The sequence below is a fragment of the Molossus molossus genome, unplaced genomic scaffold (assembly GCF_014108415.1).
Source record: "Molossus molossus isolate mMolMol1 unplaced genomic scaffold, mMolMol1.p scaffold_m16_p_24, whole genome shotgun sequence".
NCBI lineage: Eukaryota > Metazoa > Chordata > Mammalia > Chiroptera > Molossidae > Molossus > Molossus molossus.
The window spans coordinates 12335006-12622756 of NW_023425360.1; the positions used below are offsets into that span (position 1 = coordinate 12335006).

A 287751-nucleotide genomic window follows, 5' to 3' on the forward strand; every position below is an offset into this window, starting at 1 on the left:
AGGTCTTCCGACGGGGAGGGGACTCGGGACGCACAGACGCCAGCCCTGTCCCCGCAGGAGGTCCTTCCTACAGGCGAGGGGACTCGGGACGCACAGACGCCGCCCTGTCCCCGCAGAGGTCTTCCTACAGGGGAGGGGACTCGGGACGCACAGACGCCAGCCCTGTCCCCGCAGAGGTCTTCCTACAGGGGAGGGTCTCAGGACGCACAGACGCCAGCCCTGTCCCCGCAGAGGTCTTCCTACAGGCGAGGGGACTCGGGACGCACAGACGCCAGCCCTGTCCCCGCAGAGGTCTTCCTACAGGGGAGGGGACTCGGGACGCACAGACGCCAGCCCTGTCCCCGCAGAGGTCTTCTACAGGGGAGGGGACTCGGGACGCACAGACGCCAGCCCTGTCCCCGCAGAGGTCTTCTTACAGGGGAGGGTCTCAGGACGCACAGACGCCAGCCCTGTCCCTGCAGAGGTCTTCCTACAGGCGAGGGGACTCGGGACGCACAGACGCCAGCCCTACCCGCAGAGGTCTTCCTACCGGCGAGGGGACTCGGGACGCACAGACGCCAGCCCTGTCCCCGCAGAGGTCTTCCTACAGGGGAGGGGATCGGGGACAACACAGACGCAGCCCGTCCCGCGAGGTCTCCTGCAGGGGAGGGGATCGGGACGCACAACGCCAGCCCTGTCCCAGCAGAGGTCTTCTACAGGGGAGGGGCTCGGGACGCACAGGACGCCGCCCTGTACCCGCAGAGGTCTTCCTACAGGGGAGGGACTCGGGAACGCACAGACGCCAGCCCTGTCCCCGCAGAGGTCTTCCTACAGGGGAGGGGACTCGGGACGCACAGACGCCAGCCCTGTCCCCGCAGAGGTCTTCCTACAGGGGAGGGGACTTCGGGACGCACAGAACGCCAGCCCTGTCCCCGCAGAGGTCTTCTAAAGCTGAGGGGACTCGGGACGCACAGACGGCCAGCCCTGTCCCCGCAGAGGTTTCCTACAGGCGAGGGACTCGGGACGCACAGACGCCAGCCCTGTCCCGCAGAGGTCTTCCTACAGGCGAGGGGACTCGGGACGCACAGAGCCAGCCCTGTCCCCGCAGAGGTCTTCTACAGGGGAGGGGACTCGGGACGCACAGACGCCAGCCCTGTCCCTGCAGAGGTCTTCCTACAGGGGAGGGTCTCAGGACGCACAGACGCCAGCCCTGTCCCTGCAGAGGTCTTCCTACAGGCGAGGGGACTCGGGACGCGCAGACGCCAGCCCTGTCCCCGCAGAGGTCTTCTTACAGGGAGAGGTCTCAGGACGCACAGACGCCAGCCCTGTCCCCGCAGAGGTCTTCCTACAGGCGAGGGGACTCGGGACGCACAGACGCCAGCCCTGTCCCCGCAGAGGTCTTCCTACAGGGAGGGGACTCGGGACGCACAGACGCCAGCCCTGTACCCGCAGAGGTCTTCCTACAGGGGAGGGGACTCGGGACGCACAGACGCCAGCCCTGTCCCCGCAGGGGTCTTCCTACAGGGGAGGGGACTCGGGACGCACAGACGCCAGCCCTGTCCCCGCAGAGGTCTTCCTACAGGAGAGGGGACTCGGGACGCACAGACGCCAGCCCTGTCCCCGCAGAGGTCTTCCTACAGGGGAGGGGACTCGGGACGCCAGACGCCATCCCTGTCCCCCGCAGAGGTCTTCCTACAGGGGAGGGTCTCAGGGACGCAACAGAGCGCCAGCCCTGTCCCCACAGAGGTCTTCTACAGGGGAGGGGACTCGGACGCCGACGCGCAGCCCTGTCCCCCCCCCGGGGGGTGCAGAGGTTCTTCCTACCGGGGAGGGGACTCGGGCGCACAGACGCCAGCCCTTCCCCGCAGAGGTCTTCTACAGGCGAGGGGACTCGGGGCACCAGACGGCCCAGACCTGTCCCCGCAGAGGTCTCCTACAGGGGAGGGGATCGGGACGCACAGACGCCAGCCCTGTCCCCGCAGAGGTCTGCCACAGGGAGGGGGACTCGGGACGCACAGACGCCAGCCCTGTCCCCGCAGAGGTCTTCTACAGGGGAGGGGACTCGGGACGCACAGACGCCAGCCCTGTCCCCGCAGAGGTCTTCTACAGGGGAGGGTACTCGAGGACGCACAGACGCCAGCCCTGTCCCCGCAGAGGTCTTCCTACAGGGGAGGGTCTCAGGACGCACAGCCGCCAGCCCTGTCCCCGCAGAGGTCTTCCTACAGGGGAGGGGACTCGGGACGCACAGACGCCAGCCCTGTCCACGCAGAGGTCTTCCTACAGGGAGGGGACTCGGGACGCACAGACGCCAGCCCTGTCCCCGCAGAGGTCTTCCTACAGGGGAGGGGACTCGGGACGCACAGACGCCAGCCCTGTCCCCGCAGAGGTCTTCCTACAGGGGAGGGGACTCGGGACGCACAGACGCCAGCCCGTCCCCGCAGAGGTCTTCTACAGGGGAGGGGACTCGGGACGCACAGACGCCAGCCCTGTCCCAGCAGAGGTCTTACTACAGGGGAGGGGACTCGGGCCGCACAGACGCCAGCCCTGTCCACGCAGAGGTCTTCCTACAGGGGAGGGGACTCGGGACGCACAGACGCCAGCCCTGTCCCCGCAGAGGTCTTCCTACAGGGGAGGGGACTCGGGACGCACAGACGCCAGCCCTGTCCCCGCAGAGGTCTTCCTACAGGGGAGGGGACTCGGGACACACAGACGCCAGCCCTGTCCCCGCAGAGGTCTTCCTACAGGGGAGGGGACTCGGGACGCACAGACGCCAGCCCTGTCCCGCAGAGGTCTTCCTACAGGGGAGGGGAATCGGGACGCACAGACGCCAGCCCTGTCCCCGCAGAGGTCTTCCTACAGGGGAGGGGACTCGGGACGCACAGACGCCAGCCCTGTCCCCGCAGAGGTCTTCCTACAGGGGAGGGGACTCGGGACGCACAGACGCCAGCCCTGTCCCCGCAGAGGTCTTCCTACAGGCGAGGGGACTCGGGACGCACAGACGCCAGCCCTGTCCCCGCAGAGGTCTTCCTACAGGGGAGGGGACTCGGGACGCACAGACGCCAACCCTGTCCCCGCAGAGGTCTTCCTACAGGGGAGGGGACTCGGGACACACAGACGCCAGCCCTGTCCCCGCAGAGGTCTTCCTACAGGGGAGGGGACTCGGGACGCACAGACGCCAGCCCTGTCCCCGCAGAGGTCTTCCTACAGGGGAGGGGACTCGGGACGCACAGACGCCAACCCTGTCCCCGCAGAGGTCTTCCTACAGGGGAGGGTCTCAGGACGCACAGACGCCAGCCCTGTCCCCGCAGAGGTCTTCCTACAGGGGAGGGTCTCAGGACGCACAGACGCCAGCCCTGTCCCCGCAGAGGTCTTCCTACAGGGGAGGGGACTCGGGACGCACAGACGCCAGCCCTGTCCCCGCAGAGGTCTTCCTACAGGCGAGGGGACTCGGGACGCACAGACGCCAGCCCTGTCCCCGCAGAGGTCTTCCTACAGGGGAGGGGACTCGGGACGCACAGACGCCAGCCCTGTCCCCGCAGAGGTCTTCCTACAGGCGAGGGGACTCGGGACGCACAGACGCCAGCCCTGTCCCCGCAGAGGTCTTCCTACAGGGGAGGGTCTCAGGACGCACAGACGCCAGCCCTGTCCCCGCAGAGGTCTTCCTACAGGGGAGGGGACTCGGGACGCACAGACGCCAGCCCTGTCCCCGCAGAGGTCTTCCTACAGGGGAGGGGACTCGGGACGCACAGACGCCAGCCCTGTCCCCGCAGAGGTCTTCCTACAGGGGAGGGGACTCGGGACGCACAGACCCAGAGCAGGGCCCTCGGCTCCACAGGTGACGGCAGCTGGCTCTGGAGACATGGCTTCAGCCACTTCGTTCTACCAAACACCATGGTTCTCGGTGCCCGCCTCAGCCGAACGCCTGCTTGCTCCCTGTTCCCACCGTACACGTCTAACTCACGTAAGTGACGCTATTTCACCAAGGACAACTTGAAGTCACGATGGGCACTTTGGGTTCTGACACGAACAGGGTTGTTATTCTGATGGCATCTGAACACGATCTGAGAAAGAAATTCCGAATACCCAGTGGCTTCCACTCTTCACCTGACATGAGACCTCCAAACTCACAAAGTCTAAAACTGTCTACCAGGAAGATTTCCCAAATCCCAGATCAGAAAGGAAGAAGTTCAGGGACCAACTCGGACTCATGCTCAGCACATACCCTCGGGGCGTTTCCAGCCTCCTTCAACCCACGCACCTGTGGTGGGGTCAGGGGTACACAGCCTTGGACAGGAGAAGCTAACTGGCACGACCCTAAAAAGGACACAGGGCTAACAAATACTTAAAAACACAAACAGCCCTGGCCGGTTTGGTTCAGCGGTTAGAGCGTCGGCCTGCAGTCCTGAGAGACCCGGGTTCGGTTCCCGCTAAGGGCATGTACCTCGGTTGTAGTTTGTCCCCGGCCATGGTTGGTTGTGTGGGTGGCAGCCACTCGATGTGTCCCTTTCGCGTCGATGTTTCTCTCTCTCTCTTCCTCTTTCCCTCCCACTCTATCTGAACAAAAAATGGAAAAAATGTCCTCAGGTGAGGATAAAGAAACAAAACAACACAAACACAATAGAAACAAAAAATGGAAAAAATGTCCTCAGGTGAGGATAAAGAAACAAAACAACACAAACACAATAGAAACTCTTCTAACAGGAACACTTATCAATATTGCAAAACCAAAGAATAGTTGAAAACTGTCCCCTGCTAGAGACACAGGCACTAGAATGTTCTGAGGCATCCAGACGGGGCTCCAGGGGACACTCGTTGGCTTCCTCTCATCTTCTTTTCGCCCTGTTCCCTCTTTTCTCCATCTCTTGAAATACTCTGGAGAGTAATTGCAGTAGATGGTATTTCCTAAAAATGGCCACTACAGTGTTTCTAGTTTCATAGGCGCTGCCTGAATCCTTCTCCTCCCCCCGTGAACGGAGTTCGTGTCCTTCCCCTTGAACGTGAGTAGGGCTTTGGAACTGACTCGCTGAGTGGATTGTGGGGGAAGCGATGCTGCATGACTTCGGAGCCAGGTGAGAAAAGGCAATCCAGCCCAGGCAGCCGACCGCCATGCTGTGAGGAAGCCCAACCACACCCATGCGGAGAGGCCCCTGTGGGGGAGCAACTGCAGGTATGTAAAGACTGCACCTTCTGCCCTGGCCGGTTTGGCTCAGTGGTTAGAGCTTCGGCCTGCGGTACAGAGAGACCCGGGTTCGGTTCCTGCTAAGGGCACGTGCCTTGGTTGCAGGTCATCCCCGGCCCTGGTTGGTCGTGCGGGTGGCAGCCACTCGATGTGTCCCTTTCACATCGATGTTTCTCTCTCTCTCTTCCTCCTCTATCTGAACAAAAAATGGAAAAATAACCTCGGGTGAGGATTACAAAAAAAAAACAAGACTGCCCCTTCTGGAGACTCTGGTCCTGTTCTCTGAGTCTTGCAGCTCTGGCCACAAGCATTGTGGAGCAGAGATGAACCATTCTGCTGTGCCCTGTCCAAGTGTCTGATCCGCAGTATCCGCGAAAATAAGGGATCGTTTGATGTCACTGAGCTTGGGGTGTTCTGTTACACCGCCATCAACGCTGGAACATTAAGTGATCACAGACATGTTCTGTCGTCATGTCCACATCGCAGACCTAACACAGAAAAAGAAGAAATCAGACTCTACGGTCTCTTAGAACCCACGGGAGGTGCAGTCCTAATTGGCTAGCGACAGCTCATCCATATTTAAAAGGTAATTCAAGAACTTCCAGAGGAAAGGGGAAAATGTTAACCTTCTAATTATGTCTTGACTCTTCCATTTTTTTCAAAGGCCAAACCTTTAACTGTGATCTTCATTAATGACCTCGGTTACTAGGTTACAAAATAAGAAGGAAAGCCGATCATTCACAGCTTTTCGACTTTTAAATATGGCTGAAAAGCCCTTCTGAAGTCATCTGGGGAAAAAGGTCATGTAATGTTCTTGATGGATGGATGCAGGCAAATGAAAGTGAGTCAGTAATCGTGATTTAAAACGTCTCATTTCTGCTTCTATGTGGAATGCAAAACGCTGCACAGGATAATGAGAAAAACCTGAGTCGTCTACAGAAGTCATCATTTTTCTTGAGTCTATCAGACATGCGAGGTTGCAAGGCAACCAAATGAGCTGAATTCCAAAGGCGCAGGCCCGCGGAGGAGAAACACAGCCACCTATCTGCCCTTTGGCGGAGACGGGAGAAACACGTGGCCACCACGAGGGACGAAGGCATCAGCTGAGACTCCAGCAAATCGCGAGAGGTCGAGTGTGGGCCAGGATGCAAGTCTGGCACGGCTGAGGACTCCAGATTCAGAGAGAATGCCCTCACGCGATCTCCGAGTGCTCTGGAGAGAAATACCAGGGCCAGCCCACAGGGTGCTCTGGGGCTTCGGATCCCTCTTCTGGTTCAGTGCGGACCAACCCCACCGCCATCCATTAGGGAATCGCTCTGTTGTCCACTGGCCTCCCCCATGGTCTCTGCCCCTAGGCCTTTTCACCTCCCCTGCAGTAAAGGGAAAAGGCGAGGCTGCCCCCATCTCCCCGTGAGCAGTCTGTTTCTCTGGAGTGTGGCAGTTCCTGGACGTTGCTGACTCACCAGGACCATTTTGCAGGAGTAGCCAGGCGCCCTGAGCAATCTCTTTCTTCTTTTTTGGAAGTGTCTGACATTCGATGGTCTTTTTCCCTGATTGCTGCTGGGTTGTTTTTGTTTTTTTGTGGGAAGCAGGTACCAGTTTTTACTACCTTGGGTTCATGTCTACCCTTCTACCCAAAACTTCTTAGCAATACTTTCAGGTGTTTAGCTTATGCCTGGAGAGTCTCTCTCGTTCATTCATTCCACGGACGGTCACTGTGTGCCAGGGAGGGCTCTCGAAGCTGGGCTACAGCAGAGACCAGAGTCTTGCTCTCAAGGAGCCTTATTAAATAATGTCCCTGTCTCTCAATCAAAGCTTCCTTAGTTTGCATAAAAGTATGTTAACAGAAGTCAATTTCAATACTTCAAATCTGAGCATTGATGGCAAATCTGCCCAGGTTAGAACGAACATCCACACCCGCTAACATTCTGGTGACACCTCACACTCGACCAAAGGCGCTTTGATCAGCTGTGGAGTGGACGTGGGGGGCGGGGGAGGGGTCTCAAGAGCAGCATGAAGAATCCTTCGTCTTCAACTACCCTGCTCTTGAAGAAGTTGCCTCAGACACAGCTGTTTTCCACGCATTACGATGGGATGAATTGAAATCATGTGTAAGATCCTAGGCTGATGACGTGCCAAAAATAAACGCAATTCTGGCAGGAAGTGTTTAAAAACGTACAGGGAACCAAGCTGTGGGGCAGAGCAGGCATTTTCAAATCTTCAAGCGTAAGAGCTTGGAAAAGTCTGTTTCTGGAAGCACCACTCCAGCGATCTGCAGGAATCCAAGGGACGTGGCGCTAGGGCTGGTATTTACACGAAGTCAATTTCTCTGTGTCATCTCCCTGTAGCTACCTTCACTGCCAGTTTCCACGGCGCCACACAAGTGCTTCAGTCCTTCCAAGTCACCACTGACCCACTCGGTGAATAGATGAGACGCTGTGCTGGGGACACCGGGCAGCTAGAAACAGGTAACAGCCCCTGCCGGGGGAGTCACTTGGACAAGTGGGGCAGCAGACAAAGCAAAGCAGAGATTTTCTTTTTTATGTCACTGTGCCTTTAATTCTCTTTTTTTTCCTTTATTGATTTGAGAGAGCAAGGGAGAGGGGGAGAGAGATGGAAACATCGATGAGAGAGAACATGGATTGGCTGCCTCCTGCATGCCCCCCACTGGGGATCGGGCCCACAACCTGAACACGTGCCCTGACCGGGAATCAAACCGGCCACCTCTTGGTGCAGGGGTCGATGCTCAACCAGTAAGCCACACCAGCCAGGTTAGTTTTAAGTTTCTTCCAGGGGCCCACGTATGAGTTCAGCATTCATTTCTTTGTCTTTTTTTTTTTTTTTTAATCCTCACCCGAGGACATTTTTCCATTCTTCGTTCAGGTAGAGTGGAGGGGAGAGAGAGGAACAGAGAGAGAGAGAGAAACATCGACGTGAGAAGGACACATCGAGTGGCTGCCACCCGCACAACCGACCAGGGCCGGGGACAAACTGCAACCGAGGTACATGCCCTTAGCGGGAACCGAACCCGGGTCTCTCAGGACCGCAGGCCGACGCTCTAACCGCTGAGCCAAACCGGCCAGGGCAGCATTCATTTCTTTGAATTGTACTCGGACATCTCCATTTCCCTGCTAGCTCCATTTCAGAACCCACGATCTCCACCAGCTCCTCACCTCCTTCAGGTTCCACAGACTGTACCCCTCCAACGGGTTTTTAGGATTTGGAAGCAAATGGGTGCATTTGTCTCCTTTCACGGATTCAGAATCTTTCAGCTCCTGCCTTCCAAACACTGGGGCCTCATTATCTCACCCAGACCCCCAAAACCATGAAGAGGGTCAACGGCGGAGGCAGCTGCTACCGACGTCCTCGTGAGCAAGGTGTGCAGCCCACAGTGCCCAGGGCTCCCCAGTCCTCTGGTGTGGAAGCTCATCAGGGAAACACTAGGCAGGCTCTTCTGCACTGAGCTAACTATGGAGGAGATTCTAGAAAAGTTCTGTGGGAGTTGCAAAGGGGCTGCTTCTTTGCAGGCATAGGTCCCAGACATACCTGCTCCACCAAGTGTCCCATGCCCCTGATGGGTAACAAAGTGCGTCTGCCCTAGAGAAGAACACTCCACGCGAACCAGGCTGCGGCTCATGTTCCCAGGGGAAAAACACGTTAAGATGGGCTGTTTCGCCCTGGCCGGTTTGGCTCAGCAGTTAGAGCATCGGCCTGCGGTCCCGAGAGACCCAGGTTCGGTTCCCGCTAAGGGCATGTACCTCGGTTGCAGTTTGTCCCCAGCCCTGGTTGGGTTGTGTGGGTGGCAACCACTCGATGTGTCCCTTTCACGTCGATGTTTCTCTCTCTCTCTCTCTCTCCCTCCCATTCTATCGGAACAAAATATCAAAAATAAATGTCCTCGCGTGAGGATAAAAAAAAAAAAAAAGATGGGCTGTTTCTGGAAACACAATGTGAAGCAAATGTGAACGGGACGCTCCATCTAGCGGTCAAAGCTGGAACTGCTACTTGGCAACCAAGAGGGATTCAAGTCCCCTTTCAGGTAAACTTCGATTAATAATCTGGGGAAGAAGCCCTGGTCAGTTTGGCTCGGTGGTGAGAGCATCGGCCCTCAGACCTAAGAGTCATGGGTTTGAGTCCGGTCAAGGGCACATACTTCGGTTGTGATTTGATCCTTGGCCTTGGTTGGGGTCACACAGGAGGCAACCAATCAATGTGTCTCTCTCACATCAATATTTCTCCCTCCCTCCCACTTTATCTGAAAATCAATGGAAAAATATCATCGAATGAGGATTAAAAAATAATAATCTGGTGAATAAAATATGGTTTTGTTCCATTAGATTTATGGAGATACTCTCCAAAACTAAGTTATAGCTTCTAGATCTGACAGGCTAGCTCCATCTTCTGGCTATTAACAGATGCCTGATTTGAAAGGAAAATGCTAAGAGTTGTAATGTTTCAAAAGAAATCATTGCAAAACCCATTTTGGATTAGTAATTGCTTTTCCTTCCAATAAAGGAGCTATAAGCTCAAAAACAGTCCTCATGCTAAAACACACAGACACTGCGGTATGTCAAAAGCCCAGCCGACTGTGGTGACAGATGCCCGAACAGGGGCCTGAGGGGTGCAGGTCTGCTATGCAGATCTGAGGTGGGCTCACGCCGTTCAAACTCACGTTGTTCAAGGCTCAGCTGTATTTTTAGTCCACAGTTTGGAATCCCGGTATCTGCAGGGCTGACTTAACTTACATTCGGATTTGTGACAGGTGGGGATCGGAGCCCCTCACCCCTATGAGGTTTAAGGGTCAACTGTGTACCTGCTGGAATGTAGTGGTGTCCAGAAAAGTGAACATATACCTCTTCATGACAACAGCTGTTAGGATTACTCAAGAACACAGGTCTGTCATGTTTCTTAAAGCAACTTATAACTTTATTGATTTTTCAATACTCTTAGAACCTTTTATATTACCAGTAAAATTCAAACCACAGCAACTAGACATGAAACTTGTCGTTTGGACGCTCACTACAAAGACCAGACTGCAGACACGCGACGTGGAGAACTCAGCACGCAAGCGCAGGCAGGCCATTCACTGAGCTAACCCTCTGCAATCACACTGCAGAGCCTTTTGGGCAGATCACACTCAGCCCCGGATCCAAGTGATACACTTTGACTTAAGCAACATAAAACGAATGTCAGAGGAATTCAATTGATTTCCAGTCACTGCAGAATGTATTCCTCTATTTTAATTAAGTCCAAGTTGTTTTTTTTCACAGAAAATAGCCTATTTTGGGCAAATAAAACCAAACTCCAGAGAAGCATGATTCAAAGTGTATTTCACCTTCTTCAAGGCAGGCGAAGTACAGGTGCCGTACATGAACACGCGGACGCGTCCCTCCCGGCAGGCACATCAGTGCCCACGGCCCAGGGCTCTCCCAGGCTCCTCTCCGAAGCCCCGGCCGCAGTTAAATGTACAGCGAGCCATCTGCTGGTCCCACGTAGCCGACTCCAATCAGCAAGACGTCTATGAGCGTCCATATTCCCAGGCCACCGAAGCTGAAGAGCTTGCCGAGACCTTCTCTCCACTGGCCCAGGTAGAAACGGTCCGCTCCAAACCCTCCGAGAGTGATGCTGCAACACCAAACGGGACTGGATCCGCCAGATGTCCCCCCACCGTCCCCAGCCAGGGGAGGGTCCATAACACCGCTAAGTCACCTGGGAAAGGCTCTCAGATGACCCTAACCCTCTGTTAGATCACAAGGACTATTTCATGTTTACAATACCAAACATGTGTTTTCGATCTTCAATCCTTGATGGGAACCGGAGTATACAAAGGGCTGAGTTTAAGTTATATTCAGATTTTTGACTGTGTGGGTGGTCGGCACCCCTACCCCTGCACTGCTCAAGGGTCAGGTGTAATCACAGGCAAGAACACTGTTAAAATGTCCAAAGTAAACACACCACCTTTAGCTGGACTGAAATCTAAGGGTTCTCTCTTAAAGAGAAGTAACAAGCCTCTCTGCATTTTAACCCCAAGAAGGACACCCCCCAAGAACGGAGCTAGGATGGGGAGTCAGGAGCTGGCACCGCGAGGCTGCCCACCCGTCGCTGCCTGACAGTTTCAGTCGCTCACCTCTGAAAACTGAGCGCCAGGAGTAAGAGACCAGGTTCCTTCCCGTGCTAAGATCTAACACCGTTTGGACAGCTTCTCACTGGATTTCTTTCGGAGTGTTTATGGTGGAAATCTCAGAGCATGTCAGAGTGAAAAGGGGAGAGAACGGCACCCATGGCCCAGCTCCGACAGAACCAGCACTTGGCAGCCCAGGTGGGTCTGCACTCAGGCCGAGGGCCCCGCCCGGGCCACGCTGCCGGCCGCAGGGCTGGGCTCTAACTCGGAGCCTCACCTGGGGGCACCGCTTCGACATCAGTGAATCGGTTAAGCAGCGCCACGGCCACCTGGCCTTCCCTCTGGTGGAATGAATGAGTACCTTTCTTTTCCTTCAAATTGTTGAAAAGTTTAATACAAGCATGTAAAAACTGTAAGTTTATAATTACTTCTGGATGGTGCAATTACAGGTGTTTTAACATTTTTCTTTGTCATTTTTACTCTCCCGCTGTTCAGTACTGAACATGTATTGTTTTTTATAATAAAGAAGAAAGTTACTAAAAATTAAATACACTCATCGTAAATCTAAGTCTTAAATAGTACAGTGTTGACTGGCTCGTGTTTCGTTCAGGACGGGAACCGAGTGGTCCTAAGGACCTGGGATGGCTCAGCTCAGTCATGTGCAGCCTGCCTGGAAGAAAAGCTAAGCTCCTGCCATGCAATTCCGTAAGGGGGTCTGATTCCCCAAGGATCGCCCCCAGCCAGGCTTCCTCGGGCCTGCGTGACACGTGGCGGGAGCTGCGTGGGGGAGGACTTGCCTGACTCGGTGTCGGGAGGAGCCCCCGATCCCACCCACCCTCAGGCGGCACCCTCGCTGTGGCCAACAGCGCCTACCTCAGAGCCAGAGCAGTAGACCACTTGTATCCTCCGGTCCAATTGCAATAGAGCATTTTCGGAAAAGTCCGATTACCTTAGAAAAAGAAAGTTCTCTATTTAGAAACATGGGTATAAAAATACACAGAGACTAAACTGTAACTAGTGGACCTGTGATTAAAAATCTCAAAAGTCGACCGTCCTTACGATAATGTTCACTCGAGTGAGCGGTAAAGAAAGGCAGGACCACCCTCAGCACAGATGTAACCCGTCAGGCGAGGCTGCAGCGCGAAGGTGTGGGACGCCCTGCGGGCTACGGACACCCGGCGGGGGAGTCACAACCGATCCCCAGTGGGGGGCATGCAGGAGGCAGCCAATCGATGTTCTCTCTCATCGATGTTTCTCTCTCTCTCTCCCTCTCTCTCCCTTCCTCTCTCTAAAAAAAAAATCAGTCAAGAATAAAAAAAAATTTTTTTAAGAAAATATAGCCCTGGTCAGTTTGGCTCAGCAGTTAGAACATCGGCCTGTGCATGAGAGAGTCCTGGGTTCAATTCCCGCCAAGGGCACGTACCTCGGCTGCAGTTTGTCCCTGGCCCCAGTTGGGACTGTGTAGGGGGGGACCACTCAATGTATCTCTCTCACATCAATGTTTCTCTCCCTCTCTTCACCCCTCTCTCCCCCCTGCTCTATCCAAAGATAAATGCAAAAAGTGTCCTCGGGTGAGGATAAAAAAAAAAAGGTTAGGATCCAAAACATAAGATAATTTCTAGAAATCTTTAAGAAAAGACAGCCCTGGCTGGTTTGGCTCAGTGGTTAGAGTGTTGGCCTGTGGACCAAAGAGTTGCGGGTTCAATTCTGGTCAAGGGCACGAACCTTGGTTGCGGTTCAGTCCCCAGCCCTGGTCAGGATCGTTCAGGAGGCAACCAATGGATGTGTCTCTCTCATATCAATGTTTCTCTCTCTCAACGATGTTTTACTCGCTCTGTCCCTCTCTCCCTCTCTGAAGATAAATGGAAAAATATCCTCAGGTGAGGATTTAAAAAAAAAGAAAAAGCCAGAACTCAGGGACAACAGGTACTGGAGAGGATGTGGATCACTAAGCACAGCAATGCACCCTGGTGGGACGTAAGCCGATAAAAGCATTTTGGGAAATGATACACACTGGAGAGTATGTGCCAGGCCAACCCCCACACCATGCAACCAGGAGGTATACACACACATTTTAATGGCCACACAATCTGTAACAACAAGAAACATAAACAACCAAAGTACAAGGGAGAATGAATAAACAATGACACAATCTTACAAAGGATTGTTATTCAGGAGTAAAAAAACAAATAAGTAAGAGCAGGCACATGGATGAATCCTAGAGCCACAACGTTGAGGGAAAAAGAAAGTCCCCGGGGACCACAAACTGGCTACTATCTAATGCGACTCTAAAACGTGCACCTTAGTGATGTACCATGCTGCATCTTTCTTCTTTTTAAATAGGTTTTTATTGATATTTAGAGAGAGGGGACAGGGAGAGAGAAACATCGATGTGAGAGAGAAACACTGATCGGCTGCCTCCCGCACGCCCCCTACTGGGGATCCAGCCCACAACCTGGGCATGTGCCCTGACCGGGAATCGAACCAGTACCTCTCGGTCGACACCTGACCAGTTGAGCCACACCGGTCAGGGCTCACACTGCATGTTATTACCCACGTGTGACAGAGCTGAACAATGACAGGAAAGGAAGTGGGATGACAACCAAAACAGGGTGGCCACCTCTGGAGGAGGAAGGAAAGCACTCGGGCCGTTGTGATGGGATCACCACTGCTTCACATAGTCATTTGGTGGAAGTCAGTTACAGTGCATTAGACTTCATACCTTATGAATTTTGTTCCTGTGTTATCCAATACTACATTTTAAAAGATAAGAGCACTGGTTTTTTTTTTTTAGTTCACTGAGTATATTAATGAGGCCTGGCATAACTCCCAAGTGCTAGTAAATACTTCTGATGAAATCATTTAAACCGAATTCTCAAATTTCTGATTTAAGTCCCACAAGCAGGCTTGGAGAACACTGTCGTGCTCCCCAACTTGGCGGCCCTCCGACTCACCCAGGCAGTGAACGTGGTCCCGCACGGTGCAGTTGGCGGCGTAGCGCTGCCGGGGGCAGGACACCGTCATGCAGCTGGTGGAACTGGAGCACTCGTAATCGGTTTCCGGAAGCTGCCAGCAAAATCGGCAAGTCATGTTGAGGATGAAGTTCTTTTGGGATCTGAAGTCCTGATCCTATGTAGCAAAGGACACAGAACTCATCAATCGTAATACAGTAGCTCGTTAATATGTTAATAATTCCCAGTCACACGGCACAAAGTCAGCAAAATACTTTATGATCTTGCAGGAAGTGGCAAGAAAACAGGCACCAAACCATTACGTATGCAAAGCAAATGTATATAGTGTGATCCTATAATCATAAAAATATACACCCCAAAATACAGACCTAAGAAACAAGTATCTAGAGAAATTCACAACAAAACGACTAAGGTTATTTCAGGGTGGATTATGTCATCACTTTTACCTAAATTTGTAACAATGAGCATGTGTACTCTTGTACAAAAAAAAGGAAATCTGTTTTATAAAAGCCAGAGAGCCATGGAGAGCTGGAAGGACAGATGAGGACATCTGTTCAAGGTCACAAGGTCACGAACTGCAAATCCAGAGTAGAATCAGGTCCGTATAAGGTAATGTCCTTGCCTAGTGCAGTCTGGCTGACAGCCCCTTAGTCTGTGATTCCCGAGCAGTATGCAAGGAGAGAAGCTGGAAGAGCTTGCTTATTTCCATTCGCCTGAAGTTCAGAATAAGAGGGGAGGGAGGAAAGAGTCTGCGTGCAGGCCCGAGGGGGAGAAGGAGCACCTGCATGTGTGCGCAAGCCAGTCATGGATTACCTCTTCCTGAAATGCTGCCTCATTTACCGAGAAGGGACCCGACAGACTGTCATTAAACAAGCAATGAAAGAAAATGTGGCTTGCCTGGGTCACCTGGCAACAGCAGTCCAGGATCTACAGCTCCTGACAGCCAATTCTCGGATTTCACTGTCCTTCTTTTTGAAAAAAGAACAGACCATGTGAATCCCTTGGGGCAGAATTCAAATTCCAGCCCTGGCTGGTTTGGCTCAGCGGTTAGAGCGTCCGCCTGTGGTCCGGAGAGGCCCGGGTTCGGTTCCCGCTAAGGGCACGTACCTCGGTTGCAGTTTGTCCCTGGCCCTGGTTGGTCGTGCAGGTGGCAGCCACTCGATGTGTCCCTTTCACATCGATGTTTCCCTCTCTCTCTCTTCCTCTCTCTCCCTCCCACTCTGTCTGTACAAAAAATGGAAAAATGTCCTCGGATGAGGATTAAAAAAAAAATTTAAAAAAATTCAAATTCCACATCTGAGGACAGGCACCTGCTACCTGCCAGGACTCCCTGTTACTGGCTAGTCCAGGAAGCAGAGAGAGGAAAACACCTGGAGGAGGAGGAAAGAACCCAATTTGGGGCACACTGCAGACAGGGGGTGAAGGCTCTACCAGGAACCATGACCAAGGGCTTCAGAAATTTCCCTACGCTTTGTCTTTTCTCTACCTTTTTATTATTCTTTTCTGCTGTCTTCCACTAAACAAAACAGGTAGATTCTGGAACACCTAAAGAAGAAAGAACTTGAGAACCATGTCTCACTAAGTAGCCCGTTTGGGAGATAAATGTCAAAGAAGCTGACAAACAAGGGAAGCAAACTCTGGAAAGTCCCCCTTAGACAGCAACGTTTTCCCATTTCACCAAGGACCGGGATATGCCAGACCCATGATACACATAACTGTAAAAGCCTTCAAAGAGGATTGGCCATTAGGTAAGTGGGCAGAAAATTCTATTTAACACAACAACAAAGACTAATCATTTAAGGGCAGTCGTGACGACTACCTGACATTACCTGGATTTAAAGGGCTACATCAATATATGAAAACTGGAGCCGGACACTGAGACAGCACATAAAATCCTGTCTCCCTCTGGAGTGAAGCCTCCCTCACTCCCTGATACTAGACTCCAGGCGGTTACAGCAAGAGCCTGGGGCGGGGGGGTTCCACTCTAGCCCTTCGGAGACCAACTTGCAAAGAATTGGGGGCACAAGGGCTTGTTCAAATAGGTGAAGGAAATGCTAGAACTGCCGGCCAAGGCAGACCTGTAGAAGAGAACAGTACGGGACTGTTCTGGGCCCATTTCCTCCTTTAACGAGAGAGAGTAATAAATCACAGCCAGCCATGGCAGGGCCAAGTGTGAAACACCACTGCATCCTTAAATATGACTTATAAAACGCAGAGCACTCCCTTTCAGAACTGCCCCCAGTCATGTCTAAACCCTGTTAGCTCCAGGTTTACAGTGAGTGTATTTAGAGCAAGTCAGTCTCAGTACTTACAACACAGGTAACAGAAGGCTTGACCGTGCAGTCAAAAGTGACGGGCTTCCCGTAGACACAGGAGAAGTTCGTCCTGCACTCCACACAGTCTGCAGGGAGCCTGCTGCACAGACCGTTGCTTGGGCACTTCATCACATAGGGCGGCATGTCGGTGCTTTCTGTGAGAGGTGAGGGAGAAGCTCATTCTCTTATAACACTGACAAAAATAACACTTTTCTAAGGTTGCGGGGCATGATCATTAGCCATGAGACACTATGCTGGGATGGAGAAGCAGAGCTGGGGTCAGACACACCTGCAATTAAAGCAGGGCTCCGCCCCAGCCAGCCGGGTGCTTGGTGACCAGCTCAACAGCTAAGAAAAAAGTATTTAATGGCTGTCCCCCCAATGACCACAAAAATCGAAGGTGTTTATGTACATATAATGTATACATAATGCCAGGTACAAGTTAGGGCCTCAGAAAATCTACCATGTTACAAGATGAAAAACCAAGACTGAGAGGTGGGAGGGTTTGTTCAAGATCACAGAGGGAGTGGAAAACCGGAACCGGACCCCAGTTTCCAATCCAGTGTTTTCACGTGAGCTCACTAATTTGGAAATGAAACCAGTGACCCTCTAACTCAGCGGTTCTCAACCTGGGGGTCGAAAGACCCTTTCACAGGGGTCGCCTAAGACCGTGGGAAAACACGTTTCCGATGGTCTTAGGAACCGAGACACCGCCTCCAGGCAGTCCGCCCACGTGCAGATCCGCCCACAGACAGCACAGGACCTGTATTAAAGGGTCGCGACATTAGGAAGGCTGAGGACCACTGCTCCAACTGAATCCATCAGTACAAAAGGGTTCCAACTCCATTAAAGTTCACTGTCATTACCCCCACTGCTAATCAACAGGCCATAATTTGCTAAAAACATTTACAGTTTTATGCCACCCAAGTTCAAAATAGTCTTCCAGGTGAACGACTTGTTGGTGGATTGCAGGTTTTTTCCCCAGCCAACCTAGCCGGGAATACAATGTATTTTTATCAGTTAAGAGGTTCACAATTCGCGCCCGTCTGGGGACATGTCTGTCCGCCCCCGTCGGGTCCTCCACCCCGCCGCCCCCAGAGGAGAGTGATTTACGTACTAGAGGAAGTTTTGCCCGAAACGAGGGAGGGACCCGGGAGAGGGACGGACACACGTTTGCTGGGACAGAAAACGTCCAGTACCTGCCGCCCTGGAAGCTGCCGGGAACGTGCGCGTCGGGCCCGGATCCCTGCGTGCCCGAGACAGCGGCCGCGAAGGCTGCACGTTCAGGGACCCTGCAATCAGACAACACGTCGTCCGGGGCGTGGAAACCCGGGCTGACGGGCAGGGGGCACCCACGCGATGGCTGCTAGCGGGACCTCACAGCGCGACCGCCTGGGGGACGCGGGGCCGGGGCCAGTCCCGCGGCCCGGGCGCAGCTGAACGTGCGGCGCCGGGGTCCCCGCGGCCAGGGCGCGCCCACGTCGGCTGCCGCGCCCCTCCAGCCCTCCGCCCTCCCGGACGCTTCTCGTCGGCCCCGGGTCCCTCTGCCACGCAGCAGACCCGCGGTGGCCCCGGCCTTGAACTCACCACCGCCCGACACGACGGAGAACTGTGACAGGAAGAGCAGCACGCGGCAGAGGTGGCCCGGGACGCGCAGCGGGCCCACCGCAGCCGCCATCTTGCCGGCGCGAGCCACTTCCGGCTAGAGTTCTGTGGAGGGGCGGGGCGCCGGCGTGTGCACGCCGGAAGGGGCGGGGCCTCGCGCATCCCCGCACCCTCGCCCCAGCCGGGCTCAAGCGTGTGGTCCTCTCGCGAGGGTTCTGCCGGCGTGGTCGGGAGGCTCCCTGGGAACCGGGCTAGGGGTGGCTAGAGCGGTGCGAGCGCTCTGCGTGGTTTCCAAGCGCCTCCAAGTCCTGGGACGAGGCGCTCAGTCCTCCTTCCACCGCAGAGACCGGGAAAGGTCAACGGGACCGAAGTGCACACCGGAAGTGACTGAAAGCAGAGGCGGGCAAACTGGGGAGATGGCCCCCATTTGTATGTGGCTGGATATCTACGTTTAGGGAGGAAGCGCCGGGTGCCAGGCACTGCGCGCAGGTTCTGATGACACTGCAATGCATTTCATGCTAAAGGGGGCTTGGGGCCTTGGGTCCCCTCCCCGCAGCAGGGAGTCTATCTTTCAAACTCTCCTTTCACTTAAAAAGAGAGAGAGAGAGGGCTTGTTTTCAGATGTAGGAACTGTGGCCCCAACGGTACGGGCAGGTGTAGGTGGGCCGGGCGGCCTTGCGATCCCCGATCCCCGGCCCCGGCAGTGCCCAGCTGGCATCTCCGCGGCCTGCCGTGGGGTCCGCCAGCCAACAGTTTCTCTAGAGCTGGGGGAGGCCGGACATGAGCCAGCGGGTCTCCAGGCCCCCAGGCACTGGGACAAGAGCCCTGGATATAAGATGCGGGTCCAGCCGTGGGGAGGCTTCTTGCAATCTGCACGTTTCCAGCAGCACACTGTCCTGTTGACAAGCTCTTCCATCCACCTGTCACAAGATCATTGTGTGTGTTTGGGGCGGGGTGTCTTCTGACTACCCAGGGTTGGTGAATGAGAAAAATAGACCAAGTAGTGTTTGGCTTCAATAAATATCAGCTTGAACATTGTATCATCACACAAGTTGCACCTTCCAGCACTGTGAAGTCTGATATACATCAAATTCTGTTTTGTTTTCCAGCTGTTGAGGAAACTAATGATGTGTGTTGGGAGAGCATGTCTTAACATTTATTTTGACTTCCACAGTATGGAGCCAAATAAATACTCAAAAAATACTTATGGATTGGTCGTTAAATTCTCTGTTAGCATCAAGCAAGGTCTGTTCTAACCAGGAAGGTATTCCTCTTAGTTAAGATCCGAAATCCATTAGGGCCTAGAAATCAGTGGACTTGTCCCATCAAAAAACATAATTTAACTCTAGGGAAGCAGATACTGAGGTATAAACCCCACAGATGAAACACTGGGATGAATTTCATCTGGAACTTTATATTTTGTAAAGATAAACAAGGCTCAGTTGTCAATTAGATTAAAATGGTAACCCTTCAACTGCAGTGCCAACTACAGTAGGTTCCACAATACTGAATTTGAGTCCTTTGTCAATAACCCAGCATTCAGTATTAGCTTCTTCTCTTGTGGTTGTTGGTTAGTTAAAACAAATGAGAACATAAACGTCATTAGAAAAGATTTTCTGCCATATTCCAAAAAGCTTTGCTGACTTTTATTTAAAACTGTCTTTTGAAAAGCACAAATCTTAGCAGTAACATCTCATAATCCTCATTTCCCAGTATTTCCCCTTTTAAACGAGTAACATTTCCCAATTTAAGTCAAGACTTTGGGGAAATGAGATTGCCCAGCTTGCCCCCCGTTGTCCTCAGACACATCAGTGATTAAACTTTGTACATGTCAGCTACTCATCCACCTCTTTCACTGTGCCCAGCAGAGGAACCTCAGTGGGTCCAACGTTCTCAGAAGAAGTACTAACATTAATTAGGAAAAATGCATTTTCAGGGGTTTGAAACCAGGTTATGTAGAAGGGAGAACAAGGAAGGACTTCAAAATTCATCCTCAGCAGTTAGTGTACGTGATTTCTTGAGAGTCTTCAACTTATCAATGGCAGAAGTTAGTGAAATCTCTCCATGAATTTTGTTGTCCCTTGTTCGAACATTTACAGCGTTATTTGTTTTTTCCTTTTCTCCAACCACTGTGGAAAAGAAAGGGAAATGACAATTAAATCAACAGTTTATTTATTTATTTATTTTTGGTACGTGGCCCTAGCAGGAACTGAACCTGGGTCTCTCTGGTCCGCAGGCCGACGCTCCAACCACTGAGCCAAACTGGCCAGGGCTAAATCAACACTTTAAATACTAAATGAGCAGTCACATGACAGGTGTCTTATTGAGCTTTTCTTCAGTATTAATCATGAACTGTCCACCTGATGACAATTAGGTCATCCTCTGACAGAAAGTTTCTTGAGGGAAGAAATGACTTCTAATCTCATCTCTCTTGTCCACTTGAGAGAACACCTATTGTGGTCTTGGGGTACAAATGGGAGCAGGAGCGCTTGCAGACACCCTGACTCTACCCCCCTGGTGCATCAAGGGATGGCAGAAGTAGCCCATCAGAATTTTCTGGGATGTAGGTAAAAAATATGTTCTCTCTGGTGACCCACACTGGGAAATGATACAGGAGTCTGCTGCCATGCTTCTTGCTATGTGGAAGGGGCAAATAGGTCGTCAAGGAAGGGGAATAAAATACATTTCCAAGAGAAGCATAAAGAATCAGAGCAGCCTGACCGGTGTGGCTCAGTGGTTGAGCGTCAACCCTGCACCAAGAGGTCGCCGGTTCGATTCCCAGTCAGGGTACATGCCCAGGTTGTGGGCCCGATCCCCAGTGAGGGGCATGCAGGCCAATTGATGTTCTCTCTCATTGATGCTTCTATTTTTCTCTCCCTCTCCTTTCCTCCCTCTCTAAAGTCAATAAAGAAAAAATATTTAAAAAAAAAAGAATCCAAGCTAAACAGGGACCAGAAATGGGGAGAAACAGTCCTGGTAAGCATTCCTCTTCCAGTTAGTCTTCTAATGGTTGGCCACTTGATTCTACCTTCCGTGTGGATGGCCGCTCCAGTGCTCTTCCCATAAATGCCATCTCTGAGCTGTAGGAAATTTCTGCCACCACAGGAAGCCTGACTGAAGCATCACCGTGCCTACTACAGAGTCCATCTTTTTTTTATCCTCACCCGAGGACATTTTTTCATTTTTTGTTCAGATAGAGTGGGAGGAAGAGAGAGAGAAACATCGACGTGAAAGGGACACATCGAGTGGTTGCCACCCACACGACCCAACCAGGGCCGGGGACAAACTGCAACCAAGGTACATGCCCTTAGTGGGAACCGAACCCGGGTCTCTCTGGACCGCAGGCTGATGCTCTAACAGCTGAGCCAAACCAGCCAGGACCATCTTTTTTTTTTTAATCCTCACCCGAGGATGATTTTTAGAAAGAGTGGGAGGGAGGCAGGGGGAGAGAAAGACAGAGAGAAAAACACTGATGTGAGAGAAACACATCAATTGGTTGCCTCCTGAATGACCCCGACAGGGGCTGGGGATGGAACCTGCACCCCAGGTACGTGCCCTTGACCGGAATCAAACCTGAGACTCCAGTCTAAGGGCTGATGCTCTAACCACTGAGCAGAACCAGCCAGGGCAAAAGCCAAACACTTCTGATGACAAATTACTGACAGAGCGACTCTGCATATTTATTGTGCCTTCTACACAGTCTCCAACTCATAGGAGATAATATCATGCCTGCAGGCATAGCAGTATCAATTTTTCTTGTTTTTGAACCATTTTTAAAGTCAAAATTTTAGTTTCTTCACTCAATTATTCATGTGCCTAAAGGATTTTTCCTTTCATTTAATTATTTTCTTTTGATCATCTTAAATGTGTAACCTTTTCCACTCATTAATTTAATCCTAAAGATTTCTAATAAGCCAGAAAAGCAAAGGAGAATATTTTAGGCCTATTACATGGCTGAAATGTAAGGGGTATAATTCTACTGATGAGATCATTTTAACATTTTTTTTCCATCGTTGGTCTGAGATATTAATTCTGGCTGTGTCATCAGACTACAGGATTCATGTGAAACTTTATAACTCTTCTGCAAATAAGAGTAGGGAGGAAAAGCCTTCCCAGGAACACCACACTCTCCTTTGTGTATAAGTCATTCAACAATTAAACTGACACAGTGTACTCAAGTAGTTATACCAACAATTCAACTGACATGGCGTACTCAAGTAGGTACACCAGCAATTAAACTGACATGGTGTACTCAAGTAGGTACACCAGCAATTAAACTGACACGGTGTACTCAAGTAGGTACACCAACAATTAAACTGACACGGCGTACTCAAGTAGGTACACCAGCAATTAAACTGACACGGTGTACTCAAGTAGTTACACCAACAATTAAACTGACACGGTGTACTCAAGTAGGTACACCAACAATTAAACTGACACGGTGTACTCAAGTAGGTACACCAGCAATTAAACTGACACGGTGTACTCAAGTAGTTACACCAACAATTAAACTGACACGGTGTACTCAAGTAGGTGCACCAACAATTAAACTGACACGGTGTACTCAAGTAGGTACACCAACAATTAAACTGACACGGTGCACTCAAGTAGTTACACCAACAATTAAACTGACAAACTGACATGGTGCATTCAAGTAGTTACACCAACAATTAAACTGACACGGTGTACTCAAGTAGGTACACCAACAATTAAACTGACATGGTGTACTCAAGTAGTTACACCAACAATTAAACTGACATAAACTGATATGGTGTACTCTAGTTACACCAACAATTAAGCTGACATGGTGTACTCAAGTGGGTACACCAACAATTAAACTGACATGGTGTACTCAAGTAGTTACACCAACCATTAAACTGACACGGTGTACTCAAGTAGGTACACCGACAATTAAACTGACATGGTGCACTCAAGTAGGTACACCGACAATTAAACTGAGACGGTGCACTCAAGTAGGTACACCAACAATTAAACTGACACGGTGTACTCAAGTAGGTACACCAACAATTAAACTGACACGGTGTACTCAAGTAGGTACACCAACAATTAAACTGACACGGTGTACTCAAGTAGGTACACCAACAATTAAACTGACACGGTGTACTCAAGTAGGTACACCAACAATTAAACTGACACGGTGCACTCAAGTAGGTACACCAACAATTAAACTGACACGGTGCACTCAAGTAGGTACACCAACAATTAAACTGACACGGTGCACTCAAGTAGGTACACCAACAATTAAACGGACACGGTGCACTCAAGTAGGTACACCAACAATTAAACGGACACGGTGCACTCAAGTAGGTACACCAACAATTAAACTGACACGGTGTACTCAAGTAGGTGCACCAACAATTAAACTGACATAAACTGACATGGTGCACTCAAGTAGGTACACCGACAATTAAACTGAGATGGTGGACTCAAGTAGTTACACCAACCATTAAACTGACACGGTGTACTCAAGTAGGTACACCAACAATTAAACTGACATGGTTTACTCAAGTAGTTATACCAACAATTAAACTGACATGGTGTACTCAAGTAGTTATACCAACAATTAAACTGACATGGTGTACTCAAGTAGTTATACCACATTCTTTACTTTGGCTTTTGGAATTAAAGTGCAAAAAACAAGCATTTAGGAGAATAGACACAAACTTAAATTACCCAAAATAAAATTATACTGAGCCTCCTGGGCAGTGCAGATTTTCTTATTTAGAGTGCAGCTACGATCCAAATCGACATCGGCCATGAATCCTTCTTCAAAAAGTGCACTGCACACCTGCGAAGTATAAAACGCTCTGTTATTACAGTGTGGACGTCAGCCAACCTCCGAGAGGGCCCACAGCCTCCGCCAGTCCCTGACACGGTGCTGCTGGGTCTGCGTGACCCAGGTGAGGAGTGACGGCATGTCGCTTCTCAGAGGAGTGAGCCCTGCAGGTCCACCCCTGCAGCTCACCCTCCGGGGAAGCCAGCTGCCGTGTTGGGAGGACATGCCGGCCACCTGTGGGACGAGGCCTCCAACGACGGGAGTGAGTCTAGCACTGCAGCCCCCAGGGCGCCCTGAGCCAGAACCACCCAGCCCGGCGGCTCCCAGATCCTGATCTCAGGAACTGAGATAATAAATGTTTGCTGTTTTAAGCTGCTCAGTTGTGGGGTAATTTATTCCAAAGCAATAGATAATATAAGTGTTTTACCCAAATAGAGCCACATGGAAAAGAATAACTTAAATGTGAGATGTTTTAAAATAGTAATTCTTCAAAGACATTAAGAAATAAGGATTCAGGTGTTACTCCCAATGGCTGAAAGCATGGGTTGGTAAATGAATGCTAGTTATGCAGTATTTTAAGGCATGAATACATTTCAAGTTAATAACCTTCACACACTAGATGCCAAGATTGTTATGTGCGTTAAATTTTAAATGTCTCCAATTTTACCTGAAGTGCGTATTTGTCACAAGTTGGCTCCACAGGGATGACCATTACCTGACGAGGAGACAGCCAGAAAGGCCTGAGAAATATAAAAAGATGTATTTTCAGAATGACCATTTATTACATGATTTTAAAATAACCAAGTACTTTTTTTTTTTTATCCTCACCTGAGGACATTTTTACATTTTTTGTTCAGATAAAATGGGAGGGAGAGAGGAAGAGAGAGAGAGAGAGAGAAACATCCACATGAAAGGGACACATCGAGTGGCTGCCACCCGCATGACCCAACCAGGGCCAGGGACAAACTGCAACCGAGGTACATGCCCTTAGTGGGAACTGAACCCAGTTCTCTCCAGACCGTAGGCCGACGCTCTAACCGCTGAGCCAAACTGGCCAGGGCACCAAGTACTTTTTTAAAGTGGGATTTTATAAGAGCAGATTCGGTAGAGCGGTAAGTAAACCAAATTCTACGAAGCTAAAGGCAGTAGAGTAGACAAGGGGAAACGAGTTTTGATAGGCAAGGGAGGGAAGAATGGGTCGGAAGATAGGCGGAAGGGCTGAACACCCCTTAACCACACTAGTGAAACCCACAATGTCCGCTCAGCGCCTTACTTCTTTTGCTAAAAAATTACTCCACAGGACTGCTGGCTCCCGACAGGGCCTAGGCTCAGCACCAGCAGAGGCACGGCAGAAAAGAAGAGCAAAGCAAACTCAGAGTGGGTGTCTTTTCCAGCAAGGACACCTCCTTGACCCTTGCAGGATGAAAGGGACCCAATGTCATCAACCTGCCACAGGAGAGGTGGCTGTTCCCTTGGGGCTGTGATGTCATGTGAGGGCTCAGGACTGATCACTGCTGATGGCAGATGGAGTCTTCAGAAGAAACCTAGCAGAACTCGTGGGCCCGTGCTGCCGAGGTCACGCACGTCCCACGGGAGGCCTAGCAGACGGGACTCGTGGGCCCGTGCTGCCGAGCTCACGCATGTCCCACGAGAGGCCTAGCAGACGGGACTCGTGGGGCCCGTGCTGCCGAGCTCACGCATGTCCCACGAGAGGCCTAGCAGACGGGACTCGTGGGGCCTGTGCTGCCGAGCTCACGCATGTCCCACGGGAGGCCTAGCTGCCGAGCTCACGCACGTCCCACGAGAGGCCTAGCAGACGGAACTCGTGGGGCCCGTGCTGCCGAGCTCACGTGTGTCCCACGAGAGGCCTAGCAGACGGGACTCGTGGGGCCCGTGCTGCCGAGCTCACGCATGTCCTCGAGTGGTCACTTTGTTCATCACTGCACTATCACTAGGGGGGAAAAGGTGCTGATGATAACAGAACGGTCCTCTTGTACTTCAATACTGCAATCTCCTCCCAGTGGGGGCCTCTGAGTGGGCAGTACACCCTCATGGCCCACTCTGAGCCATCATCCCATTCCTCTCCCCCAAATCTCCTTGCCCTCTATTTTCCCGTCAAATTACGTCTTAGTCTGACCTTGGAGCCAAAGCGATAACCAGAGCCCAGGTGTCACTGTCACCCCCATGCCTCGGGCCATCTTTCCTTCCAGTCAAAGAAGACAACAAGGTGGACCACTCAGAATCCTGCACTGGAGGGCACTGACCTTGCCCACTTCACCCTGGAACGGTCTGTGCTACGGTAGCAGTTCTCTTTGGATCTGTGCTAACGCATTGTTCAGGGCCCTTCGTGCACCAGGGTCTCCTCCAAGGTGAATGGCCACAGGGCGCCCACGAGGTGAACAACCTGGGCGGACGGAGGGGTGGCAGCATGGCCGGAGGTGGCACCCTGGGCGCATGGGCCGTATGTGTTCCCGGCAGGAACCCGAAGGGCTCGAAATGGTGAGAAGATAACCCTATCATTCTACTGAGTTTCCCCAAAGGTAAGTGAGACGGTTTCAGGTCGCTCTGCCCTCGTTTCCTGGTTTGGCAGATGTAATAAGAATTTTTTATTTGCTGTTTGGATACTTGCTAATTATGAGGCAGGAGCCACCAATTTTTCCACATGAATTTTAGGTTTGAGGCATGAGTTTAAAGAATAACAGATATAGTTTCTTTGCCATGTCACTTACCACTTCCCCCCATAGTGCTCTGACAGAACGGCGGTCATTCTTTCCACGGAGCCCAGAACGGCTCGATGAATGATCACGGGCCTCCTCCTGTCATCCCCTTCCTTACTGAAAGTGAAAGCAGCACAGTGGTGACTGTATCTTCTCACCTTACATTCAGAAGTTGTTTTCCCAAACTATGTAAAACAGTGGGTTCCTCATAAATCTTTAAGCATAAACTGTGCCCTTTGCTAGAAATGATGTTTCCTTCTCATTATATCTTTTATAAACCAAAGGGGGGAAAATAAAGAAGCCAAAGGGAAATGAGACACATTATCCAGGAAAAGCAAGGTAAGTCTCCCTAGGACCCAGATCTTGGTTTCTATGCACGATTCTCCAATGCTGTATTTATTGCAGTTTTCACTTCTAAAATTCCATTGCTCGTTGGAAAAATGGCTGGTTCGCAAGCTGGGTCAAGGGAAATACAAATGAGCCTGCAGTCTCTTGCAGAGCCAGTGAGCCAAGATGTGCCAATATTTTTTTTCTTAATAAAGAAAGAGAAAGGATGGAGCATGTCAAAGGAACACAGGAGCCAACACTAAAGAACCACCAATGGCAAAGTCTGGCACGGTTTGGGCAAGACTTAAAATGTTGTATTTTAGCCCTGGCCGGTTTGGCTCAGTGGTTAGAGTGTTGGCCCACAGACCAAAGGTCAAGGGTTCGATCCCCGGTCAAAGGCACGTACCTCAGGTGCAGGTTCGATCCCTGGCCCGTCAGGGTCATGTGGAAGGCAGCCAATCAGTGTGTCTCTCTCACATTGATATCTCTCTCTCTTCCACCCTTGTTCCCTCCCATTCTATCTAAAAAAAATACAATGGAAAAATATCCTTGGGTGAGGGTTTAAAAAAACAACAACGTAGGGGAAATCTTCATTACCTGTGCTTAGGCAGTTTGTAGACATGATGCCAAAAAACTTGATCCATAAAAGAAAAAGTATGTAAATTAGACATTATAGTTAAAACACTATAAAAAATGAAACAAAGGCCTGGCTGGTGTGGCTCAGTGGTTAAGCATCATCCCATGCACCAAGAGACTGCTTGTTTGATTCCTGGTCAGGACACATGCCCAGGTTTGTTTTGGGTTCAGGCTCAATCCGCAGTACTGGATGTGCAGGAGGCGGCCAATCAATGTTTCTCTCTCTCTCTCTCATCTCCCTTCCTCTCTATCTAAAAAAATAAAATTAAATAAATAAAAATATATTAAAAAAATAAAAAAGAAGCTATAGATTAGAAGAAAATATTCCAGATCATATACACATCAAAGCGCTTCTATCTATAAAGAACTCGCAACACTCACCAGTGACTAAGGATTGGGACGTCAGTACCGCATTATTCATCATGTTCAATCACTCACCTCACGTATGTGAGATTACATCTGATGGGGAGCTGGAAGTCCAGCTGGATGGTGGCACACTGATGGTACCTGCCAAGAGCATCCTTGATTTTTATATCAATCTGCAAATTAAATGATGTTTGCTTAGACACAGTTTCTATTTTCCTCTCCGACTGCACTTTTTGAAGCATATGGTCTGCTTACTTTAGGGCCATAAAATGCTCCATCCCCAGGGTTCATCTTCCACGGTTTTCCAAATTCCATCAAGCTATTCTGCAGTTGCTAGTAAAAAAGAAAGAGAGAGAGAACTTTTAAAACTTCTACTGTAGTGTACATTTTATGTTCTGTCCCTGGCTCGAAAAGGTAAGTTCTTACAAATCTTGATTACATTCTATTTTAGTTCTCTCTATATATGTATTTTTCAATACGGTTTTTATCGATTTGAGAGAGAGAGGAAGGGAGAGGGAGAGAGAGAGAGAAAGAAGGATGAGAGAGAAACATCAACATCAATTGGCCGCCTCCTGCATGTCCCCTGAGGGCTCCACCCACAACCTGGGCATGTGCCCTAACTGGGAATCGAACCAGCAACCTCTTGGTGCCTGGGTCAATGCTCAACCACTGAGCCACACCAGTCAGCCTCAACGTCTATTTATTGAGCATCTTTTGCAATCAATAAACCACCGACCAAGGACGACATGAAGATGATTAAGATGCTTCTTGCTTTCAGGCAACACCCCCATTTTATTTGGTGGGAAAACAGATAACTTATTACACTGTTCCAGTGCATCCCAGGTAAGCATCGAGGGAGCGACGCTTCGGCCTTGTGCCAACACAGGTCCCCTCTGCCCACGCACTCGTCAGCTTCTGCTTCCCCGCGGCAGCTCCCAGACCAGCTCCTGCAGGAGGGCCTCTGCGCGGGGAAAGGCAGGAGAGCTCTGGGGTTGCTCCCTCGACCACTCTGTGTGCAGGTGGACAAGACCAAGGGGCACACGAAGCTGGGGGGGGATTCACACGGACATGGCGGCAGGAGGCCCTTTGGTCTTCGGTCTTCTTTTCGTTAGCTGGCAGAGATGCTCACCCGGAAGGTGACTGGGTGCACACAGAAGTATTCATCGAAGGGTTCTCTGAGGGTCCTGGCCACTCCCCGCAAATACAGCTCCTTTGGGATGCACACGGCATTCCTTAGTCCCTGGCCAGAATACCGCCAAAACGCCATCCAAAATCCTGCCATCACCAGAAGACACTGATGCCCAGAAGGGGGTTGACATTTGAAGGTCAAGTGCCTGACAGGAAGTCAAACAGTGACGGTGCCTTGGGTCAAAGCAGAGTTCACGAGAAAGCGGACTGTGGGGTCCTGGGAGGCTTTCCAGGTCCTTAGGCAGAGGGGGTCAGGAGCTGGTGCTGGCTGAGGTCCTGGGAGGCTCCCTCCTGAGCCTAACCCTCCTGAAGCAGCTTCCCTTCCACTGTGACCAGAGGCCCTCACCATGACGTACTTCACAGACAGGGAGCCCCCCCCTTACTGTTCTGAGAGAAGAGACCCTGGTTTGGGTTCGCAGGGAAATCAGGCCCTGCTACAGCAGATAACCAAGTGTGGAAAGAACTCCGGGGCTCTCCGGGAATTAAAAGTCACACAGAGGCCAGGTTTGGGGGGAAAGCATAAAGCAGAGGTCGCTGCTCATCACCGGGACTCTGAGGACACAGGGACAGGAAGGGCCGATAGGCTAAGACAGTTCTCAGTTTATGCAAGGGAGTGAAGAAAGTGCAGATCGGCGTTGAGCCTGAACCACTGCACTTCACAAGACGACCCTGGATGCTGCCTGGCACCCAGGTGAAGGAGAAATCAAGATCTCGTTTCTCCCCTGATGTCTGCTTGTCCTTCCCCAGGTAAACCAAGTCTCTAGCTCCCAGTAGCAATGGAGGTCTAGACTGTGCTGAGCTAAGACACATCGAATTGCTTGGAACTGTGTGGGCACAGGGCTGTAATGTTCTTCGGGACCTTTAATGGCTCGCTGCAGCTCTGTCAACGTGGGGCATGGGAGGATTGGGAGTGCAGTCAATGCAGCTCCACGAGGCTGATGCATTTACATCGCCTCCAATGGTCAAGGACAGACCAGGAGAGGACCATTAGGACAGACCAGAGCTGCTGAAGGAGGAGCCAGAGGATTGCTCTAAAAGCTATGACACTGGTTATTAGTGACTGGCACTGAAGAGAGTGTGAACAAATCTTGACATAAACATTGGCATGTGAAACAAATGTTCGGTATTGTCATGATCACTGGTAAGAAGAAAACTGGATGACTACCTTCTACAATTGGCATATCTATCCCAGAACCAATTTAAAATTCCACTGCAAAGCATCTTCGTACAAGGTAACTGCAGTCCCTGGGGTGTGCTCCATAGTCACAAGAACGCAGGGTAAGCACTTTGTTCCCACGTACCGTTTCAGCTTCATCCCACAACTCAATCTCTCCTAAGAAGTTTTCAGGCCTTGTCGACAAATTTAATTGAAAGGAGAGGCCAAATGTAGAGTAAACAGATTGCAAAAACTGCAAACACCCCTTTATTTCTTCTGCGATCTGAAATTGGAGCAGATGAAATAGTTTAACTAGAATATCAAGTTAAATCCACTATGGCATTTTTGAAAAATAAAAAATATTCTTTATATCAAATAGAGACAAAGCCTGTTTTTACTGTAGAGTACCGTTAATGACATGGCTCTTGTTCATTGTTCCTTACCTGGATATTCATGGAGTGCCCACCACATGCCAGGCCCGCACAGGCTGCCAGAGGCCCCCGCCCAGTGCAGAGGGTGGACAAAGAAGCAGGCAAGGGCACCTCACCGTGACCAGTGCCGCACAGAGGGGACGGGCAGCTGCCGGAGGAAGTGGCGGCTGAGCAGCAGCCGGAGCACAGGAACTGTCCTCCATGGAGCTCGGAAGCAACGTAAAGGCTCAGAGGACAGAGGAGCCCCAGGGAGCTGCCATGAGACCAAGCTCCATCGGATGGAAAAGGGGGCCATCAGGGGAGGTGGTAGGTGACCAGGCTGGAGGTCAGGCATGGGCCAGAGAAACGTAAGTGCCTTCAAGGCCAGGGTCAAGTCTGTACTTTTCAGCCTGAGAGCAACGGAAAATCAATGAAGGGGTCTGTTTCTGTTTTCAAACAGATGAACACAATCCAATTGGTTCTTCTGGAGCATGGGAAACGCACTGGCGAGGTCAGAAGAGGCCCATTAGGAAGTGGGTGGGGTTGCAGAAATGAGCTGATGGTGGCCTAGACCGGAGAGAAGCATCAGGAAGGCAGAGGACTTGATGCGTTTGCAGAATATCTATTCTTTCCTCCACTAACTGATAGTGATCACTCACGTGCTGAGGACTGGCGCTGGGTGCTGGGAATTTGGGAATGAATGAAATTATTCAGGAATGAATCATCTTTTTAGGGAGAGCTATCGATAGGGCTTGTGATGAACTCAACATGAGTGAAAAGTAAAGGACACTGGGGCCAGCCTGCTGTCCAGAAGGAGAGAGAAGTGTGGGAGCAAAAGCGGGGCCGATATTGGCAACAGTTAATATGAGGTTGTTGATACGAGGTTAATCCGTGCACTGTCCACTTCATTTGCTACATTGTATTCTCCAATTTCCCTTTTGATTTCTTCTTTGACACACGGGCTGCTTAGAAGTGTGTTATCTACTTGCCAAATATCTGGGAGTTTTCCAGATGGCTTTCTGTTATTGATTTCTACTTTAATTCCATTGAAAACATATTTTGTATAAATTGAATCCTTTTAGATGTATTCAGACCTGTTTTATGGTCCAGAATACTGTCTCTCTTGGTCAGTGTTCTCTGTGCACTTTCAAAGAATGTGTACGCTGGTGTTATTGATTGGAGAGTCCTATAAATGTCAATTAGGTCAAATGGTTTGACAGTAGCCCGAATTACAGGAAAACTTGCAAAAAGTAAACTCTAACTTCTACCCAATGTTGAAACACAGAAACGTCCAAAATTCTACCAAATCCCTTAAGCTATTCGACTTCATGTGTTGAAGTTAATAGAACTGGAGGAAGCTTATAAGAAAAAAGTAATCAATTCCATGTCAAGAGATTACCGATCTATGACCCAAATCTGAGAATCCCAAAGTGTGAGCACTGAATAAGACCGCAGACGGCAATGCTGAAGGACTGACAGGTACTGTTAGACTGAGAGACCCAGGCGCCCACTGGCCTTGCGCCACGCCCGCCCGGTGCGACTGCTCACCTGCTCCACAGTGCAGAAGATGTGAGCATCATCCTGCTGGAAGCGTCTCACTCGGGTCAAGCCACTTAGAGTTCCCGACAGCTCATTTCTATGAAGAACTCCAAAGTCAGCAAATCGAATGGGCATTTCCCTCCAAGATCGCGGCCGATGGGCAAACATGAGACTGGAAAAGATGCAGCAACACACAGCTTTTCCTTAGCGTAGAAAAGATGAGTCATCGAGATATCAACAAATTACATTTAAGCCTCAAGATACGCCCACGGTTCGTTCTGGTTCTCAGATCACGAGTTTAGAGCACTTCTCCGAGGGGTCACTGAACCTTGGCTTCACGCCACTGTGGCGCCCAGCACCCTGTCTGTCATCTGCCTGGCAACACTGCTGCCTGTGCCCGTTCACCCTCCCAGTTCATTCCAAAGCTGCTGCCTCAGTGATGCCCTCGGACACTCCCCAGGAGGGCCTGGGACATGCACTGCTTCGACACTGCTCTTCCTCTCCTGCGACTGCCTTTCTATGCACCTGTTCCCGAGGAGCAGTGGCGCAGGGACCTCTGCATTGGTCACCTCTGCACTTCGCGCACCAAGCGCTGTGAGCACACAGCCTGCCCTCTGTTTCCAGAAAACTGAAGGTGAATGCACTGTACATGCTGTCAGCATAAGGCTGGGCTCTGGGTCTTCACTGGCAGGGCAAAGAACTTTCTTCAGGGCTCAGAGTTTGTCTGAATAGTTACCTTCTAAGGTCAACTGACTTGAAACTATGTATGTTGGTGATGCAAAACTACAATAACAGATAATATTTTGAGCAGAATCGTGCCAACTTTATGGTAATTATAATCTTTCATAGAGTCTAAGACAACACTGACTGAAACATGCACCATTATTTTATGTACCACTGAGGGGAAAAGCCCATTAATTAAATTATCACATAATGCTAGGATACCCCCAATGGTAGATGCACCCCAATTTCAAAGATGTTGAAATGTGGGAGGAAAGTTATCTTGGAATCAGTGAAACCCAGTAGCGCATTATGACCTCACCGGTCTTGTTATAATCAACCTAAACAACACATCAGAACTAAATGTTTGGCAAATATGTATATTTGAAGTGTATTATTATTATGAAGAGAAATACTATAATTTATAAAACTGACACATCATATTATCTCCAAGAAGCATAAAAAATTAAATGGTTTCCAGCTAACATTGCATACCTGCCAAAGATCAAACCTATTTTAAATAGTAAATTCATTCTCCAGAAGGAAATGATTTGAAAAAGATGACTAGCAATGGACATTCTTCAGGTTAAAGGAATCACTTAACTCCAAAAAGCAAAACATGTAATACTGAGAGCCAACTGTGATGAAGTGAGCTACGCACTCGTATGCAAAGATCTGCTTGACTTTAAAAATATACATATATATTTTTATTGATTTTGAGAGAGAGAGAGAAACATCAATGTGAGAGAGAAACATCAATCAGTTGCCTCCTGCACGCCCCCTCCCGGGGATCAAGCCTGCAACCCAGGCATGTGCTCTGACCGGGAATCAAACCGGCCCCTCTTGGTGCACGGGACGAAGACCAATAAACAGCCACACCAGCCAGGGCTGCTTGACTTTTAATACTCACCAGTGCCCTGGACAATTCATGGGTTTAAGGGCAAAAGTGTCTTTCTCAATGTCAAAGGTAAACATGCTCTCGCTGTGATGCTGCCAGTGGCCCGAGGCTTCCCAGAGTTTGCTGTTGTACACGTTGGGAGAGAGCACTTCCGTGAAGTTACGGTGGTGATATTCCTCCTTTAAGAAAATGCATTTCAAGTTCAAATCTGCTCTGACAGATCACAAGGCTGTGCAAAGTACTCCGGTGAGCGAATCGTTTCAACTCGGGACTATCTTACATTAACTCGTCATTAACGTGCCCTCGGTTTTAGGTGTTGCACCTTCAGGATCATGGAAGATTAACGTGTGCTCAGAATAATTTTTCGCATTATGTATATTTATTTTACAGGACACAGTAGTGTATAGTACATGTTTTAATTATTTGACCATTAGCAATTAAAATACTATATGTATAGTAATTATAAAAGCATAAATCTGCAAGGCCAAAGACGAAGGAGAAGAGCTGAGAGTTACACACTTAGGACTCTGGGAAGCAGGTGCAGACCACCTGACAGGCCTGGGGAAGCCGAGACTAAGCGGGAGAGGCCCACCCAGCCCACTTCAGCTGATGGAAATGTCTAGGATCCACACTGTGAAGGCACGAGTTCCGTCTTCTATTTTGTAGTATTTTCACGGGAAATTTCATTGCCTTTCTGATACCTAGTGCTATGTCTATGGCCTTTTCTCTCTGGAAACTTTTAGAATATTTTCTTTATCTCTAAAGCTTTGGGGTCTCTCGATAATGTGCCCTGGTGCCCAAGGAAAGAATGCTTTCACCAAAAAAAAATCCAGACATACCTCTGTAGGGGGCTGAGACAGTCCCTTGCACATTTGGGGCTCCCTATGCTACTGAAGCAACAGGCAGAGAATGACTTGCTCTGGCCAGTATGACGGACCCCAATTACTGGGGGAGACTGTGCTGCTGTTACAGAGTAGACAAGAAGGACTATGTCTGGAATGTGGGGGAGCCTCAAGCATTTCCAACAATGGTCAGTGGAGAACCCTAGCAACCCCCTAAGGACAGGGTCAGTAAGAACACAGATCCTTTGGGAGGAAGACTAAGGTCGTCCACTATTATGGATTGAAGTGTATCCCCCAGAAAGATATGTTGGAGCCCTAGCCCCCAGAACCTCAGAATGTGACCTTAATTGAAAAGAGAGTCTTTTATTTTTTAATCCTCACCCAAGGACATTTTTCCATTTTTTGTTCAGCCTAGAGTGGGAGGGGGAGAGAGAGAGAAACATCGACGTGAAAGGGACACATAGAGTGGCTGCCACCCGCACGACCCAACCAGGGCCGGGGACAAACTGCAACCGAGGTACGTGCCCTTAGCGGGAACCGAACCCGGGTCTCTCTGGACCGCAGGCCAACGCTCTAACCGCTGAGCCAAACCGGCCAGGGCAAAAGGAGAGTCTTTATAGAGGTGATCGAGAGAAGAGGAGGTCACTGGAGTGGGCCCTAATCCAGTGTGACTGGTGTCCTCACACGAGAGAAGTTCAGAGAGACAGACATGTGGCGGGAAGAGGTGACGACGCTCGGAGGATGCCACGTGAAGACAGAAGACTCGGGGGGCACTGGCAGGCCGAGGAACACCACATGCCTGCGACCCGCCCCGGCCAGGAAAAGGCAAGGGAGGGTGGTGTCCCTCCCGGGCCAGAGGGCACATGGCTCTGCCCAGGCCCCGGCTGCACACTTCCGGCCTCCGTTTATCAGACCACCTGCGAAACGAGACATCCCTGCTGCTTCGGGCCACTCAGCGTACGGTCCTTTGTCAGACATCCTAGGAAATGAACACCCATGTAAAACACTGCCCATCTGAGGGGCTGGCAGGAAAAGGGAACATGGACTGGGTGGTGGAAGAAGGCAGCTCTGATGTACCAGCTCAGGCCTCGTGCCCACTGACAGAGGCGGGGGCTGGAACCACTGCATTTAATTATTTCTTTTCCCGGTAACACTGCTGAGCGCTGGTAGTGTAACGTCACAATTCAGATTTCAGTGAACTGAACTGACACCGTCCCATGATGATACACTGGCCGGTGGACTCTGGGCGAAGAAACACGTGTCTTCATCCAAGCAAAGGGCACAGATGGGCTCTGAGTAACGGACGGGACGGGCTGAGCTGGTTCTTCTCCATTCGCACCCGTCCTGCCCCATGCTGACCCATTATTCTGTCCTCAGTGCCCTGCTGTGTCCCCAAAGGCTATCTTCTGTGGACTACATCACTGGCTTACTTGCCTCCTAACTTCTGCCTGAGTTTGACCAAGGAGAGGCTCTAAAAGGGTTCAGAGGACAGGGGAAGGGAGAGGTCAGAACATTCCTCCCCCTCCCCTGCCCTTGCCCTGGGTTTATTCTGCTCTGGGCTGGGACCTCCAGGCCTAGCCTCTGTTGGTGGCCTCGCTTCCACGGCTTCAAGCTCTCTCCTGGTTCCGGTAACACTATTCTCTCTCCTCACTTGCTCAGGCCCAGGGTGGGGCTAAGGGACACCTGCTGTTGGCAATCCCCAGGTACTCCACCGTCCCTTGTGAGTCACCCTAACCACGCCCACGCCCACGCCTGTAAATATTCCCTTCTCTAGATGCTCTTCAGTTAAACTCTGTGTCCTGTCAGGATTCTCTGCACAGGACGTCAATGTCTCAGACACTGTATGTCTGCGAAGACAAGTTTGGTTTGGAAACGCACTGAATCCAACGTTGTGGGAACAGGAAGCAAACATTCTCCGAGGGGAACCACCGCCCCCCACACTCCGTGGTTCCAGACACACAAACTCAGAGGGTGTGTCGAAGAGTTTTAGAAGGAACCCTCACACACTCCAGGTGGAAATATACAATAATGGCCACTTTAGAAAACAGTGGGCGTTTTCCTACAGAGAGCAACAGAAATGTGCCCTGTGACCCTGAAGTCACACTCCTGGTATTTACCCAAGTGGAATGAAAGTGTCTATTCATGCAGAAACCCTGCACTGAGAACAGAGGAAGCTTCCCAGTGGCACCCACGGGCCACCTCCTGGGAAAGGAACGGTGACCGACCGGGCAGACCCAGCCCAGGGCCAGCAGGACCGGGCCCTCGTCGTCCAGCTGTCTGACCTCAGAGCCCCTGGAGCTGTGTGTACACACACCTCGCATGTTAACAGCAAATCACCAGACACGGGAAGAGGCCAGACCACAGAAAACCAAGGAAAAAACAGTTAAAGCCCCTGTAAGGTTTTTATAGCTGTGTGTGTGTGTGTGTTGCATGGAAAAGCGAATTTCTTCAGACAAGGGTGTCTGGAAGTTCACCGTTATCCACTTCACCGGTGTCTGCCAAATATTCCCATTCCAAGACTCAGGGCCCAGTCCTTCCCGCCAGCGCCCTTACCTTAGCACAAGAGACCAGGGCTGTGTCTAAATGGCTGTGTACCTCTGCGACTCACACAGCCAGGCCTGGGCCAGACCAGCCATGCCTGTGTTGCATCTATAAGAGATAAGAGATTCCTTTGAGGCCGCCACAGGGGCTTTCTGTTTCCTCTCCGCACACTTGACCCCAGGTTAGCCCAAGGTGCCAGGGGCTGTGCCGACTTCCCAGCCAAGACAGTGCATTCGGAACTGTAGTTAGGGTGGCATCTCCACCTGCCGGAGTCTCCGGTACACAGCGAGTCTTCAAGTCTCGCCTCCCTGCCTCTGAGCTCCTCCTAGGCCTCAGCTGGCCCATCCCTATGAAAGGTAAGCAGCCCCAGGGACAGTCTACAAGGTCAGCTCCCAGGGGCCCAGCTCGAGAAAAGAAAGGGACAAGCAAGACCAGTGACTCAGAGAGGACCGCACATGCCATGAACTGTCCTCGGGAAGTTCTTGAAGAAAGTGCTTCCCCGGGTGAGAGGGACAAGCAAGGCACAGGAAGACACGGCGTCAGGAAAGCAGAGAATCAGCATCGGAAGAGATGAGGGGAGTAGCCAGGAAGATGAGGAAAAGAAGTCGTAAGACATCGTTCTGGAGCGAGAAGACCAAACTTGAAAGGGAAAGTTTACAAAGAGATTACCCAAGTCGCCAGAAGAGGCGACAAGGGATTCGGCGGAGAGAGGAAGACGTTAGTGACAGGCACTCAGGAAACTGAGTAGGTGAAACCTGTAGGATTTGATTAATTAGAGGAAAGACAAGAGGAGCGCGAGGAAGGAAACGCAATCCCGGCGTCCTCACGGCCCGCCTCTCGGCATCACCCGCACCAGGCTCGGCAGGCTTCTCGCCGACGAGTCGCACTAGGTGAGCACTGCACAGGCTCAGCTCCTCTCTGTCCCTGCAGCCACGCCACGGCAGAGGGGCAGCAGGGACCCGGGACGTGGGCTGAGAAGCAGGGCTTCGTAGTTAGCATCTGTGCCAGACACGGCCCCTCCGCCTTCCTCTCCTCACGAGGAGCCCACACGGCTCTCCGGGTTCTCTTCGTGGTGCACGTGCTCTAGAAGCTCTGTGCACATAGAGACGTGACAGAAAATCCAAGCATGCACTTAACTTGGGGGGAAATAAATACAAACTATCTCAATGTCTTTAGGAGAAGGCACAATCCGGTATTTCTCTATTAGGTTCAAAATTCTTTTATTTTTTAAAATATGATTTTCACTGATTTTCAGAGAGAGAGGAAGGGAGACAGAGAAGGAAAAACATCAGTGAGAGACAAACATCAACATGGATCAGCTGCCTCCTGCACACCCCCTGCTGGGGATCGAGCCTGAAACCCAGGCATGTGCCCTGGTCAGGAACAGAACCGGAGACCTTTTGGTGCATGGGGCAATGCTCAACCACCGAGCCACACAGGCTGGGCCAAAATTCTTAATATTGCTAAAATAAAATGAAGGGAAATGCTTGACCATTTTACTATGAAAGAAAATAGTCAAATGCAAAATGGAGCTGAATAAGAATAAAATAGTTTAGCCCTGGCCGGTTTAGATCAGTGGTTAGAGTGTCGGCCCGCAGACGAATGAGTCTCGGGTTCAATTCCAATCAAGGGCACGGACCTCAGTTGCGGTTCGTCCCTGCCCTGGTTGGGGTTGTGCAGGAGGCCACCAATGGATGTGTCTCTCTCACATCAATGTATCTCTCTCCCTCTCTCTTTTCCTCCTTCCACTCTATCTGAAGATAAAGAGAAAAATGTCCTCAGGTCAGGATTAAAAAAAAGAATAAAATAGTTTGGAAATTCACTTACTCGTATGAAATCCACAAGTGTATTATAGATGAAGGCTCCTCTGGGAAGGAAGAAACAGCTTCCAGGACTCAGGTCGTGGAAAAAGAAAAGTTCTTGATCCTAGAATAAAACAACAGGATTTCAAATTTCACTGTGTGGCTTAATGGTTACTGTCCACAAGGTATGCTAGAAATAAAATATATACTCAGTTATCATTTCCATTTCCCAATAATTGACAATCCAAAGTCCCTCAATACTTAAATCTAACTATATGTAATAGCGCATGGGAAATTACAGGTGGTATTTGTGGTCACTAAGCTTTGACCTTAGCGTTTATTTCACCTTTGATTTACTGCTACTTTCTTACTTGGCATGTTTGTTTTCTTTATTAATTTTTAGGGAGGAAGGAAAGAGGGAGAGAAAGATAGAAACATCGAGGAGAGAGAACATCGACTGGCCTCCTCCTGCATGCCCCCCACTGGGGATCAGGCCCACAACCTGGGCATGAGCCCTGACCGGGAATCGAACTGGCGACCTCTTGGTGCAGGGTTGACACTCAACCACTGAGCACACCGGTCAGGCGACCTGGTGCCTTGGAGGACGCATGTCATGGGGAGAAGACATGGCAAAAAGATCAAGAATGCTCAGTGCTGGAGGGCGGCTGAGTGACAGCGGCCATCGTCTTGGTTCACACGTGCTGAGAGCCTAGCCCATGTGGCCACCACCAGCCAGCACCTGCCTCGCATCAGTCCTGCAGGCTGCCCAGCAAGAGATGGGGACATGGAGTCCATGAGGGAGTGCCAGGCCCAGCACAGACACAGCTCGTAAGTGGCAGACTGGGACAAACCCAGGTCTGCCTTCTGTCAAATCACATTCTTCCTTTGTGCTCTGCTTCCCAAATACACAGTATGTTCTCCAAGTATGCACAAGTTTAAACACAACATTTAGCCCTCGCTAGATTGGCTCAGCGGTTGGAGCGTAGGCCTGCGGGCCAGAGAGACCCGGGTTCGGTTCCCACTAAGGGCACGTATCTTGGTTGCAGTTTGTCCCCGACCCTGGTTGGGTCGTGCAGGTGGCAGCCACTCGATGTGTCCCTTTCACGTCGATGTTTATCTCTTTCTCTCTCCCTCCCACTCAATCTGAACAAAAAATGGAAAAATGTCCTTGGGTAAAGATAAAAAAAAACACAAAAAAACAACGCTGACCCTGGCTAGTGTGGCTCTGTTGGTTGAGCACCATCCTGTGCACAGACAGGTCGCCGGTCTGATTACAGGTCAGGGCACGCGTCTGGGTTCCAGGCTCGAACCCCAGTAGGGGGCGTGCAGGAGACAGCCGATCCATGTTTCCATCTCACAACCATGTTTTTCTCTCTCTCTCCCTATCCTACCGTCTCTCTAAAAATCAATAAAAATACATTTTAAAAAATCTTTATTTTTATACCATGATAAAAATGAGAAAAGGGTGCCATTTTTATTTTTTTATTTTCTTAAAGACTCTCCCAAGGATATTTTTCCATTTATCTTCAGATAGAGTGGGAAGGAGGGAGGAAGGAAAAGAGAGAAAGAGAGAGAGAAACATTGATGCAAGAGAGATACATTGATTGGTTGCCTCCTGCACGACCCCGACCAGGGCTGGGGCTAAACCGAAACTGAGGTACGCATCCTTGACTGGAATCGAACCCAATACTCTTTGGTCCGAGGGTGACATTCTAACCACTGAGCCAAACTGGCCAGAGTGAGGGCGTCATATTTATTTATTTATTTATTTAATCCTCACTCGAGGATATTTTTCCATTTATCTTCATATAGAGTGGGAGGAAGAGAGAGAGAGAGAGAAACATCAACGTGAAAGGGACACATCGAGTGGCTGCCACCCGCACGACCAACCAGGACCGGGGACAAACTGCAACCGAGGTACATGCCCTTAGCGGGAACCGAACCCGGGTCTCTCTGGCCCGCAGGCCGACGCTCTAACTGCTGAGCAAAACTGGCCAGAGTGAGGGCGCCATTTTTAAAACTCAAATATAATGATACAGGAAGGAAAGCGGTTAGAAGACACTGGGGTATTCACATGAAAGAACTTATCAGCAAACCCTGAGTGCCAGCAAAATGAACAGAGAAGAAATATTATTTTTCAACAATTTAGTTTTGAGACCTAATCGTAAGCCAACAAATGAACGTCCCATATCAGCAGTGATTAGGATGCACGGCCTACCTTCCCGATCTTCCTGTGATCGCGGTTCTTGGCTTCCTCCTGGGACTTTTCCCAGGTTTTCATCATCCTGTTATCGGGAAAGGATATCCCATAGACCCTCTGCAGCGTTTCCATCTCAGGATTGTCCTCCCAGTATGTCGACGAATTCTAAACATCAAACAACATTTTGGTCAGCATATCTAACATTTGGTTACAAATAAAATCAGTCTTAATATGTACACAATTTTTTGCCTGGCCAGTGTGGCTCAGTGGATTGAGCACAGTCCCGTGGACTGAGAGGTCCCAGTTTGATTCCCGGTCAGGGCACACGCCTGGGTTGCAGGCTCAATCCTCAGTAGGGGGCGTGCAGGAGGCAGCTGATTGATGTTCCTCTCTCTCATCGATGCTTCTTTCTCTCTCTTCCTTCCTCTCTCTCTAAAAAATCAATAAAAACATATTAAAATAAATGTGTACACAATTTTCCAATAGAACAGCAACATAGCTTACTTAATGGGGACTTTTTAAAAAATATTTTTTCTTTATTGATTTTAAAGAGAAAGGAAGGGAGAGGGAGAGAGAGACAGAAACATCGATGAGAGAGAATATCAAGGCCGCCTCCTGCATGCCCCGCACTGTGTCCACAACCTGGACATGTGCTCTGACCAGGAATCGAACTGTCGACCTCTTGGTGCAGGGTCGATGCTCCACCACTGAGCCACACCAGCCAGGAAACAGAGACTTTTTATAGCACTGAGAAGACTCTTAAGTTGGTTCTAACTAAACCTTCTCAGTTCACCTTCTCAGTTCACATCCATCGGTAAATTATATGTCAAGAGTCGACTATGGGTTTTGGGAATGAAAAGTGAAAGAGTAGAAAGAAAGGAAAGCTATGCCCTGGCCATTTTGGCTCACCAGTTAGAGCATCAGCCCTCAGATCAATGAGTTGTGGGTTCAATTCCAGTCAAGGGCACATACCTCGGTTGTAGTTTGTCCCCAGCCCTGGTCAGGTCATGCGGGAGGCCACCTGTTGATGAGTTTCTCTCACATCGATGTTTCTCTCTCTCCCCCCTCTCCCTCCCACTATCTGACGATAAATGGAAAAATGTCCTCAGCTGAGGACTAACAAAGAAGAAGAAGAAGGGAAAGCTACACAGCAGCTGTGATCACCAAGAGGGGAGCAGCAGAGCCGAAGACTCAGGAAGTCAGGCTCCGCCCACCCTGCCGACCCACCGAGGATGGTTAATGCCCGCTGTCCTCAACCTCATCTACTGCGGGAAAGCCAAGGCCCTGAACAACCAGGGCTACAAACTCAGTCTCATGCCTCTTGTTTCCCAGGGCAACGTCCTCTCCTATCGCCACCATGCCCCCTCTGCTTCTCTCTCCCACAGTACACAGCCTCCATGCAGACAGGTGTTCATGCTCACATTCGGGATTCGAGGAAACCGGCGCACACGGCAAAATCATAAAATAGCGTGTGAAAAAGAAATGCACCCTAAGACAGTCATGCTAAAGGAAAATGAAAAGCTACATATAATGGCCTAATGATCAAAATTCTAAAAAAAGAAAAAAAATTATGGTATTTTTAGAAGCCCATGTAAAAGTCAAATAATGAAGTGTTGTTTTTAAATAGCACGATGTTCAGATTATAAAAGATATGATTGATGTTCCTAATTATCTAGTTCACCTTAAGTCTGCTATATTAAAAGTAATAAATCCTTACCTTGATAATTTTTATGGCTTTAATTTTCCCAGTGTGTCTTACGTGGGGGCCTTTACAAAGGTTGATTAGTGGGCCGCATCTGTAACGAAATATTTAAGACATGCCCGGACACAGTATGGCTTTTCGAACTAGTCATTATAAACCACGTTCTCATGTTTTTGTTTTGTTTTGTTTTGTTTATCCTCACCTGAGGACATTTTTGCATTTTTATTTTCAGATAGAATGAGAGGGAGAGAGGGAGGAAGAGAGAGAGAGAAACATCGATGTGAGAGAGACACATCAACTGGTTGCCACCTCCATGACCAAAACTGGGGCCGGGGACAAACTGCAACCAAGGTACATGCCCTTAGCGGAACCGAGCCCAGGACTCTCTGGTCCAGGGCCGATGCTCTAACCACTGAACAAAACTGGCCAGGGCATGTTCTCATGTTTTAAGTGAAGGACTTCACTTAACTGCATGTCTTGGGGCAATTTTTAATTATGGGCAGTTTAAATTAATTTAAATATGTTTTCTTTAAATTGATTTTTTTAGACAGAGATATAGAAACATCGATGTGAGAGAGAAACATTGATTAGCTGCCTCCTGCACGCCCCCTACTGGGGATGGAGCCCGCGACCCAGACATATGCCCTGACCGGGAATCGAACCGCAACCTCTCAGTCCATGGGACGACGCTCAATCCATTGAGCCACAGCAGCCGGGCTTAAATTAATTTAAATTAAGTTTTAATTTGGGGTAAAGGAAAGAGGCAATTCATCTAGCCCCAGATTCCAGTCTTCCCTCCTCTGCCCAAATTCAAAAGTTATAGAATCTTCTGGAAAAAAAGAAAACTGCATACAGAAGCATCACCTTTAATTGTGACATCCCAAGGCTCTTAAAAATCTCTCGTTGTTGGTTAGTAGAAAATCTATTTCCCTGCTCTACACTAACTTTCAAAACCAAACTCATCTGAAATTTATACAGAAAGCATTAACTTGGTACCTTACCTTAAAAAACAAACTTCTCCAAACCTACACACACACACAAAGAACCCCAATAGGTCAAGTATTAGAAGCCAGCAATTTAAACTTACCATATCTTTTCTACTTCTTCGTTTGGTTTTAAACTCTAGACTGGTTATACTGACACTTATTTGAATTACAGGTAGTAAACAGTAAAACCTCATCATGCCATCAGAAGGCGACAAAAATAAGAGAAGCATGATGTCCCCTTCCTTGTCAGAGTGTGTTCACACTATGACGGAAATGCACTGTGCACAGCTGTGCACGAGGGGCTGCGACTCACTCGGGACAGTTAAGCCAGAGAACCGGAAGTAGACTGTGGAAAGCGAGTGCCCTGGGGGACAATACCTGTGACCGTTAACTATACAGGTACCGACAGGATCCTCAACTATGGGACCGTGAAGATCACAGCAGCAGCCAGAGAGCTAGGACACACAGCAATGGGGAACAGCAAACCCGTAAGGTAGCTTAAAAAATGGATGAATAGCCCGGCCGGTGTGGCTCAGTGGTTGAGCGTTGACCCTGCACCAAGAGGTCACTGGCTCGATTCCCGGTCAGGGCACGTGCCCAGGATGTGGGCCCGATCCCCAGTGGGGGGCATGCAGGAGGTGGCCAATCGATGTTCTCTCTCATCGATGTTTCTATCTTTCTCCCTCTTCCTTCCTCTCTCTCTAAAATCCATGAAGGAAAACAAAAGGGATGAATAAAAAGGAGCTCAGGAGCCTGATGTTGAACAGAACTAAGGCACTGTGGCACTGGTTTCTCTAGCTTCTCCTCACCATCACTGCGCCTTTGCTTCCCGCTATTTCTTTCTTTTCTTTTTTTTTCATCATGAATATCTTGCTAATGCACCCAGGTTGATGCTTTTGGGCTCCGGGCAAAGGGGAGGACAGCAAGAGGCAGAGAAACACCACATGAGGAGATGCCCCATAACGGCTCCCCTGCCACCTTAGTAAGAAGATGGGAGAATGAAAGTCCGTTCCCAGACAGCCCCAAAAACGTAAGGCACGGGGCGAACGCTGTCTCACCCCCATAGAAAAAGACGCCGTGTTACAGCGAACATTCAGAAAACACAGCTTGGGTTTCGGTGCCATTCTGATAAACACAAAGGAGAAACTAACAACTTCCCGTCGGTGACAACATCTCAGAGTCCCTATCTAAAGTAGTATGTCAATATGCAAATTTCCAAATAGACACCCACCCAAACACGAACTGTTTCTCCTGCTGATGCCTCCGATGAACCACCAAGTAGTTTTAAAATCGACACACACTTTACCTGTAAACTGTGGTCGTTGGAGTGTCGACCTTCTCGTTCAAAATGCGGCATTTAAATTTATTGTACTACAAGGAAAAACAAATTTACATGTTGTTACATACAATGTTTCAGTGGAAAAAAATAGACTTTTTCCAACAAACACTGAATGGTGCTTTGTATGTTCTAGGTGCTGAGATTCTGGGGATACGAAGAGCTCACAGCCGAGCACTGTCCTGTCCAGTCCAGGAGCCACGAGCCCGCGTGGCCACTGACCACCCGACTTCAACTAAAGTGAAATGAGATGCTGCGTTGTGAGTTCAAAACACACTAGGTTTCAGAGGCATAATGTGAGAAAAAGAATGTAAAATAACTCATCCGTTATTTTTAATGTGGGCTACACGTTGAAGTGATATTTTGATAATGTTGGGTTAAATAAAATGTGATATATAGCCCTGGCCATTTTGGCTCAGTGGTTAGAGCATTGGCCCATGGACCAAAGGGCTGTGGGTCTAATTCCGGTCAAGGGCACGTACCTCAGTTACAGTTTGCCCCGGCCCTGGTTGGGGTGTTGTGAGAAGCAACCAGTTGATGTGTCTCTCTCACATCAATGTTTCTCTCTCTCTCTCTCTCTCCTCCTCCTCTTGCTCTGTCTGAAAATAAGTGGAAAAATATCCTCAGGGGAGGATTTAAAAAAATTAAAATAAAAAAATAAATTAAAAATAAATAAATAAATAAATAAAATGTTATAAAAATCTATGTCACGCTTCTTTGAGCTACCAGAAAATTAAAGATTACACAAGTTGCTCAGATTTGCGAATCGCACTGGATTTCCACATGGACAGCAGCTTTCTAGAAGATTCCAATTTTAACCACATGAGATATACATAAAATTCTGTGGAAACAGTCACATTATTAATTTATGTAAAAACAAAGTTTATACTAAATGATCATACCATCCCATTTACACACTTCACAGACACTTTCTTTTCTGTTTTTGCTTTCCTTACTATTCCATGGTGTTATATTAATTAAATAACCACTTAAAGGATGCAGTGTTGGAAAGAGGAAAAAAAACTTGCATGAGTCAACATTTTTTAATGTCAAGAAATAGTAGGGAAATATCACGCTAAGCGACTGGTGATAACCAACGGTTTGGAACAATTTGGTGAGCAACCGCTAACTATTTCCACACACAAAAAGTTGTCCATGTTAATTATTTTTAATGTTCCTAGCACCGTTTTTTTAAAACTCTAAACACTTCCTGAAAGTACCTGAAACATTTGCAGGAGGACGTCCTTGCTGACTTCCAGCCTCTCGAAAGGCTGCCTCTCCTTGATGATGGCCGTGCAGATGTCCTCCAGGGCTGACAGCTCCGCGCTGGACACGGCCCTGCAGGAGGGGGTGGGGATCAGCAGACTTTCCAGGCATCAGAACGCCCCCCTGGCCCGGGCCTGCAGCCTGTGCCGCCAACCGGCATGCTTTCTCAATGGAGGAACCAGTGTTTGTTGCACTGGGACTTCAGAAAGCCAAACCCTCATCCGAAGGCGGATAGCCCTCTGGGAGAGGAGACAGGCGTTCACAGACGGGACGATCTGTGCAGCGAGCCTGCAGTCAGAAAGCCCTGTCGGAACCTCCTGTTACACTGTGAGCCACTGAGGGTCTTTGTGCTGGCTTCCCCATCCCTCGAGCGACTACAGGAGTACAAAGTGAGTGGTTCCCCATCCCTCGCACGACTACAGGAGTACAACGTGAGTGGTTCCCCATCCCTCACACGACTACAGGAGTACAACGTGAGTGGTTCCCCATCCCTCGCACGACTACAGGAGTACAACGTGAGTGGTTCCCCATCCCTCGCACGACTACAGGAGTACAAAGTGAGTGGTTCCCCATCCCTCGCACGACTACAGGAGTACAACGTGAGTGGTTCCCCATCCCTCGCACGACTACAGGAGTACAAAGTGAGTGGTTCCCCATCCCTCGCACGACTACAGGAGTACAAAGGGAGTGGTTCCCCATCCCTCGCACGACTACAGGAGTACAAAGGGAGTGGTTCCCCATCCCTCGCACGACTACAGGAGTACAACGTGAGTGGTTCCCCATCCCTCGCACGACTACAGGAGTACAAAGGGAGTGGCTCCCCATCCCTCGCACGACCACAGGAGTACAAAGGGAGTGGCTCCCCATCCCTCGCATGACTACAGGAGTACAAAGGGAGTGGCTCCCCATCCCTCACACGACTACAGGAGTACAAAGGGAGTGGCTCCCCATCCCTCGCATGACTACAGGAGTACAAAGGGAGTGGCTCCCCATCCCTCGCATGACTACAGGAGTACAAAGGGAGTGGCTCCCCATCCCTCACACGACTACAGGAGTACAAAGGGAGTGGCTCCCCATCCCTCATACGACTACAGGAGTACAAAGTGAGTGGCTCCCCATCCCTCGCACGACTACAGGAGTACAAAGTGAGTGGCTCCCCATCCCTCGCACGACTACAGGAGTACAACGTGAGTGGCGTTCAGTGCTCCCCGGGTCCCCGCCCTCACTGACTGTGGAGTGGAGGTTGGGAGGCAGCTCGGGGAGGGTAAAGAGCAGGGTCAGGGCCTCCCAAGGGCAATGGTCCTCTGTAGACATCGACTGGCTTCCCTGTTGTCGCTGCCTGGCTTAGCTCCGCCCCCGGCCACACTGGCCTCCTTGCCATTCTTCAAACAAGCCGCACACATCCACACACGGGCTGCCCCGCAGGGCCGGGATGTTCTCCTGCACATGTCCACAGACACCCGCCACAGCCTCCGGGCTTGCTCCCTCCCTTTGTCCTGGCCCCGCCCCAGGGTCGCTTTCCTGTTTCCTGACCACCTGCCTGCTGCCGCCCCTCCTCCGCACAGCTGGCTGTGTGTTCCTCACAGCACTCGTCACCACCTGATGGCAGACGACCCTGTATTTACTGTCTGTCTCCTGCAAAGGGACTGTGAGCTCCCTAAGGACCCGGATCTGGCCCTGGCCGGTTTGGCCCAGCGGTTAGAGCGTCGGCCTGCGGTCCAGAGGACCCGGATCTGGTCGCTACTAGTCAGCAGCACCAAGCACAGAGCGCACAGCAGGCAGTCAATCCGGGGGCAGTGGCAACAGGGGCTGGAGGAGTCACTCAATGCTTGGTGAGGGAGACACTGCAACCTTGTGGAGGTGACAGGGAAAGGCAAATGGACCACAGCTGTCCAGGCAAGAGCTGTGACAGGTCTAAATAAGGCAGCAGGAGAGAGGAGAGGCGGGGGGGGGGAGGGGGGGCTAGTTAGAAGATAAACAGGCAGAACTGGACTGAGGCCTGGGTGAGGCAGCGAGGAGCAGGGGACTGCAGGACCCTCAAGCTTCAGTTGTGGCAGCTGGCGGCACCCTGCAGAACATGCAGAGGAGGAGAGGGGAGGAGAGGGGAGGGCGTGCTGGCCTGCTGCAGTGATCTCGAGCACAGAACACACAGAGGAGGAGAGGGGAGGGCGGGCTGGTCTGCTGCCGTGATCTCGAGCACAGAACATGCAGGGGAGGAGAGGGGAGGGCGGGCTGGCCTGCTGCGGTGATCTCGAGCACAGAACATACAGGGGAGGAGAGGGGAGGGCGGGCTGGCCTGCTGCAGTGATCTCGAGCACAGAACACGCAGGGGAGGAGAGGGGAGGGCGGGCTGGCCTGCTGCCGTGATCTCGAGCACAGAACACGCAGGGGAGGAGAGGGGAGGGCGGGCTGGCCTGCTGCAGTGATCTCGAGCACAGAACACGCAGAGGAGGAGAGGGGAGGGCGGGCTGGCCTGCTGCCGTGATCTCGAGCACAGAACACGCAGAGGAGGAGAGGGGAGGGCGGGCTGGCCTGCTGCCGTGATCTCCAGCACAGAACACACAGAGGAGGAGAGGGGAGGGCGGGCTGGCCTGCTGCCGTGATCTCCAGCACAGAACACGCAGGGGAGGAGAGGGGAGGGCGGGCTGGCCTGCTGCGGTGATCTCGAGCACAGAACACGCAGGGGAGGAGAGGGGAGGGCGGGCTGGCCTTCCGTGATCTCGAGCACAGAACACGCAGAGGAGGAGAGGGGAGGGCGGGCTGGCCTGCTGCCGTGATCTCGAGCACAGAACACACAGAGGAGGAGAGGGGAGGGCGGGCTGGCCTTCCGTGATCTCGAGCACAGAACACGCAGAGGAGGAGAGGGGAGGGCGGGCTGGCCTGCTGCCGTGATCTCGAGCACAGAACACGCAGAGGAGGAGAGGGGAGGGCGGGCTGGCCTGCTGCCGTGATCTCGAGCACAGACATGCAGAGGAGGAGAGGGGAGGGCGGGCTGGCCTGCTGCCGTGATCTCAAGCACAGAATCATACAGAGGAGGAGAGGGGAGGGCGGGCTGGCCTGCTGCCGTGATCTCGAGCACAGAACACGCAGGGGAGGAGAGGGGAGGGCGGGCTGGCCTGCTGCAGTGATCTCGAGCACAGAACATGCAGGGGAGGAGAGGGGAGGGCGGGCTGGCCTGCTGCCGTGATCTCGAGCACAGAATCATACAGAGGAGGAGAGGGGAGGGCGGGCTGGCCTCCTGCAGTGATCTCGAGCACAGAGCTGTGGGACGTGAGGCTGTGCGACCCGCCTGTCCGGCATTCACCCGTGTGCGATGTCTGCGAGGTGGGCAGCACCCTCTGTTACCACGGAGAAAAACGGAACTGACTGTTCTGTAGGGACGAACCTGGAGGTTCTGGACTTAATCAGTGCCGTGCTCTATCAAGTCCCAGATTAGATACATAGTATATCACTTCCTCCCAGGAAAAGAAAGAAAACAATTTGAGAAGTTACCCTTGAACCTAGCTGTAATCATATTATGTAACATATAATCACTAAGCTAAAATGTAACCCCTGTGAAACAATGAGCCGAAACACAAGCATTCAGAAGTGAGTATTCAGCAGCGTTACCTGTCTTCAATGAACATGTCACAGTAAAATCCGTTTTCGATGGGTGCACCATAACACAGGTGGCCTCCGTAGTACAGCTCCAAGGCCTCGCCGAGCACGTGAGCGCTGGAGCGCCAGTAAGCCTGCGGGCACAGGACACAGGCAGCTGGCGATCAAAACCCCATCATGGAAAAGTGTCAGTAAAAGGAGTGAACAAGCCCTGGTTGGTCTGGCTCAGTGGTTAGAGTGTCGGCCCACAGACCAATGAGTCGCGGGTTTGATTCCAGTCAAGGGCACATACCTCGGTTGCGACTCATCTCCAGCCCTGGTTGGGTCGTGCGGGAGGCAGCCACTCCATGTGTCCCTTTCACATCGATGTTTCTCTCTCTCTCTCTTCCTCTCTCTCCCTCCCACTCCATCTGCACAAAAGTGGAAAAATGTCCTCGGGTGAGGGTAAAAAAAAGGAGTTAACAAGTGGGTATGTTTTAAGGCACGAGACACCAGGAAACAGGGCGACCTCGATTTGAAAAGAAGAATCTCTGCTGCCCACGGAGAAGAGAACCTTTCTGAGCCCTCCCTCAACTCCGCCGAGGCCACTTGCTGGGTTCTGGTGTAAACCGCCATTCTGAGTCCAGGCGAAAGCATGGCCCCTGAACCTTTCCCTGCTATGCATTTTAACGGTGGTAAAGCCCTAACCACCCACTCGAAATGCGGAGCAGAGCAGCCACCCGAAAACCTGGTTCAGCCCGGAGTGGAGACAGCCGGGGACGGACAGGCATTGGCTTCTTCCCTTTCGTCCAGGGGTGGGCTCCGAGCCAGACGCAGGGAGCTGTTGTGCTCACAGCATCGCCAGCATGAACAACGTTTTTGTTTTTGTTTTTTTAATCCTCGCCCGAGGATATTTTTTTTCCATTTATCATCAGATAGAGTGGGAGGGAGAGAGAAAGAGAAATATCGATGTGAGAGACACATCGACTGGTTGCCTCCCGAATGACCCTGACCAGGGCCAGGGACTGAACCACAACCAAGGTACATGCCCTTGACCAGAATTGAACCCACGACTCCTTGTTCCGAGGGCCGATGCTGTAATCGCTGAGCCAAACCAGCCAGGGCATGGACAACGTTTTGAATCTGCACAGCAGCCTTCATGTGCTGGAGAGCATGTGACTGCAGGCCTCGGGAAGAAGGCTCGGGGAGAAGGTGCTGCCAGGTAGGGCCTCCCAGCTGCCCGAGAGCCTGGGCAGTGCACACGAGTTCACTACCGCCGTCCAAGGGCGGATCATCAGCCCCACCAGTTCCGACAGCTGATTCGGTTTTGAATGCCCAAGCAATCAATGGCTTATGGATAAAAGAACACTAACTGGTTACCAAAGAAATATGGGCGCCAGAGGGAGAAGATAATCGAGTCCTTTGGCTGCACTTTCTATCCCTTGATAGGACAAATTACAATGAGAAAGATGTCTGCTAAAATAAGTCAGAGCAGATGGAGCTAGCTGATGGAGCAGACCACGGACATCCCGACCCCAAGCATCAGGCCGGCTGTAAGCTGCCCATTGACCCTGAGCGTCCGTCCTCGGGGCACAGCCCTCTGCTCGGGTGCCGAGATGACAGGCTCCCTGCCAGCACCAGCCAGGTCACCCCTTCTGAACACTGTCCGCACCCAGGCACTCACTGAAGGAACAACGTGGTAGGTGTTGGGGATACATCAATGAAAAAAAAAGTCAGGGGCCTCATGCAGTGCAGAGACAGACAATAAAGAAATCAGTACGTGCACAAGCACTAATCGAGAGAGCTCAGAGGACAGGGCACTGCAATAAAAACCAACAGTGAAGGCTCCACACTGAGGACTCAGGAAAGCCCGTGCGGTTAACGCGGAGGGGAAGGGCCGGAGTAACCTGGGAACGGCCGGAGAGGTAAGAAAGGCCAGCAACTGGCGTGGGCCTTGGGGAAGGACTTGGGTTCTATTCTAAATGCAATGGGGCATGTTAAAGGGTTTTAAGCAGAAAAGAAATGACTCCTTTTACACGGTAAAATGGCACTCGGCAGCAGAACAGGAATGGCTTTCCAGGGAGACAGCAGGTGGGCGTGTCCTGGGTGCGTTGTAGCAGCTCCACCGGAGGCTCCTGGCAAGCCGGGGGAGGCGGAAGAGTGGACAGGGCGATGCACGCTGTGAAGGTAGTGCTGACCAACAAATCAGGCTGGAGTTGAGGCAGGGGGAAAAGCGTACACCTCCAAGCTGCTGGGTCGAGGAACTGGGCATGCCGGAGTTCCTCATTGAGGGGGCACCCAGGGAAGAAGGAAGTCTGGATCCAAATCCAGAATGTCACCGTGGACAGCCTGAACCGAGTCGCGAACACGTGGGTGGAGACATCACATGGGCAGTGGTGCACGCAAGACGGAGGCACGTCTAATACCGACGTGAGAGTTGAGTCTACGAACGGACAGGACAGCTTAGAACAGGGGTATTGAGACAGGAGGGGGCTGCGGCTGAGCACTGAGGAGTTCTTCACATTTGGAGGTGGATGAAGAAGAAAAAGACAGCAAGGAAGACAGAAAGAACAACCAGAGGCGGGAATAAAACCAAGAAAAATTCGGTGCCAGAGAGAACCCTAAAAGAAGGGACTGATTAACTGTCAACTCAGCTAAGAAAGTACGCAGGATGTGGGGGGCCGGGGAATGGAGTCACTGAAAACGAGGTGATGCCCAGCTCAGGCCACTGAACGTAGCTGCAAGCGTATCACAGAGCCAGCAGCTTCGGCTCTAACCTAAGTCTGCTTCTGTGGTTGACACTTCCGGGAAGGACCTTGTTTCCCTGGCCATGAGATCATTGCTGCGGCCCTGAATGCTCCTGGATTTCAGCAAAGACCTGAAGTAAAGCATGCAGCTCTTCCACTGAACATCACAAAGGGAACCCAGCCCGGCCGGTGGGGCTCAGTGGGCTAAGCCTTGTCCCAGGGACTAAGACTCAGGTCCTGGTTCAATCCCAGTCAGGGCACATGCCCAGGTTGCGGGCTTGATCCCCAGTAGGGGGTGTACAGGAGGCAGCTGATCCATGTTTCTCTCTCTCTCTAAAAAGTCAATTAAAACGTATTTTTTAAAAAAGGGAACCCAGCCCTAGCAGGTTTGGCTCAGCGGTTAGCGTGTCGGCCTGCAGTCCAGAGAGACCCGGGTTCGGTTCCCGCTAAGGGCACGTACCTCGGTCGCAGTTTGTCCCCGGCCCTGGTTGGGTCGTGCAGGTGGCAACCACTCGATGTGTCCCTTTCATGTCGATGTTTCTCTCTCTCTCTCCCTCCCACTCTATCTGAACAAAATATGGAAAAATGTCCTCGGGTGAGGATTAAAAAAAGAAAAGGGAACCCAATTCCATTTTACACTTGGAAGCTGTGTCATTTCATAGGCTCCCCTTGTCTCTGGTGTGCATATTGATCAACCTCACAGGAACAGTCACTGTCATTTTCTACATGGTTTTATCCAGAAGGCAGGAAGTATTTCTTGCGTATGATACATTATGTGCTAACTATTCTTATAAATAGGATCATCTTTTAAAAGTGTAAGAGTTTGCTATATGAAGGACACTTGAATTTTTCAGGAAAGCAGAAAATGCTTTTACAAAACCATTCATTGATCAGTTTGTAGATCTGAGTTTTCTGGATTTGTTTTTCTGTAGAATATCTTTCTCATGGATATGTGCCCAATGTTCATAAATTGGTTAATGTTCCAAATCTTGTGTTTTTTTTTTTGTTTTTGTTTTTAATCCTCACCCGAGGATATTTTTCCATTTTTTGTACAGATAGAGTGGGAGGGAGAGAGAGGAAGAGAGAGAGAGAAACATCGATGTGAAGGGACACATCGAGTGGCTGCCACCCGCACGACCAACCAGGGCCGGGGACAAACTGCAACCGAAGCACATGCCCTTAGCGGGAACCGAACCCGGGTCTCTCTGGACCGCAGACCGACGCTCTAACCGCTGAGCCAAACCGGCCAGGGCCCAAATCTTGTTAATATGTTCATAATAACAGGAAAAACCCAGGAACAACAAAAAAACCTCTGTTGCTAAATTACACTCAAAGAAGCATCAAGGTCTTAAAAAGTGACTTAATCATTCTGAGCCCTGGTTGCTTCATCTGTTGAGTGGGGATTAAAACGGTGCCCACCTGGCAGGTAACTGGGACAGGGGTGGGGGGGACAATGCCCATCAGGGGCTGGGGCGGTGCCTGGCATACAAGGAGCATTCACCAAATGTTATGATCTCTTTCATCAACGACCACACAGATTCATGGAGTCCTGTGATGCGACGCCAGGTGTCCCACCAGCATCACGGCAAGCAGAGGGGCAGGCTGGTGAGGTGCTCTAGAGATTCCTACGATAATAAATGTTTTCTTTTCCGTGACATCACAGGATACAAAGAGGAAAGAACTCCAAAGATGCCAACACCTCCATGGAACATTAAACCTGGCAGATCCCCCCTTTTCTATCCCCCAAACACCTGACAGGCTGGAAGAGTTCAAGAGAGTTGCAGGAATCCCATCTGCAGGGAAGCCAAGAGCAGGCCAGCTCTGCTCCACCCCTACCGATTTTCTCCAAAAACCCACACCACTATCCGAAAGCACCTCCTGGCTTTCTTGTTCACTAGCTCCTCCCACCAGGTGCACACGCCCTGCGGTGGGAGCCCCCACACCCTCTCCCTGCAGCAGCACCTGGGATACTGGTCAGCTGACTGAGGGAATAAACAGAATCTCCCAACATCTGGGATGAAGTCAGGTGGCAGTTGTGAAATACTGAGAAAAACTCAGCTATACGTAGAAGCTATTTCTTTCTCTCAAAAATTGCTTTCTGAATCACCTTTGAAATGGTTTTCTTAATATTATATTAGTTAACAATTATACTTTGCATATTTTATCGTTCTTATAATCTGGATTGATAAATTAAAAAATTTAGCATAAGCATCATAATGGAACTTAAGCTAATCGTACATTAGGTTTTATGCAAATAAGGGACCCCTCGAAGGGAGACTCCAAAGTTAAGATGATAATGTTTCTCAGTTTGCATGAAAACGTGATACTGTTTTATAGACTTTTACATTAACAAGTAATAGCCCTGGCCGGTTTGGCTCAGCGGTTAGAGCATCAGCCTGCGGTCCACAGAGACCCGGGTTCGGTTCCCGCTAAGGGCATGTACCTTGGCTGCAGTTTGTCCCACGCCCTGGTTGGGTCGTGTGGGTGGCGGCCACTCGATGTGTCCCTTTCACATCGATGTTTCTCTCTCTTCCTCTCTCTCCTTCCCGCTCTGAGTAAAAAATGGAAAAATGACCTCTGGTGAGGATTTAAAAAAAAAAAAACATTAACAAGTAATAAAAGAACATTTGAGTCTTGATAACATTTTCCAATTCTCCTACACTTATTAGATTACAAAATAGATCCACGTATAAGAGTGTATTTCCATTCATTTCAAATACACGGTCGTTGAATAATTATAGCACTCTGCCTTGAGGAGAAATGATGTTGAGAAATGACAGATGCCACTTAAACAAACCTGATACATATGTACACGGTCATTCCATAAAAACATACTGAAAACTGCCCTGGCTGGTTTGGCTCAGCGGTTGGAGTGTTGGCCTGCGGACCAGAGAGTCCCGGGTTCGGTTCCCGCTTGGGGCACGTACCAAAAAAAAACAAAAAAAAAACTGAAAACTCACCAACCAGCCACACATACACTGAACCTTCCAGGGCCACGAGACTCACCGTTCTGGACTTCAACGTGTGACTGTGCACATGCCGTTTACAAGTCAGACACCCAAAGCAGGCTGTCGGCTGTCCGATACTTACAGCCTGAGCGTCCTCATCGTCGAACGTAAGCAGCTCGAGAGTGGAGTCCCCTTCCAGCGGCCGGTCCAGGTCCCACAGCTCACCATTGACTCTGGCTATGACTGTGCTTTCGGCCAGGTCCCGACTAGTGAGAGAAAAGTCGCCTGGCAGTTAACCCTGTCACCCTGTCACAGGCTATCACGATTCGTTAAACCAAAAGATTAAAAGAACTTCCAGGAGTTCTTTTTTTTTTTTTTTTAAAGCGGACAGAAAGTACAAATGCAAACTAATGGCACAAATCATTTTTATTTCGTAACATTTATTTTAAGTACAAGAGTAATATGTTCGCGAGAAAGGACAAAGAATAAAGTTACGCTCACAGATGTATCTTCCCACCCAGAGATAAGTGCTCATAACATGCTGGTACAGTCTTCTCTACACCCACCTCTCCGTCACACACACACACTCACACATCTCTCTTTTTTTTTTTTAAATACATGGTTGCCTTGGTAATCTTATTGCCTGCTCTTTCACAGCTACGCCATCGGACAGACTTCCAAGAGTCCAGAAGTATCACATCTGTCGAGCAAGCTGCCATTGCTGCACCGACATCTCCACGCAGTGTCTTCTGGGACCGTTGTCTGGGGCTGAGCCCTCAGGCGCGAAGCTGCTCGGGCACAGGACACGTGCCTTTGAAGGATTTCTGATACATACGGCCTGAGTGTGCCACGTCTAGGCAGCCTCAAAGATTTTTTAAATCTCTGCCAATTTGATGTTGATAGTTGTTTTTTAATTTGATTTATCTGATTATTAACTTTAGGAGATGTTTATCAGCCATTCTTACTTTTAGGAACTATCCGTGCCCTTTGTGTGTTTTCTATTGAGGTGTTACTCTTTCTCGTGTGTGTGTGTGAGCGCATGCATTTTAAATAGCATTTACTGTTGTTTGAAACATGACAATAATAATATATTAAGAGAAGAAACCTAGAGAGCACAGAAAAGCACAAAGAAAAGGAAAACACCCTCAATCCTATCACCCAGAAATTACTGTATGTCTTTCTAGGTTTTTGAAAAATATATATGCCAATACAAAATCTTTAATAGTATCACTCTGTGTATTATACCTGGTAACCTACTTTTTAAATTTACAGTAAGTCACACTTTCCCTAACAGGAGAGACTTCTAAAACATGCTACTTAATAGTTGCAGAACCAAGACTTGTTTATAAACCCACTATTGCTAGTCATTTTGGTTATTTCTTTGTGGGGTTTTCTTTTTGGCAACATCAGGTAATACTGTAGGGAACATTCTTGAACATACATCTTAGTATTCGATTATTCTTTTCAGCAAAAATCCTAAAAGTAAAACTGCCGGGACAAGGGAAATGACTTCAAGTGACTTCTGTCAGAATACATTGCCCAGTTCTCCTATCAGGAAAAGTGCAAGAGTATCTTTTCTCTGCGCTCTGGTCTTAAGTGCGACTACACTGTGTCATCTTTAAATGTGCTGTTTTAATTGCGTCTGAGTCCCGCGAGCAGCGGTCTGGCACCGTGGCTAATAGCACACCCTGTGCTGTCAGGCCGAGCTGGGTTAAACATTGGACAATTTGCTCAGCTTCTCGAAGCTCGGTTTCCTCATCTGTAAAATGGGGATTCCGAGTCTTCCCGAGATTAGAGTGATGGGGCCGCCCTCCCACAGCCTCTTATTTCCTAGGCTCTCAGCCCACTGAATTGAGGGCAAGAGGAAGGAGCCAAGCACAAAAGCAGGGAATAAAGGAGTGAGAAGTCTGTGCCTGGAAGAACCCTTTCAGGGAGATCACCTTCCCTGCAGACCTGAAGCAAACAGACCAGAAGCCTCCTACACTCAACTGCTTGTGAGAATTGTGTTGCCACACAAGCTACAAGCCCAGCTTATCACACCTCTGACTGCCTGACCTTTTGTTTTTACGCCCCCGCCCAAGGATATTTTTCTATTTATCTTCAGATAGAGTGGGAGAGAAAGAGAGAGAGAGAGAAAGAAAGAGAGAGAGAGAGACATGTGAGAGGGACACATCAACTGGTTGCCTCCCACACGACCCCAACCAGGGGACGAACCGCAACCAAAGTATATGCCCGTGACCGGAATCGAATCCGCGACTCTGGTCCACGGGCTGATGCTCTACCACTGAGCCAAACTGGCCAGGGTTGCCTGCTTGATTCTTAATGGAGCCTCAGCCCCATGCCTGCACCAGCAGGAGCTGGGCTATGCCAGCTGTACAGCCTCCAGGACAAACAGCTCCACACACGTGACAGACGAGGGTTAGGGACAACTCTGAATCTCCCGAGGAGCAAAATCAGGGCCCACAAAGGACTGGACTACAGAGCTGCTCCCACGGAACAGAGGGTGGCCAGACGGGCAGACCCAAGTGCTTCCCACACCAGGCTGCGGGCTCCCGTGGCTGCCAGCAGGATCTGAGGGCTTCTGCACTCGTCTGCTGCATCGCTCCTTCTTTCCAACCAGACACTTTCACTGTGACCGCCTCGTGCTCACTCCACCACTCTATGGACGTGCGGCGGGGCAGTCGTGGTCATCAGCTGACTGGTGGCTGAAGTGCATGGGGCCGGCCTCACGGGGGTGGCTGTGCACATCACTCGGAAATCGCCGGTTTTCGGCGGGTGGGACCCGGAGTTGTCCCACTTGGGGAGGGAGTGTGTGGGACGAAGACAGAGGTGCTCACAGATGTCGGAGGGGCATGCCGTGGCAGTCGTGGTCCCTCAACCATTCTTCCTCTTCCCCAGTGACAATGCTAGTCTAGCTAAACGTGTGGCTGGCAGAGCAGCGAGATTTCCACGCTCTACAGCTCGGGTGTCGAAAGGTGAGCTAACGGGATGTGAGCGGAAACCGGTGTGCCACTGTGGGCTCTGGGCCTCAAAGCCTCAGTTCTGCGGCTGCTCTTCCCCCCCCTGCAGGGGAGTCCCAGCTTCCAGCCCTGGACACGGCCAAACCCTAACTAGGGTAGAACGTTGCTCCTACCTCACACGTTCTGTTTAGAAAGGCCTATGATCCCCAAGCAGGAATAATTACCTATACGATCAACTGCCCGTGAACCAAGAACACGCAGCATCACTTAATAGAGCTATGATTTTTGAGCGTTATTTTATATCCAGCCACTTCACTGGATCCTTACTTATCCCAATAGTTTCTCAGTGAATACTGTTCCCTACTGTACTCCCTTAGTTTCCTCCTGTTTAATTGTTCTTTTTCTAACTGCCCGAGTTAAAGCCTTGGCCGTTGCTCTGCATTCTCTCATCTGAAATAACGCCTTCACGCTGCGGACCTGTTTCTGATCGCCACTTTGGATGCAGTCCACAGATTTTGAAACATCTCCTCATTAGAAGTATTTTCTGCCCTGGCTGGTTTGGCTCAGTGGTAGAGCGTCGGCCTACGGACCAATGAGTCGTGGGTTCGATTCCGGCCAAGGGCACGTGCCTCAGTTGTGGTTCGTCCCCAGCCCTGGTCGGGTCATGCGGGAGGCAGCCAGTCGATGTGTGTGTGTGTGTGTCTCTCTCCCCCCCTCCCAATCTATCTGAAAATAAAAAGGAAAACATATCCTCGGGTGAGGATTACAAAGAAGTATTTTCTGAGAATTCTGTGCTTGTTTTTATTTCCTTTCACTCGAGTTATTTGAAGAGGTTTTTTGCCGATGTCCCAGTTCTACGGTTTATTCGGTTTTGCTGTCATTTCATCTGGTCACTGAGTTCATGACTGATTACATTTTCCTCCCAGAATGTGAACCATATGTTTTTGCATTTTATTAAGATTCTGAGGAGCCAAAAGCATGACCCCAGGAGCGGAGAGAGAAGTCCTCTCTGCCTACAGAGCACAGAGCCCAGTGAGTGGCCCCTCAGTCTACCTGACAGTGTTATTACTGAACACGTATAATCTTATGTTTTGCCTATTTGTTCTGTCAACTCAGAGAAACACATTCAAGTCTGTGCTCTTGGGTTTCTGTCATTTCATGTTTCTTATCTGATGCTATATTATTTAACTCATCAAGGTTTGTGACAAATAATCAGTGTGGATTATACTGCTCATCTCTTTTTAAAATAAGTCTCAATTATCCATGATTTGGGTCTGAATTGTGCTTCTGGTGGTAAAATGATGGCCGCTGCTTTCTTCTCTCTGGTTTGCTTGCTACGGCTCTGCCCAGCCTCTGTCTGGGACAATTTCACTTTCCAGACGCTCCTGCAACCTCTCTGTAGGACCTACAACCTGACTCTTCACCAGTGAACGTGAAATTATTTTTTGCCTCAAAACCCACTTTTCTCCAGCACAAGTATCTGTCTCTTCTGGGAAATATGGCAATGGGCTGGGAGGTGCCTTTCAGGTACACAATATGATAGTATCAAAAAGACATACAATCTTAACCATGGCTTTCAAAGGAAATCTGAGAAGTTCAACCGTTACAAAGTTTGCTGGTAAAATAGCAGAGGCTTATTTACACGGCAGTTTTGAGATATCGCGTCTATAGACCTATACTCAATGCCAGGCATTTCATGCGAGAAATTAACATGAGTCAAAACAACATAACTTCACTAATGTATTTCATTTCTAGGAAGGTCAAAATACTTATATCAGGCTGTTAATAGCCCTAACACAGACATCGTCAAGTCTAAAATTAATAAGCTTTCTGTACATTTCTAGAGTCACTTTAATTCTTCAGAGTATTTTCCATATATACAGTATTTCACTCAATCTTCACAATCTCATAAAGTAAATGGGGAAAGTATTATTATTTCCACAGAAGAGGTAAGAAAACAGGCTTGGAAAGGCTTAGGGATCTGCCCAAGTTGGTTCACAGAACTACCCATGTTTAGTTACTGCTGGAACAATGGCTTGGAGTTAAGTTTCCTGACCCCCGAGTCTAGCAAAAGGCCTGTGAAAACTCATGGAAATATCTCAATAAACAAAGGCAATGTAATGTGGCCTGGCAAGGATTATACATTTTTCTCTATGTATTTTTACCCGAACTTTAAAAATTGAGTGTTTAGAGAGTAGGAGATTGTGTTCTGATATTTGACTACTTATTTAAATGGCCTCTTTAGAAGCCAGAGGGGTAAAAAATTAACTGATTTCATTTAATGTATTCAATGAGTAAGGAAAAAAAACAAGACTTTAGTGGTCCCTAGGAACAACAAGTCTGGCACAATACTTAATAGCAAGCATCCTCTCCAAACTATGGTTTACCTAATATCGGCAGCCACTTGGTAGGGTGTTGTCTTCCAGATTTCCCCTTCCACTGTCTCCCCGTCAGCCACTCTCACTGTGATCACTTTGCCTGCTTTCCCCTTTTGCTCATAAATGGCAAATAACAGCTGGTTATCTTTCTTCAACTTTTCAAAAAGCTTCAATCTCTCCTTTATGAAGTCCGGTTGATTTTTTACCTGAAATTCATCAGAATACACAAAGGTTGACATACATAGACCACTTCTTTTCTCTCTGCTCAGCTGTAAGCCCCGCCCCCTTCCAGCCCGCATGCGCTAGGCCATTACCCGCGAGGTAATGATGCTATCACTCTACTTCCCTCTCTCTCCTCCAGAAGACCCCTCTCTCTCCTCCAGAAGACCCCTCTCGTCTCCTTCTCAGCTCCCAGGGGCCAGCTCAAAGCCCAGGGCCCCGAACTATGACACCCATTGGCATCTCCCTTCTCCACACATTGTAGAGTCACATAATTCAACATGTTCATATACCATCTTCCTTTGTTCTCTAGTTGTTCTTTCTGCTTCTGTGTGAACTCCTCAACCAGGCTGAGCCCTCTGAGCCATGTATTCCTCCTCTGTGCCCACCACATGTTGACACTCCATAAATACTCACTGGCTGTTTGAATGATTTATATAAAAAGCAAAGTAGGCCCTGGCCTGTTAGACTCAGGGTTAGAGTGTCAGCCAGTGGACCAAACAGTTGGCGGGTTCAATTCCCAGTCAAGGGCACGTACCTGGGTTGTGGGTTCAATCCCCAGCCCTGGTCGGGGTCGTGCAGGAGGCAGCCAATCGATATGTCTCTCTCACATTGATGTTTCTCTCTCTTTTTCTCCCCCTTCCTCCCTTCCACTCTATCTAAATATCAATGGAAAAGTATCCTCGGGTGAGGATTCACAACAAAAAAAAGCAAAGTAGCCAGTTTACTCAACACGAAGGAAGAGCTCACAGCTCCGTGACAGGCTCATCTTTAAGTGAAGTCGTCGTGAATCTAAGGACTGCAGTGTCAAATGTACAACTGTGCCTCAATCGGTCACTGAATTGGTGTTTATGTTTTCATGGAAAAAAAAAACAACCCTGGGTTATTAACTATATGAGACTGTTTCAATTACAGGTAGGGTTTTTTGTTGTTGTTTTTTTATCCTCACCGGAGGACACTTTTCCATTCTTTGTTCAGGTAGAGTGGGAGGGAGAGAGAGGAAGAGAGAGAGAGAGAAACATCGACGTGAAAGGGACACATCGAGTGGCTGCCACCCGCACGACCAACCAGGGCCGGGGACAAACTGCAACCAAGGTACATGCCTTTAGTGGGAACCGAACCCGGGTCTCTCTAGATCGCAGGCCAATGCTCTAACCACTGAGCCAAACCGGCCAGGGCACAGGTAGGGTTTTATATTAGTTTCACAGCAACGACTTACCTCATGGTCAGGCTCCCTTTCCTTCTTCTTTTTAGTGTCCTTTTCTCGGTTTTGACTAGAAGGAGGCTGAGAAGCAAAGGTAAACTGTAAACAACTCACACCAATGACAACAAAGAGCAACATACCCAAGACCCTAGGAAGAAGGGGGGCATGCCAATAGGCAGCAAAAGTCCCCCGTTTAAGAGGCTCTCAGCTGGGCTCTTCTGAGCACCGCCTACCACCCTCAATGGGCAAGTAGTTTCCTGAGGTTTGGCCCTTCCTGTCTGTGCATTCTCTTGCTAAGAACAGGTAACACATTTGAATATATTTAATGCATTTTAAATATAAGTACTTTGAATATATTTTAAAGTCCCCTCCCCCTAAACTTTAAACAAATAATGCTACTGTAAAATGGTTGTGCAGCAGCCACCCAAGACTTGAAACGCATTTATTTCAAGAAGATGTTGGCGGGGTACCATGGGTTTCCTTGGTAACCCCACTGAAAAAGAGCCTGGGTCTGAGAAAGCCTTGAGGACCTAGGCAATTTGTTACGTTACAGGAAGACACTTTGTTTCAATGGACTAAAACCGCAAAACCCGTTAAATCAGGAGGTTAAACAGACAAGCCTCAGGACCCCACAACCCCCATCGTCCTACACAGCTCAGAACCAGGAACGATCCGCCTATGTAGCTGTTGGTCCTCCTGCCCAAGGACAGACGGGAGCTTTCAACACGCCAGCATTTTATTTTTTCAAGCAAAGGAAAAAGGCTGTTTCTGCTGCTAAAAAAAAACAAAACAAAAAAAAACGTGGGGCAGCAACGTAATGGACGAGCTGAGCAAGTGCATCCTGAGGTCAGCCTGGCGATGCTGGGCGACAGCGGTGCCTGGTGTCCAGGCCACACGCCGGCTCCCCAGTAAGGGGAGGGGGGTCTGGGCCCGCACACCCCCGGGCGCCCACCGTGTCCCCCGGGAGCCCCGCCGTCCCGCTACCTGCGCGCCGGGACCCGCGCGCCCGGCCTCCCCGTGCGGCGCCGCCGCCTGCGCCGTGCTCTCCAGCTTCGCCTGGTGGGTCAGCTCCTCGGCGAGGCACAGCCGCAGGCGGTACAGGCGGTGGCGCAGGTCGCGGTTCTCGGCCCGCAGCTGCGCCACCTCCCGCGTCAGGCACGGCCCGTCGGCCTGGCACCGGTCGGGCGCGTTCAGCTGCTCATCCCTCAGGCGCTGCACCTCCGCCCACAGCCAGCGGATGTCCTCCTCCTGCCGCGCCAGGCGCGCGGCCACCGCCTCGGCCACCAGTGTCTCGGCCGCCATGGCACCTGCCTCCCTCAGCCAGCGACGCAACACCGAGGAGCAAGTAGGGGCGGCGGGGCGGTGAGGCAGCAGCGACAGGACGCACTGCGGGGACCCGGCGACGGAGAGAGGCGGGGCTGCGGCTACGCTCGCTGCAGGGGCGGGGCTGTGAAAACAGGGGAGGCGGAGCCACGGAGAGAGGCGGGGCTGCGGCTACGCACGCTGCAGGGGCGGGGCTGTGAAAACAGGGGAGGAGGAGCGACGGAGAGAGGCGGGGCTGCGGGAACTGAGAAGGCGGAGCGACGGGGAGAGGCGGGGCTGCGGCTACGCACGCTGCAGGGGCGGGGCTATGGGAACTGGGGAGGCGGAGCGACGGGAGAGGCGGGGCTTCGGGAACTGGGGAGGCGGAGCGACGGAGAGAGGCGGGGCTGCGGGAATGGGAGGCGGAGCCACGGAGAGGCGGGGCTATGGGAACTGGGGAGGCGGGGCGACGGAGAGAGGCGGGGCTGCGGTTACGCGCGCTGCAGTGGTCTGAGGTTGGACACACCCTGGGATTAGGGGCCATTGGGGGCGGAATCTTGCAGTGACCTCGGCCTGGAGCGTGGTGAGGGGCCTGAATAAGCCTAAGGGCTATCAGCTTGTCGCTCTTCATCGGTTGAAACGCAAATCGTCCAAAATCTCAGGAAGCCTAACGTCTCCGTTCCCAGAATGTCTTAACCCTGGTGAACTCGGCTTTCACTCTTGCAACTTGCATCAAGGTTCGCCCAAGTGGCCTTTGAGAATCGGCCTTCTTTGGCCTTCGTGCCTAGGCTGACCAAGTGCAGAGGCTGCTGGGCCAGCCTACACAGAAGAGCTGTACAGAAATTTAAATCTGACCGGCAGTTGCTGGTCCTGGAGGCTAGGACAGATGCTACATACATCTCTCTGCTTTCCCTCATGACCATGAGCACAAACCTTTCTGTAATAGGAACAAAAATCCATTTGTATGAACATTCTTAGGGATCAGAATGTGGCCAACACTATTCTAAGCCCTTTACAGGTACGAAGGCTAATACTTACAACAGGAGATGCTCACACCCATTTATAAATGGAGAAACTGGAGCACAGAGAGGCTAAGTAACTTGACTCGAGTCACACAGCCAGCCCGGAGCAAAGATTCATTCTCAGACATTCTGATGCCAGCATCCTTGTGCTTAACATTATGGTGCCTTTCAACCTTGGTCAAGTGGAACTGAACATGTCACATGATGAGATACAGGAAATACATGCCATTGGAGTTTTGAAGTTATTTGCATTAAGCTAACTGGACTCACCAACAGCTCCCAAGAGGAGGCTCCGTGGAGAAGGGCACTAAAACTGTATTTTTCTTGTACTCTTCCCTGGTAGCTTCTGGACAGTTAGGGCTGCACCTTCTTCCCAGTCACTTCTCAACCTTCGCCATTGGCTTTCTGCCCCTGCCATTCTGCCATGACCTCTGTATTGTCAAATGCTATGACCCTGCTTAGGCGCCCCACAGATCTCCTCTGGCTACTTTGCAGTTTGTCTTTCTTGGGCCCTCACCCCCAATCCCCAAACAACCACTCATCTGTTTTCAGTCACTATGGGTTTGTTGACATTTTCTAGAAATTTCTGTAAATGAAATCATACAGTGTTACTCCTTTTGTTTGACTTCTTTCCCTTAATATAATAACTTTCAGATCCAGCCATGTGTGTAACAAAACCAATTTTATCACAGGCTACAGGGAACAGTTACATTCCTGTGGCATCTCATCAACGTCATAACAAAAGGACAGTGAATGAAATGATGTTATTCGAGGACCTGCTGTGCGTTCTGTTCAACGTTGCTGCAAACCTAAAACTGCTCTAAAAAAAGAAGTCTTAGAAATTTTTAAAAAATAGGGCCTGTAAAACAAAAAAACACCACAAGATGGCGCCATTCCCCCCAGAATTTTCCACGTGGGGCCCATACCTTAGTGGCTGGGGCTGAGGGAAGGAGCTGGATTCTGGGACTGCCTGTCCAGTTCTTTATGAGCCTCAAAGTGCTTCATGATATAGTCACAGCCCAGCCCCAGGCGTGTAGTTTCCGTGGATGTTTTAAAACGTAGGTTTATTGTTCTTTTCGTGGGGTGAGGCCCACAGATCAGGAGACCACTGCCATTGAAAAGCTAGTTATTCAGTTCCCAAGAGGAGGGGCCGGGCCACACGGGGCGCATCGTGGGGGGTCCGGAGGCACGGAGAGTGGGAGGAGAATATGTTTCAGAGCTTTTATTTCGGTTTCCGTGGGAAAGAACAGGCCAGGCAGGGTGAGCAGGCTGAGAACTGGCTGGTTTGAATTTGGGCCAGCTCGGGTACCCAGGGGGTGTCCCTAGTTATCCGGTACTTGACTGTGGGCTGATTAGGGCAGGGGGATGGTGGCCGGTCTCTCCAGGGTCAGCAAGGCCTCAAGATGTCAAAACATCAGAAACACATGCTTTACACAATGGCACGGGGTGGTCTCAAGGTCTCTCCTCTAGGTCACACACAACGGCGGAAGCAAAGGCAGGTTACCACCCCGACCACCCCAAGGGAGTTTTGATTTCTGAGAAATAAACCTCCCACCCAAAGGCGGTAGGAAAGAGCTCATTGTTCCTATGAACCGAACTGGCCGAGAGTGTTACAATAATCACAGAACCTGTGGTTCACTTCCCCAGGAAATAGAAGTTAGAAGCATGTGGGCTTTGTGAAATCACTCCTGTCGACGTGCACGTGATCTTAGGGTAACTCTCAGCATGATGTGAGTGGCAAGGACCCCAAGGCCATCATGCACTCACTTGGAGAGGCAAGGACAGAGAACCCCTGGGGGGAGAACTGGTCGCTTGCAGACCCGGCCAGAGAGCATCCTGGGAGGTCCCGAGCAGGTGCCCCACGAAGGCTGGTTCGGAGCTGTGGCATTATAGTCACGTGGTTCCCAGGGAGGTGTCGCTGGGGCAGAAGCCTCCCGAGCCAGCTATAACCCTCTTCCAATCTGGCTTCGTTAAGTGGACACCAGGGTCAGGTCAGAGGAGAGGGGTCATTTATGCGCTGAATCATGCAACCAAGCAATCACACAGCGTTCAAAGTTTTAACAGGAAAGGGACGCATCCACTAAGAAATAGCACTCGGGAGGCAGTTAATGAAACTTCCGCATGTTATTCCACCGCGGCCTTGGGCTCCTTTCATCCGTCTCCAGCTTTCCTGCAAGGCTGTGTCGGATCCCAAACTAAGGTGGCAGAACCTCAGCTTCCAACGCTTGAAGACACCGTTCGGTATAGACTCTGAGCCTGTTACTTTTTTAAAAAACGTTTTTATTGATTTTTTTTTTTTTTTTTTTAGAGAAGGAGAGAGAGATAGAAATACTGATGAGCGAGAACATTGATTGGCTGCCTCCTGCACGCCCCCTACTGGGGATCGAGCCCACAACCCAGGCATGTGCCCTGACCAGGAATCAAACTGCTGACCTCTTGGTGCGTAGGATGTTTAATCCACTGAGACACACCAGCTGGGCTAGATTTTTATTTTCATAAAAATATCCAATGCTTCTCTCTGAAATCTCATGATGCAAATGTAAATGTCAGTGAGGCCAAATAAAACCTCACATAATGCCCGAGACAAGCTGGGGGATAGTTTCAGTTATCTAATGGAAAGATTTGCACCTTTCTTGTTTAAAGAGGACTTTTAAGGGCAAGGCCTAACATATTTAGGTGAAGGAAGTTGGACTAAGCCTTCATTCTACGGGCACACAAATGATCATGGTTCCTCAGCATGTTGCTAGTTACCAACCATGGGACCCAGCAACTCCACTCCTAGGGATACCCCCAAAGGAATGAAAACGTGTGCTCCGCAAAGACATGTAAGAATGTTCATGATAGCATTATTCCTACATAAGAGCCAAAAAGTAGAAACAATCCCAATGTCCATCAACTGATGAATGGATAAGCAAATGTGGAATATCCATACAATGGAATATTATTCTGCCATGAAAAGAAATGAAGACCAGATACAGGCTATAACATGATGAACCTTGCAAACCTTATGCTAAAAGAGAGAAGCCAGTCACAAAATGCCATGTATGATCCCATCTGCATGAAATGTCCAGAACAGATAAATCCGTAGAGACAGAAAGTAGATTCGTGGTTTCCAAGGGCTAGCATGAGGGGGTATGGGAGTGTCTGCTAATGGGCTCCAGTGTTCCCTTTGTGGGGTGAAGAAAATGTCTTGAAATCAGATAGTATGATTGCTGAGCATGCTTATGAATATACTAAAAACTTCGAACTGTATTACTTTATTTATTTATCCTCACCCAAGGACATTTTTGCATTCATCCTCAGAGAGAGAGAGAGGGAGGAAGAGAGAGAGAGAAACATTGACGTGAGAGAGACACATCGAGTGGTTGCCACTCATACAACCCTAACCGGAGCCGGGGACAAACTGCAACCGAGGTACGTGCCCTTGGCAGGAATCAAACCTGTGACTCATGGGTCCGTGGGCCGACGCTCTAACCGCTGAGCAAAACAGCCAGGGCTATATTTTAGATGTGTCTGAATGGCAAAACCATCCTTGGTTTTTAGGGAAGTCGTGAACTGGCCTATTGTAAACTTTCCCATGCCACAACCCCCCAATAACGTGCAGCAAAATGGTCCACCCAACGAAAACATCGAATTAATGGAAATGAGTATTTGCGGGTGACTTCGGATGCATGCATTCATTTTGGCTGCCATGTCACATAAATTTAACAGAGAAGTATCTGTTTATTCATGTGTTAACTCAGCCCGGCTTTATGGTCTACCGTGGTAAGCGAGGCCAAGCAGCCTGCATCTTTGTTGTTTTTTTAAATTTTTTCCTTTTTTTTTTTTTTTATCCTCACCCGAGGACATTTTTCCATTTTTTGTTCAGATAGAGCGGGAGGGAGAGACAGGAAGAGAGAGAGAGAGACCTGGCCGGTTTGGCTCAGCGGTTAGAGCGTCGGCCTGCGGTCCCGAGAGACCCGGGTTCGGTTACTGTTAAGGGCACGTGCCTCGGCTGCAGTTTGTCCCCGGCCCTGGTCGGTTGTGCGGTGGCAGCCACTCGATGTGTCCCTTTCACATCGATGTTCCTCTCTCTCCCTCCCACTCTACCTGAACAAAAAGTGGAAAAGTGTCCTCGGGTAAGGATAAAAAATTAAAAAATAAAGAGAGAGAGAGAAACATCGACGTGAAAGGGACACATCAAGTGGCTGCCACCCGCACAACCAACCAGGGCCGTGAACAAACTGCAACCAAGGTACGTGCCCTTAGCGGGAACCGAACCCGGGTCTCTCTGTACCGCAGGCCGACGTTCCAACCGCTGAGCCAAACCAGCCAAGGCTAATTTTTTCCTTTTTTGATATTAGAGAGAGGAATGGAGAGGGAGAGATAGAAACATCGATGAGAGAGAACATCGAGTGGTCGCCTCCTGCATGCCCCCCACTGGGGATCCGGCCCACAACCTGGGCATGTGCCCTGACCGGAATTGAACTGGCGACCTCTGGGTGCATGGGTCGATGCTCAGCCACTGAGCCACATCGGCCGGGCTGTAGCATTCCAAGTTTTACATCCCCATTAGAATGTTTCGGACACACCAGCTGTAACAACAGATCAGTTATACCTCTTGGGAAGGAAAGAATGTCTGGCACCCCTAATTATAGGGGGAAAGCCACCACACCAGCAAGAGGCTCATCCCTGGGTCGTCCTTACCCCTGCAGCTGGCCTCTTGATTTCTCTTGTCCCCACCCGTCCCATTGGGAAGACAGGCGAGATGCAGAGCCGGTAGGACAATTGAGGTGTGAGCACACAGAGCTCAGGGAGGACCCCCAAAGCCACCCCCTCCCATAGCCTGTCTGCTGGGGTGAGACTTTCCACAGTGATGGGACTCAGTGTGGAGTCATGGATCATGACCTGTGTGCACATTGCAGGGTCAGCGCCCAGCACTGGAGGGTGGGGGCTGCCTTCCAGAAAGCCGAGGTGGAGGAGTGAGGGGCAGTGTGTGGTGAGGTTGGGGGGGCACTTTGACCTCTGAAGGGTCCCCCAGAAGGTCTTAATCAGACAGCCATCGGCTCTGTGCCAGGGATCACCCTGTGGGACTGGTGAGGTAGGTGGAGAGGCTCAGGGGGAATGAACCTCAGACCCAGACCAGTGTGTGGAGCAGGTGCGCTCAGGTCCCGGGAGGAAGCAGACGAGTTTGACTGGTGAGTGTCCAAGTCCGCAGAACCGCCTTCGATGGTGACTCCCAAACCCAGGAGAAACCCAAGCCCAAGCCACGGTGGGGAAGGGCGTGACTGGAAAGAATTCTGCTCCCGCTCTTTGAGTTTCCAAGAAACCTGTTTTTATCCGTTGCAAAGGAGGTGGGTACTTATTCCAACCCCACAACCCAAAAAATACCCACATGCACTTTTTAAAAACTGCCCCTCTCGCCCTGGCTGGTGTGGCTCAGTTGGTTGAGCATCATCCGTGCACCGAAAGGTCGCCAGTTTGATTCCCCATCGGGGCACATGCCCAGGTTGCGGGTTCAACTGCAAGACAGGATGCAGGCAGGAGGCGGCCAACTGATGTTTCTCTCTCAGACGGATGTTTTTCACTCTTTCTCTCCCTTCCTCTTTCTAAAATCAGTACAAACATTGTTTTTAAAAGCCTATCCCTGCATTCCTAGCCAAAACAATGATTTACTGTGCATGACTTGCTGTGATCCATTTTTCAATGAACCAGTGGCTGTTCGTTTGGAGAACTATGAACCGAATAACCTTCGTCCTTCTACATACAACTTTGGAATCGCCTTGTCTCCAGCAACGTGTCACTTCTGAGAAGAGAAACAAGAGGCCAGGGGCTGGGGCAGCTTCTTCCCAGCACTGAGTCACCTGCTTAAGAAACACCTGAAGAAGAAACACCTTCCGAGACGCGTCCACGGCCGAAGAACAGCGAGGACCGGAGCTCACCCAAGCGGAGCCCGGAGACTGGAGGGCGAGAACGAAGCCTCTGATGATCGGACAAATGTGGGAGCAACCTGGGTGTTGGTGCCTTTGAAAAGCCCTATAGCCTTTCCTTCCTGCTTCCTTCTTCCCTTGTGGTGCTCTGTGCACTGTGTCCCCTGCCATTTACAAACCCCATCCTGATGCCGCGCCTTCTAGGACGTGGCCGGGCCACGGGGGGACTTCCTGGCCCGTTCCACGGTCTACAGGAGTGGATCTCAGGAGCAGAGCTGGTCACGGGTTGGTGCCATGGAATTGTCCTTACGTCCTGCTCTGTCGGAGCCCCAAGCAGGTGCATGGACAATGTCTCAGAGAAGACAGTCGGTAGTGAGACCCTCAACTCGGAAGAGGGAGGAGACCCAGCTGTGGTTCCCTGCGGAGGGACGTCTGCAGTCGCTCAAACCCAAGGGGCCCTCGTCTGCTCTCTGGACCCGCACATCACGTGCGTTAGGAGCCAGAATAAAACCTGGACCGTGGGAAGCCTTAGTGGCCCTTTTTTGCAGGAACAGACTCTCTGACAGACAGGATCTGAATACCCCAAAGGCTCCAGACAGCCACCCAGATGGCTCCTAGCCCATCGGACGTCCGCCGCCCATGTCTAAGGCACGAGGAAAGGGACACCATCGTTTCATTTCCCTATGGCTTGCTTGTAAATATCTAAGTTACGATAACGGGTGAGTGTTGCAGAAAAGTGGACAGGCCAACATTTAGTGGGCTTAATTACACATAATTGATTTTACCGTTTATCCAACTTGTAAATACAAATAGGTACTTGAGACTCCAATATCAGTCTATTCGCTTAGAAAGCACGCATCCTGACTTGCGTCCTTTTTCTGATGGCGTGGAGAACCACGCAGCCTCAGGGACAGCTCTCTGAGGTCCCCGAGCCTGACCTGGGTGGGCTTGGTTCCCTCAGAAGGCTGTCCCTCTGGCTGGGCGGGTTGGTGGCTCCGGAGTCCTAGAAGCCCTGTTCAGCTGGCTGAGGTCTGGTCCCCCTTGGTCACAGACCTTCCCAGGACAGGATCCTGTACGACCAAGGTGTCATTTGTTTCTTTCCCCTTCTACTTGTAGTTTTCAGTAAAGAGAGAAGGAAAACATCTCTTACGCTCAATAATTCACATTACTATGTGGAATGAGTCCTATCAACACAGTACAGATGATGGTTTTCTTTAAAGATTTGTTCATTCAGCCCTGGCCAGTTTGGCTCAATGGCTGGAGTGTCGGCCTGTGGACCAGAGAGTCCTGGGTTTGGTTCCCGCGAGGGGCACGTACCAAAAAAAGAAATAAATAAAGATTTGTGAATTCAGTATGCGAAACAGAATAGGAACATTGTGACATTTTGTGCATTTCTGGTCCAGACACGAACATGTATCCTGCAGACCTGTATTGTTGAGGTGTGCCATCTAATAGATCAAATTGTTTGGTTTACCCAGGAGAAACAAACAAATCAATGTCAATCAAAAATTGTTTTTAATTTATTGATTTGAGAGAGAGGGAGGAAGGGAGGGAGAGAGAGAAACATGGATTTGTTGTTCCCCGTATTGATGATTCACTGGTTGATTCTTGTATGTGCCCTGACCGGGGATCAAACCCATAACCTTGGCGTATGGGGACGATGCTCTAACCGCTGAGCCACCGGGCCAGGGCCAATTCACTTTTATAAAAGAAAACTTGAAGCAAGAAAAAGATTCACACTGAATCTTGTCTTTGTTTAAAGTCAGACCGGTCAGACTGGAAATGTGCTTGGCGGGCAGGGGGGCACCCAGGGCCCAGGCCCGTGCAGATGGGGTCCCTCGGTGCTCGGCCCAGAGAGCTCGGGGGAGAGTATGTCTCACCGAGCAGGGAGCCAGCCTTCTCCTTGGTCACGCACCGTGGTCTAGGGCTCCGGTTCCCAATGCCGCTGAGCAGAGCGGGGTTGAGGGTTCCACAGTGGGAGTGGGACCCCGGCCCAGTCCGTGTCCCTGTGGCACCTCTGTGTCCCCAGGACCTTTCCCGGGAGCTGTGGTCCACGTGGGACCCTGAGCAGCCAGGCCGGTTCTGAGAGCAGACAGCTACCTGCCCCCAAGGGGCTGTGGGAAGGGCGGAGGGGGCGGCACAAAGGAGGGAGAAGCAAATGGCACAGCACCAGGCTGGTCACCCAGGCGGCCCTCACCCCGGCTGCTTGATAAAACACCCCCGAGACCTCTGCCCAGAGGTGGGGGGAGGGCACGAGGAGCTCAGCCCGGAGGTGGGCGTGGGGGGGGGGCACGAGGAGCTCAGCCCGGAGGTGGGCGTGGGGGGGCACGGGGAGCTCTGCCCGGAGGCGGATGGGGGGGCCCCCACGGGGAGCTGGACCCGGGGGTGGGCGGGGGGGGGGACACGGGGAGCTAAGCGCGAGGGGGGGCGGGGGGCACGGGGAGCTCAGCCCCCGGAGGTAAGCGCGGTGGGGGGGCGGGGCACGGGGAGCCTTCTGGGAAAGTCAGGGGAGGCCCCTTGGAAAAGTCGCCACCTAACTGCCTGTCCGGGACTTGCTCCGGGGACCTGAAAAGCCCTCTGTTGAGAAAAACTGGAGAGCGGATTTCCTGCTGGAGTCGGAGTAAAGTGCTCACATGCGCACCTCCCGTGTGTCTGGGGAAAGTGCATCCTCTCGGAGGGAGGGCGGGGCTGGCACCGCAGGTCTCACCTGGGGGGGCGTGGCCACCCATCAAGGCGGCTCCCTTCCCCCACCTGTTTCTGGGGCTGCAGCAGGGCTCCCCCGTCTGGGCTGGGCACCCCAGCTCCCCTTCTCGGCTCCCAACAACACAGACACAGGGGCCACCGCGGGGCACGGAGCAGAAGGCAGGGCACCCCGGGCTGCGGGGCGTGGGCAGTCGAAGGTGCCCGTCCAGGCCTCACGCCAGGCCCGCGGGCGCTGCTGCCTGCCCAATGCGGGGGCCACCCGCCGCAGTGACAGTCCGGGTGCTGATGGGTGGCACGGGACCGGCGCTGCCCGAGCTGCAGAGTCTCGAGGATCCGGCTGCTCCAGGGCCGTCGCTGGGAAGTGGCTGCCGCTGGGGCGGCCGAGGTGCCCGAGGTAAAGGCGCTGGAGCTGAGCTGCCGCCCAGAGGAGGCGGGCCTGCCGCTCTGCAGACCCGACTCGGGAGGGGCGGTGTGCAAATCAGTGGTTGCCAACCTGCGTCCTCCAAGGCCGCCTGGCTGGGCCCTCCGAGACCTGCCGTCGCAGGAGACACAGGACCTGGGAGATAACAGGCCTCGTCCCCAGACCTCCCCTCCCAGGCCAGTCTGAGGGCTGATACAGAAAACCCAACAGGGGCTCGTCACGGGTGCTTCTCGTTCTGGATTCAGTAACACGTGTCTGCTTCTTAGAGACAGTGGGGAGAGGAGGAGGGAGGCACCCCACAGAGGGAGGGCCCAGAGAGATGGAGCCCCCGCCCCCACCAAGCCCCTGGCCACACTGTCTGCTCCGGCCACAGGGGGTCCCCATCCTCTATCCGTTAGCACGACAGACGCAGCCCAGGACAGAAAGTGGGCCAAGTCCGCCGTCTGTGCTCAGACGACCAGCTTTCTTCAACGTCAGCATGTGATAAAAGGACACTGGCCGAGTGACAAAACCACGGGGGGAAATGGCCGCATCCCTCGATGTCCTCTCTGTCCACTTCACCCCAAACCCAGTCGGGGGCGGGGGAGTCCTGGTCTTGGAAATACCCAGTGTCTTCACGACAGTCACCTGAGCCCAGATCCTCCGCACGCTGGTCAGTGGGAGGTGCTGCATGCCCCGCGTGACCAGATCGAACACGAGAGGGACGGTCCTTCCGGTACTAGACTGGGGAGGACGTGTCCTCCCCCAAGGAGACCACCGACTGGGCGCCCCAGGAGAGAGAGCAGCGGTCCCCCTGAGCCACCGGAGGCCCTCGGCGCCGAGGACGTGCTGACAGCAGGCCCGGTGCCCACGAGCCCGAGGCGGCCTCACACCTGGTCCACCTGGCTCTCCTCCGAGGGGACCGCGGAGCGGATGGCGCCCGCCGCGTGCCGCACCTCGGGAGGCAGCGGCCGGCTGGAGTGCTCCAGGAGCTTGGCCACCAGAGCCCTGGCGTCCGTGTAGGTCTTGCGGTCCGCGAACAGGTGCTCACCGAAGACCAGCCGCAAGGCCTCTGGCTCTGCCTGCCGCTGGAGCTTCCGGGAGTCCGGCGCCCCGGGCGGGGAAGGCGGGAGCCGGTGGGCACAGGCAGCTGTGATGGAGCGAGACCGCGAAACTAAAAATCAGGGAAAAGATGATGTCGGAAAAGAACCCAAACTGGAGCGAGACAGAGGCAGCTTCCCGTCGACACACGCGTGCTTGGGACGCGTTCTGCCGGGAGTTCTGGCTCCCCGGCCGGCGCGTGGGCATGTCCCTGCTGCTGTGGCCCCTCTGTCCCGGTGTGGCCTGGCCCCTCGCAGCTCTGAGCAAGATGGCATTGAACCAGGGGCTGCGTGGAGCCGAAGGGCTGCAGATGGGCACAACCAGAGCCGGCCAGGGAGAAGGCCATGCAGGGCAGGGCGGGGTCCCCTTCCGTCCCCTCTCTGAGCTCACAGTGGGGCTGGGCCCTTCTCAGCCTTCCCAGCTCAATGACCACTGCCCTCGTGGGCTGACAGTACCTGGGTCAAATCTGCCTCAGGCCAGGTCCCCACGAGAGCTCCTCCACGAGGTCCTGAGTGGACGGCAGCAGAGCTCAGCGCCCTGTGCCCCGTGCCCCGTGCCCAGCAGGCCAAAGGTGGGGAAAAGGCACCAGCCCCCAGCAGGGCCCACGGCCACCCCGATGGCCCCTGGACTAACACTGGTCTGGTGGCATATTCCCAGAGCCAGCCAGCAACAGGCATCAGCTGTGACCCACTCACCGAGAACCAGATTCAAGCCCGACGTGCCCTGTCCCTGTTTCAGGTCACACACAAGGAACACATGCTGGACAGTCTGCGGTATTTTTCCAACCAGCAGGCCAGACACTGAAGCTCTCATGGGGCCAATCTCCCCTCCGGACAGAACAAACAGCCCGGCCAGTGTGGCTCAGCGCTTGAGTGTGGTCTCATGCACCGAGAGGTCCCGGTTCCATTCCCGGACAGGCCACATGCCCGGGTTGTGGGCCAGGTCGCCAGTGGGGGGCATGTAGGAGGCGGCCAATCGATCTCTCTCGTCGATGTTTCTACCTCTCTCCCCCTCTCCCTTCCTCTCTCTCTAAAATCAATAAAGAAAAAACAAACAAAAAAACCCCAAGTCTTGGAATTTAGGGCACAGGGACTCTGGTCCCAGGTCCCACAGCCCAAGGTGGGCACTGCCCACTCAGAGTGGTGTGGGCGATTCCGACCACTAGCCTTCTCACCCGCCCAGTGCAGCAGGGACCCAGGTGCAGAGCCAGGCCTGTCCTGGGTGGAGCCTGACCCTCGACCCTTCCTGGGGCCCAGAGCAGGTGTGCAGCCGGAGACTCGTGCTGGGGTCCTAATGGGCTCTCATTACCCCAAACTTCCCATCTCCCCTTTCTGGCCAGAGTAGCAGACTAGGGGCGGCATGGCGGGGCCCAAGACTGCCCACCTCCCTTAGGGACCAAGAACATCAGACCACACACTCGATGTGGCCCCTGGGCACGGGTCCCGGGGCCAGGCCTTAGATGCAGGGGTCACTGAGGCCTGCAGGGTTCAGGGCACAGCGAGGCACATGCTGGGGACACAGGTGGGCTGGCTCAACCGTACCTGCTGTCCTGGACGAGCATGAGGTGGGGTCACTGGTGGAGCGGGCCACGCGGCCAGGACCCTGACGTGCCCCTGTGCCCTGGCTGGGGCCCTTTGGGGCTGTGAGGCTGGGGCGAGGGTCCGGTGGCTGGGCACCCATAGAGCCATCGGGGGACAGGTGGCTTGGGCCCGGCGCGGTGACACCCTCGGAGGCTGGGAGGCTCGTGCTGTCGGCAGGTGCTGCAAGACCAGGGACACGTCAGCGCTGGCCCGGTGACCCCGCACGCCCCAGCAGGGACCGTGTCTGCCCACAGCCCTCGGAGCAGAGGGTGAAGAGGGGAGCCCTCCGGGGTGATGGCACCTGCCTTCAGGCCCCAAACCTGGACACACCCTGTACTGGGGTGCAGAAACACTGAGCAGGGTGACAGTGCTCTGTGACATAGGAAGGTGGGGGACCAGGTCATCTCCCAAGAATCCTTCCAGGAGGGGTGGGTGGGGCGCACTCCACGTGCCTAGAGGTCAGAGACCAGACACGCCCCGTCCAGGGCAGCCCTCGGCACGTCGGACATTCCGGACGTGGGGTGTCAGGACGAATGAGCAGGGCCCACGCAGAGAACAGTAGGGACACGGGGCGTCCCGGCCGGCCCTGGAGGGCCCGGGAACCTGTGCCCCAGGCAGCGGTGCCAGCCCAGGTGCCCAGAGCGGGCCAGGTGCGCAGCTGCAGCAGCACTGGGAATATGTGGGAATTCGGACTCAGCCCCACCCAGCCCCGCTGAACTGAACCCCGTGGGTGGGCCTGGCCAGCAGGGCTTCAACAAGCCCCAGGGGCTTCTGATACCCCAATGCGTGTGCGAACCCTGCTCTCAGCCTGCTCAGAGCAGGCACCTGGGGCGGGGAGGGCAGCACCCCAGGGACCTGCTGGCACACTGCGGCCTGAGCAGCTGTCCCCACGGCCTGTCTCCGCTGCCCCCCCCAGTAAATGTCCTGCAGCAGTGAGCAGACCAGGGGGAAGAACAGGAAGATGACCCGGACCTCACACGGCACACGCACCCACACACATTCTTGAGGATCGCGAATCCTTTCCTAAGATTAGAAGAAGAAAACCTACAAAAATACAAGTACAACCCTGGGGTGAAGGAAGACTTAGCAAACTGGATAGAAACTATAAAGGAAAAACCTAGTCAATTTGATAACAATAAAAATAGGAGCCATGGCCGGGTTGTCCAGTGGTTGGAACGTCGTCATGTACACCAGACAGTTATGGGTTCGATACCCGGTCAGGGCACACACCCAGGTTGCGGGTTTGATCCCCAGTCAGGGCGTGTATGGGAGGCAGCCGATTGATGTTTTGCTCTCACATTGATATTTCTCTATTTTCCTTTCCCTTCCTCTCTCTCTAGAATCAACAAAAAATCTTAAAAAAAGAAAAAAAAAATACTGCAAGAGAAAAAAATGGACCAGAAGTAGTCCAGCTGGTGTGGCTCAGTGGATTGACCATCGTCCCAGGGACTGAGAGGCCCAGGTTCGATTCCCGGTCAGGGCACATGCCTGGTTTCAGGCTCCATCCCCAGTAGGGGGCGTGCAGGAGGCAGCTGATCCATGTTCCTCTCTCACATCAATGTTTCTATTTCTCTTTCCCGTCCTCTCTCTCTAAAAAATCAATAAAAACGTATTTTGGAAAAAACAAAAATAAACTAAAAACAGACCTGATCAAAGGTGGACGTGACCAAAGGTGCTGAAACTTAGTAGCATGTTTGTATCGTGTTCACCTGCTACAAAATGAAATTCAACTGAGAACGCCTTAGAGAGCTCATTCGGCTACTTTTCATCACTGGGACTAGGGGTTTCACAGAGATGGACAGAGGGGAGCAGCATGAGGAGGAAAAGAGACATCCTTGGAAAACTATAAACTTATCTAGTCCTGACGGGGTAAGATCACCTTGTGTGCCTTGGCCAGCAATGCCGTCTGGGTCCTGGGTGCTGGTGTCGGCCGCCTGCTGGTTGGTACTCGGGAGCTACAGCAAGAAACAGAAAGCATGAGTGGAGTGGGCCATGGGTGGGACTCGGTCGTCCGCAGCCTGGAGCTCACCTGCTTGTAGGACACGGTGAGACAGGTACTGACATTCATCCCACTGCTCCCCGAAAGTCACGAGGTGTGAGGCTGAGGAGCCCCTCGCCAAGGTCACGGCAGTTTCTCTGACCCTTTTGCATTCAGAACATGGCATGCTCCAGGGCCAGGTGCCACCTTGGAAGGGCTCTATTTGGGGACTCACAAAGGCCACACAGGACCCTCCAGAGGGAGCACAGGAGGTAGGACAGCCTTGTCCTCACTTCCAACTCTTCCCTCTCAACCACCTGCTTCCACTGCAGGAAGAACGAGGTCGCAGGGGACACAGGGTGACAACACCGTAATACTTTGGGCCAGCACAGTCGGGACCCAGAGCGGGCATTTAGTGAACAGTCTGGGCCTCAGTGAGCTCCCAAGTCCCCAGTGCTCACACTGGCTCTCTCTTCCCTGAGTCTGTGCCCCAAGATCACCTCCCTGGCTGATCCTGGGCGCAGGGTCCAGCTTCCCGCACCCCGGGTGGAACGTGGCCGACAGTGAGGACATTTTTGTAGCTTTCCTCTCGAGTGGGTCCAGGCGTCTGCTGCTCCCCAGCCCCATCCGTGCCTCTGTTCCATGGCCCCACCCAGGCCGTGTGCCTGAACGTGATGAAGACTGCACCCTGAGCCCGGCGCTCGCTCAGCAGAAAAAATAAGCCCTGGTCGGTTTGGCTCAGCGGTTAGAGTGTCGGCCCATGGACCAAAGAGTCATGGGTTCGATTCCGGTCAAGGGCATGTACCTCGGTTGCGGTTTCTCTCGGTTCTGCTTGGGTCGTGCAGGAGGCAACCAGTCGATGTTTCTCTCTCTCTCCCTCCCGCTCTACCTGAAGATAAATAGATAAATGTGCTCGGGTGAGGATTAAAAAAAATAATAATAAAATAAAAAATAATTCTGGCCCTGGCCAGTTTGGCTCAGCGGTTAGAGCATCGGCCTGCGGTGTGGAAAGACCCGGGTTTGGTTCCCGCTAAGGGCATGTACCTTGGTTGCAGTTTGTCCCCGGCCCTGGTTGGGTCGTATGGGTGGCAACCACTCGATGTGTCCCTTTCACATCGATGTTTCTCTCTCTCTCTCCCCCCCTCCCACTCTATCTGAACAAAAAATGTCCTCGGGTAAGGATAAAAAATAATAATAATAATAATAATAATAATTCTGAATCCTCAGACTATCTCAGAGTCGCTCTGGGGCCGTGTCTGCGATGAACGCGAGGCCCGAGGGAGGGGGGAAGGTGAGGCAGCCCCGCTGTGACCCTCCCGCAGAGGTGGGTGACCAGTCTGAGACCTGCTGCCCGAAAGCAGGCTTCTGGTAATAAAGAAATATAAATAAAACAAGAGAAATGAAATGCCCGGCAGGCCAAGGTCAGCAGGAAATTGGACTCGTTTCGCATTTGGCAGGAGCGAGCATCCCTGGCTCCCGGTCAAACTGGATTTCACAAGGAGACAGCTCCTGAGAGCGTGTCTATCGGCTCTCACAACCCGGTGTCAGGGCTGCACTCGGCCTCGGCCTGGCCCGATGTCCGAAGCCACCTCGCCGCACGCCAGCCGTGGGGCGCGGCGGCTCGGTTCTCGCCCCTTTCCGATGCCAGGAGGGGCAGTGGGCATGACGGAGGAAGGTGCATCTGCGGCATCGACGTGCAGCTGCAACCGAGTCTGGCATCGCGGCCAGAACAGAGCGCCTACGGGACGGGGGATGGGCTGCTGGAGAGAGACCCCGGGGTAACCATCGGGCGCTCAAAGGCTGCTTTCTGTCGCCCAGACGACGCTCTTCTGACCTGTTACTGTAATTAAAAAGCCAGTTGACCTTGCCCGGCCGGTGTGGCTCAGTGGTGGAGCGTCGACCCTGCACCAAGAGGTCGCCGGTTTGATTCCCGGTCAGGGCACATGCCCAGGTTGTGGGCCTGATCCCCAGTGGGGGGCATGCAGGAGGCGGCCGATCCATGTTCTCTCTCATCGATGTTTCTCTCTCTCCCTTTCCCTTCCTCTCTCTCTAAAATCAATAAAGAAAATTAAAACAGCCCTGGCCGGTTTGGCTCAGCGGTTAGAGCGTCAGCCTGCAGTCCTGAGAGACCCGGGTTTGGTTCCCGCTAAGGGCATGTACCTCAGTTGCAGTTTGTCCCCGGCCCTGGTTGGTCGTGCGGGAGGCAGCCACTCGATGTGTCCCTTTCACGTCGATGTTTCTCTCTCTCTCTCCCTCTCGCTCTATCTGAACAAAAAAATCAAAAAATGTCCTTGGGTGAGGATAAAAAAAAAAAGAAAGAAAGAAAGAAAGAAAATTAAAACAAAAAGCCAGGCAGCATTGAGATGAGTAAGTCGAGCCCCTCTCTCCCTTCGAGGAAGCTGTGACAAGTGACCTCCGGCAAATCAGAGCCGAGTGCCAAGTTCCGTGCTCTGTGTCAGTTTCTATGTTGTGTCCCAGACACACGGGCCAGCGTTAGGCTTGGACATGCCTGAGGGGCACCACGGGGAAAAGGCACAAATATTGGGGTTGGACCCCAGGTTCTGCCCTCTGAGCCTCCTCCCACCTCAGGGACAGTGCGACTCCCATCCCACAGGCTCGCTGAAAGGCTGATAGACCGATGCCGGCAGCCGGCCCCAGGACAGAGGGCTGACGACAGAGCCGGGGCTCACCTGGCTGGCCGGGGTCGGGCCCACCACGGCCTCGTACGGCGGGGGGAGCTCAGCGGGGTAGAGCAGGCCCGGGCTGTTGATGGCAACATCATACAAAGTGCTGAACGGAGAGGGAGCGAAGTCCAGGTGGAGGCCCCTGAGAAGGCAGAGCCATCAACTGTCACTCACTGGGGAGGAGCCCGAACGATGACACTTCTCCCAAAGCCATCGGAACATCACTTGTCGCCCCCCCCCCCCCATGCTCATCGTGTTTGCGAAATAAGAGCCTAATTCACTCGGCAGTTTTAGCTGTTGTTTTCTGAAAAGATAACACCGTTTCCCAACCCGATGGCCCTGTCTGAAGACTGAAATGCTCCCACAGCTGACGCGATCTTTAATTAACATTTCTGTGTTCTATTAACGGCTGTAACTCAATAGTGGTTCTGGGCTTCCCGAGAGCGGAACAGAGCTGCTGTTGTCTGCCTGGGTGTTGGTTCGGTCTCTCTGCAAAGATGGAAACTCTTCCCTTCGCTGGGCGCTGCTCTCTCATCAAACATGCTTTCGTGGCTCCAGCTCCCCACGAAAGTGAGCGTGGAGACATCGAGGGACAGACCCACCTGTGGGCCTCGGCCGTGGGTGTGCAGGTGTACTCGGGAGGGTAGTACGGGGGAGGGGGCAGAGGGGGGATGAACTCATCGAAGTCCAGGGTCTGGTGGAGAACGGTGCCATGGGGGGTCAGGCAGGCAGGGCTGGTGGAGTGTGCCCTCTGTGGAAGGAACTAGAACACAGACATTCAGAGTTACTGGGGGCACCTTCTGTGGCCTGTAATTGGGCTAATTACACATAAGCTTTAAGGAGCCGTTTGGAACTTACGTCATTTAAACTGTCAAGCCTTGCAGCTCAACACACATTTTTATTTTTTATTTTTTTATCCTCACCCAAGGACACTTTTGCATTTATCTTCAGATAGAGCAGGAGGGAGAGAGGGGGTGAGAGAGAGAGAAACATCGACATGAGAGAGACACAGGGACTGGCCGCCACCCACACGACCCCAACCCGGGCCAGTGAAAAACCACAACCAAAGTACATGCCCTTAGAGGGAACCGAACCTGGGACTCTCTGGTCCGTGGGCCGACGCTCTAACCGCTGAGCCAAACTGGCCAGGGCTAAACACGCATTTTAAAACGATGGCTCCATGAGGACACCTCGCACCCGAAGCCTCCTTTGCTGTTTCCCATGCTGCCTGGGCAGTACGTCCTTAATCACGTTCCTACCTCTAAGCCTGCATCTTTCCATCGTCCTCCCAAAGCCTGTGGTGACACGGTGCCAGCTGTCCCCGGGTTAAGACAGCGCTTTTAACCCAGCCAGGGGTGCTCAGTGGATGGAGTGCCGTCCCATGGACTGAGAGGTCCGGTTCGATTCCTGGTCAGGGCACATGCCTGGGTTGCAGGCTCCATCCCCAGCAGGGGGCGTGCAGGAGGCCGCCAATCAATGTGTCTCTCTCACATCAATGTTTCTCTCTCTCTCTCTTCCCCTTCCTCTCTCTAAAAGATCAATAAAAACATATTTTAAAAAAAGACAGCACTTTTTAAAGCGTGTTCGTGACAAAACATCAGACCCTCAAGGTGGTCCTTTCCAGCCCCTCCCAAGTTTCCACAGTGAAATAAGTTTGGGAAACCCCACCCAGTACAGGCTGTTCCTGGAGGCCTGGGACGTACATTGGTACATTAAAGGCCCTAAGGAGACCTGCGTGGAAAATCCATTCACGTGTTAGCCCACTGAGGGGGCACTTCTCACAATGTCATCATGGGTCCCCTTGGACACAGAGTCCCTATTAATATTTCACAGTTCTAGGGAATTCACATACTGGGTAAAACAGTGCTTTGAGGGAAAAGAATCCTTCATGAGCTCCAGAACATTCTACGGGGCAACCTTAAAACTGAGCCCTGGCCGGTTTGGCTCAGCGGTTGGAATGTCGGTCTGCGGACCAGAGAGACCCGGGTTCGGTTCCCGCTAAGGGCATGTACCTTGGTTGCAGTTTGTCCCCGGCCCTGGATGGGTCGTGCGGGTGGCAGCCACTCGATGTGTCCCTTGCACGTCGATGTTTCTCTCTCTCTCTCTCTCCTTCCCACTCTATCCGTACAAAAAACAGGTAAATGTCCTCGGGTGAGGATTAAAAAACAAACAAACTGAGCTGCTTGTTGCCCTGGCTGGTTTGCTCAGTGGTTAGAGCGTCAGTAGCAGACTAAAGAGTCTCAGATTCGATTCTGGTCAAGGATATGTACCTAGGTTGTGGTTCAGTCCCTGGCCCTGGTTGGGGTTGTGCAGGAGGCAACCAATCAAAGTGTCTCTCTCATTGTGTCTCCCTCCCTCCCACTCTATCTGAAGATGAATGGAAAGATGTCCTCAGGTGAGGATCAAAACAAAACAAAACTGAGTTGCTTGCTTTAGAGCAAATCGAGGTGACAATCAAACAAGATGGACGCTGCCTCCACCTGGTTTCCGTTTCTGCCCATTGACAGCACTGATCCATAACTTCTCTCTCCACCCTCTGGTCACCGCTCCCCAGAGGTTGCCTGTGACATGAAGCCTGAACTGCTTCTCCAGCTCCAATCAAGGTGTCACCGCTACAGCTGCGGAAAGACCCTGTGCTACCTGAGACCTCCCACTGCCCGGGGGTGAGGGGTGGGCGAGGCCAGGACCAAAGCCAACAGTCCACGGCCAGGCAAGGGCCCTTCCATGCGGAAACGAGTCTCCGAACACGGCGTGGGAATCAGGGTCTACAAAGGGTTAGGGAGAAGATGCCATTTGAATGGGTCTGACAAACTAGCAGGATTTCAAAGGGTGGGCTTGCAGCCATGTGCTCCGGGCTCAAGAGCACTACTGAGCTAGTGAAAGATGTGTTTTATTTATTTATTTATTTTTAATCCTCACCCGAGGACATTTTTCCATTTTTTTGTTCAGATAGAGTGGGAGGGAGAGAGAGGAAGAGAGAGAGAGAGAAACATCGATGTGAAAGGGACACATCGAGTGGCTGCCACCCGCACGACCAACCAGGGCCGGGGACAAACTGCAACCGAGGTACGTGCCCTTAGCGGGAACCGAACCCGGGTCTCTCAGTACCACAGGCCGACGCTCCAACCGCTGTGCCAAACCGGCCAGGGCGAAAGATGTGTTTTAAAACAGCCTGGCTGGTGTGGCTCAGCGTTTAGAGAGCACTGGCCTGAGGACCAAAGGGTCGTGCGTTCGATTCCCGGTCAAGGGCACATACCTGGGTTGCAAGTTCGATTCCCGGCCCCAGTTGGGGTCATGTGGGAGGCAACCAATTAATCGATGTTTTTCTCTCTCCCTCCCTCCCTCCCTTCCACTCTATCTAAAACTCAATGGGGAAAAATATCCTGGGGTGAGGATTAACAAAAAAAGTCAAGCAAATTTAGGTAAGGCTCTAGAAGTTAACTACTAATTCGGGAGGTCCTGGGGAGCCAGCGAGGGTTCTAGAGCCGGGAGCAGCGCTATCACTGCATGATCAAGTGCCCTCTGGTGGCAGCGAGGAGAGTGGTCTGGAGTGGACAGAGGCTGGAAGGCAGAACGTTTATTTATGCACAAGTGTGGCTGAGGTCACGATGTGGACACGATCAAATGTTCTGACAGCAGCGAGCTCTGAGCTAATGGAGAAGGAGTGGGGCCAGGTCCCAGCGACACATCAGGCTGAACTGGCTCCTGGGTTCTCCTTCCCACAGAGCCTGGTGCTGGTCTCCCCTCGGCTGTGTGTGCAACTGTCTGAACCAGCCGCGGCTCGATGGCTGGTGCAGGTGGGTCTGTGCTCCTCCACCTGGAAAGCCATCTGCCCTGGTGCTTATTCCTGCACACGGCTGAGCAGCTGGGAGGAAGCCACATGTCTTTGAGGTCTAATAGGGAGCATTTTGAATTAGTCTAGAGAAATTAGAAAAATCAATGACATACTTAAGCGTGAAATGCAAAAACGAGAACACCTTCCTGTGAAAGGTGCAATTCCACCAGGAAGGAGAACAAGCATTTTCACGAGAGGGGAGCCGTGGGGACGATCCCATTAGCAGGTTGAGCTAAGTGACTGTCATACACCAGGGGCTTTTTAAAGGTTAAGCGACAGGCTCCTTTTCTGCCCTAAACTTCGGATCACCTTCCCAGTGGGGTGCTGGCATCTCAGACTCACTTTGTTTCCAATTGAGCCTTTTATTTTGGCTCCTCAGCCCCCACAGTGGCAACCTGCAAGTCATGCCTGATGTCCCCCCACCCCCCCATCAGTACCTGTTTAAAGAGGCAGAGTCTGTCTCAAAGCCCCAGGCCTCCAGCTCTGCAATGTATGAGATGCCTGGGCCAGAAGTCTGCAAACCACATTTCCCCGACTCCCTTGCAGCTGGCGCCCTGTTAGGTTCCGCCAGCAGGGGGCGCTAGATGGAGTCTGGAAGGCAGGCAGGACCATGGTGTTCCTGTGACTCTGATCCTTCCCCACTTCCCCCTTCTGTTCTCCCAACCCCAGAGGGTGGTAGCTGCCTGCCCAGTTGTTGGGGTCTGTGTGACCCCAGGGCTACACTCGGTAACCAGCTCCCCTGTTAACTGTGTTGAAATCCCAGGGGCAAGTTCTTTTCCTGCCTGGGTCTTGACAGAAAAGAGGGGCAGGGCAGGCCCCAGGGGTCTGGAGACCAGGGGCTGGGAATTCCAGGAACAACTTTGAGTTTTCAGTAGCTGCTTCTCTTCCAGGCCCCTGGATGGCTGCTAGCCCCCTTTTACACTCCACCCTGGGCACCTGACCACAGCTGCCCTCTCTGGTTCACGGGAGAACAGGGGCGAATTCTCCCAGCATTTCCGCCACGTTCTGGAGCCGGAATGGCTCACACACACCTTTGGGGTTTTCTGTAAAACATACGGGGAAAGCCGCCTTCTTCCCGCCTTCCAGAGACTCGGTAGGAATCGGCAGGACTATTACTAGAGTAGTTTCCTTAATGGGCTCTCGTCGTCCACCCACCAGAGAGCTGAGTTCTCCAGACGCTGGCACGATGCCCACCCAGGGGCCCTGCTGCTCACTGGTCCTGCCACCTCGCCCAGGTCAGCGGCGCCGACCCAGGGCCACAGGGCTGCGTTCCCGACCAGGTTAAGGCCATGCCAGTCACTATGGCAATTCATCATGAACTATGAATGCAGACAGGACAACCTGCGTGTTCTATGAGAACCACGTGGAACCTTCTGGAAAGACTATAAAGGAGGGTAGCTAAGCAGAAACGATGGCCAAGGGAGGTCCCGGCAAGGCGGCTGGCCCAGAGCGGAGAACCACAGACACCGAGGGGTGGTCTGCGCTCCCCTCTCTCCGGGTCGCCCTCCACGGCAAAGGAACTGGACCTGGGAATCACAGCTGGTGCGATTTCCATCAAGTTCACGCAAGAAATACAACCTGCTGCGCCAAACAAACCCGTAGATCAAAGGAAGATTATGGCCCTGGCTGGTTTGGCTCAGCGGTTAGAGCATGGCCCTCGGTCCAGAGAGGCCCGGATTCGGTTCCCGTTAAGGGCATGTGCCTCGGTTGCAGTTTGTCCCCGGCCCTGGTTAAGGTCGTGTGGGTGGCAGCCAGCTGATGTGTCTCTCTCACATTGATGTTTCTCTCTCTCTTTCCCCCTCCCTTTCTCCCTCTCGCTCTAAAGATGAATGCAAAAATGTCCTTGGCTAAGGATAAGAAAAAAAGAGAGAAGATTATGACCTCTGATCAAAAGATTGATGGACTGTCCAGCCAGTGTGGCTCAGTGGATTGAGCATCGTCCCATGGACTGAGAGGTCCCAGTTCAATTCCTGGTCAGGACACATGCCTGGGTTGTGGGCTCGATTCCCAGTAGGGGGCGTGCAGGAGGCAGCTGATTGATGTATCTCTCACATCAATGTTTCTACCTCTCTCTCTCCCTTCCTCTCTCTCTAGAAAAATCAATGAAAATAGCCCTGGCTGGTTTTGCTCAGCGGTTAGAGCATCGGCCTGCGGTCCAGAGAGACCCAGGTTCAGTTCCCGCTAAGGGCGCGTACCTCAGTTGCAGTCTGTCCCCGGCCCTGGTTGTTTGTGTGGGTGGCAGCCACTCGATGTGTCCCTTTCATGTCGATGTTTCTCTCTCTCTCTCTTCCTCTCTCTCCCTCCCACTCTATCTGAACAAAAAATGGAAAAGAATGTCCTCGGGTGAGCATTAAAAAAAAAAAATCAATGAAAATATATTTAAAAAACAATTGGTGGACAAATGATCATTCGCACATTTGAAGCCGAAATACAATGTCCATGCTATGTATGCATCATTTCTATAACTGTCTGCTGTAACTAGCTTGTTAGAATCACCAGACCCCCATCGGTCCTAGTCTGATAGACACGTAGCACCCACCACCCAGTGACATTCTTGTTGAATCCAGACCTCATGGAAAGTCACTGTGGGTCCCCGGAGATCGGCCACAGCGGGGAGCTGGCCCAGCACCAGGGCGAACCGGGCGGTGAAGACACTGTGAACTGAGATGCTGGGGCTGCCAGGGGCGGAGTGCGTCTCTCCCTGACCCCTGACCCCTGACTAGCTCTGTGCACCAGCCCCCAGCTACCACCTCTGTGAAGGGCACAGAGCCCTGTCTGCCCTTTCTGAGAGTTCTGCTTTACGAGAAGACAAGGGACAACATTAAAGGACCCACTGAGTCAGCCAGCGCCTAATGGAGACAGAGGTGAGGGCAGGCTGATGCTCAAGTGAGGAGAGAGAGAGTCCAGTGAAACAAAAAATGGAAAATGAGACTACACCTAAGAAATAAAACTAGAGACAGGAGATAACAGATACTTTGGTGGCAAAAGCTTTCTCCGCTTAACTATCTCAACGCACTGAGTTTTGCCGGTGGCTTGCTTTTCGCCACTATTCCCCGAACGTGTGTGCTGACAACCCCTAGAATTTTGTCCGTTTCCATCCCAACATCTCAGCGGCAGCAATGTGTTTAGTGACCCGCTCTGCCTGAATTGTCCCCAAGTACTCACCTCTGTTGTCATAGGAATAAGTATCTGTTTGAACGCGTATTTCACTGGATTATATTGAATATGCGTTTGTCATTCGAATACCACTGGTATAAACTGGTTTGGGGCCAGACATGACAGTCTCTTGGAAGGCTGATGACCAGATAGCTGAACTGGGGACCTGCAGAGGTCCCCAGCAGGGCTGTGCTTGGGCAGGGGCACAGGTCTTCGCGGCGGGATGGAGATGTGTGGCTGTCTGGCCAGGGTCTCATCCCTGGTTGGTTGCGAGAACACTAACTGCACGTACAGGACCTTACTTAGCACCATGTGCAGAGACGCAACCAGAAGCAAAAGTCAAGACCAGGAAACAACTTGAGCATCGGCAAAAAAGACTAAAATAATTGGCTTCATTTCTGACGTGGCGCAAGGCAGATATTAAAACATCGCTCCAAGTATTGACCTAGAAGGCTTCTCATGATATTGTTGGATTATAAAATCAAGTTGCAGCCTGGCCAGTGTGGTTCAATGGATTGAGTGTCCTCCCATGGACTGAGAGGTCCCGGTTCGATTCCCGGTCAGGGCACATGCCTGAGTTTTGGGCTCCATCACCAGTAGGGGGCGTGCAGGAGGCAGCCGATTGATGTTTCTCTCTCACATCCATGTTTCTCTCTCCCTTCCTCTCTAAAAAAAAAAATCAATAAATACGTATTTAAAAAATCAAGTTGCAGAATAATATGCATGGTGTGATTCCATTTTGGCTAAAAGGAGGGAATAAATGACAGGAAGACAGAGAAGGAGAGAGAGAGTTGGAGGGAGGGGAAAAAGGTAGATCATTTATACATGTTAACAGAAGCTCTGAGAAACCAAGACATGGAAGGGTTCATGGCACAGTTTGCTTAGGAGAACAACGTGAAAAAAGGGAGATTGTTAACTTTTTCTTTGTATATCCCCATATTTTATTTGCTTCACTGGTTGAATATTACTTCTTTAATTAAAGAGTCTAATGAAATGAAGTAAGAAAATGAGTCAATTACATCTCAATAAAGCTGGAAAAAAAGAATTTTTTTAATTAAAAAAAGGTTCTCAGGCTCCCTGATGAGTGACTCAGTTCTGGGTCCCCCCTCACGGTGTAACCACAAGCCCCTCAGGTGGTCCCACATCTTGGGCACAGCTTGTGTGGCTGGCGTGGTGCAGCCTCTGACCTCACGTGGCCACCACACACTTTCTTTTCTTTTTTAAATATTTTTTAATTGATTTTTTAGAGGGAGAGGAAGGGAGATGTAGAAACATCGATTGGCTGCCTCCTGCATGCCCCCTTCTGGGGGTCGAGCCTGCAATCTGAGCATGTGCCCTGACCTGGAATCGAACCAGGACCTCTCAGTCCTGGGGTGACACTCCACCCACTGAGCCACGCGGGCTGGGCCACCACACGTTTTCAAAGCCCAGTCAGCCTATCATCTCATGCATCCTGCCAGCGGCCCTGTGAGGACAGCAGGGCGTGAGGGGTCTGTTCAGGGCACTGGAAACCAGGGCAAACAGGTGGTGATGTGCCCAAGGCCACCCAGGGGTCGCACAAGGGGCCAGGGTCCCACACCCCGTGGCTCCGGCAGGTCAGCAGTGCAGCCAGGGCCTCAGAGGGGCAGCAGAACCTTGCCTGTCCCCAGCCGAGGTCACAGAGGGAGAGGGACACCCCATCTCATCTGCTTCTCCTTCCGGGCCAGGGTTTAGCATCCTCACCACAAAGTACGTTGCCATGGAATCAGCTGTGGCTCTGACCACGCGCAGCACTGAACTTCCATGTCGTGCTGCACCGTGGATGGAGGACACGGGACCCCGAAGCCACGGTCACCGCTGCCACGTGCCAATGACAAACTGGTATCCCCTTCATTTACCTCATTAGATCCGCATCATAGGGGAGGTTCAGGGGCCAGTCCCGAGTCACCTGCTGTAAGGGCACAGCTCTGTGGCTACGACAGCCTTCATTCTCGTTTAGTGGGTCATTTCCGTTTGCTGCTTCCAACCAGGGAATGCCAAGCTTCTGCATTTACAGCCCGAGAGCAAACCCCGCCAGGTGAGGACTCCTGGCCTAACCTCTCCTGCCCATGGCGCCGGGAGCCAGCTCCGGGAGGCCCCGCCGAGCAAGGCTGCAAGGCCAGCTCCACCTCGGAACCGTGGACCCGGCGCCTCGGAACCGGGAGCCCCCGGCAAGCGCCCCGGCGGCCGCGGCTGTGCGGACACGCCCTGCGAGGCCTGGGATTAGGATCAGTGACTTTTAACGTCCGGTCATGATGCTCCCTGGCCCTGTATCTTGAGTGACCAATGAACTGCCACCGGGTGGACGAGAAAACAAATAAAACAGACGACTACGACTTGTTCTTTCATGAGATGCAGAAAACACCGTGGAGGAGGCAGGTAGGTCTTGAGGGGGGAGGGAGAGGGGCAGGGAGAGGGGTACAGACAGAGACAGAGACACAGAGACAGAGACACAGAGAATTCCTATCCACAGCATCACAAACCAGCATCTTCCTCTCCGTTTCTATGGTGCCAACTTTAGTGGTGACACACTGACCCGTGGGCTGGGCTCCATCAAGGGAGAAGGAACAAGTGGGTGACCCGTTCTTGACCTCTTCCTGCTCCAAGGCAGCAGCAGTGTTTCCTGTCGGACCCTGGCCAGAGGCTCAATGACGGAGGGCGTCACCCGCCCCTGGACAGAACTCAGGGTTAACCCGCACGTCCGAGCAGCCCAGGGGAGCAGTGTCTGAATTTGAGAAGAATTCACCCTCTAGACGACCTTCCTGTATTCAAAGGGGATTCTGGCCCTGGCCGGTCTGCTCAGTGGTCAGAGCGCCAGCCCACGGACCAGAGAGTCTCGGGTTTGGTTTCGGTTACGGGCACGTACCTCAGTTCATCCCCGGCCCTGGTCGGGGTTCGTGCGGGAGGCAACCCGTCGATGTGTCTCTCTCACATCGATGTTTCTCTCTCTCTCTCTGTCCCACTCCCTCCCTCTCTCCCACTCTGTCTGAAGATAGATGGAAAAATATCCTGGGGTGAGGATTTAAAAAGTAATAATAATAAAAGGGGGTTCTTGAGCCGGAAAAAGGAGGTTCGGGGCTCAGGGGATGTCAGGACTACAGGACCGTCACTAGGATCACGCAGGGGCACAGGCCGAGGTGGCAAGACTCTGCCCACCCTCAAACACACACATCCATGGCACCCCATGTGCAAATTCCGACTTCCCGAGGGCAGCCAGTGCTGACATCCACCAGGGGCCATCAGGAAGCCACAGTGTCCCCTCTACCACGTGGCTGTCCGCCTGGCCAGAGGAGGGGCCCAGGCGCCTGCCCGCGAGCGCGGGGGAGGGGCACTCACCATGCGCAGGACATCGGAGGACACCATCTGCATGCAGCACATGGCCGTGGCCAACGCACACACGATGGTGGCGAGGACGTTGAGGGCGCACACGCTGAAGAGGAGGTCCTGTGAGCAGAGACGCAGGGGTCAGCCTCGTGCTCCCGTCCTGTCCAGAGCCGGGGCGCCAACTCCTCCACTTCTTGGAGGTGTCACTTTGGGGATTTTTTTTTTTTTTTCATAATCAAAACTGGCCTTAACCCGCCTGTGGATCAAAGCCTCCATAAAAATCCAAGGACAGCCCTGGCTGGTGATCTCAGTGGTTAGAGCGTCAGCCTGTGGACAGAAGGGTCTTGGGCTTGATTCCCAGTCAAGGGCACATACCTGGGTTGCAGGTTCGATCCCAGCCTGGTCGGGGGCATGCGGGAGGCAACTCATCCATGTGCCTCTCACATCGATGTTTTCTCTGTCTCTCTCCCTCCCTCGCTCCCTTCTACTTTATCTAAAAAGAACAAGGACAGGGTTTGGAGAGCTTCCAGTTGATGCACCTGGGACACTGGGGGGATGCCACCTGGAGCAGGTACGGAAGCTCCCCCTCCCCCACACCTGGCCCCATGCATCTCTCCCATCTGGCTGTTTCTGAGTTATAATCTTTTATAAGAAACAAAACAGTAATCTAGTAAGTAAAACAAACAAACAAAAAACCTGGCCTTAAATATAGATCCATGTGTTTCTTTTTCTACAGTGGAGATCTAATTATTCTTAGACACTAAATGAATTATCTTGCAGTCTGGGTGATTATCAGGAATCACTGTCAGAGAAAATCCTGAAATCGTCAGCACAGTCACAAACTATAACGTAACACGTGCGAAGTATTGAAGAAAATGTCAGATTTTACATGAAACTTTGTACCTCGAGATGACGGATTTGCCAGCAGTTATAAGAAGTCATACAGAGAGATCCAGTGTACCCTTAACTCAACTCCCCCCAACGGCAGCATTTCACAAAACCACAGCACAATGTCACAACCAGGACAATTACAGCCGAGACAAAATATTCCCATCACTATAAGGACCCCCCCGCCCCCGACACACACAGCTTATTGCTTTTTTATAGGTACACCTATCTCTCTCTCTCTGTGTCCCCCACTCAATCTCTTTCTCAACATGTCAGCCTTTCCTTTAGTCTCCATTTCTATAATTTTGTCATCACAAGGATGGCACAGAAGTCCAATCACACAGCCGTCACCTTTCGAGACAGCTGTCTTCGCTCAGCTCAACTCCCTCAACATTCATCTCAGCTTTGGGTGAACGGATAGTTCCTTTTTCCTCCCTGAATAGTATTCCACATGACACTGATATACCACAGTTTAATCATTCACCAGCTGAGAAATATCTGGGGTTTCTTCAGTTTGGGGCAATTACAAATGACGCTGCCGTGAACATCTGTTTACAGGTCTTTGTGTGCCCATAAGTGTTTATTTTTCTGGAATAAGTTTCCATGAGTACAATTGCTGAGTCATATGGTAATTGCATGCTTAGCTTTATATTTTTTTATTTATTGACTGATTGACTTGAGAGAGAGGAGGAGAACACTTTGATTTGTTGTTCCACTTACTTATGCATTCATTGGTTAGTTCTTGTCTATGCCCTGACTGGGGATCAAACCCACCACCTTTGTGTATCAGGAGGATGCTCTAACCAGCTGAGCTACCTGGCTGGGCTGCGTGCTTAGTTTGATAAGAAACTGCCCCAATTATTCTCCAGAGTAGCTGAACCATTCTGCATTTCTGCAGCAGCGTCAACCCAGCTCTTCAGAATCCTTGCCAGCATCTGGTATAACCGTTTTTATTTTAACCACTCTGACAGGTGTGTGCTTTTTCACTGTGGTTTTCATTTGCACATCCCTGATGGCTAATGTAGAACAATTTTTTTCATGTGCTTATTTGCCATCTGTGTATCTTTTTTTGGTAAAATATCTGTGCATCTGTTTGCCCAATTCCTAACCATTCGCTTCTTTACTGTGGAATTCTGAGAGTTTTCTGCATCCCGGATTCTGTTCCTTTGTCATACAGATGTTTTGCAAACACTTTCCCCAGACAGATGGTTGGCTTTCACCCTCTGCACAAAGGTCTGACAGCACACAAGTTGTTAACGTCCCTGAGGTCCAACTTACTTTGTCCTCAGTCTAGAAATTTCAACCTTATTGACCACATATTCCATTGACATGGAAATGAACACCCTTCTGAAAAGAGCATTAATTTTGTATCTACTTTCATTCGCACCCAAATAAGGCCACTCACAGAAAATTAACCCGAATCATGATGCTTTGTTTGAATATGTGTAACGAGGCCAAAACGCTGCTGAGTCTCATGGAGTGTATTCTTTTCAAACAAAGGCCAAAAGACTTCATTTCCCCCTCTCCTTCCAGCTGTTTAAAGGCTTGGCTTTTGTTCTAGAGAATTACACACCACCTGGAATTCCTTCAGAATTCTTTTTCTGACTTAAAAAATAATAATTTTACCTTGGCCAGCCCTGAAATGTACATCCTTGGAAGATACCTTCACAGAGTCAATCAATACAGCAGGTGTTGCCCGGCCAGTGTAGCTCAGTGGTTGACGGTGACCCATGTACCAAGAAGTCGCCAGTTCGATTCCCAGTCAGGGCACGTGCCCAGGTTGTGGGCCTGATCCCCAGTGGGGGGCATGCAGGAGGCGGCCAGTCGATGTTCTCTTTCATCAATGTTTCCATCTCTCCTCCCTCTCTCTCTAGAATCAATAACATCAATAAAGAAAAAAAAAACTTTTTGTTTAATATAGCAAGTGTTTCACTGTAGATACTGAGTTCTGCTGCTGGCCATTTGGCATACATATGCTAATAAAATTAAGAAAATCATGTATATAATGAATCACATATAAAACAAAAAGGAGAACAGAAAAAATGTTGTACTAAGGACCATCAGGAGTGGGGAACCTTTTTTTTGCCAAGGACCATTTGGATATTTATATAACATCATTCACGACCCATACAAAATGATCATCTTAAAAATTAGCCTGCTCGCCCTGGCCACTTTGGTTCAGCGGTTGGAGCGGCGGCCTGAAGACCAGGGAGTTGTAGGTTCGATTCTGTTCAAGATCACATCCCTTGGTTGCAGTTTGGTCTCCGACCCTGGTCGGGGTTGTATGGGAGGCAAACAGTCGTTGTGTCTCTCTCACATCTATGTTTCTCTCTCTCTCCCCCTCCCACTCTATCTGAAGATTTTTTAAAAAAGGAAAAATATCCTCGGTAATTGTGCGTGTGTTATAATGACAAGGGATGGCGTTGGGCTTGACTGGAACGACCCCACTTTATTGTAATTATCCAGTTACGTGACACAGTACTATGTTCCTGTGTCTTTCATGGCAGCAACGGGAGTTAAATGTGGAGGAACAGGATGTCAGCAAAGAAAGGTGAAGTTCTGGGGTGGGGGGTAGGGATAAGAGACCATGGCCGGCACCACCCGCTCCCACGTTCAAGGCGGGGAGGCCCTGCAGAGCGTAGAGCCTCCGGCATCAAGACACAGGGCGCACTCTGAACTAGGCTGTTCTGCCCCGAGCCCGCAGCAGAGATGGAGATCTCTAAGTTCCGGACACTCGGTCTTCCCATCACCAGCAGGACTGAGGCATTCTCTGTGGGTCTCTTTCCATCCATCCCCCTCCCTCTTCAAATGCAAGGGTGGGCGGCTCAGGCCTTCATTAACACCCATACCTGGACGGCTCCAGGGGAGACCTGGACAGCTACCCCAACTTCCCGACTGCTCTCCTTGCTTCTCGAAGTCACCGACTCGCTGGGGTACCCGAAGGGCCTCTCTGATCAGGGTTGTCTCTTACGCTCCTTTGCCTCTCAGGTCCCACGGTGGATTAACATTCAAGACCCAGGCGGAACCTCACTTCCTTCAGTGTCTCCTCAAACAGCTGAACCCCCAGGGCACCCTGCACAACCGCTCACACAGAAAAACGCACCGTCGCCTTTAAATAAAGGAGATCGTAAAGAAAGACTCCACAAGAGCTCTGTGCAAGAACGAGCTGGTGGTACGACGGGCGTGTGTGTGTGTGTGTGTGTGACACTTGTGACCTCTGTTTTCCGTAAACCTCGAGACGAGCACATCGCGGAACAGGTCCCAGGCCACTGAACTGGCTGCTGTAGACGGCAGCTCTCGCGGGCAGAGGTCTGCGCAGTGGGCCTGGATACTGATCCCGCAAACGGTCTAAGGAAGGTAAGTGGTTCACGGTGGAACTCCTGGAAGCTGTCGTTTCAAGACGCAAACACCCATTCGGGATCTCCGTCCGTCCAAGGCCGTGCTGGCCTTGCCTTGCGTCACAGGTCCCGTAAGCCATCGACGTGCTGCTAGAGGTGGACAGGCTGCCCCTGACACGACACATGCCGTTCGTGCAATGGCTCTGCCCCTCCGAGCGAGGACCCGAGAGGAAGCCGACACCCTCTGCAGGTGGCGCAGAGCGCACCTCACTGGCCAACTCAGGGGCTGCCTTCCGCCCTTGGAAGCAGTAACTTGTCGTCGTCAGTGGACGGCTGCGAGATGCCTAAACTATCATCTGTATAAATAATCGGGACTCACGGGCCACGTATTTTCTTACAGTTCTATCAAGTTTTAAGATCAAGAAAACTACTTGTGCCCTGGCCGGTGTGGCTCAGTTGGCTGGATGTCGTCCCATGTATCAGGAGGTCGCTGGTTCGATTCCCAATCAGGACACATGCCAGGGTTTCGGCTCCATCCCCAGTGGGGGGCGTGAAGGAGGCAGCCAAGTGATGTTTCTTCCCCTCCCTTCCTCTCTCTGAAATCGATAAAATCATATTATTTTATTTTATTTTTTTTAAAAGGTTTGGTGGTACAATCAGCCATTTTTTTTAAAAGGGTAATGTTTTATTTTGTTTGTTTGTTTGTTTATTTATTTATTTTTTTGGTACATGCCCCTAGCAGGAACCGAACCTGGAATTCTCTGGTCCGCGGGCTGATGCTCCAACCGCTGAGCCAAACCAGCCAGGGCAAAATCATATTTTTTTAAAGCAAGAAAGAAAAGACCCATGACGTTGCAGCTTTAGACACTGTACTGCATGCTTACTGGAGATCCATTTGCAGTCGTTGCTAAAACGCTCTTATCCTCTGTGACTCTAACAGTGAAGGTGAAGGCCAATGGAGACCCCGGTGTGCACACGGCCCCTTGAGTGGTGCAGGGGACATGCTACAGTTACCCTCGATTGGCTTCCCTTGCTGTGCTTCCTCTCCAGCCAAAAAATGGTTCCCCAAGGAGTCAGAGAGGTGGAATGTTTTCACTCACGGAGCAACCCCTAATGTACCTCTTTCGTGTAGGACTTGAAAGCCAATTTGGTTTGAGCCTACTTAAGAGGAAATCAGAATGGAAGGAATCGATTGGTTGGCCTAATAAATCCACACAGTCCGCAAGGCCAGGGACCCAAGTCGACTTGAGGAATTCGATCAAAGCAGCAAATTACTGCCCGTAGTTATTTATTGATTTAGCTTTGATTATGTGGGACAGTAATTGATTGAGCCGTTCACCTGGGCGGGCGCTGTATTAATCCAGCCTCGGTTTGGCAGATTGGGAGTGAAGAGGCTGGGAGAGGTGAGGACCCAGACCGAAGTCACTGCACCGGGCTAGCCCGGGGGAGGGGCGGTAAGTCTCAACTTGCACAGGCAGCAGGATGGACAACGAGGGAGAAGAAGTGGGAGCCCATTAGTGAGCTGTACAAGCAGAGCCTTTGGGAAGGGAGAGAGAGGGAGAGAGGAAGAGAGAGGGAGCGAGCAGAGAGAATAAAAGAAACACTAGAGTCCCTCCTGTCTACGTTTTTGTTGTTTTTTCTTTATTGATTTTAGAAAGACAGGAAGGGAGAGGGAGAAAGATAGAAATATTGATGAGAGAGAACATCAATCAGCTGCCTCCTGCACGCCCCCTACTGGTGATGTGCCCTGACTGGGAATCGAACCCGGACCTCTCAGTCCATGGGACAACGCTCAGTCCACTGAGTCACACAGGCCAGGCGCACGACGTTCTTTATTCTTCATACCGGCAATGCCATTGGTTTGGCTGATGGAGCCAAATTCTACCATCACCCTTGATTTCATTTGCCGTGCACACTCCACATGCAAATCCTCCCTGGTGGCTGTCAGCACAGCTACCAAGCTCCCCAGGGCTCCGTCCTGTGCTCCAGCTGTGCCAGCTCCCAGCTGAACTTCCTGGACTGGCCAGTGGCCTCCCAGCTTCCCAGGCAGCGTGAGTTCCAAAAGCTACCAGACTGAAGTCTGCAAAGGGATGTCGGACTGCCCGGTGTCTCACCATGTGGCACAGGCACATTCTCCTCTCTGCTTCCCAGCTCTGTGCGCTGAGGACTGGCCTAGCTTTGAAACCCCAGCAGGTGCTCAGCCGCTGTGGCTCTGTGGATGGAGCGACGTCCCATGGACTGAGACTTCCCGGTTGATTCCCAGTTAGAGCACATGTCTGGGTTGCGGGCTCAATCCCCAGTAGGGGGCGTGCAGGAGGCAGCTGATTGATGTTTCTCTCTCACATCAATGTTTCTCTCTCTCCCTAGAAAATCAATAAAAAGATATTAAAACCCCTGGGGGTGGGCAGAGAATGCCTACTGGGAGCTCCTGCTAGGTGTGAATGGCTGCCTGTCTTGTCCAGTGGGCTCACGTCTGGAAGGTTCCAGAATATCAGGAGGAAGCCGCCAGCTTCGGAGAAGGGGCATTTTCCACTCTGCAGGCTCCTGTCACCTTTGGCTTCCTTCTGGTCAACTCAGCAACACACCCATAAATTTACCCCTCGTCATCGCTACACACGATGATGCCGTTTCAAGCATTTACCGAGGGATAAGGCCTGTTGGCGTCTAAACAGATTCTATATCCTTGCTCCTCTTCTACTGATGGGAGAAGAATTCTGGTGTTTGGCCACTTTTCATTGTTTTGGTATTTTTCCGTCTCCGGAAAGTTCTGTCCCATAGCCCCACCACAGTGAGGCCAAATTTCATTAAAGCCCAGGCAGCTGAAGAATGAAGTTCAAAAGAACGGAGAGGCTCATGGGAAATACACACACGTGTAACTTCAATGGTCTTACCAGCCTTCCGCCTCTTGGGGACTTCAACACAATTTAAAACCATAACGGATATGCTCACATTTCTAGGCCTCTTTCCCTCAGGCTGTCCAGACTGGGTTATTTTCCTTAAATGCTCTCTAGGGCCTTTTAAAAGGTAAACTGAGGCACACCGAAAATTCCAAGGGTGTATTCCAGCAAACACTGATTTCCAGTTGGGCAGGGCAGGCCCCAGGACTGGAGCTGAGCACAGGTTTCCATAGAGATGCAGAAGCAGAGTGGGGAAGTGATTGGATTGGCTGTGGCTTCAGCAGTGGGCTGTGATTGGCTGTTCTGGAGTTTCATTGTCTTGGATTTGAGTGCCCCGATTGATTTACGTAGAGTCAGCCCAGGGCAGTGGGCTCCTTGTGTAATTATGTTAACTCACCATTGTGGAAGGAGGAGGTGTTCAATTCTGGGGATCTCTGCAGGGCACAGTGGAGTTTTAGGGCCCGTCCTGCCCTTGGCCCTGCCCTGCCCCGCCCCACCCAGTCAGGTGGAGCAGCAAACTTGAGCCACATGAGGCATTGTGCTGGAGACTTAACACTCTCAAGAGAAAGGCTTGCCTGCCCCCCCCCCCCCAGGGGGGGGTTCTCTGCTGAGGAACCAGAGAATCTGGGAGTGGGGTGGTTAGGAAGGGCAGGAAAGAGCTCAAAGGAGAGGGGGCTTGGAGGCCTCCCAACCACCCAAAAACCACCTGAGGGAATCTTCTAGATTCCAAACACATCCTTCATTAGCCACGAAGGGAACTGGCTTCTGTCTGCTCTCCCTGAAGACGGATTGGCCTGTGCCACCTTCCAGGCGTCAGCGGTAGCGAGGGGGCAGGGGAGCAGTGTAGTCGGACCAGTCTCATAAGTAAGTCACTGTCCGTTCATTGAAACACAACCAAACCCAAGAAGCTTTCATTCCCAAACCAGTCACATGGGATTTCCCCTGGCACAAACTGAGTGCATTAGATACAAAGTATAGATAATTCATAATTTAATATCCACGCTAGGCACAGAATATTTCTCATCAGATGATGAGGGCCTCAAATAAGACCATTAAGGGACCAAGGAGCCCAGCTGGTGTGGCTTGGTGGACTGAGCGTCATCCCATGGACTGAGAGGTCCCAGTTCCATTCCCGGTCAGGGCACATGCCGGGGTTGTGGGCCCAGTCCCCAGTAGGGGGCGTGCAGGAGGCGGCCAACTGATGTTTCTCTCTCACATCGATGTTTCTCTCTCTTCCTCTCTCTCTAAAATCAACAAAAACATACTTTTTATTGAACGTGCTTTAATAGCTAAGAAGAAGAGCAAGCAAAGGAAGCTACCCCAGGGCCGTCCCCTCTTCTGCTAAGTGTCAAGACAATTTCCCAGCTACAGGAAGGGGCTCCCGTGGCAATCTGTTCCCCGGAGAAGCAGTGTGTGTTCTGAGAGCTTTAACACTGAGAAGCAGCACTGCATACCCACTGCAGACCCCTCTATTGTGTGTGTGTGTGTGTGGGGGGGGGGGTCATCAAACACAGCTTGGCTTAAATAACTTTAAGAGAAACAATTATGCCCTGGCCGGTTTGGCTCAGCGGTTAGAGCGTTGGCCGGCAGACCAGAGAGTCCCAGTTTGGTTCCCGCTAAGGGCACGTATCTCAGTTGCAATATGTCCCTGGTCCCTGTTGGGGTCGTATGGGTGGCAATCACTCGATGTGTCTCTCTCACATCGATGTTTCTCTCTCTCTCTCTCCCTCCTGCTCCGTCTGAAGATGGATGCAAAAATGTCCTTGGGTGAAGATAAAAAAAAAAAAAAGAGTAATGATTACGTTAAAATGTCTTTACCACAACCCAGCTGGTGTGGCTCAATGGATTGAGCATCATGCCATGGACTGAGAGGTCCCAGTTCGATTCCCAGTCAAGGCACATGCCCAGGTTGTGGGCTCAATTCTCAGTAGGGGGCGTGCAGGAAACAGCTGATCGATATGTGTGTGTGTCTCTCTCTCCCTTCCTCTCTATAAAAATCAATAAAATATATATATTTTAAAAATTGTCTTCGTCATGGATTATGAGAAAACTAGAGAGTGTGGCACACAAATCTCAGAGGAACCAAAGTTGAACCCCTCAGACAGCTGAAGTTATAGGGCCATCACCTAACCCAAATTCTAAGGAAGGACAGACTCCCCATGGAAAGACATGAGGACCTGCTCACCTAGGGCAGCTACAGTCACACACCAGCTCTAGTGGTAAAGGTGGACAATATGGAAGCCCATGCAGGTAATTTAGCCAAGAGATGGAAGCAATAAAGAAGAGTCAAGGGAAATGCTTGAAATAAAAAGCACAGTGATAGTCTTTGATAGGCTCATCCATGGACTGGACCCAGCTGAGGAGAAAATGACTGAGTGGGGTTTACCTTAGGAATGAATGCAAGGTTGGTTCACCATTCGAAAGTCAACCAATGTGATTCACCAGATAGTAGACTAAAAAAGAAAAATTATCTAAATATCTGAGTAGATGCAGGAAAATGCTTGGACAAATCCAACGTTCATTCATAATACAAACTCTCAGAGCCCTGGCTGGTTTGGCTCAGTGGTTAGAGTGTCAGTCTGGGGACCAGAGGGCCTTGGGTTTGATTCCTGGTCAAGGGGCATGTTCCTGGGTTGCAGGTTCGATCCGCGAACCTGCTCGGGGTCATGCGGGAGGCGACCAGTTGAAGTGTCTCTCTCACATCAATGTTTCCCTCTGTCTCCCCCCTTCCCTTCCACTCTATCTGGGAATCAGTGGAAAAATATCCTCGGATGAGGATTAACAACAACAACAAAAAATCCACTCAAAAAACTTGGAATGGATCTATCTATGAGAGACTCCAGAACAGCAAGATTCCCCAGGGAGTGGTCGGATTTTGCAGGAGGTAGTGGTTGCACTGTAATTATAACGACCTACTGTCTTGTGCTTTCCAGGAGCTGACTCCGGAGTTGTCTGATGAGAGCTCAGAGTGAGCGCGGCTGGCCACATCCTCACCCCGGAAGGGCTGGCAGGCCACTGTGGGCCTCAGAACGCCCAGGGCACAGTAAGACAGAAATCGAGCCTGTGATCCAACAAGAAACACACTGCGTGGAAGGGAATGGAGCCTTGAGTGTGCACCTGGGATTCCCGGACCTGGCTGGGTCTCTCACTGGTAGGCTGCTGGGGCCATTGAACTTGGACCATCCTTCCCTGGGAAACAAGTTTTCTGGCACACCGTCTCCTGAACTTTAGGCACACCCTCTATCTCTGTCACTGCATGTTTGCCAACTGGTTCCACAGTGCGCTGGAGTGAACAGGGAGCTCATCTGCCCCCAGTGGTCAGCCTTGCCAGTGTGCCAGGTCACACCTTTGGAGGGCCAATCACAGGCACCCAATTTCAGAGGGCAACACCCCTTTCTCCCCAGACTCCAGGGTGGCTCTCTGGGGTCTCCAGTCTCCTACACACCGTGTTCCCTACACACATACAACAGAGCTCCTTACATACTGTAAACACAACTGTATCTCAACCAAGGTGTCCTGTGACCACTGACTTTCAGAGAGATTTTCAGAGAGAGTGGAAGGGAGGGAGGGAGAGATAGCGAGAGAGAGAAAAAGAGAGAGAGACATCGATGTGAGAGAGACACGTTGATTGGTTGCCTCCTGCATGACCCTGACCAGGGCTGGGAATCAAACCTGCAACCAAGGTACCTGCCCTTGACCAAGAATCGAACCTGAGACCCTTTGGTTCCCGGGCCGATGCTCTAACCACTTAACCAAACCAGCCTGGCTCCAGATTTCTTTAAAAAGGCAATATCAATCGCCATCTGTTCCCAGATGGCAGGACAGCAAAAATGTCAGAAACGCAGGAGAATGCGTCACATCCACATTTGTCAAGAGCTTTCCCACCCGCTCATATCCCACCCACTCCACATATGTCTGCGGCAGGAAAGCGAAATGGTACAAACGGGAAGCGAGAGAGAGAAAAAAGCAACCCCTCCAAGTGGAGATCTATCACCCTTTAAAAACGTTCCCGGGAGAGAGAGTCCCTCTCGCATTAAATCGACCGGGCGAATCACGCGCGAAGGGAAGCACGCGCGAGGGAAGTGGCTGGACCGTCTGCAGCGCACGGGACCGGGAGCGGCGGCGCGCGGGGCGGGCACCTTGAGCGTCAGGCGCACGGCGTTGCAGTCCTCCTGCAGCGGGTTCAGCTTCAGCGTCTCCCCCAGGTTGCTGCAGCCGGTGGACCGGCGCTGAGTCTCGCAGCAGACACACACCTCGACACTGTCGAACTTAATCTAGACAGGGGAACACACAGACGGCTCCAATTAGCACTGCGGCGGCCCCAGCGGGGCGCGGTTGCAAACGCGCCTTGGCTCAAAGCCTCCCGTTGTAGGTTATGTCATGAGGCCCAAACGGTTGCTTGGTGTTGGCACAAACCATGGAAAACATCAGGAGGGTTGACTTCAAATGTCTGTTTTAAAAGCAACTGATACGCCCAGGATGGTTTGGCTCAGCGGGTAGGGCATCGGACCGCAGACCAATGAGTCACGGGTTCGATTCCAGCCAAGTTGTCTGGCCTTGGTTGGGGCCCTGCAGGAGACAGCCATTCGATGTGTCCCTTTCACATCAATGTTTCTCACTCTGTCTCTTTCTCCCTCTCCCTCCCACTCTATCTGAACAAAAAGGTGGAAAAATGTCCTTGGGTGAGGATAAAAAATAATAATAATAATAATAAAATAAAAACAATTGATACAAAAGAAAAAATAAATGCAAAAAAACCGAAGCTAGACAGAGATAAAAGTCAATGAACCGAAGCTAGACAGAGATAAAAGTCAATGATGGGAAAATTCATTGCAGAGCTGTGCACAGGGACATGTCCTCATAGCTCTGTACCTGGCACATTCCCATCTCACTTTATGACCTATCAAACTCCTATTCATCCCTCAAGACCCAGGGACTCCTGCTCCATCCTCAAGGCTTTCTCTGGTTTGGCCTTTCCCTTTGCTTCTCCGAGCGCCACTTCTGCTGCACATCGATTTTATCCAGCTAGACTTCCCTGTGTCTGTGTGCTCCCCGAGGGCAACCACCACATCTCCCCACGACAGTGTTCACAATGCCGCGCGGCTGTGGGCCTCCCATACATGCTGAATAAATAAAAAGCCTTGGAACATTCAGAACCATGGACAGGGGGAAAATGCAATTCAGGTGTTGTTTTTTTTTGAAAGCCTGGAAACCAGGGGGAGACCCACAGAGGACGCCTGACCGACCTGCCAAAGTGAAGCAGCCTCAGCCGGGTTCCAGAAGGAGTGTGAAACCTGTCCCTCAGCCACAGCCACGCACCCTGTCACCTCCTCAGGCCTGGCAAGTCCCTCACCCGCACCCCCAGCGGCTCACACAGACTTCCGGCAGAGTGAAATAAGGAAGGGACAGCCTCAGACCAAGAGGACGGTCCACGGCCCAATTTTCATCTTCTGCGAACCTCTGGAGAGTTTATCCTTGCCCCACTCTAGGCTTCTTTAAATTTAATCTTCTAAAAGAATCCTGACTGGCCCGGCCAGTGTGGCTCAGTGGTTGAGCGCCAGACCCTGCACCAAGAGGTCGCCTGTTCGATTCCCGGTCAGGGCACATGCCCAGGTCGTGGGCCCGATCCCCAGTGGGGGGCATGCAGGAGGCGGCCAATCGATGTTCTCTCTCATCGATATTGCTCTCTCTCCCTCCCTTCCTCTCTCTCTAAATTTGAGAGTCTGAACAATCAATAAAGAAAACATTTTTAAAAAGAATCCTGATCTTATTTCTAGATGTCTATACTGTCCTGTAAAGATTGCACACATCTGCCCAGGGTCCAGGGACCAGAAGGGCTGGAGGCCTGGGCCGAGGAGGGCGGGGCCTGCACACACCCCTGCCCCAGGCCTTGGCCCGATCACCTCTGAGCAGCAGACACTCCGGTTTCCACAGGGGGCAGGAACTGAGGCCCTGGAGGCACTGTCCACAGCCCAGGGTCAGCAGGTCAGCCCACGCGTGGCCGGGGCTCCGGCCAGTTGAGGACGGGGTTTCTCTCAAAGCTGTTCTGCACTGCGATCTGGGCCATCTCTGCTTTCCTGGCTGTGCAGCCTCCACACCCGGCCATCCTGAAGCCTGGGAGCTCCTGGGTCCTGGATAATTGCTTCTAGGTGAAGCCCACCTTGAGTTGGTTCCTTCGCAACTCAGAACCCTGACTGGGACCATCAGGGCAGGTACACAGACTGCTCTTCCCCAAGGAATGCACGCCACGTGTGCTGTATGCCAACGAGAATCCCAACAGAGTACGCAGAACTGGACAAAACTATCTTAGTGATGTTATGGAGTAATACATTATTAGCGTTCAGAAAACGTGAAAAAGAGTGATCGTGGGAAGAGCAGATGCCCGAACCAATAGAATCAAAACACCAGGGCAACAGCTTACAAACAGGTAAAGAGCCCTGGCTGGTTTTGCTCAGCAATTAGAGCACCGGCCCATGGACTGAAGGGTTTCCAGTTCGATTCCAGGTCAAGGGAACACACCTAGGTTGCAGGTTCGATCCCCAGCCCCTGTCCAGGTCGTGCGAGAGGCAACCAATTATGTGTCTCTCTCACATCGATGTTTCTCTCTCTCTCCCTCCCTTCCACTCTATCTAAAAAATCAATGGGAAAAATATTCTCAGTTGGGGATGAGCAACAACAGCAACAAAAAACAGGTAAAGAATTCAATGCAACAGCATGGTTTCAGGAATTGAACCAATAATCTGCAGGGACTTAGTAAATGAAAAAAAAAAATACCTTTCAGTTCAGTAGGAAAAAGGGAGTTTGCTTTAAAAAGGGTGCTAACACCCTGGCTGGTTTGGCTCAACAGTTAGAGCATCAGCCCTCAGACCAAAGGGTCGCTGGTTTGATTCCTGGTCAAGGGCACATATCTGGGTTGCTGAGCGAAACCGGCCAGGGCATGTTGGCTTACTTTAAACATGCCAGTTTTTGTTTTTTTAATATATATTTTTATTGATTTTGTAGAGAGAGAGGAAGGGAGAGAGAGATAGAAATATCAATTTGAGAGAGCTACATCCATAGGCTGCTTCCTGCACACACCCCCATTGGGCATGACCGGGAATCGAACCGGGACCTCTCAGTCCATGGGGCGATGCTCAGTCCACTGAGCCACACCAGCCAGGCCTAAACGTACCGGTTTTACTTTGCTGAGAATATGTTCTTTGCTAGGAAGCTCTGGGGTTTAGAATCAACCTTCAAGAGGGCGGCTTTAGCCGTGAGATCAGTTTACGATGATGATGATGATGATGATGGCAGGTTCGGACGAAGATGAGTTAGAACAGAATGGTGTTCCTAGAAAAGGCAGAATTCGGTGTGATCATGATAAACCACGCAGGGCAGTCAAATGCTAAATTTCTTGTGAAGCCAGGAGAGGCCGAGGCTCCTCGTGGGCCATGAAGACTAGAATACAAGCGACATCTTTCAGCAGCCATGGAAGCCGGGAAGGGGGTGAGACCATAAGAAGAAGACCTTAGAGGGGCTGTGGACTTCCAGCCCGGCGTCCCTTCATCTTTCCAGACGGGCCCTCCCGACAGTCCGGCCGAAGGCCCTGTCCTCTCGTAATGTATTATTCATCACGATGGAGCTAAATCAGGGTTGCCCTGGTTACTCTGCAGCTGTGCGGAGGGCTGTGGCTGCCTCATTGGTGTTGGCTTGGTTACCGGGCATTTTCAATTTGGAGATGAGAATGTTGGTGACAAACGCAGCTACAAGACTCAAGACGGAATTCTAACAGGCTTCAGAAAGAAGGAGACAGTCACCAAATCTGCCCGTGGATGTTCACGGCAGCCTGAGCCATCGTAACCAAACCCTGGGGCTGGCGCTGATGTCCCTCAGCAGGACACGGCTAAACCAAGTGTCACATACACACACCGTGGAATTCTACCTACGATTCCAAGGAACAGGCCACACACACGGCTTGGCTGCCGCTCCATGAAACTGCGCTAAGTGGACAACGCCAGTTCCAATGGTTACATGCTGTGTTATTCCACGTGCAGACACTTTGGAAATGACAAGGGTTTAGAAATGGTGGACAGATTCGTGGTTGCCAAGAGTTCAGGATGGGGGGGTGGTGTAGTTTTAGAAAGGTTAGCATGAGGGATCCTTGTGGTATTAAAATAGTTCAGTATCTTGGCTTTGGTGGTAAATACATGAACCTAGGCGGGTGGCAAAACTGCATAAAATGCAATACACATCTTCTCACACAGACAAATAAATACGAGTGAAAATGGGGGAATCTGGATCAGAGGGGATGACTGTGTCAAAGTCAATACTGTGGTTGTGAGCTGTTACCATTGAGAGAAAACGGACAAAGTTTCATTTCTAACAACTTCACGGGAATCTACAAATTGCTCCGTAACGTTTTTCATCTCAGCTTGACTGGCCACAAGGAGCCCAGGTTAAACCTTATTCCTGGGTTTGTCTGGGAGGGTTTTTGTGGATGAGATTAGCATTTCAATCAGCGGACTTGGTAAAGTGTGAGCCAATTCTTCATAATTAATTCATTTAAATATAGTAAAAGTATAAATGGTGCACATATATGTATATATTACACATGAACATGAAATTGCATAAATATTCATATATAAATTGCTCCTTTGCTAGCCTTTCACGCAGAGCACAACGTAAGGAAACAGGGTTCAAGATTAAGACCTTTCAGCCCTGGCCGGTTTGGCTCAGCGGTTAGAGAGTCGGCCTGCGGTCTAGAGAGACCCGGGTTCGATTCCCGCTAAGGGCATGTACCTCGGTTGCAGTTTGTCTCCGGCCCTGGTGGGTCGTGCGGGTGGCAGCCACTCGATGTGTCCCTTTCACATCAATGTTTCTCTCTCTCTTCCTCTCTCCCCCTCCCACTCTACCTGAACAAAAAAAAAAAAAAAAAGACCTTTCAGGTACTAGGCTTTCTTTTGAACACAGACCTTAGGAACATCACCCCAATCCCACTGTCTCCCCCACACAGGGCCCTGCATTGGAAATTGAGGGTCAGATTAAAAACTGGCCGATCCCATGTAGATTGCCAGAGCATACCATATTCATAGCACCTAATATTTAGGAATAAAAAAGCGGACCAAGCCCAGCTGGTGTGGCTCAGTGGTTGAGTGTTGACCCTGCACCAAGAGGTTGTGGGCCAAATCCCCAGTGGGGGGCATACAGGAGGCGGCCAATTAATGTTTTCTCTCATTGATGTTTCTATCTCTCTCTCCCTCTCCCTCTCTCTCTAAAATCAATAAATAAAAAGAAAAAGAAAAAAAAAAGCTGATCAAGCCCTGGCCAGTTTGGCTCAGCAGTTAGAGCCAGTGGACCAGAGCCATGGGTTCGATTCCTGGTCAGTGGACCAGAGTCATGGGTTCGATTCCTGGTCAAGGGCATGTACCTGGGTTGCAGGTTCCATCCTTGGCCCCAGTCAGGGTTGTGCAAGAGGCAATCAATCGATGTGTCTCTCACATTGATGTTTCTCTCTCTCTCCACCCTCCCTTCCTCCTACACTATTTTTTTTTTTTCCTCACCGGAGGAAATTTTTCCATTTTTTGTTCAGATAGAGTGGGAGGAAGAGAGAGAGAGAGAGAGAAACATCGATGTGAAAGGGACACATTGAGTGGTTGTCACCCGCACGACCAACCAGGGCCAGGGACAAACCGCAACCGAGGTACGTGCCCTTAGCGGGAACCGAACCCGGGTCTCTCCGACCGCAGGCCAATGCTCTAACCACTGAGTCAAACCGGCCAGGGCCCACTCTGTTTTTTTTGTTTTAAATCAATGGAAAAATATCCTTGGGTGAGGATTTTTTTTTTTTTTTTTTTTTTATCCTCACCCGAGGACATTTTTCCATTCTTTGTACAGACAGAGTGGGAGGGAGAGAGAGGAAGAGAGAGAGAGAGAAACATCGATGTGAAAGGGACACATCGAGTGGCTGCCACCCGCACGACCAACCAGGGCCGGGGATAAACTGCAACCAAGGTACATGCCCTTAGCGGGAACCGAACCCGGGTCTCTCCGGACCGCAGGTGGGCGCTCTAACCGCTGAGCCAAACCGGCCAGGGCCTTGGGTGAGGATTTTAAAAAGCTGATCAAGTGTGCATATACGTTGGCAAGTCACCCTTTCTGATGGAGATGGGGCTCCAGGCAGCGAGAATTCTTAGCAGTCACCGGAAATATGCTGGGCCACACCCAGGACACCCTGTGTACCCCACATTGGGATGCAAGCTGATCACTGTGGTCCAGGACACAATGAACAGAAAATAACAAGAAACTAACGCTCTCACTGTTAGTTTTGGGAACTCAGTAGGTACTTCAGCGTTGAAACCGGGCCAACAAGACCTGTTGGCCTGGGTGAGGAACAGGGGCGGCAGCTGCCCCCTTGGACCCAGACAGCACAGCCACAAGGAATGGAGGCAAGGCCTAGCTACAGAGAAGCTTCAGCTGATTCAGGACAGCCCGACCTCTCAGAAATGAGAGCCACAGACTGAGCGAGGTCATGGGTGGCTCTAAAAGGTAGTACTGCCCTGGCCGGTTTGGCTCAGCGGTTAGAGCGTCCGCCTGCGGTCCAGAGAGACCCGGGTTCGGTTCCCGCTAAGGGCATGTACCTCGGTTGCAGTTTGTCCCCGGCCCTGGTTGGTCGTGTGGGTGGCAGCCACTCGATGTGTCCCTTTCACATCGATGTTTCCCTCTCTCTCTCTTCCTCTCTCTCCCTCCCACTCTGTCTGTACAATAAATGGAAAGGTGTCCTCGGATGAGGATTAAAAAATAATAATAATAAAAAAATAAAAAATAAATAAAAGGTAGCACTGTACAGTCTCCCAGATAAAGCAACAAATGCCAACGCCCCATACCCAGTAGCCATGGTCATATAAGAAGGTCAGCTACACCGTTACTCAAGGTGACCGGACAGACTTCAGTTTCTGCCCCAGCCAGATACACGTGCTACTGCTCCAGAAGCTAAGTCAGAATATGGAATGATGATTCTATGCAACAAACACTTTATTGATCCCCTACAATGTACATAGCACACTGTCTACACTTTTCCTAGACCTAAAAACAAATTCTCTTAAAAAAAATTTTTTTTTCTTTATTGATCTTAGAGAGATAGGAAGGGAGAGGGAGAAACATGGATGAGAAAGAATATCGACTGGCCGCCTCCTGCATGCCCCCCACTGGGGATCAGGCCCACAACCTGGGCATGTGTCCTGACCGGGAATCGAACTGGAAACCTCTTGGTCCATGGGTCAATGCTGGCCGGGCAAGAATTCTCTTTAATTGAAAAATGAAAACAAAAGTCTTTTGACACACTCACCATATATATGTATCTATATTTATATAGATATATATGTCTAGGAACTTAGAATCGACTTACAAGATTGAGTTTTAAAAATTCAGGAGAGAAAAATCAGTGCAACAAATGCTAAACTACAATCGTTACTAAAGAGGTTCACTTGCAAACAGTACTACACCACGATCCTTAGAAATATTCCATTAGTAACTGATTTAGAAAGTAGTACAAGCGCTAATCTGGGAGAGGTTTTAGAAATGAATCGACTGAAATTTAATTCCGCAAACAACCATGAAACATCAGAAGAAATGCACGGGCATAATAAAATTATTTTTCAAATTACTTTCACGCAAAAGCAAAGCCTGTGACCTTCCTGAAAAGGTTTGTGTTGTCATCACTCACCAGTTGACAGCCTTCCAAGGAGCTGACTAGCTGAGCGTTCTGACAGGAGAGAATCGAACCAGCCAAATTCAGCATCACACACACGGCAGAGAGCAGCATGAAAAACGTTATCTGGAAGTGGACCAAACACAAAATTGATTATTCACTTGGAGAAGCTCAGAGGAAAAATGATCTGGCTGCAAAAACGCTCTCGGTTAATCAAATAATTACACGCAGAGCATGTTTTGAAGGGAAATCTGATTTCTCAGAATTTCAAACTCACCTTCCCTGAAATCAAAAAGAAAAGGCAAACTCTAAGAAGCCATCGTCAGTGACCATGATTTTATTTGAAATATATTGTAAGAGATTTTTAGAAGTTACACTTGAGAATACTACATATTACATAGCCTCAAAATAGTGTTATATAGTCTCAAAAGTAACAACTTATAAATTGCTAAAGAAAATCAAGTGAAAGAAGGTTATTACTTAGAAGGCCTTTATTTATTTATTTATTTATTTAGTTAGTTAGTTAGTTAGTTTAATGTAAAACTTCATACCTATGTAAAAGCAGAGAAAACAGTGTATTGAAGCCCGAGTACCCATCACCCAATCTCAACAATTAATCAATTCACGATCAGTTCTTTCACTGATACCTTTCTCCCTTTGGAAAATTTTGCAGCAAATATCAGACACTGGCTGATTTCACTCTTAAATATTTCAGTGCGTATTTCTAAAATATTGATGCTCTTTTTGCAAACATAACCAAAAACCTGCTATCACCTTTATAGTAATAATTCATTAATACCAAATGTTCAGGGTGTGCATTTCCCTAATTTTTTCGAATCGTTTCGTACTCTGAATCGGGTTGCACAGGATACAAAGGAGCTCCATATAGTACAACCCATTGTTCTGAATCTTAGATGTTTTTTAATTTATGGGTTTCCCTTCCATTGTTCTTTTTCCTTCCTTGGAATCTGAAGAAACTGGTTCATTTGTCATAGTTTCCTACAGCCTAAACGTTGCTAATTGTCCCCGTCTCTTCCCGTACCTCCATCCTCTGTATTTCTTGTAATTTGGTGCTTAGATGCAGAGGTTTGATCAAGCAGCCTAATGGAAAGTAAAGAATGTCTCTGATGCTAGCAGCCATTTTTGACGCCTGGCCCCATTCACTGATTAGTTTCCTAATTACTGCTGGTCTAAGGTCATAGTTTTTTTCTTTTTTTATTCCCAGGTTTCAGTATATAGAAGAGATGTTCCTATATCAACTGTTTTGTTACCCTAGGGTACAGTTCATATAGCAAAAGCAGGATATACATGATATTCTTTCTGCTTATTGCCTAGATTTCAAAATAATTAGCAGAGATGGTGCTAGATTGACAAAAATAAACCCAAGTCTCTATGGTTAGCTAATACTCTTGCTGCACCTATGTAAATAATCAGGCGAAATCTAATGAAACAAATCTTTGTGATCAAGAATAATCTTTAAGATTAATACACCAAGCCCAGCCCACATGGCTCAGTGGATTGAGCGTCATCTCATGGACTGAGAGGTCCAGGTTTGGTTTGATTCCCGGTCAGGGCACATGCCTGGGTTGTGGGCCCGATCCCCAGTGGGGGGTGTGCAGGAGGCAGTTGATCGATATTCTCTCTCATCCATGTTTCTATCTCTCTTTCCTTCTCCCTTCCTCTTTCTCTAAAGTCAATAAAGAAAAAAAAATTTAAATAAAAGAATAAAAACATATTTTTTTAAAAAGAGTAATATATCAAGAACGGGGACAATGTCCCAAAAACGCAATAATGGTTAACATTGGTGTTATTACACTAAACTATACCAAAAAATATTCCAAATTTAGATTAAAATTTTATCACCAGCAGACTATGATAAAGAATGTGTTATAGCCCTGGCCGGTTTGGCTCAGCAGTTAGAGCGTCGGCCTGCGGTCCAGAGAGACCCGGGTTCAGTTCCCGCTAAGGGCACATACCTGGTTGCAGTTTGTCCCCAGCCCTGGTTGGGTCGTGCAAGTGGCAACCACACGACGTGTCCCTTTCACGTCGATGTTTCTCTTTCTCTCTCTCCTTCCCTCCCTCCCACTCTATCTGAACAAAAAATGGAAAAATGTCCTCAGGTGAGGATAAAAAAAACAAAAAAAAAGAATGTATTACAAATCTAAATGCCATTTATAATTTTTCTGAACATCTCTAAGCAAGCTAGGAACAGGAGGAAAATTAAATAGCCCAAGTAAAGATATTTCTGGGGGTAAAAAACTAAGCAAATAACACACTGATGTAAAACTTTAAAAGTTACTCCTTTTAAACTCAGAAACAAAGATATCAGCCCCACCAAGTCTGTTCCATAATGTATTGTAGTACCAGCCAATGCAAAAAAAAGAAAGAAAGAAAAGAAAAAGAAGACTAAAATAGAAGGTATAAGAATTGGAGAAGAAGAGAAAAAAATGTATGATTCCACAGAATTATAGTAGCATGGTATTGGCAAATAGATAGCAAATAAACCACTTTACTTCTAGTCATCAATTTATTTATATATGAGATATTGCTATATATTATATAAAGTATATTCTAAATCTGCATGGAAAGGATAAACCATACAAAAAAATTAATGCTAGGCGATCCAATAGAAAAATTACATCCATTTCTCACACCATACACAAAGGCAGTTAAAAAATATAACTGTCCAAGTCAAAATGTTGAACACCTTAGAAGAAAATACTAGAAACTCTCTACAATATTAGAATTAGGGAGTTTTTTAAAGAGCTACACAAAAATATTCTACAGCCTTTAAAAGTAAAACACTGGCCCAGGCCAGTTTGGCTCAGCAGTTAGAGCGTCGGCCTGCGGTCCAGAGACCCGGGTTTGGTTCCCACTAAGGGGACATACCTCCGTTGCAGTTTGTCCCCGGCCCTGGTTGGGTCGTGCAGGTGGCAGCTACTCGATGTGTCCCTTTCACGTGGATGTTTCTCTCTTTCTCCCTCCCACTCTATCTGAACAAAAGAGTGGAAGAATGTCCTCAAGTGAAGATTAAAAAAATAAAATAAAAGTAAAACACTGGCCCTGGCCGGTTTGGCTCAGCAGTTAGAGCATTGGCCCTCAGACCAAAGAGTCCGGGTTTGATTCCGGCCAAGGGCATGGACCTCGGTTGCAGTTAGTCCCAAGCTCCAGTTGGGGTCGTACAGGAGGCAACCAATCAATGTGCCTCTCTCACATTGATGTTTCTCTCTCTTTTTCTTCCTCCCTCCTTCCCGCTCTATCTGAAGATAAATGGAAATATAGCCTCGGGTGAGGATTCGAAAAAAAAAAAGTAAAACACTGATGATTTTGATACATTAACATCATATTATCTGTATGACAAAAATAAAGTGAAAACATGAGAAGGTATTTGCAGTAGATATACCAGACAATGATCTGCAGAACATATAAAAAGTCTCACAAATCAATAAAAAGGTCTAACAGATAAAACAAAAACAAACCGAAAAACCTGATGGTGAAAGAAAAGAGAGACAGAGGGTAAGAAAAGATGCTTCGCCCTGGCCGGTTTGGTTCAGCGGTTAGAGCGTCGGCCTGCGGTCCGGAGAGACCCGGGTTCGGTTCCCGCTAAGGGCATGTACCTCGGTTGCAGTTTGTCCCCGGCCCTGGTCGGTCGTGTGGGTGGCAGCCACTCGATGTGTTCCTTTCATATCGATGTTTCTCTCCCTCTCTGTTCCTCTCTCTCCCTCCCACTCTACCTGAACAAAAAATAGAAAAATGTCCTCAGGTGAGGATAAAAAAAAAAAAGATGCTTCACATCACTCATGAGGCACAGGAAGGCGGGTGAGTAGAGAGAACTCTAGCCTGCTGGTAGGAGTATAACTGAACACATGCTCAGGCATAATTGGGCAACGATGCCCCATGATTGCTATTTCTGGCTGCAGATGCTCTCACACATGTGGTTAGGGAAGCACTGTGTATACTGCCTGCAAATAGCAAAAAATTAGAAATAACCTGTCTAACCGTTAGGGAATAGATAAACAAATTGTTATTCCCTCTCCTCCCAACTGAAAGGACAAATCAAATGAATGAATCAGATCTACCTGGCTAAGTCTCCAAAACAATGTCGAGTAAAATAGCAAGTTACACAAGGACATAGTATAATACCAAGTTTTAAGCTGAAAAATCTCACAAAACACTCCATGTAACGTTCATGTGCGTATATGTATAAAGTATTAAATCCTGCAGTAGCACGAGACCCACAATCCCCCGACACATCTGGGGAGGGTGAGAAGATCCCAGATTTGGTCTATAATGTTTTCTATTTTAAGATCTGAAACAACCTGGTAATTCACTGATGGTAAATTGTTAACATCCCTATGAGAAAAGTGGGGAGAAGATAATGTGTTTCAGCTATAACTGAAAATGGGCACTGGGTTATGACAATTTTCACCATTTACTGACGAAAATGGCAGTATTAGGTACACCAGAGGGGAAGGCAGCCAGTGAGGCAGAGGACGAGTCAGCAGGATGCGTGGCCAGAAATAAAATGCAAAAGAAAAAATGTCTTCAAGGACCAACTATATTCATTCCATTGATGAAATAAATGCAAATTCCAATTCAAAAGAATGAAATAAAACCCAGTAACCTACCATATTTCTTCTAGATGTTTCTAGATGACGGTGTTGATCTAGTTCACTTTTTTAAGGTAAGCTATTTACCTCATTTCATGGTTAATTTGCGGTCTCTTCCCCCAAAAACAATTGTAGCCATTCACCCACTGAATAATCCTTTGTTGAATCTCTGTAAATAAACAGCATTTAACCGGAAGCTATGGACCTCTTTTCTTCAGGTTAATTTAATCCATAAAGCAAACTATAATATAGCTGTTATTTTTTTCCCATTTTGCAGATAAATTGACATTCAGAGTTGAAAACCTACCCCAAATCACCATACTGACATAACACGAGTCATAATTCAAAACCTATACCTTTTTTACTGCCCTGCAATGACTCTAAAAGCCCAGGGGAGATCTTTTTTAAAAATCCCCACCTGAAGATATTTTTCTCTTTATCATCAGATAGAGCGGGAGGGAGAATCATCAATGTGAGAGGGACACATCAACTGGTTGCCTCTGGCACGACCCGACCAGGGCTGGGGATGAACCTCAATCCAGGTACATGCCGTTGACCTGAATCGAACCCATGACTCATTGGTCCGTGGGCCAACGCTCTAACCACTGAGCAAACCAGCCAGGGCACAGGGGAGAATCTTAACATCTAACTTCCCTGCTCTCACCATTTTATATGGGCTCTACTCCCTGGATACCATGAATTAAGTTTTTTCATAAAACCATACAATAGTATGACTAGAAAAATATTGCCATAACTTCTGAACCAGTGACTGTAATTCTAGGAATGACTTAGAGCAAGATCATAAAAGAAAACCTTAAAATAAAAAGTTTGTTAACTGCTCCAGACCAAAGGAAATAAAAAACATGTTTTTAAGAAATTTAAGGAACAAAGTAATAACAAAAAGCCTGCCCACCAGGCACAATGCCAAAAATCACATATTCTTCCATATCTAAATGTCACACTAGCAACATAATATGGGCATCATCAGCCCGTCTCATAGGTGAGGAAACACCTGTAAGCAGGTAACCTGTCTAAATGTAAGTAGCTGGGTGGGTGGAGCCTGAATCTGAACCCAGGTAGTCGGCTTCCCAAGTAGGCACAGTTGATCGCTAAGGTTTTATAAACATGTTTTGTGACTCACGGTAAGAGAAATATATTTTACATTACAATCCAAGCTGAACACACATATGAGAAATAAAGCAACTTCTACGAAACACTATTTACCTTAGTAGCAAAAACTGTCTTTTTTTAAATGTCAATTTTGAGTCATGACTCACACTTTTAAAAATGCACAATACTTAGCTGCTTCAAAGATATAGTATTTATTATAACTATAGTAGCAACAACCAAAAAAGCTAAATGAAACTAAATGGTTAGCCACAGAGCTGAATAATAATTATGAATTTTAAAAAATGTTATTCAGATAAAATACAATTTTCTTACACTGATGAATAACGCTTATACACGTAGAAAACATAAAATAGCTGTGCTAAGGCAAGAAAGGATACAGGCAATTATATTTTTACTTATGAAGGTTTTTATTTTTCCATACAAACTGGGGTATTTAAGAGGCCATATAACAGCCACTTTGCTTTTATCTACTTGGCACCAAAGCAATTCACTGATGTGTTCTTTGCTCCAAGGTACAAAACCTTCCAATTCATTTTATAAAGCTAACCAAATTTTCACACACACAACACAGACAGTAAAACAAAATAAATCCTCTCCTCCTATTTCTATAATTGAACACGTATTACCAAATACTTTATAACAAACAGTGAGAACGAATGTTTGCAAAAACATCCTAAAAGTTACACACGTTTAAACTTTACAGAAATACACTCCCTCCCACCGACACCCCTTCAGGCCGGTGCCTTTGACACTCCCCCTCAGGGTCCCCAGGAGTCCCCCGGAATCGAAGATTTCAAGACGAGGCGGCTGGGGCGCTGGCCTGAGGCCTGGCCCGGTCCTCCTCCTCCGCCAGAGCCTCGCAGTACTGCGCTGGCCAGTCTTTGGGGTCCTGATTGTGGACTTTGGCCACAAACTTCAACACTTTCATCTTGCTGGTCTCCAGGCTGGTGCGCGGGCCCCACTGCAGTTCATAGTCCACGGGGTCGGTGTGCGGGATCCGCCGGTACTCCAGGTAACGCTGCCGAACAAAGTCTTCCGTAATGAGCTTCTTGGGGTCGCCAAAAATGAGATGCTTCTTGGTGGGGAACACCCCGAGGCGCCGCAGGAAGTCCCAGACCTCGGTCTCCTTGACGGTGTTGCCTTTCATGAAGATGAGCCCCAGCACGATCATCAGGAGGCCGGTGGTGGGCGTGCCCTGGTCGCCGCGCACCTCCGCGTCCTCCTCCACGGGCTCCAGGGTGTTGATGAGGATGTAGGTGCTGCTCTTGGGCTCCAGCTCCACCAGCTTGTACCCGAAGACGTACTGGAGGCGCTCGGCCGCCAGTCGGAGCAGGTCGGGGAACAGGTCCCTGTAGTCCCCGAGGACGTGCTTCACGATGTCGCTCCGCTTGATCGGGATCTTCTTCTGGTCCTTAATCAGCAGGAACTGCACCAGCTCGGCCACCTTCAGCTCCAGCTGCTTCTGGGACCTGGGCCCCGCCGCGGGGGACGCCCCGGCCCGGCGGGCGCCCTGCGAGGAGGCGCTGCGGGGCTCCTGCGAGCCGCCCGCCCCGCGGGAGGTGCTCGGGGCCTCCTCGGCGACGCCGCTTCTGGAGGCCCGGCTGTCCCCGCCGCGGCCCCAGTCCCTGTCGGCCTGGGAGCTGGGGCGGCCCCGGCTCCGCGGCTTCTGCAACATGTCACCGGCAGTACGCGCCCGTTCAGGCCGGGAGCTCCGGGTACCGGCGGCGGAGACCCGACAGCGGCGCGCTGCGGATTGTGGGTCGGCGCGCCGTACGCCTGGGCGGGGCCAGAGGCGCGCGTTGCGTCACAGAGGCCGCGCCCCGCACCGATGGGCGGGAACTGCGCGGTGCGTCACAGGGACGACGTGCTGCGTCCTCGGCGTCTGCCCAGCCGCCGCCAGGTGACTGCAGCGCGTCGGTGAGGCAGGGGCGTCCTTGCACACCAGGCCCACAGCGAACAGGAACCGGAACGAACTGAGTGTGCGGTAAGTTCAGGCCCGGGAGAGTGACCCAGATCGCGAATATCAAGAGTCTTCAAGTTGGGAATGTTGTATACATGGAGGGGACTCCATGAATGTGGAAGAATAAAGTGGACGGAAAGGCAAGAGCCTGGAGGGGGCGTGAACGCATTTCCTTCTGCACGAAGCTGGACCACAATGAATAAAAGACCCAGAGGATGCCCAGTGGGCTTTGCCTTCGCCACTCCCTCCCCATGCCGCAGTTTACCATGTTTTCCCTGTTTCAGTCTTTATATTTTTGCATTCAACTCCCATCAGCTAGAAGGCGACGACCAAACCCGACGACCAAACCCACTGCCTAGAGCACGGTTCAGCGGCCTGTCAAGAGAGTTTATCTTTTGGAAAGCACGTGTAAACTGCCTTGGGCCCACAACCACAATTTTTAGCAGAAATGGAAAAGAAGAATGCTGCAAACAGAAACGAGCTCTCTTAAGAGGTTACCATTTAATTTTGCATCAATGATCAAGAACTGCAATAATGTGAATCTCTTGAATTTCATAATTCTTACTATATCAGCCTTAGGGCTTGATAAGAAAGGAGAGAACCCAGAGATGTCATCCCTCCTGATCTGTGATGTGTGCACTGTGTACATATATATTTTTAATTGCGCAACTCTTAATAGCCAACATGAGTCATTTTATTAACTCAAACTATCCGTAATCTTCTGCCATTACTTCTACAGATCTTAGCAAATGTGTTCCTTTCCTATTTACTGACTTACAAAGAAGAAACTGGATTTACCTGTTTTGTTGTGTTATTTTTAAAGTTACCCAGAAAATGGGTAAACTCTTTAAACAACAAAATCAAACTCAGTTCCTCTTTGGTGCAAATATATTCAAAGGAAAGCAATTCAAAACACATTATTTGAATAACAGCATCAAAACACAATCTTATTAGCCCTGGCCAGGTGGCTGCCTTGGTTGGGCATCATCCCTTGCACTGGAAGGGTTGCAGGTTCGATTCCTGATCAGGGCACATACCCAGGTTTCAGGTTCGATCCCTGGTTGGGGTACACAACTGATCGATGTTTCTCACACTGATATTTCTCTCCCTCTCCTTTCTCCTCTCTCTAAAATCAATAAACATAGCCTCACATGAGGTTTTAGAACAAAAAAAGGCATTACCAGAAGTAATTGGACAAAAAAGATGGGACAAATAAGGCCTGGGTTAGGAACAGGCAAAGAACAAACCCTGGCCCATTTAGCCCAGCGGTTAAAGTGTCGGCCCACGGACCAGAGAGTCCTGGGTTCCCTAGGGGCATGTGCCTCGGTTGCAGTTTGTCCCAAACCTGGTTGGGGTCATGGGGTGGCAGCCACTTCATGTGTCTCTCTCACATCGATGTTTCTCTCTCTCTCGCTTCCTCCCTCTTTCCCTCCTGCTCTATCTGAGGATAAATGCAAAAATGTCCTTGGTGAGGATAAAAAAAAAAAAAAGATGGTAGGGACCCTGTAACATCAGGGGAAAACAGCCACCTTATAAATACAAATGTGGCAGACACAATCATTGCCCTGACAATGAAGAGAGAAAGCCCCACCACGGGTGAGAGCCACATGCATCTGGGAAGGAAGAAAGAGCAGAGGAGCACCTGATGCTGCACCTGGTCCAGCTGCCTGGGCTGCGGAGGGACAACCCTAAAGGCATGAGAGATGAAGGAGCTTGCTTTTCCAGAGCATTCCTGCTCCTCAAGGTTGGCAGCATCATCCCTTAATCTAGTTGGAGAAACCAGGGCATCTTTCTTTCTTGAGGAGAATGATTTTATGAATCCCACAAGTCTGAGAAGAGGTGGTGTGGGGAAAAAGCAAATCTGAGCTCATTAACTGCTTCCTGGGATCCAATCAGTCATTAAAAATGTGCTGATGAAATTTTCTTGGCCTGCTCGATTGTTTATAATTATCCAGTGGCTCACTGCTCATAAGTGTTTTCCTTTCCCATTTACCTCTGAGCAAATTACCTAATTCACTGTGGTTATTATTCTGGACATTTAAAGACTGTACATTGGAAAATTTCACACAGAAATTCATGTGGGTACATCTGTTATGCTTATACTCTACTTAATCCTTTGTGCCCAAGTGTGATTATTACATACAGTTTATAGAAATCCAGCCCCACTCATTGCCGTTTAATATCAACATCCATTTACATTTTTACTTCATTAATCTTACTCCAGATGACATTTTCTATATGTATAAATTACACAACCCAAATAACAAGTGCCTGGGTGAGGAGTGGACATGTGACCCAATTCTGGCCAGTGAGATGTAAGGAATATCTGGGGGGCGGCTTCTGAGAAATGTTTACTTGCTGTCAAAAAGAGGTTCACGGGAAAACATTCCTCTTCTAGGCATTGTGCATCTGTGTCAATCATCTTGTGACCAAGCCAACACATCCCACATTGAAAGGTGCCGAACCGGAAGCTGGACAGGGTCTGGGTCCTTGGTGTCCTCACTAGGCTGCTGAGCCAGCGAACTCTGGGCAGCCCACCTCGGGACACATTGAGATAATAACTTCCTCTGTTGTTTACACTTTTTTGATCCGAGTGTCATACACTCTAAGCCAAAAGCATCCCAGTTGACATCTATAGATGCGGTTGTCCCAGCACCTGGTTGTTGACAGATTTCACCTGGTAAAGCCAGGGTCCCAGTCACTGGCTCACACCAGCCCCTCACCTGGTTTGGAGATCTACAGACATTTGAACATCAGCTTGAAACGCTGCTGAAGTTCAGGTCCAGGTACAAGACCAGAAGTTGGTAGGCAGCCTCCCTTCCTGTGGCAAAGACACATTTTGATGTTATGGGGGACCTGGGAAGGGGGAGGATCTAGGGTTTTCCCAGAGCCTGTAGGTTAGAAAGGCAGAACTTATTTAGAGGTCTTGAAGGTGGATCCTCATCTTTCATGGACATCATCCTGGCTTAAGTGACACCTGTCCTCACTGAGCAGTTCACTGCCGGGACCTCGGATCGCACACGGCCCCTGCTGCTCCTCAACCTGCTCTGTCTTTCCAGCAAGGTCATCACTTCCGTACCCACCTGACGGACCAGCACCATCCCGCAGGGGACTGAGCCTTCAGTACCCTCTCATCTTGCCCGTAGCTGGGCCCTGACCCGAGACCTTACTCAATGCTACAATCTTGGTCCCTGGGGTTCTTGGAAGGAGAGGACAGAAGGTTATGACCTGAGGTTCTGGGGGTTTTCAGGAGCGAGGGTCTGTTTTTGTTGCCTGGATTCAGGTAGCACCCCTATGTAGCCCTGCTCCCTGCCTAGAACTGGTCCTAACAGGAGCCCCACGTTTCTTGTCTCCTGTGGCTACTGACGATGCCTGGGGTGAGGGTGTGTCCAGAGACCAGCCCACTGGTGCTCCCCATGGCCTACGGTAGATGAGTCAAGATCAGGGATCAGAGACTACAGGTCAAAGGTCAGGGAGTCCTGAGAAAGGCTGCATCTCTGGGAGGGTCCAGCATGAACAGCCATGTAGGCCAGAGTGGGGTCAGCCGACTGGTTGCGGGGACATCCAAGCAGCAGAGAAGAGGCCTGTCTGGCCCACCTGAGCTGTCAGTTCTGGGAGGACTCAGCTGCCCACTTTGAAAGAAAAGTTGGAAGGTGAGACTGAAGACGATCTACCTCTATTTGATACAAAAAGCGGCCCCTAGCCTGGCTGGTGTGGCCCAGTGAACTGAGCACTGTCCCATGAACTGAGAGGTCCAGTTGGATTCCGGTGAGGGCACATGCCAGGGTTGGGGGCTCGATCCCCAATAGGGAGCGTGTAGAAGGCAGCCAACTAATGTTTTTCTCTCTCTCTCTCAAAATTCAATTAAAACATTCTTTTTAAAGTGAAAAGAAAAGAAAAAACGGACCCTATACCCATTTCTTTATTTTTCCCTTTATTGATTTTAGAGAGAGGAAAGGAGAGGGAGGGAGAGAGAGAAACATCGATGAGCGAGAGTATCAATTGGCCGCCTCCTACATGCCCTGCAGTGGGGACCTGGCCCATAACCCGGGCATGTGCCCTGATCGGGAATCAAACCTCTTGATGCTTGGTTGGTGCTTGGGTCAAGGCTCAATTACTGAGCCACACTGGCTGGGCCCTATCCCCATTTCAACCCCCACCCTACCATATCCAAAACTAGACCATGTGGTCTGCCAGCCCACTGCCACAGGGGAAAGCCATCCACTCTATCTGTGCCCATCTCTTCTGTCAATGTACCCCGGCCTGAAGAGGTTCACAGCTGTCCTGGCCACTAGCTGGACCCACACCAGCCCGGCAAGATGACTCGCGGAAGCAAACTCACACGCCCAAGAAGCGCAGTGGTCTGAAGGAGACAAATTCTAGAACAGATGGCTACTATGGAGCAGAATTGACGGAGGAAACAGAAATAGACCGTACGATAAAAACATAATGAGAACAGAAGGCGAGGGGAGCACAGCACAACAACACACTTCTCGAGCACACCATGCCATTTTTTTTGTTAATCCTCACCCAAGGATATTTTTCCTATTGATTTTTAGAGTGGAAGAGAGAGAGAAACATGGATGTGAGAGAGACACATACACGGGTTGCCTCCCGAACCACCCCAACTGGGGCCAGAGGTTGAACCTGCAACCCAGGTACATGCCCTTGACCATAAATCAAACCCGAGACCCTCTGGTCTGCAGGCCAACGCTCTAACCGCTGAGCAACACTGGCCAGGGCCAGAGTCATGCCTTTTTCATTTCAAATGTTCACAGAGGTGCTGTAACACAGCATGGTCCCCACTGAAAACCACACACTATTTTAGGAGGCTCAGAGGAAAGATGCGTCACACAAGACAGGACCAAAAGATCAGGAAATAAAAACCACGTGAAATAGCAACATCCATGGGCCGGTTTGGCTCAGCGGTTAGAGCGTCCGCCTGTGGTCCGGAGAGACCCGGGTTCGGTTCCCGCTAAGGGCATGTACCTCGGTTGCAGTTTGTCCCCGGCCCTGGTTGGTCGTGCGGGTGGCAGCCACTCGATGTGGCCCTTTCACATCGATGTTTCCCTCTCTCTCTCTTCCTCTCTCTCCCTCCCACTCTGTCTATACAAAAAATGGAAAAATGTCCTCGGATGAGGATAAAAAAAATTTAAAAAAAAGAAATAGCAACATCCAAAGGGGAGAAGTAGGAGGCATAAGATGTAAATGATACAAGTTGGGGAGAAAACGAAACACATGACAAAGAATAAGCAAAGAAACTCTAACAAAGAAAAAGCAACCAGAGGCTCTGGCTGGGTAGCTCAGTTGTCTAGAGCGTCGTCCTGTTATGACAAGGTTGCGGGTTTGATCCCCAGTCCAGGCTCATACAAGAATCAACCAACAGATGCACAAACACACGGAACAACAAATCTCTCTCTCAAATCAATTTTTAAAAACAGCAACTTGCGTCTTCCGATTGAAAGGGTTCTGAAATGGCAGTGTTTCTGAATTTCAAGACGAGGGAAAAAGTCATACAAGCTTCCAGACAAAAAGAACATGTTTCCAGAAGTTGAACATTTCTCAATGGCAACCTTGGAAACTTACAGACGATGGAATAGCCTTTAGTGGTTAGGGAGCAGAATGAATGATCCAAGACCTCGGGCAGGACATTGTGATGTCAGTAGAAAGAAGAGATTACTGGTCCTGGAAGTAGGAAGCATACTTCTCAGGTGTCCCCTCTGAAAATATTGTAGGATACTCTCCCCCAAGAACCAAGTCCAACGGGGACCCATGGGGAGGCGAAGTGCTCTGAGCAATCGTGAGAATCGTCTTGTAACATTTATTTTTCCATCTTGATGGATAATGATATTGTGAATGTAAATTCTATTACAATTGTTGCTAAGGATTCTTGAAACAGAAGAAAATCTTTAGTAGGAGCCTCTAGACCAGCAGTTCTCAACCTGTAGGTCGTGACCCCTTTGGGGGTCAAACAACCCTTTCACAGGGGTCGCCTAAGACCACTGGAAAACACATTATTTCCGACGGACTTAGGAACTGAAACACGGCTCCTCTATCCGTCTCCAGGAGGGTCCGCCCACATGCAGATATGTCCACATACAACATGAGGAGCTGTATTACAGGGCTGCAGCATTAGGAGGTTGAGAATCACTGCTCTAGACCCAAACCATCTCAGCATACCCCAGGAATTAGGGCAAGAGAGGGGAGACGGAGGGAAAGAGAAAAGATCCCCTTGGTCTCCTCCAGGTGGGGTGAGGTCAATGGGACACTGCACATGTTTAGGTGGGAGGGGATGCTGGGTACTAAGCTCTAATCTCTCGCTTGCACTCTGTAAGCTACGTTGTCTTCTGTTAGATGGCCTCCTATGGGATCTTCCGATGGGGTAGTGGGGGAGGCTGGGAAGTGGGGTGGGGGGAGGCCTTGCTCCCTCCTGTCTGCCTGATCTTCCTACAGTGTCCTCCCAGCAACACCCCTGCCCGGCAGTGGTTCCAGCCTCCAGCCTCCACAGCACCCCGGAACCAGCCTCCTGTGACCTCACGAAGGCAGGGACCCGAGCAAGGCAGTCCCTGAGGTCTGACAAGGATCACTGGACAACGTTCAATGGAGTGTTTGCCAAGACACTTGAGAACAGATGATGTGGGCAAGGTCCTAGAAAAGCACAACCAAACAAGACCGCTAGGGGAAAAACGAAGTCGGAGCAGAGCGGGGAGCTACCCAATCTGTAATTCCAAACTCTGGCTCAGAGGAAACCCCAGGCCCGGATGACATCATGAGTGAATTCTCCTGAGCATTTAAGGAAGGAACACCGGTCTCCAGGCCTCCAGGGAAGAACCAAAGGGACTATTCCCATTGTGTTTTATGAAGAAAACCGAACCTTAATACAAAAACCTGCCAAGGACGATCAAAAACGAGGATGCAGTGGAAAACCCTGAACCACAGGCAAACAAAATGAAGAGATTCAGCCTGAGAAAGGTGAGCTCAACCTGGGACAGCAAATTGGCTTGACATTCAAAAGGCAAACAAGATAATTCACCATATTAACGCAATAAAGGACATCTCTCATTCGATCAGCTCAAAAGAGAAAGAAAAGTCATGAGCAAATCCAATATCTAGCCATGACTTTGAGAAACCCTAACAAAACAAGAAAAGTAGCAATCTTGAAGGAGAAGGAATTTGAAACAATTACTACAGAGATATGTGCACGCTTTCTTGGGAAACACTGCCAACGCTTCTTCTGAGATGAGAGATAAGACAAAGAAACCTGCTCTTCGTCATTTTACTGGAGGTCCCAGCCAGGGCAATAAGGAAAAAGAAATAAAAGTTATGAAGCTTGAAAAGAAAAGAAATAAAATGGCCTCTTTCTCCCAAATGATGATTTTTGATATGCAGAAAATGCAAAAGAACATCCAGATAAATCATTAGAATTAATAAGTGATTCTATCCAAGTACTTGCATTGCAGGGTCCTCCTCGGCGCGTGAACCAAACGCGAGGTACCCACAGACAAGTGCGCCATATGAAGCAATCCCACGCACGATGCCAGTCTCTCATAATTGTAGCATTTGGAAGCCAATGTTGTGTGACTGACTTGGAGAATAAATGACATGCAAAGTAAACAAACAAACATAAAAATAGGGAACATTCCAAGACAGAATGTTCCTGACTTGACAAAGCGCAGATATGGCTCACAGACTCCAAAACCTTTCTTCTTGCTTGTAGGAAACACCCTATTTGCACCACCACCACCACCACCCCCTTTTCCCATTTTCTGTGCAAGGCATTGAAATGGCTGGCAGGAAAAAAAATGAGAGGTATTATTTTTGGCAAGCAGGAGAGGGTTATGAATATGCCCATTCTGAAGCTATTGTAAGAGCTCTTCATTAATTTCTCATGCATTAGAAAATCTAATATAAAGTAGTCTGGCTATTAATGGACTGAAACTTTGTCAACTTCCAGGAGAATTCTTATTTGCCTTCAGTGTAAGTGAACTGCTTATGTCTATTTTTTTTTTAAATCCTCACCCGATGACATGTTTTTATTAATTTTAGAGAGAAAGGAGGGAGAAAACAAAAAAAAAGAACAGTGATGTGAGAGAGAAACAATTGGTTGCCTCCTGTGCACACCCTGACCTGGGATCCAACCTGAAACCTATGTATGTGCCCTAACTGGGAATCGAACCCACAACCTAATGGTGTAAAGGACAATGCTCCAACCAACTGAGCCACCCAGGTAGGGCTGCCTATGTCTATAAATTCTTATTTGCTGCAATACATGTGAATTGTGTGTCTTTTAAAACACTAGATTCTGTACTTCCTGACCCAGCACCAGCTTATTTTAAAAAATCAGTGAATGGGGCCCTGGCCGGTTTGGCTCAGCAGTTAGAGCGTTGGCCTGAAGACCAGAGAGTCCCGGGTTTGGTTCCTGCTAAGGGCATGTACCTCAGTTGCAGTTTGTCCCTGGCCCTGGTTGGGTTGTGCGGTGGCAACCACTCGATGTGTCTCTCTCACATTGATGTTTCTCTCTCTCTCTCCCCCTTCTCTCTCTCCCACTCTATCTGAAGATAAATGTATAAATGTCCTCAGGTGAGGATTAAAAAAAAAGTTAAAAAAAAAAATCAGCCCTGGCCAGTTTGGTTCAGCGGTTAGAGCGTCAGCCCGCAGACCAGAGAGTCTTGGGTTCAGTTCCCGCTAAGGGCACGTACCTCGGTTGCAGTTTGTCCCCGGCCTGGGCTGGGGTTGTGTGGGTGGCAGCCAGTCAATGTGTCTCTCTCACATTGATGTTTCTCTCTTTCTCTTTTCCTCCCTCTCTCTCTCCTGCTCTATGTGAAGATAAATGCAAAAAAAAAAAAATCGGTGAATGGAGACTTAATATCTCAAACTCTAAAATGAAAAGATGGATGAAAAGCTTGTCCTGATACACTGAATAGGTGTTTTTGTTTTTTTGTCTTGATAATCAAGTGCATATCTTAAAATGGCTTTTCTCAACTTTCTCTCTCTCTCACACACACACACCAAGATGTTTCTGCCTTCTCATTGTTCTCGTGGAGTCTAATTACAAAAGAAGGCCCCAGCAAACCCTTTACTATCTCAGAGAGGCCGAGAAGGGGCAGCCGGGGCACTTGTGAGACCAGAAACCACGCAGAGAGTGGTTTTCAAATGTTGCTGTTAAATCAGATGTGTCTAAGACTTGACCGCTGGGCTTGGCCATGTGATGATCGGGGACCCAGGAAAAGTGCCAGGACAGCCAGGCAGCATTTCGCGTACCCTGTGGGCTGGGCACCGCTTCCCCTCCCAAGGGAACACCACCACAGGTCCCCACAGCCACACAGGGAACAAGTCAGGGTGAACTGGAACCCCCCAGACCCCCCCACACAGCAATCTTGGGGATGGAGGACGGGATGGAGCACGGTTCCCCAAATACGGGCACTAAGGTGCACATCTGTTCACTTGAACATGAAAAGAGACGATGATCCTGTGTGTCTGACAGATTTCAGAAACCCAGCCTGTTCTATTTACAGAGACGAAAGGGGTCTATCTTCTTTTCAAGGAAAAGGCTAAATATAACAGGTTCGGAATACCACGTGACAAGTCTCAGTTTTAATTAACTCTCGAAATTCAGCATGCTTCTAAAAACATAGGTTTTTCTTCTGATCTCCCTGAGCCCATTTTCTATACTGTCTCCTATTTTTTTTCCTCCAAGAGCAAGTTATATCAAGGGACCCAAGACCTACAGAAAAAAATGGTCAAATGATCGTTTTTATTTTTAAGTTCATTTGCCAAGAACCTAACAGTTTAAAGCGTGGTTCTCCCTGGCTCTCTGGAACCAAATGGGAGCTTTCTTTTATACAAAAAATACAATATGGCCCTGGCCGAGGTTGCTCAGTGGTTAGAGCATTGGCCCAAACACTGAAGGGTCACAGGTCCAATTTCAGGTCAAGGGCACATACCTGGGTTGCAGGTTCAATCGCTGCTTTCAGGAGGCAACCAATTGATGTGTCTCTCTCACATCGATGTTTCTCCCTCCCTCCCTTCCACTCTCTCTAAAAATCAATGGAAAAAATATCCTTGAGTGAAGATTAACAACAAAAAATTACAGGGGGATTATCTGATCAGGTGGAATGAAAATGTGAACAGACACTGTTTAAAAGTTGATCATGCCCTGGCCAGTTTGGCTCAGCGGTTAGAGCGTTGGCCTGCGGTACAGAGAGACCCGGGTTCGGTTCCCGCTAAGGGCACGTATCTCAGTTGCAGTTTGTCCCCGGCCCTGGTTGGGTCGTGCAGGTGGCAGCCACTCGATGTGTCCCTTTCATGTCGATGTTTCTCTCTCCCTCTCTCTCTCTCTCTCTCTCTCTCTCTCTCTCTCTCTCTCTCTCCTCTCTCTCTCCCTCCCACTGTATCTGAACAAAAAATGAAAAAATGTCCTCGGATAAGGATAAAAAAAAAAAAAGTTGATCATATGCCCAGCTGGTGTGGCTCAGTGGACTGAGTGTCGTCCCATGGACTGAGAGGTCCAAGTTCGATTCACGGTCAGGACACATGCCCGGGTTGCGAGCTAGGGGCTAGATCCCTAGTAGGGGGCCTGCAGGAGGCAGCTGATCCATGTTTCTCTCTCACACCAATGTTTTTTGTTGTTTTTTTGGTACGTGCCCCTAGTGGGAACCGAACCTGGGACTCTCTGGTCCGCAGGCCGACGCTCCAACCACTGAACCAAACCAGCCAGGGCTCACATCGATGTTTCTATCTCTCTCTCCTGTCCTCTCTCTCTAAAAAAAATCAATAAAGACATTTAAAAATAAATAACAAACAAAGTTGATCATATGTTATTTTTCAGTTTACATAGAAAATACTCAAAGTCAAGAGACCAGGGCCTTTGAAAGGGCTCAGCCTGAACGGCCTCTCCTCATCCTCTCCTGGGGGACAAAAGCAAGGCCGGCAGGTGGCAAACTGGTGTGAAGGTCATGGGGGGAGCCACGGGGACGCTGCATCACACAGAAGCGAGAGGGCGCGGGGCAGGGAGTGTGGGCAAACATAACCACCTCCGGCAGCACGCAAACAAACAGAGCCAGAAGGACCGCGAAGACAGACTTGACAGCACGGAAGAAAACAAGCTCCCCAAGTCCCTCACGGAACCTGGGACCCTCACACGCATCTTCAATCCAGTAGCAGACGGACCGGAGGTGATAATCGGAGAGAGGTCGATTACAGGAGACTGGAGACAGACCCGAGGAAACCAATTACAAAGTGAGAATGAAACCCTCACTGCGGCACGGAATTTGGAAGCAGCAAGGGATGGAGTAGACGTGAGTGGAAATCACAGTGACAGGGGGGACCGTGCAATCGCCACAGGAACTCTGTGCAGGAAGGAAGAGACGAGACAAATACGATGAAGAGGACCCGAGGCGGTGGTGCGGAGTTGTTTCCATAACTCCAGAAATCAATGTGTCTCACCCTGAAGGAGCACCAAGCTGAAGTTTAGAATTAAGCTCAGTTTCATTTCTGCGTTGTTCTGTTCATTTCTATTACAAACAGGTGTTTGTTTATTATTTTTTATTATTTTATCCTCACCTGAGGACGCTTTTGCATCCATCTTCAGATAGAGTAGGAGGGAGAGAGGGAGAAAGAGAGAGAGAAACATCGACGTGAGAGAGACACATCGAGTGGCTGCCACCCACACAACCCCAACTAGGGCCAGGGACAAACTGCAACCGAGGTACATGCCCTTAGCAGGAACTGAATCCGGGTCTCTCTGGTCCGTGGGCCGACGCTCTAACCACTGAGCAAAACTGGCCAGGGCCAAACAAGTGTCTAAACACACAGTGTGTAGCTCATGTCATTTCTCATGATGTACACTGAGAGATTTCTGAATTTACAGCTCCATGAAAAAGCTCTCATTTCTGCGTGGTACAATTCTGTCCATAGGTTCCTTTTGTGGCTCTGATATTCTGTATTGTTTAGTGCATTAGAAATGCATTGTTTTTACTTTGAGAAATATAATTGTGCTCTGGCTAGTTTGGCTCAGTGGTTAGAGTGTCAACCCACAGACTGAAGGGTCATGGGTTCGATTCCCAGTCAAGGGCATGTACCTGAGTTGCAGGTTCAAATCCCCGGCCCGAGCCAGGGTTGTGCGGGTGGCAATCAATCGATGTCTCTCTCTCACATCATTGTCTCTCTCTCTAGCTCTCCCTCCCTCCCTTCCATTCTATCTAAAAATCAATGGAAAAATATCCTCGAGTGAGGATTAATAATAATAATAAATAAAAATATAATCGTTACTTCAAACAACAAGTGTTGGCGAGGGTGTGGAGAAAAGGGGACTCTAGTACACTGCTGGTGGGAATGCAGACTGGTGCAGCCACTATGGAAAACAATATGGTATCACCTCAAAAAATTAAAAATTGATCTTCCATTTGACCCAGTGATCCCACTTCTAGGAATATACCCTAAGAAGCATAAAACACCAATAAGAAAGAATATACGTACCCCCATCTTTGTAGCAGCACTATTTACAATCGCTAAGATCTGGAAACAGCCCAAGTGCCCATCAGTAGACGAATGGATCAAAAAGCTGTGGTACATATACACAATGGAGTACTACGCAGCGGTAAGAAAGAAAGACCTCTTATCCTTTGAGACTACATGGAGAGACCTGGAAAGTATCATCCTAAGTGAAACAAGCCAAACAGAGAAAGACAAATTTCATATGATCTCACTGATTTGTGGAATATAATGAACATAACAGTTTGAGGAATGGGGTAGTCCCAGAGACGCGGAAGCGGGGTACAGACTGACAATCCCCTAAGGAGTGGGGAGGTGGGGGAGGTGTTGTAGCTCACTGTCCTTAGAATCCAACTTGTCTTTAAGCTGCCCTAATTAACAACCTCAGACACAGCAAGATGAACAATGGGGAATGTTATAGAGGGCTTTAGCCCCATAAAAATTAACTAGAGTTTGACCTTCACTGGGAATTTGAAAAGCAACATCCTTCAGGAAAAGGGAGGACAGAAACGGCCCCAAGGCCAGAGTGTCCTGCATGCTCTGTAAAGAAACTGATAGGGAGAAACTGAAGCTCCCTTTACCCCATAAAACTGTAACTGTTCAACATGTGTGTGTTGCACCTGACTGACCGCTGATATCTGTCTCGAATTTGTTAGTTTTTAAAACTTGGATAATGGAATAAATAGCAGGACAGATGTATGCTGACCCAGTTCACCCAGTTCCCTTTCGCCTCAGCTCCCTCCGCCCTCCGTTCCCTCCTGCTTATCGCTAACTGCCTCCGCTTCTGTACAAGCAGCTTGCTTGCTCTGCTAAATTCTTGAATGACCCCTGCCCTATATAAGCAACCCTCCCCCTGAGCTCGGGGCTGCAGTTCTCCTCTGTGTAGGTTGGCTGCAGTCCCTGCGCAGGTAATAAAACATCCCCAAAAACTGAAAAAGGGAGTCTGAGTGTGGTCGATCTCCTGGGTTACAACAGAGGGATGAACCACAGAACTTATACGTATGTATGCATGAACAGTGGACATGGACAACAATCTGGGGAAGGGGCAGGGAGGAGAGGGAGAGGGGGAATCAGTGGGGGGAAAAAGGAGAATCATCTGTAACAAAAATTAATCAATAAACAAATAAATAAATAAAAAAATAAAATAAAAATATAATCGTTACTGTAAACAGAAGAAAATCCACCCACCATCCTTCCAATAAATGCATATACTGAACAGTGTGTTAAGCACTGAAGATACAAGCCAGACCAAGACCCTGCCCAGCTGCAGATAAACTCAAGGAAGGCTGCAGGTTCAGGAAGACAGATTAATCCGAGTGCCACCCCTTCCAGAAATGCAAGAGAGACTTAGCACGAGGAGTACAGTCCGCCCTGGTAACAGGGCGAAGGAGGAAAATCTGATGATCATCTCTAGGATGCAGCACAGGTTATGTCAACAATCCAGCATCTGTTCCCATGGCAACGCTCAGTAAAGAATGGAGGAAATGATACAGTCATATTCCAACATGAGAGAAAGCAGACACGTAGACATCATCCATCTCATCTCAAAAGCCAGCGTCAGGAAAATGAAGTTTTTCTGCTCAAGTCTGTAACAGGACCAGGGCACCCACCCCGTCTACTGCCCTTCAGCACTGAGGTTGAGGGGTTAGCCCATTAGTTAGGCAAGAAATGAACTAGAGACATAAAGTTTGTGAAAGAAGAGGTTAGATTCTCTTGCAGAGTCTGTGAGTACATATGGAACACCGAAAAAAATACCCATGCAGCCATGGCCGGTTTGGCTCAGCAGTTAGAGCGTCGGCCTGAGGTCCAGAGAGACCCGGGTTCGGTTCCCGCTGAGGGCACGTACTTCAGTTGCAGTTTGTCCCCGGTCCTGGTTGGTTGTGCGGGTGGCAGCCACTCGATGTGTCCCTTTCACATCGAGGTTTCTCTCTCTCTCTCCCTCTCCCCCTCTCCCATTCTATCTGAACAAAAAATAGAAAAATGTCTTTGGGTGAGGATAAAAAAAACAAAACAAAACATGCAAAATAGCACACACAGAGACATGCAAAACCTTAATTTAAAAAATATTGTAGACTTCTGGTCAAGATGGTGGTGCAGGTAAATGCGGTATCGCGTCCTCCCACAACCACATCAAAGTTACAACTAAACTACAGAACAACCATCATTCAAAACCGCCTGAAATCAAGCTGAATGGCAGTCCTACAACTCTAGAATTAAAGCACAGCCACATGGAGACTGGTAGGAGGGCGGAGATGGACAGGCTGGTCCCACACCCACGTGTGGCGGATAAAAATCAGGAGGACACCTCAGCTGGGAAGGTCCTCCCTGAGGGCTGAGGGGTCCCCGTCCCACACCAGGCCCCCAGCTCAGGGTTCTAGTGCCAGGAAGAGAATCCCCATCACTTCTGGCTGGAAAAACCAGCGGGAACTGAGGCTCAGAGAAGCTGAAGCGGCTGGAGCCCCAGTCAGCTCCCTAAAGGGCCCGCGCACAGACTTATTGGACTCTCTCCCTCTAAGCTTGGAGGGGAGGCAGCTCGAGGGGCACCAGAGACACACAGGGAAGAACTGAGCTGTTTGGCACTGGAGCGAGGGCTGGAGAGGGGGATTTCTCCGGGACAAACGTGCTGTCAGAGGCCTTTGTTCCTTTGGTGAGCCCTTCCCTGGGGCAGCAGACAGCCCCCATATCTGGGACTCCAGCAACCTGGCTCACACTGGTAGCCCCGCCCTGCTGACTCCCTGAGGCCCAGCCCCACCCAACTTTCAGGCCCACCCAAGCTGTTGCCACTTGCTTAACCATAGGATTGGCCTGTCTTGGATCCTGCTTCAGGTTTTTCCTAAATTCTTTCAAACGAGCAGCATCTGGTCTCAGCTAGCCCCATACCACTCGTTAAGTAATACACAGAAACAAACACAGGGAGGCAGCCAAAATGAGGAGACAAAGAAACAGGTCCCAAATGAAAGAACAGAACAAAACCCCAAGAAAAGAACTAAACAAAATGGAGATGAGCAACCTAACAGATGCTGAGTTCAAAATACTGCTTATAAGGATGCTCAATGAACTTAGTGAGAACCTCAGTGAACTTAGTGAGGGCCTCAAGAGCATAAAAAAGAACCAGTCAGAAATGAAGGATGCACAGTCAGAAATGAAGGAGGCATTAACTGAAATAAAGAATAATTTACAAAGATTCAATAGTAAAGTACGTAAATCCAATAAGCAAACCCATCGATTTGGAATATAAGGAAGCAAAAAACGCCCAATCAGAACAGCAAAAGATAAAAGAATCCAAAAAGATGAGGATAGTGTAAGGAGCCTCTGGGACAACTTCAAGCGTGCCAACATTCGCATCTTGGGGGTGCCAGAAGGAGAAGAGCGAGAACAAGAAATTGAAAACCTGTTTGAAACAATAATGGCAGAAAAGTTCCCTAACTTGGTGAAGGAAACAGACATACAAGTCCAGGAAGCACAGAGAGGCCCAAACAAGATGAACCCAAGAGGCCCACACCAAGACACATCATCATCAAAATGCAAAAGGTTCAAGACAAAGAGAGAATCTTAAAAGCAGCAAGAGAAAAGCAGTTAGTTACCTGCAAGGGAGCTCCCATAAGACTGTCAGCTGATTTCTCAAAAGAAACTTTGCAGGCCAGAAGGGAGTGGCAAGAAATATTCAGAATGATGAAAAGCAAGAACCTACAACCAAGATTACTCTATCCTGCAAAGCTGTCATTTAGAATCGATGGCCATATAAAGAGTTTCCCAGACAAGAAAAAGTTAAAGGAGTTCATCACCACCAAACCGTTATTATATGAAATGTTGAAGGGTCTTTTTGACGAAAAAGATAAAATATATGAACAAACAAAATGACAATGAATACATATCTATCGACAATGGAATCTACAAACAAAATGAACAGGCAGAACAGAAACATTCTCATAGATACAGAGAACATTTTGTTGGTTGCCAGATGGGGGCGGTTGGGGGAATGGGTAAAAAAGGTGAAGGGATTAAGAAGTACAAATTCATTGCTAGACTGACAAACCTCAAAGGGAAAAGGGTCGGGGGGTGAGAAGAAATAAACCAAAGAACTTATATGCATAACCAATGGACACAGACAATAGTGTGGGAAAAGGCAGGAGGGGGAGGAGGGGATCAATGGGGGAAAAAATGAGGAACATCTGTAATACATTCAACAATAAAGATTTAAAAATAAAAAAATATTGTAAAATAAATATACAATAGCATGTACGCATATGTAATATATATATATATTACATATACATAAATGATATTGCAATAAATACATGTAAAATAATACACAAAAATCAGTAACATTCATTCACACCAAAGACAACAAGCTGGAAAGTGTAACAGAAGAAAAGACCACATTTATAGCAAAACAGATAAGTAAGTACCATCACTGTAAACTTGAGAAGAAATGTCTAAAGCCTATATAAAGAGAACTGAAACGCTAGTGTGGCTTGAAAACCTGGGAAGATATACTATGTTCTTGGATAAGAAGATTCAACATCAAAGAGATGTCAATTCTCCCAAGTTAATCTAGAAATTTAACCATACCCATAAAAGTCTCATTCTTGTTTCCAAGAAGCCAGACAATCTGACTATACAGCCCATTTGGAAGAAAAACCAAACAAGAACTGCTGAAGAAACATTAGAAAAAAAGAACAAGGAGAAAGGCTAATATTACTAGCTATTCAAGTGTCTTATAAAGCTTCTATTATTCAAACGCAATGGCAATGGTGTGTGAATCGACAGACCAATGAAATGGAATCAAGATATCCAGAAATAGCTCTGACTGGTTTGGCTCAGTGGTTAGAGCGTCAGCCCATGGACCAAAGTGTCTTGGGTTTGATTCCTGGTCAACAGCACATACCTGGGCTGCGGGTTCAATCCCCGGCCCTGGGCGAAGTCATGAAGGAGGCAGCCAATCAAGGTGTCTCTCTCATATCAATGTTTCTCTCTCTCTCTCTCTCTTCCTTCCACTCTCTCTAAAGATGAGCAATGGGAAGATATCCTCGGGTGAGAATTAACAACAACAACAACAAAGATATCCAGAAACAGGCGCATTTGCCTGTGGAAGTCTATAGTATATGATAAAAGTGTCCTTTAAAGTCACTGGAGGGAAAACTGACTTGTTAAAAAATAGACTTTTTATTTATTTATTTATTTTTTATCCTCACCTGAGGACATTTTTCCATATTTTGTTCAGGTAGAGTGGGAGGGGGAGAGAGGAAGAGAGAGAGAGAGAGAGAGAAAGAAACATCGACGTGAAAGGGACACATCGAGTGGCTGCCACCCGCACGACCCAACCAGGGCCGGGGACAAACTACAACCGAGGTACGTGCCCTTAGCGGGAACCGAACCCAGGTCTCTCTGGACCGCAGGCCGATGCTCTAACCGCTGAGCCAAACCGGTCAGGGATAAAAAAAATGGACTTTTTAGTAAGTAGTATTGATATAACCAGATGGCCAGATATTAAAGGAAAAATAGACATCTGTTTTGCACAAATTACATCAGTACTAATTCCAAATCAGAAACTTAAACAGAAAAATGAACGAGACACTCCATTTAAGTCTTAGAAAAAACATGGGACTCCTCTACAACCTACAAGTTGAGAGAGATATTCGGGGCACATGCCGGGTTGCGGGCTTGATCCCCAGTAGGGGGCATGCAGGAGGCAGCCTATGGATGTTTCTCTCTCACATGGATGTTTCTATCCCTCTCTCCCTTCTACTCTCTAAAACATCAATGAAAACATATTAAAAATAAATAACTAGCCCTAGCCGGTTTGGCTCAGCAGTTAGAGCGTCGGCCTGCGGTCCAGAGAGACCCGGGTTCGGTTCCCGCTAAGGGCACGTACCTCGGTTGCAGTTTGTCCCCGGCCCTGGTTGGGTCATGCAGGTGGCAGCCACTCAATGTGTCCCTTTCACGTTGATGTTTCTCTCTCTCTCTCTCTCCCTCCCATTCTATCTGAACAAAATATGGAAAAATGTCCTCGGGTGAGGATTAAATAAATAAATAACTACATCCTGAAAACCAGAAGCAAAATGAAATAAACGCGTGGTTTTAAAGTGACCATAAGTTAAGTCATTGCACTGCACCTCTCTCTAGAGGGATACATCCTAAGGGTTAATCATAGATGTGTGAGCTCTAGCAGCCCGTCACTGGGTCCAGCAAGAAGGAATAAAATAGACTTCATGCCCTGGCCAGTTTTCTCAGTGGATAGAGCGCTGGCCCTCGGACCAAAGACTCGTGGTTTGATTTCGGGCAAGGGCACGCACCTCAGTAGTGGCTTAGTCCCGGCCTGGTCGGGGTCATGCAAAAGGCAACCGATCAATGTCTCTCTCTCGATGTTTCTCTCTCTTTCTCCTTCCCACTCTATCTGAAGATAAATAGAAAAATATCCTTGGGTAAGGATTTTTTTCTTTTTAAAGAGAGACTTAAGAGACATAACAACCAACTGCAGAGAGGAGGGAGAGAAACAGACACACCCACAGGTGCACTAGAGAAATCTTAACAGGAGAGATTTGATAATCAAACAAATTACAGGTGTTTATTACATGTGATAATGGCACTGCGACTATAAATATAATTTTTGTAAAGAACCCTTTTAGGGATATATACTTTAGTATTTTGAAATGAAATGATACGATGTCTCAGGTTTGCTGGAATAATCCGGGGAAGAAATGGTAGGGATGTCAGTGCAATAAGAACGGCCAGGAGTTGCACTCAGTTGTGGCTGAGTGATGGGCACATAAAGATTCAAGGCGTTATTTTCTTTTCCTTTGCAAGTGTTTAAGTTGTCCACATGAAAGGGTTAAAAAAAGCTGAAGCCCTAGCCGGTTTGGCTCAGCGGTTAGAGCGTGGGCCCGCGGACCAAAGGGACGAGGGCTTGATTCCTGGTCAAGGGCACGTACCTGCGTTGCAAGTGCAATCCACAGCCCTGGTTGGGGCATGTTCGGAGTCAATGTCTCTCTCACATCAATGTTTCTTTCTCTTTCTCCCCCCCCCACTCTCTCTAAAAAAAAAAAAATCAATGAAAAAATTATCATTGGGTGAGGATTAACCAGAAACAAAACAAAACAAACAAAAATCAGTAAATAAAGTTAATTCTAAAGTCACAGGCAAGCCCTGGCCGGTTTGGCTCAGCGGTTAGAGCGTCGGCCTGCGGTCCGGAGAGACCCGGGTTCGGTTCCCGCTAAGGGCACGTACCTTGGTTGCAGTTTGTCCCCGGCCCTGGTTGGTTGTGCGGGTGGCAACCACTCGATGTGTCCCTTCACGTCGATGTTTCTCTCTCTCTCTCTCCCTCTCACTCTATCTGAACAAAATATCGAAAAATGTCCTCGGGTGAGGATAAAAAAAAAATTAAAAAAAAGAAATTAAAAAAAAAAAAAATAAATAAAGTCACAGGCAAAATATTGCTCCTTTTAAAATACCCTGGTAAATAGGATCATTTAGAAACATTTTAATAAAAATAATCAGGGACAGACCTCAAAGCATTAACAAACTAGATGGGTCTACTCTTGAGATTTACATTAAAAGACAATCAAATTTAAATTCACCATTTAAGCAAAATGGAACAACCCTCCCCCCTCCCCCATTTAAGTGATCGCAACTGCTAGCTTGTTAAAATGCTTGTGCATTCGACATACCAGGGAAAAATTCAATATTCTTTCATTCCAGTAATGTCTCTACACACCCCCCCACCACCAAATGAGGTTTGGCCATAAAACAATGAGAGATGCTATAGACTCATCTGCCAAATTCATCTCACTTCTTTACACGCAGTAACCGTCACAGCAGCCAAGTCCAGAAAAGCCGCATGGGACTTGGATGGACTGGAGAGAAGCATTTCAGCACCAAACCACAGAAAAGACAGGAGGTTGATGGCCACTGAATAGACTGGTGGCCGAACCAGGCACCGTGTCATGATGACGCATGTCATGGGTGTGGCTTCCTCACTGTGATCCTTATGCCATTTGCTACAGCTAAACTCTTTTGAAAAGGGGGTGCTGAGTTTACTGTACACCCCTCCCCAAACTCAGCTCTTGCAGTTAACAGACAACCCCTGAATTGGGGTGTTAATTTCCCTTGTTTCTCCACAGCTGTTTGTACGCTGATGGCAAATTCTCAGCCGGGCGCTTGAAAGAATCCTCAATCGGCTTTCCTGGGGGTTGGCTTTAGGGCCCGAGGTGCACACTGGTAATTATTCGGTGGAAACCGACGTCTGCAAACGGAGCATCCTCCTTCTCCATCTCTCCATGCACACCTACCGTCCCGTAGCCCTTCCTCTACAAACCTGATACCCAAGACAACCCACTTGCTAGAAATCACATGTCAAACGAAAAACTAAAAAGGAACTGTATGCCACCTAAAATATCTAGCCTATCTTTTTTTTTTTAAGCTCTGAAAGGTAAGAACACCTCGTCTCTGCATCTGCTCTGTAGTCTCAGCTTTTCCGGAGCCTCCGGTAGAAACGCGGCCGCCCTGCAGATGAGTGGAGGAGGAGACTGCGCGGGGTTTTTCCACGCGGGCAAAACATGAGAGGCGCGCCCGGCATTCCGGAGAGTGGAAAGCAGTTAGCAGCTCCGTGCCAGGAACCCAGAGAGAGAACAAGGACATATATTTATTACCCGGCACAGGTCCTCCAAATCCGATTCTCTCTGGCTTTTCTAGGTTTTCTCACTAGGGACGGGCAGAGACGGAGCGAGGAAGCCTGAGCTGGCCCACTGCTCGAAAGCACCGACCAGACATTCGGAACCAGAAGCTCAGCCAGCCTGACCCTCTTCTGCGGCCACACGAGGATGTTCAGATGGAATGAACTATAAGACCACCGGCTGGACCCCCGGCTATCTAAACTAACCACCAGTTTGCCATGACTTAAAATCAATCACGCCTACAGAATGGACTCTTCCTTTAAAACCCTACCCAAGGGGTCTGGGGAGCGTCCGGGCGGCTGCACACCTGTCCCCACCCCTCACTCGAGGTATCTCTTCCATCTGGCCGTCCCCGTCTTGTATCTTTTTATGATAAACTAGTGATCGAGCCCTGGCCGGTTTGGCTCAGCGGTTAGAGCGTCGGCCTGCGGTCTGGAGAGACCCGGGTTCGGTTCCCGCTAAGGGCACGTACCTCGGTTGCAATTTGTCCCCGGCCCTGGTTGGTCGTGCGGGTGGCAGCCACTCGATGTGTCCCTTTCACGTCAATGTTTCTCTCTCTCTCTCTCTTCCTCTCTCTCCCTCCCACTCTACCTGAACAAAAAATGGAAAAATGTCCTCGGGTGAGGATAAAAAAAACAAAAACTAGTGATCGAGTACGTAAACTGTTTTCTTCAGTTCTGTGAGCCATTCTAGCAACTTTTCAAACTTGAAGAGGGGGTGCTGGGAACCTCTAATTTGGGACCAAATCGCACAGAGGTTGTAAACATCTGGCGTCACTTTGGGGGACAGAGGCCTTAACCTGCAGGGTCTGTGCTAACCCCAGGGAGTGTCAGAATGGACCTGACCACAGGACGCCAGTGGGTGTCCAGAGAGGTGGAGAACTGGCTGTGAGGGGCTCCCCGGGGAAAGTCGGTTCTAGGCCCGAGGCAGGAAATATAGAAGATGAGCCTGGACTGAAAGTGAGAAACTGGCCCTGGCCGGTTTGGCTCAGCGGTTGGAGCGTCGGCCTGCGGTCCAGAGAGACCCGGGTTCGGTTCCCGCTAAGGGCATGTACCTCGGTTGCAGTTTGTCCCCGGCCCTGGTTGGTCATGTGGGTGGCAGCCACTCGATGTGTCCCTTCACATCGATGTTTCCCTCTCTCTCTCTCTTCCTCTCTCTCCCTCCCGCTGTATCTGAACAAAAAATGGAAAAATGTCCTCGGGTGAGGATAAAAAAAAAAGAAAGTGAGGAACTGGAAGAAAAAACCACCACCTCATGGGACAACAAAACCTAGGAGCTAACTAGGACAATTTAGCAGCAAAATAAAGTAATACTGGACTATACCCAGAAGTACAAAGAAACACCTGAGTGTTCACTGTGATGTAAACAAAGGCCTGAGTGAGGAAACACCTGGGACAGGACAATCAGCAGAGCCTGAAGAATTGCAAATCACTCCCATCTCTGGTCCGCCCTCAGGGAGGAATGTGGCTCCCCCTCCTTAGGTGTGGGCTGTGTGTGTGACAAAGAGAACAGTGTAAAAATGGAAAAAGAAAGGGGTAACTTTACAGAGGAGAAGTGACGGTCACTCCCCAGCCAGGCGATCAAGGCCAACCTCAAGAGTGACGTGTTGACGGATGTGCCCTTGACAGGACGCGATGAGAAAGAACAGCACGTTCCTCTCCAAAGCCAGGGCCCCGTCCAACCGTGAGAAGAACATCAGACAAATCCCGGTCGAGGTCATCCTACGAAACACTGAGCAGGACTCCTCCGACCTGCCAAGGCCGTTCAGCGCCGGGCAGGACTGAAACTGCCCATCGAGAGGCACCGGCGGACACGGTGGCCAAATGTAAGCACATCCCGTCCTGAAGGGAGAGCGGAGGAAGAGGAAATAGGGCAAAACCAAGGAAGTCTGAATAAACGATGCATTTAACAAACAACAAGGCATCGATATTGGCTCATTAATTATAAAACGGACAGTATTCATGTAAGATGAGAACGGGGGGGATGATGGGAACCCTCTGCAGCTTTTCTGTAAAGCTAAGATTGTTCTAAAAGATGAAGTTTATTTTAAGAATCTAAACAGCAATCACGAAGCATCCATCTCTCCGACAGTCACACCTCGCCTCACTACCATCTGCCTCTGGAAACAGACAGACATTGTCACCCCAAGGTGCCCAGGCCGGGCCCAGGGGCGAGTCCTCACAGCACACAGGGCAGGCACCCCCCAGATCAAATTCTGGAACAATTAAACGACTACAGCCCGCCGGTGTGGTTCAGTGGTTGGGCGTCGACCCTGCACCAAGAGGTCACCGGTTAGATTCTCGGTCAGGGCACATGCCCAGGTTGTGGGCCTGATCCCCAGTGGGGGGCATGCAGGAGGCGGCCAATCAATGTTTCTTTCTCTCTCTCCATCTCTTTCCTCTCTCTCTAAAATCAATAAAGAAAAAACAATTTTTTTTTAAATGACTATAAAACCTAGATTGCATCTCTGGACAAACCAACCATAAAAATAAGTACATTATCATTCACATCCGGTTACTAATTCTTGACATATAATTAATATATGCCAACAATTCGGCACATGACGAGCTCATGGGTACTGCTCACTGGGACAAAACTACTGAAAAAATTTTAATGTACCTTAATAAAATCGACACCAATACCAGCTAATGGCAGAGGCCACAGAAAGCTGCTGGGTTTCTTACCCCATCTGCAAAGAAATAAATGAAAGTAAACAGAAAATTCCAGAAGAAGGATGGTCTAAAAACCCAGAGAACCAGGTTAGAAATGATGACTCCACTGTGGTCCTGAAGCCACGCACTGAATTCAAAATGCAAAATCTGTAGCTGCCTCTAGGTCAGAGACACTGATTATTTACACTGATTATTTACAGGTAGCTCCTAATGGAAGTCAATAGTGTGTGTTTTTAAGGAGGAAAAGCCAGAAATAAATTCTCGTTTGTCCGAAGAGCTCGGAAATAGCTTTCCTGAAGGAAGAATGGCGGGGTGGCCCCCTTCTGCCTGAGATGCTCCATAAACAAATAAAAGGGCATGAGCCGAGACCGCAGGGGGCCAGACCGACAGCGAAGCGGAGTGTTGGTGACTGTGGGTTCAGCACTGGGTCCAGGTGTGGCACCTGCCTTGGCAGGGGGCTCACCTGGGCAGGCAGCAGGCACACACACCCCACTCCCTCTTTCCTGAGTCCTGTTATTTCCCTGATGTATCTGATTTGACAACATTTTATCCATCTTCTCTTATTCCCAAGGAGAAGTCATCCGATCCACAGGACGGAGCCACAGGTGCTGGGGGCACAAGCGGCTGGTGTGGCAGTTTAACCGCAGGGCAGAGCAAGGGCTCTGCACCTGAAGAGAGCAGGGAGGATGGATTTGGGCTGGGACCGGGCTTAGCCTGGGGGATGAGGCCAGGAAACCTGGGTGGCAGGAACTCACCACTGGAGGGGGTGGGGTGGTCCCCAGCCGGGCGCTGGGCCAGCTCAGGGCAAAGACCAAACACGGGACCTTGAGGAGGGACGCAAGGGGCAGGTTCTGCCTCTGCAGGAAAACGCCCTGCGCCCCCATCTCATCGGCCCTCGGGGACCTCGCTGACCCCGCCGGCCGACGCACCGCACTGGGCCCGGCTGCCCCAGCCCCCCAGGCTCGGGAGCGGCACAAAGCACTGTCCTTTCCACACGTGTCACGCGATGGCCAAATGGGGGTTTTCCAGACACCGTGTCCAGCTGAAACAACTGTGAGAGGCACAGTCAACGTTGACCATTTGCATCATGAAATGAGTGGCTGAGGCCCGGACAGTGTGGCTCAGTGGACTGAGCATCATCCCATGGACTGAGAGGTCCCAGTTCGATTCCCGGTCAGGGCACATGCCCGGGGTTGTGGGCTCAATCCCCAGTCGGGGGCGTGCAGGAGGCGGCCAATCGATGTTCTCTCTCATCGATGTTTCTCTCTCTTCCTTCCTCTTTCTCTAAAAAAATAAAATAAAAATCAACAAAAACATATTTTAAAAATAAATAAATAAAATGAATGGCTGACTCCCAGCAAACAATGCTCCCTGACTCAGTTTCCAATTTTCAACTGACTACACCTGGGCCTCGGGCCTGTGTCCAGCCCTGTTCGCTCTGTTTGGGTCCCCGGGAACACCAGGCCCAGGAGGTCTGTGTGAGTGTTCTCAACGCTGGTCTCAGCAGGACAGGCCCGCGTCTGCTTCCCCGGCTCGATGGTGCGGACAGGGCAGGGACCAGGGCCGGGGGCTGTGTTTCCAACCTGTTCCCTGATCTGGGGCCTCGGTAGCTCCGGTGGAGATGGGAGGGGCCGTGAGTGTTAGCCCTTCGGAGAGGTCAACAGCATGACAGCAAAGCGGGAAAGTAAAGGACGAAAAATAAGAACAGGTTCTAAAGTATGAGGCCGTGGAGATGAGTTCAGGGGGACACCGGCGTGACGCAGGGAGTCCCTCCAAGGACAAGCCTGCAGCTCTGTGACACGGGGATGATCTGTGCAGCAAAGGCCTAAAGGGGATTCGTGCCCTGGAACGTGCTCAGTCCTTCCCCACCCTGCGTCACTGTAACGTTTCAATCATTAGATCCGAGCTTAACACAGACGTAATTTACCAAATCGTGTCTTAACGGCAGCGGCACCCAGCCACGCTCTCCTTTCTGCGTAAGTTAAACAGCAATTATATCTTTGGACTTTGCAGAGGAAGATGTCTAATTAGGAAGACTTGCAAATATAAAGGACTGTCACGGGAAGCCAAGTAAACTCATCACTATGAAGTCATTCATCAACAGTGAAAATATTACCACTTAATGATAACCTGGCTATGAAAAACGCGGTCTGGTATGTCCCCCAAAATGGACCATGACTACGAAGAGGCCGGAAGTGTGTGGCTTAGTCCTTCCCTGATGTCATCAGCCATGGCCACGGCCACTTCTTTACCTTTAGATGTAGCCACAAAACCAATATTTTTTGCCATAAAAGATTTTTTTTTAATCCTCACCGAGGATATGTTTTTATTGATTTTGGAGAAAGAGGAAGGGAGGGAGAGAGAGGGGGGGACATCGATGGGTTGCCTCCTGTACACACTCTGACCAGGATCGAACCTGAAACCTAGGATTGTGCCCTGACCAGGAATCAAACCAACCACCTTTTTGGTGTACAGGACAACGCTCCAACCCACTGAACCACCTGGCCAGGGCAAAGATTCCTTTTAATTTCGTTTCACTGTATACTGACTTCCTAGCTGGGTAAAGGTCTGAATTATAATTTGTTTCTTTTTTTTTATCCTCACCTAAGGACATTTTTCTATTTTTTTGTTCAGGTAGAGTGGGAGGGGGAGAGAGGAAGAGAGAGAGAAACATCGATGTGAAAGGGACACATCGAGTGGCCGCCACCCGCATGACCAACCAGGGCTGGGGACAAACTGCAACCGAGGTACATGCCCTTAGCGGGAACCGAACCCGGGTCTCTCAGGACCGCAGGCCGACGCTCTAACCGCTGAGCCAAACCGGCCAGGGTTGAATTACAATTTGTATTAGGATAGGATATTTAAGAATCTTGTTAAACACTGATGTTTCAGTTTCTCTTAAGGGTTGATTCGAGGTCACTGCAAGATGTAACTGAGAAGCCTGCCCCCCTAGGCATTGTGGTGACCATTTATATCATGAAATGAATGGCTGAGTCCCGGCACACATCGCTCCCCACTCAGTTCACATTTCAGCCGACTGCACCTGGGCCGTGGCCTGCGTCCAGCCCTGTCCTCTCTACATCTGGGGCCACAGAAGCATGTGGCCCAGGGGGGGCCTCCTGTTCATCCTCACATCCTTAACACCTGAGACTTGCTCAGAGGTGCCGCTGGGATAACCCGGGTTGAGTGGATGGGCAAACGTGATCCATGCCACAGGCAAACCCCTGGGTGCCCACCCTGACCAAGGTCACTTCTCAGTGACACCGGGTGCAACTGGGGAAGGACAAGAATACAAGGATCTACAAATCCAGAGACAAGCCGGAAAAATGCCTCCTGTAAGTTCAGTGGTGTCGATGCAAATTTAATAGCTAAATCTTCTTCTTTTCAGGTAACTTGTTAACTAACCTCTCAGTTCTGGTCAAATATCTGAACACCAGCGACCAAGATCACTCAGCATCTTAGACACCATTTGAGAGCTGCATCTCAAATCTTTACCAACTGCAGGGGCAATGAAAAGAAATCAAGTCAGCCCTGGCCGGTTTGGCTCAGCGGTTAGAGCATCGGCCTGCGGTCCAGAGAGACCCAGGTTCGGTTCCCTCTAAGGGCATGTACCTCGGTTGCAGTTTGTCCCCGGCCCTGGTCGGTCGTGCGGGTGGCAGCCACTCAATGTGTTCCTTTCACATCGATGTTTTTCTCTCTCTCTCTCTGTTCCTCTCTCTCCCCTCCACTCTACCTGAACAAAAAATGGAAAAATGTCCTCGGGTGAGGATATAAAAAAAAAAAAAAGAAATCAAGCCAGAGGAGCAGGGCCCTGGATGGGACAGTGCACAGCGGACAGGGCCACTCCAAGCTTTCCTGTCTGTCCTGTGCGTAGCTCATGACACCTCTCCCCCGGCCAGGCAGTCAGGCCAGGCTGCTGTCCTCACTGCCGAGTCTGCTTCCCCGGACCTCGATCTGCAAACTCTGTTCCCAAGGAAATGCCAGAAGAGTATACAATCCTAACCTCTATCCCCGGGTCCAAGGACGTGGAACGACTGCAGACACAAAACTCCAGCCGGACTGTGAAATCCAGATTAACATGGCTATTGAGACACACAGAGCAGGTTAATCGGGAGTGTCCGAGCGGCATCACTGAATACAAACTGGCATCAATGACGAACATGCGGATTTGGGCGTCTTACGCTGCGTGCGCGGCACTGCCCTGCAAGGCAAGGCGGCACGTCAACTAACAATACAAATGACAACACAAATTGGAGCCGGTCCCAAGCTGCCAGATACAGGAAGGAGGCAATGTTCCGGCTTCCTGGAGTATAACAATCTCACGGTGGTGACAATGACCCCACCCAGGGCGGGCGGGGGCAAGGCAGGAAATGGCACAGCAACCCAGAATAAGCGAGTAGGGACTGGGCCCCTTTCCTGCAGACACTGGAGACCGGCTTATCCCTGACCACAGACATCTCTAAGGGTCCCCATATTAGGAAGTACATCACTTCCAACCAAGCTATAAATGATTGAGATTTTACACAACTTGTCAAATGAAGAGACCAAACTAATGTATTCGTTCGACAAAATTAGGTGTGAATATAAATGGTCCCTAGCTGATGGATTGAAAGACTGAGATTTAAGGATAGTATTGAATCCTCACCCGAGCATATTTTTCTATTTATCTTCAGATAGAGTGGGAGGGAGAGAGAGGGAGAGAGAAACATCGACATGAGTGAGACACATCAACTGGCTGCCTCCCACACAACCCCAACCAGGGCCAGGGACGAACCACAACCAGGGTACATGCCCTTGGCCAGAATGGAACCCGTGACTCATTGGTCTGTGGGCCAACACTCTACCACTGAGCCAAATCGGCCAGGTCTTTTTTTTTTTTTTTTTTCATCCTCACCCGATGACATTTTTCCATTTTTTGTACAGATAGAGTGGGAGGGAGAGAGAGAAAAAGAGAGAGAGGGAAACATCGATGTGAAAGGGACACATCGAGTGGCTGCCACCCACATGACCAACCAGGGCCAGGGACTAACTGCAACCAAGGTACATGCCCTTAGCGGGAACCGAACCCGGGTCTCTCCGGACTGCAGGCCGACGCTCTAACCGCTGAGCCAAACCGGCCAGGGCTAAATCGGCCAGGTCTTAAGGATAGCATTTAATGTTACGGTAGAACCAACCAACAGTGAGTCAAGAAGCCGAGAGCAGCATTCCAAGGTGGTCCACCACCCAGCAAATAGAAGAATAAATGCACAAGGCAATACATCGAGAAATGGTAATGTAATCACATTACCTGCTGACATGGATATAACCACCAGAAAAATTAAAATCAAACTGTTAAAATTCTAGTCCCTGAGGAATGGAGGTAGTGGGGACAGGAGCAGAGGGGCAGAGGACAGTGAGCTCATTGCTAGCTCTTTGGGCCCAGAATCTCCTATTTTCCTACTGAATTCTTGGCCGCTTACTTATTAACCTGTCGCTCTTTAGAATGTCCTGTCCACTAACCCTTTCTTGACTGTGCAGTTGACATCCATCTTCACCCAGTCATGGGCTCATCTTTCGGCTTTATATTTTTCTGAAGCAGAAAACTATTTTCTGTTTTAATACTGTCCTTAATGGGGTATTTTTTCATTAGGTTCTTTGTCATTTTTTTTTTTTTTTTTAATCCTCACCCGAGGATATTTTTCCATTTTTTGTACAGATAGAGTGGGAGGGAGAGAGAGGAAGGGAGGGAGAGAGAGGAAGGGAGAGAGAGAGAGAAACATCGACATGAAGGGACACATCGAGCGGCTGCCACCCGCACGACCAACCAGGGCCGGGGACAAACTGCAACAGAAGTACGTGCCCTTAGCGGGAACCGAACCCGGGTCTCTCCGGACCGCAGGCAGACGCTCTAACCGCTGAGCCAAACTGGCCAGGGCTCTTTGTCATTTTTTACTCTTCAAATTTACATCTTCAATCTACATGGAATTTACTTGCACATCCGTGGGAGGCTGTTCTTTATCTTTTTCTTGTGCAAGGCCAGTTGTACACATAACTTCTAATGACTAGTCCATGCTTGTCCAGCTAATTTAAATAACATCATTTCAGCAATAAACCAAATGCCAGTGTTCATGGGTATGTTTCTGGGCTCTTTATACTGTTCCAATGATCTATTTGGTCATCTCTACATTAAGACCACACCATTTGGATTATTATGGCTTTATAATATATCTCACTATGTGGTAGAGTGAGTCCCACTTGCTAGATCTACTTGGAAATCGGTTTGGCTATCCTTGGATCTTTACTCTTCTGTATGAATTTTAGGAGCAGCTTATTAAGTTTTGCAAAAAATGCCTCTGAGACTGTAATAGGAATTGCATTTAATTTGTGGGTTTAGAAGGACTGCCATTTTTATCACACCCAACTTCCCCTCCTGGAATATGCTCTTTCTTCATTTAATGAGGAGTTTTATGTCCCTCAATAAAGGTCTTCTGTATCTTTTACTACATGTAATCTTAGCTTTTAATTAAATTTCTGAATTACAATTTTAAATTGGTTTGCGCTATTACATGTAAAGGCTATTTGTCTTCGTAATTTGACCATATCTTTCCTTATTGGTTCTAATAGTTTGTAGATTTTTCTGAATTTTTTATGTAGAAAAAACAGTTCGTGAATAAAGTTAGTTATGTTTTCTTTTTCCTTTCTGATTCTTATACTTGTGATTTACTCTTTTCTTGGCTAATTGCATTGGCTACAATCGCCAGGACAAAACTGAATAGCAATGATAGCAGCAGGCATTCCTGTATCATTCCCAAGTTAATTTCAAACATTTAAAAAATTTAATATAGCATATGCTAAAGGTTTTCTGTGCATATGCTTGGTTAAATGAGTTCCTTCCCACCCTAGTTTTCTAAGATTTGTTTTTAATCGTATGAAGCTGATTAAATGCTATTACAACATGTACTGAGAAAAATCACATGGCTTACCATCTCTAATTTTGTAATATGGAGAATTGATGGATTTTAAGTTAATCCAATCTTTCTTCCCTAAAATAAACTATATTTCAGTTATAATGCATTTTAATATAAATCCCTAGAGTTGATTCTCTGTGATTTTTTTTTTCATCTATGCTTATTAGTGAAATTGGCTTATAACTTTCTTTTCCTTTACTTTTCTTGTCTAGTTTTGCCATTGTGCTAAACCAGATTAAGAAAATAAAGTGATTCATTTTTCTCCTCTTTTTCTATCACTATTTCTTAGTTTTGCTCAAATTCACCTGTATAACTGCCTAAGCCTGATGTTTACCAGGTAACAGGGGGATGTTGGATGCTGAGTTCTTTAATGCTGGTTGCTCTATTTGGGTTTTCTATTTCTTCTTACATTAATTTTGGCTCCCTATATTATTTATAAAAGCTAGTCATTTTATCTAAACTTTCAAATATATTAGTATAAGGTTGCTACTTATATAATGTCTAAAATCCCTTCTTTACATAGTTGTGTTCCTTTTTTATTTCTCTGTTTTATTTTAATCTATAATAATAGAAATTAAGGTACTTATAACTATTCTCAAAGAATTTTTGGTCTTGTGGCTTGGATTTTAATTTTGCATTACTTTTTTATTTTATCCTCACCCAAGGAGATTTTTGCATTTATCTTCAGAGAGAGCAGGAGGGAGAGAGGGAGGAAGAGAGAGAGAGAAACATCAATGTGAAAGAGACACATTGACTGGCTGCCACCCACACAACCCCAACCGGGGCCAGGGACAAACTGCAACTAAGGTACATGCCCTTAGTGGGAACCGAACCCAGGACTCTCTGGTCTGTGGGTCGACGCTCTAACTGCTGAGCCAAACTGGCCAGGGCAATTTGCATTACTTTTAATCTTACTTAAATTATTCTTTTTCTGAATCAATTACAAACAGGAATTTAAATTTAACTCTGTTATTTCTCAAGTTTAGAACTAAACTCCGAAAAATAAAAAAAATAAAACCCAAAAAACCTAGACACCCCCTTCCAGGAAAATGTGTGATACTTATTGCTATTCAGCAAGAGCTAAGGGACCGCATCAGGGTTACATTTTAACCAGCATGAAGTCTTTAGGAAGTTCCATGTGCTGACTTAGACACTGAGGGTGTATAAGATAAAATTTACACTCTGCAAAGGAAACAAATACAGAATTTTTAAAAATAAGAATATGATTAAGAGTATCAACAGCAACTAACAGTAATTTCTTCAATTGCTTATAATGTGCCCAGGTACTGTTCTAGGTTTGTCATAGGGACTTTAATCCACAAATGACTTCATACAGAAAGATGAGAAGTACTATGATCATTATTCCCATTTTACAGGTGAAAATCCCCAGGAATGAAGATGGTAACAGCCAGCGAGCAGTGTGAGTATAATGTAAATCATTATTAATAACCATAAGCACATTATGTACACTCTTAGTGTTTTTAATGGAAGTCTCGTTATGCTATTAATTGTTGCCAAAGCAGATCAAGTACTGTGATTAGTTACATGACCTTTTTAAATTTTTTTTAATTGATTTTAGAGGGAGGGGGGAGGGGAAAGGGGAAGAGAAAGGTGGAGAGGAGGGAGGGAGAGAGGGAGAGAAAAAGGAAGAGGGGGAGGGAGGGAGGGAGGGAGGGAGGGAGAGAGAAATGCATTTGTTGTTCCACTAATTTCTGCATTCATTGGTTGACTGGTGTATGTGCCCTGACCAGAGACTGAACCTGCAACCTTGGAGTATCGGGACGACTCTCCAAACGGCTGACCTACCCAGCCAGGACAAAACTGCATTTTCAAGTCCCTTGGTTTTAGGAATGCAGGCTTTCTCCTTCCCTGGCTGTCTTTGCTAGCTGCCTTTTTTAGGTGGCCGTTCTCTGTCACCCGTCCGATGGGTGTCGTCAGCTCATTCATCATCTGACAGCCTTACTCACTCACTCATCATTGTGCCATTTCTGAGCCTGTCCTTGCACATTCATCCTCCACACTACAGCTGCCGCTCACTCTGACATGCAGCCGCCTGTCAGCCAACATTTGCCAGCCGGACCCGTCCTTCCCTGGTGGCTGCCATGACCTCATTTGTCGGGTTATTTTATTCCTTTTTCCTTATTAACTTGCTTTTGGATATTTCCTAGATTTCCTTCTTCTTATTCCCCTGGGACCCGTCATTCTGTTCATTTGTTTATTGTCACATGCTATGATCCATCCCTTGTCAGTGAACAGCTTTTCAGATTCCATTAGCCAAGATGCATAAGCATTTCCATTCCAACTCTTGTTTCCATTAGATTAAACCTATGCAGGTTTTGCTCTGTGTTAACTGACTTTGCATGAGGACCACATTTAAATTAGTATGTATTCACTAAGGCACATGAATTTCTGGAATAGAATGCCTGTTTCCCTTTCATAGGAAGGAAAACCCAGAATATCAACAGCATTTTACAAAAGATCATGCAACAGCATCTAAAAAAAAAATGTATTTCAAATGTTTCATTTATTCCCCTTATTGCACAAAAATGCCAATATGTTATCTCCTAGGTTACTGAAAAAGATGTTCTCTTTAGTCTCCAATGAATTGGTGCATTTGGTGGTGTGCATATTTCAGGGGAAAAAAAGATACTCAGTAGTACACACACAAGAGAACCTGTCATGAGGAACACACACCGTGGCCATGAACTCTGCAGGCCTGCATAGTAACAACATGAGCTCCTGCGGGGTCCTGGCTGGACAGGCTGCATGTCTCTGCGTGTAAGTATGCATATGTGTACAGATGTTCTGTGTGAGCAACTGTGTACTGCGTATACATGTAGATATATAAGTATGTATGAAAATATGTGTGTTATGAATATTCCGGTTTTCCTTCTATTATTGATTTCTAGTTTTATAGCGTGCTCAGAAAAAAATCTTTTCTTTATTGATTTGAGAGAGAGAGAGAGGAAGGAGAGAGGGAGAGACAGAAACATCAATGAGAGCCACCTCCTACATGCCCCCCACTGGGGATCGCGCCCACAACCTGGGCATGTGCCCTGACCAGGAATCGAACTGGCGACTCCTTGGTGCATGGGTTGACGCTCAACCACTGAGCCATGCCGGCCAGGCCATTTCCTTAATTTTTCTAAAACTTGTTTTGTTATCTTCCATATGACCTACCCTGGAGAATGCTAGATTTGTGCTTAAGAATGTATAGTCTGCTGTTGTTGGAAGGAAGGTCATGTATATGTCTATTAGGTCCATTTGGTTACGTATATGTTTGTTAGGTCCATTTGAACTTAATTCAAGTCCAATATTTCCCTATGGATTTTCTGCCTGGATGATCTCTTCACTGTTGAAAGTGGGGTACTCAAGTTCTCCGCATGATTGTATTGATGTCAATTTCTCCATTCAGTTCTGTTAGTATTTGCTCAATATATTTAGGTGCTCCATTGTCGGGTGCATGTATATTTCCAGTTGTTATATCCTCTTGATGAATTGACCCTTTTATCTATATAATGACCTTCTTTGTCTTTTGTGACAGTTGTTGACTTAAAGTCTCTTTTGTCTGATATAAGTAGAGCTACACTTTCTCTCTTCCATTTACAAGGAATATCATTTTCTTTTATTTTTTATATATATTTGTTGGTTAATCCTCACACAAGAATATTTTTCCATTGATTTTTAGAGAGACTGGAATGGAGGGAGGGAAGGAGTGAGAGAGAGAGAAACATCGATGTGAGAGAGACACATCTATTGGTTGCCTCCCACACAACCCCAACCAGGGCCAAGGCTCGAACCTGCACCCAGGTACATGCTCTTGATTGGGAATCGAACCTGAGACCCTACAGTCTACAGGCCGATGCTCTAACCACTGAGCACAAAACCTGCCAGGGCAGGATATCATTTTCTATCCCTTCACTTTCTTCCTCCCAACATCAATCTGCAAATAATCAGTGTGACTGGTTTTTAAATTTCTATTAGTCATTAGATCATATTGCCTACATAATACTATCTTAAATCAATTTCAATCAAGTTTTCCACCAATTGTTGAATCAAAGTGAATACAGTGCTACTCTTGTGTCTTCTTTTAATTTCCTAATCAGAATTTTTCTATTTGAATAAAAATGGAAATCTACAATTTGATTTAATATACATAAATCAGAGTAAAATATAGATGTTCCAATATTACCATTACTTATTGTACAACATAAAAGTATTCAGAGATCAAAGATAAGGTCCCTGAGTGATGGTCTTCATTAAGGGAGGTTAGGCATTTGAAAGAAAATCTGATAACTAATAGCCTATAAGGCACAATTTTTTTAAAGCTGGCTAAGTCCAGTCCCTCAGAACAGCATGTTAAATTCCCTTTCAATTAGTATGGCTCAGCATTTTAGTCTTATGATTTGTATGCTTGGTAATACTTTCAAAATTAACCGTGCCACAGATAGACAGATCACACACTTCTCAGCCATAATAATTTTTCTAATGATGTATCTTCCTAACAGTAATTGCCTTTTTAGTGAAAGAACACGCATTTTGAATCTAGGGACACTTCATTTATTACTTTTCTTATATGAGAGCTACCTCGGCGTGTTCGATCTCTTTTTTCTTAATGACTTTTTTCTATTAGGAGAACATGAAGACTCCAGGGCACAGGAATTTCATTAGGAAGGGAGGCTTCTTAAAGGAGGCAGGAATTTCTAAGGTGGACATAAGACAGGTCTAGCCAAGAACAGACCACACCGGAGAGGCTCCATTTCCCCTGAACTACCTTTTCACATACCTTTAGAAATAAGACTTGTCATTAATACAGTGAGTTCAACTGCCAACATAGCAAAACATGCATGAAGTATGTCTCTGGTCACTGCACTTCCTACTTTTGGGGAGTCACCTTGTACCGCCTCCCTGGTCCGCTTCAGCCAACCAGAACACCTGCTCAAACCAGGGGGACCAGGAGACAGAGGACCTCTTGCTCTGACGGCTACTCCATCTTTTCCACACCATAAGCATCAGTGCTGGGGCCAAAGGAGTCCCTCCAGGCCCTGGGGGTCAAGGAGACAGGAAGGATTTCTAAGAAGCTACTCCATGGTCCTGACCGGTTTGGCTCAGCGGTTAGAGTGTCGCCCTGTGGTCCAGAGAGACCAGGGTTCGGTTCCCACTAAGGGCACGTACCTCGGTTGCAGTTTGTCCCCAGCCCTGGTTGGTCATGCAGGTGGCGGCCACTCGATGTGTCCCTTTCACGTCGATGTTTCTCTCTCTCTCTCTTCTTCTCTCTCCCTCCCACTCTACCTGAACAAAAAAATGGAAAAATGTCCTCGGGTGAAGATGAAAAAAAAAGAAGCTACTCCATGGACAGGCTGGGCTGTGGGGGCAGGATCCAGATCTGATGCTGGTGGGGCTTGAACACAGGCTGGAGAGAAGACTCAAGAAGCAGCTGGTGTCTCAACCATGGGCATCTCCCCAGAATGTCTACAGTTGGACTGACTCTTGGACCCTTGGACCTTGTACTTGGATTTGGTTGGGCCACAAGGATTCCTTTCTGTAATCCACCTGCCCACACATCGATGAGACAGAACATCGATCGGCCACCTCCTGCACGCCCCCCACTGGGGATCGAGCCTGCAACCCAGGCATGTGTCCTGACAGGGAATCGAACTGGCGACCTCTTGGTGCAGGGACAACGCTCAATCCACTGAGCCACACCGAACGCGCGCTGTTAGGTTTTAATTCATTTCAGTTACCGTTTTCTGGTTAGACTATCTTTCCCTGATAAAATTTAACACTGTTAGATTCAAAGACAAGCATATTAGTCTATTTTTACCAAAGGACATCAGGCCCCAGCCACATGTCCATCAACTCTGCTTGAGCAAGTCAGTTCCTTGATGTACTAGCTGAGCTTTATTTTACTTTCATTTGTTCTTTTGGTTAATCCTCACCTGAGTATTTTTTCATTGATTTGTAGATAGAGTGGAAGGGAGGGAGAAAATGAGAGAGAGAGAGAAACATCGATGTAAGAGAGACACACTGATTGGTTGCCTCCCACATGACCCTGACCAGTGTAGGGGATAGAACCTGCAATCCAGGTATGTGCCCTTGACTGGGAATTGAACCTGAGACCCTTCGCTCTGCAGGTCAACGCTCTAACCACTGAGCAACACTAGCCAGGGCACTGGGCTTTACTTTAAAATAACCCAACGAAGAGTTTACAAGCAGCAAGACACACCAATGTTATTCCTTGTTGAAGATTAGTGGGGCCGGTCCATGAATTACATTAGTAATTACATAGGTTCATTACATTAGTCTCTATTTCTGTGCATGCTTGAAAATTTCTTTTAAAAAATATCTTGTAGAAGGAGGGAGCCCTGGCCAGTCTGGCTCAACGGTAGAGTATCAGCCTGCAGACCAATGAGTCTCGGGTTCGGTTCCGGTCAAGGGCATGTGCCTCAACTGCAGTTCGTCCCCGTGCAGGAGGCAGCCAGTCGATGTGCCTCTCTCACATCGATGTTTCTCTCTCTCTTCCTCCCACTCCATCTGAACAAAAATGAAAAAATATCCTCGGGTGAGGATTAAAAATGTATTTTGCAGAAGGAAATTTCTCATCTGCGCTGACATGGGGTAGAAGAAGAGCGTCCCCTGAATTTATGCTCAAACTCTCCTCCAGGTACATGGAAGTTGCCATGGTTACTCTCATGAAGGAGGAGGCTTACAACACACAGGGTGTGTTCTCTTCTGTCTCCATTACTGTCCGGCCCGGTCCTTATCTGCAGGTCTAGTCACTTATAGAAGAGAGTGTAAATAATTGATCACTACAAAGGAAGAAGCAAGCCACGCCGCCATCTCCATCACCCGTCAGCACCAGGGAGACCACTTCCCCTGTAGACGCAGACACATAAATACATTCATGCAGACGTGAGAAGAACATACCCACAGACGAACAGACAGATCTGTTCGGGGCCCTTTGGGGATGGAGAACCCAGCATCCGCTTTCCGTGCCTCCCCAGCACGACGCCAAAGCGATGTGAGAAACCACTCGAGTGATGTTCTTCCCCCTCCTGCTAGCCTCGCCCTCACAGGCCCCCAAACATCCCTGGCGCTCTGCTAACCCACATCCTGTGGGTGCAATCGGACGTGAGCCTATGTCCGTGCGTGCGTGTGTCTCCATGTGTAGACGAAATGCTTGCAGCTACGCGTCTCAGACCGTCTTTGTTCACCGCACGCCCTCGTGGGAGGCGCGGGAAGGGTGTGAACCGGGAAGGCACCTGAGCATCCTAAGCGGACACCTGAAGGCTCCCCTCCGAGACAGGCCAGGGCGCGTGCTCAGTGGTCATCACCTGCGACACTGCGAGGCCTGCTGCCCCCTTTCTGCCAAGAGGCCAGATTCTCTGCCATCGCTGCCAAGTGGGCAGAGCCCTGTCCCAAGGCCACCCCCGACCGGGTTCCACTTACCACCAGAGAGAGAGGCCTTTTCCAGGAGACGACGCCGATGAGTCCAGACAGCAGCACCTGCGGGGACAAACGTGCAAGGAGATAAGACGCTTCAGAAACTCTAACGAACACTCGAACAGCATCGGCCGCTTCGGCCTGAAGAAGGGTCGCCCCTAGCACGCAGCGGGCGCCCCGATCTCATACCTCCACCTCCAGAACTGTGAGAGAATGAAGTCCCGCTGTGTGAGCCCCTCCCCCCCACCCCCAGTCTATGACACTTGGTTGCAGTAGGCCGAGCTGCCTAATAAATATCCGGACACACCCAGAACACAACGCTAGATCACTGCTCCCAAAGAGCCCCGTTCCCTACATCTCCCCAGACAAGCAGACTTCCCCGCCCCGCAGATGCAGAAACACCAGCCCCGCTCCAGGAGGGGGCGCCCCAGCAGAGATCTTGGGAGGGGCTTTCAGAGCCCAGATGCCGCTGGCGTCTGGGTCTGAAACCACCGGTTCCGAAACAACCAGGCCATAGTACGAACTCTCTGGCCCCCTTCCAGCCACCGGCGAGGACGAGGTGCCTGTCCCAACGTGTCAGTGTCTACAGGGGCATCTCCGACACTTGGGGCGGGAATCTAGCTAGCTGGGCAATGACCTCAGCTCCCAAAACCTTTGTCCCATTTCACTGGCCTGTACGGCAGTCAACTCCCGGGTTACAAAGGATGCGAAGAAACCGAAGAGGTCGGGGAAGAGGAACATGTAACCAAGGGGCTGTGAGAGACAAGTGAGACCCACGGGACAGGCTGACGACGCGGAGAGAGGGGCTTGGCCTGTCGAGCCCCCGCCTGCTGTTACAAGGGCCCAGCGTGCTCTCTGTTTCTACCCCCCGGTTGGCCTAAACTGAGATAAATTCTCAGGAGAGAATGAGAAAGAACCTCCTGCTGTTGAGGTTGATAGAAGTGGGTGACAGATGGCCAGGCAGTCACAGCACCTCTAGACCCGCAGGCTGCCCTTTTGGGGGGTGCTGATGGGTACAGAGGCCTGGAATATATCTCAACCTCTAAGATGAAAAAAGTCCCTTCATTGCCTAAAATCAAGGCTTTTCGGTGTGGCTCAGTGGTTGAGCGTCGACCCATGCACCAAGAGGTCGCCGGTTCGATTCCCACTCAGGGCACATGCCCAGGTTGTGGGCCTGATCCCCAGTGGGGGGTGTGCAGGAGGCAGCCAGTCGATATTCTCTCTCATCGATGTTTCTCTTTCTCTTTCTCTCTCTCTCTCTCTCACCCTCCCTCCCACTCTATCTGAACAAAAATGGAAAAATATCCTCGGGTAAGGATTAAAAAAAAAAAAGAAGAAACCAGTGTTTCTAGACACGTGTGTCTGGAGAAAGACTTGATGGTGCAAAAATGAGGCAAAGAATATGTCAGCCTCTGGGATGAGAGTCTATCCACCTGTGTCTTCTACAGTCTCTCCGGCTGCAGCCTAGGCTGCAGGGCTGAGTAAGGGGGCAGAAAAGCAGAATCCCAAGGTGGTGGGGGCGGAGGCTCACCGACAAGGTGCACGCGACCTGGTCTGCCCAGAACGGTGCCAGCCAGGGGGCCAGGGGCTGCTGCTCAGGGATGGAGAGCAATGAGGATTTAAGGCATAAATGCAAGTTTCAAAGATGAATGCCACCCAGCAAATGTGTGCAAAAGTCTCCTGCTCTCTCCTTCTCTCAACCCAGCACGGAAATATAACATGAGGTGGGCAGGTATCTCACCCCGGCTGGGAAACAATGTTACGTACACACTGGCAAAGCATTTCGATTCTCTTCTTTTAGAAGTCTCCTCTTTGAGCACTGAAAACAATGTATTTGTTGATCCAGTACATTAATTCTATTAAAATCGCATTAAGTGTAATGAAAAGCTTTCAGAGTATAATGATGCCCGAAGTCACAGACCCACATCAACTTTTAAACCCACTGGAATGACAATCGGAAGCGAACCTGTCTGGTCGACAAATCGCTCCTTCGTTTCCAAATGATTATGGATGAAGGCCCCCTGGACGCATGCTGCAAACTGCACACTATTAACACAGACTCCAAAGTCCACTCCTTACAGGGCCTGTGCCAGGATGTCCCTAGTCAGCCTGGACTCGGGGTCAGACCCCTCACGGTGGCCCTGGGTCCTGACTCTTCTGAGTTCATCTCCCCAAAGCACATTCCATTCTTGGAATTCCTGCCCTGAAGGTCCTCTCAAGTCCCCAACACTCACCGTCGCCCCTTGGAGCGCCCTCTGCAGTCCAGACCTGGCCACTGCGGGACCCGCAGGCTGCCTGACTCCCTCCCTGGGCCCTCGCAGCCCCCAGGTGCCGCTCTCCTGCCCTCAGACTAGCCCTGGCCCTCCACGGGCCTCATGGAAACCTGCTGGCTGCCTCCACATGGCCCAAGGTGTACCCACACCCCCGAGCCAACCGGGACCGGTCAGAGGCCTGCCATTCTCACAAGTGTGCTTGTCAGAAATCTGGTCCCCACCTCACCCTCTGTGACCCCACACTCTCAAATCCATCCAGGGCAGGTGCAGCCTACTGTCCAACTCACACTGGATCTCGTCCCTTGCTCCTCCCTCCACCCCTACCTGCCACCTGCCACCTGTCCCTTGTCACCTGAACAGCCCTGGAACAGGTCTCCCCGCTCCCATGCTCCCATTCCTGGCCACACCTCTACCCTGAATCATCCCGTTAAAATGCAAAATGTAAATCTGACCAGTCTTTCCCCCGAGGGACTCTTCCCTCTAGCGGCCTTCTTCTGCCCTTGGGGGTAAGTCCCAGATCTTCAGGCTGAGAGAGTACCTGCCCACCTGCCCTGCCTTATCCAAGCCCCTCCACTATGGTGCGTCCCCTCTGCCTCCCCCTCCTCTGCACAGCTAATCTCCCAGAAGTCCGCCCTCTGGAACGAGCTCCGTGGCTCGGCTCTCAGCGCCCACTCCTGCCTCCTTGTTCATGCAGGTGGTCCTGAGCCACCGTGGGCACATGACGCCAGCGTGCGGCTGCACAGCCTAGGACGGCACCCTGTCCGCACGCATGCCCAGTTCTGCAGCCACGCCCAGTTCTGCAGCCACGCCCAGTTCTGCAGCCACACCCAGTTCTGCAGCCACGCCCAGGCAGCCCAGCCAGAGAGGTGGTGTCCTGACTCTGTCCCTTTGTGACGAAAGCAACGCACCTTCAATAAATACAAAATCAGGAAAGTCAGAGAGGCAAAAGGAAGAAAATGAAAACCTCTATCTCTCGCCATTTCTCTGACGACTATTATAGGCTGGACAGCTTTGGATTCCGTTTAAATAGACTTTTGTAAAAATTGGGTCATAGTGTTGCCCATAATCTTTCGACCTTACAATATAATGTAGTGTGATCACAACATCATACCCGGTAAGTATTCATTTACATCACTTCAGGGGCTGAATGGTATTCCATTTGTGAAAATACCATCATTTACTGAAACTGTTAGCCTACAAACATTTGAAATCATGAACATTACGAGTAAAATATTTTTGAACAAGCTGATCAATATATGAATCCTTATTTAACTTTTCTCATTTAAGTGATTCTTTTACACGATTTGACAAGCCAAACTGTTCCCTAGAGAGACTGCCAATTACAATTGTTTAAGTTGTTTCTTCTAGTATTTACTTTCAAACTCAACTTGATGTTTTGACGGGCTTCTCACAGGAGGAGAGAGAGAGAGAAAGAAAAACATTGATATGAGAGACACATCGATCGGGTGCCTCCCGCACAACCCCGACCAAGGGCCGGGATTGAGCCTGCAACAGAGGTATGTGCCCTGGACTGGGACTCAAACCTGAGACTCTTTGGTCCTCAGGTGGAGGCTCTAAGCCTTGAGCCAAAACGGCCCAGGTACAGCAGGTAAACTTTTGAGACTCTGCATGTCTGACATATAGAAAGAGAATTTCTAGGTTGCAAATGATTTCCCCTGGTACCTTATTTACTCATCTAGTCATTATAGCGCCCCCTTTTTTAGTATGTTTTTTTATTGATTTTTTTTTTTGAGAGAGAGAGAGAGAGAAACATCGATGAAAGAGAACACTGATTGGCCGCCTCCTGCATGCCCTCCACTGGGGATTGGGCCCACAACCTGGGCATGTGCCCTGACCGGGAATCAAACCGGTGACCTCTTGGTGCATGGTCAATGCCCAACCACTGAGCCACACCAACAGGGCTGTAGCCCCTTCTTGATTCGTTCAATATAGGTTGACGTTCATACTCTGAGGTTAATTCAGCGTTTCTCAAAGGCATTTATCTGGGGTAGCAGATTATTTTTCTAATGATACCTCTCTGCTACCCTGCTGTGTGCTTCTCTGGATTTTTTTATTTAAATCCTTACACAAGAAGCTCCAGTTTCCAAAATATATTGTGACCAGGGTTCACCAATCACGAAGCCCACGTGCAGTTCTTGGCTCACAAACCATCTCGTCTCCTCTTCTACCAGATTCTATCACAGCTTTTAAAACTTCGCCCACCCCAGCCAGTGTGGCTCAGTGGTTGAGCGTCGACCCTGCACCAAGAGGTTGCCGGTTTGATTCCCTGTCAGGGCACATGCCCAGGTTGTGGGTCCGATCCCCAGTGGGGGGCATGCAGGAGGCGACCAGTCGATGTTCTCTCTCATCGATGTTTCTATCTCTCTCTCTCCCCCCCTTCCTCTCTCTCTAAAATCAATAAAGAAATAAAGAAAAACTCTGCCTACACTTCCTACAGCGGTGATGGCTCAGGGAATCGTAGAAGGGGGTGCAGAGCACTAGGTTAGCTCCACAGAGGAGAACCCGAGACAGCGCTCACCATACACTTGCACAAGGATCTCATTGAGCATCAGCTGAGGGGCACACTGTCTCCCCTTCCTACAGACAAAGAAACTGAATCTTCAAGATGTGAAATCCCTGGTCAAGGAAACACAGCTTCTTGTTTTTAATCCTCTCCTGAGGTTTTTTTTTTGTTGTTGTTTTTTTTTCATTTATCTTCAGATAGAGTAGGAGGGAGGGAGGGAGAGAGAGAAACATTGATGTGAGAGAGACACAGTGACTGGTTGCCTCCCACGCAACTCTGACCAGGGCCAGAGATGAACCGCAACTGAGGTACACGCCCTTGGCAAGAACCGAACCCAGGTCTCATGGGTCTGCAGGCCGACACTCTAACCGCTGAGCCAAACCAGCCAGGGCGGAAACACAGCTTGTTAACTGCAGAATCGCACCGGCAGCCTAAGCGAGTCCACGGAAGCCTCAACACTGGTCAACAGAAAAGCTCAGCCGGCGGAAGAAAAGGTTATTAGGTCTCCAGGCCTACGTGCAACATGTGAGTTAAAAAAAGAAGCGTATACAAGTAGTGTGTATTATCTTGCAAATATAATTCAAATATATTTTCCATATAAATCATCCCAAGTCAAGATTTGATTTTCTCTAATAGCCCTCGTCTGAAAAGCACAGTTACGAACAGGAGAGAAGAGACAAATGCATTCACGGCTTCTTTAATTGCATTTTCTGCAAAACTCTGCAGTTCTATTTTTAATATTTGATTGCACCATCAATAGAGCCATATCCCACAAAAGCAATTACGTTTTGCTCAGCGAAAAATCAGAGTGGAATAACATGCGGCCTGCTACCCACGGCAGGAACAGAAGCAACGGCAAACGGTTTGGAATAATGATTGAGATCGATGCATTCAGGATACAGCGAACACACTTTAAAGACGTACGATCACGGGGCCGACGGCAGCGTCTGTTATGCACTATATAAACGGAAAAGGGAGCCCAGTGTTGTATCAAAACACCGATGACAGCATGTTGAACACCTAAGCTGTTAGCCAACACTCCCTGCTCCCCAGCCCTCCCGGCGCCCAAAGCAACATTCCACTTTCTGTGCTCTCCTCTTTGAGGGCTTCTGCCCAAGTGTCTATCCAGCAGTAAAGTGCAATCACTGCATTAATACCGGAAAGGCAGACACGTGGAAGTCCCCTCCTATGGTCTGGAGGGACGGTGCTTATCTATTACATCGTCATTCCCAGCCAAGTGCAGACGGAACCTCAGCATCCTCCTCCACACAGTATTTCAGGCACCATTCCTTAGGGGCGGTGTTCACACGCCGTGTCTCTCTCCTACGTGAAGGTCCTGAACAGTCGAGAGAAGGTAGGGGATGCAATTATGCCTGACTCCTGTCTCTACAGGGCCGTTCGTGGTTGCCCAGGGCTCCCAATTCCAGGTAGGATGGAGTAGCTGGTTCAAGAACAACCTGAATCCAGATACCTATGGCATAGTTCACAGAATTAGAGCAAATATTCCAAAAATTTATATGGAACCACAAAAGACCCCGAGTAGCCACAGCAATCTCGAGAAAGCAGAACAAAGCTGGTGGTATCACTCTACCTGATATCTAACTAGACTACAAGGCTGCAGTAATCAAAACAGCACGGTACTAACATAAACACACACACATGCAGATCCATGGGACAGAGAGAGAGCCCAGAAATAAAACCACTCCTTTATGGTCAATTACTATTTGACAAAGGAGGCAAGGACATACAATGGGGTAAAGACAGTCTATTCAATAAACGGTATTGGGAAAACTGAACAGATACGTGCAAAAAAAATAAAATTAGATCACCTTTTTACACCACACACAAGAATAAACTCAAAATGGATTCAAGACTCAAATGTTACAAAACTATAAAAATCCTAGAAGAAAACACAGGCAACGCAATCTCGGACATTTTTGCAGCAGCTTGTCTTTCTGATATATGGCCTCAGGCAAGGGAAACAAAAACGTAATAAACAAGTGGGACTACGTCAAACTAAACCATTTTTGCACAGCAAAGGAATCCATCCACAAAATTAAAATACAACCCACTGAATGGGAAAACATATTCACCAATGATACATTTGATTAGGGGCTAATATCTAAAATCTATAAGGAAATTACAAAATTCGCCCGGCCGAAGTGGCTCAGTGCTTGAGCACTGACCCATGCACCAAGAGGTCCCCAGTTCGATTCCTGGTCAGGACACATGACCAGGTTGTGGGCCAAATCCCCAGTGGGAGGCATGCAGGAGGCGGCTAATTGATGTTCTCTCTCATCAATGTTTCGATCTCTCTCTCCCTCTCCCTTCTTCTCTCTAACATCAATAAAGAAAAAAAAAATTAAAAAAAAATTACAACTTGCCCTGGCCGGTTTTGCTCAGCGGTTAGAGCGTCGGCCTGCGGTACAGAGAGACCCGGGTTCGGTTCCCGCTAAGGGCATGTACCTCGGTTGCAGTTTGTCCCAGGCCCTGGTTGGGTTGTGCGGGAGGCAGCCACTTGATGTGTCCCTTTCACGTTAATGTTTCTCTCTCTCTCTTCCTCTCTCTCCCTCCCATGCTATCCGAACAAAAAATGGAAAAATGTCCTTGGGTGAGGATGAAAAAAAAAAAAAGAAAAGAAATTACAAAACTCAATACCAGAAAAATAAACAACCCAATTAAAAAATGGGCAAAGGACTGAATAGACACCTCTCCAAAGAGCACATACAGATGCCAACAGACATATGAAAAGATGCTCAACATAACTAATCATTAGAGAAATGCAAATTAAAACCACAATGAGATAGCACCCCACACCTGTCAGAATTGTTGCCGTCAATAAATCAACAAACAACAAGCATTGGTGAGAATGTGGAGAAGAGACCCTCGTGCACTACTGGTGGGAATGTTAATTGATGCAAACACTATGGAAAATAGTATGGAGGTTGCTTAAAAAATTAAAAATAGAGCTACTGCCTGGCCAGTGTGGCTCAAAAGATGGAGCATCGTCCCACGGACTGAGACTGAGAGGTCCTGATTCGATTCTGGGTCAGGGCACATGCCCGGGATGCAGGCTCCATTCCCAGTAGGGGGCGTGCAGGAGCAGCCAACGGATGTTTCCTTCTCACATTGATGTTTCTATCTCTCTTCAAAAAAATCAATAAAAACATATTAAAATACTACTACTAATAATAATAACAGACCTACCACATGATCCAGAAATTCCATTTCTGGGTATTTATCTGAAAAAATAAAAACATTAACTTAAAAAAGATATCTGTATGTCCATGTTCACTGCAGTGTTATTTACAATGGCCAAGATATGGAAGCAACCTAAGTGTCCCTCAGTGGATGAGTGGATAAAGAAGATGTGGTACATATACACGATGGAATATTACTCAACCACAAAAAATAATAAAACCTTGCCATTTGCAACAGTATGGATGGACCCAGAGGGTATTATGCTAAGTGAAAGATAAATACATATGATCTGATATTTAAAAAAACAACAACAACCAAGATTACAGGTACGGACAACAGACTGGCGGTTACCAGAGGTGAGGGGAGGAGGTGGGTGAAATGAGTGAACGGGTCAAAGGGACAAACTTCCAGTGACAAAATAAATAAGTCTCAGGGTGTAACGCCCAGCATGGTGACTGTGGTTAACAACACGGTGCTGCATATTTGACAGCTGCTAAGAAAGTTGATCTCAGAAGTTCTCATCCCAAGAAAAATCAATTTTGTGACAGCGTGTGGTGACAGGTTTGAACTGAAATCATGGGTGTGATCCCTCCCATATATACAAATATCGAATCCTATGTCCTACACCTGAAACTAATACAATATTATAGGTTAAAAAGTTAATACATAGGCCCTGGCTGGTTTGGCTCAGCAGTTAGAGTGTCGATCCTCGGACCAATGAGATCCGGGTTTGGTTCCAGCCAAGGGCACGTACCTCAGTTGCAATTCATCCCCGGCCCTGGTCGGGGTCACACGGGAGGTAACCAGTCGATGTGTGTGTCTCACATCAATGTCTCTCTCTCTCTCACTGTGTCTCCCTCCCTCCTAATCTGTCTAAAGGTAAATGGAAAAATGTCCTCAGGTGAGGATAAAAAAATAATAATAATAAATAAATTTAATCAAATTAAAAAAACAACAACAGCCCTGGCCAGTTTTGCTCAGCAGTTAGAGCACTGGCCCACAGACTGGATAGTCCTGGGTTCGGTTCCCGCTAAGGGCATGTACCTCAGTTGCAGTCTGTCCCTGGCCCGGGTTGGGGTCGTGTGGGTGGCAACCAGTCGATGTGTCTCTCTCACATCGACGTTTCTCTCTCTCTCTTCCTCCCTCTCTCCCTCCCGCTCTATCTGAAGATAAATGCAAAAATGTCTTCAGGTGAGGATTAAAACAAAACAAAAAAACGACAGACAGGCAGTGTGGGGTGGTGCTGACAAGCGTGGTCTGGGATCCTGTCTGTGCCGTAGGTCCTCATCCACACGACGCCAATATTAACTGCTGCTTCCGAGGGCTGTGTTGGGTGGACACTGACAAAGCTGTCAGACCAGCCCAGGCTCACAGGAGGCATCTGTCCCCTGAGCTCTCTGTATGACTGTGATTCCCCCCTGAGCTGAGCAGGACGCCCCAGGACCAGGCCCTTCCGGGCACGGCTGGGTTCTGAACTGGACAGCGCCACTGCTGGGTGCTGGGCCGTGCCCGCTGAGCATCACTGGCAACCTCATGGACACCAGCCAGGATGTGGAAGGACCGTCCACCCCAAGCTCTGCCGACAGCAGTTTCTTTTGAAGTGGTCTTCAGCTCACCGGCCAGGGCAAGGGCACAATATCTTGACAAAGCATTTTGTGTATTTTCGTACATGCTCAGTTTCAGAAACCACAGTAAGGCGACCTCTCATCCCTCCACACCCTCAAAAGAAAATGTCTGTGTCCACATTTGTTAGCACTCACCGCTGACCTTTCGCCTCTAATGTCTGAGCTCCTGTTTCCCCACATCTCCCCCCGCAACAGGTTTTACCATTTTTTTTAAATCTTTTTGATTTGACAGACAAAATACATCGATAATAACATTTAGCGGTCACTATTTACTGGTGGCTCATCATGGCCTAAGCATCGTATTCAAGAGTTTTTCAGAAATTCTCTCTCAACCCTCACAACAATCCAAAGCAGCAAAATTATTGGGCCTATTTTACTGGTGATTAGGCTGGGGGTCGGAAGCAGTGTGCCCCAAAGCACATGCTGAGGTCACCAGGGATGACAAGGGCATGAGTAGCCAGGTGCAGGCTGTGTGGAAAGCAAGTCACCTTGTCATCGACTACGCTGACCCAATCGCTAGGGAGGTGTGATCTGGACTCAAACTATGTCTTATGCCCTGGCCAGTGTGGCTCAGTGGGTTGAGCACCATCCCTGTACACTGACATTGCCGGTTTGATTCCTGGTAGGGGGCACGCAGGAGGCAGCCAATGTTTCTCCGCCTCTCCCTTCCTCTCTCTCTCTCAAAAAAAAAAATCAATAAAAATATTTTTTAAACCATGTCTTATGTTTATTAGCCATTTCTATTCATGGCTAATTTTTTTACTGCTCATTCATTATATATTTTTTTAATCCTCACCTGAGGATATTTTCTTAAATATCTTCAAAGAGAGAGTGTGTGTGTGTGTGGGGGGGGGGGTACTAGTCCATTTAGTGTTTTGCTTCTTCTTAAGAAAGTGAGATGGTATCTCACATCAGTTTCATAAGATTTCAAAAACATGCGAGTCGCACAAACACTACTCTGTCCAAATGCTTATCCCTGAATCACAGACTCCTTCTTCTGCTCTTCTGATAGGATTATTCTTATCACATGATGTTTTAGTGTTGTTGTTTTTTTAAACCCTCACCCGAGGATATTTTTTATCTTCGGAGTGGGAGGGAGAGAGAGGAACATCAATGTGAGAGGGACACATCGACTGGTTGCCTCCCGCACAACTCCAGTCAGGGCCAGGGATCAAATCACAACCGAGGTACGTGCCCTTGACCAGAATCGAACCCAAGACTCATTGGTCTGAGGGCTGATGCTCTAACTGCTGAGCCAAACCGGCCAGGGCATACGATGCTATACTGTACTGGTCTTTTCTAAGAACAAGCTGTTAGGTGTATTCATCAATCCTGTTCTTTTTCTGTTTCCTCGTTTTCCATCTCCAATTTTATTTCTCTTCCTTCCTCCTATTTTTACTTGGATGTGAACTATCGCTCTTTTTTTCCCCAGCTTATTCTAGTGGTACAGCCAGCCCATTTTATGCTATTGTTCTTGTTTAACAATAATAGCAGTGAAACCATAAATCTTCCTCTGAGAACATAGAGTGGGCAAAAGTAGGTCTACAGTGGATTGTATGGAAATACAACAATTCATAAATAATAATAATAAAGAATAAACTCTGTTTTGCATCCTTGCAACTATAAACCTACTTTTGCCCACCCCTGTATACAAGTTTGATAGTTTATTATTTGGTGGTTGTTTTTTGTATTTCACTTGATCTTTGGTGTTTATTATTTCCATGTATTTTTTTACTTACACTGTAAAAGAAGGCTTCCTAAAACAATACTGTTGTGTGTACTTTATATAAATGATATCATACTATTTTATTTTTATTTTTTTAATCCTCACCTGAGGATACTTTTCCATTGATTTTCAGATAGAGTGAGAAGGAGAGAGAGAAGCATTGATGTGAGAGAGACACAGCAACTGGTTGCCTCCCGCACAACCCCAACAAGGGCCAGGAATCAAATAGCAACCGAGGTACATGCCTGTGACCAGAATCGAACCCGTGACTCTTTGGTCCATGGGCCGATGCTCTAACTGCTGAGCCAAACCAGCCAGGGCCATACTATTTTTTTAAGACTAACATTTCTGCTTTGATTTCCCTTTGATCCGAGGGTTAGTTGGCCTAATGGCTGCTTTTATTTGTTCATTTTCATGTGTTTGTTTACCTTTTTAAAAAGACAATTGGTTGTTTATTGATCCCTTCATTAAATTCTAGCTTTATCGCATGGCAGTCACAGATACACAATTTCTATAGTTATTTTGGAATTAAGCTGATGTTTCTCTTGAGACCTAGAATATAATCAATTTTTTAAATGGTTCATGAATGCTTGAAATAAATGAGTATTTGCTGGCAGAACAGAACATGAGTATATAGTTGTTCAATTGTCCTTTGATATTATAAATCATTTCTTATCTTTATTCATTTTATCTTCTCTGTCGAGGCAGAAATGAGCACCTTTCAGACGACGGCTGTGCTTTCGTAAATGTCACACTCTATTTTCTAACAGCTTTTATTCTGCGGACTTTGAGGTGGTGTTCTCGGGAAAGGATCCGGACAATTTTATCACCGCTGCAGAATTTACCTTTTGCAGTTATAAAACGACCTTCCTCAGTCTTTCTGATGCCTCCTGCCTTGGGGGAATACTGGTCTTTCCACGTGGACCTGTCTTATGTATCTTTGCCTATTATTTCTACTTACTTATTTATATGTTTTTTATTGATTTTTTTAGAGAGAGAGAGATAGAAACATGGATGTAAGAGAAACATTCATCGGCCGCCTCCTGCACGCCCCCTACTGGGGATCAAGCTCACAACCTGGGCATGTGCCCTGACCGGGAATCGAACCGGCACCTCTCAGTCCACGGGAGGACGCTCAATCCGCTGAGCCACACCGGCCAGGCCGCCCATTATGTTTCACTTTTCTTGGTTCCTCTGCTTCACCAATGCTGCAGTTAACGCCTACGGCTAACTTTCACTGTCGGACTAAATCTATTAGGGCGTCTAAGCCATGGACTGGGGGCACTTCTGCTATGTGGCATATAGTCCTCTTGCTGCGGTCATCTTGCCTGATTCTTCTTTAATTTCCCCAGATTTGGCGGCTGTGACAATTACTGACCTTCCTGTACCCACCTCTCCCCGCTGGCTGGAGTCTGGGTGTATCCTGGGCGTCGTCCTGAGAGCTAAGGGCAGCCGAGTCCATGCCTGTGACCCCAGCGTGGCCACTGGGACTCTCTCTGGATGTCCCCTCTCAAGCTTAGTGACAGGAGGTGGACAGATGGAGGGACCCCAGCATCCCGGCCGCAGCTCTCTGGCAGACGGAGGGGCCGTGCTGGGTCCTGTCTGGGCGGCGGGCACTATCGCCTGCCTGTGCTCTTCTCTGGGGCTCCCCCACGAGTTGAGGGGGGCCGCAGCATTAGGGCCCGAGGTAGGATGAATTGTTGGTTGGGCGCTGTGTGCTACGTTCAGTGACCCCCAAAGCATTTCGGGTGGAACCCGGACCGTCAGAACAAAGGACGGAAGCGAAGATGGCACAGACTCCACCAAGAGAGGTCCACTCAGCCTGCAGCCTGAACCCCAGCACACTTCAGAACCCAGCAAGGCCCTGGCCAGTTTGGCTCAGCGGTTGGAGCGTCGGCCTGCGGTCCAGAGAGACCCGGGTTCGGTTCCCGCTAAGGGCATGTACCTCGGTTGCAATTTGTCCCCAGCCCTGGTTGGGTCGTGTGGGTGGCAACCACTCAATGTGTCCCTTTCACGTCGATGTTTCTTTCTCTCTCTCTCCCTCCCACTCTATCTGAACAAAATATCAAAAAATGTCCTCGGGTGAGGACTAAAAAAAAAAAAAAAAAAAAACAGAACCCAGCAAGCTTGCGCTCCCAGGACTGGCCGACCTCACTCCTCCCCCTGATCTAAAGTGAGCACAGAGGTGGTGAACGAGACCGGGGTCTGGGCCGCAAGGAGGAACAGGATGCCTGGAGCCCCCGTCCCGCAAGAAAATCCTGCTCCTCGGTCTTTGCCTGAGTGGAGATGCTCACAGCAAGGAGGCGGAAATGCCACCTGGAGGCAAGGGGCAGATGAGGGTCTCATTCTCCCTGGGGCAGAAGCCACACAAGGGCCACAAAAATGACCACCAAGGGCCAGTGTGGACCCTGAGGGCCAGTGTGGACCACCAAGGGCCAGTGCGGACCACCAAGGGCCAGTGTGGACCCTGAGGGCCAGTGCAGACCACCGAGGGCCAGTGCGGACCCTGAGGGCCAGTGCAGACCACCGAGGGCCAGTGCGGACCCTGAGGGCCAGTGTGGACCCTGAGGGCCAGTGCAGACCACGGAGGGCTAGTGTGGACCCTGAGGGCCAGTGTGGACCACCGAGGGCCTGTGTGGACCCTGAGGGCCACTGTGGACCACCGAGGGCCAGTGTGGACCCTGAGGGCCAGTGTGGACCACCGAGGGCCTGTGTGGACCCTGAGGGCCACTGTGGACCACCGAGGGCCAGTGTGGACCCTGAGGGCCAGTGCGAACCACCGAGGGCCAGTGCGGACCCTGAGGGCCAGTGTGGACCACCGAGGGCCTGTGTGGACCCTGAGGGCCACTGTGGACCACCGAGGGCCAGTGTGGACCCTGAGGGCCAGTGTGGACCCTGAGGGCCAGTGTGGACCACCGAGGGCCTGTGTAGATCCTGAGGGCCAGTGAGGACCACCGAGGGCCTGTGTGGAACCACCGAGGCCAGTGTGGACCACCCCCTGAGGGCCAGGGTGGACCCTGAGGGCCAGTGTGGACCCTGAGGGCCAGTGCAGACCGCTGAGGGCCACAAGAAGCCACCGGAACCCTCATACACCACTGCAGGGAGGCAACATCAAGACAACACTTTGGAAAACTATCAGGAACCGCAGCAGGTGAAGGCGTGCACACCCCGCGCCCAGCAAGTCCACTCCCTACGCACACAGCACCCAGACGAGGGCACCAAAGCCCGCGTTCCAGCGCATCTAGCAGCCCTGACCCTCACCCCACCTGGAAACCACCCAGATGCCACGGCAGCAGACCGATCAACCAACACGGCATCTTCACCCAACACCAGGGGACGCGTGTGAACCACAACTCCACTCAGTGATGTGCATGGCATTTCACAAGCACGCTGTTTAGTGTAAGAAATCAGAGACTGCCCTGGCTGGTGTGGTTTAGCGACAGGAGTGCCAGCCCGAGGACCAAAGAGTTGCGGGTTCGACTCCAGTCAAGGGTACGTTCCTCGGTTGTAGTTTGGTCCCCGGCCCTGGTCAGGGTTGTGCGGGAGACAGCCAATCGATGTCTCGGTCTCTCTCTCTGTCTCTCTCCCCTCCTCCTGCTCTATCTGAAGATAAATACAAAAATATCCTCAGGTGAGGATTATAAAAAATAAGAAATCATGCCCTGGCCAGTTTGGCTCAGTGGTAGAGCGTTGGCCTGTGGACCAATGAGTCGTAGGTTCATCCCCAGCCCTGATGGGGTCGTGCAGGAGGCAACCAGTTGATGTGTCTCTCTCCGTCAATGTTTCTCTCTCTCCCTCTCTCTCCCTCCCACTCTATCTGAAGATAAACAGAAAAATATCCTTGCATGAAGATTTAAAAAATAAATAAAAATAAAAAAGAAATCTGATACTAAATAATACATACTCTATGTTTCCATTTATATAAATTTGAAAAACAAGCAAAATTAATCTAGGATCCGAATAAGGGTTAACCCTTAATCAAAAAATCAGAATAAGGGTTAACCTCGGGGTGGCTAGTAACAGGAAGGGGGCACGAGGAGGCTCCTGGGTACAGGGGAAGTTCTGCTTCTTGATGTGGGTGCTGCTTCTGCAGAGATATTCGCTTTGTGAAAAAACACAGTGAGCTCAGCACCCAACAATTTACATAATGCTCTGCGTGTATGTTAGACTTCAACAAAAAGTTCAAAAAAAATTAAGGGCTAGGAGAGAATTGGTTGCTAGGAGACCAAGAAGCCAAGCTTCTGGCTTTGGTTATTAGCCCTAAGAGCTCTGAGACACACTGAAGTCTGTGACACGGCTCAGGAATTTTTAGTACCAGAAAAACACCAAGCCTACCCAGTAATGGCCTCCAATTACCCAACACCTCCCATCACCAACCTGAGGGCCACAGGAGGCGGCTGTGAAGACATCTGGGAGGGACACCTGCCCAGCTCAGACATGGCAGGCACAGTGGTGCAGAGAGAGCCCCATGTTGACGGAACCGAGGCTCCCGAGAATCGTGCCCACACCCAGAGCTGGGGAGACCCAAGGCTGCAACCTCCTGGTGACACCCACCGGGAAGAACAGGCTATGTGAACCTCAGGTGGCCAAAGGGTGTGCCCTGTTTTATTATTTATTTATTTATTTATTTATTTATTTATTTATTTAATCCTCACCCGAGGACATTTTTCCATTTTTTGTTCAGATAGAGTGGGAGGGAGAGAGAGGAAGAGAGAGAGAGAGAGAAACATCAACGTGAAAGGGACACATCGAGTGGCTGCCACCCGCACGACCAACCAGGGCCGGGGACAAACTGCAACCGAGGTACATGCCCTTAGCGGGAACCGAACCCGGGTCTCGCTGGACCGCAGGCCGACGCTCTAGCCACTGAACCAAACCGGCCAGGGCTGTGCTCTGTTTTAAACACGTGTTTCTCCTGCACTGGACACGTACTCTCCTCCTCTGGGCGGCACAGTCCAATGGGAACATAATCCAAGACTTGGGTGTCATTTAAACTTTCCTAGTCGCCATATTCAAAAGAATAAAAAGAAATTAATTGTCATATACATTCCTCAATACAATACATCAAAAATATTACTTCAGGCCGGCTGGTGTGGCTCAGTAGATTGAGCATCGTCCCATGGACTGAGAGGTCCCGATTCTATTCCCGTCAGGGCACATGCCCGGGTTGCAGGTTCAACCCCCAGTATGGGGCGTGCAGGAGGCAGCCGATAGATGTTTCTCTCACATCGATGTTTCTCTCTCTCTCCCTTCCTCTCTCTCTAAAAAATTAATAAAAACATTTAAAAAAAATATTACTTCAACATGTAAGCAATCTAAAAAAGTATTAATGAGAGTTGCACACTCTTGTATGCACAGTCTTTGAGCTTAGGTGGGAGCCTTACATGGACAGTGCACCTCAATCTGCACCAGCTACAATTTCACCTTTACAGGTTCCTCCAGGAAAATAGCCAAACGAGTATCAAAAGTGTATATACAAGAGCCCGGCCAGCGGGGCTCAGTGACTGAACACTGACCCGTGCACCAAGAGGTCACTGGTTTGATTCCCAGTCAGGGCACATGCCCAGGTTGTGGGCCCAATCCCCAGTGGGGGGGCATGTAAAAGGTGGCCAAGAGATGTTCCCTCTCATCAATGTCTCTCTCTCTCTCCCTCTCCCTTCCTCTCTCTCTAAAATCAATAAAGAAAAAAAAATTAAGTGTACATATACAAGAATGTTCACTACAACAATAAACAAACGAACAAAAAGTGGAAACAAACACAAGCTAAGAAATAAAACACTGGGTGTCAACAAAACCAAAATGGAGTCATTTATGCTAAGCCCTATGTCACCAAGAGAAAAAGGGTCATTGGGGACAGGTTCAGGGGGCTTGCCTGGGGTAATCTGCCATTGCCCATAGCTGCCCTGGTTGCAAGTCTCATGGGCTCCCTCAGAGTTTTGGAGATGCGGCCTGTGGGGGAAGAAGGGGGAGGGGGTACAGGCGTGCTCAAGCTTGTCTTTTGCAGGTGAAATCTTGGGGGAGGTCTCAGGAGAGTTTCAACAGACGATTCATCAGTTTTCTAGGCGTGCGTGGTCTCCACTGATTGGTCAGTGTCAGGGCAGGGGGTCATTAGTCACTGCAGCTGGTCCCGGTGTCACCCACCTGGTTTTGCTGCTTTTCTGGGCCTGAAGCTGAAATCCAGCTGAGGCCTGGGTGTTATTTCTAGGCAGGTGGCCTTCCGTATCTGCTGTAAATTACTCTGCCAGTTTGGTCAGCTCTGTCTCCGCTTCCCTTACACTTCCCGGAGCTAAGAACCGTCAAGGATAATTAATGGAAGGTTTTGGGAAACTTTACAATAATCTTACATATGCTTACATAAACATTTCTAGACTAGAGAGGGAAAAGTAAAACTTAAGAAGTGATGTCAATCAAAAATCACCAGACTAAAGAGCTACAAAATTCTACCCCTCAACAGAAGCAATGGGAAAACTGCAAAAACAGTTAGAATCAACTTTTTAGGAATTCTAAAAATGATCAAAGGCGGACAACAACACAGCAGGTGTTCGTTCAAGGAAAATGACTGAATCTCAGTAAGAAGCCTGGGCTTTGTGGTTCTTTTACTCCAGGTCCGTCCCTCACTCCCCAGTGGTGGCCTTGTAAGGAACAGCCCATGGTCATTGTATCAGAGGAGGCAGAAAGGACCACTTTCACAAGGAAATGCCTTGTTTCTTTGGACATGTCTGGGGCTCCCTGGAAGACCAGATCAAAAGGCTTATTTTCAGTTTCTCTGACTGAGAACTCTCCCCATGCTAAAGCTACTACACAGGGATGCTTGTCAAAACATTTCCAGGTGCACACACTATTATCTACTTCCTGGGGTGATGCGTAACAGTTTGAGCAAACAATACACTAACAAGAAAGCTCAGAAAGCAAGGCTGGGGAATGAGAGTCCACAGGAACTCTGAAAGGCTCTGAAGCATTCGTGGGGATCTAGAAGTCCACACATATCATAGAGCCATGTGCGTGCTCAGGAAAGAACCCAGAAGGCACTAAGCCCTCGTTTCTGGCTAACCTTCACAAGCAGGGAATGAAGGCTAAGTCAGAGTTGTCAACTGCCTGGCTGGTCATTGAAGGTGTGCTCCAATATGCACACAGGGTCCCTCGGCAAAGACCGGGGGACTGTGCTGTGGTATTGAAGGAAACTTGTGTCTAACCATTAGCACACCATAAGCAAAGGAAACAGACATTGCAGTGGGCACACCCAATAAGAAATGCAGCCTTCACAAAATTCATTCAGAAAAATTACAAAACAAAGAACAACTATAACAAATAATAACAACAAATCCTGGTGGGAGGGGAGAATATGATTTACAGAGTTATGACAGGACGATATAAAAAAATGTCCACTTTTCAATGAAAATATATGAGGCATGGAAAAAAAACAAGAAAGTATGGTCCAATGCAGAAAAAAAGGCAATCAAAAGAACTGTGAGGAAGCACAGATGTTGGATTTACTAGACAAAGACTTTAAATAAGCTATTTGAAATGTCAAAGAATTAAAGAAAACCATAACTAAAGAACTAAAAGAGCCCTGGCCAGTTTGGCTCAGCGGTTAGAGCTTTGGCCTGCAGTACAGACAGACCCAGGTTTGGTTCCTGCTAAGGGCACATATCTCGGTTACAGTTTGTCCCTGGCCCTGGTTGGGTCGTACGGGTGGCAGCTACTCAATGTGTACCTTTTGCGTTGATGTTTTTCTCTCTCTTCCTCCCACTCTATCTGTTTTTTCTTTTCTTTTCTTTTTTTAAATCCTCTCCCAAGGACATTTTTCCATTTTTTATTCAGATAGAGTGAGAGGGAGAGAGAAGACAGAGAGAGAGAGAAACATCGACGTGAAAGGGACACATCAAGTGGCTGCCACCCACATGACCCAACCAGGGCCAGGGACAAACTGCAACCGAGGTACACGCCCCCAGTGGGAACCGAACCCGGGTCTCTCTGGACTGCAGGCCGACGCTCTAACCACTGAGCCAAACTGGCCAGGGCCTCCCACTCTATCTGAACAAAAAATAGAAATATGTCCTTGGGTAAGGATTAAAAAAAAAAAAGAAGAACTAAAAGAAAGTGGTAGAACAATGTCTCACCTCCTAGATAATATAACAAAGATAGAAAATATAAAAAGAAATTAACAAAAATTCTGGAACTGAAAAGTACACTGATGTTCATAGCAGCATTATTCATAATAGCCAAAAAGTGGAGACAACCCAAATGTCCATCAACTGATAAATGGTTAAATAAAGTGTGGTATACCCATGTAATATAATATTATTTGCCATTAAAAGAAAGTACTGTTGCCCTGGCCGGTTTGGCTCAGCAGTTAGAGCGTCCGCCTGCGGTCCGGAGAGACCCGGGTTCGGTTCCTGCTAAGGGCACGTACCTCGGTTGCAGTTTGTCCCCGGCCCTGGTTGGTCGTGCGGGTGGCAGCCACTCGATGTGTCCCTTTCACATCGATGTTTCCCTCTCTCTCTCTTCCTCTCTCTCCCTCCCACTCTGTCTGTACAAAAAATGGAAAAATGTCCTCGGATGAGGATTAAAAAAAAAAAAGAAAGTACTGTTTCATACTATAACATGGATGAATCATGAAAACACTGCGCTAAATAACAGAAGCCGGACAAAGAAGGCACACACTGTATAATTCCATTTAAATGAAATGTCCAGAGCATGGACAACCACAGAAATAGGTAGTAGATTATTGGCTGCCAGAGGCTGGAAGGAGGGGAAATTAGAAGTGACTGCTTATAGGTACGGGGTTTCTCTTTGCAGTTATAGAAATGTTCTGGGTTACACAGCACCGAATATACTGAAAACCACTGACATGTACACCTGAAAAGGCATGTTATATTATGTGAGTAATATCTCAATAATAAAAAATAAAATAAAAGCATTTTAATCCACCATGCTAGAGGGAAAAACTGAATATCTTTGGGAATTGAGAGAAAATAAAATTTTAAAGTCATTGTCATATAAATAGGTAATCAAGAGTATATGGCAACATAATATAGAAAAAAGTATTACAGAGGTGTCAAGCAATTCTTTAATTTTTCCAAATGTTCTTCTTCTGAACCGCATGAGATCTTTGATACGTTTTAAGCATTTTTTAATTTATAACTTGTGATTTGTTTTCACGTTCTGAATAAATACCCACTTTCGTAACTAAAATTGCATTTATAATGTGGTATTCTTTCTGTTAAAAGAACTGTAAGGGTTGGGTCCCACAAATGGAGAAGAAGTGAAAAATAGGAGTTCTTCTTGGCCTCTATGAGGAATACAAATGGATCTAAACAACCAGATGGCCAGGCTGCTGTGGCTCAGTGTATTGGGCATGTCCCATGGACTGAGAGATCCTGGTTCGATTCCTGGTCAGGGCACATGCCCGGGTTGCAGGCTCAATCCCCAGTAGGGGGCGTGCAGGAGGCAGCCGATATATGTTTCTCTCTCACATCAATGTTTCTGTCTCTCTCTCCCTTCCTCTCTCTAAAAAAAATTTTAAAAATATATTTAAAAATAATAAATAAATAAATAAATAAAAATAAACAACCAGATGAACAATTTGGCAATTTTAATGACATTAAGGTGCCCATTCTGCACCTTAATTCTACTTCTAGGTACAGGCTCTGCGTATCCTGGTCTTCCACCACTACACATACCTCAGGCCCTATAAAACTATGATCTGTCTTAGAACCAACAACTATGGAGCATCTGACTAGTCTGCTTACTGCTTCAAAAGAGAGAGAAATGGAAACACGCTCAACTTAGGTGAGGACAAAAGCAAGCCTAGGTAATCACACCCAGGCGATAACGCCAATATTCTCCCCCTGCCTTTCACAATTACCACCCCTAATGCTCTGGACTGAACTTTGCACTGTCCCAAACAAAATTCCTATTTTGAAACCCTCCCTGATTGGCAATGTGACATTAGAGGGTGGTTGGGGTTAGATGAGGTCATAAGGGTGGGGCCTGTGATGGGATTAGTGCCCTTATCAGAAGAGAAAAAGACCAGAGCTCACTCAAGCTGGCTCTCCCTGCCCTGTGGGCATAAAGCAAGAATGTGGCCATCTGCTGCCAGGAAGAGAGCCTTCACCAGGAACCCATCTTGGACTTGCAGCCCACCGAGCAGTGAGAGATAAACACGTGTTGTTTAAGCCCCTCAGTGTGCGGTACTCTGTATGGCTGCCTGAGCTAATACACCTGCTCCTCTGTAATGACTGTACCTGGCCACGCACCCCTCCACGGGTGAGCTCAGCTCTTTAAGCTACTGCCGATCTCCGTACCGCTGCAATTCCATACGTAAATCGTGAGCCCCGATGTTTTATGAAAGCTATGGAAATAATCACCCAAGGATTCTCCTTTCTCTGAAATCTGGAGTCAGGTTCTTCACAAAGCCTCTTTTCATCTGCAGTGAGATTTTCTTTTCAAATCCCTCTTTAAACATTTCCTTCTGCGGGCTGTCTTTACCTTTAAGTACTGAACCTTAGAGAAAAGCTGTTTTCCATTCAACTGCCTTGTTTTAGATCAGCTCTCCCTGACCTTTGAAAAGGTCAAAAGAAAGAGTCTCGGGGCCACCTGCTTTGAACTACCCAGCAGTAAAGGGGCCAACTGATAAACCCGGTTAGAATACCCAGCCCCCAGGACCCTGAAGTCACATTCAACAGAACTCTCTGCCAGGCTCACGCATAGGCTTAACATCAAACGTCCAGCCACTAACACTGAAGTGCTCTGTTTGAAAGGGGATAGAAAACCCTAAGCTTCCACAGAAGCCCTTTTGAAACCGTGGTCTATCTCCATTGCCATCAAACAAGAAGCACCCAGAATGCAGGAATTTTCCTTCTACAAAAGCCGGGGCTCCTCTACCTTGTCTCCCTGGCGTGCTGTGCGTACCCCAGGACACGACGGGAAAACTGTGACATCGCTTGGGGGTGTGGGATGAATTCTCATTTTAGCAAGATTTATCCGCTATGCATTCAGAAGCAGTGACTATTAGGTCCAGTTTACAAATAAACAGCACCCCTTCCAGACTGTCTGTCTGTCCCTAGTCCCCAAGCATCATTCCTTCCCGAACCCCAATCCTTGGCTTAACAGACACACAGCCAGCACCAGGAGCCCCTCCCAGTCCACCAGCTAGTGTCTGAGGTCTGGCTGTGCCAAGATTTGGGCACATCCAGGTGATGGACACATTTATACGGTGCCTGACTGCCGCCCAGCGCTGGTCTGGACAGATGGTGAACTAAACAACCTTGCCCTTGTGAATAAGTAAGTTAGGCACAGAGAGCGTAATGAGTGTTCCAGGGAAAAAGGAAGAAACAGCACCCAATGGGGGAAACACAGAGTGATGGGGAGAGCCTAGGTTTGAGGGGTTTTTTTAAAATGTATTTTTATTGATTTTAGAGAGAGGGAAGGGGAGAGAGAGAAACATTCATGAGAGAAACATCAATCGGCTGCCTCTTGCACGCCCCCTACTGGGGATTGAGCCTGCAACCCGGACATGTGCCCTGACCAGGAATCGAACCAGGACCTCTCAGTGCATGGGTCAATGCTTAACCACTGAGCCACACTGGCTGGGCTCGGTGGACTCTCGTCTGTGCCCTGACCAGGGGTGGACCCTACAACCTTGGGGTATTTGGACAATGCTCTAACCAACTCACCTACCCAGCCAGGGCTTGTCCTGCATTTTAATTTGCTGAATCAGATGGGGGTAGTCAAATGCTCAAGGTGGAATCGGGGAGGGCAATGGGTCATTAGCTTTGAGTGGAAGAAGTCCACATCAGGGTAGGGTGCGTGCATGTGTGTGCGTGTGTGTGTACGTGCATGTGTGTGCGTGTGTGCGTGTGTGCGTGTGCACCCATTGCTGACCCAAAACTGACGTAGGAAGGCTACATCTCACACGGCTTCTAACAGAGAGGAAGGCAAGCAGAGGGGAAAGGCGTCCTCTTTATGAAATTCAAAAGATGTTTTAGGATTACGGGTGATCCTTTCTCTTTTGTGTTTCACACGGAGGAAAGAAGCCGCCGTCTTCGGCTGGCAATGCCCCAAGCTGCATTCCCTCACTTCGCTGATCAGCGACTTGGAACGGGAAGCGTGCTTTTCCGAAGAAGCCATGCTACAGACAGCCAGGCTCCGATCCCCAGCCAGCCCGCACGCGCTTGCTGAAGCCCTAATTCACTTCTGGGAAACCACGTTTTTGTTCAAGTCCTTCTATGTGCCAGACGCTAGGTCTTCCAAAAGCATTAACTCATTTATTTCTCAGAACAACCACAGAGAAGCTTTTATTTCCTAAAATGGGCAGCTGTGAGGGGTGTGGCCACCTGCCACCTAGATGTCCAGGGCAGGTCGTCTTGCTGGATTCCCGTCCCCATACATTACCGAAGTGTGGCATTCCCAACTAAGAGACCCAAGGGGAAGACAGCAGAGCCCCCTCCTGGTAGAGACAAGGTGCTCGGCGTGCATTCTGGGTCCTGGTTCTCCACTGGTTGGCTTGTTACCCCCCTCTCCCTACTATCTGTACAAAAACACCCGCCACCACCAAACCCTCCGCTTCTCCCTCAAGCGGTACTCCACTCCCACCCACGTGTCTCCCACCTCCCACCACCACCCACTTCTGCCCCCACTGCCCCAGCAACCTGTCCTTGAGTCCTTCCTTGCCGATCCCAGGGGATACCCCGCCCAGGGGCCTCCTCCCAACTCGGCTCCTTGCACCCTCTTCCGTCCCCACGTCTCCTGTCCTTGTCCTCAAAACGCCCTTGTTCTCTGCAGTTCTGCCCTCAGCCAGGAGTCCTCCTCATCTCGTGTGCTCCTCTTGGGGGACAGCATCTACTTCCACAGCCAGAGCCGCCACCACCAAGGCAAAGGTGCCTGAATCTTCCTCTCGACGACCCACCAACAAAGACCCCCATGCTCACCCCAGAAGCCTCAGACGCTTGGCTCTAAGGAGCCCACAATGACCTCCAGATCCAGTCCCAGCCATTCGTCCTGGCCTGTTCCCAGGCCAACCACACAACCTTCACTGCATGGTCCCCAGAAATGCACGTGCTTCCTGCACACTGTCCTGTGCACCCCTCCCTGCACGGTTCCCAGACCTGCACGGTATCCTGTGCACCCCTCCCTGCACGGTCCCCAGACCTGCACTGTCCTGTGCACCCCTCCCTGCACGGTCCCCAGACCTGCATGTGCTTTCTGCACACTGTCCTGTGCACCCCTCCCTGCACGGTCCCCAGACCTGCACACTGTCCTGTGCACCCCTCCCTGCACGGTCCCCAGACCTACACGTTGTCCTGTGCACCCTTCCCTGCACGGTCCCCAGACCTGCACGCTGTCCTGTGCACCCCTCCCTGCACGGTCCCCAGACCTGCACGCTGTCCTGTGCACCCCTCTCTGCACGGCCCCCAGACCTGCACACTGGCCTGTGCACCCCTCTCTGCACGGCCCCCAGACCTGCACACTGGCCTGTGCACCCCTCTCTGCACGGCCCCCAGACCTGCACACTGGCCTGTGCACCCCTCCCTGCACAGTCCCCAGACCTGCACACTGGCCTTTGCACCCCTCTGCATGGCCCCCAGACCTGCACACTGTGCTGTGCACCCCTCCCTGCAAACGCAGCCTGGACAGCCTTGTGATTAAGCAGTGACTTCTCCCTGGTCTGAAGCCAACTGAGCCCCACTTTCTTTCTTTCTTTTTTTTTAATCCTCGCCTGAGGACATTTTTCCATTTATCATCAGATAGAGTGGGAGGGAGGGAGAGAGAGAGGGAGAGAGAGAAACATCGATGTGAGAGACACATATCAACTGGTTGCCTCCCACACAACCTGACCAGTGCCAGGGACAAACCGCAACCAAGATACATGTCCTTGACCGGAATCGAACCCACGACTCACTGGTCCGTGATGCTCTGACCGCTGAACCCACCGGCCAGGGCAGCCCTGCTTTCCTTTAATCCGAATTCTTCTGGTATGGGGTTTTCAGTCCTTGTACCGCCAGCCTTTCTAAATCTCTTCCTTTGAGGGCTATCTCTGGATCTTGCTTGGTTAGCCACCCTGAAACGCTTTTTAAAATCTAGGTTAAGCCCATTTACATATACGAAAGCAGTCTACGTGTTTGGCAACCTCTTTGCAAGAATTTTAACCATATATTTAAAACCATGACGCACAAGAGAAAGAGAAAAAAGAAGAAACCACTGAGGCACAGCCACGAAGTCCTTCAGCCTGGGGGCTGCTGTCCCCGCCCTCTCGCCCTGGCCCCGCCCTCTCGCCCTGGCCCCGCCCTCCCGTCCTGGCCCTGCCCTCTCGCCCTGTCCCTGCTCACTGGTCCTGTCCCTGCCCTCTCGCCCTGTCCCCGCCCTCTGGCCCTGGCCCCGCCCTCTCGCCCTGTTCCTGCTCTCTGCAGGGCTGGAGGAGGAATTCTGCTTCCGGTTACTACTTGCATATTTTTACCTTAGCAACCTCTTCTTTTAGATGGCCCTCCCTCATTTCCATGAGCAATAATACAATCACCTAGTAACTGCTTCACCCTCCCTCCCTTGAGTTCATCTTCACAGCCTCAGCGAAACGCAGCCTTCCTCCATCTGCGTCAGCTTGTAGACACCACTTTATTCCTCTCTGACGCCCTGCGACAATGAAGGAGCCTATGGACTTTGCCCTCGCCCCTCCCACGCTCTTCTGGCTGTGGAGTCTACAAAACCAGAACACGGAACATGTACACGTTAACTTGCTCCCCTTCCCTATATCACTATATATTTTTAAACATTTTTTCTTTATTGATCTTAGAGAGAGAGAGAGAGAGAGAGGAAGGAAGAGAAAGAGAGAGAGAGAAACATCGATGAGAGAGAACATTGATTGACCGCCTCCTGCATGCCCCCCACTGGGGATCAGGTCCACAACCTGGGCACGTGCCCTGACCGGGAATCGAACCGGCGACCTGTGGGTGCATGGGGGTCAACGCTCAACCTCTGAGCCACACTGGCCGGGCAATCTCTGTATATTTTAGTTGGAGTTTTATGGATCAAGATAGTCATGGTTCACCCCCAGAACTTATGAAAATACCACCACGTATTTCATAGTTTTTTGAAGTTCATTCTCCAGTTAACTCCTAAGACAGGGCTCCTGGGGACAAAACTCCCGGGAGTTCTTGCAAATTCAAAAGTGCGTACCTGAGTCCTTTACATTCGAAGGACATGTGTCTGGGGAGCATGTTCGCTCACACAGTAACGATGTGAAGGACACTGAAGCTCCGACTGCAGGTAGAGTGAGCACCTGTGTCTCCCGCAACCGCAGCTACACGACCGATAGAACCACGGAACAGACAGCCTGAAAATCCCCAAAAAGTAAAATACTGGGCCTCCTTGGCCAGGTAGTTCAGTTACTTGAGTGCCAACCGGATACACCAAGGTTGAGGGTTCAAACCCCAGTTAGAGCACATATAAGAAACAACCAATGAATGCATTAATATGTGGAAAAGCAAATCGATGTTTCTCTCTCTCTCCCTCTCTCTCAAAATCAATACATAACTTTAAATATTAAATATCAGGCCAACTGGGAAAAACAGTGTCATTTGAAGTTCCATCAAAGAGCTCAAAACCAAAGCTGAGCATCTACACAGACAGAAAGAGCCCAGGAGACTCCCTGGCCCAGGATCTGGAAATCGGCTTCCTAAAGCCGGAGGAGAGTGAGGAAATCCACACCGTTTTTTCTGTTGGGATTCTTTGTCTTCTCTTCTCTCGGGCCCCAAAGGAAGACCACAGCAGCGGCAGAAACCAGACAGGGCAGGCATGGAAGAACCTTCCTTACTGACGGGAGGGCTTAGTCCCAAGAGCACAGGACACAGCCTGGTTACTGATTGGCTCTCTCTCCTCCCCTTGCGTGGCCCCTACGAAAATAAAGGCACAGTTAGTGCGCCGCCCCAGCATCCTTGGAGGACTGGATGCAGGCAGCCACAGGAAGCAGACGACACCAGGAAGATCTCGGGGAGCAAGGTAGGGAGGAAAACACCCCCCGGAAATCTCTTTATGAGCTCGTCCCTGAAGTGCGCACACCAGACTCGATCCCAACAGAATATAAAAATGTTCCACAGCAGTGATTTCCAGCCTTTCCCATCTCACGGCACATCAACTAGTTATTGCAATTCTGCGGCACGCCAAAAAGTACATTTTTTGCTGATGTGACAAAAAAAAATAGGTATAATTTTGATTCATTCACACCAATCAGCTATGGTTGTGTTGGTTGTTGTCATTTTTGTTGTTGTTGTTAATCCGCACTGGAGGATACTTTTCCATTGTTTTTAGATAGAGAGGAAGGGAGGGGGAGAGAGAGAGAAACATCAATGTGAGAGAGACACATCAATTGGTTGCCTCCCGCACTCGGCCGGGGGTCGAACCTGCAACCTAGGTACATATATGCCCTTGACCAGGAATCAAACCTGAGACCCTTCAGTCCACACACTGATGATCTAATCTCTGAGCCAAACCGGTCAACGCTGGTTGGTGTCATATTTTTATTTGACGATCTAAGGGAAAAGAGGTCGGTGTCCCTGACTAAATATAGTCAGCTACTGCATGTTTTAAAAATTGTTGTGGCCCTGGCTGGTTTGGCTCAGCAGTAGAGCGTCGGCCTGCGGTCCACAGAGACCCGGGTTCGGTTCCCGCTAAGGGCACATACCTCGGTTGCAGTTTGTCCCCGGCCCTGGTTGGTCGTGCGGGTGGCAGCCACTCGATGTGTCCCTTTCACGTCGATGTTTCTCTCTCTCTCTCTCTCTTCCTCTCTCTCCCTCCCATTCTACCTGAACAAAAAATGTCCTCGAGTGAGGATAAAAAAAAAAAAAAATTGTTGTGAAGCCCGGCCGGTGTGGCTCACGAGGTTGTGGGTTCGATTCCTGGACAGGGCAGGTTGTGGGCCCAATCCCCAGTGGGGGCGTGCAGGAGGTAGCCAATCAATGTTCTCTCTCATCGATGTTTCTATCTCGCTCTCCCTCTCTCTCAAAAATCAATAAAGAAAAAAAAATGGTTGTGGCACACCAGTTGGAAATCACTTTTCTACAGGATAGATCACCACCCAAAAGCCAGGCTGGCCACTGGATCACACTCTTTCAGGACAGGTATGGCAGTAAAGCCCGAACTGACATTAGACCCCCACCCACGAAAGGCTGGTCAGACGTGGTCTGAACCCAAGAAGATGTACAACCTGCTACAACCAAAGTAGCTACGTTTCCCATGGGATTTAATTAACACCCAGAGCCTCAAAACAGAATATTCGGACTGTGCAGGATCCAACCCAAAGTTCCTCGGCACACAAAGAATCAGGAGCATGTCAACTTGGATCAGAAAACAGAACCCATCGTACATTCTGGCCTTCTCTCCCAAGCCATGTGCAAAGTAAATTCTGAATGAATTAACATTTGAATCTAAAAAACGAAATGAAAACACTGGAAGTCAATGTAAAATAATATTTATATGACCCCGCTGTAATGACAACCCTCTTAACTAACGTGTATAAAAGAGAAAACTACCAGCCCGGCCAGTGTGGCTCAGTGGATTGAGAGTCCCATGGACTGAGAGGTCCTGGTTTGATTCCCCGTCAGGGCACATGCCCGGGTTTCAGGCTCAATCCCCAGTAGGGGGCGTGCAGGAGACAAATAATTGATGTTTCCCTCTCACATTGATGTTTCTATCTCTCTCCTTTCCTCTCCCTCTAAAAAATCAATATAAACATTTAAAAAAAATTTTTTTCTTTATTGATTTTAGAGAGAGAGGAAGGGAGAGGGAGAGAGAGATAGAAACATTGGTGAGAGAGAACATCGACTGGCTGCCTCCTGCATGCCCTCCACTGGGCATTTGGCCCACAACCTGGGCATGTACTCTGACCGGGAATCGAACCAGTGGCCTCTTGGTGTATGGGTCGATGCTCAACCACTGAGCCACACCAGTCAGGCAATAAAAACATATATATATTTTTTAATCCTCACTCAAGGACATTTTTCTATATTCTGGTCAGATAGAGTGGGAGGGAGGGAGGGAGAGAGAGAGAGAGAGAAACATCGATGTGAAAGGGACACATTGAGGGATTGCCACCCGCACGACCCACCCAGCGCCAGGGACAAACTGCAACCGAGATACGTGCCCTTAGCGGGAACCAAACCCGGGTCTCTCTGGACCGCAGGCCGATGTTCTAACCGCTGAGCCAAACAGGCCAGGGCAATAAAAACATATTTTTAAAAAAACAAACAGAAAACCAACAGATCTGAGTACAGAAGACGTTCTAAAATTTTCTATATGGCAAAAGATGCCAAAAATGAAGCCAGTTGAGAAATGAAAAAACTCCAAGAAAATATTGGCAACATAGATGAGACGTAACCATGAAAATTCAGATCAATGAAACTGTTTTCATCCATCAGAAAAATAAAAATGCTGAGGACCGCTAACATCTTTGCTGGTAGGAGAGTGTAAAAGGACCCTCGGATAGTGCGGATGAGTGACCACAATCTTGCGTGGAATTAGGGCAGAAATCTGACAAAATCCTAAATGCGAATCCCCTTGACGAGCAACTGCACTTGGGGGTCTGTGCTCAGAAAACAAGAGCGCGCGCCCGAGGCTGCATCAACAGCCCTGTTTGTAGAAACACACAACTCGTACAACCAGAATATATTCCCAGGAGGAGAATAAATGAATAAATTATAATAATTCATACTGTGGATTCTTACATCGTCATTAAAGATAATGGGGATAATAATAATAGTGGGTTATGGCTGGGACTATGTATTAAATTCTAAATAAAAGTGAAGTCCCAGGGTAAGGTGTGTGGTATAATCGTCCTTGTAAATGTTTTAAAGAAACATATTCCAGCCCTGGCCGGTTTGGCTCAGCGGTTAGAGCGTCAGTCTGTGGTCCGGAGAGACCCGGGTTCGGTTCCCACTAGGGGCATGTGCCTCGGTTGCGGTTTGTCCCCGGCCCTGGTTGGGTCGTGCGGGTGGCAGCCACTTGACGTGTCCCTTTTACATCCATGTTTCTCTCTCTCTCTCTTCCTCTCTCTCCTTCCCGCTCTATCTGAACAAAAAATAGAAAAATGTCCTCAGGTGAAGATAAAAAAAAAAAAAGAAATATATTCCACATATACATAAATTCTATTTTTTTTTTCACTATAAAGGAAAGTGTGGATCACATGAAACAACTCTAGTAATACAGGTTACCTATGGGTAGAGACTTTGGATAGAAGAAGTCACTGTGTCCGTGTGTGTACACGCGCGCGTGTGTGTGTGTACACTTCTTTGTTTTTCGTTATTGCCACAAGCACATATTGCTTCTGGAGCATAAACAAAATACACACACACACCCACTGACTACGTCTTTATCAAAAGATGTAACTGGCAACATGGAAAATCTACAATGTGCTTGCTTGTCTCTGATGCCCTGGGTGTTACAAAATTTTTCAAAGAAAATGAATGAAGCTCCTCTTTTCAAAGATAACCACTCAAGACTGCATCCACCCAGCTCTGTTAGTCTTTTGACCTGTTCCCACAATCATCCCCTCTCAAAAGGGGTCAAGCCTTCCTCCACGAGGTGGCGATCCCCTCCTCCCTGGGTGGCAGGGACCCCATTAGCAGGTGGTCCTCCAATGCAGAGACAGCAGCTGGCTGTGGCCAGACCTGGCACCCCCTCACCCAGCTCCAACCTGGCCAAGGTTCCCCCATCCTTCATCTTCCTCAGCTCCATCCAATCCCGCCCACCTGCCTCAGGGGCAGTAAGTTGACCAGCGGGCTGTGGTCTCTGAAGTCAGAGCCTCTACATTCAAACCTGCCACTGGCCACCTCTTAGCTGAGGGACCCGGGGCAAGGGTGGGATGAATTTCCTGTGTCCATGCGACTGGGCTAAGGGAGGCCCGGGGAGATGGCAAAACATCATTTCTGGGTGTGTCGGGGATGACCCCCCCTGGAAAAGATGAGCATTTGTATCAGCGGACTGAGTCAAGAAGATCATTTCACCCACATGGGCAGGTACCATCCAGCCCTGAGAACTACCCCCTCTGACCGAGATGAGACATCGTCCTCTCCTGCCCCACGAGGTCAGGGCTCCAGCTTGCAGGCAGAGGGTGGGACTTCCCGGCTGCCACGCCACGTGAGCCAATTCCTCTGTGACCTCTCCTGGTGTGTGTGTGTGTGTGTGTATTCCACGGGGTGTTTTTCTGGAGAACCCCAACTAATAGGAGCTACTTAATCCCTCTCACCTCAGCGTAGGCAGAAGCTGCTGAGACTTCGGCGGGCTCAGCCCAGCCCCGAGACAACCCCAAGTCTCCTCCATTCTACTCAGAGGCCCTGAGTCCAAATTCCAGGGAGGGAACTCCCCAAGAGTGTGTGCCCCAGGGGCCACGCAGGAAACAGGCTGCTACACCACCGAAGGGTCTGCTTCACGTCTGGGACACAGCGTGTGCTGACTAGTAAGCACTTAGGCAGGGTTTTCCCTTCAATAGAGCAGAGTCGTTTCACCATGGCTCTTCACCGTGCGTGAACCACAGAGAAGGCCTAGAACCTAGAGATCGCGCAACAGGCCACATCTCACTTCGGAAGATGCGAAGGAGCCAGAGCGGGGCTCCGAACCCCGCAGATAGATTTTGTTACGAAGCCAGCCACCCTGCTCACCATCCTTAAATGAAACATGACCTTGCAAGGTGGTGCCCGGGTCTCAGGGGACAGAGGCTGCCGGTGTTAGCACTCAGGGCCACCGGCTAACATGAAAACTTGTCCCAACTACTACCAGCTGCCATTTCTGCAAAGGTCAGAGGCAACAGGTGGGGACAATGGTATATACTGTTTTGAAAGGATTTTGAAGGTAATTGTGGCAAATTAAGTTTAAAAACAGAAAAACACAAGCCCATGAGGAAGTGGGTGTAAGGATAGAACAGTAGGGGGTGGCCTGAGGGTAGAAGTTACTTTAAAATCTCTAAAGGGTAGCCTGGGTGGTGTGGCTCAGTGGTTGAGCATCCACCTAGGCACCAGGAGGTCACCGGTTCGATTCCTGGTCAGGGCACATTCCTAGGTTGTGGCCCGATCCCCAAAGGTGTAAACAGAGTGTGCAGTCTTCACGGTGGTTCCCCAAAGCCCAGAGGAACATCCGCACCCACAGAGCAGACATTAGTGGAATTACTCTGAATCATGGCAACTTAGAACTAATTTCAACAAATAGTCATTGGGCGTAATAACATTGGAAATGCAAATTGAATCACCGTTTCATGTATTTATTTAACTCTTTAGAATAAAATGGAGCAAATGTACATTTTTCACAAAAACAGCTTTTCCACGGTGTCCCATTAATGTGTTCCCTTTTAGGTGTATTATTAAAAGGCAGCTCTATCGTAGGCCCTTTGGGAGTACCCAAGTCATGGCTAAGGCTTAATGGGGAAAGAGGATGCTCAGAGAGGAGCCAAGAAGTCAAAGTAAAGTTACCAGCCTGCCACCTGTAGGCTGGTTCTAGCACACCTAAACCTCAGTGCCCACTAGGCAGACGACATGCAAACGCCTATTAAATAATGCTAAAAATGAGCAACAGATGTGTGTGAAGACTATATATAGTGGTCCATCTGAATCATGGCTCCCGGACTCCTGCCTCCAGCCTCGTCTCGGATTCCAACACTCACAGTCCTGGCTGCTCCTTCTGATTTTCCTCAGCAGCCCCTCCAAGACTGGCCCCTGGTCTGAAATAAGCCTTGAAAATTGACGCCCCCATTCGGATGAGCGGCCACTCCTGAATTCTGAATCGATCAGGGTGTCGCAGATGTCGTTTGAAAAGCCAAGCGATGGAATAACAGAACAAAGGCCATCGCCAAAGACAAACAGCAGCCAACGAGGCTGGGCAGAATTTTTTAAAATCCCAAACTCAAGAACAAACACCGAACATTCATCACCAAGGCTTGCTTTGGGATTTCCCGGGTGGAATCAAAACACACTGAGGCGACCGAGGAGCCCCAAACCAAACCTGGTCACAGATGTCCTGAGTTCTCAGGAGATGCGCCTCTTTATAAGCATCTACCCTGTGTTTAAATACCTGTGCACGTGTTCTCTGGGGAACCCCGACTAATCGGAGGTACTTAATCCTATTTCCATGCGTCCTGTTTCCTTGGGTCCACTCTTTTTAAATATTGGAGGCGGGGGCGGCAACTTTCATCAAAAGGCTATAAATGGCGCAACAATGAACTCCTGGTGACAATCGCTTCACCGACATTTCCCGGCGGCTTTCTACAAACCTGGAGGTTGGTTAGCCACAGACTTCTCCGATGTGGGGTCAACAGCCCCAAATCGGTCCCTCTCGCGACCTCAGACAACCTGCCCCCGACGCCGGCTGAGGGCCGCCTGCGCAGTCCCGGTGGACGCGGGAAACGCAAAGTCCCCGCCGCCAAGTCGCTGAGCGGCCGCAGGGCGGCCGGCGGGTCCCCGCGCCCTGAGCCCGGGTGAGCGAGATGCTGGCGCGGACCCGGTTCAAACCCCCGCTCCCCGCCCGGGTCACGGCCGCGCAGCAGGCGGGCGGGGCGGGTCCCCGGCGCCCGGAGCGCAGTGTCCCCGAGGGTCCAGCCGGCCGACGCGCGTCCGCTGTCACCCGCACCGGGCGGAGGCGGGCGCCTGGCTGGTCCCTCCACGAAAAGTGACTGCGGGCTCAGCGACAGAGAAGGGAAGGGACGCTGCGACGGCGGCGCGGGGTCCCCGGAGTTCGGAGCCCGAGTTGTGGACGCACCCGCGCGGCGCGGACACTCACCGAGAAGCCGGCCCAGAAGGGGCAGGAGTGGCGCACGCGGGCCGAGGTGGTGAGCGCCAGCGCGGCGAAGCTCACGGCCACGATGAGGCAGCCGAGCGCCATCTGCGTGGCCCCGAGCGCCAGCACCACGCGGGAGCGGCCCGGGCACTGGCGCAGGCGGGACAGGCTGCGGGGCGGCGCGCGGGGAGCGGCCGGAGGCATCGCGCCGGCGCCCGCACACCTCGCCGCTCCCGCGCCCGCGCCCGCGCCCGGCGCCGCCTCTCCTCACACGGGGTCGCAGGCAAGTTGCGCCGGGCGTGGGGACGGGCTCGCTGCGGGCCGCGGGGGCTGCGGCGGCCGCGCGCGGGGAGCCGGCCGGGCCGGGCGGGGAGCCGCGCGCCCACTGCCCCAGCCGGCACCCGTGTCCATGCCGCCGCCGCCGCCGCCGCTCCGCAGGGCCGCCCGCCCGCCGCGCCGCGCTGCGCCCTCTCCCGCCCGCCCCGCGCGCTCCCCGGCCCGAGCGCGGGCGCGAGCCCCGCCGTCCCGGGCGCGAGCCCCGCCGCCGTGCGCTGGGCCGGACCCGAGCGGGCTGCGAGCGGGCGGCGCAGGTGCAGCGGCGGCGGCGGGTCCGAGGCTGGGAGTGGGCACCGCAGGCGCGTCACGGGCGAGGGCGGGCGCCTCCCCGGCTGGCGGCGCTGGAGGAGCCTGGGAGCCGGCCCGCGGGCCCAGCCTGAGGCCGGCCCGGGGTGGGCGCGCGCCTTGGGCGGTGGGGGCAGGGAACGGGGAGCCCGCCGGGCGGGCGGGGAGCGCAGGTGAGGCGCATTCCAAGCGCTCTGGCCCAGGTGTGGCGCCTGGGAGCCTCTCCAATGCGCAATTCCGAGATCCAGATGTCGCTTTGCTGCCGTTCCAGAATTTCCCTGGGAACCAGCCCTAAAGGACTGAATCTAAATCAACCCTAGTGCGCTACGGATGCCCTTACCCACCTTCCCTTTGCAGGGCTTTGGATCCAAGTCAAAAGTTTGGGCGTAAAACAAATTGCACAAAACGAATTTAAGGACCTATTAAATCATCTCCACTCCCTTTTGCCTGGATAAGGTTGTAAATACCTGCTTATCGGCTTCCTCGGAATACCAAGACAGCTTGCAAGTTTCAATTGTCATAGTTCTTCATGTGGCCCCGTGGGGGTGACAACTTGAAGAGGCCCAGTGTGGGAAAAAGCTGTGTTGACATGTTAAGACACCCAGGAGTGTGAGGAAGCCTGAAGGGATGAAGCATAAAATGGCAAAGTTCATAGTACTGTGGGGATATGGTGGACACACCGCACAGCCTCCCCGTGCTGGAAATTTCGCCTTTGCAGATACCGATTCCTTTGGGGCTTGCCGAGCCTCTATTAAAATGCAAATTCCTCTGGAAGGGGCAATAGCTCAAGCCTTTATCAGCCAACACCTTAGCAGGGATGGGATTTATTTTCCAATTGGATGGGGTGGCCAAGGGATGAACAGGGAGGGGGTGGGGAATTCCACAGATAAAGTGGCTGACCTCAGAATGCTGGCCCGAGGCCAGAGCTGCTTTCTCCTCCCGTTCTTATCTATAACATGATTAACCCAGCCCCACCCCCCAGGTCATTTAGAGCGCTGGAGTACAAATTCAGATTTCCTGGAGACATTCTCTAGAAATTCACAGGGCCGCCTTAGGACTTGGAATAATGCCAGAGCAAGATCGGGGCCTGCCAGGAAGTTCCATTCTCATTATCTCACCTCACTCATTCATTCATTCATTTACTCAGCTTCCAACAAAAGCTCACAAAAAGCTCTCTGAGAACCAGGCACTCTTTTAGCCACTATGGAAAACAATGTGAAGGTGTCTCAAAACCCCGTAAAATTCTCATATGATCCTTAGGATCCAGCAATTCCTCTTCTGAGTGTGTGCCCTGAAGGACTGAAAGCAGGGACTCAGAGAGAGCTCTACACCCATGTTTCTAGCTGCACAATTCACAATAGCCAGGAGGTGGAAGTAGCGTGTCCATCAGAGATGAATGGATAAACAAAATGTGGTGTCTTTTTTTTTTGGTACGTGCCCTTAACAGGAACCGAACCCGGGATTCTCTGGTCCACAGGGTGACGCTCCAACCGCTGAGCCAAACCAGCCAGGGGAAAATGTGGTGTCTTAAACAGCAAGGAAATTCTGACACCGTATGCTAAGATAAGCCAGTCACAAAGGGCAGACCCTGCCTGAGTCCACTTACATGAGGCGTCTACCGCAGTCCCGTTCATAGAGTACAGTGGTGGTTGCCAGGGGCTGGAGGAAGGGGATGGGGCATTGGTGGTTGATGGGGACAGTTTCATTTGGGGAGGATGAAAGAGTTGTGTGGAGGATCATGATATATATATATATATATTTTTTGGTACGTGCCCCTAGCAGGAACCGAACCCAGGACTCTCTGGTCCGCAGGCTGACACTTCAACCACTGAGCTGAACCGGCCAGGGCTGATGATGATGACTGTACAACAACGTGAATGAATTTAATGTCACACAATTACATACTGAAATACGGTTCCAGTGGTCATTTCTATCTTATGTATATTTTACCACAATAAGAAAAATATACAATCAAATACCACTTGACATCCACTAAGATAACTATAATCAGATACTTAAAAACCCGCAAGCCATGCTGGTGTGACTCAGTGGATAGAGCATTGTCCTGTGCACCAAGAGGTCACCAGGTCAATTCCTGGTCAGGGCACATGCCTGGGTTGTGGGCTCCACCTCCACTAGGGGGCGTTCGGGAGTCTGTCCATTGATGTTTCTCTCCCTCTTCTCCCCTTTCTAAAAAAAATCAATAAAAATATATTTTTAGCCCTGGATGGTTTGGCTCAGCAGGTCAGAGTGTTGGCCTGCAGACCAGAGAGTCCCAGGTTTGGTTCATGCTAAGGGCATATACCTTGGTTGCAGTTTGTCCCCGGCCCTGGTCAGGGTTGTGTGGGTGGCAACCAGTCGATGTGTCCCTCTCACATCTATGTGTTTCCCTCTCCCCACCCCGCCTCTATCTGAAGATAAATGCAAAAAATGTCCTCAGGTGAAGAATATATATATATATATGTATATATATATATATATGTATATGTATATATGTATAGTATATGTACATATTATTATATATATATAATTTTTTAATCCTCACCTGAGTATATTCTTCTATTCATCTTCAGATAGAGTGGGAGGGAGGGGGGGAGAGAGAGAGAGGAAGAGAAACATCAATGTGAGAGGGACACATCGACTGGCTGCCTCCCTCACAACCCCAACCAGGGCCGTGGATGAACCGTAACTGAGGTACGTGCCCTTGGCCGGAATCGAACCCATGACTCATTGGTTCACAGGCCAACCCTCTAACTGCTGAGTCAAACCAGCCAGGGCAAAAATATATATTTTTAAAAACCCTGCAAATGACAAGTGATGGCAAAGTTGTCGAGAAATTGGACCCCTGTTCATTGCTAGTGGGAGTGTAAAATGGTGCAGATGGAAAATAGCTTGGCTGTTCCTCAGAACTCAACACAGAATCATCACAGGACCCAGCCATGCCACTCTTAGGTACAGGACTGAGACTCGGTGGCTTGAACTTCTTCCCCGTGTCCTGTGGTCATCACCTCTGGTTCTGGGACACGTCTGTTCAGATGATGGTAAATGGAGGTTTGGAAGCAGCACCAGCGTTGACAGAGAATATCACACGTGTGGAAACATGGACTTCTCTTTGTTCCTTGGGTTATAAAATGTGTATCTTGTTGCCACCTGGGAATAAATTTAACCAAAAGAGGCGGCGGGGGGGGGGGAGAGGTGGAGACTGGTACATTGGAAATCACAAAACATTGCTGAAAGAAATTTTTTAAAAACCTCAGTAAGCCCTGGCCGGTTTGGCTCAGCGGTCAGAGCGTCGGCCTGCGGTCCTGAGAGACCCGGGTTCGGTTCCCGCTAAGGGCATGTACCTCGGTTGCAGTTTGTCCTCGGCCCTGGTTGGTCGTGCGGGTGGCAGCCACTCGATGTGTTCCTTTCACGTTGATGTTTCTCTCTCTCTCTTCCTCTCTCTCCCTCCCGCTCTACCTGAACAAAAAATGGAAAAATGTCCTCGGGTGAGGATAAAAAAAATAATAAAAAAAAACAAACCTCAGTAAGTGGAAAGACACTGTATTCATTTACAGGGAGGCTTAATATTAAGATGTCAATATCCAAGGTATTCACCACTTAAAAGAATTAAAGGACAATTTCATGCAGAAAGGGAAGAGACCTAATTTTGACAAGCCTTAGTACTTATAACACTTCATACGCTCTGTGGTGACATTTATTTTTTATTTTTTATTTTTATATATTTTTTTCTTTATTGATTTTAGAGAGCAAGGAAGGGAGAGGGAGAGAGAAACAGAAACATCAGTGAGAGAGAACATCGATTGGCCATCTCCTGTATGATCCCTACTGGGGATTTGGCCCACAATCTGGGCATGTGCCCTGACCTGGAATCAAACCAGCGACCTCTTGGTACATGGATCAACACTCAACCACTGAGCCACACCAGCCGGGCTGTGTTGACATTTCTTTTATTTTATTTATTTATTTATTTTTTGGTACGTGCCCTTAGTGGGAACTGAACCCGGACTCTCTGGTCCGCAGGCCAACGCTCCAACCACTGAGCCACACCAGCCGGGCTGTGGTGACATTTAAATTAGATTGCAGCCCTGGCCACTGTGGCTCAGTCAGCTGGAGCATCATTCCATGCACTGAGGAGTTGTGAGTTCAATTCTTAGTCAGGACATGTATGGAAGACAACCGATCAATGTTTCTCTCTCTCTGCCCGTCTCTAAAACCAATAAACATATAAAAATAAATAAACAAATTAGATTGTGAATATGTAAAGCATTTTGCAACTATTAAGGCATGTTATAAGTGCTGGGCAACAATATTCAGTTAATAACGAGTTCCTTACAGACAGAAATGCAGTTTCATCTGTGCTTGGAATCCTGTAATACACCTGACAGAGCCCTTAGCATATAGTGATCTTCCACGATTATTTATTGAACTGCATCCTATATCCTAAACTCTGTGTTAGAATTGAATTTTTTTTTAAATAATAGCTACCAATTTTTTGTGCATTTTTTAAAAAAGTTTTTCTTCATTGCTTTTAGAGAGAGAGAAAGGGAGAGGGAAAGAGAGAAACATCGATGAGAACATCGACTGGCCACCTCCTGCACGTGGGGACCGGGCCCACAACCTAGGCATGTGCCCTGACCGGGAATTGAACCGGCGACCTCTTGGTGCATGGGTCAATGCTCAACCGCTGAGCAACACTGGCCAGGCTAGAATTGAAATTGTTAATACTTCTGAGATACTGATGAGAATTTTGTGAGACACCCCCGAGAAGTAATAATTGCTCAGGGAGGCAATGAGGCCAAGAAGTAAGTTCCACTTAAATTCATTCAACTAGCACTACTATGAAAATCGGGTTATTGGAAACATGTATCGTCACGATTTCATTAGACTAAGCAGTTGTCCACATTGGCACACACGGACTCAAACCTCATCATACATGAAAAAAAATGTTTTGCCTTTGGGGAAAAACGTATCAAAATTTTGAGCGAAGCCACGCGAGAGTTGATAATTCTCATCCATCAACTGAACAGAACATAATGGAGTAAAATTTATCATTTGCTTTTGAAGGATGAGAGTCACCTTCAACCGCAAGTCCTTGAATAGCATTTTTTAAAGTAAGGAACAAGCCCTGGCTGGTGTGGCTCATTTGGTTAGAGCATCATCCTGTGCACCAAAGGGTTGTGGGTTTGGTTCCCACCAGGGCACCAAAAGTAAAGTAAAAAAATAAAAGTAAGGAACCAAAGGAAAACTTTCAGCTCACGGGTGAATGGGAGGGCTCTGGAAAAAATAAACATTAAGCTTCGCTGGTCCTCAGTATCAATTATGAGATCGTCTGCACTTTTTTATTTTATTTTATTATTTTTTTGGTACGTGCCCCTAGCGGGAACCGAACCCAGGACTCTCTGGTCCACAGGTCGATGCTTTAACTGCTGAGCCAAACCAACCAGGGCTCATCTGTACTTTTCACAGCAAGAACACATTTTGGAGACATCGTTCTTAGGGCCAAATGTTGGTCATTTCCATGCAAGTCAATGGTCGCCTGGGCCGTCCCACAAATCCATCTCCTCTGATCTCTCCAGCATGTTCCCTAGCGCTCTGCTCCAGCAAAACACGGGCTGTTTTAGCTTCTGCACATTAGTGGGCCATTCCTGCTGAGAATGACCCATTTCATTACCTATGGGAGCTTGGCCGCCTTCGGGTCCTCTCTGAGGTCTAGCAGGCAGGTGTCCAGCTGCCCTAGTTCCAAACCCAGCTCCACCACTTCCTACCACCTGCCTCGGTCGTTCCTGGGGAGGATCCAATGGTGTAGTTGATCTTGAGTACTTCCAACAGCACGGACTTCCTGTATGTTTTACCTTACCATTAAACGTTTAACACTTTTTAAAATGTTTTTATTGATTTTTCAGAGAGGGCCAGGGAGAGGGAGAGAAACATCAAAGTGAGAAACATCAATTGGCCGCCTCCTGCACGGTGCCCACTGGGGATCCAGCCCGAAACCCGGGCACGTGCCCTGACCGGGAATTGAACCGGGACCTCTCAGTCCATGGGATGACGCTCCATCCGCTGAGCTGCCACACTGGCCCGGCCATAAAAAGGTTTTGAAATTCTCTCCCCAGGCAAAAGCGTGTTTATTTACAATTTCTGATGAAAACTTCCATTCTTGGCTTGTCCGAGTTCATCCACGCTCTCCCGTTGCACAGGTTTTGAGAGGAAGTTTGTAGGCAACTCAGCGTTGTGTCTGACGTCACAGGATAACGAGGGATGTGCTGCTGGGTGCCTGGCCAGCAAATCCTTCCGTGATGAGAGGAGACCAAGGCCGTGAACACCTCATTCCGCTCCCCCCCCTTCCCACAGCCCCTGCGGCCTGAGATGCCAATCCACTCCGCCTGCCGCCCAGGGTTCTTCAGCATCTTGACGGCTCCACACTCAATCTACAGCCCGTTAGTGAAAACAGGCAGCTGTGCTACACAGGCTGGGACTCAAAGCACCTTTCTCAACCAGCAAGTCTTCCTCCCAGCTACGGAACCAGGGGCAGGCCACCCGGGGCCTCCAGGGGACAGTGGGGTGACCCATGGGTGGCTGTGGGGCTTTACTGAGATGAATGGAAAGGTGGACAGTAACTGTGTCAGTGTTACACAGCGCCGTCTTCGTCAGCTTCTTTCTCCACGTCACTGCTTGTGACCTCATAATGGGTGGCATTATAACCCGGCCCATCAAACACAAAATGACCAAAAGGAGTTCAATGCCCCTAGGAGGTGGGGCCTGGGGGAGGTAGAGCTGAACCGTGAAGGCCTCAGGGAGTCTCAGAGCCACGGGTCCCCAGAGTGTCATGCTGCGTCCCTTCGGAGGAACCTGGGATCCATGTTCAGCTTCAAACAGCTGCCTTAGGACCAGGAAGAAGGAGAAGCTGGCAAGACTCTGCCCCCGACCCCTGCTTCCTCGGGGGCAGTCTGCACTTTCCAATCTGTTTCTTGGGACCTAATGTAAGAGAAGTTGCTGTGCGAGTTCTGAAAAGCAGCAAATCAACCACAGAAATGGATTCGTTCTTATTCTCCTTTTGCTGATGGGAATCAAGTCCCAGGAAATTAAGAGAACTGCCCCGTGTGTTGCAACCTTGAGGGCTGGAGCATGTCCCAAATGTCCTTCATCCAGATTCCACACCGTCACCCTTCCCAAGTCCCTCTGTCGTGTCTCAGGGAGAAGAAATGGAACTAGCAGGAGGCAACCGGGGCTGGTTGTGACCTGCACAAGGACGCCCCATCGTGGGGGCAGGGGAGTGGGGTGGGTCTAACCGCCCACATCCCCGGGCAGGCTCCCTGGCCTGGGCCTGTCCATCTTGCATCATCGTCTTGGCACGGCAGTGCTGTGTGGGCTGACCTTGGCCCTGGCCGCCAGGATGACCAACTCCATTGCCAAGTCTCCTGCTTTTCTCCTTGACCCCTTTCACGGGGCCTTCCCAGTTGGGCCCACATCTCAGCCCTGGTGGGGACACGGCAGACCAGGGAGTTTCCATATCCAGGCTGTGGGGCCAGCCAGCTTTCCAATCGGCGGTGTCCTCTCAGGCAGGTGGGACTGGAAACTGTAATAGCTCATCCAGGCCACTAGGGTGCCCTGGAGGAAATGACTTCCTCAGTTCAGTGGAGGAAATTGCTGTCGTTAATTTAGTTAGGAGTAGGCTCCTCTCTGGTGAGTGAGTGTTTGGGGCAGTGGAATAACTTACTGCACAGAACTTAGTTCGTGGTATCCCAGTGACCTCAAATTCGAATGCCCCTTCTACCTGGGCCTAAGCAAAAGACAAAGCTTTTGTGTTTTTTTTTGTTTGTTTGTTTTTATCCTCACCCGAGGACATTTTTCCATTTTTTGTTCAGGTAGAGTGGGAGGGAGAGAGAGGAACAGAGAGAGAGAAACATCGACGTGAAGGGACACATCGAGTGGCTGCCACCCGCACGACCAACCAGGGCCGGGGACAAACTGCAACCGAGGTACATGCCCTTAGCGGGAACCGAACCCGGGTCTCTCCAGACCGCAGGCCGACGCTCTAACCGCTGAGCCAAACAGGCCAGGGCAAGCTTTTGTGTTTTAAAACAAAAAGTACTCCATTGAATTATAGTTCATGGAGAAGGGACAGACCAAGGGTCCTTAGGAGATCAAAGGGTCCTCTCTATATCCTTTTTTAAAAATTTACTTTTTTTTTTTTTTAAGAGAGAAACATTGATTTGTTGTTCCACTTACTTATGCGTCGATTGGGTGATTCTTGTATGTGCCCTGACTGGGGATCGAACCCTCAGCCTCGGTGTATGCAGATGACACTCTAACCGACTGAGCTACCTGGCCAGGGCCTCCCTGTACTCTTTAAGGATGACTGTTCAAACTGATACAGCCACACGTGCAAATGTCTTCGGGATGGATACAAGATCAGAACATTCCAGAACCACCCAATTTTCCGGAAAAATCCATTTGGAGGAAAGGAAGAAAGAAGGACACTTTTGCACGACTGATCTAACGGGATGTTCAAAGACATGTTTAAGGGAGCCAAATATTCAGAAAACACTCTGATAAGTGTGCTTTATAAATGTTCCAACATGCATTCTTGTTAATAACCCCCCAGGGCACCTATAACTGATTCTCCTCAGAAGTTTAACACGCTGCTGTGTAAATGATGAGCTATTAATACTTTCAACATTCTTATACATTAATTAAATCTTCAAAGGGTGCTTTTTGTTCTTCGGGCAATCTCCCTTCGGTCGTTATTAAATAAAATGTCATTTCTTACTAAAAACATCCTTTTTTTTTCTTAAATTTCACCTAGGTAGTAACGTACCAGGTTTGAGCAAAACCTGTCTTTGCTAAGAGATGCTGGAGCAAGTCACTCCCTTCTCAACGAAGTCGTGTTCTTAAAAACAATGTCTAACTCATTTTTCAATCTTCTTCTAAAGGATTCGGTTTGACAAGATTCTCATTAAGGGGAAGTTCTTCCCCACTGTCACGCCCCAGAAGGGACAAGGTTGGGTCTGTCTATCCTCCCTGGCTCCGCCCCATGCAGGGAGAGTGATGTGTGATCAATGACCAACCACATTACCTGTCGGGCAGTGATGCCCACCTCACCTGTCCTGGCTGGAATCCGTCTCCCAAAGTGCATTGAATCCTCATCCCAGTCCCTGTTAATGTGACAGCATCTCATTCTTTGCGTTGGGTGACTTTGCCGGTTTTAAATATTCTTGGTCAGGTCATTTGTAGAACTTCTGTTGGATTTGATATTTTTCTCACGATCAGATTGTGTGTGTGTGTGTGTGGGGGGGGGGGGGTATGGTTTTGGCGGAGGAAGACCTCGGACGGCAAGAGCCATTCTGACACATCAGATCAAGGGCACGTACTATCGCCGCTGATGTTGACCTTGACCGCCCGGGCTGTAGTCACTCCACACCCTTCTCTCTCGCTGTGCCCTTTGGGAGAACCTCACCATGGGCAGCTCCCCCTCAGGGCAGAGTATCTGTGTAAACCACCTGGAATTCTCTGCTTAGATTTATAGCTTCTCCTCTGCTTATTTACTTCTGTATGAAATCACTTATTTATATAAATATGGTCTGGCAGCTATTTATGTTATGTTTTGGGTTGTGTACTGCTTTATGATGTTGCTCACCACTGCAGCTCCGGCCACAGGGGCCCCTTTTGGTTGGCTCCTGTAACCCCGAGACACCCCCCATCACCGTGCTGCGAGGTGTACCACTCCGTGAAGATAGTAAAAGACATGTAATCGTGCGTTCCGAATGGGCAGATTTTCTGGTCTATTAATCATATTCCAGTAATACTATTTACAAAGAGTCAGCTAAACAGGGAAGTAAATTACCAAAGGGCTCTGTCTGAATCAGTCCCAGCAGCATCCAGGCCCCGAAAGTGCCACGTCAACTAGAAAAAGTCGAGCTGACTGGCAGGGACTGTGGACCGGATGGGGCGCGTCAGAAACAGGGAGGCACAGAACATGAACGACGAAGGAACCCCCGGGGCTCCAGTGTAGAGAGCGCACACCAAACTTTTACTGCAGGGATGGTGAGGGGTGAGAAGTCCGGTTCTCAGTTAACCGGGTCTAATCTAAATAAAGTGCTGAAAAAAAACAATGTAGATACCGCCAACAGCGCGGACTTGGAACGACCGCATCCAGTGTCCAGGGAAGATTCAGAGGTAAAAGTATTTTAAGAAAAAAGGGTCAGGCCCTGGCCGGTGTGGCTCAGCGGTTAGAGCGTTGGCCCGTGGACCAGAGAGTCCTGGTTCAATTCCTGCTAAGGGCACGTACCTCGGTTGCAGTTTGTCTCTGGCCCTGGTTGGGGTCGTGTGGGTGGCAGCCATTCAATGTGTCTCTCTCACATCAATGTTTCTCTCTCTTCCTCCCTCTCTCCCACACTGTCTAAAGATAAATGTTTTAAAAATATCTTTGGGTGAGGATTAAAAAAAAAGGTCAAGTTTACAGACAAGTCCCCAGCTTTGCTCCCCATTTCCTTTTTCAGAAAAGGAGAAATGGCCCTGGCCGGTTTGGCTCAGCGGTTAGAGCATCGGCCTGCGGACGAGAGTCCTGGGTTCGGTTCCCGCTAAGGGCACGTACCTCGGTTGCAGTTTGTCCTCGGCCCTGGTTGGGGTCGTGTGGGTGGCAGCCATTCAATGTGTCTCTCTCACATCGATGTTTCTCTCTCTCTCCCTGCTGCTCTATCTAAAGATAAATGCAGAAATGTCCTTGGGTGAGGATTTAAAAAAAAAAAAGGAGAAATGATGTCTTTGCTTTCTACGGATGTCGAAGATTATTGAAAATTTAGCAGCTTACGACAGGTTATAGGTCGGGCCCATTAGCTCAGCTGCGGTCTCTGCTCAGGGTCTCACAGGCTGAAACCAAAGTGCTGGCCGGGCCGGGTGTCATCTGGCAACGTGAGGGAAGACTCCACTTCCGAGCTTACTCAGGGGCTGGCAGGCTTCAGCTGTGTGTGGCTGCAGGACAGAACATTCCTTTCCTTTCTGGTTCTCAGCCCGGGGCCCGGGGCCGCCACATTCCTTCCCACGTGGCCTCTTCATCCCTCACCAACCACGGTACCTCGGTTCTTCCACACGCGCAGTCTTTCTGATATGGTTCCCGTTTCCCATCAGCTGGAAAAAGTTCTGTTTTTATTTTTATTTTATCTTCGCCCGAGGACATTTTTGCATTTATCTTCAGAGTGGGAGGGAGAGAGAGAAACATCGATATGAGAGAGACCCATCGACTGGCTGCCACCTGCACGACCCCAACCAGGGCTGGGGACATACTGCAACCAAGGACGTGTCCTAGGCCGGAATCGAACCTGGGTCTCTGGTCCGGAGGTTGATGCTCTAACCGCTGAGCCAAACTGGCCAGGGCGGCAAAAGGTCTTATTTTTTTTTTTAAAGACTCCTGTGATCCGCTCTGGCTCAGTGGTTAGAGAATCAGCCAGCGGACCAACAAGCCATAGGTTCAATTCTGGTCAAGGGCACACACCTTGGTTGCTGTTCGTCCGCAGCCCTGGTCGGGTCGTGCGGGAGGCAACCAGTCGACGTGGCTCTATCACATCGCGGTTCCTCCCTTCTTACCTCCCACTCTATCTGATGATAAACAGAAAAGTAGCCTTGGGCCCTGGCCGGTTTTGCTCAGTGGTTAGAGCATCGGCCTGCGGTCCCGAGAGACCCGGGTTTGGTTCCCGCTAAGGGCACGTACCAGGTTGCAGTTTGTCCCCGGCCCTAGTTGGTCGTGCGGGTGGCAGCCACTCGATGTGTCCCTTTCACATCGATGTTTCTCTCTCTCTCTCTCTCTCTCTCTCTCCCTCCCACTCTACCTAAACAAAAAAATGGAAAAAATGTCCTCGGGGAGGATAAAAAAAAAAAAAAAAGTATCCTTGGGTGAGGAATAAAAAATATAAATAAATAAAAAGACTCCTGTGATCAGACGAGGACACAGATGTCTGAATCTTAATGTCACCTCACAGGAACCTGCATAACAACGATCAAACCCCTTCCTGGTGGTGCCCAGGTTGGTGCTGCACTGAATGCCCAGTGACGGGCCCTGGGGCCTGCCCCTCCACAGACAGACACGGCAGACTTCCGGCCGGCACAGGTGCCTGTCTGCCCTGAGCCCCGCAGGAAAACACTGCTCAGGGAGTCGTGCATGGCGGGCACTTCAAGTCCACTTCCTCTCTCACCCCGAGCCGTTCACGGCCCCGTTAGGGCCACAGGAGGAAGCCACGCATGACGCCCTGTGGTTCCACGCCCGCCAACCCACCTGGCAGGGCCTCCTCCATAGCTGGGGCGGTCAGAGTGAACGCTCACCAGAGAGGGGATTCCTGGAGAGGGAAGAACCCTAGGAACAGTTTCACAGAGCGTGGCTTCTGCACTTGGCCGTCCCACACCGTCCCATGGGCCCATAGAGGCCCACGGAGGCCCACGAAGGCCTGCACCCACGGGCCCAGGGAGGCCCACGAAGGCCCGCACCCACGGGCCCAGGGAGGCCCATGGAGGCCCACGGAGGCCCGCACCCACCAGCCTGCTAGCTTGGCTGAGCCCTGTCCGAGGGCACACGATGAAACAGCCCCGAGGTCCAGGTAGGGCCTTCTTCCCGCCGCTGTGCACCACGCATACCCGCCGGAATCACGTCTATCAAGGAATGAACTTCACTGCCCAGAACCGCAACTCCGTCCTCACGGCCTCCCTGCACGGCCTTTCACACCGAGGGAGTGCAGTGCTGGCTCCGGACCGCACGGGCCGCTCCTGTTCCCAGGACGGCCTGACTAGCATCGCTATCTCCAGTTCCCGCCGGCAAACGCTCACCACAGCGGACCCCGAGCGGGCTCCCACAGCGACCCTGCAATAGACTCTTCTGTATTGGGAAGGACTACTGATACGCGGGTCAGTCATGCTCAGGGATCCACCGGAGAACTCCACCCTCCCTCCAGCCTCTAGTAATGACTCGAGGGGCGTGCTCCCGAGGGGAGGGTTCACTCAGTGTAGACCTGACTCGCAGGGACCCCCCTCCCAGAAAGCAAGGACCAGGGCTGGAGCTCAGCAGGGGTGACGGTGAATACATATGGCCACGTGATGGCAGTTCCAGCCATCAGAAGTCCCTCTTCCCCCACACGGAGTGACCGGAGGGAAAGCCCGTTACACAAAGCTGGACACGACCAGGCTCTCCGGCCCAGACACACACGTCCACACGCGCGCACTCCCGGCACCGTGGCGGACACGCTCCCCTCCATGGCAACGGCGCTGCCCGCGGCAGGATGCACCGGCCACGGGGACGCGCCACGCCCCCCACCAGGCCTCGCGTGGGCAGCATGTAAAGAGCAGGCTCACAAAGCGGCACGGAACTAGAAATAGTGGGCGAACAGACCAAACCAGCACTTTATTTTAAAAAGTTTATTCTGTGGATTTAGAAATCGGAGACTTTTCCACACCCGCCGAGGAAATTCAGCCACACCCGCTGCCGGACAGTGTGGGTGTGTGACCAAACAGGAGTCGTGCTGACGTGCCGTATAAATCGTCTGTTAGTAAAAAAATACACTTTAGGGCACAGCAACCCATCACAAACTGCAGGAGGAGGATTCTGCAAGAATTTAATCAAACTAGAGAATTCTGAGGAACTGTATCTTTTAAATGCAGCACTTAAAAATGTAACAACTCTGTGCATTCTTTTTCTTAAAAAAATGACCTTGTGTCGTAAAAATGCGGCTTTATTGCTGCCGAGGTCAAAGTTCAAGGCTCAAGAGGTACAGGAGAGAATACAAAGGTGGCTTTAAGAAACTTGGTTCTGTTTATGTATAAAAAAGGTCAAGTTTATAAAAGTTAATTTACAAACCAAGAACAAAAGTGGTATGCACGCATTATGTACAAGCATCCTTAGAACATCAAAACTGTCAAATGCATAGCCAGGAAACAAAACCACCACTGCCCCTTGCCAAAAATAATGGAAAAAAAAAAATCCCCAAATCACACCATCATTTTCTTCCGGGTGATTCCAAACTGTGAAACCACCCGAAGCACAACGGACTCAACCTGTTTCATGATTCAGTATCTGGGTGCACACGAAGCCAGAGAAACTGGGTCACACGCAGAGGGCGACCTAAGAGTTAAAAACAGGAGGGTAAGGCATTCCTGCTGGTTAGTAGGTCTGGTGATATGGTTAATTTATGGACCCAGAGAGGCCACGGGACCAGTCACATGCTTTGGTGTCCTTCCCTAAGAAGCCGTGTCCACGTACAATCGGTAACTGTCTTCACTCGCCCCCGCCCCGAAGCTGACTCCCCTTGCTGTACATTTCTGTTAGATCCACTACGCTGGTTACAGAGTCCAGGTGCCTCTTAAATGTGTGCCTATTACCTCATGCAGAGTAAGATGAAGCGTGTGCGCCAGGCCGGGCCACGGCCGGGCCAGTGCTCTGGAAGGACAGAACTCCAACGCACGCCCTGGCTGTACTGGAACGGATCGTAAGGGAGCGGGCAGTGACCACAGGAAGCACGATCGCGCGAAGCAGCCGTCTCCGACCGTCTCGCCAACCCACTGCTTTCGGCGCACGGCCGGAGCATGCTCGCCAGCTGTCCCGGTTCAAACAGCGGCTCAGCCCTACCCCGCGGCATCAGTCCAAGGACAGGGCGATACTTCAGGGAGCGTTCCATTTAGATTTAGTAAGTTTAACCCCAGTTCACATTATCAATCAAGTTCTCTATCTTCAGAATTAAAAGTGGTCGATCAGGACGGAAACACAGTTGGCTCCCACGAGGTAATTTGGATCTCCAGGAAGACACTTGTTCTGCCAGGTTTTGGGGTCACCTACGAGAGAAAAGAAGCCCCTGTCATCCAGTTGCCACAATGCGCTGCGACCACAGGCCAACAGACAGACATTTGGATACAATTCCCTTCCATTTCTTTACCATACTGCACTTGTACCCAAACCCTAAGCGCTAGATGACCACTCGAGGTGGTGGGGCACCCAGCAAGGCAGGGAGATGCCGAGTCCCCCGCCGTAACCTGGAGCCGTCACAGCCGATGTGATGTGCTCTGCACACACTCCGAACCTCTCAGCCTGTGCCTCAGTGCACACGCACCGGAACCCAGGACTCGGAACAGCACATGCTCCAACAGTGGGGAAGAGGCAGGGACCACACGCCTGGGGTGCAGTGTGCCAGAGCCCACACACTTCCCAAGGGTTGGGCGTGATTCTACGATCCCCAGCTCGGCTGAGAACAACTTCTCACACTCAACTACAGGCCAACGAGCGCAAGCCCGGGAGTCCGGAGCAGGCCCGGGCGCCGAGTGTAGGCAAGCTCGTGGGGGCCTGAAGCCCGGGGGTGTCATGGACGCGAGGAAGGCCGGGCGGCTGTGTCTGGGGTGTCCAAGGTGAGGGGTGCTGGAAGCACCCATTCTCAACCAGGGGCCAGGGAGGCTGCTCAGCACCCCACAGTGCACAGGACGTCCCCACAGCAGAGGGTCATCTGGCCAGATGTCGGCAGTGCCGGGGGTGAGAACCTGCCTCCAGCAGGCTGCCGGCCACCCAAGCAAGGTCTGAGCATGGCTGGCGCAGCTCAGCCAGACTGCCGAGTGACGCCACGTCACAGACGTACAGGGGCTCGCGCACGCTGCAGAGCACCCCGAGGAAATGAGGGCGGGTAACTGGAAGTAAGCTGGAAAACCCTATCTGTAGGCTCAGGTTTGTTGCCAGTACTCGCATTCTTGTCAGGGCTCAGTCAGCGGCCATCGCCCTGTCCCCGACTTCAGGCAGAGCTGCAGTCCCAGAGCCCCAGTCACGCAGCAGGACAGCACAGAGCGCACCTCTCCTGGGTGAGGATGCTCCTTCCTGTGCTAATCCAGTCAAATCGCTTATGTTTGGTGGCATAAAATACTGGAATAACAAGTGGAGAAGTCACGTAGGCTTCACATACCACCTAGAAAAAAGTCACCTATAAATGAGTAGCTGGGAGACGGCTGTTCTCGGACCCGTGTCCTGATCTGGTTCAGAGCTCGTGCTACAACCTGATTCTCAGACGCTTTCGATGCTGTCTTATTGCTGGTGATTTGATGAACATTACAAACGGTTTCTCCGGGGAGCCCGAGGAAACAGCTTTTACATCAAGCGGGTTAAAATTCAATTTATTAACTTACTGCAGAAAATGGGGCACCTGTGAAACACTTAACATGTGACGTTTTGTCTTGGGCAGTATGACAACATCCCCCTATCCTCTCCACTAGGGGGCTCTGCTGCCTACTGCCCACACAGAAGCACACAGTCTCTCCCAGGATCCCGCACCAGCTTCAAGCACGTGCTCGGTACCGCAACTACGGAAAACTCCAACCAGTAACTCATCGGCCACCCGAGGAAGTGAGAAGCGTGGAAACACAATGGAAGCCTTGTAACTGTGATCGTAAGACCAACAGCCATTTAAACAGTGTGCTAACAGAAGTGACTTAGAACTGCACACTGAAACCGTGGCCAAGTGTAACGCAATGGTCTCTGACTTTCAGGTTGCTCTGAAGTATGTACTTTGTAGACTGAAAAATTGAACAGTAACCAAAACCAGAAAGTACATGAAGGAACCAGGTCCCTTCAGGAGGAGGTGACAATGCCCGTTATGTAGGGCAGTACCAATGCTCCCATTGCCTCTTAAAATTATTTTATTGATTCATTTTTTTAAGTGAGGGGAGAGAGAAAGAGAAAGAGAGATTGATTTGTTGTTCTACTTACTGATGCATTCATTTCATTGGCCGTCTCTTGTATGTGCCCTGACTGGGGATCAAATCGAAACCCTGGCGTACTGGGACAATACTTGAACCAACTGAGCTACCTGGCCAGGGCTCACATCTTAAAAAATGTGACAAGAAATAATTCTGTTGAACACCAGGAAACAGTCAACCTCTGGCCAGACCGTCCGAGCTCAGGGCAGTGTGGGCCACCAAGGGCTTCCACAGCTGCTGGGCCCACAGGCCCACGGGACATAGGGGGAGGCTCACTAACAGCAGGGGAGCCCCATTGCCCAGGGTTAATCAATGACAGTCCCCAAAGCCCCCAAAGGACAGAGTGAAGACAGCATACCCGACGAGGAGTCGGATGATTTTAGAGCAAAAGACCAACCGTCAGGAGTCATGGACGCACAGTGTGGCAGGCGCAGCTCCACGGGCTTCAGGAACTTGAGGCCGTGGGGCCCACACATCACCAACGGGCTCAGCAGGGTCTCACCTGGGGGTGGGGAAGAGGTTAGCCTGTCTCCCTTCTGCACCCTGGTCCCCTCGCCCTCTGCAGGAGCATGACTAAGCCACACCCGTCGTTTTAAATGTCCCAGCAGCCACTTGAACCCAATTTACCCCACATCCTGCCGACGTGCCAATGCAGCACACTGCTGGCACTGTGTCGGACACTCCAGCACGCTGTCACCCATGACAGCCACAGGGCTGGCGGCTCCCGCAGGCGACCCAGGAAGGACATTCAAATGTACTCTTTACATGTTACTTACATCTCGTATTTTAGCGCACACCCTGGGCAAAGGGGGTCTACGCAGGGCCAACCTGTCAGCTCTCTGGCCAACCGTCACACAGCGATGCGCGCACGGCAGGGAAGCAGTGCTGGACGACTCCTAAAGAGGCCGTCCCCACGGTCATCGTGTCATCCTGACAGCCAGGGAGACCAGGACAGCAGCACCCCGGTTCCCTAAGGAGCCCGGAGCTCTGAAACGCACTGCGATGCCTGACAGGCAAGGCACTCCACCCGCCGCTGACTGTTGCTGGGGCTGGGGCTGGGGCTGTGAGGTTCCCCTGCAGGCGACAGGCACCCAGCAGAGCCTGGCCGAGTGGGTGCGGCCTGAGCCATCGAGAAGGAAGGGGTGAGGGACTCCAACGCGAGTTTGGGGAGGTTGGCCAAGGTGCCTGGCGGACAGGAGGAGCCCAGTGGCCTGTCGCCTGCCCCTCACACGTGAAGGGAAACGCCCACGTGGAAGGTCCAGCACCACCCCCACCCCGCGGCCTCGTTGTGGAGCCCGGCCGCGGGCCGTGACACCGCCCGGCTCTCCCTGCACAGGGCTGCCCGGAGAGCCCTTCTGAGAGAGGAGCGTGCTCGCCTGGCCTGCACGGAGCAGGAGGGTCTGGACAGACCTCTCCGCTGAGCCCTGTCTGCGCTCACAGGCAGCTGAGCCAGGAAAGCCGAGCCGAGGAACACACAGGTACCTTTCTCCTTATCGAGAGGCGGGAGGATGCTGTTGTCCCGGCAGACCTTGAAGTAGATCTCCTGCTCCACGCCCTCCGGAATGGCTCCCTGCGGGATGATGATGCTGACGCCGGTCTCGATGGAGCTCAGCACCCCTCCGTTGCTGTTGAACACGCCTCGGGCTGTGGCCACCACGGTGTGCCCGTCCTCGTCGTCATCCTCTTCCACAGCTGAAGGACTGAGTTCAGAAACGGCTGGTGAGTCCCCTCCAGCCCACACAGGCCTCTCGTGACTACAGCCATCGGTGGCCACCTTTCATTGTCTTTCTCAGGTCTTTACTCCAGCGGGTGGCATTTCAGTGACACATTTTACTCACAGTGCTAACTGCTAAGGTTCTTCCTGGAGAAATCAACTGCATTTTAGAAGGTAACTAATCAAGTCACCTTTATCACTGATTTTTAAACCAGAATGTACAAAGCCAGGTACCTTGCTCGCCCAACGACTGCAGTTCATCAGTATCGAGTGCGTTTCAACATCCGCAAAACTAGTGCTTTGAAAGTGATGTCCAGCCCTGGCCAGTCTGGCTCAGCAGTTGGAGCGTAGGCCCGCGGACCAGAGAGTGCCAGTGTTGGTTCCCACTAAGGGCACGTACCCGGCTCTGGTTGGGGTCGTGTGGGTGGCGGTCACATGATGTGTCTCTCTCACATCAATGTTTCTCTCTCTCTTCCTCTCTCTCCCTCCGCTCTATCTGAAGAAAAATACAAAAATGTCCTCAAATGAGGATTAAAAAAAACCAAACTGATGTCCAGTCCCGGTTGAGCTGGTGGCTCCACTTTCCCTCTGTGACACACAGGACAACAGTGCACCAGACAGCGGCCGGCACCTGGGGCCAATGCGATGCACTAACCAGGTCCCACCCCCAGGGCGGTGTGCCCTGGGCCTCCCCTCAGCACTCCAGTCCCGCGCCCTTGCGGCCAAAGGCAAGGCCTCCCCGTCCCACCAGGTGACAGGTCGACACCCTCGGAGACAGCAGCACACAGCAACCACCAGCAGCCGTGGACCCCCCCCCCTCCTGGGAGGGAAGCCCTCGAGCCCATGCGCACCCCGCTCTTGGGAGGCAGGCTCGGGCTGAGAGGGTCTGGGGGCTGAGGTGAGCTTCCGTGTGGCCAGCACAGGCCGGGTCAGCCCCAGAGAAGGACCCCGGGAGGGTGGCTCCGGGGCCCTCTGTCCTCTGCTCAGACAGCAGGCGCTCACTCATCGCCAGCTGCCGCTGCGAAATAAGCAGAACTATCCCGTCGGGTCCCAAATCAGATGACACGGATCCGGCTCTCAGCTCACAGCTGAGCCTACGCCTCCCTTCTTTCCCACCGCCCGTGTCCTGAGGCCACTGGGCCGTGGGATGAAGCCACGGCTGAAGAGCAAGGCTGGGGTCAGATGACCAGGGCTGGACGCAGGCTTCCACACCCTAGCTGTGCGACCTTGGGCGAACCGCAGCGTCACTCAACCTCGGTTCTGGGTCACATGGGGCCATGACAAGGCCGACCGGCCACACGTGACTCAGCTTGGCTGTTGCATGGACACCACCTCGTAGCCCCCGAGGGCCGTCAGCACAACAGCACCGACGCCAACACTGTGGTCAGCGGTTTGAGGTAAAACTATCCTGTCGAGCCCTGGCAGGCCTGCTCAGTGGTTAGAGTGTTGGCCCGTGGACCAAAGAGTCACTCAATTCCAGTCAAGGGCACGTGCCTCTGGTCCCCGGCCCTGGTCCCTCTCAAATCGATGTTTCTCTCTCTTCCTCCCTCCCACTCTGTCTGAGGATAAATGGAAAAATATCCTCTGGCGAGGATTTAAAATAAACAGAACAATCCCGTCGAGTCCCACATCAGACACCGATCTGGCTCTCACCTCACAGGCACGGCTCTGGGCACGGTGCCGACGTTGTTCACTTGGTATCTGGGCTTGTCTGCGTGGATGGAGAATGTCTCCACCCCACTGTCGAACTCGGGGGGCTGCGCCTTCAGGAGGGCTTTGGGAGAGGTCGGGACCTTGGCCGGCACGTCGGGCTTGTGGGCGGTTTCACTCGGCAAGAGGTTGTGGCTGAACTTGGGGCTCTCGAACTTGCGCTCGAACGGCCGCGCGGAGCTCGTGTAGGGTTTGGGGGTGAAGCGGTTGTAGGCTGGAGTGACTGCTTTCTGAGTCTGTTCAGTCCCGTTCACGGGCGCCTTGTCCGGGAAACTTCTCTGGGGGTGGAGCGCAGGCAGAGCGGGGTCCTCTCGGGTCAGGGGTCTGAAAGCGGCCAGCTTGTTCTGAGATGGGGGTGGCTCGGGCTTGGACACCGCAGAGTTCTGAAAATCCAATGACACTAAGTTACCTGAAAACAAACAAACACACATTTAAAACACTTTAAAAGGTTTCGCAGCCCCTCTGCCCTCTCTCCAACTCAACCTGGTGTGGGACCCAGGCCCCGCTCAGGGCCACCAGTCAGGGCGCCCCTCAGCGCCGGAGGCCGCGCGACGCTGCGGGGGGCTGCGTGGACACGGGTCTGTGGGCGCCTCCCGCCGCCAAGTCAGGGCCATGCTGCCGCGGGTCCAGAGACTGGCCATCCCCAACGTCACAGCAAATTTGGAACAGAATGACGAATTTGGCTGATTTAAAAAAATCAGTACTGAAAACTCAGTGTAACTAGAGTCAAGAGAAAGGCCACACTTTGGGGGAAACTATGAACAACGTCCACCTGATAAAGAATTAGGATCCCCATCCCGTGAACACCTACACGTCGTAGGAAAGACTCAACCTCACAGGAAGATGGGCTCAGACTTGGACGGAGGTGAAAACTACACTGGCCAGTATCCAAACCACCTCACTGTGGATCAGGAAAATGCAAACTCCAAAAAAAACAAAACCCTTTCACACCCATCAGATTAGCAAAACTTAAGTCTGGCGATGCCCAGGGTCAGAGGACGGGATGCGCAGGAATTCCCACGTGCCACCGTTGGCACGGTGAAACCAAGGCAACCGGATCCACGAGATAATTACGCAGAAAATAGCAGCCCACGCCCTGGCCAGCTGGTTCAGCAATTAGTGTCGGTCTGAGGACCAACAAGTCGCGGGCTCGATTCCAGTCAAGGGCTCCTACCTCAGTTGCGGTTTGTCCCTGGCCCGGCTGGGGTTGTATGGGAGGCAACCAGTCAATGTTTCTGTCTCTCTCCCTCCCTCCCACTCTATCTGAAGATAAGTGAAAAAATATCCTCAACACTCCAACTCTTTCAGAAAAGAGAGAAAGAAGGAGCATGTCCCAGCTCTTTTATGAAACCTGCAGAACCTAACACCAGAACCAGGCACAGACATTCTGAGAAAAGGAAGTCATAAACCCAAACTCCTGTGAACATCGTAACATAACTTACTCCAGTAACAGAACACAGGAGGAAAATCTCATGAGCACCTTTCACACCTGCACAAACAACATCTGACACAAGGATCTCGGCGAGGCGGGGACAGGACGACGCCCTGAACCTAACAGAAGGCAGCTCGTTACAAACCCCGCCGCCAGCGCCCCAGAGCTGACACGTCACCTCCTCCTCCCGGAGACGGGAGCAGCGGAGACGTCTGCTGTCATCATTCCACCCAGCATTTTAGTGGAAAGCGAGGAAAAGAAGTGAAAGGCATGAGCACTGGAAAGTAGGAGGTGAAACTGCCTGCAGACCTGACGGGGTGTTAAGAAAATCCGATCAATCTACAGCTGCAACCTGTCTGGTTGAGACCTGGCCTGGAATCTGACTCTTACGTATACAATAGAAGTACTGTTTGTAGCAGCAAAATGTCAACAGGAGAAAAATAAGTTGTGGTATATTCTGAGGGCAAATATGGCTTTTTTTTTTTTTTTTTTGAAAGGACCAAATAAGAAAAGGGGTGTTGGGAGGTGGAGGGAACAGGTTCCACTTCAGGGAGTCTGATGAAAGGCAAGGAGACAAAGGAGACATGAGGGCAGTCTGGAGAGGCAGCAGGGTCCAAACAAGGGGCTTTCGACAAGGAAACAGGCGGCTCCGAGTCTGCAGTCTGCACGTAGAGGGAAGGGCTCTGTGGAGCGGGGAGGGCTGAGGGGAGCAGGAGGGGGCAGAGGGGCTGGCCCAGGAGGAGGGAGCTGAGGGGAGCGGGAGGGGGCAGAGGGGCTGGCCCAGGAGGAGGGCAGCAAGGACTCAGCTACCAAAACTAAGGGACTGGATCTCTGTCATCCACTGTGTTGAGATTTTGCTACAGAACGTAAGTGCAAGAGGCAACGTGCCAAAGGATACATATTGGGTGAAACTTTACATCTTTCCTGTGTCCAGGGTGATGAGGGAATATAACAATAATTTTTACAAACCACCATTCAAATACTTAGAGCGGACATACTGGGAAACAAAACTACTTCCAGAAACTGAGCTGCTCTAATAGAACGCAGTCAAGTACACTCAGTGAAGGCTTGTTCAGTGTAAAGAATGGGCAGTCATAAAGCAGGTGATGCACTTCTATCAAAACCCTGTTTTCACTGTTCCCAGCTTAGATGGTGTTCGTATTCTTTCTTTCTTTTTGTTTAATATCAGGGTTTTTTAACTTTTTAAAATCTTTTTATTGATTTTTAGAGAGAGGAAGAGAGAGTGAAACATTGATGTGAGAGCGCAACAACCCCTGGCCTGGCCCTGGCCGGGAAGGGAACTGGCAACCTTTTGGGGCACGCGACAACACCCAGACAATTGAGCCACACTGGCCAGGTCTACGTGTTATTATTATTATTTTTTAATGTTTTTGTTGGCCCTGGCCAGTTTGGCTCATCGGTTAGTATGTCGGTCTGTGGACCAAAGAGTCAGTCACAGGTTCGATTCCAGTCAAGGGCACCTCGGTTGTGGTTTGTTCCCAGCCCTGGTCAGGGTCATGCGGGAGGCAACCAATCAATCTCTCTCTCTCACATTGATGTTTTTCTCTCTCTCCCTCCCCCTCACACTCTGTCTGAAGATAAATGGAAAAATATCCTCGGGTGAGGATTAAAAACAAAAACCAAACAAACAAAAAACATTCTTATTGATTTTTTTTTAGAGCAAGAAACATGGATGTGAAAGAGAAACATCAACTGGCTGCCTCCTGCACGCCCCCTACTGGGGATCGAGCCTGCAACCCGGGCACATGCCCTGACTGGGAGTTGAACCAGGACCTCTCGGTCCATGGGATGACGCTCTATCCACTGAGACACACCAGCCAGGCTGTATTATTTCTTATATATATAAAAACACTTTTCTTAGACTTGAGAATTTAATTTTGTAAATATTACTCTAGTATAGTGGCATTGCCAACTCCGAGTGGCCTACCTTCCCCATGGGCTCCTTTAGCATGGGTGTGGAGCGAGGAGCTGGAGCCCAGCGCAGGGGGCTGGGAGTACTGGGAGGGCAGCGGGGGAGGGGGCGGCGTGGCCTGGACGGGGTCATAGCGCTTCTCGCCAAAGGATCTGTCCACAGCATCAGAATCAACGGACTTTCCCCTGTGAAAACATGAAGACAATGCCAACACCTGAAAATGGACTTACATGAACAAGACAAGTTCTCATTCTCTAAGTTAAAAAAAAAATCTAGTAATTTCACAGTTTTTTCTCATGACTACAACTACGCTATCAAAACAGGCAAACGAACCCACCCCTCACCAGCACAACAGAGGCAAAGACAGCACAGGCACGTTAAGAACACCAGGAGACACCCAGCATGATGGCAACCAGGAGGCAGGCGGAATTCTGGGTGTGCTCGTAATGTTTCACTGTGTTGTTTACAATTTAAGAAAGTTTTGCAAATATTTTCAAAAATATTCATTGGCCCAAATGTCCCTTGGAGTCACTTCCAAGTCGTACCTAAGGTGCAGGGCTGGTGCCTGGCACACTTGGGCAGCGCAGAGTGGTGTCAGACAGGGTCGGTCAGTTGTTCCAGTTAAGGTCGGACAGTACATGTTTTTGGCTTTCTGGGCTGTCAGGGTCTCAGAGACAACTGTCCGAACCCTGTCTGAAGCACCAGGGACAGTATGTGCGTGAACGAGTGGCCGTGTCCAGGACACCGGAGCCGAGAGCCCTGGTTCAGGCTGGCCCTCGCTGGGCCGGGTCCAGGCTGGCTCGCAGCAGTGAGAGTTGCCGACACTGCTGAAGGTCACAGGGCTCGTTCAAGCCCAGTTGTGCCGAGTGCTTATCTTCTCAGACTGCCCACTGTCACCGTGTGACACATGAAACACACACAAGAACCTTTCAGAGACCCATGACCGCCACGTTGCCATCCACACCTCTGCAGAGCGCCACGTCACACTGGCTTTGTGTGCACCAACCACAGACACACATGGACGTCCACAGAAGACTTTTGTTTTGTCACTGGCTTTAAAACCAGGCCGTTAGCTTGCTGTCCACATTTAGATTGAGGTTTGAAGGGGACGGTCAATCTGGAAGTGCACATAACGCCAATGACACGGCAGGAGACACCTGAGCACAGCGGCACGCGTGCCAGTCTTACCACTTGACGTTCCTTTTCAAGTAGTCATAGCTAGTGTAAGAGCCAAGAAATCTAGGTGACGGCAAAGCAAGTGCAGCAGAAAAATGGAAGGAAATGGTCAATCTGACTAAGAAATTTGTAGCAAAGGGAACTAAAATGTCATTTTAAAATATCGACCAGAAGACACACACCCACCTTTTTTAAATTAACTCGGTCTAGAAACATCACTGACGCCCAGTTAGCTAGAGAGACCACCAGGCCATCCACCCCCAGTGACCTGTCCCGCCTCCCGCCCCCACTCTGGTGCTAACAGTGAGCGCCACGACATGTGTGCCCCTCCCCGCAGTGGGGACCCAGAAAGGAAGTAAACCCCTCGGATAACCGCAGGTTCTGGGTGAGGACAAGATGCTCTGTTGAAGGCCCAGCACATAAATCTTACGCTTAGGTCTCCGGCCGGGCACAAGCCCGGACCGGCGGGAGACTGTCCCCAGACAACCCGTGCCTGAGGCGGTAACCTGCTTTGAGATGCTATCGCTCAATCTTCCCAGCTCCAGCCCAGCTCTCCCGAACTGTAAGATGGGGTGCCATCGGCTTGCTTTCTGGGGCACCTGTCCTGTGCTAATAGTGAGGACTTCTCCCCTGATTCCCACCACTTTGGGGGGGCTTTCCACTGGAAAATAAGCACGTTACCCAGAAGGAGGGAACGCTGCTCTTCCTGTATTCTACTTCAGGAAGTACAGGCCTGTAGGCAATCTGTTGGTGACAAACAGCAAACCGTTTTGAAACGTAGGACAAAGAGGGTCCCACAGGTTAAACCATTTTCCAGTCATGAATGAGGCGAAAGCGTAGCAGGGAAGCACAGAAACCGCTTCTCCTGGAGTCGCCTTCCAGGGCCCTCGCCCCGCTCCCCATCCTCTCTGCAGGGCACACCTCCTCCGGACCCTGCGCCAGAGGGGGGAAGGGCAGGCTGGCGCCCATCGCATTCCCCGTCCATTTTTACTGAGCCTCTGACCCGCCACCACCAGCCCCGGAGCCGTGTGCGGGAACTCAGGGCGGCTGGCTCCTAGGACACCGTGCCCTGCGCGGAGCTCCATCGCAATGTAGCTCCATCGCAACGTAGCTCCATCGCAACGTAGCTCCATCGCAACGTAGCTCCATCGCAACGTAGCTCCATCACAATTTAGCTCCATCGCAATGTAGCTCCATCGCAACGTAGTTCCATCGCAACGTAGCTCCGAGCCCCCCACCAGACACTGAGCGGCGTCCTAGACCCTGCCTGAAAGTCACAGATCACAACTGCGTTGTCTTCCTCCCAGAAAACCAAAAATGCCTTGCTAATTGATTTCCCAGCAAAACTTTAGCCCTACCTGTAGTTTTCTTTAGTTTGTATTGTAGTCACCAAGTAGGTAAAAGGATCAGTAAAATCGCTCTCCTTACGCTACCCACTGGATCCTCTTCTAACAGGAACGAATGCATCTGATGATTACAAGGCCGGGCCTCCGCCTGGGCGAAGGGGAGCTGCTGACGGCCCCACGCTGAGCTCACCTCTGTACACACACTCTGGGCCCCTCTCTACCTTGTGGTGGGGAGCAGAGGCCCTGTCTGCGTGAACTGAACCCCAGCACCCCGAGTCTGCCCCTGAACTTCTCACCAACTGCCTTCTCTGTGGACAGCTGAACGGACGAAGTGGATATGGGCTCAAATCCAGACCTGTGGTCCGGGCGGCTTTCTGGTGTGCCTGCGGCCTGGTGGACTCTAGTCAGTTACTCACACACCAGTGCAGTGCTGCTACGGAGGGAACTTCGAACCTCATGTCTCTAGCCTGTTGCGTTTTGAGTTAATTACAGGGAAGATGATCTGGACGGGCTCTTTTAAGGAGCACCCAGGCTTCCCTGAGCTCCGAGACTTCCAAGCATGTCTGTCCGATCTCTTCCGGACGCAGGGACTTAGGACGTGCTGAGCCAGGTCCCCCGAATGTAAGCAAATTCCTCATGATAAACCCACCTCTGTCCTTCCTTCTGTGGGTCGGTTTTGCTGAAGCCTGAGCCCACCTGTGCCTGTGTGTTTACACCCCTCTCAGGACTCAGTCCCCCCAACTCAGGGTTCAACCAGAGATGCAGATCCAGCAGGAAAGAGGAACCCACACAGGCACAAGTGAGACCGTACCCCAACAAAACCCACCAGGGGCAAATGAACAGCCCAGGGAAGGAAGATGACAACAGGGAGGGTCCAACAACTTGGGGTTCACTGCCAGCTCTGGCCGTCGCGTCCCTCACTGGGGCGTGGTTTCCTGGTGTGCACACTGGACCAAAAATCTGTAAAGCTCCCCACCCCCACTCCAATTGTAAAGAAAGACAAGCTCTTTCTCGTCTTGAAAAAACAAATGCTACCTTTCCTCCAACAATGTCACCCCAACACTCCGTTTTTAGAGTTAAAAACAAAGAAACAGAAAACAAGGAAAGGAACCAGCACTGCCTGTGCTGCACCGACTGGAGAAACTCCAGTCCACAGCTTATTCTTTCTAACACCTGTTCCTAACGCAAAACTCCACGTATGTGCCGTCAGAGATGAACCAAGAACGCACACTGCCTGGAGCTAGAAGGGGGCCCACGCTGACCCCGGGCCTACAGAGAGCGTGCACTACGCACTCAGCCACTTCCTTCCAGGTAGACCCAACCGCACGGGCCTGACTCCACGAGACGCAATCGGACCTTCACGTGTCATCTCGCTCACAGAAGGTGACCCTGTGAAACAACTCACTTCGAAGAATAACTAGAAAGGTCTGGCTGATGCTGAGTGCGCGCCGGCTTGGCCAGCTCGGAGTGGCCTGCAGGAGCGTGTGTGGGCGGCTTGTTCTCGAAGCTCCTTCGGTCGAAGTAGGAGAGCTGTTTCCGGTAATACTCTTCATCTTCCTCGGGATCGTAATGATGGGACCGAACAATGTCTTCAGGGGGTTTCGGCTGAGGTTTCTGAGGTTCTGGGATCCTGACAATGAATGGCAAACGGGACAGCTTTTAGGGGTTGATTTCACAAAGACAGCGGAAGAGACACACCGTTCGTCTTGCCCCTCACTGCCGGCTGATCACTCAGGACCTCCCCGAGCAGCCCGAGAATGGACGTGACCTCCGTCTTCACACGAGGCTCCCGAGGCAGCCCTTTCCGGCCATGCTTCTGGACACCATCTATGAAGCTCACAACCACCCGTCGGCAAGAGGCCGCACAGCAGGTTAAAAGCGTTAATCAGAAAAAGAACAAGAAGTGAAGTCACACGGTGGAGAACTTCTCCAGCACACTCACCCACACCGGCACCGAGGAACAGCCGAGAGGGTGCCCCAATTTAAAAAAGATTTTTTAGAGAGAAGAAGGGAGAGAAAGAGAAAGACACATCGATAAGAGAGAACATCGACTGGCCGCCTCCTGCATGCTCCCCCCTGGGGATCTGGCCCACAGCCTGGGCATGAGCCCTGACCCGGCACAGACACGGCAACCACAGGTCGAGGGTGGGCGATTTTTAAGAACTCTAATCCAGGATCAAGTGATCCTCCTATAAGGAAATAGCTTTGTCAAGTCCAAAGGGCACAGAAAGCAGAAGGGGAAGAAAGTTATTTATTTATTTATTTAATCCTCACCCGAAGACATTTTTCCATTTTTTGTTCAGGTACAGTGGGAGGGAGAGAGAGGAAGAGAGAGAGAGAGAAACATGAATGTGAAAGGGACACATCGAGTGGCTGCCACTCGCAGACCAACTAGGGCCGGGGACAACCTGCAACCGGAGTACATGCCCTTAGCGGGAACCGAACCTGGGTTTCTTTGGACCGCAGGCCGACCTCTAACCACTGGGCCAAACCAGCCAGGATGAAAGTAAGTTATTAGGCAAATGAATACATCATGGTGTATGCTCTGCTTAGCACATTTTAGAAACCTGGAATCAAAACACACGTAACCAGCCCTGGCTGGTCTGGTTCAAGGGTTAGAGCATTGGCCCGCGGACCAGAGAGACCTGGGTTCGGTTCCCGCTAAGGGCATGTATCTCGGTTGCAGTTTGTCCCTAGCCCCGCTTGGGGTCGTGTGGGTGGCAGCCAGTCAATGTGTCCCCCTCACATCAATGTTTCTCTCTCTCTCCTGCTTTATCTGAAGGTAAATGCAAAAATGTCCCTGGGTGAGGGTAAAAAAAACAAACAACAACAAAAATGTGACCAGGTTTTGCATCAAACAAGGGCCAAGCTTCAGTTCTTACAAGTTTATTTTATGTAACAGCCCGTCTGCTAACCACACGGGCTAAAGGAGACGCCATGAGAGCTCACAATTTCCCGAGAAGCACTATTTCAAGACAGGACTGAACAGGAGGAAGACGTGCACGTCACACGGTTCCTCTTCAGTACGAGCACAAGAGTGAGGAAGGGGAGCGTCAGTCAGGCGGAAGCTGTACTCCTGCCCACGCTGTCCCCTAGGAGCAGCTCACGAGGCCACGCCAAGGGCCCAGCGGCGGGTTCCGCTCCCCCTGCCCAGTCCTGCCGTCACCTGCACTGCTCTCCAGGCTTGGCGAGGGGCAAGCCACCGGCCGTGCTCAGTACACGAGTGATCTGTCGTTTGGGCCAGTCTGAATCTGTTTCCTTACCCCTCAAAACTAAGAGTCTGCGTGTTTGAAAGCACTTTTAAAGCTAAAAATCATACTACAAGTGTTAGAGCTTTAAAATTTTCATTTTAGCCCTGGCCCAGTTTGGCTCAGCGGTTGGAGCGTCAGCTGTGGACCAGAAGAGTCTCGAGTTCGGTTCCTGCTAGGGGCATGTACAATCAATCAATAAATAAAATTTTCATTTTAATCACTTGCTAGAAAAATGTTATTTCCAAGATCCCTGTCCCTGAGCTACCATGAGGCCGGCTGTGGATCAGCAGACCCTCCGCTGTCCCTGAGCTACCACGAGGCCGGCTGTGGAGTACAGCAGACCCTCCGCTGTCCCTGAGCTACCACGAGGCCGGCTGTGGAGCAGCAGACCCTCCGCTGTCCCTGAGCTACCACGAGGCCGGCTGTGGAGCAGCAGACCCGGGAGCTACCACGGGGCCGGCTGTGGAGCAGCAGACCCTCCGCTGTCCCTGAGCTACCACGGGGCCGGCTGTGGAGCAGCAGACCCTCCGCTGTCCCTGAGCTACCACGAGGCCGGCTGTGGAGTACAGCAGACCCTCCGCTGTCCCTGAGCTACCACGAGGCCGGCTGTGGAGTGCAGCAGACCCTCCGCTGTCCCTGAGCTACCACGGGGCCGGCTGTGGAGCAGCAGACCCTCCGCTGTCCCTGAGCTACCACGAGGCCGGCTGTGGAGTACAGCAGACCCTCCGCTGTCCCTGAGCTACCACGAGGCCGGCTGTGGAGCAGCAGACCCTCCGCTGTCCCTGAGCTACCACGAGGCCGGCTGTGGAGCAGCAGACCCTCCGCTGTCCCTGAGCTACCACGGGGCCGGCTGTGGAGCAGCAGACCCTCCGCTGTCCCTGAGCTACCACGGGGCCGGCTGTGGAGCAGCAGACCCTCCGCTGTCCCTGAGCTACCACGGGGCCGGCTGTGGAGCAGCAGACCCTCCGCTGTCCCTGAGCTACCACGAGGCCGGCTGTGGAGCAGCAGACCCTCCGCTGTCCCTGAGCTACCACGGGGCCGGCTGTGGAGTACAGCAGACTCTCCGCTGTCCCTGAGCTACCACGGGGCCGGCTGTGGAGCAGCAGACCCTCCGCTGTCCCTGAGCTACCACGGGGCCGGCTGTGGAGCAGCAGACCCTCCGCTGTCCCTGAGCTACCACGAGGCCGGCTGTGGAGCAGCAGACCCTCCGCTGTCCCTGAGCTACCACGAGGCCGGCTGTGGAGCAGCAGACCCTCCGCTGTCCCTGAGCTACCACGAGGCCGGCTGTGGAGCAGCAGACCCTCCGCTGTCCCTGAGCTACCACGGGGCCGGCTGTGGAGCAGCAGACCCTCCGCTGTCCCTGAGCTACCACGGGGCCGGCTGTGGAGCAGCAGACCCTCCGCTGTCCCTGAGCTACCACGGGGCCGGCTGTGGAGCAGCAGACCCTCCGCTGTCCCTGAGCTACCACGAGGCCGGCTATGGAGTGCAGCAGACCCTCCGCTGTCCCTGAGCTACCACGGGGCCGGCTGTGGAGCAGCAGACCCTCCGCTGTCCCTGAGCTACCACGAGGCCGGCTGTGGAGTACAGCAGACCCTCCGCTGTCCCTGAGCTACCACGGGGCCGGCTGTGGAGTACAGCAGACCCTCCGCTGTCCCTGAGCTACCACGGGGCCGGCTGTGGAGCAGCAGACCCTCCGCTGTCCCTGAGCTACCACGAGGCCGGCTGTGGAGCAGCAGACTCTCCGCTGTCCCTGAGCTACCACGAGGCCGGCTGTGGAGCAGCAGACTCTCCGCTGTCCCTGAGCTACCACGAGGCCGGCTGTGGAGCAGCAGACCCTCCGCTGTCCCTGAGCTACCACGGGGCCGGCTGTGGAGCAGCAGACCCTCCGCTGTGCTCTCCCGGCCATCGCGCGAGCTGGAAAGGCTGGTGGTCCTCACTCCAGGACTGAGACTCTCTCCCTTGCTCTTTCTCTCTACTGACTGGAGGTGTGCTCAGTGTCTACGCAGTCAGGTTCCTGGCCATCCAGTCGACACATGAACACCAGACATGCACCCACCTGTACAGTGTCTTGTCGTGCTCACTGAACTGACTCTGAGGAATGGCTTTAGGACCAACGACGGGAGCCCCTGGAGGTTTAGCTGCTACCTCTGGAGGCTGCAAAAACAAGACAAACACGCCCCAGATCGTTACAGACCAGGCTCGCTGGGGGAGGCCCGAGACCCACCTGGGCTGCTCCACCGCACGCGCCCAGGCGGGCGACACAGCCACGTGTACCTTGAAGCCGGCGGGGTGGTTCTCATCCTTCCTGCTCTCCAAGGACGCAGACCTTTTGTTTTCAAACATCTTCACCCTCGTGAGCACAGACTGTGGCCTCATGGCTGGGTCTTCCTCCTCCTCGGTCAGAGCTGGGGGTGGGGGCAGTGGTTTGGTGCTGGGAGGTGGGATTTCCGGCTTGTGCTGCGAGGCGGGTGGCAGAGGCGCGACCACCGCGGCCCCATGGGGAGGCTCGTACTGGCCCGCCTTGGAGGGAAAGCCCTGCGCCGGAGCCTGCTCGTAGCTGCGTGGGAACTGGTCGTAATACTGCTTGGGCTCCACGGTCTTGGGGCCTGCTGCCGGAGGGGGCTGTGCCTCCGGCCTGTAGTGATGGTGCACGTCATAGCCAGGCGCTGGCGGCTCTTCATGTCGCAGGGTGGAGGTTCGGAGTGGCTGGTCATAGCGGGGCCGACTGTCATAGGACAGAGGGGCTGGCTCTTCAAACTGTGGGAAATACCCTCGCTCGGAAGGCTCTTCGGGGAGCTGCCTGGAGTCCGGGTCCCGCGGGTGCTGATGCTCGAAGGCAGGCCGAGGCTGGTGCGGCTGCTGGTCCTCGTAGTAGGACCAGTGGTCGTCGTAGGCCGGGACGCGCTCCTCGTAGCGCAGACGGCGGCTTAGGTTTCGAGGGAAGTGGTCCGCGTAGCCCGAGGGGTCGTATCTGTATGTGGGCTGCTCCAGGTCCCTGCTGGCCTGTTTCTCCAGGTACTGCGGCTGGGGCTCGTAGCTCAGACTAGGCTCCTTGTCCGGCCTCTGCCCCAGGTGACCAACGGCTGGTGGCTTCAGAACGTGGTTCTGCCTTATCATGTCCTCAGGATAGGGGTCCTTTCTGTGCACCTGCAGGAAAACCACGCGTGAGCACCCAGGCTTGCGTCTGACTCTGGGCTATTTCAACAGACAAAGCTACAATTTAACCTGCAAAAATGGCCCCACCGCTTACTACCAGGGCAGAGAGAGATTAGCGGAAAAAGACAGTTGAAGTGAAAACTCAAAATTTATAACGCAAGTAGGAGCTTTATGTTCTAGCATGTGCTAAATGAAAAGGGAAGTGAAGGGAATTATTCGATTAAGTAGAAAATTAAAATTAATGCACTGAACCATTGATTACCCTTGATTTGGACACTGAAAATGAAAATCATAAAGAAAATTAACAGACACCATAATTTATAAAACATAGAAACGTCTACGAGGGCTCTCAACAATAGAGCAAGGAGTTCTGGAAGACACGGAAAACCCCAAAATAAGAATAATAAAAATATTAAGCAGAAACCACAATCGGAAGGCTTGTCCCCCATGACCCGTGTGCCGCCGGAAGCCATGCAGACGACAAAGGGAAGGCTGTGGGGACGGAAGCCTCCGGAGCGCGCCCACAGCGAGGCACAGGCACAGGGACGGGGGGCGGGCTGCTCGGCGCGGGTGGGGAGCAGCACAGGTACCTGTGGCGGGTCTGCATGCGACGGCAGTGATGCTCCTGGGCCCCCGAGCACGGGGTGAGCTGTCTCAGCACCTGGTGCTCTGACAGAGTCAGCGTGCGGTGGGTGGGAGGCGGGCGGAGCCGGGGCGGGCTCCTCCCGTCTGCCACGGGAGAGCCCGACAGTGGGGTCCACAGCAGAGGCTGACGGTGCTGGGCTTGTTTCAGGCGAAAGGTAAGGGACTGGGGACGAGGCTTCTGCTTTCTGTGAAGTGTTTAAAACATTTCAAATAGTGTCTGTTTCCCGCTAACTTCCCACATCCTGATCGCGCCGGCAGACGTACATTGTAAGAGTGCTGAATAACAAAACTAGACTTTAGGTCCTACATTAAAAAACAAAACATTCAGGTCACTGCCGTGTAAGGTTGACACACAGAATTTAGGATTAAGTCTTGGGTATTCTCAACTCAAAATTAACAATTAAAAAAAATGTTTTTGATTTTTCTTTTTGAGAGAGAAAGATAGAAATATTGATGTGAGAGAGATTCATCAATCAGCTGCCTCCTGCACACCCCCTACTGGGGATCGAGCCTGCAACCCAGGCACGTGCCCCGACCGGTAATCAAACTGGGACCTCTCAGTCCATGGGAGGATGCTCCATCTACTGAGCCACACTGGCTGGGCAACAACAAGTTCTTAATGTAGACAAAGGACAGGACATACTCTTTAACTAGACGCCACTCCGAAATCCCACAGCGCACCTGCTGCTTACCTGGTGAGCGGCTGCTTTAAGTCCCGGGGAGTCTAGTCTATGAACTGGCTGAGGCTGAGCAGGTGCTGAGTAGGGAGGATAAGTCTGGCTTTCATGGTGCATTCCAGAGGAGTCCTCTCTTACGGGCTCTGAGGACCGGGTAATGGCCGATGCTGGGGGGGTCCCAACCTCATCATTAAGAGTCTCATCTAGCTCTTGATCAGTGTAGGCCCCGCCTTCTGTATCTGTGTCTTCGTAGTCAGAGGTGTGTCTACTGTCCGTGCTATACATTGAGTACTCGCTACCTGGGGCTGACAGGTAGGACAGACGATCATCATGCAAATCAAGGTCATCGCTTGTGGCACCGTCCGCCTGGGTCAAATGAAAGTAAATGGAAAGTTTATTCAGCAGTTCTTTGAGAGATGGCCTTTATGTTACGAGGGCAAGTGCAGGGTGTCTTCCTCTGAAGCAACTGCATCTAGTTCTTGAACTTCTGCCGAGGACGATCAAGAAGCCTGCACAAGCGGACATACAGACACACAGAGCACCCTTGGAGACCCGATGGGTGACCGCGATGCAGACAGAGCTGGGCTCTGGGCCTGGCCCCGGACGACAAGGAAGGACTCCTGGCACCACTGAGGGCCACACAGCCCAGTCAGCCACTAGCCTGCTCCCACAGCGAGGGCGGGGAGAGCGCTCGCCAACACGCTCAGAAACAAGGGCGCCCGACGGGGCACGCAGGTGAGAACGGCCGTGAAGACGAAATGGGTTGAGGAAGAGCATCACCTAAGCCCTGGCCGCCTCACAAAGAATTCCTTCCTGTCATTTTTCAAAGACGCCGTGTCCAATGCATGGTGTGGGAAGGACAGTCATGCGTCTCTGTGACAAGAAGAAGAGCTGCTCATTCTGAACAGTCCACGCGAGCTTGTGTGTGGACCAGAAAGGAGCGAGAAATGTCTGTGGGAAAAGGAAGGAAAGAGCTGCAGAGGTCACTGGAGACTCCACTGCAACTAGGACCTGGACTGAACAGAGTCCCTGAAGGGCCTGGAACCCAGAACCCAGACTACCTTTCTTCACTTCCACACAGACTGCAGGACAGACAAGGCTGGAGCCCCCTGAATGGGGCTGCGCACGCCGGGCTCTGTGAGAACCCGACCTGATCACTGCCTTCTTGACAGGAAAGACTCGGGTGTGTCAGGCCTCCTGGGGGCTCCGGTCCGCAACGGGGCGCCTGCTGGGCTGGGGCCAGTGGGACTCCACGGAAGCAGAGCCCTCCCACTGCATCTCAATGGCATCCCACCGCAGCGATGCAGCGATGCGCTGCAGGAGAGAAGTCCCCTAGCTGTCAGCACACTGGGATCCTGACCTTGCCAGGGCTCAGAGCCTGCAGCCCAGCAGGCGGGAAACACTTAAAGCCTTGGGGCGTAGCCTGGAGCTCACCAACCCACCTGGCGTCTGCCATGGCATGAAGTGCAGACCAAGCAAGACCCATGGGTTGCTGGGACCAAGAGATGCCATGTACCTACATGCTGAGAGTTTCAGGATGGCTTTTTCAAGAGTGGGAGGGAACACACAAGGCTATCAGACGTGAACACAGGAACTCTTTGCAGCAACCAGATCAAAGCAGTTGGCTCAGAAAAGTCGATGTGAAATGAACTAGTTTTAGTTTCAGAATCTAGTCAGGTAAAATATATCTGAATGGAAGGGGGTGGGATAAATCAAGCTTGATTTAAATTGTAACAAATTTTTCTGACTCAGAAAATGTATCAATCTATCCTTAATAAATAACCTATTTTTCTCACATAACAAGTTGGGGGAGTTATTAGGCCTTTATTTGCAATCAAGCAAAGAAAGGAAACAACATCACAAAGAGAAATGATAGATTAAGACGGGAGGATCTAAAAAACCTCTCAGACAGGCAGACGGCATGCCTCGTGCTTACAGGCTAACCCCATCTCGAGAATCAGAGAGCAGTGAGCAGTCCACCTGCAGAGGGCGCTACCAGAACTGTGCTGCCCCCGGAGATCAGAGGCAGGCCGAGCCTCTGCAGCCAAGGCCCCGGGAAGCAGCTCGCTGCTGTCCAGTGCAGAGTTCCCTGCCCTGCCCTGCAGCCCAGGTGGCCCAGCGACCCGTCAGTTGCTCAAAGTGGTCTCACAGATCTCAGATGCAGAGCCCGTGCCCTGACACAGCCCACAGGTGGGAGCAGCAGGCACTGCCCCGGCTGGCGCGTGCCGGCGTCCCCGCAGACTGCGTGTTCCGCACGAGGGGTGGAGGTGCAGAGCATGCAGCGTGCACGGCGCAGCCTGTGCGCCCGCAGCCAGGCGGAGGGAAGGAGGCCATGCAGGGCAAGCACAATGGAAACCAGGCCAGGCCAACGCAGGAAAACAGAGAGCAAAATAAAAAAACATATTCTCAATCTTCCCTAGCAACCAAAACGTCTTTCTATTGTACTGATCTGAAGATAAAAGACATTACAATCACAAGGTTCTTTCAACTACGTACTTTGAGAAAACTATTAACTCTCCCAGCGAAATGCAACAGTCCTTCTCCGTTCAGACTGCTCCAAAGCCCTGAAGCGTGACAGCAGACATCGGGCACTTATTTAAAGCTGGCCATTTGGATGTAAAATAAAAAATGAAAGCCAAAAAGGACACATCGCTTTGTCCAACATTTCCCGGTGTGGTGTACGAACGTTACCAGGTGCTGAGTGAAAAAGAAAACTCCCTCGGTAAGAATTCGGGGGGCGCAGCTGTGAGTCTAACATGCCGTGGAGACGTGCTCTCCTGGCGGGGCTGCGTCGGCAGGTGCCCACCCCCTGCCCTCAGAGCGCCGCTATCCTCACCTTGAGTCCTGAGGTCCCGTGCTGAGGGCGGCACTCTGGGACCACCATCTAGCCCAGCTGGCTCCCCTCCTCCACAGGAGGGAACGGAGCCAGGCTCAAGGGCACCCTCATCAGATGGGGAGTCGGACTCAACCCCACTCTTTTCATTATAATTTACGAGTTCGCTGGCGGGAACACCACTGAAGTGGTCATTCAATAGAGAAAATTTCTGAATGTCCTACTATCAAAAACAACTTGCATATGATTTGTATGTATACAAATTATAAAAACCAAACCATTTAGAAAACGTCACTCAGAGGCATCTCTGATGAGTTAGGTAATAGAGTAAACAGGTTAAAACAGTAGGAAACCCCTTACCTTTCCCTCAGAAACCCAAACCAGCTGGCTCTGCTGCTGCTGAATCGCTTCCTTCAAGGCCCCATACCAACCGTCATTCATTGAATTTAAGTTAATTGTCGCTGAAAAGAAACGAAGAGCACAGTGTTACAGCAGAACTCTGCCCCAAGCCAGACCTCACTGAACCTGCTATCGAGCACCAGGGCTGAGTCATCTGCGGGACGCGCTGGAGGGCACGAGCCTTTGACATTCTATTCCAGCACTTTCTGTGAATCCAATGGCACCTGTGACCTCAGGAACCTTCCAGGCCAAGGTGTGTAAGTTTCAGTGTTGGAACAACACAATGCGTTTGCCCACTTAAGCTGAAAGAAGACCTTTAAAAACACTCACTTGTAAAAAGGTGATGATTATTTTTACGAAGTTTATGAGACCGCTCGTATAATTTCCTGGCACTTTTCCGAGATTCTGGACATAGCCTCATTCTCATTGTTTTCACGCCCTGCTTAGAATCAGGATTAAGGAACACCACAATCGGGTACCACTGGGCATAATTCAGACGGTCCACTGCGTTTGGTGTCACGTCTAATAAAGCATGTTTGTCCTGGAGATAGAAAGGGAAGATGCGTTAAGGACACGAGACGCAGTTAACGAAGCATCACCCAAGGCCATGCGCCCGCGGTGTCCTCCGGTGTCTCAGGAGACACATTAGAAAATTTGTCATCAGAAATTAAATGCGATACAATTTCTAGCCCAACTTAAAAAACTAACACACAAACAAACAACTTTTAACCAGTTCATGTTTAAAATAGCCTCAATACTTGCAAGCTGATAATACTACCTGTTCGATTAAATAAGTCATTTCCAACGTTTTTCATCTCGGGGCACACATAAACTAATTACTAAAATTCTGCAGCACACAAAAAAAATACTATTTTTTTGCCATTATGACAAAAAAAAATCGGTATAATTTTGATTAATTCACATCGGATGGCTACTGCGTTGGCGGTTATCGTTTTTGTGACAGGCTAAGGCAGCGGTTCTCAACCTTCCTGATGACGCGACCATTTAATACAGTTCCTCATGTTGCGGTGACCCCAACTATGAAATTATTCTTGTTGCTACTTCATTACATAACTGTAATTTTGCTACTGTTATGTCTTAGGCGACCCCTGTGAAAGGATCGTTCGACCCCCAAAGGGGTCGCCACCCACAGGTTGAGAACCACTGGAAGAGAAAAGAGGTCAGTGTCCCTGACCACGTAGTCAGGTATAATGTGTTAAAAATTCTTGCAGCTCACTGGTAGAAAATTGCTGGGTTAGACTGATTATATGTATAACAATTTAGTCTTCCTGACATGATCTCAGAGTACAAACAGACCCCCTATCATAAATATCAAAATGCAACGAGAACTGTACTAATGCAATATAAACACAGTCTACTGATATATTTGAATAGATTTTTTCGCAGTGATCAAAAACCATCTTTAGAGGCATGTAATACTAGCCCCATGAAAGTGATAATTATAATGCCTTTCAGTATGGTGTACCAGTAATTTTAGAAAAAATATTTTCTACTTTCAAGCGAGCCAAACGTCCTCCCACTCAGAAGCACAACATTCACAGTGTGTAATGAAATAGGTCAAGTTTTATCAACTTACTTGATCTATTATCTGCTTTATTGTATGCAGGCGAATAATGCCAGAGCTCCGTTGGTCAGTTCCAGCATCTCGCGGTTCACTTTCTGTTCACGGAGCCACGACAAAGACAAAACATCAAATTTCCATCGGTTAGATCGGAGTCTCTCAACCACCGGCACTGGGACATGCGAGGCTCTGGAACCCTTAGCTGTGGGGGGTCCTGGGGGTCACGGCCTGTTTGGCAGCCCCCTCCCTCTTGCTCCCATTGTCTCCAGGTGGCCAAGTATCCCCAATGGGGCGGAGCGTCCCTGAATGAGAACCACTGGGGGAGGCCGGTGCTTCCCAAAGCGCTGGGATTAGCAGAACACGTGAGGCCTCGGGTACAAGATTTAAGGTTCCCCAAACCTCAGTAATCACGCAATATTTGGATAGAGTGTGCTAAAAATAAACAAAATTAATCCTCTACAATGAATGACATACCAGAATTTCAAAGAGAATCAGGAAATGGAACTCCAGGAAAATTATTTAAGACTGTCCCTTGGCCAAGAGAAACAGGCAAATACAGAAATTCTCTCAATTGAGAATGAGATTTTTAAAAGTAGTTTTACAATATAACATTCACCTTGCTTCCATTGAAGCCAAAACAATAACATTATAAATTCTGTGTTTGGTATAAGTATTTAAACTTAAAATAAGTTTTAATATTGACATTTTTCATGTTTTGCGAAAATTTTCCAGCTACATTCCTATTCTAGGGAAAACTCAGCCATTAGAAAAACACACAACATGTGCTGTAGGGACGCACGTTTTCCTTCTCTCGCCCAAGGCGCCAGTTAAGCTGGCACGGCACCACGTCAACCCTGCCCAGCCGGCACGACAGTGCTGTTGTCTGTATGGCACAGGACGACCGAAAGGCCTCCTGGGCACAGCCGCTCAGCACTGAGGGCTGAGAGCCCCCCGGGCGGTCCACAGCCGGCAGCGGCAGCACGAGAGCAGCCTGGCCGGGCAGTGCTGGGTGAGGGCCTTTCACCCGTCACGACCAGGCCAGGGAGCAAAGACGGCCGTTCAGGGGTAGACAGCCCATGCCCCCCCCCCCCCACCCCCGTGTGTAACAGGCCAACTGCAGCTGAGCCAACGGCGAACCAAGAATCTCGGGTCCGAGTCACACCAAGCTCTTCACTACAAAGGCACAGCGAGGTTTGTGGCTCTGGTGACAAGGGAAGCGTGAAAGGAAGTACGAGCTCTGGTGTTTCCGATCGGACAAAGGCAGGGATTCGGAAGGAGGGCAGAATCCACACTTGGTGGACAGACGAGGATTGAGGAGAGAGAGCAACTGGGAGTCTGGTTGGAGGAAATGTTACTGGTTCCTAAACTCAAAGACTCATCAGATTCAAGGAGGATCTGGATAATAAAGCTATCTGAGTCCCTTTCACAAGAGCCAATTAAACTAATCAATTTCTCCGTAAGGTAGCTCTGTAAGTCTTCACACTAGACTTTCCTAAATTTAAAACTCTAAGTCTGGCTTTGGGTGAGGTCACCACCAAATTCAGTCAAAGCATTACCTACAAACAGTGACCAAAAAACAAACTGAACATTTTCTAACGTGCTCAAATTTTACCATCGTTTGTTTGCAAATCTTTTGAGTTTCAGAAATTAAATACCTTTATTCAACTTTACCAGCAACCAAATGAAAAGAAATATAGTAATAAGGCATTGCTCTGGTCCTTTAAATGAGCACTTACTAGGCTAACAATGTCACGGAGGGTGTCCCTTCAGGCCAGGGAACGAGAAAGGCACCCCCTGTAGAGGGCAGGGCAGCCACACACGGCAGGAGCCAGACAATGGGCACGGCCTCCGGTTCAGCCCTCCCTGTCTTTGGGGATTTTGCCAAGGAAATCAGCATGAATGTGGGAAAAGCTGTATTCTTTTAAAGTTAAATCCTCTGGGAAACAAGGCAAAGTATAAACAAGCAAACAAAATACAGGCAGATTTCTGCATCCTTCATAATAATAAAATATAAACTTGAAACTATATAAACAACAGAAGGCTAATGAAACCACAAGTCAACTGCAAAATAACAAAATAAAAATATGATATTATCTGTTATGAAGGAAAAGAGGGTATAAACTCATCAAAACAGTATATATAAAACCTCACAAAAGTAAGTCTATGAAAGATGGGAAGATGGAAGAAAATACAACAGTGTAAAATTTAGGCTGATGACACGTCAAAATTATTATTATTATTATTATTTTTTTTAATCCTCACCCGAGGACATTTTTCCATTTTTTGTTCAGGTAGAGTGGGAGGCAGAGAGAGGAACAGAGAGAGAGAGAGAAACATCGACGTGAAAGGGACACATCGAGTGGCTGCCACTCGCATGACCGACCAGGGCCGGGGACAAACTGCAACCGAGGTACACGCCCTTAGCGGGAACCGAACCCGGGTCTCTCTGGACCGCAGGCCGACGCTCTAACCGCTGAGCCAAACCGGCCAGGGCCAAAATTAATTTTTTAACTTTTCCAAATAGTAATATTTTATAATTAGAAAAAAAAACAGTTTAGGTCTTCGTATGTAATTTATGCAACGTGACATGTGACTTAGGTGAGCCGGTGGTCCGAACTAAGCACGTTGAAACTGCCACACAGGCCGACCGACAGAAGACTGACCGAGCGTGTGAAGCACCGCACCCCCGGCACTGCGCACTCGCCTGCGGCAAACGTCTGCAATGACGGCCGACAGCACGAACGACGCTTGCGTTACCCTTTTTATATGTTCGAATATTCCTGTCAGCTATTGACTGTGAGCACTGGGCTGGAGCCAGAAAGGGTCAGGTCAAGGCTGAGGTTTGTGACTCTTCGGCTGGGTGTCCCCAGGAAGGGTCAGGCTGAAGAGGCCGGTGGTGGCCGGACCACACCACCTAAGGCCCAGGCTGCTCGACTTGAGCACGATGACTTTGTCAGGATGAACAAGGCTGCCTGCTAGGCAGCTTTCTTATGAAGCCCAGAGCTCCGGAAACAGCGACTCTTATTATTACAGGCAATTCGGAGAACAAGGACGGGTTTGCCTCCAATTCAGATAAATGGAATAAGCTGCCGATTTTCACTTACAAAAACTTCTACTTCCCTTAAGTGACTAGATCAGCCCCACCCTTGCGAGGAGTGACCGGCAGACACACCCAGCCTCACCACTTACTTGCAATCTGATAAATATCTGGCTCCTCTCGCGCCAGCTTTTCTCTGGCAACATCAGCTATTGGTCCAAAGATGGTCACAGGCCTCAGAAACCCAGCTGTGGAGAAATTCGAGGGAAAAGTGTCATGGTAGATGCTCTTTCTTAAGCACACTGACATGAAAGGGCACAGGTCAGTGCAGAAGATAAACTACCTTCCCGAAGAACAACTCTTTCATAGGCGGGGAACTTGGTCTGAACCGGCTGGGCCGACAAGTCCTCCCTGCTTTTCCGCAGGTTCCTCTTGGAGCTTCGCAGACCTCGGAACCTCCAGAAGTCGGCGCGGTCTCCGCCTGCTGTTTTTGGAAGCGTGTACTGTACACTGGCTAACTGCTCAGCTCTGGACAAGAGAGGATACAAATAAAATAAGGGCATTTTAAAACCACGAAATGGAAAAAGACTCACAATGAACACAATGTCCAAATTCTGGATAGAATCTCACACAAAGCTTACATCGTAACGGTTAAACTAAAACCAAGGAGAGTTTGCACAACCAAGTCAATTATAAATAGGATGAAAACAATGCAAACTAATTCTTTACATTACCAAAATTTCCCAGTGGGATTGAAATCTTCTGTCATTACTTAACCTGTCCTGAGAAGGAGCCAAACACCCATACCTGTTCTTATTGGGGATGATGCCTCGTTCTACCTCCTTGTGATTTTTGCCGATTCGAATAGCAAGCCAGGAGCCCAGTTTTCCATTGTACAAAGTATCCACCACACGGAACACCTCTCCTTTGTTAAAACTTAGTCCATAGGGAGATTCCTTCTCATATTCAAAATGGGTTCTAATGTAGAAAGAATCTCCTACATCTGACTCCACGATGCGACGATACACTAGAAAGAGTGAAGACAAAACATTATCAATAGCTAGTGGGGTCAGAAATTAACCTGCAGCAAATATATGATGTAAAGATGCTGTTGATAATGTTAGTGATGACAGACAGGACAGTGCCCGCCAAACGCACAGTCCTGCCAGTGCTGGGCCCTGTAGTGAGGCCTCGACTTTTTTATTTTTGTGGTATGTGCCCCTAGTGGGAACCGAACCCGGGACTCTCTGATCTGCAGGCTGACGCTCAGCCGCTGAGCCAAACTGGCCAGGGCCTGGCCGAGGCCTCTTGTATGGCACCCTCACTCACGAAGTGGGAACTCTTCGCACCTCTACTTTGCAGGCAGGGAAACTCGGGCACAAGTAGGTCGAGCAACTTGCCCGAGCCCCACGAGCTTTCTCCTTCAAGATCTAATTTCATTTCACCACAAACACTATGGCGATTCCATTTTCATATGAGTTTTTCTCAGATGAGGGCAATTCTGCCTCCCTAGGGGCTATTTGGCAATACTTGAGACATTTCTGATCATTGCAACTGTAGGCACGGGGAGCAGTGTGGGGGCTACTGGCATCTAGTGGTGGAGGTCGGGGAGGCTGCTAAATGTCCTCCAGTGCACAGAACAGCACCCCCAACAAAGGACTCTTCAACCCCAAGTGGCCATGGTGCCAAAGGAACCCTGTTTTGTTTTGTTTTATCCTTGCCAAAGACCTCTTTTTTTTTCGCATTTATCTTCAGATAGAGTGGAAGGAGAGGGAGGAAGAGTCAGAGAGAAACATCTGTGTGAGAGAGGCACAGTGAGTGGTTGCCACCCACACGACCCCAACCGGGGCCAGGGACAAACTACAACCAAGGTACGTGCCCCGAGGGGGAACCAAACCTGGGACTCTGGTCCGCGGGCTGATGCTCTAACCGCTGAGCCAAACCGGCCAGGGCAGGAACCCTGTTCTAAATGAACAGTGTAGCTGTTGTATCACAGGGAAAATCAGGCATTCTATTGAATGAATGCTAACAGACAGAAAGAGCACTCCCTAGAAAACATCAGTATAAAATTCAGAAGCTGCCTATGTATACTTCAGTGTGGTTCTGATGGCAAGGAAGCAGATGGGATTGTTCTGCGCCTTGTCCCGGGCTGGCGAGCACCCTCCTTAAATCAGACTGCGTAGCAGACTCTGCAGCCCCAACGAGTTAAAATGATCAGCTCCCTGCGAGAGGAACACCTTCATTCATCCCTCAACTTGGAGTGATTTCCTTCGAACACTGGAATCCAATCCCTGCTGAAGCCTCATTTTCTGACAGCATCTCACCGTCCTTCTTCTTCTGGGCCAGGATGGTCACCTCTTCTCCTTTAGGGAGGTCGAGCAGGAAGAGGACCGCTTCTTCTCTGATGATGTTTGTGAAGTCGACATTGTTTACCTGTGAAAATGCATTTCACAAATTACTCTTGGCCATATTTTAAGATTACAAAAATATTTACCTACACAGGAAACAAATATTCTGTTAACCTAAAAAAAAAAGTTAACCTAGCTTGGACATATCACATCTTTAAACGGGAAAAACTTAATTTACTTTGGAGAGAAAAATGCACTGTAACTTGAAACAAGTGGAAAGCGCGTACTGAGGGTGTGAGGTCATTCAGAGGAGACACCATGATGCTGACGTGCGAGATCACCCACTGCGAAACTCGAACCATTTCAGACTGAGACCGCTTCTAATTCCAAAACTCTGTAATGACTGGAAAATCTCTGGCTTTGAAACTTTAAATGGCAAGTTCTGTAAGGTACGCAAAGAGCCCAGCTTCACGAGACTCTGCAGAGAAACCACGGGCCACGAGAGGCAGACGGCCCTGCACGTGCATGGCGGGGGGACGTGAGGCGGCACGGTGGCCGCCACGCCAACCACTCCGGCCAGAACGGAGTGGATCAGCACGGGCTCGTCCCAAGGATCAGCACGGGCTCGTCCCAACATCACCAACTTCTGCACGCTGGGTGACAGGCAGATGGGCTTCTTTTCCTCTTTGGAAATTTCCCACATTAAAAGCGGTTGATTTACACTACGTTTATGACCCAAAACAAGAATTGACAATGAAAAAATATCTTTAAATGATGACAATGAAAAAATGTCTTTAAATGACGCATGCCCTGACTCCCTCAAGTTCAGAAGACTCATTTAAAAGGACAGGAAGAGAACGCAAATGATGAGAGGGGGACTAGATGGCCGTGTTGGGGGGTCCAAGTTTTTCAAGAAGGACCTTCAAAGCACGGCGAAGAAATACAGGGACACGCGGGCTGCCCTGGACATCGGGTCTGCAATGTCCGTGCAGGTTCAGTTCGCAGGGGTCCCGTGGAAGCCAGGCTACTCAGCCTGGTGACAGCACTGCCCGGAGAGAAAGCGGGGGAGAAACAAGACAGTGGAGGAGCGCGGAGGACAGGGGGGCGCCCCTGCACACAGGTGGTCATCACAACCTGGGGATGAGGAGGAGGAGCTCTGTGCAAACTCACACTTGATAGACCTGATCTTCTAACGAAAACGCCCCGGCTCCCAGGAGTTCGGTATTTTAAAAAGAGGAGAGAAGAGACGGGTAGAGACACTCCTGTGCTCCTGGCCACATTCCATGGAAAAGACAGAAAGCAGAGCCCACTGGCAGCCTGCATCTACACAGGCTTTCCTGGCGCCCGGAGGTGTGACGCTGCAGAGCCAGGCAGCTCCCACGTCTGCCTGAAGTGAGCCCCACGTCCTGTGCAGGAGCCACCCTGGGCGGAGCAGGCCCCGGAGCCGAGGCCTGCTCAGAGACCACTCCACGGGACAGCAACAGCTGATACTGGCCGACTGGTAGCTGCGGCTCACGCAGCCTTGCCAGCCCGAAGGCCAGCTGAGCTGAGGCAGGTGCCTGTTACAGGGATCTGGGCTTGCTTAGTCTCATAGGCTCTACGGGCACCAAGGGTTAAGAGACCAAGGCATCGCCCTGTGGGGACACACAGCACGGCAGCCAGTGGGTGGGCAGACCCGATGGGCTCTCGCCCTGGACGGCTCCTCGGTGCAAGAGGCGGTGCCGTGGGCTACACTTGCTTAGCCTGGCAGGCTGGTGAGGCTGGGCTCCTTCTGCTGGAGCTCTAAGTGCTTTAAGCCACGCGAGTCAGCGCGCTGACGTACCCTGAGGATCTGATCACCCTCTTCCAAGCCTTCTTTGGCTGCAGGGCTGTCTTCCAGGACGCCAGCTACAAATATTCCGACATCATTGCCACCAGCCAGCCGCAGGCCCACGCTATCGCCTTTTCTGAACTTTACCAACTTCATGCTGGGCCTGTTGAGACAAACACCTTGTTTGAAACAGTTGGGAGAGGCTCGAAAAGTTACAACCAACAGCTATAATGAAAACCATACTCAGAATGAAATAAAAGTCTAACGTGTCTGAAATGCCCCCACACCACTAACTTACTGAATAAAATTTAGTTTAGTGATAAAACTCCAAATCAGATTTAAAAGCATTTTCTGATTAACAAAATTAGTTTTTTTTTTTATCCTCACCGGAGGACATTTTTCCATTTTTTGTTCAGGTAGAGTGGGAGGGAGAGAGAGGAACAGAGAGAGAGAGAGAAACATCGATGTGAAAGGAACACATCGAGTGGCTGCCACCCGCACAACCGACCAGGGCCGGGGACAAACTGCAACCGAGGTACATGCCCTTAGCGGGAACCGAACCCGGGTCTCTCAGGACCGCAGGCCGACACTCTAACCGCTGAGCCAAACCGGCCAGGGCACAAAATTAGTTTTAAAATATCCAAATTTAATATGCAAGTACTGCTTTACATACTACTTTCTAAGACCATTTTATAAAAATAATGTTTTCCCAAGAAAAAAATAATAATAAAAAAAAAATACAAAAAAATAAAAATAAAAATAATGTTTTCCCAACTCTCGAAGTCTTGGTTACAGGTAGGGTGCCTTCCCAATGGCTAACAAACCGCCCATTTTTTACTGCCCCAGCTCATACCACAGCAGCTCTACTGGACAACTGGGAAGTACTGCTTCAGACAGGTAGAAGTTGAAGCATAAACTACAACCCATTTCCCCAACACCAGGACGTAGGAGCCACACACTCTGATTTCTACAGCCAACGGACAGTGGATCTAAAACTCTGCAATTGGGCCTTGGCTGTTGTGGCCCCGTGGTTAGTGTTGGCCTGTACACCTAAGGGTTGCAGGTTCAATCCCCAGCCCCGGTTGGGGTGGTGCAGTAGGCAACCAATCAATGTGTCTCTGTCACATCGATATTTCTCTTTCTCGCTACACGTCCCCTACTCTCTCTAAAACTCAATGGAAAACATCCTTGGGTAAGGATTAACAACATGAACACCAACTCAGTTGGTGGACTCTCTCCGTGGTCACGAAGGTCACCCCCTCTGCCTCTGAAATAAACATCTCGTCATCATTCAGCACTTCTGGTCAGCCCCAAGGGGGGGGGCCGGTGCACACACAGCCCTCCAGTCTGTGCGGTGTCGGAGCCAATGCCAAGGACGCTGCAGGTGGCTGGGCCGGAGCCGCTGGAACTATACACTCCCCTTGGGAATTGACTATCAATCACACACAATTACCACCACCCTTCCAGGTGTCCGTAAACAACCAAGACACACAATTCTTTTGCCTCTTTTGCCATGAAGTGTAGAAAACGTCCCTTTTCTTTTTATTCACTAAGGAACAATGACTAAATTATTAGAAACTAATAACATCCAACTGGAAAAACAAAAATCAAGCAATGAAATGGATGAGCTGAGGAAAGGGCAGATGTCTAGTCCTTTCACGCCAACTGACGACCACCCCAGTGCTTGGGAGAGGTATGGCATTCAAGGCCGGGTGTCCTCACCTGGCTTCCCGTTATCCACACGTGAACCTAAGGGCCTGTAGGTGAGGTGAGGTCACTCACTGCCAGGGCTGGTGGCGTCCGTGTTCAATCACGAAGGATGTGAACCCCTCGGCTGTGGGGTTGCCCTACTTTCCCAGTGTGCCAAGAGCTTATCCTTACAGACTCATCTTCCAAACCCTCTGAAGGGCTCCCTCCAAGTCCTTACGACTCCAGGCCTCTGGGGTCCTCTTCTAACACGGGGTGCCTCAAAAAGTGGATGTGGTGGCCTGCAGCCTGCCTCCAGGGAAACCTGGCTGCTGAGAACCAAGGCCGAGGACAGCCTCGGGCTCAGCCTCTTGGTGCCACCTCACATCCCTTTACCATAGAGGCCCCTGAAACTAATCTGACAATCAGGATGGCTTGAAATCTGGTTATACAATTTACCTCTCAATCCTGTCAACTACAGAACATAAAGTAATAAAAGGTGTGGAAGAGCAAAATCGGAGATGCTAAATACTGTAGAGTAGGTTCACGGGGTGTGGGTGGGGGGTTGCTACTCAACAGGCCACAGCACAAACCACGATAAATGGCTATCTGGCCAAAATGTCAATAGCGCAGAAATGGAGAAACACTGATTTTTTTGAAATGCTAGGGCATTAAAAAGCTTGTGAAAAATCTGATGTCTAAAGAGAAAACAATTCTTTAACTTTTTAATTCATGACCTAAAAACTAGTAGGAGACACTGGTGAGAAGAAAGTAAACCCCCAGAAAGTCCTCTGTTGTTCTCTCGTATCGGATTCTATCACAAAGATAATTTTAAAACCCCTAATCATAGCATGAATGGTATACACTCTTTCTGAAAGTATATGCCATATGGTTTGCAACTGAACTCTCACTTTAAATAACGCTTAGTGACGGGGAGAGAGGACAGACAAGTTAAAACTGTGTTACCGGAGAATCCCATCTTCATGTGATGAATTAGGCAGGACACCATCAGCCGGGCTGACAGGCAAATCCACATCTGGCTGTCCAACTTGAGCATACACAGGCTTTGGTTCTAAAAGAAAGAAAGTTTAAATACCCTCATTCCCACCACTAAACAAGCAGAGCAAAAATATTTGAGAAAAGGAACCAACAGATATTAAAACCCAAATCTCCACGCCTTTCAAGCAACCAGATCTCGGAACTTTGCAAAATTCTTGGGTCTGATCTCGCACACAGCCCTCAAGGTACACTTTATAAAGTGTTTGTGAAAACGCGTTCAATAAACAAGTAACTCACACCATTTTCCTAAGCCAAGCTAATGTTTCTGTTTAACGAGCAGTGCTGGAGAACCACCTGACTCATTGTGTGTAGCTGTTAACCATGAATAATTACTATCTAGAAATGAAATCCATGAGCGCCTGATGATCCATGCCAACCTGCCACCCAGAAAGGAAATGCTAAAAGTCAAATACAGGAAAATGCAAACAGAGGGAGTAGTAGTTGTAACAGTAACAACAGCAACAGCATCTTTTACGCCTCCAGTAGATGCCGACAAATACTTGAGTCTGCGTGCAGATGCTCCTGGACCCAGTGTCCTCGAGGCTCACCTGGAGCAGGGGGTGCCTGCTTCTCATTTCTTTCCACGGTCACTTCCTCCACGGTCTTAGGTGTGTGGCCATCTGCATGCTTCACAGGAGTCGAGACCGTCCCAGGTTTAGAGACTCTCTCCTCCTCTCTGCTCCGGAGACTGTACATTCGTAAAATGGAAAATCGTGAGCATGAAGATGGTTGTGAAAACCATTTGTAAGAGAATGAGATTAATGAAAGACATAGGTTTAATAGTTCTATAGATTCCTGTTACTCTGTGACATACTGAAAAGATCCAAAAGCAAACATTTCCATTTTTCTTCTTCATTCCTATATCTTAAAAAATACCTTCTAAATTTAAAGTGTGACTGTCATTAATGATTCCTACCATCTTGATAGCTAAAAATCAATTACAATCCTTTAATTTGAATGTCCTCCCCAAAGCCTGTCATTGGCTACACACACAGCTCTTGCTCACATTTTCATCTCTGACTTGTTTTCATACCGTACTGCCTAACCCTTCCTTCCCTGTAACACAACTGTTATGACTTAATAACATGTCAGAGGGTGGGACTCATGTCATTCCATTACATTTTTCATCCGATTAATCTTAGAAAAATCAACGGTCTTCTTAGTGCATTTCTGTTATCTACCAAAGGATGGAGGTGTCCTTCAGTAACACTCAGATCCAGAGCTGTGCTGCTAATGAATTAGGAAGCAAGTCACTTACGTACTTTACAGTATTCTAGAATTCAGATTAAAACTTTGTTTTTTCACACAGGCATTAGAGTATGTAAGCCTGTTAGCGCCTTCTAATGCAGTGGCCCAGCTGTTTTTATAAAGTTTTATTGGAATGCAGCCATGACTATTCATTCACATTTGGTCTACGGTTACTTTTGCAACAAGAGACTGCGTGGCTCACATGCCTGAAATATTCACTATCTAAGCCTTTAAAAAAAAGCTCGATTGATCTGTGTTTTGGGGTAAGAAATACCTAAATCGGTAAAGAAAAACAGGCATAACCTTGAGTAATCAGAAGAAGGTCGGTTTTCTTTGGGAGCAGCACTGGCAACACGCATGCAGCACACCTACGAGCCTGTTCTGAACCAGACGTGTAATTACCTGCCGTTGCTGGGCTGCTGTGGAGAATGTCTGGGGTGATCAGAAGGCTCTGACCGCTGGTCGGGAGATCGAGACCGGCTGTGGCGGGGAGGCCTGTCATGTGACCGGCCAGAATGATCTGAGGCCAGTGACTGAATTTCTGAAATATCTGTCAAATAAAACAGTGCCATGTATTTTTCCATGAAATGAGTAAACAGTAAGGGCCTCCAGTGATAATGGAGATCAGCTACTAAATATAACTTCACAGGAAATGGTTGACTTCAGCAGTAACTGAAGCAGCTGCTGATCCACAGTGGTGTGCTGTCCACAGGAGAAAACACACAGTGACAACACGGATGGCCCTTGAAGGCATTATGCTCCGTGAAATAAGTCCACAAGACAAACACTGTATGACCTCACTTACATGTGGACTCTTACACACAAATCCCACATCACTGTGGTCATCATTTCACAACACATGTAACTCAAATCACCAAGCCGCATACCTTAAACTTACACATCGATGTATGTTAATTATTTCTCAATAAAACTGGAAAAATTAAAATTCACCGTGTGTGTGTATAACATATATATGTATGTATATATGTATGTATTTGTGATTCTTAGATTCTGAAAGTGGCTGGCTTGCACAAAATGATTTCGCTCAAACCTGTCACCTCCCCCTAGTACTTTAAGACAGGTCACAGTGCGGCCCTCACCATCCCGCTCAGAGGCGTCAGCAGAGTGCAGGCTGTCCGACAGGTCGGGCACGTTCAGCAGCGTGGCCCGCTCGTCTCTCTGGACGACCATCTTCAACTTGCCTTTGGATCTTTCTATCAGCGTCTTGGCATCAGTCAGTGACATGTTCTCTGTCACGGTGCCATTTATCTGCAATGGAGAAGAAACTCAGGTTGAAAGTGAACGGCACAAGTACCAATGTCAACATGAGTCTATTTTGAATAGGAATATCTACACTACTCCCCAGCTTGCTGTGAAACCCCAAACAGTCTCCATACTCTGGTAGACCATCAGAGTCCTCCTTCCTGAAACAATGAAACCTTTACTGCACTGTTACTGTCAGAAAACCCAAATCAGCATCCCCTGCCCCTCCGCAAGAGCCTGTCACTTTCCATCACTTGTGAGCAAATTACCAAGATAAGCACTTCAATAATATCCAGAGCAGTTGTCAAAACCATTTATTGTACAAAAAGAAACATATCTACCTACAAAGTAGCTCTTGCTAGTGAATGACACAAATTTGTAGCGACTAATTCTCAGGGTGACCCTAGGGTTGACATATGAAAATGGACATTGACAAGACTATCCAGCCCTCCCCAAACACTGAATTTTAATTCTCTTTGGAATATGGTTTCCAACGTGAGCAGAAGCCATGTGGTCCCACTGGAACTTGTGTTCTGTTCCAGTTCATTAAATGCGAGAATGAGCGCATACCTTTAACACAACATCGCCTTCTTGAATGTTGCCATCTCTCGCTGCCAAACTATCTTGTGAAATTTCCTTTACAAATATATGGCTGGCCAATCGAAGACCATATTCTGAAATAAAATATTTAAATGTCTTTAGTGTAAAATCGTAAGCATTTAAATAGAGCTTAAAAGTATGAGACTACTAATCACTGCATAGAGAGTTTTAAAACATAGTAACAAGAGATTATTCTTGGTCACCCTGCAAAGACAGCATTTTCTTCAGTCACCAGAAAGTCTGCACTTCTCTGCAAAAGCAAGAGCGCGGTGTGGCTCAGACACTAGACTGACACACTGTGTTCCCAATATCCTGAACGAGACAAGGCTCCGACGAGAAGACCACTTCTTTCTGACCATGTTGTACTGACACACCAGCTTCTCAGAAGCTTGAATAGAATTCCAAAAAGCAAACTGGCTGAGGTCTGAGAACACTCTGGAAAGGCTGACCACTTCAGAGATGAGCTGTGTCAGCAAGCATGCTGTTTGTGACTTCCCAAGTTCCTAGAGCAAAAGTATGTCTTTTGGATCCTCCACACCTGAGACGCTGCAGAAACAGACCCAAGAGCTTTCCTTACCCAATGCTTCTGGGTGGGTATTAGTGCACACAAAGGCTTGCAAGTAGCCAGGTGGATGTGGGCTGGAGTTTAAAATGCTACTCCTTTCCTTTCACAACCAAGTGTCAAGGCACAAGGCAACAGTAACTGTATCCATGGGTGAGGGAGCTGGTCAGAGTTGAAGTTATCAAGAGAGTCCAGAAAACTGTCCAGAGGTCTACAAAGCTGTAGATTTTTTTTTTATTATTAAAAAAAACAAACAAGCCCTGGCCGGTTTGGCTCAGTGGTTAGAGCGTCAGCCTGCGGACCAGAGAGTCCTGGGTTCGGTTCCCGCTTAGGGCATGTACCTTGGTTGCTGTTTGTCCCCCGCCCCGGGTGGGGTCGTGTGGGTAGCAACCAGTTGATATGTCTCTTTCACATCAATGTTTCTCTTTCTCTTCCGCCCTCTCTCCCTCACGCTGTATCTGAAGATAAATGCAAAAAATGTCCTCAGGTGAGGATAAATAATAAAATAAACTTTATAAAAAAACAATACAAAACGAGAACAATGACTACAACATAATGCCAACAGGAACAGGATTACTCCTGATTCTGTCAGAAGGCAGGAAAGGGACTCTTAAAACCCACTGCATTAAAAAAAAATTTAAAAAACAAGATGGGAAATAGAAAACTTTCTACTGTAAGTTAAAAGAACTGCTACTTGAACTTCTAAAAGTTACATCAGTTACAGTTTAACTTAAGACAAATACACAGAATACTCACAAGTAGGAACAGAATCGGGGTGAGAAAGGAAAGTGACTTTGCAGGGGATCTAGGCGGTCGACTCTGCTCTAGACACTGTGTGTCACAGAGAAGAGCGACTGGAAGTCCCCTGGGAAGAGAGGGGTCAGGTTGGGGTAGAGCAGACCACAGTGAGCCTCGTGTGTTCTCCCCCTCACCTTTCTACCAAGACGCCCCGTCGTCAGCTCTCCTGCTCTGGAGACACAGCCGCAGCAGGAAGCGGCCAGTCGATTCACTTCTATCGAATGTGACGAAGTGAGGGGAGGCAGCTGGTTCAGTTGCAATTTTTAAAGACCCGTACTACAGAGACATGTCCTTTGAGGGGCTCCATCCCTTCAATCTCTCCATTTAAAATGACTGTCTGACCTTCACCCCCCAATATCCAAGATTTCTCCCCATGGTTATGCTACGACTCATCCTGACAGCTAAGAAAAACACCGAACTTCAACCTGGGGACGGTGTGACATTTCTTAGTAGCATTTATATTTGGCTGTTCTAATCCCAAGAAATCCAAACTCCAGCTGTGGACAACTCGGCTGGCGTGCGAGCTGCCACGGCAAGATGACCAGGGAGAAGACAGCCATCCTCTGCTGCCGTGACCGCCGACGTGCGGGCAGCGGGACAGGAGGCAGAGCCAGGCAGCAAAGGCAAGGACGGGAAGAGGTGGCAGTTTGCCCTCGAGGAAATCACTCTGGATTTTTCACGTGGACACGATACACAGGCTGGTAGAGAATACCTTCATTTTTCCGGGACTTCACCAATGTGACTTTGGTGGGCTTGGCAGGCTGGCCAGAGCCCACAGACCGCCTGTCGGACCGCGGGGACAAACTCCTCTCCCTGCTCGCGCTTCGGTCCCTCGCCCAACTCTTCTCGCTCCTCCTGCTGGCCAGGCCCCCACGGCTGCCTCTGGCGTCATGGACTTCCTCATCGCAGCTGTCTTCCTCGTTCTCAGACGCGGGTTCAGGATCCGGACGGCTGACAGGGATCTGAACCTTCTTCTTCCTCCGAATGGTCTACAGAAAGATCGTAAAACAAGCTGATTGGTTTTCAGATCATAGGAGGCTCCGGTTCCTGAGAGAAAGGGAGAACTGCATTTTTCTGTGCCATATTAATGAAAGTGACTGCGTAAGAAAGATGTGACGAGCAGGTACGACCAGTGGCTAACGAATGCACCTGACGGCGCTGAGTCTCCTGCTCTCCTGGTGAAGACCCGCCTAGGACCTTCCGAAGCGCGGGGCAGTCCGAGCAGGACGTTCCCACTGCGGGCCTTCTGCGCCACGGTCACCCAGCGGGACTGCGTCCGGAGGCCAGTTATCAAGAGTTAGTTGAACATATTTTCCCTCACTTAACAAAAAAGGGAATTCTCGCACGGAGATGCATGTAGCAGAGCCTGCGTGTGTGCGGAAACACTGACATCAGACTGAACACTGCAAGGACCGGCTCACCCGTTCTCTCTCCTCACAGCAGCGAGGACGTGCGTGCTCAAGGGGTAACGGAAAGCTTGCCCATTAAAAGCCAATCCTTCGCCCTGGCCACTTTGGCTTGGCAGCAGAGCGTCGGCCCGCAGACCAACGAGTCTTGGGTTTGATTCGGGTCAGGGGCAAGTACCTCGGTTGTGGTTCGTCCTGGCCCTGGTCAGGGCTGTGTGGGAGGCAACCAGGTGATGTGTCCCTCTCACGTCGATGTTTCTCTCTCCCTTTCTCGCCCTCTCTCTCCCTCCCACTCTGGTGATAAATAGGAAAAAAAAAATCCTCCAGTGAGGATTGGAAAAAAAAAGCCAATCCTTAAACAAAACAGGACCATACAAGGTGGAGGGCAAAAGTAGATTTACAGTTATGAGTATGCAAAACGGAGTTTATTCTTGTATTATTAATTATTGTGTTCTTTACAACGGTAACCTGCTTTGCCCCACCCCATGTAAGTACCTAAAGAGAAGGCAACCTTAAGCCATAAAGAGTGAGCGACCATTCAACCACCCTCCCTCCGCCTTTTCAACGGCGAAAGCCCTGATCTCTGCACCTTGGGAAGAGAAGCACGCTGGTATCAGAAGAAAACTTTCACAAAGAAACTAACTCCAGAACACTGTTCCACATCTCATTTTCTCAGAGAGAGAGGATGCATTCAAGCACCAGAAATGTACCAACCGCAGAGCCGGTACCTTCGCCAAACTGAGGATGAAAGACACTTACGATTTTTGCGTTCTTCCCACTCTTCCTCAGCTGCTGGACAGCAAAGGCATGTTCAACGTTATCCATCGAAACCCCGTTGACCATCGCCACACGGTCATTTTCCCTACGGAAGGAAGTCACAAAACCACAGGTTAGACAAAAACAGACAAGTCTGTGAAGGTATTTTCAAGACGAGTACTTCTAAAACATATTGTAATTATGGACTGGTTAATTTATGTGTCTTCAGATCAACGATACAACCACCGACACAACGCTTCCCCAAGGACTGAGCAGGTACCACAGCACCCAAAGTACAAGGCATCAGTGAGACTATGTCACACAGCTGGAAAAAGTTATCCTACTTTCAAAAAACAAATAACTTCGTCTTTCCAATCTCCTGATTGTACTCCGTGGTCATCTTACTGAACAATAAGCGCAAGCCTCAGGGTGAGAGGTTCCCAAAGACTAGATTCTACCCGAAAGTGAGTAGAGGTTTCCTTCCGCTCTCTTTATTTTTACAGCACCTTCTGCTTGAGGCAGGTGCCCTCCCTTTCCCCTGTGCTGGAGATGAGGGAGACACACGTTCATCCGAAGCACCAGCACTCGCGCCCCAGACGCCCAGAGACCCACTTACTGCAGCTGCCCCTCGGCTGGTCCCCCTTTCAGCACATCTGAGATCACGATGGAGGTCTCACCACTCTGAAAATGGGGGTTATCTCTTCCCCCAGATATCGCGATTCCAAATCCAAACCCAGGAGCCTAGAGAGGTAATCACAGTAAAATGTCACTATTAAGAAAAATAACCATGCATTACGTCACACTGCAAACATGAAACTGTAACGACGACAATCTTCCCACCTCCGGGACCCACACTCACTGCCTGTCCGGTCACACGAGAATGCACGCTCTAACAGATTAAATGGTGTAAGAGAACAGTAGAAATTCCCAATCACACGAATGTTCTTTAAGAACTGAAATACAGCCCTGGCCGGTTTGGCTCAGCGGTTGGAGCGTCCGCCTGCGGTCCGGAGAGACCCGGGTTCGGTTCCTGCTAAGGGCGCGTACCTCGGTTGCAGTTTGTCCCCGGCCCTGGTTGGTCGTGCGGGTGGCAGCTACTCGATGTGTCCCTTCACATCGATGTTTCCCTCTCTCTCCCTCCCACTCTATCTGTACAAAAAATGGAAAAATGTCCTCGGGTGAGGATTAAAAAAAAAAAAAAAGAACTGAAATACATTTTGAAAGTCCGAGTGTATTTTGGATCATCAGAGGGGGAAGGGCTGGCCGTGCCCAGTGTGATCACCACAGAGCAGGCGGAACCACACACGGTGCTACCACTTGACACACAACATCCCTGCAGCTGTGAAAAGGCAGATGTACTTCACTTCCCTTCAATCATGTAAAATCTCTTTAGAAGTAGTACACTACATTGTTTTATTCACTTTGTGCACAACAAGAATATATTAAGTCATACCAAGCATTTTAAAATATATTTTTATACTCCTAAATGAACTGAAAATCTTTACCACAAGGACTATGGACAGCCCTGTACAGAAAAATTCCAAATGTTTCCAAGTTATTAAAAAATGATCTAACTGAAAGAAACCCCACCGTCCCCAAGGCAGGGAGTAAGCGTGCAGAGCAGTCTAAGGAAAGTCGGCTCCCCAGGCTCCAGTCACCAGGCCAGAGTCTTCCATGTTCCTACGGTGCCCTCCGCCCTGCAGCCCCGAGGACAAAGGCTGTGCAGTCCACACAGGAGACAGGGTTCACCACGGACTGGGTGCATGTCACGCCCTTCACTCCCACCCCAAAGCCTACTCAAGTGGCAAAAGAAAAAAGGAGAACACTCTCCTTAGGAAAGAATAAACACCAGCAATCCCACTCCCATACACTCGAGGACAATGGACGCATCCGTCCGCAGACTTACACCACACGCTCCTACAGCAGCACTGACAACAGCCAAAAACAGAAACAAGTCAGATGTCCCTCAGCTGATGAATGGATAAAATGTGGTGTATGATTACAATGGAATAGCACTGGCAATAAAAAGAACCCAAGTACTATAATACATGCTATGAAACAGATGACCCTTGAAAACGTTATGCTGAGTGAAAGAAGCCAATCATAAAGACCATATCTAGTACAATCCAATTCATACTAAATGTTCAGAAAAAACAGTTACAGACACAGAAGCAGAAGGACATTAGACCACTACCTTACACCACACACCAAACCAAAATTAACTAAAAATGGATTAAAGACTTGAATGTAAGACCTGAAACCATAAAACACACAGAAGAAAACAGAGGCAGTAATAATCTTGATGATGGTCCTAGCGATGTTTCTGTGTATCTAATAGCAAGGGAAACAAAAAGAAAAATGAATAAATGAACAACATCAAACTGAAAAGCATATTCACGGCAGAGGAAGCCACCAATAAAATGAAATCTACTGAACGAAAAAAGGTATTTGCAAGTATTATATATTTTAGGAGGTTAATACCAAAAATATATAAAAAAGCCTCACACAACTAACAATAAAACAGCCTGATTAAAAAAGACCAAACTTGGAAATTAACCCCTTATCTGATATATCATTGGCAATTATGCTCTCCCATACAGTGGGTAGCCTTTCCATTTTGGTGGCTGTTTCTTTTGCTGTGCAGAAGCTTTTAAGTTGATGTAGTCCCATGTGTTCATTTTCCCCTTTGTTTCTGTTGCCTTAGGTGATGTATCAGTGAAAATTCTGCTCGTATGTCTGAAATTTTGTTACCTACATTTTCTTCTAGAATTTTTATGGATTTATGAGTCACACTTAAGTCTTTTATCCATTTTGAGTTTATTCTTGTGTATGGTGTAAGTTGATGGTCTAGTTTCATTTATTTCCATGTAACTGTCCAATTTTCCCAGCACTATTTATTAAAGAGGCTGTCTTTACTCCACTGTATGCTCTTGCCCCCTTTGTCAAATATTAACTGAGCATATTGCCTTGGGTCCATTTCTGGGTTTTCTATACTGTTCCATTGATCTATCTGCCTGTTCTTGTGCCAGTACCAGGCTGTTTTGATTACAGTGGCTTTGTAGTATACAGACTGACAATCCCCAGAAGAGGGGGTGGGGGGGAGAGATAAACCACAGAACTTATATGCATGTGTGCAGGAACAATGGACATGGCAACAAAGCTGGGGACGGGGCGGGGAGGGAGGGGCAGGGGGAATCAGTGAGGGGAAAAGGAGAAACATCTGTAACAAAAATAAATTAATTAAAAAAACAAAAACAAAACAAAAAGACCAAACTTGCCCTGGCCAGTTTGGCTCAACGGTTAGAGCGTCGGCCTGTGGACCAGAGAGTCCAGGTTCGGTTCCCACTAAAGACATGTACCTTGGTTGCAGTTTGTCCCCAGCGCCAGTTGGGGTCGTGTGGGTGGCAACCAGTCTATGTGTCTCACATCAATGTTTCTCTCTCTCTCTTCCTCCCTCTCTCCCTCTCAGTCTATCTGAAAATAAAAATGCAAAAATGTCCTTGGGTGAGGATAAACAAAACAAAACATCTGAAGATAAATGAAAAAAAAAAAAAAAGTCCTCAGGTGCGGATGAAAAAAAAAAAAAAAGACAAAACTTTGCGATTTGTGACAACATAAACAGACCCTGAGGGTATTATGATAAGTGAACTAAGTCTGATGAAGAAAGACAAATACTGTACCATTTCACTCATACATGGAATGTTTCTGAAAAAGAAAACAGCCCGGCCTGTGTGGCTCAGTGGTTGAGCGTCGACCCATGCACCAAGAGGTCACTGGTTCAATTCCCGGTCAGGGCACATGCCCAGGTTGTGGGCCAAATTGCCCAGTGGGGGGCATGCAGCAGGCGGCCAATCGATGTTCTCTCTCATCAATGTTTCTATCTCTCTCTCTCTCCCTCTCCCTTCCTCTCTCTCATATCAATAAAGAAAAAAAGAAACTCAGATGCAGTTACCAGAGGGAGAGGGGTAGAGGTAGGGCGAACTGGTGAAGGGGTCCACTGTACGGGGACTGATGCACACACTGTAGTGTATACAGAGGCCAAATTACCCTGGTGTGCACTCGAAACTCATGTAACGTTATAAACCCAGGTCACCGCAAAAACAAACAAAAACCCTAAATGCCCCGGGGCATTCCTTTGCTGCCTCTCCTCCCAGGGGCCGTGGACAAGGTGTTCCTTTGCTGCCTCTCCTCCCAGGGGCCGTGGAGGGGGCGTTCCTTTGCCGTCTCTCCTCCCAGGGGCCGTGGAGGGGGCGTTCCTTTGCCGTGTCTCCTCCCAGGGGCCGTGGAGGGGGCGTTCCTTTGCCGTCTCTCCTCCCAGGGGCCGTGGAGGGGGCGTTCCTTTGCTGTCTCTCCTCCCTGGCAGAGGCAGGCCAAGCCCCACTCTGCATCTACACTGTGCGTGTGGGTGTGGCCTTGACCCCTACTCCAGCGCTCAGCAGGCCCCGGAACCTGCTGACTCCTGCTCCCTGAAGTTCATCTTACGAAGGCCCAGTGGCCTGTGGTTCCCAACCCCAGCTGCCGAGAAGTGTCACTGGGGAGGTTTCAAAAATGCCTGCTGGTGTCTGAACCCCTACCTCACACCCATTAAAAACACTGGAGGAAGGGAGATGATGGGCATTTGCTCTACGCCCCCAGTGACCCTGACAGCAGCCAGGGCTGAGGGCCTCGCTCAGCCTCAAATGTGAACACCAGGGCAGGGTTGTGGCCAAAGCCTCAGAGGCTCACTAGTCCACACTCCCCTTCCCTATGCCTCCACCGTGGTCTTACTGTCACCTGGGTTTCAGCAGACTGCTAACCTCCACTGCACAACCATCGCCCTCCACTATGGCAGAGGGTTATTCCAAAACCCACCCAGTGCAGCATGCAAGCAGGCGGGGCCAAGCAAGCAACTGTGAGACTCGTGTGTCCCCCAGGTTACACGGGAGGAAAGCCACACGTGTCAGACACCTGAGACCCGAGACCCCCCAAATAACCAGTATTCACTGGAAAGAACAGCAGGACAACCTGGGAGCAGCAGCTGGAACTGGGAGGAACTCTGCCCACTCCAACAGTGGGCGGGAACGAGGAGCCTGCGGTGCAGCCAACCCCACGGAACAGTGTGGCACCTGCAGGTGCCCCAGCATGGGGCCCACACAGGAGGGAGGCGCTGCTGGCAGGGAACCACAGGTGAGGGGGCAAGAACACCGTGCAGAGAAGACCCAGGGGAAAGTGTACAAAGGGCAGATGGAAGTCAGCAAGCAGCAGCTGTGTTTCGTAGCACACACGTGTACACACACACGCGCGAGGAAACTAAGCCGATATCTAAACACTCAAAGAACCAATGTCACATATAAATAAGCAAAAAGAGTATCACGATCAAGTCCCTTACAACATCACTGTAAAGATAACGAGTAGCAGAACACGTCCCTTACAGAAAATGAAAGCATGCTAGAACAAGTGCTCAAAAACAGAAGGAAAAAAAAGACCCAAACAGACTAAAGGGCATAAGAACAATCTACAAGACATGAAGAACATAAATAAGAATTAGAGCCCTAGCCGGTTTGGCTCAGCGGTTGGAGCGTGGGCCTGCGGTCCGGAGAGACCCGGGTTCGGTTCCCGCTAGGGGCGTGTGCCTCGGTTGCGGTTTGTCCCTGGCCCTGGTTGGTCGTGTGGGTGGCGGCCACTCGGTGTGTCCCTTTCGCGCCGATGTTTCTCTCTCTCTCTCTCTCTCTCTCTCTCTCTCTCTCTCTCACTCTCCCTCCCTCCCTCCCACTCTATCTGAACAAAATATCAAAAAAAAAAAAAAGAATTAGAAACACTCAGAAACAGACACAGAATTCAAGAGCTCATTAGAAATATTAAAATGTCAGTTTAGATAGGAACACAAGATCAAACATACACAAACAAGATACAACATATGGGTAGGACGAGTTCCCAAAAACTAAACCAAAAGAAGAGAAGAGAAAAAAAAAATAGTACAAACAAGTTATTTAAAAAAACCAACTTTTCTGATTTTTTAAAAATTGAGACTACATAGTACTCAAGGGACAGACCTCATGAGCTCTTAATACCTAAGAGTATCTGAGAATGTCAATTCATAGGTGATAATCCCAATATATTCAAATATGCCTAAATAAAAATAAAAATGATTCTTCGGCATCTAGACAAAAAGCTTATAACTTACAAAGAAAAGAAACTCAGGTTATCAGCACATTTGGATAGCAACATGTGCAAAGATAGTATCATGACACTAAGGGGAACAGTGAGCCAAGTATTTCATACCCAGAAAAACGGACCTTCAAGTACAACAGGGTCCAGATAAACAAATCAACGTGCCAGACAGGGAATAGTGTCTCATGGTCCCTTCCTAAGGAATCTAATAGAGGATCACATTCTGACAATCAATGACAAGAGACACGCGGAAGGGGCTGGTGATGGCATTAAATACATACGGTATTAAGATAAAATAGGAATTAGGGTGAAAGAATTCCACTATATAACAGCTATATGATCTAGATACAGTAAAGCCATGTTTTTAAATGGGAAGAAGAGTAGGAACAGCAGGTGTAAAATATTTTAATATGTTTCCAGCAACCAAAGCTGACAGTGGTAGAATCACTAATACTGAGGCAGCCGTAGGTACTGTACCGGGCTTACTGAACAACTAAGGTGCTGGTCTTCCCAAGGACTTTCTTTTTTTTTTTTTTATCCTCACCCGAGAACATTTTTCCATTTTTTGTTCAGGTAGAGTGGGAGGGAGAGAGAGGAACAGAGAGAGAGAAACATCGACGTGAAAGGGACACATCGAGTGGCTGCCACCCGCACGACCAACCAGGGTCGGGGACAAACTGCAACCGAGGTACATGCCCTTAGCGGGAACCGAACCCGGGTCTCTCCAGACCGCAGGCCGACGCTCTAACCGCTGAGCCAAACAGGCCAGGGCTTCCCAAGGACTTTCAACAGAAATGCAAAACACTGTTTTTTTCTCACGTATCTTTACCATACAAATATTTAGGAATGTCAGAAGATAGTTGGTTTTTATTTTATTTTTGTTAATCCTCAGCCAAGGATATTTGTTCATTGATTTTCAGAAAGAGTGGAGGGAGGGAGGGGGAGAGAGAGAGAAACATCAATGTGAGAGAGACACATCGATTGGCTGCCTCCTGCACAACCCTGCGACCTAGCTACATGCCCTTGACCGGAAATCGAACCCAAGACCTTTGGTCTGCGGGCTGATGCTCTAACCGCTGAGCCAAACCAGCCAGGGAGATAGTGGTTTTTATATGTTCAGGGGAAAACGTCCAAGGTCATGTTTGCGGTTATGGTGGGCGGTTTGAAGCAGGAGAGTGCAACTGCATTTCTTTGTATGCGCTCACACATCCATGGTCTAACTTCTGAATGGAAGAAAAGAGCATCAACAAATTCTCCTTTCCGCATATTTCATCTTTTTGAGACAATAAGCAGCAATGAGCCGCAACTGACTTGTTTTAAATCTTCGCCTGGTAGGGAAGCTAAATGGTAAACAATACGGAGACCACTGAGCACTGAAGTGTGGCTAGTCCTCCCAGAGAGGCACTGGAACCGTAAAATGTATGTCAGTTTTGTAAGACCCGATGAAAAAACACAAAGTACATCAATTTAAAAATACTGATTACATGTTGAAACTGATATTTTGGATATACTGAGTTAAGTAAGATATAACATTAGTTTCATCCATATTTTACATTTTTCAACGTGAAGACGGGAAGACGGGAAGACTTTAAATCACGTACGTGCTTTGCCTTCTGTGGCAGCTGGCAATGCAGCTGCTCCGTGGACTGTGTGGAACAGGGTGGCCTCCCAGGCAATAGTTTTATTAGGCTTTTAACTAAGTACCAAGCACTAAGGGCACATAAAATAGGTTCTGATTTCCTGCCCTTGAGAAGATGATACTGCACAGAGACAGGGTTGACAACGACCTGAGGTACAGAGTCACCCGACACCAGGGACCAGTGGGCGAGAGACTCCACGAGGCACGGAGTTCTGCCTGTATTTGTTCCCTGATAAAGCACAGGGAGTAACAGTGTGGCGCACAGTGCAGCCTTGAGGACTCTACAGGGTTTCTATCGTTTCTAATACTGCAAGGTGGACAAAGTACCCTCTGGGGACGCAAACAGAACAATGAACCAAGACAGAAGAACATGATGTATTAATTATTCTTGATAGTTAACAGCAGAAAGTGTTGCATTTTCATCTACAGAATTTTTATTCTTGTAGAAGACAAAGTTATCTCCACCTTACATGTAATTGACCATCAGATGTCAAACGATATGGATTTGCCCTTATTTGGCAACGCATGGTATCTATACTCCAGGTTACTGCCAAAAGAACAGTCTCATATCACCTCTTTCACTTCCTACTACTACCAAAGCCCACTTGGTCACCTCCAAAATGACTTTCTCGTTCCTGTTTCTCAAAAACATGACGCCAGAGGCCATGCCCTCCATTTCAGACTGGATCATTTTTTAAAATATGTGTTAGCGGCCCATCCCAGACCTAGTGGATCAGAATCTCGGGTGGTTGGGGATGACCCAGCTGACTTCTCTTTTGAGAAAAACCGGAGAGTCACTGCTCTACACCAGTGGCCAGAAACTATGGCCTACAGGTCAAATCTTGCTAGCTGCCCAGTTTTGTAAATAAAGTTTTATTGGAACACAGCCACACGCATTAGTCGACCTATTGTTTATAGCTGCCTCTGCACTACAACTGCAGAGCTGAGTAGCAGTGAGAGATTTGTGGCCTGCGAGGCCTAAAATATTATCTGGCTCTTTACAGCCGAAGTTTGCTGACAATGCTGTAGCTGAGCTAAATTTTATTCTGGGTCAACTCCTAGCACCAAAGGACTATGGTATTTGAAAGGACTACTCCGCCGCCTCGGAGAATGAAGTCAAATGAATTATGGTTCAGCATAATTCTCTCAGCTCGCACTGACAGGGCTATTTTCAAAGACCTCCTAAACACAGTTGCCACAGTTCCTGCAGGGATGGTTGCTGAGGACTGTCATTCTGTGGAGACTCTCTGATGAAGCCCAGAGGCAACACACATCTGTGTTCCCAGCACAACAGTTAACATGTTTAAAAATCAAAGAATTATGAATGGTACGCTCACCTCACCTCTGGGCTGGTGCCCTTCTCATGGCAGAAGGCCCGTGAAGCACAGGAAGAGCCTCTTCTGGACAGAGTCCCCAGGCCTGCCTGGCTACACCTGCTGTGATGAGGAGGTATGACACCTAACACGTTCAGAAAGCCAGTTTCTGCTTCCTCAACACACGAGATCTTTGCCCACTTTACCCAAGCTAATGAGCTGTAGTAAACACACTAAGGATTTCCCCACACCTGAACTCCTAACAAAACAAGGCAAAATAGTAGAAAGAAGAAACATATTTTAGCTAATATGTCTTATTTTATTTTGTTTATTTAAAAACAAAAAGGTACTAGGGAAAACCAAATGTAATGTGATAACACCAAATTACACCTCTCAAAAGAATGATCTAGTGTCTACCTTAAGAAATTATAAAAAGAACAATTTAAACCCAGTGTAAGCAGAAGAAAGGAAATATAAAAATAAGTATAAGGAAATACAAAAATACAAAAATAAAATCAAAACAAAAAACGTCAATGAAAACAAAAGCTGGTATTTTGGAAAGATCAGTCAAAATTGTTAAACCTCTAGCCAGAGAGACCAAGAAACAAAAGAAGACATGAATTACCATATCAAAAATTAAAAAAAAAAAAGGACCTCATTACAGATCCTAAAGCAATAAAATACGGGACCACTGTTAACAATTTTATGTTCATAAATTAGATGAAAGGGACAAATACTCTAAAAGATACAAATTACCAAAGCTACCAAAAAAAAAAAAGAGAGAGAAAAGTTAAAGAATAAATACATAACTGAACAGTCTTATTTAACATCAAATGAACTGAATTGATAGTTAAAAGCCTTCCCACAAAGAAGACTCCAGGACCAGATGGCTGGCTACACTACCATGATGAATCCTACCAACACTGAAGGAAGCAGAGCATCGGCGGAACAGGAACTGCAGCAGAGAGCCCAAACTGCAGCTGTTTGTTTAGAGGCACTTCCCCTGATACCAAAACCAGATGAAAACAATACAAAAAAGAAAGTACAGACCGATATTTTTTATGAACACAGAAACAAGTATCTTCAAAAACATGAGCGAGTTAATCCAATATATAGCATGGAAGATACATCACAATCAAGTGGAATTTATCTTGGGAATACAAGGCTATTCAGCACTCAAAAAGCAAGAAATTGATCCTACCAAAGACTAAGAAGAAAATTCTTATAACCTCAATCAATACTTGCAACAACAAAAACACTGGCAAAAATCAACATCTATTCATGATTTAAAAGAAAAAAAAAGCCAGCAAAGTAAGTATAAAACGAAACTTCCTCAACCTAGCAAATGGCCAAACAGAAATACAAGGGAACTTCTGATAAATGGCATTACAAAAACCCTACACCTAATATCATACTTACTTGTGAAGGACAAATGCTTTCATCTAAAATTAGGAATAGACAAGGATGTCTGCTCACCATTCATATTTGACAATACCCTGGAAGTCCTAGCTAGTGTAATAAGGCAAGAAAAAAACAAAACAAAACAGAACAGCATAAAGATCTGAGAGGAAGAAATAAAACAGCCTCTATTCACAGATGACACAACAGTCTACATAGAAAAATACCAAGAACTCTACAAAAAATGTTCCCAGAACCAGTAAGTTAAGAAAATTGCAAGGTCGCTATTTTTTAAAATCAACTTTATTTTTACACACTAATGAACAATCAAAAATTGAAATAAAAACAAACACCATTTAGATTAGCACCAGGAAACATGAAACACACATAACTAGAAATTTAACAAAATGTGGGCAGGACCTATGTGCCAAAACGACAAAACAACAATGAAAGAAAATAAAAAAGAATGGAGAGAGTTTGGTCACATTCATAGTTTGGAAGGCGCAATAACGTTAAGATGCAATTCTCCCCCAAATTAATCTACAGATTTAATGCAATCCCAATAAAAATCCTAGTGGATTTTTTTTTTTTTTACTAACATATTCTAAAATCTATACCAAAAGGCAAAGGAACTAGAATAGCCAAAACATTTTTTTTTTTTAATGGTAAATTTGGAGGATTCATATCACCTAATTTCTACACTTAATAGTAATCAATGCAGAAGTAACTGGCAGAAAGATAGACAAACAGATCAACAGAAGAGACCAGAGAAAGACCACACATAAATGGTCATGGATTTTTGACAGAATCAGATAGAAATTAAACTTGTATCCTAAATAGATAGAACTCTCAAAACTCAATAACCTGCCTTGGCTGGTTTGGTGGTTAGAGTGTTGGCCCTTGGACCAAAGAGTCACGGGTTCGATTCCGGTCATAGGCACACGCCTTTGGTTGTAGTTTGGGCCCTGGTCAGGGTCATGTGGGAGGCAACCAATCAGTGTGTCTCTCTCACATTCATGTTTCTCTCCCTCTCTCTCTCTCTCTCTCTCTATCTCTCCCTCCCACTCTTTCTGCAAAAACAAATGGAAAAATGTCCTTGAGTGAGGATTTAAAAACAAAACAAAATGAAACTCAATAACTATTTTTGTGCACCAAGGGGGACAATCAAGAGAATGAAAACACAATCCATGGAATAGGAAAAAAATATCTGCAAGTCATATATCTAATAAGGGGTTAATATCCAGAATATATAAAGAATTCCTACAACTCGCCCTGGCCGGTTTGGCTCAGCAGTTGGAGCGTCAGCCTGCGGTACAGAGAGACCCGGGTTTGGTTCCCGCTAAGGGCATGTACCTCGGTTGCAGTTTGTCCCCGGCCCTGTTGGTCGTGTGGGTGGCAGCCACTCGATGTGTCCCTTCACGTCGATGTTTCTCTCTCTCTCTCTCTCCCCCTCCCGCTCTATCTGAACAAAAAATGGAAAAATGTCCTCGGGTGAGGATTAAAAAAAAAAAAGAATTCCTACAACTCAACAATTAAAAAATAAATAACCCAATTAAAATATGGGCAAAAGACTTGAACAGATGGTAAATTTCATGCTAGGTATATTTTACCGTAATTATAAGAAGCCATTCAATAATTAAAAAAAACAAACAACCCAATTAAAAATGGGCAAGAACCCTGGCCGGTTTTGCTCAGTGGTTAGAGTGTCGGCCTGCGGTCAGGAGAGACCCGGGTTCAGTTCCTGCTAAGGGCACGTACCTTGGTTGCAGCTTGTCCCTGGCCCTGGTTGGGTCGTGTGGGTGGCAACCACTCGATGTGTCCCTTTCACATCAATGTTTCTCTCTCTCTCTCTCTCTCCCTGCCACTCTATCTGAACAAAATATCAAAAAATGTCCTCGGGTGAGGATTTAAAAAAAAAAAAAAAAGGGCAAGAGATTTGAACACATTTACCAAAGAATATATGGACAACAAGTAGGCACAAAAGCAGATACTCAATGTCCGCAGTCTTTAGAGAACTGAAAACTAAAACCGCAATGGCATACCACTACACACCTATTTGTGTGGCTAAAATAAAAACAAACAAACAAAATGAAACAACCCTGATAATATCAAGTATTGGTGAGGACACAGCTAGTGGGGATGCAAAATGTTATAGTTTGGCAATTTCTTGTAAGTTAAGCATTCATTTACCATAAGACACCCAGCAGTTCCATTCCTAAGTATTTATCCAAGAGAAATGAAAAGTTATGCTCATACAAAAACCTGTATATTGGAGCAGATTTATTCATAATCACCAAAAACTGGAAACAAGCCAAACGTATGTGAACTGGAGAATAAGTGCACTATTCTACAGTCATACACTGGACTACTCAGCAACAAGAAACCAACAACAACAACAAAGAACTACTGACACAAGCAACTTCCTGGAGAAATCTCAAACACATTAGGCTGAGTGTAGGAAACCAGTCTCAGAAGGCTACATGTATGTAGTATGAGCTCACTGACATGACATTCTGGAAAAGGCACATACTTCTGTACGGGAAGAGAAAACACACCAGTGATTGCTAAGTGCTGAGGGTGCGGGGACAGAGCTGACTATAGATGGGAAGTTTCAGGGTGATGGAACTGTTCTGTATTTTGATTGCAGTGGTGGTTACATGACTACGTGTGTCTGTCAAACTCAGAACTGTGCCCTGAGCATCTTCCTATATGTCAGTCATACCAGTGCAAACAATAAAGGTATTCAGAAAATAAATGTAATGTGATAAACACCACCAAAGTATTATATCATAACCAGCTAAGTAAACAATGATAAGGTATGAGTTATTTGATATGTTTAATCGGACTGAAATATTTTACCTCTCAGTATATTTCAAACAGAGGCCATATTTTAGCTTTATAAATTAACAGTTAAGGTTAGTATTATTTAGTGATTTTTTTTTATTATTATCACTTAGGGAGGCATAAAAAATCCACTACATCTTATTTGAAACCACTATTTTTTAATAATTAATTTACCCATTATCTATTATGTGCAGATTCAAACATTCACGAGAATCAGGGCAGAGTTCGGGAACATGCTTCTTCCCCTTTCCATTTGCCTAGTAGTGGACACGGCTGGTAGAAACAGTAAGTGTCAAGTATTGAAATATTCTCTGACCTCTTCCTGCTCATCCTCTAAGTCAGTGGTTCTCAACCTTCCTGATGCCGCGGCCCTGTAATACAGTTCCTCGTGTTGTGGTGACCCCCAACCGTAAAATTATTTTCAAAATTATTTTCGCAGCTACTTCATAACTGTAATTTTGCTACTGTTATGTCTTAAGCGACCCCTGTGAAAGGGTTGTTCGACCCCCCGAGGGGTTGCGACCCCCACGTTGAGAAGTGCTGAGGGGGAGGGGAACAGAGTCAGCTCTCCCAAGGGGGAGCGGGGCCCCGGGGAGCGGTTCGGTTTATGTCAAGCATAAAAAGGTGTCACTGCCCAGTTAAATGAGTGGAGACCACAGCCTGCCCATTTCAAAGGGGAAAGAGGCGGCCCGGGGTTCACGGTGCGGGCAGACAAAGCGCTCCCTCGCCGTGTCCATCTGCAACTGCTTCGGCAACAGCTTCGAGTCTACACATTTCAGATCAACAAGTGCTGTTTAAGGTGATTACCCACACCGCCTGGTTTATTTTAACACAGCCCACAACACACGTCTGTGCGCAGAAAGGCTGAAGCAGTTCACAACTTACACAGTGCGCAGTCTTTTACCGGATCACTCAGAACTTGAAAAAATAAATAACTTAAATGTCTTTGGTCAGGGATAAAAACAGCAAATATACAAATAACCACCAAAAGGATATTTGAAAAAGTAACCCTGTTCACTTCTGACCTTCATAAAGACTTTATCGCGATTCCAATTTTAAACAAAGGAATATAGAAAAGTTTTCCCCTTTCTCTGGGCTTCCTGACATCTGGCTTTCTGCTATTGTTTTCACCAGCTGCCAATATCCTGAGCTGTGCACGGAGCCTGGGCCGCAGCAGAACTCACCCTGTGAAGCGTCACTGTGTGCTGTTCCCATATAGCTGTTTCCTCCATCACTGTGTTCTGACAAAGAAAAAGAAAAACAAGTCATTCATTTTTTAAGAAAACGTCTTTAATCAAGTGAGCAAGGGCACCCAACAAACAAGTCAGCACATTAAAAGTCATACTATGAATATCAGATACTCCGAAAGAGCCTCATAATTATGGAAGGTTTTTGGTCTGCTTTTGTTGAAAGAGACAGGAAGCTACACACAGGAACTTCCTTTGTTTTCAACTTAATTTGGACAGATGCCGGTCTAGGTTCATTTCTTGCCAGCTGTAATCAGTAATCTAGCTAATTCTGCAACTTCATACTTAACATGAAATTGGAAAGAATGACAGTTGGAATAGTACTATTTTAAAATATCTACGGACACATAAAACATCTCAAAGCATTCCTTATGTAAAGGAAAGAGAAAGTCAGATGCCTCAGAACTCAACCCTCTGATTATAAACATTCACGTTACGGGAAATGGGATATGGCTGCGTTAGTATCAGTCACACTACTGCCCCACCTAGTTTAGGTTTTACTACAGAATTGCCTTCTCAAGCTTTTTTTCTAAGGAAAAAATATGGCTTTTCTAATATACTATTACACACACCCCGCAAAGAAAAGCAACTCCCAGAAAAACCTCTCCAAGAATGACCGTCCAATGAGCGCAAAGCGAGCTGCAGGGAAGCCCGCCTGACACCAACGTGCAGTTCAGGTTCATCTGCTGCTGAGAAACTGACCAGAGAGGGAAACCAATGACTATCTGCGGTGGTAAGCACTAGAGAACTCAACAAAAATTTCCATAAACTGGGTTAAGTGCTCTTGGAAGCTTCAGGTAATCCAGTTTTCCTTACTGTGGCACTGGGTAGCACAGGTTCCCGAGTGTGACCGTCTGTGGCCACGTTCTGAAGGCAGAGTCACAGGGGCGGGTGGAGGGGACGGAGCATGGCATTGCCACAACTGCCCCGCTCACAAGCGAGATGTTTTCTGACATCGCTGTCATCTGCTTCACGAGAACAGGCCCATCAAGGTACCAGGGGCCTGTTTCTCCTTTCTTACAGCAACTTTAATCGGAGATTCTTGCTACTTTAGAAAATGAATCCCTAGGAAGAAAGCCTGCTTCCCTAAATTCAAAGCAACTAGATTAACTTTCCTGCCAGATGAATGAGTGAGAGAGGGAGAGAAAGGATCTCTCTGTTCACTCCCACAGATAAGAACTGCCAAGCTCCCCGCTTTGTTTCCGCCTTCCAATCAAGGGCAGCAAAGCCTCCCTTTAATGAGACCTCTGCTGGAAACAAATGTGGTTTTTTGTTTGTTTGTTTGTTTGTTTGAATGTATTAAAAGAACCCCTCCATCAATGTGAAGCGATGATGGTATGAGTAATTCTGCTAAGCGTTAAGAATTCTACTAAAATACACATGATCAAAATACCTGCAATAATTGCCAGTCTGCCCAATCTTAGCTGACATATAAAAACAGGAGCTGCCTGTCTTGGTTGGTTTGGCTCAGCAGTTAGAGCGTCGGCCCGGGGACCAAAGAGTCACAGGTCCGTTCCTGGTCCTGGCCGGGGTCCTGCGGGAGGCAACCAGTTGAGGTATCCCTCTCATGTTGATGTTTCTCTCTCTCTCTCTCCCTCTCCCTCCCACTCTATCTAAAGATAAACAGAAAAACATCCTTGGGTGAGAATTAAGAAAAAGGGAGCTGCTTGCACAGCTCAGGCTCACCTCTTCCTGACCCGCCCCTTGAACCCGGAGCACTGCTCCCTGCCCTTGTAATCCCTTTCCCATCAGCACAAACGGAGAGCAACCTAGTAACAGGAACACCTTGACAATGCATTCTCTGGTGTGAAGGGTTTATCATCTATCTGCCATATGGCTGTCACGACCACGTCATTTCCCACTTTGTAAGAGAGTTCTAATCAAACGGGGACATTCACTTAATGTCAATTCTATGGAGCAGCTTATGTTAGGTTCCTTCTGTCTGAGTGTGCGCAGAAGAGGCTGCGGACAGAGAAAATGTTGACACTGACCATCTTCGAGTGAAGGGGTCGTGGGGGCATTTCTTTCGCTGGTGTTTTATCTTCTGGCTTTCCTTTCTCCATTCCCGTTGCCAAAGGATTTTAATCCACATTAACCAAATCCCATTCGAAACATCAAATATCTGTTTTTAACTTAGCTTTTAGGAAACCCAAATACTACTTAAGAAGATTTTATTTCATTGTTAACTATAAAAGGTATTTATTCTGGCCCTGGATGGTTTTGCTCAGCGGTTAGAGCATCAGCCAGTGGACCAAAGAGTCTTGGGTTCAATTCCGGTCAAGGGCATGTACCTTGGTTGTGGTTCGTCCCCGGCCCTGGTGGGGGTCGTGCAGGAAGCGATGTGTCTCTCTCATGTAGATGCTTCTCTCTCCCTCCCCTTTCCCTCCCTCCCTCCCACGCTATCCAAAGATAAATGCAAAAATGTCCTCGGGTGAGCATTAAAAAAAATATGTTTTTCCTTTGGAGGGATTAGAAAAGTACACATCTCAACTAAGTCAATGGTTTCCCCCAAAAGGGTAATATAATACCTCACTTCTCTGTTAAAGTAAACATAGCTTTTTTTTTTTTTTAAGTTTTTTCTTTGTTGATTTTAGAGAGAGGGGAAAGAGAGGGAGAGACAGAAATATCGATGAGAGAGAACATCAATTGGCTGCCTCCGGCCTGTCCCCCCCACCCCCCACCTGGATTGGGCCCACAACATGGGAATGTGCCCTGACTAGGAATCGAACTGGTAACCTCTTGGTGCATGGGTTGACACTCAACCACTGATCCACACCGGCCGGCTGCAAATGTAGCTTTATTAGTTTGATTTACTAGACAGCAGGTATTCAGGCTCTTGACCAGCACACTAAACCAATTTAATACAGAATATGAATAAGTTATTAGGCCTTGCCGATCCTTATTACATAAAAATAAAAATCACACAGGAGAAAAGTATTCCTGGTGGAAACAAGGGACCAGGTCGTCACTCCTCACTCCCCAGCCTCTGGTTTCCTTCAGGGGGGAGAACAGCACCTCCCCTCCATCCCTCCACAGTTGTCTAACCGCCCCCATGAAGACTGCATGGAGGGACAAGACACGAGCAAAGACAGAGGCTGGTGTCATGCAAATACATGTAAAGGAAAGTCTCAGTTACCAGGATTCATGGCTATCCATTGTAAAACTCTTTCAATGTTGCTAAATTGAAAAATAATCATCAACTGTTAAGGGCCAGAGGGAAGGAGCTTCTTACAGTAAATCTCTCAGAAACTGAAGGCTCAAATTGATGGGAAACATCTGCACTAGTAATGCATTAAGCACTATGTTGGTGAGCACTACATACAGATAAAAATGAGGTGGCCTCTGGGGTTCAGAATGGGAAATGGGGGGGTGGTGAGAATCTTCCTTTTTTTTTCACTTTGAGCCCTTTTGCAGTGTTTTATCAAGTTCATCTATTACCTATTCAAATAAATGATTAAAAACAAAATCTCACCCAAGTATATTTTTCCATTTATTTTCAGATAGAGTGGGAGGGAGGGAGGGATAGAGAGAGAGAGAGAGAGACAAACAGACAGACAGACAGATCGATGTGAGAGAAACACATCAATTGGTTGCCTCCCACACGACCCTGTTCAGGGCCGGGGACGAACCACAACCGAGGCACATGCCCTTGACTGGAATCAAACCTGCAACTCTTTGGTCTGAGGGCCGATGCTCTAACCAGCAAGCCAAACCGGTCAGTGCAAATAAATGATTTTTAAAACTCAACATCCTTATTGTAAACTTGTCATTTTTCTTATTTAAAAAAAAAAAAAAAAGGCAGAATGCACAGTTGTGTAATTGAACAAAGATCTCCTGGGAATCGGCAGGCTCATTCCCAAAGCATTTCAGTTTGTGGGAAACTACGGAAGAAGTGTTCTTCCTACAGCGTGACTCCAACACTGTCCCTCCTTTGTAACCGAAAAATGCTGTTAAACAGAAAATGGACTAGATCAGAAACAGCAAGATCAACAGCCCAAATCTGCCATTAACTAGATAGGAGACCCGATTGTCCTCACTACGAAGTTAGGGAACTGCATGAAATGTTCTCAAGTAAAAAGTTCTTTCTGGCTCCAAAGTGCTATTAGACTGTAATTCTAATTGTAGTCCAACTAGAACTCCAATTCCCAACAGGCTGCACACTGCACCACTGACGGATGACACACCCCAGGCACCAAGACGCTGCGACCGCGGCTGCTGGGTTCAGATCTCTGCACATTTCTAAGTCAGCACCAACTGACCAGAATCACAATTTCTGAAGAAGCAAAAAACTGCATTTCAGAATCTACCAAGAGTTTGTTTGGCTTCTTTGTTCGAAGCTCCAGCTGGCAAGGACACTATTCAGATCACCAACTCGGAAGGGCTTCCTGCCAAAACTTCAGATCCCCACTCTAGGCAGTCCCACCGTCCTTTAGGGCTGATGACAAATCAAATGGAGGAAAGACTGGAGGACACAAGAACTGAACACACAAATGAACCTGTAATTGATTGGAAGAAGGCAAAATACAAAATAGAATAAAAGAAAAATCTTAACTCCTTAACATTAGATGTATAGGCAGCGATTTACCACCCTTATGGCTATAATCAGAATAAAAAGAGATCCACTCACTCATTCAACAAACATTTATCAGCTTGCTAAGTGCCGTGGAGGCAAAAAAGGTCCTCTTCCTCCCTTGGGCTGGAGGAGAAGGCTCGTGAGGCCCATAAATGGTGCACACAAGGTGACCCGTGGGGATGGAGAGGGCGCTGCCTGCTGTGAAGATCAGAGACCGCGGCCCCAAGACGGCTGAGTTCAGGCGGGAAGAAGGACTAGGAAAAAGCGGGGGAAGGTGTTTTGGAAGCAACAGCATTATCAGCACGGTTATTGATGCCGTCCGCGAAGCCGCTCCCATTTGGCTGACAAGTCCGGTTTGTGGAGCAGGGAAGGAGGGGAGAGAGAAGCTGTGTGATGCTGCGGAGCTTCAACTGGATGGGGCAACCCCACGACACAGTCAGAGCCCTTCTGGAGGCTGAGGTGCGGAAGGCGGGCCTGAGGTGGGAGACCAGCCAGAAAGTTCAAGTGAAAGGGGGAGGAGTTGATGATGGCCTGTTAGGTTTCTGAACTGGGCAAGTGACTGAAAAGGCAGGAAGAACGTTACAAATTCAGCTTAAAAGCCTCAATTCAAGGTGACTGGGACAGTCAGCCCGCGATGTGAACAGCAGGCAGTTGGATATGGAGGTCTGGAGATCAAGACCGAGATCTGGAGTAGACAAGGACCCAGGAGTAATTAACAAAGTAGCATTAAAACCTGAGAGAAAAGATACAGTTACCAAAGGACCCAAGATGACCTTCTGGAGTACAAATATTTTAGAGGGAAAAAGGAAGAACCAAACAAACCCGAGAAGGGGCCGCCCGTGAGGACACAGGAAGAGCAATGGGGTGCCTACAGATGCCCAGAGAATACACTAATATGAAAATCGTATCAAAAAAGAGTAACGTTTTCATACATAGCAGGTCCTCAATGCCAATTTGTTCAAAGTCGTTTTGCTATAACGTTGAGGAAAAAACACCTGCATGATTTTGCACCTTCTCCCCATGTCCAGGGTTTTCTCCAAGTACTCTGGTGTCCTCCACATCCCAAAGGTGCGCATCAGGTGAACTAGCATGTCTAGACGAGCCCAGTCTGAGTGTGGGCATGTGTGAGTGGCCCTGCAAAGGAAGGGTGTCCTGTCCAGGGTGCGTTCCCGCTTGGCACCCTCAGCAGCAGGGACAGACTCGCCACTAACACCTGAACTAGAATACCACACTGGAAAATAATTCTCCTGTTCTTTTTTTTGGTATGTGCCCCTAGTGGGAACCAAACCCAGGACTCTCTGGTCCGCAGGCCGACGCTCCAACCGCTAAGCCAAACCGGCCAGGGCTATTCTTATTCATCTTTCTTACTTGTATGTATAGCTCACATTTCTAAATTCCATTCCTGAATAAAACAAACCCGGATTCCTTGGAGAAGTGGTTGGTTCCAGGGTTGAGGCAGGGTAAACAGAAGATGAGCCTGGAATATCACCGTGCAGGCCCAGAAATTAAGGAATTGCTCAAAAACACATGGGCTTCTGGGACACAGGGCCCAACCTGGCCAAAGCTGAAATGACTTGAGCAACAAAGTAAATAATGAGTGTGTCTGATTTTAACCCACAGAACAATATCCGTGGGGTCACAGTGACAAAACAGAGTAAATAAATGGGGATAGCTCTTCCCCACAGGGAGGGAAAGGGAAACCACCACCCATGAGGCAGACCCCACACACGGCTGCAGATAAGATCCACCCGCAGATGCTAAAATCAGTGGGTGAAAAGTTTGAGCAACAGCAGGATTAGCACAGCCTCAAATATTTGTCAATAACAAAAATACAGTAACTTTACAGAGGAGAAATACCACCTGAGCCAAATGGTCAAGGTCGACATCATCAATAAGTCTATCAGCGTCGTGAACCCCGAGCTACGCTGCACCAGGGACACAACGTGATTTCCCCAGGATTCTTGCCAAAAATGCGTCACCTGTTCCAATGACGAGTAAACACCAGACGAACCAAAATAAGCTGCGTTCTACAAAATAGCCAGTCGATTCTCTTCCAATGTACATGCAAAGGTCATAAAAGACAGAGGGAAGACAGAGGACCTGTGACAGGTTCCAAGACACCAAAGAAAAGCAACAATTTAGTGCAACATAGAATCCTGAAATGGAAAAGGGGAAAATCAGCACAATTCAAATACAGTGTATAGCTTAGTTGATGTTACTGCACTAACATTCGTTTCTTATTCTTGATCATTTGTTCTATGGTTATGCAAAATGTAAGGGGAGTGAGAAGAGGGACATAAGGAAACCAAAACTTTTGCAATTTTTCTCTAAGGCTATCACTTATTCAAAATTAGGGGTTTAAAAAAAATCTTTTCCATTTAAATACGATGCATGAAAAATCACGGTGTTCACACGGCAGAGCACTCCCTGAAAAACAGACCAAATCTGTACTCAACAGGCCACGTTTCTTCAACATCAGCCTCCTTTCCTCACTTTAAAAGTATTTTAAACAAATCATGACTAAGTGAAAAGGTGACAAGCTGTGTGTCACTTGTCACTTAGGCCAGGGACCTCCCTCCTGGTGCCCAGACCAGGTTCAGTAAGATCAGAGGGACACTGATCAAACTTGGATTTTGAAAAGATCATTTTAGAAAAACAGCCTGGGAGGGGGAAGAAGGGGTCTGATACTACTTAGGAGGCTATTAACGGTAGATTACACTGTATGTATGGGGGGGGGGGGTGTAAATGGTAAAAGTCCACATGGGACAAGTGGGAAGATATGAGGTGCTCGGGAGGTAAGAACTGAACAGAATTTGCTAATCACTCACTCACCGCACTGGACTGAGAATAGTCTTTAATCTCTGTTCCCAAATCCGTCAGACGGAAAGACTGCACTCCTTCTTCAATGCTACTGCAACTTGTAAAACATATCTAGGGCCCTGGCCGGTTTGGCTCAGCGGTTAGAGCATTGGCCTGCGGTCTGGAGAGACCCGGGTTGGGTTCCCGCTAAGGGCATGTACCTCGGTTGCAGTTTGTCCCTGGTCCTGGTTGGTCGTGCAGGTGGCAGCCATTCGATGTGTCCCTTTCACATCGATGTTTCTCTCTCTCCCTCCCACTCTATCTGAACAAAAAATGAGGAAAAAAAGCCCTGGCCGGTTTGGCTCAGCGGTTAGAGCGTCCACCTGCGGTCCGGAGAGACCCGGGTTTGGTTCCTGCTAAGGGCACGTACTTCGGTTGCAGGTTGTCCCCGGCCCTGGTTGGTCGTGCGGGTGGCAGCCACTCGATGTGTCCCTTCACATCGATGTTTCTCTCACTCTCTCTCTCTTCCTCTCTCTCCCTCCCACTCTATCTGTACAAAAAATGGAAAAATATCCTCGGGTGAGGATAAAAAAAAAAAAAAATGTCCTCGGGTGAGGATAAAAAAAAAAAAAAAATGTCCTCGGGTGAGGATAAAAAAAATATATCACCAGCTTCTTAGAAGCCCCCCCTCCCCCCGCCTCTTCTGGATCACATTGCCCTGCTAAGTGCAAGGCAGCCACTGTCCTGACATAAGTCCCGAGCGTGGTGACCTTCCTATTAACGCCTTTCCTCCCCAAGGCAGCCACTGTCCTAACTTTGTTTTTCAGATTCCTGTGTTGTTGCCTGTGAATTCATTCAGTTTCATTGCTTCCAGTATTCTATTGTACGTCTATACCACAATTGACGGACATTGGGTTATCTCCTCATTTCGGTTAGTAAGAATGATACTTCCGTGAACACACTTACTGCCCATGTCTCTTGGTGAACGTTGCATTTACGTATGTATTGAGGCATGGCTACTGGATTGATTCATGTATCTGCAGTTTCTGCAGGTCATGTCTTTTCCAGAGAGGCGATACCACTTCCGCTCTTCATCCCCAGGGAATGAGTTTCTGTTAGTCTACGTTTTCACCAGCCTCAGTATCAGACACTTCTCATGGGTCTTTACTATAATCTCAGTGTAGTTTTAATTTGTATTTCTTTGACTAGGTGAGCAACTCTTCTGTCTGCTTTTTTGGGGGGATTATCTATCTACTTGACTGGCCTCATATTTTTGGGATAAAGACTAGTTGAATATATGTACTGTAGATAAAGTTTTCAGCCTGGTGGTAATCTCTGAATGGCGTCCTCATGACTGGAAGTTCTTAACTTGAGTGTGGCCTGAGCGTAGGGCACAGAGAAGGCCAGCAAGGGAGGAGTTTCCGGAAGGGGCCTGTCGGCTGGCCAGGTCCTGCCCGGAGAGAAGCCAGGTGAAATAGGACTGAAAAGGTGATCACTGAGTAACCTTAAGTCTGTATTACTTTATGACTAGGCTCTGGACTCTGAATCTTGGGTCTGCCACTTAATCGCTGTTTTCTTATCTGTGAAATGCAGCCTGTAACAATGACAGCACCCTCCTCAGGGTGATCGTCCGCTGGCTCCCTTGGCACAGTGCCCAGTGTGTCGTAAGCTATTGCGTTAGCTGTGTCTTTAAAAAACATTTTATTTTATTTTATTTTATTATTTTTTTATCCTCACCTGAGGACATTTTTCCATTTTTTTGGTTCAGATAGAATGGGAGGGAGAGAGGGAGAGAGAGAGAGAGAGAAACATCGATGTGAAAGGGACACATCAAGTGGCTGCCACCCGCACGACCAACCAGGGCCGGGGACAAACTGCAACCGAGGTACGCGCCCTTAGCAGGAACCAAACCTGGGTCTCTCTGTACCGCAGGCCGACACTCTAACGCTGAGCCAAACCAGCCAGGGCATATTTTATTCTTTGACCTGGATGGTGTTTACATGGTGTTCACTTTATAATAATTCATTAAAGTACATTTACTTTATAGATTTTTATATAGGTATTATATTTCAAATTAAGAAGACAGAGAAGAATGAAATCAGCTGACAACATTTAAGCCAAGGTAATTTACATAAATATCTGGATTTACAACCTGCTTTTAAAAACTGGAAGATCTGGCCTGTCCTCTGTGCCAACAAGCAGCTGGAGTTGAGCAACTGCTACTTCCTGCAGACCAGCCTGTGCCCTCTGACCGCCAGGGCACTCTCTCTCCAGGCTTCCATGATTCACGCTCTGGTCTGAGACTCACCTAACACCATTCCACAGGTATCTCCTGACACTCCTTTAGAACAAAGAACATCTAAGCATATGCACATATGAGTTACAAAGCATATAAACAGGTGTGCAATTAGCTAGAGCAAGTGAATTTCACCTCAGACTCCTCACCTATGAAACAGAGATAAGATCGAATGAAAGGGTGCATATAAAACTCTTTAACGTTGTACCTATCCCAGAACCTGTGTTCAATACTACGGACTACGATCTACGACTGACGTCCGTTTCTCGTGTTCACAACCAGTGTCAATCTCCCTGCTCAGCCCTGCCTTCTGATTTTATAGGCACAATGACACAGAGGCAGTGTATGTCTGTCTGTGTAAATATCCCAACACGTACCACTGCTGAAAACAAAAACAACCAGTCAATAAACCTCCCCAGGTTCCTCTCCATGACACCATGGAAAAGATTTACTACAATTATACTCTGAAAAGTAGACCTGTATTTAGTTGTTTTTGTCCCAAAGCATGTATTTTGCCTGATTGTGGCTTTTACTGGTCTGATCAGCGTCAAATAAATGGATACCTACAAAAATATACTTCAAGATGATAGATTTTTAAGACCTTAGTCATAAAATGCCCTCAAAACTAAGCCTGGTGTTTCAAGGTGAACACCAAAAGCAGTGCAATAAAGTATTATTCACACAGTTGTGGGCACTCTGATGACTAGTGAACATGCTTATCTAACTCTGGCCCCTGACAGAGGTATACAATATTTTTCTCCAAGAAACCACAAAAGTCTAATTCAAACTATTTTTTCCCAGCCGATTTGGCAGTGAGCCCTTGTACAATGGATTACTAGGAATTTCATCCATGAACACAATGAAAACTAATGAACTATAGTTACCCACAACATCAATCAACTAACACAATGCTGAGCAAAGGCGAGCACACACCAGAATCCACACTGAAGATTGCACAGTTCGCGGGCAGAACACAGTTCTTAAGGAACGCGTGATGACATGGTAAAATCGGACAGAAAAGCCACAAAGTGGGCACCATAGAAACAAGATCGATGCAGTCTTTGGAGAAGTTTATGATCTAAAAATGGCATGTGAGGGAATCTAGCATTTATCATCATGTACAGTATTTTACTTGTTGCTGTCTGCCCACACCATTAAAATGCTCCGTGAGTAGACACATGTACACTGCTCTGTCGCCAGCATCAAAAACAGTGCCTGGTTCATACCAGGTTTGCACAATAAATATCTGTTGGGAAAGAAAAATCCAAATTGCTATGTATTTCACAGCTTTTCAGATCCTAGATGAACAGTAACAGCTACTATACTGTACGTTTTCCACATCAGTCTATTCAAGGAGTTACAAGCATGTAAGCAAAGTCTAATTACTTTCTAGTTCTTAAGCTTTTTCTCCGAGATACTTTTACTGAACATGTGGATGTGTTCAGAATTAACGAAAGCTTTAAAAATTAACAGAAAAAAAAAGCGCAGAAAATCAACTGTTACAGCAAGCCCAAACTTTAAATATAATTCCATCACTTTCCCCAACCAAAAAAGTACCCTAGAATGCTGTGTTATTATAAGATGACCATAATTGTGCTCATATTTGTTTTTCATAAGTAAGCACTGCATAATCTTTGGATCTTAAAAATGAATCATACATTTCACAACTGATTATTACAGTATACAGCAACTAAAAAGTGTAAGCTTCTAAACAGGAATCCAAAACAAAATGTGCTCCATTGACGTTTCAAAAAAATCAGTCATTACCGAGACCCTCCTGGACTTACAATTATGTCCTAAATTAAAAGAGCTAATCATAAATTAAGTTCAGTTCAGTCATTGGAAATGGCACAAACCCCAAAGGTTACTGGTGACAACCAAAAAAGTGAAAATTCTTAAGATAACCAAGCAGGAAAAAAATTGAACTTTGACTCCTGGAAGGAAGGAAGGAAGGAAGGAAGGAAGGAAGGAAGGAAGGAAGGAATTTTAGCAAATTTAAATAAATTTTAATTAAACCAGGTATATGTTAATTTTATGTTCCTAATTAATATCCATATAAAGTAATAGTAGCTCCTGTTTTCACCTCCCTTCTGGGCATGATAAACTAGAACAATTGAGGCCCTTCATTTCATCAGTCAACTCACTGGCCAGCATCCTCCTAGGAAGAGGTAGGTGATTTTGCTACATCAACTGAAATGTGTAACTCGAACCAATAAAAGCGACATAGAACAGCCAGGGCGTTGGGACTAACTCTCTGATGGTGTGGTTTAGGCACCGTTGGTTTTGTGATGTTTTAAAGCAGTGCTTCTGAGTCCATTGTTTTTGTCCAGAGTCAATTATTTTCATCTGTCTGTAGGATGTAAAATGAAATTCCTCACCACACACTTCTCATTATTAAGAATTTATCTGCTTCAGAAGGAATGGAAATAAAGCACCTGGCTAACCCATAAAAGGGGAACCCGAAGCCACTCTCCTCTGCAATAAATAAATTAAGAAGCACTCTAGGTCAGAGACAGCAAAAGGCCTATTTTTACTGCTACCTTACACTGAAAATACTGCACTGAAACAGCTCCGCCCACCTTAAATTAAATTTAAAACTCAGCACGTAATCCTAATGTCTCTCTCTTCCTAAAAGATTAGAAGCTATTAAACTAATAAGGAGTTTCAAGATTGCCTTTCCAAAGTCAGAGACTCAAACCAAGTTCCAGCCAAATACTTCAGAAATATCCTATTAGACAGAAACCATCTTTTAATTTCACATTTGATTAAAAATAAAAATCTAGCAATAAAAAACAGCTTTGCTCAATCCACTAACTTGTCCTCAGCCACTCCAGTGCTCAGTGGGCACTCAATACTGAGCCCTGCACGCCTGAAGACGCGACCCTGGGTGAGGGTGACAGAGCCGCCAGGGGCGGGTGGCAGGCACTACCCAAGAATTTACAGCCAGACTCAGGGTCTTTTAATAGATTGAATTTTTATGTTAGGGTCATATCCAGAAACTGAATCCCATCTCCAAACTTTTTGCCAAAATTATTATTTTTAAAGCCATTTTCCTTAGTAGCATAGTGATCTGTCTTATTTATACTTAGTTTTATTCTTAGAACTGCACTGAGTTTACATTTGGTCTCTAAATAGAAGAAAAGATTGAAGAGCGAGTAGAAGTCAGCCAGTGGGTTGTTTCCAGGATTGCAAGAAGGAGTGAAACTACTGTAATCTTTCCTTCAAACCAAACAGGAAACGGAGCTATGTACACTGTATCAGCCCTCCAGTCGTAGGTTGGTTTCAACCTCATTACTTGCTGTGTGATGGTTGAAGTCCTCTACCATTTGCTGACAACAATCAATGGGCAGCATGAGTCTTTCTTGAACATGAAATAAAAGTTTTCAAGTCCCTAACATGAAAACATCAGTATCTGAGAGAGAGAGACAGAGAAGAAAATAAGTCTCTCTTACCGGGCAGTACAGTTTGTGCTACTACACAACCTGGGTGAACAGGCAGTATATGACTTGAAAAGTAGCTAACTGAGCTGTCCTAAAGCAAACTTAAGAGTTGTAAATGTAGTCAGGATTATCAGCCACGTACATAAACTACAGTTTAATCACAAATGTCTAAAATGTCAAACACGCCAACATAAAAAAAAATTAAAAAGCCTTTTGCCTTAAATACTTTCAAAATATTTCCAGTAATTAATAATTATTGTATCAACTTAGCAGGTCCAGAAAAATGTACCACAGTAAAGCCCATTCAAGTTGGCAGACACAATCAAGTGAATTCTCATAAAGCACAGGGTGTTTTTAAAGCAATATGAAATAAATATGCAGTGATCAATAGCTACCAAAATTAGAACTACACTGTAACAGCCACTTTGGGACACAATAAAGACTAATTTTCAGTTAGTTTTGTTCATTAATTTAACTAATTTCTACAGTTCTTAACTTTCAAGTGTTCAGCTATTGAGAAAAAATATATTGTACTTGATACAATAAATCATTGCCTAAGAAGAGATGTAAACAATTTTCATACTAAAGTACACTGTAACTTTAGAGATAACCACAGGGAAAAAGATACTGTCCCTGAGACATAATGAAAACATTTAAGCAGCAAAATCTAATAAGCATATATAACAATACAATTTTCAACTTTATTACTTCCCCACAGTGACACAGCTTGAAAATGCAGAAGCCACTGTACCTTCCTTCAGCTGCTTTCCATGATTCAACCAATGGAGATGTTTCTAATAATTACTCATACCATTTTCTTGCATGATTAACATTTCTTTGGGGAGACAGAGAACCACTCTCAAATTCTTGATTTCAACTTTTAAGTGATTTAATATCAGGTACACTAATATTGTGTTCACAAATTCCAGTGTATATCACACAAATAAAAACATTTTCTTTTATTACTTCTTAAGCTAATATTAGTACAGAGAAGCCCTGTGCAATTCAGGTATATATTTTTTCAAAGTATCCTACACTTTCTTCTAGTATTTTGTGATTTGCTTTATTTGTCCTTTTTTTTTTTTTTTTAATTTGGGGGTGAGGGGTTATGGCCTGGGGAAGAAAACTCAGATTAAAAAAAAAAAGTTAGCCCTGGCCAGTTTGGCTCAGCGGTTAGAGCGTCGGCCTGCGGTCTGGAGAGACCCGGGTTCGGTTCCCGCTAAGGGCACGTACTTCGGTTGCAGTTTGTCCCCGACCCTGGTTGGTCGTGCGGGTGGCAGCCACTCGATGTGTCCCTTCACGTCGATGTTTCTCTCTCTCTCCCTTCCTCTCTCTCCCTCCCACTCTATCTGTACAAAAAATGGAAAAATATCCTCGGGTGAGGATAAAAAAAAAAAAGTTAACCGACAGTTGCAGCGCTATTTATTGAAAAACTCATCCTTTCTCCAGTAATCTGTAATGTTATTTTAATCACATATTCTCTTTTCCCTCTCATTGGTTAAATGAATTTAAGTGTGTTACCTTTTTTATCTCTGTGATTCAATTCCCCCATCCATAAAGTGGGAATAGTATTTGCTCACTTCATAGGGTTACTCTGAGAATTAAATCAGTTCACTCATGGTAAGCACTTACAATACCTGACACACATGACATGCTATTAACCATAATCACTAACAGCTCATAAATACACAGATGTTTCTGGACTCCGGTTCCGCTGTCTAGTCCTGAACTGACAGACTGCTTTGAATTAGTCTGGATTTCAAACACGTTGAGTTCTGATGGGGCCTTCTTTCACATTGTGACTATCCTTCATTTATTTTATCAGACAAATTTTCTCATCAATATATCAAGTTTCCTATAAGATAATGCTGGAATTCTATTTGAAATTGTATTACATTTATACAGCAACTCAGGGAAAGTCGAAATAGTCTCCCACACTGACTCTCCCCATCCAGAGATTACACGGTCTCATCTCATTTATTCAGGTTTTATTTTACTCAGGTAATTCACCAATAATTGTTATATTTATTCCCACGTATAATCTTTTTTGGAGACAAAAAAATGACTGGTATTTATCGGGATTTTAAATGCACATACCCTTTAACCCAGAAATTGCATTTTTAAGAATCTGACATATAGTAATACTATGTAAAGTACACAAATATGAAAATATCATGCTATTTACTACAATAGCAAAATCCTGGGAACAAGTTAGCAACCCTGATCCATAGAATGTTCATGGGACACAAAACTATTCAACCATTACAAAGAACATAGAAGCAAAGGTATTAGCTTAAAAAAAGATTTCTACAAACTACTATGCTAAAAATAAAAAAGCAAGCTGCCAAATTAATGTCCTTTTAAAATCAAGGGTGGAGGAAACAAAAGGATCTGATGTAAAGTACTGATTACAGAGCCTGTCTCTTGGTGAGCACTTTAATCACCTTAAAAAATTAAATGTGACTTGAAAACAGGTGATTGAATATTACTTTAATTTCACCCATATTTTTATGGCCCGCTTTACACTACCTACATAAGATTTTGTGGTGGCCTCATAATACAGCATTCCAAAAAAAAAAAAAAGAGCTTTCAACTCACATTTTACTCAAACATTTAAGCATGCCAACGTCCCTACAATATTTAACTTGTGATGCTTTTCATGGCATGAAATCTCAATACCATAATTCAGGAGGAAAAGTATCACTCCTTCTAAATCATCCTACTAAGGCAATCCATTGGAAATTATTTCTCTCCAGTCTTGAAATAACCTTTTAAAAGTGTGTTTGTCTTGGGTATCAAGTGCCAGAGATCACACTTCAAGAACAAAGTGACATTCTCTGTAATATGGAAACAAAGCCTTTCCTCGGAGAAAATGAAGCCCCAGAAAAAGGTACATAACGTGAGCTTATTTTCAAAGTAAAGCAAAATATGTGCCTTTTAAAAAGTCACTGGATCAAGTTTTATCTTGAGATTGTTTTTCATGAACACAACGTCAGAAAGATACAAATTAAAGTCTTCTGAAAGAAAGAAGACGATATTCCTTAAAAGAATGTATTTGCTACTAAATGTAACCGCTCTCAAGGCCATATTATACCTGCTCCCAGATACTATGAAGAAACATTTCAAACAAAAATAAACACATAAAACCACACACTGCTTAAGTACTTCCATACTGTTTCAAGTAATGAATTGATTTTTTTTTTTTTTGAAAGGGGAGATTTATACTCTTCACCTTCCTGTATTCCCGAAGAACAAGTCCTCCTTGACAATGGGAAAGATTAAAATGTACAAGAAGAGAGGATTTTAACTGATTTTTAGAAACAAAGTTTCAGGGCACTGAGAAAACGGCACAATGCTTCCAAACACAGGAACAAAAACTGAGAGAAAACCGTGTTACTTTTTTGCTGAACCCACAGATCTTTGCTAATTCTTAAGAGCTCACCTCCTTGTCCACTTGCCGGGGTATTTGGTATGACTTTTTGAACCGTTTACTTCTAATTGAACGATTCAAAAGTGTTCAGGGAGTTGTTTGGGTTTTGTTCTTTTTTCAATGTCGCCTTAAATAAATAACACAAGGTGGGGGGGAGGGGGGTCCGACCTACTCCACGAACTGAGCGTCTCACTGTCGCCAAGTCTCCGCGCTGGCGCGCGCATTCCACGAACAGTGACATCAGATCGAAACTCCACGGTTTCGCCGGGACCAGCCACTCCTCCGCACGAGCGGCCACCGGCTGGCTGGCCGCGGCTGCCCACACCCGCCCTCGGCGCCCGCAGGCTCGCGCCCGGGACCCGCGCCCCCGGCTCCCGACGCCGTCGCCCGGCTCGGGACCTGTTGCGCGTCCCGCCGCCGCGATGCACCTGCGCGCCCGCGGCCCCGCGCGCCCGCCGCCCCTCCCCGGCCCGCGCGGCCCCCGCCCGCCCCGGGCCCGACGCCGGCGGCCGCGCTCTCCGCCCGGGAAGGGCCCGGCGGCCCGAGGCGCTCACCTTGGCGGCCGCCGCCCTGGCGGACATCTTGTCTCTCCGGCGCCGCGCGAGGCTCCTCGGACCCGAAACTCCGCGCCACCAGCCCGCCCGCTCCTCACGCCGCAGCCCAGATAAACATCTCCCGGGAGCGAGCGGCGCTGCGGGCGGGGGAGGCCCGGCCCACGGGGAGGGGACTCAACTCGGACAAAAGTCCGGGGAACGCCCGCCCCGCCCGCCCCGCCCGGGGCTGCTCCGCGGGGCGCGCCCGGCCGGCGCCTCCCTCCGTGTGGCGCCCGCTCGGCCTCCGGGCGCTCGCTGCCCGGCCACGTCGGCCTCGCCCGCTCGCCCTCGGCAGCGCCCGGGCCTCCGCCCGTCCCCGCAGCCCGGCCGCCGGCTCCTGGGAAGCCGTCCCCAGCACGCAACTGCCCGGGAACGACGCGCGGGGAAGGGACGCGGCGTCGGCGGGCTGAGCCGGCGCCGGCAACTACGGGCGGCCACGCAAACCTGCCGGCCCGGCCGGCCCACTGAGCATGCCCGGCGGGACGGGGCGGGGCGGGGGCGGGGCCACGGCGGGGGCGGGGCGGGGGCCCACGGCGGGGGCGGGGCGAGCGGCCCCGGCCCGCTTCCTGCCGCAGGACGACCCCCGGCGCGGAAGGAAAAGGCCAGTTTCCGAAGTAACTTGGGAGCCCGAGTTTCCGCTGGCGGGCGAGTCTTCCTGTTTGTTTTTATCGGGGGTCCGGCGGAAAACGCCCGCAAGGAGCAAGCCCCTGTGCCCAGCCACGCTGGATCAGCCGCGCCCGGGAGGGCGGCTCATGCGAATGCCCGAGCATCCTTACCCTGCTGCAACCTCGCTGGTCACTGCTGCACCGCGCGGCTGGGGCCTGCTGCCCACTGCAGGCAGGCAGCATTTCCCCCTGGCTTTCATCTCTGATGAGCTCCCAACAAGGTCAAAAGAATTGCACGCGTTCTCGACAAACCGACTGACCTAACTAAAAGTGGTAACGAGGTCACGGGCACTCGGGACAGTTTGAGAAACACCCAAGAGACCTGTGCTATCTTGGTTCCCTCACATTAGGCCTCAAGATGTATCCAGGTCTCTTTCTCCAGCCCAACTAGCCAGACTTTAAAAATATTTTTTGAGCCCGGCTGGCGTGGCTCAGTGGTTGAGCATGACCCATGCACCAAGAGGTCGCGGGTTCTATTCCCGGTCAGGGCACATGCCCAGGTTGTGGGCCCGATCCCCAGTGGGGGGCATGCAGGAAGCCAATCTATGTTCTTCTCATCCGTGTTTCTACCTCTTTCTCTAAAATCAATAGAGAAAAACAGTTTTGGCGGCGAAAATGCTGAAATCCTTCGTGGTGACTGAAGGGGTCTGGCTGCCTTGCCATTCTAAACCCAGTTCCTCCAGTTCCTCATGGGCAAAGACGGGAAGTCAGCAGTCCACTTACTGGCGGTCACTCAAACTTCCCACCATTGGGGCGGCCTTGATAAACACCAAAGAACATGCAAGAAACATTATTCTACACTTTGTAAAATGCAAAGCTCTTCACACATGTCAGAAATCCTTAGTAACATTAAATGGTACAATCCTTAAAAGTACCTAGGATAGCCCTGGCCGGTTTGGCTCAGCGGTTAGAGCGTCGACCTGCGGTCCAGAGAGACCCGGGTTTGGTTCCCGCTAAGGGCACGTACCTTGGTTGCAGTTTGTCCCGGCCCTGGTTGGTCGTGCGGGTGGCAGCCACTCGATATGTCCCTTCACATTGATGTTTCTCTCTCTCTCTTCCTCTCTCTTCCTCCCACTCTATCTGAACAAAAAATGGAAAAATGTCCTCGGTGAGGATAAAAAAAAAAAGTACCTAGGATAGAGCCCCAAAAGGAACAGGAGAAATGGAAAAAGGCATAAACATTAAGTTTTATCTGATGGTTTTCTCCTTAGAATTCAACGGTATGAAAAGATCAAACTCATCTTTAGCAATAAACATCTGTATATCACACATGAATATCAATTAAGATATTCAAAATAATGTACCATATATTTGCAATCCAAAGCTACCTGAACTAGAAAAAAAGCATTCTACAAATCAAAGTCACTATTTATTATTTTTTTATCCTCACCTGAGGACAGTTTTGCCTTCAGATAGATTGGGAGGGAGAGAGGGTGGAAGAGACAGAGAGAAACATGGATGAGAGAGAGACACATCCACTGGTCACCACCCACACAACCCCAACCTGGACAGGGACAAACTGCAACTGAGGTACTGCCCTTAGTGGGAACTGAACCGGGACTCTCTGGTCCACAGGCCGATGCTCTAACTGCTGAGCCAAACAGGCCAGGGCTCAAAGTCACTTTTAAAAAAAAATCACATGTGGACTGGCAGAGTTAGCATCAAGGGTTCAATTCCCAGTCAAGGGCAGAAGGTAATCAAGCGACATCAACACATCAATGTTTATTTCTCTCTCCCTTCTTCCCTCCCACTCTATCTGAAAATCAATGGGAAAAATAGCCCTCGGGTGAGAATTAAAAAAACAAAAGCCATATGTGTATTCTTTGTTTTTAGACAAAGTATTACTTATTCTTATAAACACTATCATTAAAATTTCCTTATAAGCAAATACTATTTTTTTAAATAAATTTGGGGGATTTTTTATTTTAAAAGGTAGCTGTGGAAGACCTCTCCCATTACCTTTATTATCTTACCATAAGATGTGAACTTAGCATAACCTGCCTAGACCTAGGTGTGTGTGTGTGTGTGTGTGTGTGTGTGTATGGTCTTCAATAACACCTGAATCAGGGACATTATCTACAAATGTACTGAACCTTTTCCTTTTTCCTCATTTGTCACTTTCTATTAAATCTCCTGTATAAAATTTAAATGCTGGATTAGAATGATTTGTCAAAGATCTAAGACATTTGATTACAGTTTAGTTTACTTCTGCCATGGTTTAAAAAATTATAAAATCAAGCAAAAAAATTACACCTTGAGAATACTAAGATTTAAAAATTATATTAATAAAAACATTTCAATGAATAATGGCATCCTTTTTAATTTTTTCTATGGTATTTTTATCAAAATTAAACTGAAGAATGTATGTTTTATGTATCTCCTTTGCTCCACAGAGACAGAGTTTTTTATTATTTGTAAAAATAATGGTAAAACACTATCGTCAAAAACTAAAAATATAACTCGATTCCTTTTGGCTTATTTTTGGGAAGCTGCTTTCATAAGAAGTAGCAAGCATAATCTAAGTTGCCCCTTTAGCAATGAAGAATCCACTGAACACCAAAAAAATGTTCAAATTATACCACAACTTTAATGTTTTCAGATGAAAGTAGTTATAGCTCCTCTGGATTCTATATGGAAAGAGATACAAGCAAATATGAAATTCTCATCTACAGTTAAAATATTTAACCGAGAATCTCTTTCAATTGCACAATTTTATCTTATTTCTGATTGTCTAATGCAAACTGAACAGGAAACTGAAAACCACAACACTTACAAAGACAACTTCCTGTGGGATTTTTGGTGTCTGCGGCTCAAAATAAAAAAAAAAAACACACAAAAAACGCTGTGTGTGCAAAATCTGTGTAACTTTAAAATGAACCATTTACTAAAACAGCCTTGACCAAATGAATAGCTATATCCACACCCACATTTATATGTTTGTTTTATATGTATATGTTTTCATTACTAAAAATATATACATCCTGAGAAAAGCATATTTCTGGGAGATTTGTTGTATTATTCTGCCTAGTCTGGGGTGTGTTTGAATGTTGGTGTACATTTGAAATTTCTTACCATAAAAAACAATAAAAACAAATACTGTTAGCAGGTTAGGGAGATTGTAAATAACTGAACGTCTTGCTGTCCTGTTTGAATGTCCTATGGCATTGTGATATTGTAGTTCTTCTCATCAAGAGATGGAGTCTTTTTTTTTTTTTCCTGTCTCTGGAATCTAAGCAGTGATGTGACCTGTTTTGGAGAAAGGGCGCTGGGGCTTGCTCTCCCTTGCTGCGAGCCCCCGAGACCACCACAGTTACAAGCCCAGATTAGCCTGCTGGAGAGATCGTGTGGAAAAGAAATGAAATGCCCTGGCTGAACGTCTGCCAATCCTCAGACACATGAGTGAGGAATTCTAGACCCTCCAGTCCCAGCCAAGCCACAGACTGGCTGCAGCTGCATGAGTGAGCCCAGGCAAGTCTAGCAAAAGGACCACTCAGCTGATCTGAGCCCGAACTGCCAGCCCGCAGAATCATGATTGCTTTGTAAGATGCTAAGTGTTGGGGTGGTTGGTTACAAAGCCAGGGGCAAGCTGACACGAGAGGATAAACCTACAGGAGTACTACACAGACACACACGAAAGATTAGCTTCTTAGTAAGCCGGGTATGGCCTGTACTCGATGCAGGTATTGGAATGGGCATTCCATGTCACTAGAAATGGGCCATATGGACATTGCTCTAAGGGGGACGGGGGCTTAGGCAGACTGCCCCCTTTAGTACATATTGGGAGGGCTGTAAAACCAAGTAGTGCCCAGCTGGTGTGGCTCAGTAAATGGAGCATCATCCCATGGACTGAGAGGTCCCAGTTCCATTCTAGGTCAGGGTACATGCCCAGGTTTCAGGCTTGATCCCCAATGGGGGGGCATGCAGAAGGCAGCCGATCCATGTTTCTCTCTCACATCGATGTTTCTATCTCTCTCTCTCTCTAAAAAAAAAAAAAAAAAAAAAATCAATAAATAGAAATTAATAAAAACAAGTAGTTACTCCATGGACAGAGGTAGGTATGGGAGATGAACTCTGTGGGCCTTTTTTTTTTTTTTCTTTTCAGGACTAAAGAATCTGGCTCTGGCTCTGGCCAACTATGACCAGTCACTACAGAAATAGTCTTTGGGATGGCTAGCAGGTGGCCCTGCCGTTCCTCCTGACACCATTCTACAATCCCAGTAGCCAGGGCACAGAGCACACCTCTGTGATGTCAGGCTGACCTTCCCTCCCCTAAGGGCCATAGCTGGAGCGCCCACGAGGACATCTGGGACACTTTCCAAGAGGGCAGACTTCACCCTGTGCACTCGAAGAATGAATCACATGTCCTCTTACCTCAATGTTTACCTGCTCATGCTGCGTCCAGCTACAAGGATTAATTAGACCGGATTTAGGGTGCCACAGAAAAAAACACGCCACAGAAGTCACCGAGGCGCCTGTTTGCTTTCGCCAAGGTATTTTTTACTAAAAGAAAGTATTAAAGGATTTTCTACTAAGACTGTTGAATCACATAGCTTTAAAATAACCCTCCTAAGGATGGTGTAGCTCGTTTTTAGTCTCATTAGCGAAATATTATAACTTGTCAAAGAAACATTCAAGAGTTCAATGTTTCTCCATAACACTGGCTATTTAGTTGGAAATAGTTTACAGTTAATTTGATACTTCAATTTTTTTATGAATATGGCTATTTTTAGTACATTGGAATTAGTTTGCACACATGCCATATTTACATGCAAAGTGATCCAACCTCTTCAGTCATAACTTTCAAGGTGCAGTATAATTTTTTGTAAATACATTTTCAAAGCACGAGAATCTTATCATTAAATGGCCATACCTCATGCTATTTTGAATGAGCAAACTCTTACTGAGTTAATGTTGCAAATGCTTTTAGGGCTGATAGGTTTAAAATTGACCTTGTTCAACAAGGTTTAAGAGCACAAAAGGATCACGGAGTATGGTATTTGGAAAGAACAAACTCGAAAGCTAAGAAACACTGGCAGCTTCATCATCTGTGAAACTGAACTTGAAGGGGACCCACGAAGACATGGCTGGTGCGGCAGGAACCAGGACACCAGAGGGTCCCTTGCTTGGGGGAGCAGTTTTGATCCGCTGCCCCTGACAGTCCGACCTTGTCTTCTTGAAAGGGCAACGTGAAGAGCTGAGAAAAAGCCATCAGACTGATTAACATTCTACCTAACACTAAAGCAAACGTTCTCTCTGGTTAACAAAGTGTGGACACCGATGGTGAAGGCATAAAAGACATGATGGAATCATCTGGAAAAGATCTACTGGGGCAAAGGTTTTCTCATGGGCACAACAGACGTGGGGTCCCACGGGGGCTGGTGTGTTGGGGGTGGGTGGGAGGTAGATTAATACTAAAACTCCTTCTAGCCATAACTTTAGTCAAAAGCTAAAGATCTTTTTCATCCCTGACACTATGAGGCCAGTGTGGGATGCAGTTATTTGTAGATCTTAGACATTTTGGAAAGATACATATTATAAAACTATATACTTTGTTTCTATGAAAAGCTCTAATTTTAAATGTGATTAATGCTTCCATTAGAGAGTGGGTATTACATGAAAATGAAAAGTGGTATAAAAGCTGGGCACATGAAAAAACACACAAAACATCCCGCTCCGCTTAAATCAGTGTGTGAGCAAGTGTGTGTTTTGAAAGGGTGTGGTTTCCTGACTCCGGGTTATGTGGAAACAGACCTACAAAGCCAAATTCATTTCTCTGATATCCTGAAGGCAGAAAGAACCCAGTGCTTAAAATAGCATAAAACGTGATATTCTTATACATATAATCAATGTAAGTCAAATAAGAAATGTGGTAAACACCCAAAAGACTTCTCGTTGCGATTCCTTTTTTAGAGACAGTCTACAGAGTTGGCTGGACTGAAAAACGTAGCAACACAGTGTACTTGTCACTCATTCATTTTCCATCTATTCAGTGCATATTTATATTATCTCTTACTATGTGCCAGAAAACTATCTCTTTTAAATTTTTTTTCAGCTTTTTTTTTTTTAAATCCTCAGCCAAGGACATGCTTTTACTGGTTTTAGAGAGAGAGGAAAGGAGAAGGGGAGAGAGAGAGAGAGAGAGAAACATCCATCGACTGCCTTGTGCACACACCCTACCCTGGATTGAGTCTGCAACCCGGGCGTGTGCCCTGCCCTGAAGGGAACCGGCAACCTTTTGGTGCACGGGCGACGCCCAACCAACTGAGCCACACTGGCCAGGGCTCAGGGTTGTCTTGTTGTTGTTGTTAATCCTCACCAGAAGATATTTTTTCCACTGATTTTTTAGATAGAGTGGAAGGAAGGGAGGGGGAGAGAGACATCGATGTGAAAGAGACACGTCGATTGGTTGCCTCTCTCCCACACGACCCTGACTGGGGCTGGGATTGAACCTATAACCCAGGTACATGCCCTTGACCAGGAATTTAACCCGCAACCTCTCGGTGCATGGGTCGACGCTCAACCACTGAGCCACACCAGCTGGGCTCAGGTTTGTTATGTTTTTGAGAGAGGGAGGGAGAGAGAGAGAAACATCAATGTGAGAGAGAAAAATCAATCAGCTGCCTCCTGCACACCCCCTCCTGGGGATCGAGCCTGCAACCTGGGCATGTGCCCTGACCGGGAATCGAACTGGGACCTCTCAGTCCATGGGACGGCACTCAATCCACGGAGCCACACTGGCCAGGCTCCGGTTTGTTTTCAACGGCATCCTCCTTTACTCTACTCCTGCTTGGCTCAGTGCATGCTGTGTTCAGGTTACTCACGAAGACACTGGACATGGGGTGCTAAAAGAGAAACGCTAGCTAGCCCTGGCTGGTCTGGCTCAGCAGTAGAGCATTGGCCTGCAGTCCAGAGAGACCCGGGTTCGGTTCCTGCTAAGGGCACGTACCTCAATTGCAGTGTGTCCCGGGCCCCGATTGGGGTTGTGCAGGTGGCAGCTATTCGATGTGTCCCTTTCACATCGATGTTTCTCTCTCTCTCTCTCTCTCCCTCCCACTCTATCTGAAAAAAAAAAAAAAAAAAAAAAGTCCTCGGATGAGGATAAAAAAATAAATAAAAGAGGAACGCTCTCTTATGGAGGGAAAAACACAACCCACGCGGGTCGCCACCTCACGCCGTGGTGTCAGGAGGAGTCAACAAACACAGGAGCAGATCGGCATTCTTCCCCAGCCCCACCCCACCTCAGGGGAGCGGATTCTGGCCGGACCTAACCTTTGCCTTCTTCCACTATTGTTAGAGACGTTATTCACAGGATGATCAACTGTTTGAGAGTCAACCCAGGACACGGCAATAACAACATTATATATTAGTAATTACACGCACGTTACGGCTTTAACGTGAAAAGTAGGTGCGTCTGGAAATTATATGATATTCTGTATTATTGCCCTTTCTGCTACACATGTGTTATGATTTAAAAACAACAACAGAGGTGGTTAATTATGGCAGTCAGTAGTAATTGACAGGAGACCCAAGTAAACAATGTGTGAGAAAAAGACAATTATTTTTTTTATTTTTTAAATCCTCACCCAAGGATATTTTCCCGTTGATTTTCAGATAGAGTGGGAGGGAGGGAGGGTGGGAAGGAGGTGGGGGGAGAGAGAGAGAGAGAGAGATAAACATCAATGTGAGACAGATACAATGATTGGTTCCCGCATAACCCCAACCAGGGATCAAACCTGCAACCCAGGTACGTGCCCTTGACCAGGAATCGAACCCATGACCCTTCAGTCCCTGGCCTGATGCTTTAACTGCTGAACCAAACCAGCCAGGGCAAAAAATACAATATTTTTAAATGTTTCTGGCTTCTCATAAAGCTATTGAACTTTTTGAAAATGATTTATTGGACATTTAAATTGGTAGGCTTTGTACTGTATACTCGTAAGATATATAACTGTAAGACTTCTTTTTTTTTTTTTTATCCTCACCCGAGGACATTTTTCCATTTTTTGTTCAGATAGAGCGGGAGGGAGAGAGAGAGAGAGAAACATCGACGTGAAGGGACACATCGAGTGGCTGCCACCCGCACGACCAACCAGGGCCGGGGACAAACTGCAACCGAGGTACGTGCCCTTAGCGGGAACCAAACCCAGGTCTCTCTGGACCGCAGGCCGATGCTCTAACCGCTGAGCCAAACCGGCCAGGGCTGTAAGACTTCTTAAGAGAAAATATGAATCCAACAGGGCTAAGTAAATAGATATCAGCTATGTTTAACTACCTGTGTTTCCCTCTCAGTGATACAGAACATGTTTACTCTTTCTTGTCCTTTTCCATCAATACTCGTCTGAACCACCTGAGCCATCCATTCCTCCCTTTCTTCTTTCTCTCTTTCTTTTTTTTAAATCCTCACCCGAAAACATTTTCCCATTTGTTTTCAGACACAGTGGGAGGGAGAGAGAAACATTGATGTGAGAGAGACACATCGATGGGTTGCCTCCCGCATGACCCCGACCAGGGCCAGGAACCGAACTGCAACCGAGGGTACGTGTCCTTGACTGGAATGAAACCCGCGACTCTTTGGTCCGTGGGCCGACGCTCTAACCGCTGAGCCACACGGCCAGGGCCATCCCTCTTTTCTTGACGTGGTGGTGGAACTGAAGGGTCGCATGTGACATCCACTTTGACCTGCGGCTCTGCTCTTCTGATCCCTGGTGTCAGCCCATGTGATGACATGTAGCTAAGTATCCTCTCAACCAAAGCATCTGATCAGGGAACACTTACTATTTTATTCACCAGCAAGAGCAGATCTGTAGACTTGTGGGAATTCATTTCCACCTCTCCAAAAATGTCCATCCACTTGGTATCTACAGGCTTGTTGTTAATTGGATCATTTGCATCTACCAAGTCACAACACAGGCTATCCCCATTCTGAAATAGCCAATGTTCTGTGCATTCCATCTTGAGATAATTACTGATTTACAAGAAGTTGCAGAGAAATGTACAGGGACGTCTCATGCTCCGTCCATTTAGCCTCCCCGATGTTAGCTTCTTACACAACGCTAGGATAGTATGGAAACCAAGAAATTGAATCTGGGACAATCGACAGGCTGTATTTAGAGTTCACTGGTTAT

At 49.1% G+C, this 287751-nt stretch overlaps 5 protein-coding genes across 10 annotated transcripts; all 5 read right to left on the reverse strand.

Moving 5' to 3' along the window:
- Positions 1-10062: 10062 nt before the first annotated feature.
- Positions 10063-18252, reverse strand: TM2D3 (TM2 domain containing 3). Its single transcript, XM_036277855.1, has 6 exons — positions 18154-18252; positions 17766-17858; positions 16564-16721; positions 14234-14408; positions 12153-12228; positions 10063-10783 (listed from the first exon to the last, which is right to left on the reverse strand). Exons 1-6 carry the CDS (start codon positions 18242-18244, stop codon positions 10618-10620), a joined length of 759 nt encoding a protein of 252 aa, XP_036133748.1. The 5' UTR covers positions 18245-18252; the 3' UTR covers positions 10063-10617.
- Positions 18253-19838: 1586 nt separating this feature from the next.
- TARS3 (threonyl-tRNA synthetase 3) lies at positions 19839-64007 on the reverse strand. Its single transcript, XM_036277845.1, has 19 exons — positions 63617-64007; positions 62648-62713; positions 61219-61415; positions 56014-56137; positions 50210-50331; positions 46555-46672; positions 45305-45369; positions 43028-43106; positions 41329-41475; positions 39136-39234; positions 33938-34104; positions 32317-32479; positions 30504-30641; positions 28270-28347; positions 28087-28187; positions 26698-26802; positions 24636-24708; positions 23866-23980; positions 19839-20300 (listed from the first exon to the last, which is right to left on the reverse strand). The coding sequence occupies exons 1-19, from the start codon at positions 63932-63934 to the stop codon at positions 20152-20154; spliced, it is 2424 nt and encodes an 807-aa protein (XP_036133738.1). The 5' UTR covers positions 63935-64007; the 3' UTR covers positions 19839-20151.
- Positions 64008-74855: 10848 nt separating this feature from the next.
- FAM189A1 (family with sequence similarity 189 member A1) lies at positions 74856-190685 on the reverse strand. The gene is made up of 10 exons (XM_036278153.1): positions 190485-190685; positions 156387-156443; positions 110469-110579; positions 102907-103041; positions 91657-91764; positions 81914-82074; positions 81318-81453; positions 78529-78604; positions 76611-76829; positions 74856-75142 (listed from the first exon to the last, which is right to left on the reverse strand). The coding sequence occupies exons 1-10, from the start codon at positions 190683-190685 to the stop codon at positions 74856-74858; spliced, it is 1491 nt and encodes a 496-aa protein (XP_036134046.1).
- NSMCE3 (NSE3 homolog, SMC5-SMC6 complex component) lies at positions 116424-117947 on the reverse strand. The gene has a single exon (XM_036277853.1). The coding sequence runs from the start codon at positions 117867-117869 to the stop codon at positions 116988-116990; it is 882 nt and encodes a 293-aa protein (XP_036133746.1). The 5' UTR covers positions 117870-117947; the 3' UTR covers positions 116424-116987.
- Positions 190686-204523: 13838 nt separating the features above from the next.
- TJP1 (tight junction protein 1) lies at positions 204524-278032 on the reverse strand. 6 transcript variants are annotated; one of them, XM_036277834.1, is made up of 28 exons: positions 277923-278032; positions 260768-260824; positions 246856-246980; positions 246243-246345; positions 244790-245066; positions 242688-242791; positions 241955-242123; positions 241257-241404; positions 240155-240294; positions 239514-239619; positions 236874-237024; positions 235028-235136; positions 233511-233730; positions 233047-233231; positions 232856-232951; positions 229682-229764; positions 228415-228625; positions 228046-228146; positions 224868-225218; positions 224121-224360; positions 222649-223521; positions 222431-222528; positions 218529-218753; positions 214617-214786; positions 211180-211645; positions 209295-209512; positions 208231-208314; positions 204524-205913 (listed from the first exon to the last, which is right to left on the reverse strand). In XM_036277834.1, the coding sequence occupies exons 1-28, from the start codon at positions 277947-277949 to the stop codon at positions 205819-205821; spliced, it is 5232 nt and encodes a 1743-aa protein (XP_036133727.1). In that variant the 5' UTR covers positions 277950-278032; the 3' UTR covers positions 204524-205818. The 6 variants fall into 6 exon arrangements, with proteins under 6 accessions (XP_036133727.1, XP_036133726.1, XP_036133724.1 ...); XM_036277833.1 differs by having other exon boundaries at positions 208210-208314; XM_036277831.1 differs by having other exon boundaries at positions 208171-208314.
- Positions 278033-287751: the final 9719 nt, after the last annotated feature.

What these genes read in the sequence shown, in the direction of transcription:
- TM2D3 (XM_036277855.1), bottom strand. Translation starts at nt 18,244, where the DNA reads ATGGCGGCTGCGGTGGGCCCGCTGCGCGTCCCGGGCCACCTCTGCCGC. An exon ending in GGACCACGTTCACTGCCTGG is followed by an intron (nt 12,229 to 14,233) that starts GTGAGTCGGAGG and finishes TCTTTTTCTAAG; the next exon opens with GTAATCGGACTTTTCCGAAA. An exon ending in TCTACTGCTCTGGCTCTGAG is followed by an intron (nt 10,784 to 12,152) that starts GTAGGCGCTGTT and finishes TTGGTGTTGCAG; the next exon opens with CATCACTCTCGGAGGGTTTG.
- TARS3 (XM_036277845.1), bottom strand. Translation starts at nt 63,934, where the DNA reads ATGGCGGCCGAGACACTGGTGGCCGAGGCGGTGGCCGCGCGCCTGGCG. An exon ending in GACATGTTCATTGAAGACAG is followed by an intron (nt 46,673 to 50,209) that starts GTAACGCTGCTG and finishes CCCCTCCTGCAG; the next exon opens with GGCCGTGTCCAGCGCGGAGC. An exon ending in ATGAATTGTCCAGGGCACTG is followed by an intron (nt 32,480 to 33,937) that starts GTGAGTATTAAA and finishes CATCTTTTCCAG; the next exon opens with TCTCATGTTTGCCCATCGGC.
- NSMCE3 (XM_036277853.1), bottom strand. Translation starts at nt 117,869, where the DNA reads ATGTTGCAGAAGCCGCGGAGCCGGGGCCGCCCCAGCTCCCAGGCCGAC.
- FAM189A1 (XM_036278153.1), bottom strand. Translation starts at nt 190,685, where the DNA reads ATGCCTCCGGCCGCTCCCCGCGCGCCGCCCCGCAGCCTGTCCCGCCTG. An exon ending in CCCACGGCCGAGGCCCACAG is followed by an intron (nt 81,454 to 81,913) that starts GTGGGTCTGTCC and finishes CTGCCTTCTCAG; the next exon opens with GGGCCTCCACCTGGACTTCG. An exon ending in TGCTGGCCAAGGCACACAAG is followed by an intron (nt 76,830 to 78,528) that starts GTGATCTTACCC and finishes CTGGTCTTGCAG; the next exon opens with CACCTGCCGACAGCACGAGC.
- TJP1 (XM_036277831.1), bottom strand. Translation starts at nt 277,949, where the DNA reads ATGTCCGCCAGGGCGGCGGCCGCCAAG. An exon ending in CGCATGCAGACCCGCCACAG is followed by an intron (nt 223,522 to 224,120) that starts GTACCTGTGCTG and finishes GTTTTCCTGCAG; the next exon opens with GTGCACAGAAAGGACCCCTA. An exon ending in CCCAGAGCCGTGCCTGTGAG is followed by an intron (nt 209,513 to 211,179) that starts GTGAGAGCCAGA and finishes TTCTGAACTCAG; the next exon opens with TCCTTCAGCTGTGGAAGAGG.